General features: G+C 38.8%; 12 protein-coding genes and 3 long non-coding RNA genes across 28 annotated transcripts in view; 9 read left to right on the top strand and 6 right to left on the bottom strand.

Moving 5' to 3' along the window:
* Window positions 1–3,900: 3,900 nt before the first annotated feature.
* On the top strand, window positions 3,901–19,278 carry LOC130076475 (NACHT, LRR and PYD domains-containing protein 3-like). Of its 6 annotated transcripts, XM_056241557.1 has the most exons (10): window positions 3,901–4,159; window positions 4,575–4,619; window positions 6,255–8,103; window positions 8,297–8,470; window positions 9,158–9,334; window positions 14,617–14,790; window positions 16,322–16,495; window positions 16,886–17,059; window positions 17,664–17,837; window positions 19,112–19,278. In XM_056241557.1, the coding sequence occupies exons 1-10, from the start codon at window positions 3,901–3,903 to the stop codon at window positions 19,140–19,142; spliced, it is 3,231 nt and encodes a 1,076-aa protein (XP_056097532.1). In that variant the 3' UTR covers window positions 19,143–19,278. The 6 variants fall into 6 exon arrangements, with proteins under 6 accessions (XP_056097532.1, XP_056097536.1, XP_056097533.1 ...); XM_056241561.1 differs by lacking the exon at window positions 9,158–9,334; XM_056241558.1 differs by lacking the exon at window positions 14,617–14,790.
* A 33,078-nt stretch (window positions 19,279–52,356) lies between these two features.
* On the top strand, window positions 52,357–71,941 carry txnrd3 (thioredoxin reductase 3). Its single transcript, XM_056241571.1, has 16 exons — window positions 52,357–52,639; window positions 53,967–54,027; window positions 55,138–55,247; window positions 57,154–57,261; window positions 60,486–60,558; window positions 60,643–60,762; window positions 62,118–62,260; window positions 62,685–62,800; window positions 64,419–64,644; window positions 64,786–64,878; window positions 67,040–67,116; window positions 68,101–68,257; window positions 69,888–69,995; window positions 70,109–70,204; window positions 71,102–71,236; window positions 71,822–71,941. Exons 1-16 carry the CDS (start codon window positions 52,523–52,525, stop codon window positions 71,882–71,884), a joined length of 1,803 nt encoding a protein of 600 aa, XP_056097546.1. The 5' UTR covers window positions 52,357–52,522; the 3' UTR covers window positions 71,885–71,941.
* A 3,805-nt stretch (window positions 71,942–75,746) lies between these two features.
* Window positions 75,747–81,683, top strand: ntan1 (N-terminal asparagine amidase). 2 transcript variants are annotated; one of them, XM_056241577.1, is made up of 11 exons: window positions 75,747–75,960; window positions 76,483–76,585; window positions 76,663–76,728; window positions 76,816–76,924; window positions 77,012–77,085; window positions 77,163–77,216; window positions 78,859–78,912; window positions 79,497–79,594; window positions 80,558–80,671; window positions 81,413–81,582; window positions 81,618–81,665. In XM_056241577.1, exons 1-10 carry the CDS (start codon window positions 75,880–75,882, stop codon window positions 81,572–81,574), a joined length of 915 nt encoding a protein of 304 aa, XP_056097552.1. In that variant the 5' UTR covers window positions 75,747–75,879; the 3' UTR covers window positions 81,575–81,582; window positions 81,618–81,665. The 2 variants fall into 2 exon arrangements, with proteins under 2 accessions (XP_056097552.1, XP_056097551.1); XM_056241576.1 differs by having other exon boundaries at window positions 81,413–81,683.
* LOC130076491 (uncharacterized) lies at window positions 79,480–79,954 on the bottom strand. Its single transcript, XR_008805657.1, has 2 exons — window positions 79,893–79,954; window positions 79,480–79,611 (listed from the first exon to the last, which is right to left on the bottom strand). It is a non-coding gene; the product is annotated as an uncharacterized LOC130076491 (long non-coding RNA).
* A 732-nt stretch (window positions 81,684–82,415) lies between the features above and the next one.
* LOC130076489 (uncharacterized) lies at window positions 82,416–83,415 on the top strand. 2 transcript variants are annotated; one of them, XR_008805655.1, is made up of 4 exons: window positions 82,416–82,513; window positions 82,804–82,863; window positions 82,953–83,033; window positions 83,115–83,415. It is a non-coding gene; the product is annotated as an uncharacterized LOC130076489 (long non-coding RNA). The 2 variants fall into 2 exon arrangements; XR_008805654.1 differs by lacking the exon at window positions 82,416–82,513 and having other exon boundaries at window positions 82,772–82,863; window positions 83,115–83,414.
* Window positions 83,416–87,200: 3,785 nt separating this feature from the next.
* zgc:158417 (uncharacterized protein LOC780838 homolog) lies at window positions 87,201–89,947 on the top strand. Its single transcript, XM_056241575.1, has 4 exons — window positions 87,201–87,269; window positions 88,236–88,296; window positions 88,400–89,062; window positions 89,132–89,947. Exons 2-4 carry the CDS (start codon window positions 88,275–88,277, stop codon window positions 89,443–89,445), a joined length of 999 nt encoding a protein of 332 aa, XP_056097550.1. The 5' UTR covers window positions 87,201–87,269; window positions 88,236–88,274; the 3' UTR covers window positions 89,446–89,947.
* A 6,218-nt stretch (window positions 89,948–96,165) lies between these two features.
* orc4 (origin recognition complex, subunit 4) lies at window positions 96,166–118,114 on the top strand. Of its 2 annotated transcripts, XM_056241573.1 has the most exons (14): window positions 96,166–96,216; window positions 96,882–96,938; window positions 97,023–97,099; window positions 97,509–97,599; window positions 98,096–98,171; window positions 98,267–98,352; window positions 98,436–98,484; window positions 100,309–100,460; window positions 103,424–103,597; window positions 112,299–112,385; window positions 113,081–113,189; window positions 115,851–115,946; window positions 116,037–116,104; window positions 117,842–118,114. In XM_056241573.1, exons 2-14 carry the CDS (start codon window positions 96,888–96,890, stop codon window positions 118,022–118,024), a joined length of 1,299 nt encoding a protein of 432 aa, XP_056097548.1. In that variant the 5' UTR covers window positions 96,166–96,216; window positions 96,882–96,887; the 3' UTR covers window positions 118,025–118,114. The 2 variants fall into 2 exon arrangements, with proteins under 2 accessions (XP_056097548.1, XP_056097549.1); XM_056241574.1 differs by lacking the exons at window positions 96,166–96,216; window positions 96,882–96,938; window positions 97,023–97,099 and adding an exon at window positions 97,231–97,288.
* Window positions 118,115–118,779: 665 nt separating this feature from the next.
* On the bottom strand, window positions 118,780–120,189 carry crygm4 (crystallin, gamma M4; the record flags this gene model as incomplete). Its single annotated transcript, XM_056241589.1, has 2 exons — window positions 118,780–119,090; window positions 119,929–120,189. Coding segments are annotated over 2 exons (531 nt in total), but the record flags the coding sequence as incomplete, so codon positions are not given.
* Window positions 120,190–131,855: 11,666 nt separating this feature from the next.
* On the bottom strand, window positions 131,856–133,432 carry LOC130076490 (uncharacterized). Its single transcript, XR_008805656.1, has 3 exons — window positions 133,120–133,432; window positions 132,095–132,137; window positions 131,856–131,907 (listed from the first exon to the last, which is right to left on the bottom strand). It is a non-coding gene; the product is annotated as an uncharacterized LOC130076490 (long non-coding RNA).
* A 1,676-nt stretch (window positions 133,433–135,108) lies between these two features.
* sowahcb (sosondowah ankyrin repeat domain family Cb) lies at window positions 135,109–136,779 on the bottom strand. The gene has a single exon (XM_056241582.1). It carries the CDS (start codon window positions 136,625–136,627, stop codon window positions 135,188–135,190), a length of 1,440 nt encoding a protein of 479 aa, XP_056097557.1. The 5' UTR covers window positions 136,628–136,779; the 3' UTR covers window positions 135,109–135,187.
* A 4,921-nt stretch (window positions 136,780–141,700) lies between these two features.
* Window positions 141,701–180,082, bottom strand: LOC130076472 (methyl-CpG-binding domain protein 5-like). Of its 3 annotated transcripts, none has more exons than XM_056241552.1 (11): window positions 179,786–180,082; window positions 174,682–175,209; window positions 169,926–170,028; window positions 161,354–161,534; window positions 160,074–160,660; window positions 155,625–156,954; window positions 148,525–148,787; window positions 146,089–147,039; window positions 143,449–143,522; window positions 142,687–142,762; window positions 141,701–142,593 (listed from the first exon to the last, which is right to left on the bottom strand). In XM_056241552.1, the coding sequence occupies exons 2-11, from the start codon at window positions 174,786–174,788 to the stop codon at window positions 142,534–142,536; spliced, it is 3,732 nt and encodes a 1,243-aa protein (XP_056097527.1). In that variant the 5' UTR covers window positions 174,789–175,209; window positions 179,786–180,082; the 3' UTR covers window positions 141,701–142,533. The 3 variants fall into 3 exon arrangements, with proteins under 3 accessions (XP_056097527.1, XP_056097528.1, XP_056097529.1); XM_056241553.1 differs by lacking the exon at window positions 179,786–180,082 and adding an exon at window positions 179,220–179,670; XM_056241554.1 differs by lacking the exon at window positions 179,786–180,082 and adding an exon at window positions 175,326–175,424.
* Window positions 180,083–181,180: 1,098 nt separating this feature from the next.
* On the top strand, window positions 181,181–184,419 carry LOC130076486 (mpv17-like protein). The gene is made up of 4 exons (XM_056241579.1): window positions 181,181–181,645; window positions 182,897–182,967; window positions 183,056–183,085; window positions 184,228–184,419. Exons 1-4 carry the CDS (start codon window positions 181,342–181,344, stop codon window positions 184,417–184,419), a joined length of 597 nt encoding a protein of 198 aa, XP_056097554.1. The 5' UTR covers window positions 181,181–181,341.
* A 23,364-nt stretch (window positions 184,420–207,783) lies between these two features.
* gorasp2 (golgi reassembly stacking protein 2) lies at window positions 207,784–215,260 on the top strand. Its single transcript, XM_056241572.1, has 10 exons — window positions 207,784–207,975; window positions 208,616–208,696; window positions 209,214–209,417; window positions 209,671–209,757; window positions 212,143–212,273; window positions 212,349–212,481; window positions 213,563–213,686; window positions 213,782–213,868; window positions 214,075–214,206; window positions 214,834–215,260. Exons 1-10 carry the CDS (start codon window positions 207,913–207,915, stop codon window positions 215,091–215,093), a joined length of 1,302 nt encoding a protein of 433 aa, XP_056097547.1. The 5' UTR covers window positions 207,784–207,912; the 3' UTR covers window positions 215,094–215,260.
* Window positions 215,261–219,468: 4,208 nt separating this feature from the next.
* tlk1b (tousled-like kinase 1b) lies at window positions 219,469–245,590 on the bottom strand. The gene is made up of 22 exons (XM_056241564.1): window positions 245,275–245,590; window positions 239,988–240,106; window positions 238,683–238,754; window positions 238,526–238,564; window positions 237,055–237,130; window positions 236,776–236,819; window positions 236,448–236,537; window positions 236,279–236,365; window positions 234,043–234,135; window positions 233,813–233,923; window positions 233,587–233,723; window positions 230,394–230,579; window positions 230,080–230,146; window positions 228,194–228,291; window positions 227,639–227,720; window positions 226,524–226,615; window positions 226,354–226,443; window positions 226,092–226,261; window positions 223,534–223,669; window positions 221,330–221,441; window positions 221,137–221,244; window positions 219,469–220,262 (listed from the first exon to the last, which is right to left on the bottom strand). The coding sequence occupies exons 1-22, from the start codon at window positions 245,408–245,410 to the stop codon at window positions 220,098–220,100; spliced, it is 2,310 nt and encodes a 769-aa protein (XP_056097539.1). The 5' UTR covers window positions 245,411–245,590; the 3' UTR covers window positions 219,469–220,097.
* A 7,622-nt stretch (window positions 245,591–253,212) lies between these two features.
* Window positions 253,213–260,000, top strand: part of dync1i2b (dynein, cytoplasmic 1, intermediate chain 2b) — a 15,582-nt gene continuing 8,794 nt past the window's right edge. For 2 of the 4 annotated variants that reach the window (XM_056241570.1, XM_056241567.1), the window contains exons 1-4: window positions 253,213–253,351; window positions 255,787–255,895; window positions 257,215–257,329; window positions 258,789–258,879. In XM_056241570.1, the coding sequence (XP_056097545.1) occupies window positions 255,788–255,895; window positions 257,215–257,329; window positions 258,789–258,879 (314 nt within the window). In that variant the 5' untranslated portion in view covers window positions 253,213–253,351; window position 255,787. Of the gene's footprint in view, window positions 253,352–255,786; window positions 255,896–257,214; window positions 257,330–258,737; window positions 258,880–260,000 lie in introns of all 4 variants that reach the window. The other 2 variants (XM_056241569.1, XM_056241566.1) reach the window with 1 other exon arrangement.

Genomic DNA, 260,000 nt, shown 5'->3' with positions numbered 1-260,000 from the left:
GAAAAACGCATGTTTTAATTTAATTATGTTGCTTTGGACAATTTTCGTTTTGTAGGCCTACTGTTTTAATTGTTTAATATAGCTGTCATTTCTTTGGCAATACAAATTTAAAATGTCGCAAGAATAAGATTAGCCTAGTGTTTCTTATTTTGCATCGCAAAAGAAATAAACTCTAAACCCGATGCAACCCTGTTTTAAATAAAAAAAACTGTCCCGACACTTTATTTAAACCTTGAAATGTTCGAACTTGGTTTCAAACTTAAGTAATTTTAGTGTTCTTTTACATTACACAATAATTTAGCAGACTAAAGACGTGCTTCTTCATTTTCATTTTCTGATGCAATCGGCTGACAATCTTCCTTCATCAGTTTTTGTCCTTTGTGCAGCGGCTGCGGTTCCAGGAATGTAGCAAATTTATGTTGTAATAATAATTAAACAAAACTCTTGACTTTAAATAAGTAAACAGTTATAAACAGTTAGCTATTTAAGCATCAAGAAGGTTAAACATAAACGCTGTAGGGCAACATCGGTTAACAACATGTATGCTACATTGAGATTCGATCCGAGTCGATTGAAGCTCCTCGAAGCTCGTGTTGTTGCGTTAACCACTGAGCTATCGTCTATACGTCTGTGACTGTTTTTATTGCAATGTTTTACTTTTTCATTATTTATTCAATTTCATTTCAGTAGCCTAATTTCAGTATTGTGATTATGAATTATTTTAACTACGTTTCACTTGTTGAATTCATCTGCTACCAGCTTTCAAACGCTCTGAATCAGTGCGGTGCGGCAGCAGATTACGCATTAGAGAGAATAAACAAACACTTTTCAGAGTCTATGATTGTAGCGCCTCTTGGCGGTAAAAGGCAGCAAATACACCACACATTTTACCGCCGCGGTGGAACGGCTGATGTGGGCATTGTCATGGCTTGCCGACATTTGCGTTTGAATAGCGCGCGTCCTCCGTGGGCGTGTCAGATTAACGCGTAATGAAGTGTAATGAGCTGGGGAAAAAAAATCTGACAGCACTCTCTTTTCATACAGATTACATAAACTGAGAATATTTGTTTTTTATATAAATTACATCATTAAAAAGAAGAGAATTCAAGCTTCATAAAGAAAAACCTCTCGTGCCTGTATGACAAGTATTTGCAGAGTTAGAGTTAATTTTTCGGACGTGTTTCAGAATGGACTGCACTGACAGAGAGAAGGCAAAACTCGCATCATGTTTATTTTTCTTTATTTGACAAAAAGCACAAAACTTTGTTTTTATTGTGAGTATACAGAAAAATAATAGACAATTAACAGGATCGATTGATGTATAACACTTATATGTACGATCAAAATCAACAGAGTATTTTAAGTCTATTTTTCTGCTATGTGAAAAAAAAACGGCAAAACGCGCGGGCGCGTTTCTGGTCCCCAGAGGGTTAAAGTTGCCCATCAGACTGTGTTAAAACGAGTACGAGCAGGGAGGTGGACAGAAGTGTTTGGACCAGACTTTAAAGGATCCTGGAGGTCTCTGTACAAGCCTCCCATTGAGAAGCGTACAGCAGACCTCCAGTGGAGACTTCTTCATGGTGCTATAGCTACAAACAGACACGTGGCACACCTGAATCCAGCAGTGGGTAAAGAATGTCCTTTTTGTGGTATTGAAGAGACAATTGACCACTTATTTATTTTTTGTGTAAGGTTAGGTAGTCTTTTTATTGTTCTAAAAAATTTGTTTGAAGGTTTTGGTAAAGATTTTTCCAATCAGTGTTTTATAAGTGGTCCCCATATCATGAGAGAAGAAAAATATGCATATTAAATTTTCTGTTGGGTATGGCCAAAATGGCAATTTGGAAGACCCGGAAAAATAAGTTATTGGGTATAGGTACAGTAGTAGGGCTGGGCAAAAAAATCGATTTTTCGATTAATCGTTTTTTTAAATGTGGTCGATTCAAAATCGATTCTCAACGGCCACGAATCGATTTTTTCCATATTCAGGGCTCGCGTGCTGTGTCTTCTCACTCTGCACAAGGCAACCGTCAAGCGCCGCAGGCGTCGATACACACTCGTGTTTAGGAGTCGGGACATGATTCACTTGCACAATCGGGCCAGCATTGCATCGTAACTAACGTTTATCATTTTCACGTCTTTTTTCAAGCAATTTTAAACTATCCCGTGCTCGCGCACTCGTGCATGTTTTTCATTGCGTGCAGCCTAAATCCGCCTCACAACAAACAGCTCGCCAGTAACAAAAGTTCTTTTTCGTGGATTATATCGCTTTAACAGTTAAAAACACGCAAAATGATGTCAAAACTCTGGTCTTGATGAGTAACCTCATAAAGACAGTCGGTCGGTTATGTCTTAAATAAGCATAAAACGCGTGTGACAGACAGTATAATGAAACAGTAATGGATCCGTGCACTAGTTCTTAAAGTGAACGCAGCCATATGTGTCTGTCATTAATTTTGTTGTCAAAACAACATAATATAGCATTAATTGTAAGGAATCAGAATTAATATAGCATTAATTGTAAGGAATCAGAATTAATAGCCTATGTATTTAATTCAGTCAGGACTAAAAGACTATCCAGTGTTATTTTACATTGGATTACTTTATTCAGTTTCTGTAGTATTTCTGACCTACCCAAAAACTTTTCTTTTTATGTCTCTTTATTTGTCTTTTTAGGCCTATTCTATTGTATTTATTTGTGCTACTTTTTTCAATTTAATTCAAAGATTGAAATCAAGCTTCCATGTGTTGCATAAACTCTTAACAAAAAAATTACCTCATTGTAAAAACAAACATTTAGGTGAGATCAATGTAATAAAAAATTGTCTAAAAAATGATAACTGAGATTTAGACTGAGATTTGTATTACATCTATATTCATTATAGTCGAATCGAGAATCGAATCAGGAATCGAAATTCGAATCGAGAATCGAAATCGAATCGAGAATCGAAATCGAATCGAATTTGAACATCTGAATCGATACCCAGCCCTATACAGTAGATGCAGAAAATGCTTTTAAAGGCATGGTAACTGCTAGAATTAAAATTGAATACACATATTTTAAATTGGTTAATGATATTCAAAGGTTCTCCGAAATATGGTCTGTGGAAGGAGTTTTGTGTGAGGTTTTGGATGATATGTTGGTTTTAACATTTTAAAGGTGTTTGAAGTATAAATGCTATATGTGTATATTGTATATTTATTGTATTTATTTATGTGAATTTTTGGATTATATGATCAGATAAGGAATATGGTTTCTGGAAAAAGTTAAATGTTATAATAAAGTCGTGTTAAGCCTCTCTCTCTCTCTCTCTCTCTCTCTCTCTCTCTCTCTCTCTCTCTCTCTCTCTCTCTCTCTCTCTCTCTCGCTGTGAGTGTGTATCTGGTGTCTGCTTACAGTCTGGGAATCCTGTACTAGAATTACTAGAATAACTGGATATTGCCATTGCAAACATATTTTCCATTGCTCATAATCTTTAGAATGAATTGGTATCATTCACAATCACAATTGTAATGTTTAGTATTATTTTCAATGTGACATTTTTCTTTTATTTCTAGTCTGGTCTGAAATGTGAAAGACAAGTCTTCCAAAAAGACTAGGACAAAATGTAAAACTACTTCTTGAGTCTAATTGGCCCAAAATTCTAGTATGTTAGTAAGTCTTTCATCACCAGCATTCAGCTGAATCTATCAGACCAAAATAATCTACTAATGTGCACAGAGTCTTAAACTGAAAAACAACCTGAAGATTAGTTAAAAGTTTTTAAAAAATCTTTCATAATAATTTATCTAATCACAGAATAATTTCATTATGCAAATTTATTTACACATATTGCATCGATCCCTGCTATAAAAGTGCAACTATTTGAAGATTTTTTCTTTTCCAACAGTCCATGAAAGATGATGGAAACGGTTTTAGAGCTGCTTATATATATTCTAGAAGACCTGGAACAATACTATCTGAAAAGATTTAGGAGTCTCTTAAAACAACATGAAGCCATTCGAGCTGGTAAACTGGAGAATGCTGATGCCACTGATATAGTGAATATAATGTTAAAGTGTTTTGGAGAAGAAGAAGCTGTGAAGATCACACTGAACATCCTGAGGAAGATTAACCAGAATCAGCTGGCTGAAGAGTTACAGGACAAGTACACTGAAGGTAATAAAGGAAATAATAAAGAACGAGATGCAGCATGGATTCATAGAAATGTGTATAAGAATGCATGATATAAGTTTTTTTTTTTTTTTTTAAAGAAAGTATTATGTTCAAGGCTGCATTTATTTTATCAAAAAAGTTAAAATATTGGGAAATATTATTACAATAAAAAAAACAGTTTTTTATTTAAATATCTTTTTTTCCTGTGATTTTTACAGCTGAATTTTCAGCATCATTACTCCAGTCTCTTCAGTGTCACATGATTCTTCATAAATCATTCTAAGATGCTGATTTGCTGCTCAAGAAACATTTCTGATTATTATAATTGTTAAAAAAACAGTTGTTGATGCCTTTTTCAGGATACTTTAATAAACCTATTAAAGGACCTAAGTCCTATTCTATTTATTTTTCTCCACAGTACAAAAGTCATTAAAAGAAGCTGAGAAAGACGGAAGAAAACAAGGTGAATTAACCTTACACACATCCTTAAAGTGGGACCAAAAATATTTTAGCATGTTTGATGTATACTAGGGGTGAAACAGAGGGTACACAAAGGTTACGGTTCGGTCCGCACCTCGGTATTGAAGTCACAGCTCAGTACGGGTTTGGTACAGCAGGGGGGAGAAAACTAAACCTTGCTTTTTAATTTTTCTTTTCTTTTTTAATTAAAGGCACAAAATGTAGTTTTTCCGCCGCTAGAGGTCAGGTATTCAAAACAAAGGCGTAGCTTGATGACGGCGAGATTTAGCGCGGAATCATGGGAATTGTCTTCACCTCGGCAGCTGCTATAAGACACTTGTCATATTTCTAAATGCTGGGCTTGTGTTGCTAAATGGCACGCAATTAATTTTAAAACATATTGTATGACAGAGAAAATGCTACATTACTGTTACGAAAAATAAAGCTGCGTCTGATGTAACAACTGTTTATGTTAGCCATTTGACAAAATAGTGTTTATCTCTGAGGCATGGTAAAAACATGGTACTCGTGGAAAATCAAGAAAAAAAGCTATTCCAACTATGAGACTAACAGTGTTGAGCTATATAACAATGATTCGTTTTATTGTCTATTAATGTATCCATACAGTTGTTCCCTTGTCTAATAAAACATAATATTTTAAAGCATATTTGGTGTTTCCATGGTTTCTGCAAAATAAAACAGAGGAAATCATGGGTAACGCAGGTATGGGGTTAATGATAGGCGATACAATGACATGGTACATGTCCTGGTTAAAATTGCTTATTTGTCTGGATTTAAATATTCTTGGAAACATCTGGGATAATGTAAGTACACAAGTCAACAAAATATATAACACTATTCTAGTGGATTTGGATATTTTAATTGAAAAAATCTTACATATTGTGCCTTTAAACTTTTTTTTAAACAAATGTGTATGTGTTTAAATAAATAAAATGTATTATAAAATTAAATGATAAATTATTATAATTAAATTATAATTAAAATGTTCTAAAGTATAAAAAAATCTATCTTAGCTATATGGGGAGCCCTTAATTACACATTAATATAATATTAAATGTTACAATTAAAAACAGAGCCCAAATTTTTAAAATATAATCATGTACACAGTAGCTGTCATAAGCTGTTTTCATTAAACATTTATTTAAATATACATTAAATAATAAAGACATTACTAACTGGTTAAGTAAATATAGTGAATAGGCTAATATAATGCATATATAATTCTATGTGAGATATTATTCTCAAGCTGTTTTATTGATATCTTTCCACAGTTGAAACACTTGTTGAGAGATGTAAACATCGATCGATCGTCTCAACTGTAAATTATTTAACATCACATTAATTTACTGGAAAACACCATCAAATTGATGGTCTTTTCAATTGAAAGCTAGGAATTACCATGTAATTTATGGTTAAAAAATGTAAATGGACATACATTTCATGTTATTTACTTGTTTATTGCATTATTTTAGTGTTGTGTGTTACCCTGATGGTGTTTTGTTTTTATGTGAATGATCCTGAGTTTTTTTTTTGTTAACACTTTTCCTTTATATATATATATATATATAATTATTATTATTATTATATGTATATATATATTTTTTTTTTTTTATAACAGATGATTTATGGGTGCAGGGATTCTTGGAAACTCACAAACTTAACATGAAGAAGAAAGTAGAACACATTTTTGAGTGTAAAGAGGAAAATGAAGCACATCTAAAGGATGTTTTCACAGAACTCTTTATTACGGAGGGGGATCTTAAAGAAGTCAATCAAGAACATGAGATTCGGCAGATTGATGACACCATTAAACCCCGTAAATCACAGAACCGTTCAATCAAATGCAATGATGTATTTAGTCTGAACAAAAGTGAAAAGAAAAAGATTGTTCTGACCAAAGGCATCGCTGGCATTGGAAAAACTGTCTTAGTGCACAGGTTCATTCTGGACTGGGCAGAAAAAAAAGCTAATCAGGATATAGACTGTGTTTTCCTGCTTCCATTTCGAAAGATTAACTGCATTAAAGACAGAAATTTCAGTCTGCATGAGTTTCTACAGAGATTTAATCCTGAACTGAAGGACCTGAAAACAGCACAGATACGTAAGATATATAGTTGTAAGCTTGCGTTTATCTTTGATGGACTGGATGAGAGTCGACTCCCTTTGGATTTTGACTGTAAAATTGAAAGCTGTGTTGAGGAGCGATCATCTATAGATCAACTGTTTACAAGTCTGGTAAATGGGACTCTGCTTCCATCAGCTCGCATCTGGGTGACCTCACGACCAGCAGCAGCCAATCAGATCCCTCTTGAGTATGTGTTATTCACGGAAGTGAAAGGATTCACTGACCAGCAGAAGGATGATTATTTCAAAAAGAGAATCAAAGATGAGATTCAGGCCTCCAGAATGATCTCACACATTAAGAAATCTCGTTGTCTCTACATCATGTGTTACATTCCCATGTTCTGTTGGATCATAGCCACTGTTCTTCGGGACATCCCCATTGGTAACGATGCAGAGAACATCAACACAACACTCACTGAAATGTACATCCACTTCCTGCTGATACAAATGAACATGAAGAGCCAGAAGTGTGACAGAAAAACAGAAAGAGAACGAACCAACCTTTTGGATTCCAATAAAACAATGATTTTGAAGTTAGCCAAGCTAGCGTTTGAACAGCTGAAGAAAGAAAACTATGTGTTCTATGTTGAAGATCTAAAAGCATGTGGTATTGAAGTGAGTGAAGACTTTGAGTCCACAGGAATGCTAACTGAGATCTTTCAGCAAGAAGCTGGACTTCATGAGATGAAGGTCTTCTGCTTCGTGCATCTGAGTGTTCAAGAGTTCTTTGCTGCAGTGCATGTGTTTCTCTGCTACCTGAACAAGAACATGGACGAGCTACAGTTTTTCTTTGAAGAAACCCAAAACTGTTTCTCAAAAACTAAAAAACTAAAGAAAAAACTTCTTTCTCCTTTTAAAACAGACAACCCCCACAAAAATATTCTCTTGCATGATTTACTAAAGAAGGCTGTTGAGAAAGCAATTCAAAGTCAGAAAGGACATTTAGACCTATTTTTACGGTTTCTGCTGGGCATTTCACTGAAATCAAATCAGAACCTGCTCCGAGGCCTGATCTCACAAATAGAAGACAGCAAAGACAGCGTCACAGAAACAACCAAACACATTACAGAACAATTACAAAACCGGGATATCTCACCTGAAACTTCAGTAAACCTGTTCTATGGCTTACTGGAGCTCAATGACAAATCATTATATACAGAAATCCAGCGATACTTCAGATCAACTCCAGAAAGAAGACTCTCGTCTTCCATGTGCTCATTGATGGCTTACGTATTGCTGATGTCAAAGACGGTGCTGGATGAGCTCGACCTGAAGATGTACAAGACATCAGGGGGAAGCCAATTGAATCTCCTGCCAGCTGTAAGATGCTGCAGAAAAGCCATGTAAGTAACTTGTTGACTGCTCACATACCTCAGTCACATTCGTTCCAACATACATGACTTTAATATTTAATACTAATGGAAAGCTTGAATATGTTCACAGCAAACATGACATAACCTATAACTGTCAAACAAACACTGTTCCAACAAGATAAACACACAATTTATGTCTTGGTCAAATATCCTGTATTTACAGACTCTCCTCATGTGCACTTGATGACACCTGCTGTGAAACTGTGGCTTTGGCCCTGCAGATACCAAACTCACCCCTGATAGAGCTGGACATGAGTGACAATGAGCTGCAGAATTCAGGAGTGAAGCTGCTCTCTGATGGACTGAAGAGCCCAAACTGTCAGCTGAATACACTGAGGTTTGAGATTCAGATGTGTTTTTATATGTTGATTTAACACAACATATATACAAAGTATGATTACCCAAATCAAACAAATTATTGACTGTAATTATAATGTAACAAAGACAAGACAAGACATTACTGCATCAATAACAAAATGATTGCACCTCACAAGACAAGACCACAAACAGAAATACATAGAAAACATGAATAACCTATTTAAATGCATAAAAATTCTATCACACATCAGGGCTAGTGGAATGGGGTCTGGAGTGTAATATATGGTTATTTCTGATAAACGTAAATAAACATATTATAGATCCAGAAATTCAACCAAATTGTGGTACATTTTTATTAGACTATAAGTATCCCTGTGTTCAAATCCCAGCCTAACTAATGATTTATTTAGAAACCAAGTAAAAACAAGAGCCCAAGAGGAAATAATGGACAGTTACGGTATGTTTGTCAGGTAAAAAAAATCTAATATGATAAATAAATTAAATACAGAAAATGAGAAATCCCCTGCCAGATTTGCTTCTGTCAATTGTCTTTAGTGTGAAATGTGGCTGGTTAGTATATAGTAAAATAAAAGAGAAGCTGTAAGGTTTATCATGTTATTTGTTCTCAATTTAAGATTAAGGTGTGAAGCCATTTAAATAAAAATGGATGTGTAATTATTATCCTCTTTTTAATTATGCTGTTCAGGTTGGCAAATTGTAATCTCACTGATCAGTGCTGTGAAATCAGTCTGGCATCAGTTCTACAATCATCAAACTCCCATCTGATAGAGCTGGACATGAGTGGCAATGAGTTGTATGATTCAGGGGTGAAGCTGCTCTCTGATGGACTGAACAGCCCAAACTGTCAGCTGAAGAAACTGAGGTTTGAGATTCAATAATTCATACAGTAGTCAAATCCATGAAGCGTCTGCTAGTAGATCTAAGGTAAACTAAGCTGCTTTCAATGAGTGCTGTGCAGTGATATACACAGTAGCAGCTGAACAGCTGTTTCACATCACAGCTGTTACATGATCACCACTGGAACACTGGGTTGACCAATCAGAAGGCAGTATCAGAATTATAAGTTTATGCGTTGAAATTGTTTTCTTATAAAACAGATTGTTCCGTTTCTTGATTATGACTGACTGATTCTTGTTCAAAGTTAAAATTAAAATACTCTGATAAAAAAAACAATGGTTCTCAACAGTCCTGGGGCCCCACTGCTCTGCACATTTTGTGTTTTTCTCTTATCTGACACACTCAGTTCAGTTTATAGCAATAGCAACTTTATTTATATAGCAAAATTAATACAACTGTCGTGATGTGGTTTTGTGTCCTGTCATGTTTAGTGGTTCCCTGTCTTGTCATTAGTTTTCCCAGGTGTTTCCCATTTACCACGCCCCCTTGTTATCCTATCTAGCTCGTGTGTCCCTGATTATTTAAGCCCTGTGTTTCAGCGTTGTCTTTGTGAGTTCTTGTTTAATGTTTACGTGTATGTTGGTTTTTCTTGTATCCTGTTCCCGAGTCCTGTATCCAAGTTTAGTTTGTTAAATAAAGCGTGTGCTGCATTTGGATCCTGCTTCATCTCTGCCTCAACCGCACCACGTTACAGAAGAACTCACCGCATCGTGATCCAGCAGCCATGCCTTTCTGGAGTCCAGACGTCCAGATTCTCCGTCTCCGTCAAGAGAATCGCGCCATCGAGGAATATGTCGCAGAATTCCTTGAACTGGCACATCTCGCGCAAATGAGCACCCAGTGCTTGTTGATCTTCTTCCGCGGGGGATTATCGGAACCACTCCGGTCTCTGATGCCCGAACCTGATCCGCACGGGTCTTTAGAGTGGTATATCGACCTGGCCCTGTTGTGGAGTGGCTCTTCGTTTACCGTGGGTGTGGAGAAGCTGCAAAAGCCTGCGCTTCACGTCAACCCGTTCGCGCCCGCGCTCCACAAGCCTGCAATTCACGTCTGCCCAGTCGAGCCCGCGCTTCACTTCAGCCCTGCCGAGACCACGCTCCACAAGCCTGCAATTCACGTCTGTCCAGCCGAAACCCGCGCTTCACGTGAGCCAAGTCGAGCCTGCTTTTCACGACATGCCTGAGCTTCTTCCCGCCGAGACCGACATGCCTGAATTTCTGTCTTCCGAGCCCGCGACTAACGTCTGCCCAGCCGAACCCGCAGTTCACGAGTCAAGTCCCGAGTCAAGTGAGCCGAGTGCCGAGTCAAATGAGCCGAGTGCCGAGTCAAGTGAGCCGAGTGCCGAGTCAAGTGAATCAAGTGCCATGACAAGTGAATCAAGTGAATCGAGTGAGTCGAGTGCCAAGTCAAGGGAGTTAAGTGTTGCCGAGACAAGTGAGTCAAGTGCCGAATCTAACCAAGTGAGTGAATCTTCCCAAGTGAGAGTATCAAGCCCAGTGACTCGCCGTCGCAGGAGGAGAAGGAGGACTCGTTTGGTTCGCCAGGCTCCGGTGGGCGTTCCCAGACTCCTCGCCCTGCCGGTCCCGCCTGTGCGCCTCGCCCTGCCGGCCCCGCCTCTGCGCCACGCCCTGCCGGTCCCGTCTCTACTCTTCGCCCTGCCAATGTCTCTCAAGCTCCATGAGACTGTCCCCAGAGTCCGTTGCCAGCCCGGAGGTTGTCCCCCTAGGTTCTCCCAAGTATTTTTTTTTGGGGGGGGGGGGGGGGGGGGGCAGTAGGAGGTCCCACGAGAGGGTCATGGAGGCAGCGCTGACATGGACCTTGTCGGCGCTATCTCCTCCTGAGCCTCCCATGCCCTGGTCCCCTGCCAAGCGTGCCCCGCCCTGGCCGCCGTCACGTCCTGCTCCGCCCTGGCCTGCTCCGCCCTGGTCACCGGCCCAGTCTGGTCCGCCCACGCTCTGCGGCCCAGGCCCGCCTTGCCTAGGTCCCCTTTCCCCTGCATGGGCCTGGCCCCCCATCCCTCCCCCAAGACCGCCCTCCTGGACTTTTTTGTTTGTTTTATTGGGCTTCAGGAGCCGCCCTTAAGGGGGGGGGGTTATGTCGTGATGTGGTTTTGTGTCCTGTCATGTTTAGTGGTTCCCTGTCTTGTCATTAGTTTTCCCAGGTGTTTCCCATTTACCACGCCCCCTTGTTATCTTATCTAGCTCGTGTGTCCCTGATTATTTAAGCCCTGTGTTTCAGCCTTGTCTTTGTGAGTTCTTGTTTAATGTTTACGTGTATGTTGGTTGTTCTTGTTTCCTGTTCCCGAGTCCTGTATCCAAGTTTAGTTTGTTAAATAAAGCGTGTGCTGCATTTGGGTCCTGCTTCATCTCTGCCTCAACCGCACCACGTTACAACAACACAAGTTAACCAATGTGTTTTACAATGTCACACAGCAAAAAAATAGCTCTGAATCTGATTCAGGTGTGTTAAATAAGATGTGAAGAAGGTGCAGAATGGTGGGTCTCAGCACCGGAGTTGAGAACAACTGCTCTAAAAACACACAACTGTGACCTTGCTACATCAGTATTACTGCGCCAAGCATGCTTTCCACTGTGTCTGTGTGTTGCATGGCATTCATTCTTCCAAACATTGCTGAAGAACTACGTTGGTTGGTGGAAGAATCATTATTTATCAATAATTTTTATTTTTTTTATTTTTTATTTAATGAAACCTTGGCAGGTAGTAACCATTTTATAAAAGCAATAATCCAGTGAAACCATGATTAACAGTGATTTTAGGACAGTTAAACTGTAAAGCATGGCTTCTTGGGGCTTATTGCTGTAGTATATTCTTTCAGATGTGTTGCATGATTTTGCATGATGATGTTTGCGATTTTGCAACAACACATGGCATATTTCACCATGTCATTATTTATTTAACAAAAACTAGGCCAAAATGGAAAAGCCATGGGTGACAAACTAAGTACACCCTTACTGCTTCATAGGAATTAAAAGGGTAAATAGTAGTCAGGCGCTGCTAATCAAATGTCTTTGATAAATTAATCATCAGCAAATGTGTTCGCTTCTATAAAAGCAGAAGTTTTAGCAGTTTGCTGGTCTGGATCATTCAGGTGTGTGTTAAAACAATGCCAAGGAGGAAATATATGATCTTAGAGAAGAAATAGTTGCTGCCATCAATCTGAAAAGGGTTATACGCCCATTTACAAACAATTTGAAGGCCATTATTCTACAGTAAGGAAGATTATTCACAAGAGGAAAAAATTCAAGCCAGTCGCAAATCTTCCCAGGAGTGGATGGCCCAGCAAATTTACCCCAAGGTCAGACCATGCAATGCTCAGAGAATCGCAAAACACCAAACAACTACACCTCAGACTCTATAGGCCTCAGTTAACATGTTAAACGTTTAAGTTCATGGCAGAACAATTAGAAAAACACGGGACAAGTATGACATATTTGGAAGGGTTGCCAGGAAAAATCTTATCTCTAAAAAGAACACAGCAGCAGAGTTCAGCTAAACTCAGCTGCTGGCTAAAGCTGGCTGAAATTGGGACATGCAACAGGACAATGATCCTAAGCACACCAGCAAATCTACAACAGAATGGTTGAAAAAGAAAAGAATCAAGGTGTTGCACTGGCCTAGTCAAAGTCCAGACCTCAACCCTACTGAAATGTTGTGGCAGGACCTTAAGAGAGCTGTGCAAAAACAAATGTCCGCAATCCTCAATGAACTAAAGCAACATTGTAAAGAAGAGCAGGCCAAAATTCCTCCAGAACAATGCAAGAGGCTGATACTGTCATACAGAAAAAGATTCCTTCAATTTATTGCTCCTAAAAGTGGCTCTACAAGCAATTGTGTAATAGGGTGTAGTTAGTTTGTCACCCTTGGCTTTTCCATTTTGGCTTTATTTTTGTTAAATGTAATATGTAATTTGTTGTTGTTCATCTGAGGTTGTATTTACCTAATTTTAAGACCGTCTAAAAACCAGATGATTTCTATTATGTTCTGATACATAAAACCATAAAATACTAAAGGGTGTCCTTTTTTTTACTGTAAATCTCATCTGTGGAAGGCATAGGACCATAAAATGTTTGTCCAATCATTGCATTCGGTTCGAATGATACTGCCTGTCAGCGTATATTTCCATATACATTCCTCCGTGCCCCCTGCTCGCGCAGACATCACACGTGTTTCATGCTATGTTAGACAGACGTCAGCAGTGTTGGGTATGTTGCTTAAAAAAATTAATTACTTGTAGTTACTAGTAGACAAAATAATAATAAAAAAAACGTTTTAAAAAAAGTTAGTTCATGTTAACTATTGTGTAGGATAGTGTTAATGGCTACACTACCTTATTAAATTGATCCAGGTACATTAAACATAAAATGCTTCCATGGAGAGACTGCCCTAGAATAGCATGCACTTTCTCAAATAATCCTAAACTAACAGTGGCCATCCCGAGGAGAGCTCAAACGTGAGCTGCTCAAAAATTTGTCAATGAGAGCTAATTTTGGTATACTAAATTGGTATACTTAAAGTCTGCTAAATTGGAACAAATAAATTGTGTACTTAATGCACTTTAGTTATCCGGAAATAGTGCTAAGGTCCAACTAAAGATATATACTTAATTATATACAGTACTTAAATATTTGATTGTGCTGAAGTGGAAATATTGCAAGTATACTTTAGGGACACTTTAAATATTCTGCATTTAAAGAATGATATTATACAGAGATCATACTATCCTTACTAATATAATTACAATAAAGTCTACTTTAAATAAAGTTTAATTATATCAATAAGTCTCAAGCGACAAGTCAGTAAATAGGTTAATGGTTTTGTTTTATACTTAGTATGAAATAAATGTATCTTAAATAAATTTTGGTTTAGGTTTTTCACAAGGGGAGTGCGCTGCATATCTATGAAGGAAAACTGTGAGGGCGTGACTGACAGCGCACATCGTCTCCATTAATTTGTGCATGTATTAATTTAGTGTTGAAATATTTTAAATCACCGAATCCCTATCGAATCATGATTAATTCGATTCTTGACATCATTCACTATTCAAAACAATTATTCACGATTCAAAAATAGACAATTCATGATTAATGCATATGCAAAGTCTGGATTTGTAATCGATGCATCGAGAAAATAATAATTTCACCCCTATTTATCATTCATTATAATAAGTTAGGATTAATTATTATTAAATTGATGTGTAATTATTCTGTTTTCTTTTATTCTATTCAGTTTGAAAGACTGTTATCTCACTGGTCAGTGCTGTGAATTTGTGGCATCACTTCTCCAATCATCAAACTCCCATTTGATAGAGCTGGACATGAGTGGCAATAAGTTGCATGATTCTGGAGTGAAGCTGCTCTCTGATGGACAAAAGAGCCCAAACTGTCAGCTAAAGATACTGAGGTATAAGATTCATTTATTCTTTATGCTGATGCATTATATAATTTATGACTATAAATTTAATGATTAATAGGTTATTTATTCTTTCTTTTTTCAATTTAGTTTTGGCTTAGATACAATGAGAATTTTTAGATACAATGAGAATTTTTAGATACAATGAGAATTTTTAGATGCAATAGATAATCGACAGGAAGCTAAGTGGAAGAGAGAGAGGGGGACAGGATCGGAAAAGGTCCCCTAGCCGTAACTCGAACTCAGGTTGCCCGAAGCTCAATCCGTCTGAGTTTTGCTATGTTTAGTATTTAGTTTTGGTTGATATACAATGAGAATTTTCAGATGCAATAGATAATCAACAGGAAGCTAAGTGGAAGAGAGAGAGGGGGACGGGATCGGAAAAGGTCCCCGAGCCGGGACTTGAACTCAGGTTGCCCGAAGCTCAATCTGTCTCAGTTTTGCTATGTTTAGTAGATTCTATGGATTCACATTTATAGATTGCTCGATCAGGGGTTACTAAATTTAGCCGATCTCACACACCAATCACAATTTGATGAGATAAAACCATATATAGTTACCACCGACTTGCATGTAAACAGTACACAGATTAGGCTTTTGCACCACGTTCTGCTTTGTAACTTAAAACATTAGTAAACCATAGTAAATCATACATCATTATTTAGAGTAGTTTGTCTTGATTCAAACGAGCCAACACACAACATAAAATAATGCATAGCGACAACATCCTGCATGGCTTAAGCTATAGGACTTACGAGATCTGATTGCGCCACAATCCTGACGCAGTGTTTTCCAAAGTAATTTTAAAGTTCAACCAATGGAAACCGGATCTCAATTATTGTTGGGTTTGGACGATGGGTTGAGACCAATCGGACAATCGGTTTTACAGCTGGAGCGCACTTTTATTGGATCGATCATTTAGATTGGCAGGTCATGATTTGCTGTGCACCATAGAATAGGAGCGCACAGCTGAAACAGTTCTGGAACATAATCCACAACTAAACCAAACTTTATTTTATTACCTGTATTATAACTTTCTAATAGCCATCATGCCAAGCATGAATAACCAAACAAATCAATAAATTGCATAATTTTTTTCTGGGGTTTTCTCAGCAGTGTTAACATAAGAACCTCCAAAAGTTACTAAAAGTAAGCCATTACATTTAAGTATGTCACTTGAAATCATGTGAAATCATTATAAATGCTTTTAGAGTTTAAGGGTTTTAAAGTGACAGCCAACAGAGATCTTACATATCACTTGTATAAAACTTGAACAATTGGGATTGGTATCACCCAATCATAATGACAAGAGCAGGTAGTCGCTATCGGCTACTTCATTTACTCAGAACCTAAACCCCAAACTTACTCAAACATGACTATTTCCTTCAGGAGATACAAATCTATGTACTTGTGATCCGAACCATATTCACCATTTTCTATTTATGAAATCAGAGAGATTCCACTTTTATCAATATATATTAAATGGAAGTGTAATTATTCTTTTTATCATTATTCTGTTCAGATTGGCTGGCTGTAGACTCACTGGTCAGTGCTGTGGATATGTGGCATCAGTTCTACAATCCTCAAACTCCCGTCTGATAGAGCTGGACATGAGGGACAATGGCCTGCAGGATTCAGGAGTGAAGCTGCTCTCTGATGGACTGAAGAGCCCAAACTGTCAGCTGAAGAAACTGAGGTTTACGGTTAATTCAATTCGTATATTGAAGCATTATACATTTACTATATATTTAATGTTAGTAGGCTCTTTAATGTATGCATTTTGAAATTCATGTCATCTTCTCTAAAAAGAAGAATATTGTTGTGCAAAAACAATTTGTCGAGTGTCAACAGCTTAGTTAATGGCGCAGTTGATGCTCGATGCTCGTTGATTTACTCAGAACCTAAAACCAAAACTTGAACATGGCTATTTCCTCCAGGAGATACAAATCTATTTGCTTATGATCCTCAGTATCTGGTAGATGGCTTTATAGATCATTTTCTTTTTATGAAATCAAAGAGATTCCACTTTTATCAGTATATATTAAATGCAAGTGTAATTATTCTTTTTTATTATTATTCTGTTCAGATTGGCAGGCTGTATACTCACTTGTCAGTGCTGTGAATATGTGGCATCAGTTCTACAATCTTCAAACTCCTGTCTGAAAGAGCTGGACATGAGTGTCAATTCCCTGTGTGATTCGGGTGTGAAACTGCTCTCTGATGGACTGAAGAGCCCAAACTGTCAGCTGGAGATACTGGGGTTTGAGAATCAAATGTGTTTATGTTTGTTGATTTGATACACATAAGGTATGATTACAGAAACCAACACATTATTGAATTTAATTTTCTTATTAATGAGTTATCAACGGACTGTTTTTTAATATTACCCAAGTTGCAATTGCATTAAACATTATATGGCAAGACTAAAAATTAATAGGAATAGAAAACATAAATTACATATTTAAATAAAGACAAATTGAGGAACCAAAATGTTTTATTATTAATCTATAACTTGCATTAAATGCAGTTTACAACTAGCTAAATGTTTGATTACCTCATTCAGGTCAAAATATTGAACAAGCTTTTGTTGTGCGTTGGTTTTACAGACAGAGATTAAGCCAGAATTAGGCCTCAGTAAAATTAGTAAATTTAAGTAGCTTTTTGAAATGTGCCATAAAAACGTACTAGTGTGCATCTTAAGAAAAATCAATGGTACTGACATATTTTAAGATATGTCAGTGCAAGTTACTTCCAGTTAAGACAACTCAAACATGCATTTTAGTTTGGAATTAGACTTAAGCCTTGTCTGTGAAGCCGGGCACTAATGTAACAGATATCTTCGTTGTTTCTGTGTGTCTATGTAGATTATCTAACTGTGAGATCACAGATGAAGGCTGCTGTTTTTTGGCTTCAGCTCTGCGTTCAAACCCCCCACACCTGAGAGAGCTGGATCTTAGCGACAATCGCACGGGAGAATCAGGAGGCAAGATGCTCTCTGATCTACGGAATGATCCAAACTGCACACTGAACAAACTTAAGTATGTTGAGCAATAAGATTCATTCTGTCCTGCGAATTTGTATGTCAGCTTAACCAAGTGTAAAGTGGAGTAAAAGGCCATTCAAAAGAGCCTGTAGAGCTGCAAGATATGGAGGAAAATAATGTTTATTTAAGATATTTTCTTCTCAGTGAAACATTCTTCAAGATATCTTTTGTGTTTGGCAGATGAAGATCATACAAGTTTGATTATATTTAGGTGAATATTTTAACATTTGGCTGAACTATCTACTAATTTAACAAAGGGATTAGTCAGGTTTTAGTTGGCTGAAAAATCAGTGGATTGTTTCTTTGATTAAATAATTGTACTATTTGGTTTGGTAAGAAGTTCAAATATAGCCATGCCGCTTGTGCTTGGACTGATGGTTTGTCATATTTACTCTCTGGGTAGCTACACGTGATCTACTGTACAGGTTTTACATGGCACTTTTGAGTGTTCTTTTTGGCGTTTAAAACCAAAATACACTCATAAAAGGGATCATTCTGATGAACTCAGGGTTTTTTCATCTGTCTGCACTATTTCTTATAAACAAGCATTAGACAGACTAATTATAATTAATTATAAATAGTTTATAGTTTTAGAATTGACTGTAGCAGAATTAATAGTACAATTATTTAATCAGTTGTTCGTCCAACAAACAGACAGCTTAATCAATTATCAATTTTCTTAAATAAATTATCTTCCTGGCCAAGTTTGAGCTCAGGTGCATCCTGTTTCCACTGATAATCCTTGAGATGCTTCTACAACTTGATTGGAGTCCACCTGTGGTAAATTAATTTGATTGGACATGATTTGGAAAGGCACACACCTGTCTATATAAGGTCCCACAGTTGACAGTGCATGTCAGAGCACAAACCAAGCCATGAAATCCAAGGATTTGTCTGTAGACCTCTGAGACAGGATTGTATCGAGGAACAGATCTGCGGAAGGGTACATGTTTATGTTTGTGTGGGTGGGTTTAGTTTGCTTTATTTTAGTCTAACAAAGCCTCCCTTTGTTACATTCATAAATGCATTTGATTAAATAAAAATATTTATTTCTAGAATGCAACAACTTTTTAAATTTTGGCTTGTTTTTTGGTAACATTTTTGGGTAATATTAGCTTTTTTATAAAAAATAATAAATTATATGTTATGCCTTTATTAAGATAACTAAGTAGACGTGTGTGTTTTGCAGGGGGGTTCATGGGAGAGATTCTTATGACTATGACACAGTAGATCTGTTGTTTTGTGATGTTAAATGTTGTTTATTCTTAGGTTAACACCTTTGTGGTCTCACACTGGATAAAAAACACAGCAAACACTTGTCTCATTCTGTCTGAGGAGAACATCAGTTCTATCATCATCTTTCAGAGAGATTTGATGAGGATCGTCAGATTCTGTGTAGGCCGATTGGAATCACAGGTTGGCTGAAATATCACTTGCATATAAAACAATCAGCAGGAAGAAAACAAATAGACACTAAATTTGAATTTAACTATAATTTTCTTTTTTCCACTCTGGTTATTGTCTTTTTTTCTTTTTTTGTTATTATTATTATTTTTTAGTAGTTCATAGATGATGTGATCTTTTATTCAGATTTAGGTAAACACAATCTAAAGTCTGTAAGATTCTGAAATTATTACTAATGAAAGTGATGAAAAGAATATGTAAATTAGCTAAACAAATTTAGCATTTGTCATCTAAAAATGATCTTGGTAGAAATCTAATAATCCAGTTTTGAAAATAACAGTCTTAATGAATTTAGTATGATCTATTCTGTAGCATTAGTATCAGTGGGCAATGCTCTCCTATTTCCAGTGGACTAATAAAGTATCTGAACTGGACCATTTGGCAAGTAAGGGTTCGGATGGTAGTATTTTTAATTAAGAGATCATTTGAGGATACAATATTCTGTTAGAATAAAAGCTAATAGTCCCTGTTTTTGGGCTGGATATATTTCATTTTGACAATCACACACTCATATCCACACAGACTGCGTTTAATGCCCTGAACAGAGATATAATTGGAAGTGAATCAGTGTAAAGTGTCTGCATTCGTTGTGTATTTTTTTTTTTTCCTTCATCAAGATTATATGGTCTATATGTTACTTTTTTGCTATTCTTTCAGGGATGAAAAACTTTATAAATGCTTTTATATCCAATGTCATTCTTGATCTAAATGAACAGCATTTCTTTGAAATAAGAACATTTTAAATGTATTTACTGTCACTTTTGATCAATTTAAGGCATCCTTGATGAATAAATGTATTCTCTCTTTTGAAAGGCAGTAATTTTTATTCTATGTAATAATACATCAGTCTTTAAGTGTAGCATCCTGTTTGATGAAATGAGCTCTTTCATCATTGAATGGCTTTGAAACAATGCAATCTTTATTCACATGTAACTATTTTGTTTCAAGGGAAGAACTCTATAAATAGATCTATGTTGTACTGTAAGTACATCATCCTTTATAATAAATACAAACAATATAGTGTCAAGCAGAAATTACAGGCAAAAGCACAGCACCAGACACACTGTCAGTCATGACAATCCAGAGTCGCAGAACTAAGTAAGTTTAGAGCTTTATTAATTCCCATGGGGCAATTAGTTTAAACTATCATGGTCCTTCACATATCACACTTAACACATACATTCAAAACTACATAAAATAAATAAGGGGGAGAGGAAAAAAAATATTTTAAGATAATTTGTTCAGAGGTTGTGAGCCATTATTTACAAGATCACCCTTAATTGCATGGTGGGAATGACTTTTACCAAGCACTTTATAGCCTTCTTGCATTGAATTCAGCCTGTATATCACTCCTGTAAACCTCACAAAGGGAACATCTGTGTTGAATCAGTCACCTCAGAAACTCCAGTATAATTACAGGACAGATTCAGCTCAAACTCATCCTCAGGAAGACTGAAATCCTCTTCCTCCCAGCTCTTCTGCCCCTTTCAACCTTCCCAGTCTCCTCTCATATTCTTTTTCTCATGGTCTGTAGAAATGCAGGAGTTGATCTGGACTGCCGACTGAGCTTCACTGATTGAATTACTCTGACTACAGAGTCCTGTGTTCTGTCTCAGTTATGAAATCAAGTTCTTAATTCATTCTCACCTGCTTCATGTTCAGTCTATAGTCATCTCTCACTTGTGGCTGATATATGAATCTTTGCATTCAGCAATAAGCTGCTGTCTGACCTCTTTAAGTTCTCATGCTCTTGTCTGTTGAAGGAACATTTATATTTTGATCTATTAAGTGATTTTGGTCTATCCATGGTTCAGCGTGGCAATAGAAAGCTAAACAACAAGAAGGGTACCGGTGTGTGTGTGTGTATATATATATATATATATATAAATTACTGGGACCCATCAGACCCACTTTAACTTTGTAGAAAACTTTGGCACACTGATAGAGGATAGTCTAAATTGTCACCATAGCAAATTTGGAGTCTCTACTCAATTCCTCTATCGCCACCATCTGTCCAAAGTTTCACTCATGTTTATGTTAATAACTTTTGAACTGTAAGGGCTAGAAACAAAATTCGATGCTCAAGACGATCTGAATGCACACTATGATGAAAATTGGTCCGACATTTTGAATTCTCTGAAAAAACTACTTTTTCAAACTCCTCCTAGGCCGTTGCTCTGATTTTCACGAAAATTGAACCAGATCATCCTCAGACCATACCAAGTTATGGAATTCATGTCGATTCGTCAAACCATTCTCGAATAACTAATTTTATGTAGTGCTTGCAAAAACAGACATAAGGCTGTATCTTCGAAACTTTATCATATTCAGACCAAACTTGGTACATGTCATCACAAACATGACTTGAGGCTACATACTGTGTTTCGGCGCAGCGCCCCCTACAAGCCCGGAGATGCGAAAATTTATATTTTTGCTTATAACTTCTGAACAGTTTGTCCAAAAATCATAAAAGTGGTCTTGTTAGATTCAGGATGTCATGCCGAGCTGATATCCAATATTTCCATATCGACCATTTTAGGTGATCGTCATCAGTACGATGCCCTGAAGGAGCCATGTAAAGTTTCGAACCAGCACCACCTAGTGGTAAAAATCCAAATGATTTAAACTCTGGGTGTGTTTGACTTAATTTCACTTATTCTCATTCTCTTAGGTTCCTGAATCCTTGCCGAGTCCAACGATACCAAACATGCTAGGTTTCGCCTTACAATTTGTGTAGCGTTGTGATTTAGCGCTTAAAAAACATTTGCCAATATCTTCGAAACCGTTAGAGACTGTACCACCGTAGGAAATTTGGAAACATAGGTCGTTGGTTGTACACTGATGCCCAAATGACAAAATATTAATAGTGAGTGGCAATTAAATGCCAACAAAGTCAGGTGTGGGTCATTTTTTATGTGTTTATACATATAAATGACGATAACTCCAAAACAAAATGAGATATTTTCATTACATTTGACACACACATGTATGGGCTCACTCTGAGAACACAAAAAAATAATGGGATTGTGCCTCTTGTTGGCACTATAGTAGAACAATACATGAAATTGCCATTGACTTCAACACAGTATATTAAATATGTGATATAAAATGCTTGACTTTATGAACGCATTAGAGTATCGGTACGAACCGCGGTTTGAGTCATCGGCACCATGCCCACGTTTTGGGGCAGCACCACCTTGTGGTAAAAAAGTTATAACAAAATTTTAAAAAATGCTAATGACTTTTGAATAAATTTGCCTATTTGACACTTCTGAAGGCAATGGGAAGACCATAAGTAAGTCCTCGCATTTTAATTTCTGTATATTTCATGAAATTGTAACTATGGCTGAGAACGTCAATCTCAGCATACTGTCCTGTTACCTACATTTTTTCTTAGATTTAATTTGTATATTATAAAAATATTAACTTTTGGTAAGTCACTAGAAATTGCTCAGTGTCCTCATGCTATTAGCATATGCTATGTGGCCATATGCCATGTATTTAATAACATTTTGCTTAAAAAACTCAATCCTGTTACTTTCAGTCCTGATACTTAGGCCTATATATTTAAAAAATAAAAAAAATAACAGGAGTGGGTTAAAGTAACAGGAGTGAGCAGAGTCCTCTGTTTTGTTGATTTAATACTGTAAATATTAGTTGATACAATACTATTCACCTGAATTTTGAGTTTTAGGTTGCAATTACTTATATTGTAAACATTAGCATTAGTTATATTACACCACTGCATCCAGGTTAATGGGAGAATCCTGTTACCAGTGCTGTCTTAACCAGGACACCTACACACAGGATGGCTCCTATGTCTGAACTGCTGCAAGTTAGAAAATTTCTCTTGAACAGATATAAACACAGTGGACATGAAGCATAGACAGAACAGAGAGCTAATGTTAAATACAAATAATGTTTCCCCATTGAGAGAGATGAGCCAGATGAGAGAAACATCCCAAGGGCTAACAAGGCTTTAATACAAGGCAAACAAGGGCCAGAGCTTATAAAAGCTGTTTGAGGTGTATTAATTAAGATATTTTTGGATAATTAGGTGTCTTACAGTGAAATATTGTGTTTGTAGACACTGTACTAATGACAGTGTTTTAGTGCTAACACACTCATGCACTCCTGACTTCCTCTAGTGTGTCTAACTATGGATGCAGAAAGATGGAAATCTACCATAAGTTTACATAGCTAATGTGCATTAATATGCATTTCCATCCATGTTTCCTGGAGCAGGTGTTCAAACAGCCTGATGAATAATGAGATCTTTGCTGGTCTCCATCCAGATTTTAATATAATGTTTGCTAATATACAGCCGTCTCAAATCTACCAATGCCCACCTTTAGTATTATCTGAACTGTCCTATATTAGCATACGCTTCTAGAACAATTTACATTGAACAAAATTATAACTACAACACTTTTGGTTTTGCCCCCATTTTTCAAGAGCCGAAGTTGGTAACGCTTTAGATTACAGCCCGAAAAGAACTGCGTAATTAAAGCAATTTTACAGCGTAACCTTCGGTAATTATAGTGTACCTATATTGTACTTACAATATAAGTATAAGAGAACAATATTTTAAGTTTGGGGAATAAAGGGGTAACAACCAGGAGAATTATTTATACTGTAAGTATTAAGGGTAACTTATTCTACTATTATGATATAACAATCTTACATTTGGGATCAATTTAGCAAGAACATACACTGCGTACCTTTTTGAAATAATGGTGAACCAGTACATACTGTATAGGCTTTATAAATGCATAGATGTACCCTGTAATTTTTAAAATGTAATCTTTTTAACAAAAGTGCACTGAAAACGAAAACTATTGCAACTTTTGCTTAAATATTGTGGAAAGATACTCTTGTTTCATGTAGCTTGTTACCCCCTTGTTCGATGTAGTTACAGGGTAAGTGTGACATTGCGGGCTGTAAATTAAAGTGGTGCTTGTTACCCTCTTGTTCCATGTAGTTACAGGGTAACAATAAAAATGCATACACACAATCTTGTATCACTGACTCGGAAACCTTTATTTATTATAGAAGCACCACTTACCCTGTAACCACATGAAACAAGATATATTTCCCAGCATTTAAAAAAATTGCAATAGCTTTTCTTGCCTTGAAACATGTTAGCCCAACTTAAACATCTGCACTTTTACTATCATAAAATAAATAAATAAAAGTATAAATGCATAGATATGTACCCTGTAATTTAAAAAAAGCCTATACACTATGTATTGGTATACAATTATTACAAAAAGGTAAGTAATGTGTATGTTCTCGCTAAATTGCTCCCAAATGTAAGATTGTTATATCATAATAGAAAAATAAGTTCCCCTTAGTTCTATAATACTTACAGTATAAATATTTTTTTAATTCTCCTGGTTGTTACCCCTTTATTCCCCAAACTTTACATATTGTTCCCTTATACTTACATGCAAGTACTTTATAGGTACACTATAATAACCGAAAGTTACTCTGTAAATTCCTCTTAATTACACAGTACTTTCCGGGCTGTAATCTAAAGCGTTACCCTGAAGTTTTTATAAACTTATCTTAATACACATCATATATGTTCTGAAAAAAAAAAAAAAAAAAAAAAAAATCTAAATATTTCTTAGCCAAAAAGTAGAAATTCCATTTTAGGGGTCAACCCAAAAAGTCAAATTCAAAATGACTAAAAGTGTAACACCACTAGTACGCTATTATTAACCATAACAGCACATTTTAGCCTGTCGCCATCATGTAAACATGAAATATCAAACATACAGTAGTATTTCGTAGGATTTTGCTTTCCACAGTGTTCTTTTTTCTATGGAAATATGCGCTTGACGGACATGTTTGGCTATTGCACTCGCGCACATGACACTGTAATCTAAAAATGTGTGTGTGTGTGTGTGTGTGTAATCAGAATGTCTAAAGCATATTAATTTAAGCACTGCAGTGCTAATTTATGTACGTATTTGGCAAAACAATGACTGTTTTTCTTTCTTTTTATTCCACTTGGATGATTTTCTTTTTTTCTCAGTAGTAGTTATTCATAGATGTTGAGATATTATTTTGTTCAAATTCAGGTAAACACAATCTGAAGTCTGTAAGATTCTGAAATTATTGTTAATGAAAGTGATGGGAAAATATGTAAATTATACAAACAAATGTGACATTTGTCATCAAAAAAATATCTTGACAGAAATCTAATAATCCAGTCTTGAAAATAACAGTCTCAATATAATTAGTATGAATTATTCCATAGCATTAATATCAGTGGGCAATGCTCTCCTATTTCCAGTGGACTAAAAAAGTATCTGAACTGGACCATTTGGCAAGTAAGGGTTCAATATAGTATTTTTTAATTAAGAGATCATTTGAGGATACAATATTCTGTTAAAATAAAAGCTAATAGTCCCTGTTTTTGGGCTGGATAAATTTCATTTTGACAATCACATACTCATATCCACACAGACTGTGTTTAATGACTTGAACAGAGATATATTGGGAAGTGAATCAGTGTAAAGTGTCTGCATGTGATGTTACCATTCTGCTTTTCTCTCAGGGACGAGGGACGTTCTGCTTTTCTCTCCTGCTCCCCTCAGTCGCTTCTCAAATCCAGTTGCTCATGGTCTGTAGAAATGCAGGAGTTGATCTGGACTGCCGACTGAGCTTCACTGATTGAATTACTCTGACTACAGAGTCCTGTGTTCTGTCTCAGTTATGAAATCAAGCTCTTCATGTTCCGCCTATAGTCATTTCTCACGTGTGGCTGATACAAGAATATGCCATAAGGACCTTTGGATGCATCAGTAAGCTGTTTTCTGGCCAGGTTCTCACACGTAGACTAAACAACATGGAGAGACACATTTTAAAAAAAAATATGTATTACCGGCTAAATCAAACCAATGTGCAATGTGTTTGTGTGTGTACACGACTGTGCGTGTGTGTGTGTGTGTGTGTGTGTGTGTTAATGTCTTATAAATAAAAGGCTGTTGTGTCTGTTTTGTAGTCTCATGCAGTATGTATATTGTTGTAAGAGTGTGTAATATGTTGTTTGCCTCAAGGCTTCCATTATAAATCCAGACCTGTTGTTCTGAAAAAACTCTATTGCAAATGAAAATGAATTGCTAAACATTACAGTCTAGAATATACACTCACCGCCCACTTTATTAGGTACACCTGTCCAACTGCTCGTTAACACTTAATTTCTAAGCAGCCAATCACATGGCGGCAACTCAGTGCATTTAGGCATGTAGACATGGTCAAGACAATCTCCTGCAGTTCAAACCGAGCATCAGTATGGGGAAGAAAGTTGATTTGAGTGACTTTGAACGTGGCATGATTGTTGGTGCCAGAAGGGCTGGTCTGAGTATTTCAGAAACTGCTAATCTACTGGGATTTTCACGCACAACCATCTCTAGGGTTTACAGAGAATGGTCCGAAAAAGAAAAAACATCCAGTGAGCGGCAGTTCTGTGGGCGGAAATGCCTTGTTGATGCCAGAGGTCAGAGGAGAATGGCCAGACTGGTTCGAGCTGATAGAAGGGCAACAGTGACTGAAATAACCACTCGTTACAACCGAGGTATGCAGCAAAGCATTTGTGAAGCCACAACACGCACAACCTTGAGGCGGATGGGCTACAACAGCAGAAGACTCCACCGGGTACCACTCATCTCCACTACAAATAGGAAAAAGAGGCTACAATTTGCAAGAGCTCACCAAAATTGAACAGTTGAAGACTGGAAAAATGTTGCCTGGTCTGATGAGTCTCGATTTCTGTTGAGACATTCAGATGTTAGAGTCAGAATTTGGCGTAAACAGAATGAGAACATGGAACCATCATGCCTTGTTACCACTGTGCAGGCTGGTGGTGGTGGTGTAATGGTGTGGGGGATGTTTTCCTGGCACACTTTAGGCCCCTTAGTGCCAATTGGGCATCGTTTAAATGCCACGGCCTACCTGAGCATTGTTTCTGACCATGTCCATCCCTTTATGGCCACCATGTACCCATCCTCTGATGGCTACTTCCACCATGTCACAAAGCTCTAATCATTTCAAATTGGTTTCTTGAACATGACAATGAGTTCACTGTACTAAAATGGCCTCCACAGTCACCAGATCTCAACCCAATAGAGCATCTTTGGGATGTGGTGGAACGGGAGATTCGCATCATGGATGTGCAGCCGACAAATCTGCGGCAACTGTGTGATGCCATCATGTCAATATGGACCAAACTCCCTGAGGAATGCTTCCAGCACCTTGTTGAATCTATGCCACGAAGAATTGAGGCAGTTCTGAAGGCAAAAGGGGGTCCAACCCGTTACTAGCATGGGGTACCTAACAAAGTGGGCGGTGAGTGTATGTCAATCTACTGAATAATTCAAGGCCAAACTCACTTGTGTCTGTCATGACTAATTTTAAAACAAATCAGCACCAACTTCATCAGTGTGTGTGTGTGTGTGTGTGTGTGTGTGTGTGTGTTTGTTGACAGTGGCAGGTGCGACAGTGCTGAAACCACACACACTCATGCACATTTTTAAAAATAAAGCTGCTTAATTAGTAAAGGCTAATTTGAATGAAATAATGTTCATGCTGCAGGACTGATCCTGCCATGAATATTTTAATTGATTATTGCCGCCTGAGGTGTGTTTCAGTAGCGTTGATTGTTCCTGTTCCATGCGAAAATCTGAATTCTGCAATTATAAATTAGTTGGTAACACTTTGCAAAGTTTAATTTGTTAACATTAGTTAAGTTAACTCAGTTCATGTTAATTTCAACATTTACTAACACATTATTAAAATCTCTCATTAAAAGATGATCTGTTAATATTGTTTAATGGACCTTAGCTAATAAACAGTTCATTCATATTAACAAAGATTCATAAATTATGTAACCTATTGCTCATTGTAAGTTAATGCATTAAATAATCTTAACCAATGGGACCTTATTGTAAAGGGTAGTCGTATGATTTCTAAAACATTTGAATAAAATTGCATGAAACTATTGCCCAAATCTACTTTCAAAAACGTTTTGTAACCAAATGTCAGGTTATTACAGTTCTGTAGAGATTCTGTATGTTTCTCAAGGTTTTAATTATCAACATATCCATAACAGAGAGAGTGCGAGTGGAAGTCTGAACGCAGCCCTCGGGTCCATGGCAAAGGAAGGCTCGAGTTCAGTTTCCCTTTGTTGTGCATCTGGCTGAATACAACATAGAAATATGGTTCTGAAAGGAGCCGTGACAACAAAAGGAAATGAATTTTAATAAAGCCCAGACCCCATTGAGACGGACACAACCTGATTCTCAGTGGTGTGATGTGCTAATGGTGCTAATCTTCAGAGAACGCAGCAGGTTGTTGAAGCCACATGACGCTGGAATGAAAGGGAAACCGTATTTCTGTGGCTTTTGTTTCAGTAATGGAGTCCCACATTTGGGGGACACACGGAGACAAATGAACTCGCAATGACATAAAACCCTCAGAAAACAGTAGAACGGAACAAAGGAAGGCGATTTACCATATCCCACGATAATCAATTTCTTATTGGGCTTAATATATCGTGACCTTTGTTCAGTTTTGCTCATGATTTTTTCCTCATCGTGAACCACACAACTGCAGCGCGACGAGGGTTGTGCAGTTTATGAAACCAAAGTTTAAAATGTATGCAAGTCTGGGGGAGTATTTAAACACCTTTATTCTGCAGGAAATATTTCTAGATGTGAGTTTATGGTTGAAGATTAATTTCTGTTAAGACACAAATCATTTATGGACAGTTATGGATCCCCCCCATGAATCTGTTTGGATTCAGAGTCAATGACTGGATCATTATTGCAGTGATTATTATGTTATATGTTTGGCAACAGTTCTTCTAACCCTAATTGATGGAGTGTGTAGCTTTTCATTTCTTAAACAACCATGTAGAAAGACACATCATGGCCATATTCCAGGATGACGATGTCAACATTCATCAGGCTCAGATTGTGAAGGAATGGTTGTGAGAGCATGAAGAATCATTTTCACACATGAATCTCTGAACGTCTTGTGGATGTGCTGGAGGAGACTTTACAGAGTCCTGGACTCTTCCATTGACAATACAAGATCTTGACCAAAAAATGATGCACCTTGTTATGGAAATAAATGTTGTAATGTTATTTCCATCAAGATGTGCATCAATTGCCAAACATATAACATGCCAACACTATCATAATAATCACAAAAATGATTGGATCATTGGCTCTTAAGCATTTGCCTAAACAGCAACTTTTTGAGGGGCTGTACAGTGTATGTCACATTATTATATGAAATGTAATTAATTCCCCCAACAGATCACTGATTCTGATTCTGTGTGTAAAGCATGATTGACAGAAACACCTTGATAAAAGCAACTGGCGTCCTAATCTCAGGAGCCATCAGTTCGCCTGTGGAGACGCTTTCAGTTGATTGACAGCTGTTGTGAGAGTGTTCGGCTGTTATCAATCTGACCGTATATCATCAGACGAGACCGGCCATACGTTCATGATATCTCCAGCGCTCTTTATCTGACAGAACAGACCTACACCTTTACAGGCACATGAAAACACTGAGCTCTCGATCGCTCGGACGGAAACCCTGAGATACTTCAGCCAGCAGATATCTCGCTTATTTTGGTGCTTTTAACAAGTTTCTGAAATAGTTCTGGTGGTATATTGAAAGTTAGTCTATACCAGGGGTGTCCAATCCTGCTCCTGGAGGGCCACTTTCCTGCTAAGTTCATCTCTAACCCCAATTAAACACACCTGAACCAGCTAATCAAGGTCTTATGGGCAAACTTCCCAGGCAAGTGAATCCTCCAGGACCGAGTTTGAACACCCCTCGTCTTTATACAGTAATGCAGTAAGAAAATTCACACAAACTCTAACATGCATTGCTGTCATCAACATTCATCGTGGCTTGTTCTAAGCGTCAATTTTAAAGGGCCCTGGAGGAAAGTTTGTTGAGTCAGATGAATGTGAAGATTTTGAAATCTCCAGATGTTGGCGTGTGTGTATCGTCCTGTTCTGTATGGTGTGAAATTGAGTGGCATTTGTTCATATTTTGGTGACTTTAGACAAGAAGCGTATGGGCAGTTCTGTGTTTTACTGTATAACTCTTATATTGTGCATGAATTTACTGTCAGGAGTTATTCAGTGAGAAATACTGAGATCCATAAAGACCATGTGTGTGCTTATTAGGACTGGTAACAAATTGAATTTTCATGTAATGATTGCAAATTATATATTGCATGATTATTGTGATGAATCTATTGCACTTTTTATTTGAAATTTGAAAGTTTCTGTGTCGTTAGTTTCACAATCCTTCTCATGAGCTGGAGAATGATTCTGTATATACAGTAAGCTTCATTTCAGTGAATCAGTTCAAATTGTAAAATATATATATAAAAAAATGAAATATTCTTTCTTGTGTTTTTGTTTTAAAACTGTGTGCAAAACTATTTAAAATTATTATATTGTAAACTAGATTTTTACTGCATTTTACTTCTTGTATTAAACATCTAATTTTTTTAATTCACAATATCTTTACACATTTTGAGATATATAATAAACACTATTGAACAGCTCAAAAATATAAAAACACGTTTTAAGCTATATCACCCAGCCCTGATATGCATGTATTTATGTGTTTAGTGCAGAGCAAGAGAGTTGAGCTCAAAGAGTCGACGTTGCACACATTTATTCCGGGTTTTACAATGAATTGTGTAGTTTGATGCCATGCTCATCTTTTGCATATTGCAATATCCATTATAGATGATCATTACTCATTCTCTCTCAAGTCTGTCAGAGAGAAACTACTGCAAACTCCACATAAACAACAGCAGATATGATGTGAGGATGCCACTAAAAATAGAAAAAAAATGCTCTTTCTTTTTCTTTCCCAGTCTGTGGAAAGGAAAGAAACACCTAAAAAAAAAAAACTCCAGCATTCACTGTTTTTCTCTTAGTCTGTGTGGAAACTGCTAACTGTCACCCAGTGAATCCTCAATGGAGTCAGATGTGTTTGAGGATTTGCTGGGTCTGGTGTGGAAATAACAGGCGTGACTCTGAGAATGAGCCTGAGTGAAGCATGAAATATGCAGCATCTCTGAAGCGGCGAGGAATCGCGTGTCCCGCTACACACTCCAAAACTTTTGTCACACACTTCACCGCTTTGAATGCTCTCCTGCCCTTCCCCCTTTCCTTCTTTTGCCTCTTTTAATTTTTAAACAGGTTCCTTCAATTCTGTGTCGGTCTGGATTATTCTTCCATTTTTACTATTTTTCCTTACAGACACATTCAATAGCCTTCAAATAAACACTTCAATTGGAAAATAATAATTAGATAGAGCTCAAATTAATTTAATATCAATATCTGGTTATGCAGATATTAAAGGCTCAAATGCATTATTGCCACAAATGCATTATTGTTCCACTTATACATTAGTTAGTTGTTTTTTGTGACAAATGTGTCATTATTTACAGTAGTTTCGTATCAAAAGAGTAGTGAAATGGGGAGGTTATGAATAGCTTTCTTCAGATACTATTGATTATCAATCTGATGTTGGGATGATTTTGATAATTTGATCGACAAAAGGTCTTTTAATTTTTAAATGAATTTATTTTCAACATAATCTCAAAAGGTAGAGCATACACTCTAAAAATGCTGGGTTGTTTTAACCCAACTTTGAGTCAAATATGGACAAACCCAAACGTTGGGTTAAAAATGCTATTATAAAATTTAACCCAATAGCTGGGTTTGTCCATATTTGACCCAAAGTTGGGTTAAAACAACCCAGCATTTTTAGAGTGTATCACTATTAATACCAAGCTCATTCCCAGGCAGTGGATGAACTGGTCAAATGTGTAGTTTTAATGTTGGATAAACGTCTCCACAAATGCATGATTGAATTTAATGTGCAACATGATGAGGTCATGACAATAATGTATAATACGTGCTTTTGAATTATCATTGGAAGATGTGTATTGTTTCATATACTATTTTCGTTAAAAACATTAGTAGCCTACATAGCGTGAGCTGTGCAGTATTCAGTGATATTATTCTGTTCACCTTGGGTTCAATACTGTGTTCTGGTCCGGGCGGTTCTGACTCGGGCCCAAATGGTTCTGAGCTCTTTCTCAGAAACAAGTTTTCAACATGTTTTCAGTAATGCTCCCACTGGGTCTTATTAGAAGAGGCATTGGACTCTATCTGGTTCTCTGCGGCTCATCTCAGACAGTGAGGAGAGAATGTGCTGCTACACATGGAGGAATACAAGCTCCTGTTACAGCCTTAGCTCTCTAACAGAATGACCTGTTCCTAATGAAGGCCTCTAGCCAAGACTTACTTTTCTATAAAAAATAATCTCAAAGAATGTTGTTTCTTTCAACTAAATTAAATGAGTTTTTCATTTCAAATAATACACTTAAATATGAACAGAATGTTCAGAATGTTAGAACAAAAATTATACATTGGAACTTTTTTCTGAAATGTTTTATTTGGACATTCGTCTAACATTTTTTTAAATGCTTATGCTACTACTTGTTTTTGAACTTTCAGAGAACATTCAAAAGTAACATTACCATTTGAAAATTGTTAAAATTGAATGTTCCCTTAACAGTGTTATTACCACGTTTTTTTGTTTTGTTTTTTGTTTTTTTAAAGGACATTTTGAACCTTCATGGCGTTTTCATAACTGGAACGTTAGTGAAACATTCTTACATATTTTGTTACCTGAATATACTACTATTTGACCACAAGTACATACACCTTCTACTGTTTTATATTATAAATACCACTTTTGCACTACATTAGTGTTCAACACAGGTCATTAGATCAGGAATAGGCCTAAGCACATCTTTTCCATTCCTCATGTTTTAAAATACAGTATTCACACATGCTACTGTAATGTGTTTTATGGATAAAACACAGATGTAAAAGCAGGAGCAAGAAAGAAGGAAAGACTTTGAGTGCTCTTGAGGGCGATGTTTTACAGTCCAGAATTTCTCACACGTTCCTGATTCGAGCTTTTCACCCGCTGACAGTTTCAAATATGCAGCTATTTCTGTATAAGAATCATATCAGCACGCTGCCAAGAGCAGTACAGGTTATCAGCCAACTAATATAATACAACAATTATACAGTCGCCACACAATACAGGCGACGGCATATAGAATAACCCCCGCTTCATCTTTAATTCAGACTCATTCAGTCTGCAGTGAGTGTGTAGGCAGGTGATGATAATACGCTGAACGAGCTAATTGAACATCAAACAGAGTGTGTTGGAGTGAGATTAGTGTTGGTCCAGAGGAGCTTCTCAGAACAAACGTGATCTTTTTCTTTCTTCTTGTCTCCCTTTATTCTCTAATCGCTTTTTCTGTAGGCAAATGTGCCGAAGTTTGAATATATATTTCATATCTCCATTTCAATATTGTTAGTGTGCTTATAGTGCTGTTTTTGTTCAATCAGATGTTTAAAGGCCTTATGTGTCACGGTCACCAGCTAGTCACCACCTCCTCACTACATTTCCCATCATCCTCCCTGGCCCTCACCTGCATGCACTTCCCAATCACAGAGATCACTGTCACCTGTCACCAATCTGCACTGATCATCATCCAGCACTATGAAACTCTTCCCACTGCAGTTCACCATTGTCTGGTCTCATTGTTTCCTCAAAAAACATTTGCCTGACTCCTTGCCTGCCTCCTTGCCTGCCTCCTTACCTTAATCTGTTGATTAAAGAAAAAGATAATCTTTTGATTACTTTACCTGTGTGAATCCTTCTGTCAATCACCATCACACAACCCTGACAAAACCTCCCACAACCCCTTTCTGCCTCATTTGTAAAAAAAAAAAAAAAAAAAAAAAAAAAAAAGAATAAACTGCATAAATAAGGTAAAAAAAAGTTTTTTGAAACTGTAAAAATGCTGAAAGTTTTCTTTTACTGTTAGGGTGAGTTTATGGGTTATTCATATTTTTAAAAAAGAGGTGTGTGAACGTGTGTGTGTGTGTGTGTGCCTACTCAACCATATTTTCACAGCTAACAGTGAACGTTCTGTCAAGATTCTCTCAAAGTTATGAACAATTGTTCTTCCAGTAATGTTAACAGAACATTCATTCAGTTATCTGGTTTTTAATAATATTTTCAAAACACATTTATACATTCTTCATGGATTTTTTCCCACCTCAAATGTTTTAGATGTTTTTTAAATGTTGCTACTTGAACATTCAAAACTAATATACTTATGTTTGCAGAATGATAAAATGTAATGTTCCCTTAATGTTTGCATCTGCAGCAGCCGTGAGGTTAAACCAATTAAAGCCAGCTCATGGCTAACAAGCTTTAAAAGGCCTGTAAAACCTCAAACACACACACACACACACATACGGTTGGATGGATGAAAAGATCAACAGAGTGAGCAATGCCATCAGTTTAACACCAGCAATGATCATCATGCATGTTGCTTTTTCAAGTCCGCCTACAGTAATGCTATGAAAAGATTCATCTGTGTTCCTCTCTCTTGGAGGTTTGCTGATTAAGACGAGCGTTTTGTGTGCACTCGGCTGAGATCCTCTATATTTGTGTTTTACAGAATTAAATATATGCAATGAAATCAGCGGGGAGCACATGGAGAACCGGATTAGAATAATTAAACACACACATGCAGTGCTGGCGTGCTCAAGCGTGTTCAGACACACACACATGCGGTGAAGGAGGACAATCCAGCTAATGTAATCTGGAGGTGAATGCGTGTTTTATCTACATGTGTGACACTGAGGCGTGTTCATACGTGTACATAATCTTGTTATGAAAGTGCACATAGATTTGGATTTCATAATGATCAAAGGCACTGAATCCAGCACTTTGATTGTTCAGTTCTGGATGTGTGAGAGGCATGAGGCGTTTCTAACAAGATATCATGTCCAAAAATATACATTCATTTCATCTATAGCTTCTTGTGTTTCTGGTCTTGGTCAGCCCAGTCTCATCCCACGACGTCATCTGTCTGACGCTTTTGACCATACGCCAACATCCGACGTTTTAGGGTACCCTTTAACGTCAGTCAGATGACGCTATCTAATCCTAACCCTACCCCAGACCTAAACCTACCCACGTCATCTAACTGACGCTAAAGGTAAAGCGTCAGTTAAAAGATGCCCTAGGATCGTCATCTGACTGACGTTAAAGGGTACCCTAAAACGTCGGATGTTGACGTATGGTCAAAAGCGTCAGACAGATGACGTCTTGGGATGAGACTGTGTTATCTTGGTAACTCTAAGGGCCCAAAACATACGCAAATACATGAATGCAGATTGTTATAGCCTCAAAAGTTTGATTTCTAGCTCTTATTGCATTTGAAAATGTCCGAGGGCAATTCATAATGCAGCATAAAAATTATTTGTGCATTATTTGCCACAAGAGGCGCTGGAGACATTAGTAGTGTAATCTGTCTTCTTCTTCTATCAGTTTTCTCTTTTTCTCGTCAACATGCTTATATCTAATAAAGATATAACCAAATACTAGTCAATGGGGCCTGAGATCGGCTTGGTTACAAACATTCTTCAAAATATCTTCATAATAACAGCTAAATAATCTAGTTTAATGTCTCTGACATTCAAAAAAGAGATTTGTCACTGTTTATTGAGTTTAACATTCTAAAAACTGTTGTAATTCTTAAATGCAATAGATTGATGACATTTAGAAATCATTCTAATATACTGATTTGATGCTCAAGAAACATTTATTTTAAATAGTTATTTGCACAGTATATTGAGAAAACGGACATTAAAAATAATGCTTCATCAAACTTGACTCAATTTTAAAGAACTCTTTTATGCCAGAAAGGATATAAGGAGAAATATCTTAAAGGTGCACGATGTAATATTTAGGAGGATCTGTTGATAGAAATGCAATATCGTATACATAACTATGTTTTCAGTGGTGTGTAAAGACCTTACATAATGAACTGTTATGTTTTTATTGGCTTAGAATGAGCCATTTCTCTCTACACACACCGCGGGTCTCCTTACATCGACATGTTTCTACAGTGGCCCTGAACGGACAAACGCGTTTCGTCACTATGTTGTTCTTCGTGCAAAGAAGCTGTTAAATTCAGCGAATAAAACACTGACACAATGAGGAACAAGTAACAATAATATTCACAATAACATATTGTTTTACTGAATAATCAAGTAAACCTAATTTCTTAATTTCTCTTTAAAGAAACCTCATTACTGGCTACTCTCTGCTGTCTCAAACGACGACATCACTTCCCGTCGGCCACAGGCCCGCCCACAGAAATGACTGGGCCCCTGAAAAGGTCCAGTGAATGGGCCCTCCCCAAATCTGCAATAGGCTACTCATATCATGCGTGTGCTCTCTTCTAAATTTACATTAACACATAGCCTACGTTTAGACTTACTCAGTGATTGGGTCTATTTACACACACACACACACACACACACACACACACACACACACAGGGCTCTCAAGTGTCAAGCATTGAGCATGACAGTCACTCATTTCGGTCTTTTGTCACGCACTCCTGCCACACATTGTATTTCTCACGCGGAAAAACGATTTATAATATATTTAATATGCCGCAGCGCCCAAAATGTCTCTGGCCGCGCCGCTCTCACTTTGGACCCGGCAGGAATCAAGCGCGTCTCCCCTGTGTTGTTCGTCGAGCTACACAAAAGCCAATCAGAAAATAGCACTATTGTATCTGGGTATGATTAAACGCAACAACCAATGAAAAAAAAAAAGAAAATTGTCATGAAACAACCCCATTCCCGCGACCTGTCTGTCCAATATCTAATGGTGTGTCCACACCGAACGCATATTTAATTATTTGTGCGAGTAGATTAGGCTACATACAAAGTCAATGCAAAGACTCGAATAGACGCATCATTCGCGCCGGGCATTGCGAATGACGCGAATTGGGCGACGCGTTAGCCGCGAACGTCTTCCGCGCAAGTTGAAAAATTTGAACTCGAGCGAATGTTCAAACGTCTAACTAGACGCGATAGACGCGTATTTGACGCTCTATTCGCGTTCGGTGTGTGAACACACCATAAGGTTGCCACTCAGCAGAAGCAAATTCCATCCTATCTTCGATATGTTGTAGTAGTTTTAGCCGGACAGTGCACATGACAACTGCTGTAAATGACATGAAATATTCTCTCAGTCCTCGCGCATCTGATAAGGCCTCATTAGATAATTTACAGGACGATTTTAGGCAATCGATTGCTTTAATCACACTGGGGAGATGGTGAGCAATAGGTCTTACTTTTTCTTTTACTGTCTATGGTCTTACCGTGTCAATTCGCGCACTCCATCGCGTGTCACTCACTTGCGCTGCTGACCACGAACTGGCGCGAAGCACTGGCGTTTTGACTTACGTACAACAAAAATAGCCTACTCAGACCATTTTCAGGAGAGGGGTGTTTCATTATGACACAGGCTACATTTTACTCAAGCAACATTAAATAAAATGCATTTTTTTTCTCACTTTCAACAATAAATGGTGCTATTTTGGTTAAAAATAAAATATGGTAACCTTTGCTTATATTTAGGATGAATATAATTATTGCTGGACTGCATGGGCCCCCCCCTAGCGGCTGGGCCCCAGAAAACGTTCCCCTTTATCCCCCCTTATGGACGACCCTGGTCGGCCACCATAACTTCTGTTGGGTGCAATTCGCAACCTCACCACTAGATGCCGCTAAAAATTACACACTGCATCTTTAAATGATTGCATAATAATTTCATGTTTGATGGGTTATTTCACTGTATTTTTGTGATAAAGTATATTTACAAGCTGCTAAATTCATCAAATGTAATTGAAAATTTAAAATTTGAACCCCTTTAAGGTTCTATATAAAAGCTTTTTTCTAAGAATATCAATCTGAATATATGAAAGTATATTCATGTAGTTTGATTTAAGATGCCTTTAGAAGTCAACAGACTGATCTCTGATCCGCAGGTATAATGTTGATGATGTAATGGGCTTTTTTTAAACTATGAAATCACAGGTGCTAATTGAACTCGCGCAGTGAAAAGACAGAGTTTCATACATGCATCAGCCAGGAATGATGTGTAAAATGAACTCAGCACTTCGTGAAAAGTGAAAGTTAACTGCAAAAGACTGAAATCCAGTTCAGTCTGTTACTCATTATGGAAGTTTTGCACAGAAGCTTTTCACTTGAATATATTGTTTAATTAGGAGAAACTTTTACAAAGCACATTTCCTCTTGAATGTCCCTTTATCACACAATATAAAGGACTGTTTGCTTTATTGCTCTGCTTTTCTTGCTCTGAGACAGAATAACTATTGACTTATCATAGCGGCATTGCATTTGTCTCTCTTCCTTTAAAAGATAATTTCATTTTCTGCTTTATGCAAACACTATAGAGCGATACTTTGTGTTTTGGACAAAAGGGTTTTGCTTTGAGTGGATAAATAGGATTTGATTCATAAAAACACGGCTCATATTTGAAATTGGAAAATAATTAAAAACAAAGTTGTCTTCTGTCACATGGAATATGCAGAATAAATTACAGCGAATTGAGCCAAAATCTTTCATGAAACTTTCACAGAGAGTAAATTACTGACCATATAAACAACAGAAGCAAAACCAACAGAATATTTCCTCACAAAGAATGAATAAAGAGTTTATATCATGTTCTTTCCTGTGACGTATGTAAGACAAATGGCAATATTAAGTTCAGCTCATGTCATTATATCACATTAAAATCTGAATTAAATTATTCATGCTTGTAAAAAACATACATTTTACACCTGTGGAGTCATGTTTTATTGCATTTATAAAATTAAATATCATCTGATGTTGAAAAAGAACCACTTTCGTTTTTATTAATGACACAAGATTGGCAAATGTCATCTGTCCCTCTGAATGTTAAATTATACAGAGATTTGCCTGTGTGTAATTAGTCTCACAGGGAGTCTGTGTCTCGTGTCTCATACAGAGTTCAACAGCCCCTCCTAGTGTTAGACTCAGGAGTGACACACGGGCCCTTAAAGGGACAGTTCAGCCCAAATGAAAACTCTTACTTACTCAAATCATTCCAAACCCATATTTACTCTATTTTCTATTACTGAATAAGAGATAAACATGTACCAATTGTCTTTAAAGATTATTTATTCCCTTGCCAGGAAAGGTCAACAGTCGAGTGCCTGCAGAGTCCATCCTTTCTTCTTTACAGTCGACTCCTCCATCATAAACAACATGTCCCTAACTAACACATTGTTGCATCCTACTACTAATGTGTAAAAGGCCCTAGTCTCAGTCATACATTAGTCACACATTACTTTTTGTCAAGTCACGAATACATGGTCATAGGTATACACACAGATAAGGGTTAATAGTTATTTGTTCCATCAATGTAGCAGAAAATCATGGGACTCCACATGCAATCCTCGTGCATTTTACTACCGTAATCTAATTGCTATCAATATAAGAAAATGCACATACGTATATAGAACATATTAAATTGCTTCCACAAGCACAATAGGAAGAATGTTGATGAATCTTCAGCTCATTTCCATACACTGAAAAAATGGGGTTGGATTTACTTTGATATAATTTTCAGTCAGAAATTGCTGGTAGATTTTACAAAGAATTATAAAGAAGTGACAAGTATGTTGAATGAAAGTCGGCATGAAATGGAAGTTACGCTATAGTCTTTTCTTCTCTATTGTGAAGTATGTCCGAGTGAAACGCTTCTGGAACAAGAACAAATGTGGGCGGGGCTTGATTGTGTACTTGAGGAATTGATTAGATGGTTGTGGTTTGCTATTGGCTGATCTCATGTGAGTGACAGGTTATAGCCCCGCCCTCGTCATCAGAGAAGAGAAGAGATGCTGCGAGAGGAAGTTACTCTGATAATGATGTGCACGGATAAATCATTTATAATAAATACTGCAAAACTGCATTTAAAAAAGAATGGTCAGTTTTGATTTAATGGTGACTTTAAACATAACATTTTGTAGTAAAAAGACAATACAAAATAGTATTTTCTTGTGAAATGTACTTGTATTTACAACATTGAAAAGTCTTTTTTACAGTGTACATATATCCACTACTGTCAAAATAATCACTAAAGCAGGACTTCTGTGCTCTGAAGTCCCTCAGGTCCATTTGCTACTCAGAACCTGACATTATACCTGACAATATTAATACAAATATCATATTAACATGTCCAGATTATTTTTCAGAAACTGTATATAGTCTATATTCATTTCTTTCTCTATATTTTCAGGTGAAACGTGAGCCAGACATGTTCTTCTCGGTGAGATTCACTCATTCAGAACAAAAGTATCAGACTAATAATCAACTGTCAGACTCAATAACTCAATCTGACAGCTTACAGATGACCGTCCATCTCCGTCCACTGCAGTCGCTCCACCATGACCGACAGCGTTTCTGTATAATGTAAAGGCCTATAATATTTAATTGAAGGTCTCGCAAGGCCACGTTAGGTGAAGTGCTGCTTCTCCACCAGACAGCGCCACAATTAAAACAGAAATTTGAGGAAGATTTTCTTACTGGATGTGCCAACGTTTACAAGGTTACAGTAATGTCAAATGTTTGAAATGCATTCAGACTTTTTGAAGCATTTAGTTGCAAGTAAATTATGAGCAGAACAATAATATATATAATGCTGTGAAACATTATTATATTGGATGGACAGAAATTCTGATCAGAAAATCACACTATTTAAATTATATTTTCCCCAAATTTCCCCCATGCTGATCTATTGTGATGTACACTCTCAGAGAAAAGGGTACGAAAGCTGTCACTGGGGCTGTACCTTTTCAAAAGGTACTTTTGTCCCTTTTAGGTTCTAATATTTACATTTTAGGTGCTAATATGTATTATTAAGGTACCAATATGCACCCTTTAGGTACAAAAGTGTACCTTGAAAAGGTACAGCCCCTAAAACATTATAGTCTAAACATTTCAGATAAACCCGCCTCTAATTTCTCGTAAAAACGATACGAACTGCAGTTTGTTTGCTGTAGCCTACATGTCAGTCAGACGGTAGAATAAGTGAACCTGACCTATTCAACAGTCAGACTGTGCAAGCATTTGTGTAATAACTCTGTATGATGCTGGCCAAACACCACCAATATTCCACTCTTAAAAATAAAGGTTATTTATTGGTATCTATGGTTCCATTTAGAAACTTATGGGACATTTTCAGTGCACAAAAGATCATTCTTAAAAATGGTCCTTTTAAGGACTGTTACTGAAGTTCTTTGTGGAAACTAAAATCTTTGTGGAAACTTTCCGTGGCATTATAGCAAAAACGTCCCTTTGGAAGCTTTCTTTTAAAGGCAGGGTAGGTAAGTTTGAGAAACTTGCAGAAAACTGCTGGATTTTGAAAGTCTCCAACAGAGAACAAAATGCTCTTTCTCTGCCATTATTGTGAGACTTCCTAGCTTCTGGCCGGTACGTGCCTCTCCTCTTTCGAAATGAGCGAGTCAACCGAGCGCGCGCGTGTGGGCGGCTCCTGTAACAGCAGGGGTGGTTGCCATGGTAGCGAGGGAGAGTGACAGTCGCCCAGCCAATCAGTGCATTCGTTCCGAATGGAAAGAGTAGCTGTGTTAATTGCAGCCCTGAGAGGACTACAGACACTCGATTTTTATACTCTCCTTTTCAGAGTACTTTCCTTTTTTAATATGTATTGGTATATAAAGGCAGTTTAAACAAATTTTGGAAACACTGTTTTAGAAAAAAAACTGCCTACCCTGCCTTTAAAGCTCCAGTCCGCCGGGTTTTTTTCTCTTTGTCGCCATCTCTGTTCGAAACCTGCAATTGCACTTATTCTTGGAATTATCAACTTTACGTGAGTTGTAGGTCGACACCGCACAGCTCGGATGAACACAATGTTTGAGGAGACTGTGAGGCTGTCAGTCACCGCGCCGGTGTGGATAATGGCATTCAGAATCACAGATTATTCTTTATGGAAGTATGACCAACATAATAATTTTCACCAGAAAATGTCATCTGAACAAGTGAGTAACATCCACTTTTGTTCTGGTTCTGACATTGCAGTAAATCGCGCATAGCCTACTAGCCGTGACTCTTCTTTATGTGTACAGATGTGTGTGTGTACAGATGTGTGTGTACAGATGTGACGTAATGACGGAAAGACATGCTCGAATCCCCCGCGGAAATCCACCTGTACCACTGGAGTTAAAAACATTATTACAAGCTTACCGCTTTGAATCGAGCTAAGGCAAGCAGAGAGTTTTGAACACTAGCTGGTTATGTATTTTCTCAAATATGTATTTTGGATAATTTTTAACCCCCAAAAAAGCTACGGACTGCAGCTTTAAGTGTGGTGCATAGGCTAACGATTAGGCTATAAGGTCCACATGTCAGTGAAATGCACTTTCTGCTAGAATCTCATGGAACAGAAACAGTGTGTTGTGTGAGTGAACTCAAGGACGCTGCACTGCTTTCCTTCTGTTTTAAATGTGCATGAATCACTCTCAGATCACAGGAGCGCGCAAACTAGGAAAAAGTCAGTGGGTCAGTGGGGGGGCTAATGAGAGCGCGCGCTGAGAACGAGAGGCTCCAGATTGGTTCGATTTGACAGGCGCTCACCGGGGAAGGACATTGACAATGACACACTGAGAGAGAGAGAGAGAGAGAGAGAGAGAGAGAGAGAGAGAGAGAGAGAGAGAGAGAGAGAGAGAGAGAGAGAGAGAGAGAGAGAGAGAGAGAGAGAGAGAGAGAGAGAGAGAGAGAGAGAGAGAGAGAGAGAGAGAGAGAGAGAGAGAGAGAGAGAGAGAGAGAGAGAGAGAGAGAGCTACACTTGCTAAATACACTTCACACTACACTTATCGAATATACAGACAAAATTACACACAGAGAGATAGAGAGAGAGAGAGAGAGAGAGAGAGAGAGAGAGAGAGAGAGAGAGAGAGAGAGAGAGAGAGAGAGAGAGAGAGAGAGAGAGAGAGAGAGAGAGAGAGAGCAGTTCGCAATGTTTATTTATAAGCTTTGCTAGACTTTCACACACAAAACTTTCTATACAGGAAAAAAAACTGTCATATATTCACAGCAATGAAAAACCAGAAATGTCAAGTTTACTGTCGCTCTCCCCATCACAGGCCGAGAGAAGAAAAATATAGAGAAAATAATCAAATATAGCCTTATGAAGAAGTGCGTTCAATGCATATGAGCACTTGTAGTGTACTTCATTTGTGAAAAGTGCAGAGAATATAATATTAATGAAATTAAAGGCAGAGTACTTAAAGAGAGAACATGTTTCTAAACACACTTGAGTACACTTTTAAGAAAGTAATTTGTAATAATGTCAAATTAAATGTTTTACTTTAAAGTAGCCTACATTTTTTAAATATTAGGCTATATTATAATGTTTTGTCATGCTTTAAAGAAGTGCACGTACTGCTGACTATATTCAAATCCTTGATTATAATTGAACTGTCGTGTGTTGTTTAATAGTATACTTTTAAAGTTAACATTTGTAATTTCAACTTTCATCATTAAATGTGTAATTAAAAACATATTTGTGTATGACAGTTTTTTTTTTTTACAATCACTAGGACACATTTCTCAATATCTGGTCACTTTTTCTACACTCTTCACTCAGTGATCCCATGTATCGGTCCATGGGATAAACTGAGGATCATTTATTATTGCTTTGGCACAAAATGTATTTTTTCTTTCAAATAACATTAATTAATTTCTCACTCAAACACAAACACCAGCAAAACTTTATGTATAGCCTTTACATTACTTGAGTTGCACATGTTTACATTCTCTTTTCAAAACTGTTAAACTTCTGTTTAAAACCTAACACACAAAAAACAAGACAGAAATTATGCAAAATTTCTACAGTAATACCATATTGAAATATATTCAGAATCTAAAAAAATCAAATACTGTGAAAGCGATGAGATGAAGCTCAACACCTACTCAAGTGTCAGTCTTTCAGTTTCATCTCATCCGTTCAGAAGAGGAAACTTAGGAATAATATTGTACTGTAATAGACGTGTGACAAACTGCAGTGAATTATATGCAGATTAGAATCATTCTTGTTTTGTAAAGAAGTTTTATTAAAGAACACAATGTATAATGCTCCTGATGTGTGTGTTGGTCTGTGTTTTATGAGTGATGAAGTGTGTTAGTTGTGTGAAACCTCTGCTAGTGTTCAGAAAGAATGAGTTGATTTGAGACGTGAATTAAGTGTTTTGATAGTTTTAGTGCGTTTGCGTGTGAAATGCCCTGCTGTGCGTCTGAGAGTTCAGGAGAACTGAGGGAAGAGTTGTGAAAAACTGACCTAACTATTGAGAAATGTGTCCTATCAATTAAAAAAAAAAAAAAGTCTGTAAGTACTCCTGTTAGGAGTGTGCTAAAGAGTGTTACTGTAACTCTGTCATCCATTATAATTGTGTCTGACGAGATGAACAGACCCGTGAAGGAAGGGTGAAGGTTAACCAATCGAAGATGTGTTTCTTTTGAAAACCACACAGTTGAGGTGATCCGTGAGAAAACACTCGACCCCATGAAATCAATGTGCTTCACACACACACACACACACACACACACAATCAGCAGCAATGCAGTCAGAGAGAGGAACACTAGTTCACTAAATACTGCACAGTGTGCCTACTATTAAAAAATCACAGTATAAGAAACAGTATATATTATGATTAACATGTCAAACACACACACACACACACACACAGGAGGGAATAGAGATTGATTACGTGTGCACAAATGACATCAAATCATGTATACCACCATTGACTGGCTTCATCAGAGAAATGTTTTCTTTCATCACCCTGTTTTCAACCATCGGCTGAACATGTCTGGAGTTTCTGATCTCACAACTGCATTTGATTGGACAGAAAATCTGAAGTGCGGAGTGATGTCATCAAAATCATGATCCATATTGGCGGGAGAGACTAGTTTTGAACGCTTGTATCTTCTAAATGCGAATTTAGTGAGTGTATTGGAGACACCAGGCTACATATTCACTGAAAGCCAAAAAACGTCAATTTCATGGGGACTTTACAGTACAGTAATATTCAACAGTGTTATTGATCTGACTTTACTGATGCTGTTGTATGAGAACAGAAGCTTTATAGATTAGCTCATTTACATAATACAGTTTTTTACAATCACTTTGTTACTATTTTCCAAACCTTGATGTCATTTTTCACAACTCTAGACACAAGACTCACAACCAATGATCAAAATGCACATTTTTCATAACCCTTTTCTCATTTGCTTGGATATAAAACACATAAAACTTAGATCATTTGTTCATTCAACAAAAATCACCTGTTCAATATGACAACTTGACATCAAAGTACTATTTCAAAAGGCAATTCATTCACACATTACATTTCAAATGAGTGTATTCGTTTCCTTACAATGATCTTGATACAACTGCTCAAAAATGATAAGTAACTGTTGCGTTACTCTTAATGCAGTTGTATGGAAACAGACACACAATCTTCCATGTTTTACAGTAAATCATGGCAGTTTCAAGATAACGAGATTCATTGTCACCAATTAGCGTGGAGCATGAACCAATTAGACTACAATATCCATGGATGTAGCCTACAGTAATATTTTATATTTTTGCTTTGATTCCAACAAACCTGTGTTGTGATTGTACTGTAGTGTTTTGCATCAATACATTACACACTTTGTTCAGTGATTCCACTATGTCTGTATTCTCTCTACTACTGCAGTACTTTTACAGAGATGTATTTACTGTACATGTAGTACCATAATGAAACGTGTATCACCTATTTTGTTCTACAATATTTAAAGGTAGGGTATGTAGAAATTTCCCAAAAAACTTTTTTCCAAATTTGTTTATACCGTCTTTATATATCAATGCATAATTAAAATCTAAGTACTCTGGAAAAGAAATTATATAAATCGAGTGTCTGTAGTGCTCTCAGGGCTGTAATAAACACAGCTCATTATTCTATCCGGGACAAATGAAGTGATTGGCTGGGGCGACTGTCAATCTCCCTCGCTACCATGGCGTCTACCACGGAGTAGCCTATAGTCCTCATCAGAGCCAACGGTGCTTTCATCGTGGAACCTCTTACATGCAAAACACTGTATATGTTATGAATCTTACGCGAAATTCACCTACATCAGTGTAAGTGATGACAACGGAAAATGTGTGTCAACGTCAATGAAGCTATTTATAGCTTTGCCTTATTTTACTAGCTCGTTACCGAATCAAACTCAATATATTTTAAACTTTACCAGTATGCTAGCTTGATAGTGAGCACTAACAGCCATGTTAGTTGTTTATATTCATAATGATAAAGTTAGTTATTTTATTACTTGTGATTCTGACATGATGTCACTACATGCACGACGCTCCTCTCCGCTCGGCGCTGGTAAACGCGTCCGACTCTTCCAGCTGAGCGAACGGTTCATGTGTTTTGGGGGCGTGGCATTGGAACGAGCCGAGAAGGGAGGGGTGGGAGTTAATGATGTACGAACAATGACACAGTGAAACCAGCTCTGAGTGAAACTAACGGTTGCTTGTGTGTGGGTGATCTATAGTTATGTTTCAATGGTATTTCACAGTAAATTTGTTTTTTGAACCAATGATTGTGCAAGTGCAAGATTTCTTTAAAGATGTGAATGCACAATGCAACGTTTTGAACATTAGACAGCCTGTGTTACAACCAATAGTATCCAGCTGCAGACCCGCAGCACCACCAGTTTCAGAACCCCAGCGCCAGAACCGGAAGTAAGTAGAGTTGTGACATTCGCGAACGAACCGATTCTTTTGAACGGCTCATAAACATGAACGATGGGAGCCGAGTCGCGGCTGGAGGGGAGCCGTTCTTTCTGTCGTTCTTTTTTCATGCGTGTTTCACACAGATGCACACAAATTAGCTCCTCAGTTATAGGGGAAGGGGCGCACCCAGCGCAGGGGTGCTACTGCCTAACAGCATGATGATAGTTGTGCACGCGCGCGCATCCTTTACGTGAGTACTCCAGTGGGAAAAAACCCTACGTGCTGTCATTGGGTAGGAGCAGAGCCAATGACTTATGCCGTCACATGGTTACTCCAGTTAAAAAAAAAAAAAAAAAACCACTAAAGTAACACTAAGTTCCTTTGTAAATAAATACAAAGGAACTGCTTTGTATTTATTTACATTGCATTTTGTGTTCATGTTATTGTATCTACAGTATATATTTACAACTTTAAATAGTTTTTGTTTTTTATCAAAATGTTCTTGTGGTATTGTATGAATAACATAAGTCAACATAGCTTTACACATACACATACTTTGTACTAAAGGTAAATCCAAAATAGTGATATCACTTTCTAAGCAGAGGGATGTTGTGCAACCCTATGGAATATAGTCCACACATGACAAATTAGGTAATAATCAATATTTCAGAATAATTCAAACTCAGATATTGGTGTGTGATATCTGAGTTTTAATTAATTGACTACAAATCTCACCTCATCATTCCTCCCAGTGATTATTTCCAGGATAAACTGAGATTCCCCCAAGCTGGCTTCTTTAAACTGACTAAATATTTAAAAAGAGCCAAAAGAGCCGTTCTTTTGAACGGCTCTTTGAAAGGAACGGATCGCAAAGATCCGGATCTCCTCAAAGAGCCATAAATCCCATCTCTAGAAGTAAGGGGCGGAGCTTACGTTCTAACACCAGCGCCAGGGCCGGAAGTGAGGGGCGGAGCTTACGTTCTAAACCGAGTAACGCCACCTAACGTTTTGGAGCGTAATTTGCTTAGACACGAAACGGCATTATTACACACGAAACGTCATACTTTATACGTAATGTATTATAATGATACATTAAGGTATAGTACAATAAGCATTTTAAAACATTGATTTTGTGTAATATAATTGTATATAGTTATCTGTTTCATTATGAGAGTTACTTCCTGATCATTATGGTGAAAAATAATGCTTGAAACTTATGGGCATTTTATATAAAATATACTTTATTTCACAAGAAATAAATTTATTTTTCTTTATGTAAAATAATGTCAAAAATCTAAAAAGAGAGAGAAAATTCAGCATTGTTTTAAAAGAAACAATAAAAATGTACTAGCCTGACTTCGTCATACTCATATTCTAGTCAGAATGTGAGTCTGATACTGCTTCATAGGGCTTTGATTATGAGGCGTGTCTTAACCGAACCAGGAAAAAAAAAAACTCTGCACTCAATTGGATAGACCTACAACCAATGAGAGCAACGCAGTAAGTCAACTACTTTGCATAGCACAGTTGTCAACTACAGAACTCAAATGCACGCACGCTGGAAGAAGTAAAATAACGAGTGTTGCTTCTTTTACTTGGCCCTCTATGAGTGCGACCAAAGGAGAAACCACAACGACCACAGGGTTTTCATTGCGTCCCATCTTCTTAGTTACCATCGGAGCCAGCTGATAAATTAAACTTTTGCCGAATCCCGTAGGAAGGACGGCAAACACATCTTTCCGATCGACAAATGCCTTGATTGCAGTTCTATGTTCGTCTTTTAAAATGAATGCGCTGTCGATTTCTTTTACAACGGACGCGATAGCGGAATCTCTACATCTCAGTTCTCCAGCGGCAGTCATCTGTGAGGGAAACCAGTTCAACCCAAGCGCTCTTGATAACGTGAGGATTACGTCCCTGCAGATCATCTGTCCATCATCGTATAAAGCCCGCCCTGGCAATTTGATTGGCCCGACGATTTCTGAACCGATCATAATTACTCCTCAATGGAGCGAGTCCAGACCGAACTTCCCGATCAAAAAATGTTGTGGGCGGGGTTCGGGCTGGCATCCAGGCTAAAAATGTACCGTAAAACGTCAAATAATAGCCGAGTCCCAAATAGACGATTGTCTCTTTACACGCCTGGTGTGGCTGCAGGTTTGGGTAAATAAAGGCCGGTCTCAAATAGAGGTCGGGTCTGTTTTTTAGTTTCAGGTTGTATTTAATCTTTTTGCTTTTTGGCGGCCGCCAAAGCAAATTTGTGTCCCGCCAAAGCCTATTTTGATCGGTGAGTGATGTAGAATAGAATGACTGCTGCGCATGACAGGGCGCTTAACGAGCAGAGAGAGAGAGAGAGCCCCGGCCGCGCGCGCGCGCACTCTCACGTCTTCAAACAACACGAGCGCTGTCTTGCTCTTTATTTGTCACATAGGCCTACCAGTTATAATTCATACAACTAGCAGTGACTCACTGTGTAATAAAAACATACCCTAAATATTATTTAAAAGGTGCAACAATTTTAAATATTTTTAAATACTTGCAAGTTGCAAAAATAACCATGCTTGTGTCATTGTCAATATCCGCCCCTCCCTCACTTCCGGTTCTGGCGCTGGGGTTCTGGCACTGGGGTTCTGAAACTGGTGGTGCTGCGGGTCTGCAGCTGGATATATCTCGTTACAAGTGATAACCGTTTTGAGTTTTGTGTCTAGAGTTTTGAAAAATTACATCAAGGTTCTGAAAATAGTTGCAAAGTGATTGTAAAAAACTGTAGGCCTAATTAATGATCTTTACAGTGGAACTGAATCAACACTGAACTGACTTCAGCTGAACAAATGCATTATTTTCTATAAAGCGCTATAAATAAAGGTTAAAAAAAGATTGTGTGTGTGTGTGTGTATATGTTTTTCTATCCCGGTGGGGACTTGAAACTTGAATGCACACAGACTCATGGGGACTCGTGTCACTGTGGACCTAAATTGAGGTTCCCATGGGTAAACACGCTTATAAATCATACAGAATTATTTTTATTTTTTAAATGTAAAAATGCAGAATGTTTCCTGTGATGGGTAGTTTAAGGGGTCGGGTTAGTGTGGGACAGAATATACAGTTTGTGCAGTATAAAAACCATTATGTCTATGGAGACTGAGAGTCCCCACAAAGATAGTAAACCAGACGTGTGTGTGTGTGTGTGTGTGTGTGTGTGTGTGTCTCTCTCTCTCTGTGTGAGTATATGTATGTGTGTGTGTGTGTGTGTGTGTGTGTGTGTGTGTGTGTGTGTGTGTGTGTGTGTGTGTGTGTGTGTGTGTGTGTGTGTGTGTGTGTGTGTGTGTGTGTGTGTGTGTGTGTGTGTGTGTGTGTGTGTGTGTGTGTGTGTGTGTGTGTGTGTGTGTGCAGTGATGTAGTGGTGCCTGGAGAAGTGGGTATACTCTTAATTTATGCCCCCAATATTTTTTTAAGCGTCCCAGCAAAGGATGAATGCTCTTTGTTATAAACAGTGACATGTAAGACTAGTCTTGCATTAGTATTGAATATGCAAGACTATAGAATATAGAATATAATGAATATAATAGAACATAGAATCACTAGTATTCTTGCATATCAGGGGGGCCGTACGTAGGGTTTTCTAAATACCCAGGTCCTAAATGATATTGCTAGGGGGGTTGGGGGGCATGCTAAATTAATTAAATTAACTTTCCTAAATTAATCAATGTTTTGGGACTAATCTGTTCATTTAATTAATGGTTCAATAGCTCACTCATAAAGACAGTCACTTGTCGCCGCCTTCTGGCTTAATGATGCAAGTTGCGCAAACACAGACAAGCGGAGTGATACAAACAGTGAAAAGTCGAAAACATTCGAGGAAACGTTATACAAATATATTTATACAATAATAATGGCAATATATTTAATAGGGTGCAAATCACATCAAAGTTCATTTTAGCTCATGTTTTGTTCTCACTGTTGCAGAAATATTTAAAATCAGATGCAGTAAAAGCAAATTATATATTAATAATGAATTACTGACATTTCTCTTTCTAACACCACCTATATTTTATTACTTGCAAAGTATCTAAAACTAATTAGATATTACAGTATAATCCATATATTCCACAATAAACCAGAACACATCTGAGGAGGACTGAGCACGACTGAGATCATTGTTTGCCAGAGAATAGTTCGTCTTGTGTTTGAATCTCTAGTTTATTTGCCTGTGAAGAAAAGAGGGAACGTCGTTTGATAAAAACCCTGTTGATCTGATCTGACAGTGAACTCAAAGTCTTCAATAATAATCATTTAGAGACTACATTGAATATTTGTTCTTTTGTTCACTTATTATTGAATATTTGAGTGAACTGTAAAAAGCACAACAACAACAAAAGTGTGGGAAAACTCAAAAACAGCTCAAGTGTGATTTGTTTCTCATTTTTGGTCAGGCTTATTCCCACCCGTCAATTTTTTGCACTTTTATTGTTTTATCTTACTTTTGTGACTTCAGTTTTTTTATGTTTTTGAGATGTTTTTTTTTAACTTTAATAATTAAGAATGAATAGGTGTATCCTGACTTTTGACTAAATATATACAAAAATATTGATATTTAAAAAACAAATTTTCAAGGACAATTATATGTAGTGTACTTGTGCCATCTAGCGGTTGTTTGACATAATACACTAGAAATACAACATAAACTACTACAAAGTCAAACAAAGCAACAACAAGTCAAACAAAGCGTCTATTGAAGTTAAATTTGTTTAGTTTTAACCATAGACTGTAAAAAATAAGTTTTAACTAGTGAATTGTATGCAAATTCATTGTAAATTAGTTGCAGATCATCTCTGGTCGGTTTCAGTCACCAGGTGGCGCACGTGTCTGTCTCAAACACTGTGAGGCGTCTAAAAATACTGCCTGATTGTTTTTACACGCTTGTTTTATATTCTTAAATAATAGTAATAATAGTTATTTATAGCATATTATGTTTCCATAAATTATCGATGTAGTTATTCAGAGTTAGAGGTCTACAGAGAGATTCACGGTCCCTTGAAATCAGTTTTTTTTTTACTTTATAATACTTTAAAAAAATTCTTTTTCCGCGTTTATTTTAGGCTACTTTATAAATTATAACGGCCATGACAGACAACAAGTGGATCATAGCGAGTGAAAATGTGGGTTGATTTTCACTCAGGCGCGTTCATGTCAGACTCGTGGGGTCTTATGTAAGAGGAGTGCGCGCTGCGGAGCGTCATTCGGCGGCGGCACGAGATGAAGTTCCAGTGATGTTTACTGTCGAGTGATTTTAATGTTATTTAGTATGTTAGTTAATGTCACATCATGAGTTTATTTTAAGATTAAGCTTCACTTTAATCATAAGTATCGACTCAGGAAGCAGAAGAGCGCGGAATATCGATCCGTGACCGGTTATTGATCATCATGCCGCCCATCGAGAATGACGGGGGTCGCGAGCAGATCCGACTGAAAATCAAAGAACTGATCGATTCCAATCAAGTGATGGTGTTCAGCAAGAGCTTCTGTCCTTTCTGCGTCAAGGTGAGTGAAGATCCGTCAAAAATATGACTTATATCTCCTCGAAACTGTCATGTCATGTAAGAAGGTTTGTAAAAGAAGCAAACAGTGTATAAGGTTCTGAAGCTTACTTCTTAAAGGGACAGTTCGCCCAAAAATACAATTCTGTCATCATTTACTCGGCCTCAAGTTGTTCCAAACCTGTATGAACGCAAAATAAGATATTTTGAAGAATTATGGTAACCGAACAAGTTGATGGACACCATCGACTAACAAGAAAGAGTCATATGATCCATTCTTTGTTTCAAGAAAAAAAATCCATAACTTAGAGGTTTGGAACAATTTGAGGGTGAGTAAATGATGACCGAAGTGTCATTTTTGGGTGAACTGTCTCTTTAATTTGTGTTCAGTTTTCTCTTTTCTTTGAGAAGGCAACTTTAATAAAGTTGTTCAATTATTCTTTTCACATGTTTGAAACTAGTTATAGTTTGGGGAGAAATTTGCTTGAAAATATCTCGCAAATTTATATGGTAAAATTAAATGGTTTAAAAATGTATTTATTTAAAATATTTAACGTCTGGATTTAATATTTCCATGTTATGGCTGAAATAAAATAAAATCCTATGAGTTTATGTACTAAAAACTAAAATCAATAGTTTGTCAATGTCAAGTTCATGTTTTTAGGAATCACAGCATTTATAATGTACAGTGAGAAATATAGATAACTTTGTTTTATGATCTATAGACTCATGTCTATTTGACTTTAAAAAAAACATCTAAAGGTCTGAGGTGTAATAAAACATTCTTCAAGAAACCGAACTCTGTTAAATCTGCTTTAATTCATCAATGTTGCTTTAAGGTAACTTTAAATGGTGGCAAATGAAATATCCAATTATGACTGATGATGAAGAAAACACTTGACTAAAGTAAACTAAACGATCCTGTGATCTGTGCATCTGTCGACTGAACCAATTCTGTAGTAATTATTTTAAGAACGGTAGAGACTGTCTAGTTTTGCTCTGTAGGTCATGTCTGATGATTTGATTTGACACTGAGTCCAGAATAAACTACTTGTGGAACCAGAAATAAAACGGCAGGTTGGGAATGATTAGGGTACAAAGTAGTTATAGATATCTCCGCTTTTATCACGACTTAAATTATTTTACTCCTTTGTATTTTTGTACATAACATAAGTGCTTCACGGCTGATTTCATGTAGTTTATTTAATGCTGTTACTCTGTACTGTTATTTACATGTATTTAAATGGATGTTTTTCCGCTGCTAAATGTTATCATGTTTGAAACGCGAGTCTTGTTGAATAACTAACATGTTGGGCTTTCTGTGGTTTCAGGTGAAGGATCTCTTTAAAGAGCTGAATGTCAAGTGCATTACGTTAGAGCTGGACCTGATGGGTAAGATTTTGCATAATGACTTTTATAATAATTCCTTTCCGAGAGTGAAATGAAATGCATGGAGGATGTGTAGTATGAACTAATGGCAGATTGTTTTCATATGTACATTTCCACAAATATGTCTTCAGAGCTCATTGTCTGTCAAACATATTTAATTTAAGAAACGTGTCTTGAATATCTTTTTTTATTCTAAATGGTAATACCTTAAATGTGGTTTTCGCCACCAAAATAAACAAATACTCTGGCATGGAATTTAAAAAACAAACTATAATGTTGTTTTTTTTTTTTTTACATGAAACTAAAGTTTTAGAACAAAAAAAAACTACAAAAAGAACTGTTTTTCACAATGAAAAATTTGCATTTTTGCGCCCTACTCTGTATTTATTTGTTTATCAGGACTATTCAACTTCAACAACAATTGGGCCAAATTATAAATAAGATTATGAGTCTAAATAATTTACTGAGATAGATGCCAGATCTGAGATTACATTTATATTTGTTGACCACATTTAAAACGATGTTTAGTTTGATTTGCTGAACATTCAGTTGCATAACATTTTTACCTGAAGTTCTCTCTGATACGCAAGATAACTGAATGTGCATGTCTTCTGCATGCTGCGATTATGTAATGTCCACGTTTAGGGTTACAGCAGTTTTACTACCTCATCGACTCGACCCATTGACAGAAGTGCTGAGATACTCATGCATGTGTTCTCTGAACATTGTGCTGAACCTCTGAAGTTAATGTTTAAGCGTTTAGAGCAGTTTTTGCCATGATCTGCTGAGTCACTCCAACCAACTCATCTTTCCTTGTTTTCATTCACTCATTTGCACCCCACCATGTCTCATTCATGTCTCACGCTCGCCGTTATCTCGCTGTCCATGCACAGCTGTTCTGCTCATGTTCGTAGTATCACACTGATAATGGGTTCCCTGCTGAAAGGCTTTAAACCTGATTAGCTGTTTCGGAGCTCGGAGCCAAACATTAGTTTCAGAAGAAGTGCCAGATCCGAACCCGATTCGATTATCCATCTTGGAGGGCCGCCCATGTGGTGTAGATGTGAAACTTGAGCGCTAAGATCCTGACTGATCATGTCTGATGTGTTTTAGAGGACGGGACCAACTACCAGGACTTACTGCATGAGTTAACCGGACAGAAAACCGTCCCCAGTGTCTTCATCAACAAGAAACACATCGGAGGCTGCGACAACACCATGAAGGTACTGACTCCTCCGTTCGATCTCGGCATGTGTTCAAAATATCGGAAAAAACTTGCATTGCAATATTTAGTTTTTCTGCGATTTTGTGTTGCGATATAAAAACAATTTCACCAGATGTTTTGAATAGCTCTAGTTGAATAACTTTGAAAAATAGGGGTGATTTTATAGGGGAATAGGAAATAATAAACAAATTACAAGCATAGATCAATACAATAGAAAGATACAATTGAAATGAAATCTAACAGCACGATATCGATGCTAAAACGATATATCGTGCAGCCCTAGTTCGACAGTGAGTCTTACTCGGTCTCAGACTTTTGTCTTTTAATAATGTCTGCTCATTATTTATTCTATTCATGTAGACGAGGAACATTTGATTGACATGCGAAGCGACCAACCGTAGTTTGATTAGTTTGCTCTGAAACATGCACAGGTACAGAAGTGTTCGTGAATGTCTTTACAAACCAAAGATCACCAGAGAAATTAGTTTTGTTAATTTACAGACATAAAAATGACATTTCCTCAAGCAAACTCTTTTCAAGATTAAAGATTTGATGGCATGAAACCTTACTGACTTTATAGAACGATAAATTCCCAAGCTGTCTACTACATTTGCTAAAAAAGCATAAATCCTGGCATACGGTTCCAACCGGTTTCTGGACGGGAACATGCAGTCAGTGTTTATTATGCAGTACATTAGGTTTTTTATTTTTATAGGCTAGTCATTAGTGACTGAGGTCGAGAACGTTCTGCTGCAGAATCGCCTCACACACACACACACACCCTTTCATTTTAGCTGTAGTAGAAGATTAAGAGAATAAGTAATTAAAACCTTTCTGTCCGTCCCACATGTCTGCTAGAAGGTGTTTTTCCCATTTAATTGACAAAATTGCAGTCATCATTGATTCAGGGCAGGACTTTCAGTTTCATTGTAGAATGTGTTGGTTTCACTCTGAAACAAACTTCTCACTCGTCAAATTTTGATTGCAATTATGCAACCATTGTTATTATTAGGGCTGGGGAATTTCCTTAGACCTCCCGATATTATTTATCAATATTATAACAATTTCTAGCTTGCTATTTATTTTTTTATCTTTTTTTCATTTAGCATTTTATGTTTATTGTTTAATTTAATTTCTGCTTTACAACCTTACACATACTTTTTATTTATTAAAAAAAAAAAAAGTATTATAAAAAGAAGTGTTTAAAATATTTTGACTAATAATAAATTAAAATGTCATTTAAGTGAAGTATTTTTCAACTAAATTGCTTTTAAAAAATACAAATAGTGAAAAACAAATACATTAGAAGTATTAAAATGAAGTGCTTTCAGTGTATAACTGCAGGGCTCACTTAGAAATCACAACTGAGAAATTAACTAGATTGTTCAATGGGCCTTTAACTGCAGCTTGCATAACTTCATCTTGTTGGCCGTTAAATACATTTTTAGTTAGTAGCATCCATAAGTCCACATGCACCATTTATTTGCATTAAAGCTTGCTATTTTGGAGCCTTTTTTTATGAAGACTTTGTTTCTTTTTTTTTTTATTGGGCTGTGACCATAGTTTTATACCACCATGGTCAAGTTGACTGGCACAGCTCTAGTTTTGTACTATCAAATGTTATCACACCTATTTATTTGTTGAATATGTTGGTTTACCCCATCGGAGGTCTACTCCTAGGATCTACATATGAAATAGCTGATCAACAGTGCCTGTCTCTATCACTAATGTATCTGTATGTAGATCTGTCAGCTGTCTTTAAAAGCCCTTTCTCAGTTGTGTAAAGCAGCTCTGTGGGAAAGACCTTTGGTAATCGAGCTGAATAATGCACAAGTGGCTCTTCACAATGGCTCTTATCAGCATGTTTTTATGCTCTGATGATTGTCTGGTTGTTGTGGAAACAGGCACACAGTGATGGCGTCCTGCAGAAGCTGCTGGGTGAAGGGAGCGGGGCGTACGACTATGATCTCATCGTCATCGGCGGTGGTTCTGGCGGTCTGGCGTGTTCAAAGGTGAGTTAAATTACAGCGAGGCGGGAAGATCCTTCATCTGTAATGCTGTTTAAATACTCTGTGTGTGTCGAGTTAAGTCGGGTCAATCGGGACACTTTGTCATTTCAAACTGAGGCTCAAGTTACATGGATTCACCCTGTATTAGAGCTTAGTGTTTATAGTGCTTAGTGTTTATATATATATATTTATTTATTTATTAAAAAACCTATTAAAGGTATAGTTCACCCAAAAATGAAAACTTCTCGCCCTCAAGCTGTTGAAGCCTAAAATAAATTGTTGAATTTAAATAAAATAAAATTTGTAATGTATATTTTATTTTTATTTTTATTTTTTTACACAATAATAACTTTAATTCATCTTTTGAGGGTAATTTCTCAGCCAAATTTAATGTGCAACTAATTTGCGATTAATTAGCTTAATTAAATGCCACATTGTGTAATTTGATTTTAGATTCGAGTTTTAAAAGCTGGACAGCCCATATATATATACACATACTAGGGCTGGGACAACGCGTCGACGTCATCGATTAAGTCGACGCAAAAAATATGTCGAGGCAAAATATGCGCGTCGATTCGTCAGACCCAAAACAAAGATGGCAGCGCCGGAGAGTAGTAGCAACACGAGTGGCTCCTCAGACTTTCAAAGTGCAAGGTGCAAAGTGCACTCGTTCCTCTAAAGTAGAGATGCACCGATTGATTGGCTGGTGACCGGAATTGGCCGATTTTCATGTGATCGGCGACTGGCCGGTCAGTCTGACATATTCCGATTTTATGCCGATCAAATGCACTCGGACGCCGCATGATTAACATCGCGCAACATTAGCATCACACGTGCACACGGAACGCACATGTAGGGAACCTCGTGAATTACGGCCGTTTCACACCGCAAGCATGAGCAGTGCGGGGTTTTTTTTCCGGCGTGCATGTTAATCAATGAGTGCATTCACACCGGGAGCAAGTGAAGCGCGGGTTTCGGCGCAGAGTATTTTTTTTGCAGCACTGCTCTCAATTAAAGTGAACGCACACTTTTGATGGACAAAATAAATATGATTTCACTCAAAAAGTGCCCAAATGCACATGTCTGGTGTGTTTTAACAAGAACTGGAGTAGGCTATGTCAGAAAAGAAAATGAAGACTCAAATATTTATAGAATTTTTTTTTTTATTGAATGCTAGACATCAAGTTGGTATTTTCATCTGAAAGAAGAATTACAAGATGCACTATTTTTTAGTAAGCTTGGCCTATGTGTTTTCAAGGCTTCAAAGTTTTATTGAATGCTACCTCTGACTAAGAATGCATTACTTTGCACTTGTATATTTTTTTATTTGGGAATTTTAAGAGCAATAAACATATATTGCAATGTTAAGGAATTCATGTTTTTTTCATTCAGATATATAAATCAACATGTATAAATTGGTATTAGTCAATTCAGCGCCGCCGCTCCCACCACACGCATCACGCGCTGTGCGTAGGGCACCAAGTGCTGAGGGGGCACCAAAAATAGCCTAATGAAAAACCAATCATCAAACTTCTTGTTATAATCAGATTCAGCGCGTTCTTCCTCTTCATTCCGCAGCGGCGCCGAGCAGAGACAGAGAGCACGTCAGAAACACAGGACAGGGTGTGTGTGTGTGTGTGTGTGTTCTTCTGAGCCTCATTGGTCTGTCACTGCTCGTCAATGTCAGAATATTTGAGATGACCAATCAAATCAAAGTAGGCAGGCTTTATGTTCACAGACGCTGAGCGCGAATTTTAACAGTGCAACTCGACGCTTCAGTGTACGGTCAAGTGCGAGATAAGATGTAAGTAGCTAAACTTAACTTTATTTGACAGGTTTTTTTAGGTCATAAATGTTAAACGAATGACAAAAAATAATTAGGCAAACTAATATAGTTTTGTCTAATTTCGCCATTTTTAACTGAAAATAGGCCTGTAACATGTAGCCTAGTGTAATAGTTTAGGCTACTGTCATTGTGAGGGGACAAGAAACATGAACAAAGCCGTTTTCATCATGTTAGGCGCAGGATTTATAATGAATGTGTACATATTGAGAATAAAATACAAATTGTAACCTTTAGTAAATTAAAAAAAGCCAACTTTAGGAGGGGAAGAGACAGGGCAAGATAAAAACAAAGAGAAAAAGAGTGTGATGCTGATGAGGAGAGAAAAATAATCAGCTGCCCACTGACATGGTTTTAAAGCTGTTGTTATCGAATTATTATTATTATTATTATTTTTTTTGCCTTCACAACATCTTAAAATGCACATCTGTAGTTCAGAAAAATCCAAAATTTCCCCCGAACACCCCTAACTAACCTGCCTCAAATTCGGGATCCCAGTGATTATAAAACCATGCCATTGCATGGTAATGAAACTAGTTAATAGTAAACATTAGACCCTAATCTAAAGTGTTACTTTTTAGCTTTTTAATTTTTTTATAAATCATACCCTCATTGGGGGCTTAGCCCCCCAAAATGAAAATCCTAAATGAAAATGTTTTTTTTTTAGGGGGGGGCGGGGGGGTATCATAAATGAATTATGCTTAGGGCACCAAAATGGCTAGCAGCGGCACTGAGTCAATTAATGGGGAGATAATCGATAACAGAATCGAATCGAAATCGAATCGGACAGAAAAACGAATCGTTAGATTAATCGATGCATCGGAAAAATAATCGCTAGATTAATCGTTTAAAAAATAATCGTTTATCCCAGCCCTAACACATACACATACACACTTGACTTGAAAGAATTAAAATCCAGATCTAGATAAAAATCTACTTGAGGCACAGTTTATTCCCGCTAAATGAGCACAAGGAGAAAATACCTTTTATAATAAACAGCATTGTTTAGATTCAAATAATTTATATATTTATATGCTTATTTAATACATTTACCTATTATGTACATATTTTATACATTTACCAAATAATTGTTTTCTAGGGTTTTCAGTTTTGAATTTGATTTTAAAAGGATTCACAGAATTGGAACAAAACTATCTAATTACAACATTTTTAGGTTGCTTAATTTTATGCTGCCAGTAAAATCATCATAAATACTCAAAATATCAAACCTTGCACTGTAAATGTATTGATGGTGCATGTAAAGGCCTGATATAGAATTGAACCTGGAAATTTTCATGTAGCCAGTCTCTGTTGAAACTCAGAGCAACTCTCTGGGTTTTGCACAGGATTTAGATTTTAACACGTCTCCTTCCTGCCCAAACAGGAAGCAGCTGCCTTGGGCAAGAAGGTCATGGTTCTGGATTATGTTGTTCCCACACCAAAGGGCACTACCTGGGGTAAGAATACCAGAATCAAACATTCTTATGATATGATCGAGATATATATGATGATGAAGATTATGATACGAGGTCTGTCTCCAGGTCTGGGCGGCACGTGTGTGAATGTGGGCTGTATTCCTAAGAAACTGATGCATCAGACGGCACTGCTTGGCACAGCCATAGGAGACGCCCGCAAGTTCGGCTGGGAGTTCAGTGATCAAGGTCAGTCGTAACATTCAACACGGTTGGGAATATAAAGCGGCACATGATACACTGGCTCTGTGATCGGGATGCAAGACAAGAATTACACCACGTCATGTAATGCATTGCACTTAGAAATGATTTTTAAAAAGTGCCTGTTTGATAATGTGCAAAGAGTTCTTCATGCATTAGTGGTTAAAGTTGTGATGCAATTTTGTGTTTTCTTCTGTGAAGACATTTCAGTTGCAAATGTATTTCCTCTTTCTCTGAAAGTCGATTATTAGTAACTTTATGAAACGATTTAAGTGACAGCAACCTTGTGAATATATCTAGAAATGGTTTGAAAGACTTTGAGGGTCCTCAGTTATATCTTTTATTAACCCTTTAGAACCGGCTGTGTCGTCGCCGACACAGATCAGCAAGCTGTATTCATTGTACCGTAACTCTTCAACCGTTCGCACTATCAAAACCATTCAAATTGCCCCTAACAGGAGACAACATGCGCTTTTCGTCAATATACGGCTTATTACGGTAATTTCGTCAGCAAATGACAGCAGCTTTCTGGCAAAGCGGGAAGGAAGGATTTGAACAGAGAGATACGAAGTGCGGCAGGTTAGAGTGTTTTAGATTGCATAAAATAATAAAAGAAACTAACAAATACATGGTGAAAGAAGTGGTAGACAGCAGAAGAGGGGATTGGGATGATATTTAATGAAACTTGGGAGGCGGATGGCCGTTACTCTTTCACGTATCTTTACATGTGGTGTATGCATGTGTATGTGTGTGCGTGCCTATGAATGGACGCATTTGTATGTGTGCGTGTATGAAAAAAAAGTGTCCTAAATGAAAACTGTGCAACCCAATGTCACAAAAAAGACTTGTATAGATGTATTATACTTCATTTTTCAACTTTAAAGTGTTAGTTTCTTTCGTTCGTGATTTTTCTGTTTGTTTTTTTCTAAATAAAAATCAGAATGTATTCTCGTTTTTTTATTTTTGTCTATTTAAATTCTATTTACAAACTCACCACACACAATAATGGTCAATAACTGTCATTTGTTGAAAGCTAATCTTTTTCTGAAAAAGATGACACCTTGCACATGAACATGGCACATTGTTTTAGAATTTTACAGTCAAAAAATCAAAATATGTGAAAAACACCTATTTTAGCTTCAGGTTCTAAAGGGTTAAAAGGAATATTAATGGGTGATTTAACACAAGAAAACTTCCTAAAACACACAGAACAACTGATAATTACAACATTCAATGTGTCGTAAAGTTTTTGCTTTCAAGCATGTCCACTTTTTCTCTTAATGTAGATTTCTTTTCGTGTCTTCTGTTTCACTTTCTCATCAAATATTGTCTTTTTATTAAAGTGACTCACAACTGGGAGACGATGAGGACTGCGGTGAATAACTACATCGGTTCATTGAACTGGGGCTACAGAGTTTCCCTACGAGACAAAAACGTCAATTACGTCAACGCCTACGCTGAGTTTGTGGAGCCGCATAAGATCAAGGTAAGTGTGTTCTGATCCAGCGAGCCAGCTGCACTGAAGCTTCACCATATTCACTACAAAATGCATTATAAATGCATGTAAAATGGATCAAAAGGAGAGCTAACTCCACTACAGGTCCAGATACAATGTGAATGCGAAGAGAACTGGATTAAATTTCCACTTAATTTACTTTTAGAGGACTAAAAAAAAGCATGAGTTTAAGTGTGAAGTGTAATTCATTCCTACTTTTGGCAGCAGAACATGGAGAAAATGTGCCTTTATGACATTGGAGAGCTGTTTCTGTGTGTTTAAGGCTTTTCTTTTAGCTTTATTCAAATGCCAGTACTATGAGAGATGCTAAAAGTTGCATATTACAGTTCAAATCACACTCACAGTACGTCTAAAGCTGCCCTCATCTTATTTTTTTGTTGACTCTTCCCAACAGGCCACCAACAAGCGAGGTAAAGAGACGTTCTACACCGCGGCTAGGTTTATCCTGGCAACAGGAGAGCGGCCTCGTTACCTGGGCGTCCCGGGAGATAAAGAGTATTGCATCACCAGGTGAGACTGAGTTCACAGCGGTAAACCTCCTCTGGAGAGCTGGGTAAACGCAGCTGGACCTCAGGGGGTCGTTAAAGGAGTCCTGCTGACTTATTTACAGCATTTATTGATCTAAAGCTGGTTCATGCTCAGTCACTAAGGGAACAAAGGCTGAATGACGTGTCAAATTTCGCTGGTACTTGTGATTAGTGACAATAAAGGCTACTACTAAATAGGAGGAGGATTTCCTTCAGTAGCTCTGATATGAGTGGCTTAAATGTGGAAAATTATCAAGTTAGTTCATGTAGCTTATTTAAGAATGGCACGACGTCTTACATGAAGGACTCTATGATTTCTGTGACGCGTATTAAAATTGCGGAATAGTCATAGAAAATGGAATTGTGTAATGCAGAATGTCATAGAAGTTGCCAAATTTTGGATGAATAAATCAAAATTAGGACTATGCACTTAATCAAATCGCAATATGGAAAGTGTCTGTAAATATTAAACCGCAAAAAAGACTATTTAAATATGAAGTCTGTGTGAATGAATGGCATGGTATCATCAACTACACATACTCAAGCTTGCATGATGCTCGTGGGGTTTTTAGTTTTGTTTGCCTAAAAGGAATTGTTTAATTTTCATTTGATTTACAATTGAATAGGTTAAAAAATGTTTAATGTTTTATGCCTTCATTTGATTACCAGAGTTTTTGAAAAATGTGTATTAAATTATGAATCCAGAAAAATCAGGACAAAAAAAATAGTGCCCTGTTATTAAATGACATGTATGATTATGATTTCTGTGACTCGTATAAAATCGTGGAATAGTCATAGACAATGGAATTGTGTAACTGGGAATGTCACAGAATTTGCCAAGTTTTGGATGAATAAATCAACTAGGACTGTGCATTTAATCAAATCGTGATATGGAAAGTGTATAAATATAAAACCGTAGAAAAGGCTATTAAAATATGAATTCTGTAAATGCCACAGTTTCATCAAATACTCGCAAGCATGAAGCTCGTATTGTTTTCAGCAGTTTGCCAAAAAAATTCGTTTGAATTACATTTTAAAGGATTACATAAATTGTTGGTTTTATGCCTTCATTTGAGTTTTGATACTTTTTTTTATTATTATTTTTTTATTATAAAATCAGACAAATTAAAACAAAGAATTTTATTTTATAGGGCCCTATTTTACTTTTAATAAATTGCTGTTAAATTCTAAGTTTCAGCATTTTAATTAAGACATCCTTTTTGATTGCTAACATTTTAATTTAACCTTTTAAATTGGAGTCCAGAGAAATGTAAATTTAAAAAAATTATCCAGAAATATTAAAACAGAAAAAATGGAATTGAGTCAGTACGGCATCGAAATGGCACGCCTTTAACCTGAATGTGTGTGTGCTCTTTTATGAATCAGCTGAAGTTTGCTGATGGTTATTCTTCTTTTATCTGATGAGGAAGTGAAGTGCAGGAGTTTGGTAGTAACTTAAGCCTCTGTGGTTTTGAGCATATTGACTTTTCTCTTGGGCAGCGTTTATGATGTTTACCTGTACATCTGAACTTGTGTCTGCATTGGAGGAAAACATGATCCATAAGTCTTGTGCCCTCATCGGTTTTGTTCGTTCTTCACAGTGATGACCTGTTTTCGTTGCCCTACTGTCCCGGGAAGACTCTTGTTATCGGGGCGTCGTATGTCGCTCTGGAGTGTGGGGGTTTTCTGGCCGGGTTGGGACTGGACGTGACCATCATGGTTCGCTCCATTCTGCTTCGAGGATTCGACCAGGACATGGCCAACCGTGCGGGAGATTACATGGAGACGCACGGGGTCAAATTCCTCAGGAAGTTTGTTCCGACCAAGGTTGGTGCATGCGTGCGGTTAAACATTACTGAAATCTATAATGATGCATTATCTATCGTAGCCGTGATTATGTAATAATCATGGCATCTTTACACACATTATCGAGGTGATAAAACATCACGGGGATTTCTTTTCCCACAGATCGAGGAGCTGGAAGCTGGAACTCCGGGCCGACTTAAAGTCACGGCCAAATCAACCGAGAGTAACGAGATCTATGAAGGGGAATACAACACTGTGAGTGTCCTGCCTTTCTATTGGCCAAAACTTCAGATATCATTACAGCCTGTTTTTATCTTGTCTGCCATCTTTGGCTCGGTTTCAAATCCTAGTGTGTGCCGTTTATTATTCAAACATTTTTCAAACATTTTACATTCTCTTCAGGGAAATGAACCCAGTGACTTTGTGAAATGTTAATTGATAATTTCCATTATAAATGTGGTGAACCTATGACACCATTTGCTTAAGTCGTTGGGAAACGGCTGGAAAAAGATTGAAGTTTCAGAGTTTAAAAGCAAGTATTTTTGTTAAACTGGGTTCGTACAGGGTGCTTAAAATGCTTGAAGTACTTCAATTTGACTTTTTAAAATGCAAGTCCTGGAAGACCCTTTAAATCAGCCATATTTATGAAAAGGTACTTGGAAAGTGCTTGAATTATTGAAAGACAATATATTTGAAATTAGTGTTTAATTTTATCGATAAAACAATCTTTCCACACATAATGAATCTGCAGCCTGTATAGAGCCATTTCTCATGACTATGAGTGTGATATTGCTCATAAATATCCAAGTATATGGTACAATTTCATTCTTCAGGTCAATCATATATTCTTGGAAATAATTTAGTTTGAATAAGGAAAGCCATATCTTTGTCATCGTATCCTTTCAATGGTTACAGTTTCCACAGTCATTGCATCTGCTGCACTTTATTAGTACCGTTTTGTTTGATTGGTTTATTTCAGGGCTGTCAAATGATTAATCACGATTAATCATATCCAAAATAAAAGTTTTTTTTACATAATATATGTGGGTGCACTGTGTATAATTATTTTGTATATATATATTAATACACACATGCATGTATATTTAAGAAAAAAATATTATTTATATATAAAATATTTATATATAATATAAATTATATATAAATCTATATACAGTATATACATGGAAATATTTCTTAAATATATACAAGCATGTGTGTGTATTTATATATATAAAGTAATTATACACAGTGCACCCACATATATTATGTAAAAAAAACTTTTATTTTGGATGTGATTAATCACGATTAATCATTTGACAGCCCTAGTTTATTTTTGTTTATCTATTTACCTTTTTTCAGAATTTGAAGGTAATAAAGATATTGTTTGATAAATGAGATCTCTAAAGTCCTTAAACCAAAAAAGTGGTGCTGAAAGTCCTGGAATTTAATTTTACAGTGTGTACGAACCCTGAAGCACTTGCATCAATTATTCAGTATTACCCTATAAGAGCTGTATAGTTGTCTAAGAGTGTGAGGTCTGACTACAGTTCAAGGTAAATGTCATTCCTGTGAGTCGAGTTTGCTCCGTGTGAACAATGCTTTGCCTTAATATTATTTTGTTCATCAAAACGTATCAAGCCAAGGCACTCAAGAGTTAATGTATATAAAAAGCCTTTATTTCATTATGGCTTAGGCAATTAAAAACAGTTTTCAAATAACGCACACCTTTTAAGGTCCTTTAAAGCAGCGATTAGTTAGTCATGTGACAATCACCTTGAGAATCACAATAGAGAATAAATTGTTGGATAAATAGGACATCTCACCAAAACATAATTAAACCCAACATATGTTCTGAAAAAAAGATAATGCACGGAAGTGTAAGAAACCCGAAATCAACAATGTATTCCAATAATAACTTTAACTTTTTTTAGAAAAGAAAAAATAAGTCATGTAAATATAAGTGCAACATCACATAAGATATCAATGAAATATACAAATCTGAATTTGTATGTGATATTGCTCATAAATACTGAATGAGCACTGTGCCACTGTTCGTCCGACTGTTTTTACTGTACTTTATTTTCTTTTTAATTCTAAACTGTTTTAATTATTGTTATTTCTTTTGATTTTTTTTATTTCTTCTATGTAAAGCACTTTGAATTACCATTGTGTATGAAATGTGCTATATAATTAAACTTGCCTTGCCCCTTGCCTTGAATCAACAATATTCTCAGTTCCAAACCTTGGATCAAAAAAATAAATAAATATCAATACAAGTACAACATCACATAAGATATCAATGAAATTGTTGTTTTGTAACCAAAGGCACTTGTCAGCAGTTGTCAGCATTGTCACATTCCTTACATGTTGCTAATGTTGGTCTGTGTGTGTGTGTGTGTGTGTGTGTGTGTGTCAGGTGTTGATCGCAGTGGGTCGTGACGCCTGTACAGGAAAGATCGGTCTGGACAAAGCTGGAGTTAAAGTCAATGCCAAGTATGTCTCTTTCTTTTGAATAGATTATTTTGGTCATCTGGCCTCATAGCTCCTCCCCCACAACCCATAACACAGTCCTTGTTGTCACGGCAGCATTTAAAGGGGCGGGGTCAGAGTGAGTAGGAGAGGCGGGGTCAGGAGTGTCATGGTGAATCAGCAGTATTTCCTCTGGGAGTGTGTCCAGCGTCTGACCTCGGTGACACGGAGTGTGTTTACAGAACACACCACACACTGGGATGTAGACGGGCGGGATGAGTTAAGCAGAGTGTTTCCATTGAACAGCATGGGAGAATGCATATTAATTCACACACAGACTGAAGTGTGTATGTGTGTGTGGTTTGAGGGATTAGTGCAGCAGGTTTTAGATCCGTTCTCAAGCACAGTCATGTGATTCCATATGACCCACACACACATGACTGATGCACTGCTGTTTTATGGTTCATAGTTTTTCAGTTTTGTAATGTGCATTTTGTGTTACATAACATAAACTGTATGGGATTTTAAAAGTCATTGTGCGTTTGTTACAGTAAATCTCAGTTCTGACTTTTCCTAAATTGCAGAAGGGAACTAATGATGATGTAATGTGGCTGATATATTATTACGAAGCAATTTTCATTTCATTTCTGTCTGGAGAGCAAATATCTCAAGATGTTTTATATATCCGTTAAACAAACAGATTTTTTTAGTTATTGATTTTTTTAGGACATTTAATAAAAATATCGATACAAGGATCTAATGTTTAGATGGTTTGAGGATAAATAATTGAAGTTTCTCTGCAGTTCTGCTACTCATGATGATGACAAACATTTCCACAAAGGTGAAAGTAAACTGATTCAGATCAAGCATCAGAACCAAGTGTGAAATATACTTTTATTGTGACTCCTTCATATGCCGTTCATGCACATACAGTCCCAATTACAGTGGCTTTTGGTCCTCAAGACTGAGTCAATATGAACATGAGTCATTGTCTGTTCCTCCATCCAGGACTGGGAAGGTTCCCGTGAACGATGAGGAGCAGACTAATATTCCTCACATCTATGCGATTGGAGATATCCTGGAGGGAAAGTGGGAGCTCACGCCTGTGGCCATTCAGGCCGGGAAACTTCTGGCTCGACGACTGTACGCTGGATCATCTTTAAAGGTCTGGCATAGTCATAACCATCGGCGCCGTCTCCTGGAGATTCTCCAGGGAGATTAAAGTCTCATGCCTGGTTCAGATTACACGATTTTAGCCGATTTTGGCACGATCTGTTTGACGTAGGGTGTCGTGGGGATTCGGGCGTCAGGACGCCATATTCAAACGCGCATACCTAAAGAATGAACTCTTAATACACATGTGCACGCCATCAGCTTTCTCACCGGTTCGTGTTTTTAAAGTTTGCGTAGAGAGAACTTAAGGGTTTTCTGTTAGAACGGTGTCGTGTTAGCGGGCCCTAAGTTAATATCTAATGATTGTTGCGATGGAAGTGAATCAATTAAAACAAACTTTAGCTGGAAAATAACTTTATTCTAGAGCTGTCATAAAGCCAAAACAATCTCTGTTACTTTAATTTCCTATTATCACTGTAAAGCAGCTTTGGAACAATCTACATTGTTAAAAGCGCTATATAAATGAAGAAGACTTGACGCAAGATTGGATCGTTTCATTTTGTATAGTGTCATAGTGGGCGACAACCGAAGTCGCGTCTGCGATGCTTCACGACATCACAATAAAAATACTAGCATGTTTAATTTTTTTTTTCCCGGTCCTCCACTACGGTTTCCGTCATGAGTGTGTGTGCGAGGGTGGCGGGCGGGTACGCGATGACTGGTCAGAAAGCAACGTGTAGTCTGATATGTTTCTTGTCCATGACACGACAAGATTTTAGGAGTCAAAATCGCGTAATCTGACACAGTGACTATTGTAACAGGCTAAAAAATTGTGTAATCTGAACCAGGCATTATATAGAGTAGTGCTGGGCGGTATGACAAAAATCCATATGGTATTTTTCAAAACTATACAGGTTTCACGGTATATGACGATATTTTTTTATTTAAGCAAGACTGGGTGTTAACCACATTTCCTACTGATTAAGAGAGAAAATACTGCAGTATATTGACTTAGAATGCCCTATTTTACTGCCATGAGTGAATATTATAGAAAGAAAATCCACACTAGTATTTATACAGGTTTGCAGTGTTTACAAAGAGTTGCCAGCAGGAGGTGCTGTAGGAGCGGCAGAAACGGCGGTTTCCCCGGTAACGGCTGAACACAAACCTGTGCTTTAAACGCTGCTTTATCAGGAAAGATAAAGATTCAATTGAAATAACATCGAAACTTTTCTAAAGACCGTCAGTTCACTTCAGATACATTCATATAAAAACTCCCGCGCCGCGTTTGGACTGTGAAAAGCAAACGACGTCAAAGCCAACCACAAATAGATTTTCCAAAAGGCTGTGTTGATTATTGTTTATTATAATTATTTATTATAATTTTACAGCTATCAATTATAGTTTAACCTATCTATCTTCACCGTCACGCTTAGTAACACACACACATCTGTGCATCACCAGTGCAACAGTGAACCTCTCAAATAGTCGTGCCGCGTTCCCAACGTTAAAGCGTCATACACCGGTATTGCAGTATATTAATTTCATAACAAAAATAAACACCGGTATTCGGTATGATGAACTTGTATACCGCCCAGCTATAATAAAGAGCGGAATTTATTATTATTATTTTTTTTATGATTATAACCGTTTTTTCTCGTGTGTGTGTGTGTGTGTAACAGTGCGATTATGTGAACGTTCCCACCACTGTTTTCACTCCTATGGAATACGGCAGCTGTGGTCACGCGGAGGAGAAGGCCGTGGAGATCTACGGACAGGAGAACCTCGAGGTGTGTGTGTGTGTGTGTGTGTGTGTGTGTGTGTGTGTGTGTGTGCGTGCGCTCAGACGGGGAACATGAATAGTCTGTTCTGGTAATTGTTGTAATGATGCGTGTCTGTGCAGGTTTATCACAGTTTGTTCTGGCCTCTGGAGTTCACCGTTGCCAGCCGAGACAACAACAAGTGTTACGCCAAGATCATCTGCAATAAACTTGACAATGTAAGACACGCGTAACAGCCAGCGTCCTCTAGCAATGTTGACTTCTCTTCTTTTATCAAACTATGATTTTAAGTCAAGATCAGACATTAGATAATACAATTCTACACTTTACAATAAGGTTTAATTTACCTTTGTTAACAAACAACACTGGTAGAAGCACTTCATTGTAAGTTTTTGTTTCCTAAAACTGTTAAAAATAAATAAAAAAATTTAATTGAAAAAAAGCTGAAATAAAATATAAAGATTAGATCAAAAACTTAAACAAATGTTGCCTTGGAAGCTAATTGAAATTAGGTAAAGTTGAAGTACTTAAATTAATAAAATAAGCTTAAAATGACAATTCAAAATATAAAAGCTAATTGAAAAATGAATGTTGTTATTATTAAAATATATATATTAAATGAAGCTGGAAGCTTGTTTCTGCCACGAAATAAAAAAGGTTGTGACTTATCTTAATGAGACTTTCTTTTATTTTATTTTTTTCTCAATTCTGGGTTGGAAAGTACAAATTGTGAGCCTTTTTTCCTTGCTATTGTGAGTTTCTGAGTTGCTAGATGAAAGTCGCAATTACCTTCTTTTTTTTTTCTTTTTGGTGGTGGAAACAAGCTAATAATAAAGTAACTGGCTTCTATAGAATTTCTTCATCTTAATTTCAATATTTTACCAATACATTTTAAAATCAAGTTGCACAATGGGAACAGACAATGAGCAATTGCATTACAACAGCAGATTTGTGCGTTCTGTTTGAATCGAGCATATAAAAAGTGCTGCTCAATTTTGTAACAAGCAGTGACCAATTTCTATTAAGGAATGTTTTTTGATAGAATGCAATCAAATGCTTTTCATTCAGTGGTGTTAGAGACGTGATCCTGTAACCCCTGTGTTGTGTGTGTGCAGGACCGTGTGATTGGCTTTCACTATCTGGGTCCTAATGCTGGAGAGGTCACACAGGGCTTCGGAGCCGCTATGAAGTGTGGGATTACCAAAGACCAGCTGGACCACACCATCGGGATTCACCCCACCTGTGCCGAGGTGCGTTTCCTTTGACTCCACTACTTAAAGTGGATCTATTACGACACTTTTACAAAGTCTCTACTAGAACAGGTTTTCATGCTCGAATGTTAAACACATTTTCCTCATATTTCTTCATTGTTGCGGCTCCTCTCTTCCCAGTCTGTCAGTAACGCTCTGTTTAGTTCCTGTCTCTATGAAGCCCCTCCTCCTGAAAAGCACACTGTGCTCTGATTGGTCGGCTGGATCAGTGTGTTGTGATTGGTCGAGCGCTTCGAGTGTGTTTGGGAAATGTCCCGCTCTTACCATAACCACCAGTTTAACACACTACTGACTAACTCAACCAGACCCCGCCCCTTTATTCTGCGTATGAATTATTTAAATGAGGAATATTGTGACGTATTCGTTCCCGGAAGAAACTCAAGACTACAATGGAGGCGTTTCAGGAGTTCAGAAACACTGACACTGATATAGAGAAGAGCTCCGCAACATTACACACTAAAGAAAGATGACCATGTAAAAAAGCATAATAGGCTTATTACTCATTTGATGTTCTTATTTTTTAAGCACATGATCATAACATGTCCTTCCCTTTATTTGTTTCAGATATTCACCACGATGGAGGTCACCAAAAGCTCTGGCGGTGACATCACTCAGTCGGGCTGCTGAGGTTAAACCCTGCTGGTTTAACAGGCTGTCAGTACCAGTTCAAACTGGTGATGTATTCCTCTTAGCTTAAACACACTCTCTAGAGGTACAACATCATGATGTTTCACTGCTTACAGAAGGCTTTTGTGTCTGTCGTTCCCTTTCACCCTTTACAAACCATGTGATCGTTTGCACATGTGCTGGAAGGGGCGGAGCCATTAGACACGACGGCCTTTAGAGGCGGGGCTTCACTTGCTGAAGAGACCAATGATTGGGAGAGGAATGTTGATTGACAGCCTGTTAGACAGCGGGGTTACTCTGCTCAAAATCACCGTCCGAGTCAGAAATGCACCAAATGCGCTTGTGATTTCTTTTCTTTCATACACACACGCGTGCGTACGTGGTGCTCCGTGATGTTTTAACCCCTAACCCACGCTCAGTGGCGGGTTACGACTGATGTTTTCTGCACTTGGACTTTAAATGGGTGAATCCATGTTAACACGCGCTCTCTGGACTCACGAGGGCGGCGCACTTTCCTTTCTTTTGGTTGTAGAAGATTAATTTTCTATATTTAATAGTGGGTTTGTCATCAGTTGCTCGTCAGGATTATAGTTAGCGGGATTTCACTTCCCGCTCTCATCATCATTATTATTATTATTATTATTATTCTCTGATTTAGTGGTCGAGTAACAGAGACGTGATCGAAGCGCAAACCAAATGCAGCATGTAGATGCTTCCTCGTGAAAGTATTTAAAATAACTCATTTATAGTTTGATGCCTGTTAAAGCACTTAGAAATATCAATAAAATGTGTATGTTCATATTTTTATAAATGTGTATATATATCTTTACATCACTGGATTACATGTATCTGTTTGGAGGATTCATTCACAAATAAATGCATGTCTGTTAGTTTGACGTTTGCTGTTTATTTGCTTTCTGGATTATTTGACGTTATTCTCTCCCTTCTGCTCTCTAAGGGTTAAAGTTCATGATCTGTCACTCAGCACCTGTTAAATGTACAATATTTCCATAGTATCTCTGTTTAATTCTGTTCATGGACTTTAATAACACTGCACAATCTAAATTTCTCACAGGTGTGTTTAATTTATCTAACACATGCATTAATCTAAGTGCTAGAACTAACATTCAAAAAGCTGCTATTTTTCAGTGTTATGAATAAAGTTTAGTCACTATAATTATACATTTATAACTACTACCTTAACGTGTTCTGCTTGAAAGGGAGCGCAATTAAATACATAATTTATATTATTTTCTAAATGTATGTGCCCATTAAATATCTATTGATCAGAATATATAGTCGATTTGTGTATTTCATGTTAGTTAGTTATTGCATTAGCTCTTTGCTTGTGTATATATTGTTTCATCTACAATGGTTTGTTTCCAGGGATTTCATTAATGGATAATATCTAAAAGCAGCTTTGAGAGGATTTGATCAAATTAAAAGCTTCTTTTATCATAACATTTAATGTAAGTCAGCAAAAGGAGGAATTGTTTTTCATTTAAGAAAACAGCCATTGTCTTGATCTCCTGATGCATTTCTTCTTGTTCATAAGTTTCTTTAGAGTCCAAGAACTTTATTTGTCTCAGACTGCAGCTTTTATGGTTTTATGATTTTTTTTTTTTTTAGATGATTTGATTGATGCTGAAACCTGCATCTGGATTGAATGAAAGCCACTGATTGGCTGGAAACTCTTTATAAACAGGAAAAGCTCCATTTCCCTCAACAGGAATCAGCCGTTACGTACAGAATCTGTTCAGGCCACTTACACTACAAACACAACGCTCACTTTCTAGTGTTCGCATGATTCATTCGGTATTAAAGTGAGTTTAGACAGCTTGTCCTTTTGCTGACAGTCCATGAATATTCACACGCATGCATTGAAAAACTCATTTAGACCGACACACACACACCTGTTCCTGTGAAGTGCGGGTGTATTCATCCGAGACAAAAAACACCAGAGACTGAAAAACTGAGGATAAAACGCCTAATTTTCATGCGTTTCATTCAGTGAGTGAATAATCACAGACCGATGGATCAAACACACCTGAGTGTGTGTGTGTGAATCTAAGGAGAGAGTTGGTGCCTCATTCTCTTTGGTTTTATATAATGGTGCTCTAGCTCATTAAATCCAGCGTGCTGGGGCCTGATATTGCAACGTGGGATGTTTCATTCAGAACCGATGGAGACCAAACACTGAGAAGCTAACCAGAAACAGGTGAGGGTAATCAATCACTGTGGCAACAAACAAGGGTTACTATAGAAACAGGCGATGGGAACAGAAAATACACTTCAAAATAAAAATCCAAATAGCACAAACTAAACACAAAACTTTTTTTTAATTGTTTTTTATTTAATATGAATATAGCAATAACATTGGACGAACCAGATGCATTGTTTAAAGTGTTATAGCACATGTGCTAATTTTCAACACCTGTCCATAGGGGCTTTTACAACAAATAAAAACTCATTGATAAACAAGACAAGGCACATGTAACAGATATATTACATAATTTTCTTTAAAAATGCATTAATATTTTTCAGGTTTTTATTGTCCTGAAGAACCTTCTACAAATATGATGATAAATCAGTACGTTTCAAATACGGTAAATAAATAAATTAGCTATTAATGAATAAAACGTTATTCAAATAAAATATTTTTATTATATTAGGTAAGTAAGTAGTGAGTATACTGTGTGTGTGTGTGTGTGTGTGTGTGTGTGTGTGTGTGTGTGTGTGTGTGTGTGTGTGTGTGTGTGTGTGAGAATGTATGAATATACATATATAATATGTATACATGTATGTGAATATATATGTGTGAATCCAGGACACAGTAAAGGATCTGTAACGCATTTGATCTGGATGTGTTTCTCCAGCATGAGAACAAACTTGGTTTAGTCACAGGACAAAGTTAGAATATGGTTTAAAAAAAAAAGAGAATTGTGTAAATTATGAATGCAAAATAGAAGCTTCTAGATAAGTGGTTTCAGACTTTTATTCGTCACTGTTTGTACTGTAGTTGTGCAATGAAAGTGATTAAACACTGAGTAATTCCTGAGATTGTGATTCCATTGTAAACATGTTCCCTGAAAAACTGTGATCAATATACATACACACACGGTCACAGTGAGTTGGCACTTTAATTCCTTCATTTAAATAGTTATAAACATAGTAAGATTTGCCAAGCTTTTTTTTTTTTTTTTTTTTTTACTTTTAACTAGCTGTTTGTAACTATGGTAGTACTTTTGGAGGCTAATAGCCATTTCGAATATTTAACTTTTTATTAATTGTCTATTAAAAATAAATATATTTCTCAAATTCGAACAAGTGATAAAGGGGTTGCTTTTTTTGTAATCATTCTTTATTCTGTACAATTATTGTACGGATAGCCTACTGTACATTGTGTTTATACCAGGAGATGGATTACACATTAACTCATCGGAACATTTCTTAAACATTTAGCATAAGGAAAGAAAAAAAACTTCCTCCTGAGCAAACCCAGGCGCTCAATGTCATTAACTAAGATAAAGGTGATGCACTAGAGCCCCCTGCTGGTCAACAGCGATATTACACATAGTTACATATATATATATTTGTTTAACTATAATTTATTTAATTAAATTATTACACAAGCTACATTACAGAAAATGTCTATGTGTTTTACAAGGACTTCAATTAAATGCCATTTTTTTTATTGATGACTGATGAGCCGTTTATTAATTGCAGTCAGCAGTGCGCCGCCTTTCGGTCTGTACATGTATCGCACATGATAAACCCTCATCAGCCTTTCCTCTGGATTTGTTCTTCAGTTAAACTGACTTCCGGTTAATGTCCCTTCTAGCGAATCAGTTCTACTGTTCAGAGTCACATGACCTGTGACGTGTGTGCACCGCGGAAGAGAGGTCCAGCGGTGAGATGGAGGAGAAATTCACATGAGTTATTAATCATCAAAGTTTAATAAAATAATCAGATGATCAGATGTAATCAATGTCAGGATGCCGCTGTTGACTCAGAATAAGCGAATAGAGCGCGTGAACTCAACCGCAGAACTCTTCAGCAAAAACCCGCATCTGAAGGTACAAACACAGTAATCTGATAGCCAATTTAATATTTGAAGTAATATAATATGGCAGTATGTATGCAGAGACTATGATACATAGACCCTCTTTCACTTTATATTTAAAAACTTACTCGGGTATACAGATACAAAGGTAGAAATCCTGAAAAGTATAATAATAAAACCTCAATACAACCTCAAATATACTTTATAATGTGTGTGTGTTAGATTTTACAGCCCTATTATATATACTGTATATACATATTTATATATAATGCTCTTTTTTCATGCAACCTATTAATTAGCTCATATACAGACTACGTGTAATGTTGGTTAAATTTATGAATTTATTTTCCACTCTGCAGGACTATTGAAGTGTCTTGCAAAAATGCATAATAATAAATAAAAAGAAAAAAGTTCAAACTTGAATTCCTACATGCATCTTGATGTTAAAAACATTACTTTTGTCACCATTCACACACTCTGCATATAGAGTTGACAGTAGAGTGTTTTGTCACATTAATGTGTGTTTCTCTCTTAGGAAAGTGCGCAGCAGTTTGTGTGCAGAAGCCCGGAGCCTGTGGACCCTGAGCAGCTCCTGTACGTCCAGCAGAGAGAGTTTGCGTCCACGACTCCAGCGGACAGTGAGTGTGTGTGTGTGTGTGTGATGAGCAGATGACGTCTGTCAATCAAACAGACACTGATGTTTCTCTTTCCTCAGATTCGGTCTCCATCCTGGGCTCTGATGATGCCACAACATGCCATTTAGTCGTGCTCCGACACACAGGTGACACGAAACCTTCTTCAAATCAATATCTGATGCCATTTCACTGCATGTACGGGTGTGTGATCCTGTGTTTCTTCTGTTCTGAAGGCAGCGGAGCGACTTGCCTTGCACACTGTGATGGTTCCAGCACATGGACTGAAGTTCCTCTTATAGTCAATGCCGTCACTTCTAAAAGCAACCCGGATAAAGACGGCAGGTGCTGTAGATCTTCATGCATCACTCTGCTCTAATGGGGTTTTCAAATATATAATGACTTTAGGAGTGTGTGTGTGTGTGTTTTCAGACTGGAGCTGCATCTTGTGGGGGGTTTCGATGACGACAAGAAGACCTCTCACTCGCTCAGCCTTAGTATTCTAGGTACGTTGTGTACAAATGTGTGATGAAGACGAAACGCTCACTGTGAGATCAGAATATGAGAGTGTTTTGTTTTACAGCTGCCTTTCAGAAGCAGAAGGAAGACATTCACCTGGAGACGTGCTGCATCACAGGTCAGAGGAGCGCCCGTGCTCTTCACTGTCTGACTAATTCTCTTGTTTCTCTAAGCTCACCTTAAAGCAACACTAAGTACGATTTTTTACCTTAAAATAATGTTTCCAAAATCGTTTCAGTGGTTCATTAAGTCGTAACAGGGTGAAAGGCACTTCTGGATTTGCTTTGCAGTCCTATATCTGCTATAACCACGCTGTGTAAGATTGCCAGATCGGCCGCGTTTCTGTAGTTCTAATGAGACATAAGAAAACTACAAATTTGACTTGCTTTACGTCAAGCGTTACAATAGTCATTATTTTGTTTTTCTTCGTTTCTGATGTCGCAATACATCATACTTTCATGAAATCATGCAACATACTCTACCTTTTCTGTGGACATCGTTCATTCCAAAGCCGGTGCTGGATAAACAACGAGCGTGCGTGCGACAGTAGGCTGCGCTAGGCTAAATTATTTACGACAGCGGTAATGGACAATTCCGCTTCCAACCTGTAGGGCGACCGCAGAGGAAAAGTTACTTGGTGTTGCATTAAAGGGGCTGTATGTAGAGTTCAGAAACTGTGTTATAGTGACACCGGTGGCCGTTATAGTGAACTGCAGCCCTTACTGTTCGTGCACACGTGACGTATATGAGACTGAACGGGAGTCAAGACCCTGATATTCTCACGATGAAGCTCTTATTCTCTGCTTAGAAGTAAAAAGAAGTTGGAAATACATTAGCTGTGATAAACTGTTAAGGAACATCCCGACGCCGTCCACTGCTAGAGCGACGGTTAGATGAATATGGAAATATGTGATGCGCTTTCCTCTCAATAACAATAATAAACACACAACAAAAATGCCAGCGGTGAGAAACAGCGATTCGTTCATCGTCTGATCATAGAGATGTGGATGTTCTCAGCAGATCTGAGATTTGACGACAGATGAGCTCATTAATATCACACTCATTATTATGATAGTTTGATTATAAAGTATATTTGAGAATATAGACTAAATATCTGGCTACGAGAGACTATAGTTTTAATTAATCCCTTTTCCTTGCATGACACATTGACATTACAGTACAGAATGGCTCTATCGGCATTATCCTGAACACTGTAAATATTAATTTCATCAACCGTCACATGCTTTTGATTTTCCCGGCAAAAACGTTTTGAATCCTTCATATAAAAATCAGTCTACAGGCTTTCATAGACAAACTAAGAACTCGAGGAATGTCTCGTTTTTAAAGTTTCGTTACAAGCTGTTCACACATTAGCAATAAAAAAAGTGATTAATGCATGAAAATTCTTACATATAGCCCCTTTAAATTGACAGTTCACTCTTAAAATGTAAACCTGTATGTTATTCTTTCTGTTGACCACAAAAAAAAATCATACGATGAAACTTCAGCAAACCACATCCAAAAAAAAACACTGGAAAAGTAGTCATTACAATTAATTTGTTATATTCCAAATCGGGAGGTTAAATTATGCTGAGAGGAACATACTCAATAGTCATTATTCATGGTAAATTGTCCCTTCGTTGAATAGCGGCTTAAACGTACATTTGCACATTGTGTTTTATGCAGTTGTTTGAGTCTGTTCTTCAGCTGATGTATGACTTCAGGAAACTCTGAGTAATAACATAATTGTGTTTGTACAGACATGAACGACGTGATCCGAGACGGGGTTCATCGGCCAGTGGTGTATGGGATAGGTAATATCAGCTTCTCCTCATGATGTCTCTGTTATCTGAAGTGTGCGTTTACATTATGAATTAAATGTGTTGAAAGAGAAATACAGAATGATGCACAAGATAATATAAACTACACTAATAAAGGCACATTTTTCAATGTCCTCACCAGTTTCACTCAATAATAAACATAAAGTGTGACCAGTGCGGTCAAATTATGATAAATATTGTGATTGCAATTTATTTTATTTTTTAAGGCTCCAGGTTTGTGCTAGTTTATCCAAAATTTGTGTGATGACATTATTTGGGCAATAAAATAATAATAATTGATTAATAATAGATGATTATTATTTATTTTAAAAACATAAATGTATTATTATTTATTTAAATGAGTATATTAAGAAAAATAATATAATAATAATAACATTATATCACAGAAACTGTATAATTTCTTCATTTTCAAATGTTAAACCATCAAGCTTTTATGTTATTTAAATCACTTTTGTTGTGTAAACCACCAGTTTATAAGTGTTTCTCGTTGTAATCCACATCAGAGTTATTGCATTAATCCTGCAGCTGTTCATGTGTGTGTTTCTGTGTGATCGCAGGTGTGAACGTTAAAACCGGTCACATGTTTCCAGCCTCGTTTGCGTGTCGAGGGCCGGCGGAGGAGCTCAGGTCCGCTCGCAGCTTCTCTGGAGGACCGGTACACAGATCACACAACTAATCTCTTTCATATGTAGCGCTCATTACAAATATCTGACTGCGTGATGATACTATTGACCAATCAGATCTGAGTAGCCGAACTGATGGACTCTCAGATTGAACTGGATAATATTCTGAATCCAATCTGACCCGTAATGATGCCTGAATCATAATCATACACTGTTGGTTCGTTGGCCTGAGGAGAACTGAGCGAGTTTCTCTCAACCCAGCAAGCAATAGCCGTCATTTCACCGTCTAGGTTAACCGTAGACCCGATGTAGTCCGGCTATGAGTAACACACTTCTAGCCAAAATAACCCTGAATTTGGATACATGTCGTTTTTTCCCAAAATAACTTACGAAATGTAAGATATTTCATCATGTTAGCAAAGTAAACAGTGATTACAAGGTGTTCGGTTTCATTTCTTCACTCATTTCATTTCCTTGTTATCTAATCATCTATTATATTTTCACTCACTGCCCACAATTTGCCTTGTTTTAGCCTAGACGTCTGCGCTGAGTTTGGACGGCTATTAGACGTCTTTTAAAAGCAAAATTGCCTGCTGGGAAGGTTTTTCTCTCTATTCTGTCACTGATGGAGGTTTGGTTCATTGTCACTGTCGCCTTTGGCTTTTGTCTTGCTTATTTGGGGACATTTAATTTAATATTCAACAATATTATTAATCTGCCTGGATTGACACCGTTATATGAGAACTGAACTGAGCTGGACGATGACATCACGGTTTTCTCCAGAGCGGCTGTATATATATATGAACTAAATTAATAACTTTTTTACAACAAAGATGCACCATCACTGAACTTACTTAAGCTGGACTGTGATGCTATTTTCTTCTAGAAACAAATTTTGTTGCATTATTTTCCTGTCATCACAGTAAAGCTGCTTTGAAACACTCTATTGTAAAAAGTATAAATGAAGGAGACTTGACTGCAACTGTTCTTGACAGATGGTTGATGTGTATGACTCCAGCCGAGAGCTCGTGAGGATCGGCCCGTGCCGATGGACGCCGAACGAAGACATGGGCTTCTGGCTTTCTCAAGATGATGAAACTATCCTCCAGGTCTGAACGCCCTTCAGAGTTTACATGCGTGCTTCTGTTGAGTATCATATTTTAATATATCGCTCATTTTTTTCTGGTATAGTTTTATTCAGAGACTCAAACTGAGCAAAAATGTGCAATTTGGTGCAGATGCTGATATTTATATGGACAAAAAATAAGATGAAATTCTGATGCTTGCAATATAAATCAATGAGATCGTTATAGCAGAGACTGTCATAAAATCATATAAATATTAATATCTGCCTAAAATGTCTTAAGATGATTTTTAAATGCTTAGATTTATGATCAAAGCTCTGTATTTTTAAAACATTTAATGGAATGCAATAGAATGATGATTGAGAGATGAACAAATAAACCTTCCTCAAAAGCCTGATGATCATATTAGATGCTCATGAAAATCGTGTAAATCATGTAAACCTCAGTCGCTTCAGTCCAGTAAGTGTTCATCTTAAAATATCACTAACAATATTAAAGTTATTCTTGCTTTTACTGCATATTTGACATCAGAAAGACACGAGAAGCTTGAGCTGAAAGAGGACGTTTGTACAATTATACTAAAAGACTCTTACTGTATTAAAAAGTCTAAACTGTCAATCAGACGAAAGGAGGAGTGTAGGAGATTGTGTGTGAGAAGTTTATCGGATCATTTAGAAATGTTTAATGTTGCTTGATGTGTGTTCAGTCATTAATGAGATCTGCAGGATGAAAAGCGAAGCTCATTAATGTCCGTTTGTCCTTCAGTTTTTGTCCACGTCTCCATGTGCAGAACCTCCTCACTTCATCCAGCACATCAAATCCACCATCCGGTTCCTCCTGGATCATCCCAGCGCAGACGAGCTGTTCCCCGGCGGACAGGCTCAGCTCTACCGGCGCTCGGAGGAGGGGGGGTGGGCGAGAGTCTGACCTCTGACCTCTGAGGATGGGGTGAGAGTCTGACCTATGTGACCCACTGACACCCAGCCAAAGGCCTTTGAGCGTTACAGTAGAAGCTCCTTTACACTGATCTGAAAGCTGCTGTGAAGGCCGTTTCTATGCAGAGTGAAATATCTGAAGATGGTTTACTAATGCGTGTTTTTCAAAGACGGCCCTTACATCGAGACAAGAGCCTGTTAACTCTTTTATTTCTATTTTATTTCATGTGTGTGTACATGCATCATAAGACGTGTGCTTTATTTTAAACTGATATGATCTCATGTTGTTTTCTTCCTAATATCCAGCTTGGTCTCATTTGCTCTTTATGAATTCATTTTGGAAACTGTAAATACAGTGTGTGTTTGTGTCCTTTGAGGAGAAATAAGAGAATTAAAATTCTGTTACCAGAGGAAACATTTTGTTTTGTATATCGAGTCCTTTATGTAATAACAATGGAAATGTTAAGTATATTCATCTTTAGGAAGAAAAAGAGAATGAAATGAGGGAATCTGTTTATTGACAGATATTAGATGAAAGGTTTGTCCAATATGAAATACTAAAGTACAACATATCTGTATTCAAAATGCATGATAGGCTATTTAACTTTAAACAATGAAACAAAAAAATGTAAAATATTTGAAAATAATCAACTCAATGTTTTAGGCAACAGAAATTATAATTCATATATGGTGCTACATGTAAAAATAACATTTATAATAGTAACACTTTAGTTTAGGGTAGAGAAGTGTCCTACAAAATACTAATATTTTATTACGAAAATTAACCATATACATAGAAAATTGTCTATGCACCTTAATGGCCAACTGTTAATAATTAATTTACATGGATAAAGTATTGCTCAAAGTTCATAAATGAACATATTTTACACGGAAGTAAAGGTATAGACTACAGAAGAACGACCAAGACGAGGTATGCGGATGAAATATGATATTTTGCTTATTGTTTGATATGTTTTCTGTGCTTGCATGTTTGAAAAACTTTCTAAAGTGTATTCGGTTGTTGCATAAGCTTTTGTTCAGCATAGGTTCACTTTTGCATCTTTCCTACACATTTTTTTTTTCATATAATGATAATGGGGGGAAATCTTTAAATAAATTAGTGTTAATATGTGTTATGAACTTAGTGTTACATCTGTGATACTTAACGTTTTAAAACATGGTAAAATGGCTGTGTATTAAGTTCAGTTTTCTTGTTATCAGTTTCATGAAGAGCAAAAACACCTTCACACACTGAGATCATGGGCGCTACACCTTCTAAAGGTCGGTCAATTTATTTCAACAATAAAATAATTTGATTAGACACCTACTGTATTTATTAGAAGAGAGTCATGGTGATTTCTTTCCACAAGATAATGAACCGATTGAGAAAAAGGAAAAACCATTTTGTGAAAGTGAGGTCAGGTGAAGTTTGCAGAACAATATTCATAACTGTGAGTATTTTTCCACTAAACCTATTCAGCTGCTCTCTCAATCACTAAAGCACTGATTATTAGTGTTATTTTCTTTTACAGTGAGAAATGACAAAGAAGATTCAGAAGAGAAGACGCAGAGAGTTTACATTGAACTCCACAGATTTGTGCTGATGGTTGTAGTTGCGGCTCTTATCGGCTCAGTTGTTGGAGCTCAAGCTGGAGTTTCGGGATCTTGCAAGGGAATAATCTCCGGAGTTCTTGTAGGGATGATACTTTCAAAATTGATGTCAATAATTCATGGCAACATATGATTTTACATTACTTTTACTCATAAAATAAGCAATTTCAAGGTCTTACAGGCACACTGTTAACAAATATTTTCATGATTTGTTATCACAACTTTTTTCTTTCATCAACCCAACTTAGATAATTAAATAAATATAAAATATTTAAAAGATAAATATTTGGAATCTCCTTCATTGTATTAACAAATTTTTAATTGACTCAAAATTATGAGCCAACCAGGTAATTTACTTTTTTAAGTTAACCAACAATATTGTCTTACTAGCCAAGTTGATTGTAGGCCTACTTAAACATTTAAGGCAGCAACTAAACTTACGTTTATTTTTTACATTGTACATTTACATTCAAATGTATTCACGCTTTTATCCAACCTAAAGCAGAACATTTACACCATAAGCTACAAAGTTGATCAGAAGCCTACAGGCTGGTGCAGACATTAGCGCAAACAGTCCAGAATAGTATTTTGTAATGTTATTAAGTAACGTTATACATGCGTAATGGGGACAGACACAGTTTGTCTTGACGGCCATTAGACGTCTTTTAAACGCAATATTACTGGCTGGGAAAGTTGTAATGATCGGGGATAGCGGCTGCGGCACAGTCAGCAATGAAACGCCAGAAACAACAACAGGTGAATAATGTCATCATGGATGAAAAGAGAGAAAGGAGATGTGAGTTGGTTGATTCAGTAAATTTGCTTAGGTCAGGATAGTCATATTTTCTGTCTACACCTGTTGATGTTAGCTTGACTGAGCTAACGTTAGCATACACTGCTGCTAGGTAACTTCAGACTGTTAGCTAAATATTTAATATAGAACATTCTGTGTAGCTTAACTAAAAAACATTCTGTTTAGGCCTAAGTTACCATGAAAACGTGTCCACTTTAAACCGCAGCATTTTCTGTCAGCAATGTATGCCCATGACAAGTAACGTTAGTGCTGTCAACATTAACGCATGTGATTATTTTTTGTCCAGCTTTAATGTGTTAAAAAATATTTAACGGAATTAACGCAGCATCCTTTTTTCCTGTCATCCTTTAGCTAGGGTTATTAAATGATCACTCTCTTGTTCACGCAAATGCTTTGCGCGACAAGACAAAGAGAACGCGCTGTCAGTGAATGTCCTGAGTGACACACACACACGCACAGAAAGACGCGATTTTCTCGCGTTTGAACGAACAATAACACACACACATGTATGCCAAAATGCCAGTTTTGTTGAGTATCCTCACAAGAACAGTCTTAAATGAGTTAAATAAAATCTTAAATGGAAGTAAAGAGTAGTGAGAGAATGAGATGAGATCCTGTCAGCAGCGGCAGATCTTAAAGTGACAGCAGCCACTAATTCTGTCTGTCAGTAAAGTTAACCAAAGAACAAAGGGAACAGAGAACATTACTCACTGCTATTGACTAAAGAACACTTGTAGCTTTAATAAGGATTAATCTATATTTCATTTATAATTTATGAAGTGTGGACTGTTTTATAACTGTATTCAATTTCTGTATAGTCTATTTCATACCTGTTAGACAGGAAAGGCACAACACTGTAAAAAGTGTTCAGTTCACTTAGGCTACTTAAAAAAAATGAGGAAAACCATTGCCTTAAAATTATTAAGTAAATATACTTCATGCACAATCAAAAAAATGAACATTACTTACTTATTTCTTTCAATTAAGCATTAAGTGTAGCCTACTCATTTTTTTTAAGTAAGTGAACTGAACACTTTTTACAGTACAGGTAAATATGGCATTTATTATGGGTTTATGTAAGGTTTGTTTTCAGTTCACTTAAATTAAAAGTTGTTATATTTTTTGAAGCCTAATAGATGTTTAAAATTTGGGGGGAAATAATTTTCATCGAGACATCAAGTATTAAAATCAGTGATACTGGCCTTCATTCATAAAAAGATGCCATTAAACAATTATTTAAAATATATTGTCTTTATGTTGTTTCTACATTACAGTGGAAATTAAGTCTCACGTTATTTACATTTTATTTACACACAAAACATTAATGGCTAACATTTGTTTACTTTATAAAATGATTCTCTCAAGTCTTGGCGATCAACCCCTATTAAAGGTTCTCTAAGCGATCCTGGGTGACGTCACTTCTTGTTGACGTTCGAACTATTGTCAAACAAAACGGAGGCTAGCTAGACCCTCCCTCCTCCTCATCCGCACACTAACCCCCCAAACCACACCCCCAAACCCTTCTTGTCGGTCATTGGCTGGAACAGTTTGTTATGTTTTGGGGAGCGGGTCGCTGCAGTTTGTTTTTGGTGCTGTTTGTGAAGCATGGGCTGTCTACAGAGATCGCGTTTCTTTACAGTGTGTTCAGGGGACAGGCAGCCAGCGGATAGTGAGGAGATGTTTGCTGTATGTGACAAAAAATGTTTTGGCCTAAAAAACACATGACATCGCTTAGAGCACCTTTAAAGAAAGTAAGACATATTTTTCTTATACAAAGTTTAGCCTACTATTCTTTTTGGCAGAATTTATCATCATGATCAAATTATTTCCTGGATTTTGTATCACCATAGTCCTTAAATGTATGTTAATGCAGGAAATGGGATTCAAATCGAAAACATTTTTTCCCAATTTTGTGCCTCCCCAACACACACACACACACACACACACACACACACACTGCTCAAACCAAAGTTACACCCTTGAGTATACATTTCAGAATCTGCATACAAGCAATGTGAGTTACATAATCAGAATACTTTTTTCTTTAAAAGTAATGCATACCTTTAGATTTACAACAAAATATCAGAGATTCTTTTTCAAACAAGCAAGCACAGTGTTTTTGTGCGTACGCAGTGTTGATACATGAGGCCCCAGAACTAGTGAAAACATAGTAAAATAATGTAACAAAATAATGTTTTCCTTATAATTTTTTAATTGTCCTTAAGGATCTTGCAGGTGATTTTATCACGTTTAAATATGTTTCTCATATGTCATGGCTAAATGACTGTACAAGCATGTAAATACAATTTATTTGGAGTAAAATAATTTTTGTTGTTTAGGATTTTAGGCCTATGGATCGGTTATAAGTCTAAACTCATGGCCCAGTAAGCATACTGTAAATTTTGGGAAATATATTGACATTTAATGGTATTTTATTGCAGTTTAATCACTGACAAAATTACAGAAATGTCCTACAAAATATTAGAAAGATTTAGGCTGGAAAAGAAGTAATTTTGCATTTGGTTTTATCATTGTATTTAAGATTATGTTGGAAGGATATATTTACAGAAAAGTCTATGGTAGAAATGTGTGTATTTGATGTGGTTTTTTATTTTCAAAATCACTTTTTGGAAATGAAAGAACAAATACATAATGCATTTGTTTATTTTATTTGGAAAATTAACCAACTCTTTATGAATCAGATTTCTAACATTTTATAAATGACTTCTCATTTATAAATTATACATTTTACATAATCCTTTTGGAACAAACTAAAAATAAAAGTGCTGAAATGTAACTTTTTACAATTTTTCATCAGTTTCAATCACCTTTATGCCTTAGTTCATTATAAATGGTTTTGTGTATGATGAAATGCATGATTATTATAAAAACAATGATCAAAATGTTGTTTAAAATAGTTTATATGGAGTATGATTGTCACTCAGAAGAAAGTATTTAATATCAAGTAACCAGACACACAGAAATCAAAATTTTTCCAATCGTATGAAAGTTTTTTTCAGTCTGATATTTATCTGAGATTTGAGAAAGTATCTGGATTTTTTAAACATGTGACCAATTACCAGATCCTACGAGCTCACGCCACCAGAGCCCGCATGCGCCTTGTGTGACACTACCATCAAATATTAATTTTACCTGGGTAAGGTACTGTTCAAAGTTCATACACAACACCATAAACGGCATAATTGAAAGTATTTTCACACGGAAATAAAGGTACAGAAAAACAACCAACTAGCAATGCGAGGTAGGTCGATACAATATAAAATTTTGCTTATTGTTTGATATGTTTTTCTGTGCTTGCATGAAAACCAGTTTAAGTGTATTCTGCTGTTGAATAAGCTTTTGTTCAGCGTTTAAGCTTAAACGAGAAAACAGGACTTGATCTTCAAATGTTCCCCAAGTTTTCCTCTTTTATGTCTGTTGATATAAGAAGTATTTTTCATAATGTAAGCCAATTGTGAAAGGATTTAGACCTTACAATTATAAACTTATAATGACTGTGGACTCGGAGCTAATAGACTAATGAAAGCTTTATAATTTGGAATAGGCCTATTACCTTTTTCTGAGCAATTGAAAGTAACCTTCCCTACACATTTTTTCACATATTTCCTCTGAAAAAAATCATGCCACAAATTTGCATAAATAATTACTTCAAAATGAATGTTATATCTTCTGATTAGATGATTAGGCATTGCTTAAAGGAACACGCCGACTTTTTTGGACTTTAGCTTATTCACTTTTTTTTTTACCGCAACTCTGAGCGAACTCTCTGCTCCTCACCACGGCTTCTCCGCTGCTGCGCTAATCACTCCGCCCAAGTAGTGCTTCGCCTTCTGAGAATATAGTTCCCAGTATTTATACGGTTAAAATATGGCTGTGTCTCATATGACCTTGTTATTTGTACACTCTGTGACTATACAAATCACAATATGTAAATAGGAAAATGTTGGTGTTATTTTGTCACTTTTTTGGATTAGTATGCTGGAGCCATTTACATCCAGTCTTTGTGCTAAGCTAGGCTAACGGTGGGTGTGTCAGATAGAGTTACCGCACGCACGGAGATGAAAAATTTATGTATGGACTTATCTAACTCTGGGCGATACGGTGAATAAGCTAAAGTCCCCAAAAGTCGGCGTGTTCCTTTAATGTTAAATAGCTTTGGGAAATAATTGAAACTTGTAGAACAGACTGTGTGTTTTCTTGTTATCAGTTTCCATGAAGAGCAAAAACACCTTCACACACTGAGATCATGGCTGCTAAATCTCCTCAGGGTAGGTCAACCATTCTGTGCGTGTTTTCCAATGATGAAATGATTGATTAAACACCATTATGGAATAATATTAATTTGTTAATTTGATTGTGTTCGCTCTAAAGGAGGTTCGTCTGTACAGTCAGAGCTCAGAATTGTGATTCTAGGAAATGCGGGAGACGATAAGAATAAAGTGGTAAAATCTATCCTGAACCGCAAGAATCTGACAGGAGTGAAAGTTGGTCAGTGTACGTTACATCAGCGAGATCCAGCGGGACGGAGGATCAGTGTTGTTGAAGCTCCAGGATGGGACAGAACTTCAAAACAACAATCACCAGAGAACATAAAAGAAGAAGTTGAGAGAAGCGTGTCTCTTTGTCCTCCAGGACCTCACGCTCTTCTTCTGGTCATAGGGGTGGAAACTCTCTCTGAAGAACCTTCTACTAATGAAATTACAGCAGCACAAACTCACATGGAGTTGTTGTCAGAGTGCGTCTGGAAACACACGATCCTGCTGTTCGCTTGTGATGAAGGAGTGGAGGACACACAAATCAAAAAGTACATTTGCAGCGCAGAGAAAATCCTGGACAAGTGTGGAGGACAATACTATGTTCTTCAGAAAAGCGCTCAGAACCATGAACTTTTAAAGAAGATAGATGACCTGGTGGAGGAGAACGGTGGTGATTTCTTCACACCACAAGCTGAACTGATTAAACTCAAGACACAAGAAGCCTCTGGTGAGAGTGAACTCAGACAGAGACGTGGAAGTATTGCAGATCCTCCTGACTGTGAGTATTACTTCACTAAACGTACATTTACCGAAGCCCTGGATCTATTAGTGTTATTTTCTTTTACAGTGAATAAAGACAAAGGAGATTCTGTGGAGAAGAAAGAAACCACAGAGGCTGACAAATCTGTGGAAGACATATCGAAAATTTGCATGGAATTCAAAAAGATAGGACTGATTATTGTACTGATATTGATGGGAATAGTTGGAGCTCTTATTGGTGCAGTTGCTGGAGCTGAATATGGAGTTTTAGGGTCTTGCATTGGATTAGTCTTGGGTATCATTGTAGGGATTATACTTGCGAGTATCACCAAGTGCATGTACACTCACATTTATTCACGCTCTTTAAAGAAACCAACAGATAGCAGTGTGAATTCAGGTTGATACACATTTTGGCATTGAGATGCCTGGGAAAAATGTCCCAATTAACATGAATTCATCCCTACATTATAAACATCTGAATAAAGAGCTTATAATATATATGTCTTTATATATATATATATATATATATACACTCACACATACATAAATACATTTACTACACTAATTTACACTCTTGAATGAAACACTGCATAGGTCAGTAGGGTGAATGCAAAGTGGGATTTGTAATTTCTTAGGATTTATATTTTAATGTTCTTGCATTACTAAATACCAGCATTCATCAACACATTTAGACAGCTTTAAATGCTTTATAGCAAAGATGTGCATCTGAGGAAGCTAAGAAGCAGGTGTTTGCTAGATTTTGTACTGGTGTTGATGAATTTTCCTGAGCAATTGTTTTAACACATCAGCATGTTTAAATGTGTTTCTCATGTCATGTGCCTTTAAATGACTGTACAAGCACAATGTAAATACCATGTAAATAAAATTTATTTGGATTCAAATATTTTTTGTTGTTTAGCATTTTATGTATAGGTTATTAAGTGTAAACTAGACTCGTGGCCCAGTAATCGTATACTGTAAGGGTTTGGAAAATATATTGACATCTCATATGTCAAACATTGTGAGGCCATTTTCCATTTCTGGATTTTGCACCTGCAACAGTTTACATATGAAACTGGAAGCCTATATCCTCCCTTACAAACATGCATCTGTGCATTTGGCAGATGCTTCAAAGTGTCTTGTGTACATCATTTGCCAAATGCACAGATGCATGTTGCTGAAATGATTGTGACCCCTGCTACTTCTGCATGCAAATATGTACTTTGTTTCACCTAGAACTAAGTTGCCTCTTTTCTTTTCTTTTCTTTTTTTTAAACCTGCCACAGTATTTGACAGGCATGCACGTCTGTACCGGTGTTACCTGTATGACCTGGTAATGAGTAAGAGTGAAAGTATTTTATTTACCGAAGTAAAGAAGAAAAAACAACTTGCATTGCAAGGTTGGTTGGTAGCTCATATTTTAAGCATTATTTTGATATTTTCTTTTGATTTCATGTTTCCTGTGGTTGCCTTTACAAACTAAAAAATTAATGTATTCTGTGGCATACGTTTTTGTTCAGCATATGTTCACTTGAACCTGAAACGGGAGAAAGCTGAATGTCTTGAATGTTTGTTTTTGTCTTTATAGCCTTTGTTTACAATTACTCACCGGCCACTTTATTAGGTACCCCATGCTAGTAACGGGTTGGACCCCCTTTTGCCTTCAGAACTGCCTCAATTCTTCGTGGCATAGATTCAACAAGGTGCTGGAAGCATTCCTCAGGGAGTTTGGTCCATATTGACATGATGGCATCACACAGTTGCCGCAGATTTGTCGGCTGCACATCCATGATGCGAATCTCCCGTTCCACCACATCCCAAAGATGCTCTATTGGGTTGAGATCTGGTGACTGTGGAGGCCATTTTAGTACAGTGAACTCATTGTCATGTTCAAGAAACCAATTTGAAATGATTAGAGCTTTGTGACATGGTGGAAGTAGCCATCAGAGGATGGGTACATGGTGGCCATAAAGGGATGGACATGGTCAGAAACAATGCTCAGGTAGGCCGTGGCATTTAAACGATGCCCAATTGGCACTAAGGGGCCTAAAGTGTGCCAGGAAAACATCCCCCACACCATTACACCACCACCACCAGCCTGCACAGTGGTAACAAGGCATGATGGTTCCATGTTCTCATTCTGTTTACGCCAAATTCTGACTCTAACATCTGAATGTCTCAACAGAAATCGAGACTCATCAGACCAGGCAACATTTTTCCAGTCTTCAACTGTTCAATTTTGGTGAGCTCTTGCAAATTGTAGCCTCTTTTTCCTATTTGTAGTGGAGATGAGTGGTACCCGGTGGAGTCTTCTGCTGTTGTAGCCCATCCGCCTCAAGGTTGTGCGTGTTGTGGCTTCACAAATGCTTTGTTGCATACCTCGGTTGTAACGAGTGGTTATTTCAGTCACTGTTGCCCTTCTATCAGCTCGAACCAGTCTGGCCATTCTCCTCTGACCTCTGGCATCAACAAGGCATTTCCGCCCACAGAACTGCCGCTCACTGGATGTTTTTTCTTTTTCGGACCATTCTCTGTAAACCCTAGAGATGGTTGTGCGTGAAAATCCCAGTAGATTAGCAGTTTCTGAAATACTCAGACCAGCCCTTCTGGCACCAACAATCATGCCACGTTCAAAGTCACTCAAATCACCTTTCTTCCCCATACTGATGCTCGGTTTGAACTGCAGGAGATTGTCTTGACCATGCCTAAATGCACTGAGTTGCCGCCATGTGATTGGCTGCTTAGAAATTAAGTGTTAACGAGCAGTTGGACAGGTGTACCTAATAAAGTGGCCGGTGAGTGTATATGTGCTTTCTTTTTTTCAGTACAGTTTTGAAAATATATTTTTTTATTAAAATCTTGGAAATATATTGAATATGTGAGAGGGCTCAGACTAGCAACATAATATCTATGCTAAACCCTCATCCTTCTTCGCACTTTGTAACAAATCTTTCCCTCGCGGGTCAAAATTATCCGAAGCCCTAAAATTATACTTTTTTGTCCAGAAAGCTTATTTCATTTAATTTTGATATCTATTTTGTAAAAAAAAAAAAGAAATTACCTTTAAATTACTAGATTTGATCAATAAATAATAAATAAATAACAATCCAGTCAATTATTTTTTTGTGCATTAGAAAAATATTATCATATTTCCATAAGTGTTAAACTTGATCTCTCAATTAATGTCAGTCATTTGTAAAGTCCAAGGAGACGCAGTTTTCACTGTGAAACGTCCAAACATTTGTCATCTCTGAATGTGCTCTTTTCATTACGTTATGATGACGTCAGAGAAATTCACAAAAATATAATTAAAAACATAAAAGTCTATTCCTGGGTCCCAGGAGGATATTACTTTTTAAATTAAACAGCTTTAACAGTGAGAATTATAATAATTGTATATGATGATCAGGTGCAGATATCTGAATCAGAGAATATCACGGGTTTGGGCCGGTGTGTGATTTACTGTTAACAGTGTACAATTTGCACACTGAACATGGGTTGTTTTTGTGCTATTTCATGTTGAGTTATTACGACTTTAATATGAGGCCTGATCATAATGTGGGATTATCTATTATCTGCTACTATCCCTTATTTCCACATTTGTGTCTCCATTACACAAGACACACATGGTGAACAGACCGCCCAGGCAAGACCATTATACTAAGGATTAATTTACCGGGGTAAAGTATTGTTCTAACTTCACAAACACCATAAACGGCATAAATGAAAGGATTTTAATACAGAAATGAAGGAAAATGTCCTTAACATGATAAACTTATAACGACTGTTTTGTTCTCTGTGAACCCAGAGCTAACAAACTAATACAAATTAGCATAATTAGTGCTACAAAATAGTGTTACATCTTTTATGATTAAGCAAGATGAAATCTGTGTATTCAGTGAAACATGTAGGCTAGAACTGACTGTTTTCTTGTTATCAGCAAAAACAGCTTCACACACTGAGATCATGAGTGCCACACCTTCTAAAGGTAGGTCAATCCTTCTGTGTGATTTATTTCAACAATTATGATTAGACAGCATAATGGAATATTAATTAGGCGAGAATAATGGGGATTTCTTCATTCCACATGATGAAGAGGTTATGATAAGGGAGCGACATATGGTCATGCGGAGACGTGGAAGTAATGCGTTTATTGCTCCTGAAGGTGAGTATTTTTCCAGTAAACCTATTCAGCTGCTCTCACAATTACTAAAGCACTGATTTATGGGTGTTATTTTCTTTTACAGTGAGAAATGACAACAACAACCCAAAATTATTAGGCCTCCTGATATTAAAGGGTTTAGTTGGATCACTTATTGGTGCAGTTGTTGGAGCTCAAGCTGGAGTTACAGGGTCTGGCGTGGGAATAATCTGGGGTGCTTTTGTAGGGATTTTAGTTACAATATTTATCAATCAATAAGACATGACAACATTACTTCAGACCTTCGTGCCATCCAGCAACTTGCGTTCTGCAAGTGAACGGTGCCTTGTGTTGCCATCCCAAAGAGGCACAAAATCACTTTCACAGACCACTTTTTCAGTGGCAAGTCAGACAAATCTCTTTTTCTATCTAGCATCTGCTAAATATAACAATATGTTTCATTTCAATCAATTTCAACATTTAGTTACACGAGATTCAATTAGCACGTTTTTTTTTTGACAGTTTAATATAATTTAACTTGAAATGACTGTCAAGTTGATTGTACTTTAAAAAGTAGATACTTTTGTACTTATTGTACTTTTTTTTAAGTGTTCATTTACATTAAAATATTCCAAGGTCGTGAGACATCAAGAAAGGCTTGTCATAATGCAATGATAGTTAGACGATCGTGAAGGAGGAGAGAGGACCAGGCCTGGACTATTTTATTGAATGTTTTGTTGTATTGTGTGGCGCCAGTCGACCATGGGGACTGCCATCTTTACTTTTGTTTTTTATTTTGTTTCTAAAATCGTTTGATTTTTCACTTTTGCTTTAAACTTTTTAGCTTTGTAACTTTGCAGATATTGTTTATGCAACATTACACACTAACTAGAGTTATCAAAGTGAAATCATAATCAACCATTTTAAAGCCTAATAAATGTTGAAATTGCAAGCTTTTATGCTGTAATGCTGAATGATGAAAGTTACTTTTACAAACAAGGTTACAAACGAGTTTACAAGCAAGTTACTTTTACAAACAAGGTTACAAATGAGTTTACAAGCAAGTTACTTTTACAAACAAGGTTACAAACGAGTTTACAAGCAAGTTACTTTTACTAACAAGGTCACAAACGAGTTTACAAGCAAGTTACTTTTACAAACAAGGTTACAAACGAGTTTACAAGCAAGTTACTTTTACAAACAAGGTTACAAACGAGTTTACAAGCAAGTTACTTTTACAAACAAGGTTACAAACGAGTTTACAAACAAGTTACTTTTACAAACAAGGTTACAAATGAGTTTACAAGCAAGTTACTTTTACAAACAAGGTTACAAACGAGTTTACAAGCAAGTTACTTTTACAAACAAGGTTACAAACGAGTTTACAAGCAAGTTACTTTTACAAACAAGGTTACAAACGAGTTTACAAGCAAGTTACTTTTACAAACAAGGTTACAAACAAGTTTACAAACAAGTTACTTTTACAAACAAGGTTACAAACGAGTTTACAAGCAAGTTACTTTTACAAACAAGGTTACAAATGAGTTTACAAGCAAGTTACTTTTACAAACAAGGTTACAAACGAGTTTACAAGCAAGTTACTTTTACAAACAAGGTTACAAACGAGTTTACAAGCAAGTTACTTTTACAAACAAGGTTACAAACGAGTTTACAAGCAAGTTACTTTTACAAACAAGGTTACAAACAAGTTTACAAACAAGTTACTTTTACAAACAAGGTTACAAACGAGTTTACAAGCAAGTTACTTTTACAAACAAGGTTACAAACGAATTTACAAACAAGTTACTTTTACAAACTAGGTTACAAACGAGTTTACAAGCAAGTTACTTTTACAAACAAGGTTACAAACGAGTTTACAAACAAGTTACTTTTACAAACAAGGTTACAAACGAGTTTACAAGCAAGTTACTTTTACAAACAAGGTTACAAACGAGTTTACAAGCAAGTTACTTTTACAAACAAGGTTACAAACGAGTTTACAAGCAAGTTACTTTTACAAACAAGGTTACAAACGAGTTTACAAACAAGTTACTTTTACAAACAAGGTTACAAACGAGTTTACAAACAAGTTACTTTTACAAACAAGGTTACAAATGAGTTTACAAGCAAGTTACTTTTACAAACAAGGTTACAAACGAGTTTACAAACAAGTTACTTTTACAAACAAGGTTACAAACGAGTTTACAAACAAGTTACTTTTACAAACAACGAAGATAAAGTTACACAAAAGTATTGCATATCAATATTTTGCGTCACTCCTAAAAGTAACTTTCTCCAACATTGGCATTGTGTAGGCCTAACATGTATTTTTTGATTAACTTTTTGATTAATTTTATTTTTCATTTAATAAAGTTTTCCTTGTATGTTGTTTTCAAATTGTCTGTGAAGGATATTACTCATTTCTGGTGTTTTTTACATAGAATGTTTAAATATGTTTCTCATATATATCATCATCCAAAATACAGTTAATAAATTATTTACTGGACTAAACTAATTTTTGCTTGTTTAGGATTTCATGAAGCCTATAGGATACCAAGTATAAACTAGACTCATAGCCTAAGCAGATACAGATAATGTTTTGGAAAAATGTGGAAAATATATTGACATTCAGGCTAATGGTATTTCATTGCAGTTTAACGGTAAATCATACATCAGACACAAGTGTCATACACAATGTCAGACCATTTTGCATTTCTGGATCTAGTTGCTACAATCTAAAGAGTTCATGCATGGAACTAAATTCATTAGATTCACTGGCATTATTACAATCTCTTCAGTGATTCCCATTTGTTTGTGCATTCATCCTTTATTCGTTTATTAAATGTAAACTATTTACGATATAATGTAGGTAACGTTACTATGAATAGGTTTAAGTGCTTTGTAGTGATGTTCAGTTTATTGGGCCGCAGAGCGCCTCATGTGGCAACCGGAAATACATCGCGCTGTGTCCCGGAAACACGCGGGGCAGAGGCAGAAACTGCGACTGCCGCGAAATCTCTGGACATTCTTTGGTGAGTTTATGCTTTTACTGTAGCAGCTTACATAATTTAACTGGTTGTTTACTGTTTATGTGAGCAGTTGCAGCAGCGTCCTGGCATACGACATACTAAACTACATATTAAACTCTTTTGAATTATGTTTCTAAATCTTCTATAAGTCATGGCTGCACATATAAGAATACATAATGATTAAATAACGTTTCAGGACAAAGATAACACAAAGTGCAATAAAGTAAATTCAAGTAAAGATGATAGAAAGTGTGCAAAAGACAAATGTGTCCAATCACTAATTTTATGAGCTCATATTAATTTAGAAATAACACCCAATATTATTATTATTTTAAATCACACTGTCAAAATTAACCAAGTCACACTGCGGTACTATTTACAATAAAACAAAGAAGGGTATTAACATAGCAAAACACTTGCTGACCAGTGACAGGGCCTAAAAATAAAATACTGTATACATTCATATAGTACATTCCTAGATCCTTGATGGGAAAAAAGTTTTTAATGAATATAAAAAGGTCTGATTTGGTCTGTAACTGTATATTTATTTACTATAATGTTTGCTGTATATTTGTCCAACATACTTTTTTTTAAAATAATAATAATTGCAGTCAAATGTTTGTAAACATCTGCACAGTATTTACTGAGATGTGCTAAATGTGTTGCAGGTGAAGATGAGCAAGCGCAGATCCGCCGCTCTCACTGAAGCTCAGTGTGTGTCTCTGGTCCGTCAGTGTTTATTACGCTGTCCTCATGATTGTGTTTCTACAGTTCGTTATTGTTTAATACTGTTGTGATCGTGTGTTCAGGCTCAGAAGCTCCTAAGAGAGAGACTGTGTCATCAGAAGCTCCCGGATCAGCCCTCGGGTCTGGACTCACAGCACAAGTGTGTTCATTACACAATATCTGTGTGTGAGTGTGTGTGTGTGTGTGTGTGTGTCTGAGAGAGAGAGAGATCGTGTGTGTCTGTGTGTGTGTGTGTGTGTGTGTGAGAGAGAGAGAGTGTGAGTGTGTGAGAGAGACTGTGTCATCAGAAGCTGCCGGATCCCCCTTCGGGTCTGAACTCACAGCACAAGTGTGTTCATTACACAATATCTGTATGTGTGAGAGTGAGCGAGAGAGAGAGAGAGAGAGAGAGTGTGTGTGTGTGTGTGTGTGTGTGTGTGAGTGAGTGAGAGTGTGTGTGTTGATTCTAACACGGTGTGTGTGTGAATGAGAGAGTGAGTGAGTGTGTGTGTGTTGATTCTAACGATGTTTGTGTGTGTGTGTCTGTGTGTGTGTGTGTGTGTGTTCAGGCACTTGCTGGAGCTGTTGAGACGCACTGCTGTTCATGGAGAGAGTAACTCTGTCCTCATCGTTGGTCCTCGAGGATCGGGTAAAACTATGGTACAAAACTGAGATTTAAATCCCGTTCACACCAAGGCTGATAAACTGTAACTATCAAGTTTTGATAATTGTGAAGTCCACACAACAACTGTAATGATAACGACACAGAGGCACGATATCGTTGGAATAATTTTCAGAGTGAATAATTTTTTTTCCAGCTGATGGAGGATAAAAACATTGACAGCCAATCAGAATCCATCCTCCTTTAAAGGGATAGTTCACCCAAAAATGTAAACTCTTACAGTAATTACTCTCCCTCATGTTGTTCAACCCCGTAAGACTTTCGTTCATCTTCGAAACACAAATCAAGATATTTTTAAGATCTAATCTGAGAGCTGGATCACTCCTCCATAGGCTTCAATGTTATTGAAACTTGCCGGCCCAGAAAATTAGTAAAGACATTGTTGAAATAGTCCAAGTGACTACAGTGGCTCAACCGTGTGTGTGTGTGTGTGTGTGTGTGTGTGTGTGTGTGTGTGTATGTGTGTGTGCGCAGCTGCTGGGTTGTGTCCTCAGAGAGCTCATGAGTCTGAAGGAAGTGCAGAAGAACGTTCTTCTAGTGGAGCTCAACGGTGAGTTCATGCGTGTGGTTTTCCTGCTGTTCGTAATTAGTATGAGACTGTGACACGAGACGCTACATCTTTACACGCCGGTTCTCTGTGCGCAGGTCTTCTGCAGACGGACGACAAAATCGCCCTTAAGGAAATCACTCGCCAGCTGCACCTGGAGAACGTCGTAGGAGACAAAGTGTTTGTGAGTGTGACAGGAATAATTTACCCACAAACCAACGTTCTGTCATTATTTACTGAAAAAGTGCAGCTTTTCTTGTGTTTTAGGGGAGTTTTGCAGAGAATCTGGCTTTTCTTCTGGAAGCTCTCAAGAAAGGTGAGGCTTCAACATTGTTAGCGTTGCGAATCGAAAATCAGTTCTGCAATCTGATACTTGCTATAAAATTAAAATTCATATTTTGCTTATTGATTTCAATCTGCCCATTTTAATGTGATTTTAAACCATTCAAGCTCAGGAAGACACAGAAGAACTCAGTTCGGCACAAAAGCTTCACATTTATTTTTAAAGATAACTTATAAACACTTTAAAGACAGCTCTTCTGTGAGCTACGAGTTTAATCGTTCTTATTTGCTTTTGTAGCCTGCATTATTTCAACTTGTTTTAAAATAATCGTGTTTAAAGGGATACTCCACTTTTTTTGGAAATAGGCTCATTTTACAACTCCCCCAGAGTTAAACTGTTGAGTTTTACCGTTTTTGAATCCATTCAGCCGATCTCCGGTTCTGGCGGTACCACTTTTAGCATAGCTTAGCATACATCATTGAAGTGGACAAGACCATTAGCATTTCTAAAGAAAAATGACCAAAGAGTTTCGATATTTTTCCTATTTAAAACTTGACTCTTCTGTAGTTACATCGTGCACTAAGACCGACGGAAAATGTAAAGTTGCGATTTTCTAGGCTGATATGGCTAGGAACTATATGTAATGATATGACGCAGCGCCTGAAAATAGGCCACCTTCCGTCAACACAACGGAACTATTTTCAGGCGCTGCGTCATATCATTACGCCTGCTGCTCTCATGGTACGGCATTGAAGTTTCTTGATTATTACGCAGGAATGAGAGTATAGTTCCTAGCTATACCAGCCTAGAAAATCGCAACTTTTCATTTTCCGTCGGTCTTAGTGCATGATGTAACTACAGAAGAGTCAAGTTTTAAATAGGAAAAATATCAAAACTCTTTGGTCATTTTTTTTTGAGAAATGCTAATGGTCTTGTCAACTCCAATGATGTATGCTAAGCTATGCTAAAAGTGGTACCGCAAGAACCGGAGATCGGCTGAATGGATTCAAAAACGGTAAAACTCAACAGTTTAACTCTGGGGGAGTTGTAAAATGAGCCTATTTCCAAAAAAAGTGGAGTATCCCTTTAACAGCGGAATTACCCATGATGCAGTACAGAATATGCCACCAATCAGAGTCAATGCAAGAAAAAATCTGCCAAAAGAATGTGCCGCCCACTTAATCGAGTCGATCTCCTTATACTCTCAAGATACTTAAATATTTAAATACATATGCATATTTTGAAATAAACGGATTGTTTTATTTATATAATGACTTGTATTATATTTCTCCATAATTTTTTATTCGATTATGCTGTTCGCAATGCTTCATGGGATTGTTGTTCTGTCTGCAATAGAATGTTTTGCAGAAAGACACAGAATAAATGTTTGACTTAATTTTTACCTAATTGGGATCTAAAATGGTAGTCGATAAGAAAAGAATCGAAATTGAAAGGCAGAATCGGAAACGCTACAATTCAAATACCCGACCCTAATCAGTATTATTGTAGTATAATTTATATACGGTTTTAATATTTTCATTTAGTTTTAATTTTTATGTTTTCTTATTAATTTTAGTTAAACTTTTATTAAATTGTTTTATTTTTTGTCATTGTTTTATTATTATTATTTTAATATGTTTTATTTTAATATTTCTAATTTGAAATTATTATTTTTTTTTTTTTTTTTTTTGTAATTTTACTACTTCAACTTAAACCTATTTTATTTAGCTGCCAAAGCAACATTTTTACTTTTTTAGTTTAAGTTTTTCATCCATTATTAATATTTTATCTCAGTTGTATTTTTTAAGTAATGAAAGCGATTGAATAGTTTTGTGTCCCTGTGTGTGATTGTGTCAGGTGACCGGAGCAGCAGTCGTCCTGTGCTGTTCCTGCTGGATGAGTTTGATCTGTTCGCTCATCATAAGAACCAGACGCTGCTGTATAACCTGCTGGACGTGTCCCAGTCTGCGCAGACGCCCGTCGCTGTGGTGGGACTGACCTGCAGACTGGTGAGCACACACCAGGGTTCCCGTGGATCCTTAAAAAGTCTTAAAAAGTCTTAAATTAGATTTTTAAAATTTAAGACCATAAAAAGTCTTATAAAGTCTTATTTTTACTTATGAAAGGTCTTAAATTTTAGATGACACTTTGACTTAGACATATCTAAAAGCTTTCCAAATTAAAACTATCTAATTAGCGTATGTATTTTTTTTTTTTTATTATTCTATCTTTGTGGATTTGCTAGTTCACGTGACATTTCGCGTCACTCGCGAGTCGCGGCAGCATAACTGTCTCCTGCACGCGAGAGGAGAGAAGGAGAAGAAAGGTCGTAAATGTCAGTTCAGTTGTAAGTTCATTCTTTATGTGCGTATGGTGTGCGATGTGTATTGTCTATTATGATATTGTAATCATTGTTTTAACAATGTAAGAGGTACTGCGAGCTGACATCGCATTTGTCTCGTGCTTTCACTGCGTGATGTGTGCAGTTATGTCCCCAAATTAGTTTTTGTCTTATATTTATATCATATTATGTTCTTATATTGGAATATCACATCAGAAAGAGTGCCGTTTTCCCGTGCACGATTCCAAGTGTGATATTTATGTTATACAACTGTTAAATTAACAATAAGTTAACATTGAAACTAGTTTTTAGACACAATATTGTTAATATTGTTTGTTTTCCCTTTATTTCGCCGACTATAATTTCAAAATGAAACCGTAGCAAAGTCTCAATGCAACCGACAGCGATGATTTCTTGACTGAAATCCGCGTTTTGAACGAATCACTTGCTTTTTTCCGAATGAATCAGCCGTTTGAACGAATTGGTTGAATGAATGACTCCCTCAACTCACTTATTAAGACAGTGATTTGCCTCTGCGGTTTCATATTTAAAGTACCCTTTAAAATAAAATGTTAAAATTAGAAATCATTTCATATTTAAATATTGAATATTGATTTAAAAATATATATCTCATAGCTTTATTTATGCAGTTGTAAATGGAGTGTAAATATATTAATGCCACTTCTGATGCCGCTTCTGTCACCTCTGCACTGCAAAGATGGATTTTGATTGAATGATTTAATTTGACTGGTAACAGTGGTACTGTATGATTATTATATAATTAAATATTATTGTATAATTACTGTATAATTTAATTTGAATGATAGTATCTGACATTAAAGGTGATGCATAACTCTAAATAAGTTTAGAAAAAATTTCCATATAGGTGAAAATGCCCCTGAAAAAATCTATTTAAGGTGGCAAATATTGCCCCTTAATCAAAATATTAATTTCTGTCACTGCTGTGAACCGACCACTGCATAGAATATGAAAAATATGAATATCTTCATGAGTCAGCTGTCAACCACAGACCTAAACCAGCCATGGCACCAGCACAAAAACACAATCAGTAAAAAAATCATCTAATTATTATCAACAAAACGTTGAAAATATCAAGATATATTTGTCAATACTGCACAGCCCTAATGTACGGTATTAATTTTGATTTCTTAAGGTCTTAAAAAGGTCTTAAAAAGCCTTAAATTGCCTTAAATTTGACTTTCAAAAGTGTGCAGGAACCCTGACACACACACACGAGTCAACATCACGCTTAAAGGTACGATTCACTTAAAAATTAAAATTCTGTTTTCATTTACTCACTCATGTTGTTATAAATTTCTTTCTTCTGCTGAACACAAAAGTTGGTAAAAATGTTGGTAATCAGAGAGTTGACGGTACCCATTTTCTTCCATGGTATTTTTTTTCCTACCATGGAAGTCACTGGCTACCATCAACTGTTTCATTACCAACATTCTTCAAAATATCTTCTTTTGTGTTCAGCAGAAGAAAGAAACTCATACAGGTTTGAAACATCATGAGTGTGAGTAAATGATGACAGAATTTTTATTTTTAAAGCTGCAGTCCGTAACTTTTTTGGGGGTTAAAAATTATCCAAAATACATTTGAGAATCCAGAAAGTTTTAAACAACAATCACCAGTGACATGTTAACTCACCCGCTGTAAAATGCAAAAGACTTCGTTCGGACTTCGGAGTGGCTACAGAAAAAAAGAAACTGCAACCGGACCCATGCGAAAACAAGGATAATATCGGAAGGACATTACATGTAGTCACGCAATGCTGACGTTGTTAACATTAACAATTTGAGAACAAAGTATAGTTTGCACGGTTTTGCGTATGATAAGCGATTGTTAGATTTAATCAGCGCGATTTACGGCAATGTCAGAACCAGAACAAAAGTGGATGTTACTCACTTGTTCAGATGACATTTCCCGGTGAAAATTATTATGTTGATCATACTTCCAAAAATAATAATCTGGGATTCTGAATGCCAGTATCCACACCGGCGCGGTGACTGACAGCTGCACAGACACTCTCCTCAAACACTGTGTTCATCCGCGCTGTGTGGTGTTGAAGTACACCACATCACGTAAAGTTGATAATTCCGCGAATAAGTGCAATTGCAGATTTCGAACAGAGATGGCGACAAAAAAAACTGCAGACTGCAGCTTTAATATCTTCAGTAATTTTGCTTTTCCAGTAAATTAATCTGGCTTTAAGAAAGTTTAGGAAAACGACAATTTTTATTTTTTTGCAGTGTAATCAATACATTTCATGAAAAAATATATTCAGAAAGATTGCAATATAATGTGCTTAAGAAAATGAAAAACATAATTTTGTGCAAAAATGGTTTATAATATAATGTTGACAATATAAGGGACAGATAAAAGCAAAAAGGTTTAATAGAAAACATGGTTTAAATGTAGTGACTGTACTAGTCAGATAAAATTGAAAAATTAAATAAGCAATGTGGCGTATGTTCTTTACAATAAGGTCTCATTTGTTATCAGTGCATTAACTAACATAAACAATAAGCAGTACATTTGTTACAGTATTTATTAATTTTTTCACACGAGCAGCTGATCCTCCTGGGGTTATGGTGTGTGTTGCAGGACGTGCTGGAGCTGCTGGAGAAGCGAGTGAAGTCTCGGTTCTCTCACAGACAGGTTCATCTCTTCAGCTCGCTCTCCTTCGCTCAGTATATGGATGTGGTTCTCGATCAGCTCCGTCTGCCTCAGGACTTCCCGGACCACAGGTTCTCCACCGAGTGGAACCGCAGCATCACGGTACAGATGCTACACACATCTAGTGCTCACGGTACAGATGCTACACACATCTAGTGCTCACGGTACAGATGCTACACACATCTAGTGCTCACGGTACAGATGCTACACACATCTAGTGCTCACGCTACAGATGCTACACACATCTAGTGCTCACGGTACAGATGCTACACACATCTAGTGCTCACGCTACAGATGCTACACACATCTAGTGCTCACGGTACAGATGCTACACACATCTAGTGCTCAGATGCTACACACATCTAGTGCTCACGCTACAGATGCTACACACATCTAGTGCTCACGGTACAGATGCTACACACATCTAGTGCTCACGCTACAGATGCTACACACATCTAGTGCTCACGGTACAGATGCTACACACATCTAGTGCTCACGGTACAGATGCTACACACATCTAATGCTCACGCTACAGATGCTACACACATCTAGTGCTCACGCTACAGATGCTACACACATCTAGTGCTCACGCTACAGATGCTACACACAGCTAGTGCTCACGCTACAGATGCTACACACATCTAGTGCTCACGCTACAGATGCTACACACATCTAGTGCTCACGATACAGATGCTACACACATCTAGTGCTCACGCTACAGATGCTACACACATCTAGTGCTCACGCTACAGATGCTACACACATCTAGTGCTCACGGTACAGATGCTACACACATCTAGTGCTCACGGTACAGATGCTACACACATCTAGTGCTCACGGTACAGATGCTACACACATCTCTAAATTAATAACTGTTTTTACAAAAAGAATGAACCATCACTGAACATACTTAAGATGGACTAAGGGTGGGTTGCACCAACAAGGATTAATCTTAAATCTAGATTTATCAAGGTTTATCTAATAATTCTGTTGCACCCAAGTTTAAACCTTTTTTAAAAATAAGTTATATTTATAGGTTTTAAGGTTTACATTTAAACCATAATTTTGATCCTGGATTTAATTAATATTTAAGATAGATTAACTTTAATCCTGTTGCACCATAACTTTAAACTTAAAACATTAATTTTAAACTTGCAGGTGAGGAGCTTTAAATAAAATAAAGTGCACCTACAATTAAAATATGTGGCTGATTGAACAAAGACAGAAACAGTGGGTGTGTCGTCAGGTCTCAGAGAGGTGTTTATTACAAGCAAACAATATATTTACTGCATTGAGCCGGCAGACCGTGAACTTACACCTGCTAACGGGATGCGGATCCGTCACTCATCTCGCTGTCGGACAAATTAAAGAAGAGAGAAATATATTTGGCGCGTGACGGCAGCGGTGATGATGCGGTGAGGATCACCAGTGGAGATTTCATGTGTTAACAAACAAGTATTCATTACTTCAATGAGCTCATTGTTCCTGCATTAAATTATTACATTGTTTAAATAATAAGTTTTTCGCTAACTGTGATTTTGTACATTTTTCGAAAATGCAAACTTAGACCGTTTCCCCAGATCACTGTAAATTATATGGACTCGTGTATTTTCTGTAAAGCTGCTTTGAAATGATGTGTATTGTGAAAAGCGCTATACAAATAAACGTGAATTGAATTAAAATGAATATTCACTCCGTGAATCATGCATACCAGTTTTTTTTTATATATATTTTTTTATTTTATTTTTATCTCTGTTGTTTTCGGCTTATGAAATCCGCACACGCTTCCACAATAATGTGTTCATTGCCTGCTTTATCAGGAACGGTCTCTCTGCGTAACAGTTAATTAAGACATTTTACAAGTTTATTTCCTTTATCGGCAAGAGCTATTATCATCAGAGAGAGAGAGTTTCTGGTGGTCAATAAAGAAGGAAATACAATATTAACATTGTTGCTGTTTAATTACAACGGCAAATCCATCATGGCGTAGAAAATTGATCATAAATGCCAGTTAAAATTCGAATGATTCCCTGATTGTCAATCTGTGTTTAAAATAAAGTGGTGCAACACAACTCGATTTAAAATAAAGCCTAGATCAACAAATCCTAGATTAGCTCTAAACTGCTTAATTTAATCCTTATTGGTGCAACTCACACTATGACACTGACACGAAATTTCTTGCATTATTTTCCTGTTATGACTGTAGAGCTGCTTTGAAACAATCTTTAGTAAAAAGCGCTGTATAAATAAAGCTGACCTGTGCATCGAGACAAATCTTCTTCTAATGTTTATTTGCTGCTGTAATTAGTTGTAAAGAGGAAGAGATGAAACCGTATGAAAGCTGAGACTCTTTCATAACAAGAGCTTGTTGTTATTATTGAATGGCAGGCGCTACTATAATGTTTAGTGTAGTTCCCTTTCGAGAGGTTCCTCCTATTGCGTAAGCTTACGCTATGGGAAAACTCCTTTTCTCGAGAAATATTGAAGTCTTTATGTAAAACGCATTGCAGCTGCACAGCATACAGCAATGAGCGAGGCAGCTCGGTCATTGGCTGTGCTGCGGCAACTTGCACGAACCAATGACGGGGCGACTCTGAACCCGCTTCCAATGAGCGTGCTTCGCGCCCACGCGCGTCAGAGCCCGCCAAGATGGGCGTGGCCAAGGGCTATATATTGGGCGCCCCGTCGTCTGAGTTCTTTAGATTTAATCTCCTTCAGCAAAGAACCTTCTCTTCGCTGGATCCTCCGGATTTGTTGGAGTCTTTTCGCCGCCGCCGTCGACAAGCCTACAGCAGGACTGCTTCGAGGACGCCGGCGCCTTCAGCCGCCTTCGATCCCTTCTGCTAAGCCATCCGGCGCACATCATCTATATCCTTTCAAAGCTTTCAGTGTTCGCCCCCGCGACACTTTTTCTAAAAGAGCAAATTTAACTAGGCGTTGTTTCAAATGCCTTCCTGCGCCTCGTGTCGAGGCCCTCTTCAGGACGGGGATCGTCACATCATCTGCGCCCGCTGCCTGGGACCGGACCACGCAGAGGCTGCCCTCACTCGAGGCGGATGTCCCGAGTGTGACGCCCTGGGCCTCACCGAGCTGCGCGCTCGCTTCGCCGTTTTCACCGCGAAAGAGCCCACATCTTCCGTGCTGCCGTCTCCTCTAGTCGAGCCGCGAAAGAAAAAACGCCGCTCACAGAGGCCGCCGGAGCACGCGGTTTGCAGTGATGTCACGCCGGGCCAATCCCCGCGTGCTTCACCACCACCCGAAGACTCCCCGCCGCCAGTCCAGTTCACACAGGCGGATGACGATGATAAGGATGACAGTTTTTCCTGTGATGCTGCATCCGACGACTGGCCGGGCTCGTCCTTCGACCCCGCTCCATCGACATCAGCGGGCACGAGCACGGGCTCCAGCATGGACTCGGAGATCGTCCGCATTCTCTCTAAGGCCGTGGAAGACCTCGGGCTCGATTGGTCTTCCCCGGAAGAACCCGCCCGCAGCCGACTGGACGAGTGGTTCCTGCAGGGGCGCCGACAGGCCCCTCGACAAAGACCCTCCCCCTTCTTCCCGGAAGTTCACGACGAACTCACGAAGTCGTGGAAAGCCCCGCACTCCGCTCGCCTGAAGCCTTCTTTTTCTTTGTCGCTCTCCTCTGTGGACGGCGCGAAAGAAAGAGGCTATGAGGGGACTCCGCCCCTCGAGGAGGCTATGGCCAATCATCTGTGTCCACCCTCCAACGCTGGATGGAAAGCTAAAGCTTCTCATCCCTCGAAGCCTTGCCGGTCTACTTCAGCTCTCGCCGGTCGCGCATACGCCGCCACCGGCCAAGCTGCATCAGCGCTTCACTCTATGGCTGTCCTCCAGGTGTTTCAAGCCAAACTTCTCCGCAGTATGGACGAGTCTGGACCCGATCCTGAGGCATTTAAGGACCTACGCAGCGCCACTGACATAGCGCTGCGAGCTACAAAAGCCACCGCCCAATCCATCGGCCGTGCTATGGCTAACCTGACTGTCCTTGAGCGCGATCTGTGGCTGACGCTAACAGAGATGAAGGATGCAGATAAGGCGTCATTTCTCGACGCGCCTATCTCCCAAAGCGGCCTGTTTGGACCAGCGGTGAAGGAGTTCGCCGAGCGCTTCACCGAAGCCTGTAAGGACTCACAGGCTATGCGTCACTTCCTGCCCAAGCGATCTAGCTCATCGCAGAGCCGCCAACGGCCGCCTCAGCAGCAGGGAGCTAAGGCGGCGCCCCCCGTCTCTCAGCCCAAACCTGAAACGGATTTTCGACGCCGCTCGCGCTCTGCCAACAGGAAGCAACCGCCCGAGCGACGGGGACCTCGGCCCAGGATTGTGCTGAACCCAGAGCCTCGTAAGTCCTCCTAGCTACAGGGAGGAAAAGGGAGAGCGCGTGTCTCGCAAGAGCCGGACCAGTCCCCTTACAGGCGGCTGGAAATGTCTATACAGCAGCCAATGTGCCAGCCACACAGCTCGCCCACCTGCAAACAAACGCCGTTTTTACGGCGACACACAGAAATCACATAAAGAGCTATTTTCTGCCTGTGTCATTAAAGGGTCACGTGGCCACACCAAAGTGCGCATTCCCACATATCAAAACTGTCAACGCAGTGCCAAATGTTTTCCCAGCTCAGGCTGGACGCCCCATAAATGTAGATTGTGTGCCAACTGTCACGTATGCACCACTACACACAAGCACTGTTCCCACAGTTATAAACACTTCCCCAGTAAAAGAGTAGCGCGTGTGCCCGCTGTTATGCACGCACCCCAACTCACAAACACTGTTTATATGGCCAAAAACCTCCCGCCACGAGCGGGAAGTTTTATGAAAGTGGCGCGCGTGCCTACCACAGTCTATGCACCCCCACCCATAAGCACTATACACACAGTGTTAAACATTTCCCCATCTCACTCTGTGAGCATTACAGCGAGCGTGCCTGTAATCTCACACGCACCCCTGCACTCGGCATTCAACAGAGCTGCTCAGCGCGCGCCCGCGCCGCTGAGAGCTGTAAGCTCGGCATTAACACAGAACGATTCGCTGGCGGGAGCCATACGTCACTGCGACACGTCCCCGGCCAGCATTCAGCCCATATCTGTGCGAGCGAAAGCTTGGGAAAATATCCCCGACATGCCGAAATGGGTTTTGAACATAATAAAACACGGTTACTCGCTTCAATTCACTCGCAGACCGCCCCGCTTCACAGCAGTGGTAGAGACGAAAGTGAGAAAAGATGTTTCACATGTTCTACGCACCGAGATGCTCAAACTGATAGAGAAAGGCGCTATAGAGACAGTCCCTCCCTCTATGAGCGAGGCAGGTTTTTACAGCCGCTTTTTTCTCGTCCCGAAAAAGGATGGCGGTCTCCGCCCCATTCTAGATCTCAGACATCTGAACAAAGCTTTAATGATTCGCTCGTTCAGAATGTTAACAACCAAGCATATCCTCGCGCAAGTTCGCCCGGGGGATTGGTTTCTGTCAGTGGATCTGAAAGACGCTTACTTTCACATTCCAATAGCGCCTCATCACAGGCCATTTCTGAGATTCGCTTTCGAGGGACAGTCATACCAGTACACAGTACTACCATTCGGCCTGTCACTGGCACCCCGTACATTTACGAAATGTATGGATGCAGCACTTTCCCCCCTGAGACAGCGGGGAGTGCGAATACTGAATTATCTCGACGATTGGCTAATCCTAGCACAATCAGAGAGCCAGTTAGTGACACACAGGTCTTGGATTATCAGTCATCTAGAGTGCCTGGGTCTAAAAATAAATTTTGCAAAGAGCATGCTATCCCCCAGCCAGAATATTTCTTTTCTGGGAATAGTGCTAGACTCAGTGCAGATGACGGCGCGCCTCTCATCAGAGCGCGCGCTCACTATCCGGCGCCTTGCAACATCGTTCAGAGCGGGTGCGCGCGCCCCCGTCAAGCGATTTCAGAGGATGCTCGGTCTCATGGCCTCAGCATCAGCTGTACTCCAGCTAGGATTGTTGCACATGCGTCCTCTCCAACGCTGGCTCAAAAGCCGTGTCCCCACTCACGCGTGGCGCTCAGGCCACTTTTTAATCAGAGCAAATCACGGCTGCATAAAAGCCCTGACGCCCTGGAAAGCTGTAGACTGGTATCAGTCCGGTGTGAGTTTGGGCGTGAACACAAGGAGAAAAATGATCACGACAGATGCCTCCAAAATAGGCTGGGGGGCCCTTTACGAGGGCAGGCCTGTCTCCGGCTTGTGGTCAAACCCGGAGAAGCGCCTACATATAAACTGTCTGGAATTGAAAGCGGTCGCTTTGGCTCTCAGAGCCCTGCTCCCGTACCTGAAGGACGAGCACGTTCTAGTCCGAACGGACAACATGACGGTAGTCTCGCATATAAATCGTCAGGGTGGACTCAGATCGAGCTCCCTGCACTCGATGGCCAGGGAGCTCCTCCTATGGTCCCAGCACAACCTGCGCTCGCTGAGAGCAGCGCATGTGCCAGGCGTTCTGAACCAGGGAGCGGACATGCTGTCCAGAGACAAAGTTCTCCCAGGAGAATGGTCTCTCCACCCCCTGACGATTCAGTGGTTATGGCAAACCTTTGGCAGAGCAGAGGTCGACCTCTTTGCCTCCAAGGAAAATGCGCACTGCCCTCTCTTCTTTTCAAAGAGCACAGACGCGCTCGCCCAAGTCTGGCCGAGCCGCCCGCTGTATGCCTTCCCTCCGGTCGCGATGCTGCCTCAGGTCATCAGTCGGATCAGGGAGGAGAAATGTGCAGTGCTCCTGGTAGCCCCACTCTGGAAGAACCAGACGTGGTTTCCAGAACTGATGCAGATGATGCAATCTGCCCCATGGCCGATTCCACTGAGGCTAGATCTCCTCAGGCAGGCCAACGGGATGATCCTCCATCCCCGCCCCGATCTGTGGGCCCTTCATGCGTGGCCCCTCAACAGATTCCCGGGAACCTCCCCAGTGGAGTGTTGAGAACCATCACTGAGGCGCGAGCGCCCTCTACGAGGCGCTTATATGCCCAGAAATGGAAGGTGTTCGGTGACTGGTGTAAATCCAGGAACCTGAATCCTGAGACATGCGAAGTACCGAGTGTGCTCGTTTTCTTACAAGAGCTGTTGGAGGCAGGCCGCACCCCCTCCACGCTCAAAGTATATGTGGCTGCCATAGCGGCATCACATGAACCGGTCGAAGGACGCACACTAGGAAAAAACTACCTAGTTGTTCGTTTCCTGAGGGGCGCCAGGAGGATAAATCCCCCACGCCCCCCCTCGGTGCCGATTTGGGACCTGGCCACGGTCCTGGATGCACTTAAGCGTGCCCCGTTCGAACCCCTCCGAACTGTGCACCTTAAACAGCTCTCGCTCAAAACTGCTCTCTTGCTGGCTCTCGCCTCGGTCAAGAGAGTGGGCGACCTGCACGCGCTGTCTTCAAGCGCTACCTGCCTGGAGTTTGGACCTAACGACAGCAGGGTTGTCCTCAGGCCAAAACACGGGTATATTCCTAAGGTGCTCTCTACTCCTTTCAGAGCACAGGTGATATCTTTGGCCGCGCTATCGTCCCCAGCAGACGAAAGTGACGCTAATTTACTCTGCCCGGTCAGGGCACTCAGAGTATATTTGGAACGCTCTGCCCTGTTCAGACAGACAGAGCAGTTGTTCGTATGCTTTGGCGGCCGCACTAAAGGTCTGGCTGTGTCAAAGCAAAGAATATCGCGCTGGATAGTTGATGCTATAGCGCTGGCTTATGAAGCCAAGGGCCTTCAGTGCCCCTTGGGCATCAGAGCTCACTCTACGAGAGGCATGGCCTCCTCGTGGGCGTGGTCGAGTGGGATACCCATTCAAGATATTTGTGCGGCTGCAGGCTGGGCCTCACCATCCACATTTATTAGGTTTTATAACCTACAGGTCCCCTCATTGCATTCTAACATACTGTCGGTCTAACTATCATAGGCTGGGGTGTGTACATGCTGAGCATTGTCTCCTCCCTCATAGAATCACATCTTTGAAACTGATGTGGAGGATTTTTCATACATGACAGTACATGAAAATGTGCTTGTGTGTGTCTCTGGACGCCCATCGGGCCGTTCCACGTTGTCCTTTTATAAAACCCGCCTTCGGCTGGCTCGTTGGATAATTACTTCGCTCAAAGGCTCAGGCACCGGCCTCCGGCTTAATAGAAGTGAAGTCAGCATGCACGGCGTTTTACATGGCGTTCCCATAGCGTAAGCTTACGCAATAGGAGGAACCTCTCGAAAGGGAACGACTCGGTTACTAACGTAACCTCGGTTCCCTGAGAGGAGGGAACGAGTATTGCGTAATCTGCCGTGCTTGTGCTTGGTCAGTTTGCTTCAGTCGATTGAACCTAAAGAACTCAGACGACGGGGCGCCCAATATATAGCCCTTGGCCACGCCCATCTTGGCGGGCTCTGACGCGCGTGGGCGCAAAGCACGCTCATTGGAAGCGGGTTCAGAGTCGCCCCGTCATTGGTTCGTGCAAGTTGCCGCAGCACAGCCAATGACCGAGCTGCCTCGCTCATTGCTGTATGCTGTGCAGCTGCAATGCGTTTTACATAAAGACTTCAATATTTCTCAAGAAAAGGAGTTTTCCCATAGCGTAAGCTTACGCAATACTCGTTCCCTCCTCTCAGGGAACCGAGGTTACGTTAGTAACCGAGTCGTTTTGTTCACACATCAACTGAAAACAGCACAGAATAAAAGATTCTTGGGGATTTATTATATTATTATTTATTATATTTTTAACCCCGTCGGTTTTCTCACCTCTCGTTCGGTTCTCCTGCAGAAATTATGTGAAGATAAGTGTGTTGAGGAGGTTTTGAAGAGGAACTTTAACTCCAGTAAAGATCTCCGCTCTCTGCATTCGCTGCTGGTAAGTTAAGATGAATTCATCTCTCGTTCAGACCACAGCTGGACATCTTGTGCGCCTGTGTTTCTGTGCGAGTAAGCGATGTCAACGATAAATCAATGATCCGAATAAGTAAGGGTTAATGCCCTTCGAGGTGTCCACATTGTCAGGTATTAATGGACGACGGCGAGGCGTGAACCGTCCGACGCGAACCGAAGGCAATGGACACCTCGAAGGGCATTAACCCGCTTATACCATGGTCACTTGCCAAATAACACATTTTTAAAACATTAGTTTATATTTTAATTAGTTTTCCAATCGAAATCTAAAGTTTTTACAAACAATAACTTGGTTTCCCTCATTACGCCTGAAGGTTTATTTAGCAACCGGAGATATTTATAGTCCGCTATGTAGTCTGAATTGTTTGGATTTAGTTGCTGTGTTAACATGAGCTACACATTATAATTTAATAAATGATCAATCACATCGACTCACTTTAAAATCCTACTAGCTCTTTTTTTAGATTAAAAACCCTTCTCATTAATTTGGTGAGGAACAGCCGTTTTGAGCAGCATTTGTACTATATTTACGATTACTATACTATTTGTATATTGCAGTATTAAGGCTAACGATGAATTGATCGCTAATTTAAACGCCGATCGATCATGGGAATTTGTGTAAATTGACATCCGTAGTGTGAACATGTGTTTGTGTTGTAGTTTCTGGCTGTGAGTCGAGTGTGTGTGTCTCATTCGACCCTCCGTGAGTCTGATCTGCTGGAGGCCAGTCGCCTGATCTCAGCCGACTCGAAAGCAAACGTCCTTCACGGTGAGACACTGACTCATGATACTGATGTTTACATGATTTACACCGCATCTCTATGGGCCTGTTCACATCTGGTCATCTGATTTGTCAAAACGATTCCGTTTACACTTGCCCACATAAATGTGTCACTGCATAACGGATATAAATCGGATCTTCAATTCCCGCGCTATATGCAGATATAATGAAGTTCACGTCAGCGAAAGCAACACATGTGAGCTGCATTTTATTGATCATCAGCTAATGTAAAAATCAAAGATTGCAATAGGAGAGAGAGTGGCATCAGCTTCACCTGTAAGACCATGTAGTCTCGGTACTTTTAATGAAGACGATTGTGTTTTGAGCATTTTATTTGCGGCAGTTTTTGCATTTGTTTAATGAAGAGATACACAGATTCATCTGCGGTGATGCGTACTGCAATAGCGCTATAATATGACATATAGCCTATAACACGCTCGTCCAGTCATTTACACTCGTCCAGTTTTGTCGGGAACGCCTCAGGAAGATCCTGATGTGGTTTGAGAGAAGGATTTAACCCTCTGGGCTTCTTCGGTCTAAAATGACCGAAAACTGTTACGTTTTGAAATGGTCATTTTTTTTTTGCTTCATCGGAATGGGATAAAACTTGGTGACTTTTGTTGTATTACTACAGTATGTGAACACACAACAAAATCAAGGAGATGATTCGGATATGTTAAAGGGTCGAAAAAAAAGTCACACTTAGCTTCCTCCAGGTCAAAAATGACCGACCATAGGAAATGAATGGGAAATACGAAAAAATAGGAAAACTCAGAGAAACTTTTGGTGGTACAAACTACAGATCAGCCACTGTGCAGAAAAAAAAGTGTAGAGCAATGAAGGGGTGACACTCTAAAACATCAAGAGTGCAAATAAGACACCTCCCCCCACACACACACACACAGATAAACTGGCAAGACTTCAACAGCAAATTTTTAGAATGTGCAAAATAAAATCAATAAATGAAAAAAAATAAACTCGCTCAAATGCACACACACACACAACAACACACTCACAGAGAGCGGGAGAGATAAACTGTTTGCATTGTGTTCCCTTTTTAACCAAATATTATTGTTTGATTGTAATCATAATGCAAAACCGGATACTTATCTTAAAAAAAAAGTAGCCTTTTAGAATATCTAAATATGTATCTAAAAAAAACAAACGAATAAGATAGAGAAATCATGTCTAAAACAACAATAGGAATCAAAAAGCCTTTACATTTATATATTTTTAAAGCCACTAGATGGCGGTCTTCTCAACTTGAATTCTTTCTTTTTTTTAGGCCTGCACTAAACTTAATTCTAATGGGAAAAAATTTATAAAAAAATATTATTGAACAAAAATATATTTCATTGGTTTTCCTGGTTTTCCCTGCGATATAAATTGCGGTATGAAAACAATTTCACTAGATAAATTGAATAGCTCTGTTTGTAAAGAATTGATAGGGGTGATTTTTATGGGGAGTGCGTCGGCATAGAAGCCTAGATAAATACAATAGAGCAAAGATACAAATTAAATAAAAATGCTTTGTTTTTCAGGTAAATATAACCGTATTCAGGACAGGTACAGAAACTGAATAATCAAATGTAAGATAACACTATTTACTGTATGAATTAAATATCCCTTATGTGCTGTTGGGGATGTTTTCATCCACTATGGGGTATTTTTGAGTCTTAATTTGGCCATAACTTTCTCCGTGTTTCAGCAAATGGAATGATTTTTGGTGACAAATGTTATTTTGACACATATTTTGGGATAATGCTTTGAAAATTTGCAAAAACTCAACAGTACACTGTGGGCAAATTCACTACCCTTTCGTTATGTTCGTGGCTGAAAACAGCCACTACTTTAAACTGCTGAAAAAATGTATCAGATAAATATTTTTTTCAATTTTTTTTTGCATAAATCTATTTATCAACCTCAGTCCTGATCAAAACTACTTAATGTTTTAAAAAAAAAAAATCTGGATTTTAACTCTTTAATTCCCAAATTCATAAATGATGTCACTGATTTGGGAAAAAAAAACACAAAATGGCTAATTTTCAATATAAAATGTGATTGTGGACTGGATTTATTTTAACCTTTTATCACAGTCTTGGTCATGTCAAAGATTAGAAACAACATTGGTTTTGATTGTTTTTGTGCAGCATCAGATTTTAACTTTTTCTCCCTCATTTACTGTTTGTGGCTGTTTTTGCCCCATTGACTTCCATTATAACCACAATTTTTGATTGCAAAGCCATGACACCATAAAATCATGCATTTTTGATTGTTGGTGGTTTTCCCTGTTGGGAAGAGGTAAAATTTGACATTTTTACTGTTGATAACCAGGTGGCACCATTAACCCTTTAGATAGGCCTGTGCAAAAAAAGCTTAGTTTACATGGAGTTATATGGAGTATAATAGCATATTAAAGTGTGTGTGAGTGTGTGAGAGAGAGAGAGTGTGAGAACTCACCTTGATGCGTCTGAGAAAATCAAAATATGCACCTCAGATCTACACTCTATGATTGTTAAACTTTGCAATGCACACATTGCGATATCGATGCTAAAATGATATATCGTGCAGCCCGACAGGAAATGCATGGGGTGATCAGGTGTAAACAGGAACACTCATCTCTAACTTTCTCACTTGCCTTTCCTCCAGGTCTGTCTATTCTAGAGCTGTGTTTGATTATTGCTATGAAACATCTGAATGACACTTATGATGGAGAACCCTTCAATTTCCAGATGGTTCATAACGGTACGACATCCTTCCGCACATTTAAAGTGGTGTTTTATGTGTGAATGCTCATTTTCAGCTCAAGTGAATGTAATTCCCTCCTTCCCTCAGAGTTTAAGAAGTTCATTCAGAGGAAGTCTCACTCCATCCATAAGTTTGAGCAGCCTGTGGTGATGAAGGTCAGTGCGAGTGTTTAGACTGTCAGCCTGTTCCAGCATTAAAGGGGTGATGAACTGAGAAATCAAATCTTCCTTGAGCTTTTGACATCTAAGAGGTCATCAAATTATAAGAATATCCTGTAAGTTTCAGAACTGAAAACGTCCTTGTTAGTCCAATAAAAGCTTTTATTGACACCAGGCTCAGCAAACGACTCGTTTTTCAAAGTGGGGAACTATGACGACAAAGAGGATAAAACACCAGACCCGCAGAAGAAGATCAACGCCTACTTCAACACGGCCGGTTTAGCCCCGCCCACCGATTCGCGCATTACACGAAACTCATTATAATATGCAAAACTGTTATCCACTCACAGCAGTGGGCGTTTACTTTCAAGTGTTCAATGCGAGACGCCCATAAAAACAGAGCGTTTTTGAGCTAGGCTCAAAACTAGGGTAGAAAATAGCCTATTACTTATTCATTTTGATGTTTTTGAATGTAAAAACCAAGCGAATGTCATAAGTTGACCTCAGACAACAATATAAAACAATTTAAAAAGCCAGTTCATGACCCCTTTAATACCTCATTCATGAGCTCACACACACTAGATGTGTAACGGTGTGAAGAGCTTCAGGACGGGTCTTTTGGGTTTGATGCACGTGTGTACAGAGTGAATACGGTGTTGTTTTAAGCACTGCACGTGGAGAACGTTAAATATTTCAGAATAAGGTTTGAATTATTCCGCTTCTATTCTAATGCTCTGCGTTTATTTGATGCACATCATTTGCTTTTTATTTAGCTCTGTGTGTGTGTCTGTCTCTGTGTGTGTGTGTGTGTGTGTTTGTCTCTGTGTGTGCCTGTGTTTGTGTCTTTGTCTTTGTGTGTGCCTGGGTTTGTGTTTTTCTCTTTGTGTCTGTGTGCCTGGGTTTGTGTCTTTCTCTTTGTGTGTGTGTGTGTGTGTGCGCCTGTGTTTGTGTCTTTCTCTTTGTGTGTCTGTGTCTGGGTTTGTGTCTTTCTCTTTGTGTGTGTGTGTGTGTGTGTGTGTGTGTGTGTGTGTGTGTGTGTGTGTGTGTGTGTGTGTGTGTGTATGTGTGTTTGTGCCTGTGTTTGTGTCTTTCTCTTTGTGTGTCTGTGTGCCTGGGTTTGTGTCTTTCTCTTTGTGTGTGTGTGTGTGTGTGCGCCTGTGTTTGTGTCTCTCTCTGTGCGTGTATCTGTCTGTGTGTGTGTGTGTGTGTGTGTGTGTGTGTGTTTTTGTCTGTGTGTGTGTGCCTGTGTTTGTTTCTTTCTCTGTGTGTGTCTCTGTGCATTGTGTGTGTGTGTGTGTGTGTGTGTGTGTGTGTGTGTGTGTGTGTGCGCCTGTGTTTGTGTTTTTCTCTGTGCGTGTGTGTCTGTCTCTGTGCGTGTGTGTGTGTGTTTGTGTCTTTCTGTGTGTGTGCCTGTGTTTGTGTCTTTCTGTGTGTGTGTGTGTGTGTGTACATGTTTTTCTATCCCGGTGGGGACTTAAACCTGAATGCACATAGACTCATGGGGACTCGTGTCACTGTGGGGACCTACATTGAGGTTCCTATGGGTAAACACGCTTATAAATCATACAGAATATTTTTTTTTAAAAATGCAGAATGTTTCCTGTGATGGGTAGGTTTAGGGATAGGGTTAGTGTAAGGGGACAGAAAATACAGTTTGTACAGTATAAAAACCATTACGTCTATGGAGAGTCCTCACAAAGATAGTCGTGTGTGTGTGCATGTGTGTGTGTTTAGGCATTTGAGCATCTCCTGCAGCTGGAGCTGGTTCGTCCTGTAGACTCAGGTGTGTGTAAAGTCCAGCGTGAGTATCAGCTGATGAAGCTGATGCTGGAACACACTCAGGTGATGGAGGCGCTGCAGAAATACCCACAATGCCCCACAGACGTCAAGCAGTGGGCGCTCTCGGCCTTCGGCTGACACCGCCCTCTTTAACTGCTCAAATATGCATTTTGTAAAATGCATTTGTATAGTTTATATTTGCAATAAAAAATAAGTTAATATAATTGCTACTTTGTAATGTCTTTGTATCAAACACTCTCCTGGTTCCATGAATAGATGATGTTTTTGTGTTAACGGTTTGAGAACATTATAAAAGACCACATGACTTTTCCCTCATCCTTCCCTCACTTTGTAACGCATCATTCCCTCTCGGGTCAAAATTACCGGAAGCCCTAAAATTATAGTTAGTGGTATAGTATAATTTTTTGTTCAGAAAGCATATTTTATTTCATTTTGATCATATTTTTTCTATTTTGTAATGCTATTTTTTTTATGTTTCATTTTCCCTTAAATTACTAGATTTGATCAATAAATAATAAATAAATAGTAATTTACGCACATTCTTTCAACTTAAATTCAAAATAACTCACAATTTAATGCATACCCTTTAAATTCAGCTCAAAATATCTATTTTTAGTTTGAATTTTGAGCATTTTTAGGTATTTCTATGTGTACTAAAGCATTCCATTCATTCTTAAGGGGGTCAAATTGACCCGCGAGTGAAGGAATTGTTACTTTTTTTTTATTTTAACCACAAAACTCCTCGAATTCATTAAATTATTTGTGTGTGTGTGTATTTGTGGTTCAAGTGCGACTTAAGTCCTGGGGTCTATAAATAACCCGAGGGAAGGAAGAGATTTAAATGTGACACAAACAACAAAACGAAGAGTACGTAATTATGAAGGTCATTTAATTGATTGTTGATTGATCATGATTAATTGCAGGGGTCCATGATCCTGCGCATGGAGCTGAACCTGAAGCCCATGTCCCTGAAGCTCCTGTACTCTCCGGGTCTCAGGTACATCATTCTGCCCCGGTACTGCGGCTGCTCGTACATCAGCCAGTGCCCGTCCATCACGTGACAGGACCGCATCTCAGCCAGACGGTAGCGGTCCGTCATGGACTCGCAGTCATCCGTGAGCTCGTGCATCGTCCCACCGAAGTTCTCCCTCTCGTAGATCCTCATCCTGAAGGCTCCTCTGTGCTGCTCAAACACACAAACACACACACACTAGAACACAGTTCTGGAGGTATTGATGTAACTATGCATCAATGAGAGTTAACACAATTTTACTTTTTTTATCCCAATGGTACGAAACTTGGTAAAGGTTTTGGCACTTGCTGTGAGAACACACAAAAAAAATCATGGACATGATTTGAACAGGTTAAATGGTCCTGAATAAAATAGTCACATGTGCTCTTCGTGGTCAAAAAGCCAAACATGGTTTCCTCTAGTGGAAGCGTTCGGTACTGCAGCCAAATCAAATCTGAACGCTGATAGTCTGAATGTTTTGAGATATCAACCTCAAGTTTTTTATTTATGGCTTTGATTTTCTCACAGTTTTACAGTAAACATGTTTTTGAAAATATGTATTTCATATACAAATTTATTTTTATTAATAAGTGTAAAATTCTCTAACTTTTAAGTTAACTTTTTACACTTCAGCAATAATCTGTCAAGTGCCCTTTTTAAAGAGATCAAACTTCAGTCTGTTGCTCTAAAGATTTACTACAGTTTAAGTTGGGAATTTAATCTTCAGGTCTATGCTCAAAAAGTGAATAAATGGATTATAATTTAGTATCATAAAATCCTCTAAAAATACAAAATATTAAATAAAAAAACACTATCGAACTAAAATATAGTAGCCTACATTAATTTCATTGAAATAAAATAATTTCGGACATATTTGACCAACACGCGAAGAGGGTTGGGGTTTTGATTTGTTAAAAAATGTCATTAAATTGAATTAATGTACTATATTTTAGTTCGATAATGTTTTTTATTTAGTATTTTGACCGTGACCCAGAGTGGGGCGCTGTACCTGCGGGATGATCCTGCAGGATCGGATGGAGTCGCTCAGGCCCAGTCTCTTGCAGTCGGAGTACTCGCCTCGACGAGCGAAGAACTGGTTCCCCATGAAGTTGGAGCGGTCGTAGACCATGAAGCAGCCGCTCTCCACCCGGCAGGAGCTGCAGCGGCTCAGGAACGAGTTGAGCTCCGGGCAGTCATTACCCGTCTCGTACGAGCGGCCCTGGAAGTTTCTGTCCTCGTAGAAGATTATCTGGACCAAACACAAACATGAAGTTTATTAGGAGACCCAGCTAATGTTCTCTCAACGTTTCCCAAGTAACGGTAATAGAACTTCTGCTATCTGGTCTTTAACTCTTTCCCTGCCGTTCGTGTTTTCACTGTTATGCGGTAGGTGGCGCTGTTACTCATCATCTGAAAGAGTACAGAATCTACGGATCAAAACAGATGAAGAAAAAGCAGAAACAAGCGATAGAAGCATTGCTGATGCACATGTAAAATAACATGATCATCAACATTAAACATCATACAAATCAAAACTGTCTATCGTTACTGAATGAAATGTTGAACCCATGAAGAGGAAACGACTGAAGCTTTGAGGTGTTGATGGACTCGATCTTCTCCATCTGTGTTCTGATCATCGCTCTGAATCCCGTCCGGACGAAGTCTTTGACAAAAACGCGTTTTTCTCAGTTTTTTGCTCAAAATTGCTTTTTTATTAATTTTTTTTGGTATAAATTATGCTGCTCTTTATTTTGTTTGCATGTTCAGATATTCATACAACAAAATATTCTGGGGTCCATGAAAATTTTGTAAAAATTTATTTGAAAAAGTTGCTGCTGGAATTTTTTTTTTTATTTTTTTTTTATTTATTTTTTTTATAAATGCTGGCAAGGAAAGAGTTAATAATGTTCTCAAAACATTAAAAACGTTATTTGTAAGTTTTTTTTCTGAAACATTTAGTTGGATGATCTTACAATTTTTCAAAATGTTACAAATTGTTTCAGAACGTTTAGAGAATATTCAAAAGTAATAGAAAAAGACCAAATGAAATGTTTCTTTAATGATTTCATAACCACGAATACAACAGAAAACATTCAAAAGTAACATTCCCATAATGTTTGCAGAATAAAATCCATGTTTAAATGCCATTAACATTCACATAACCAAGACAAAAAGAACATTTTGAACATTCATAAATGATGTTTTCATAGCTGAATGTGAAGAGTGGATGTTTGCTTACCTTGTTCATGGCTGGTTCTGTCTGTGCAGGAGTGATCCGCCGCTGGAGCTTTTATACTTGATCAGCTCTGCTATAGCTTTTTGTTATTCAAATAGTCAAAGCTGATGAACAAGCAAGAGAACTTTTCTGTTAATTTCTGCATCTATCACAGGCTTCCAGGAACAAAACCTGTTGTGCATCGAATGCAGTTTGTGCCTGAATGTTTTAGAAGATTAATGATCCATTTAGTCCATCATCAACACAATAAGAAATATAGTGCCTCACACAACACAATCATTCTTAGATGTGTGGGAATAAAGTAAGAAAAATATATAAATCCTGAACAATACTAAAAATTAGCATCGTCACAGCAATATTTGTATTATTAGCGTTTTGATCAGCCTGAGTTGTGGGATTTATATAGGCTATTTTATAATCATTATTATAGATGAATGCGTTGAAAAAGTAAGACATTCAAATGATTAAACACTGACTACCTTATCTCATCATTAAACCCAATAATTATTGAGGATTTCAACAAAATGCACACAATATGTTTGGAAAAAAATTGAGTTTTTAAAAGCATTTCTGTTCTCATTCCTGCTGGTTTTCCTGGATTGCTGCAGAATGTTATGAACCGCAAGTACAGTTATCAGGATATTTAAGAGGGTTTAAAAGACTGTTATTTAATAATATATTAATAATCAATAATCTTATTTAACCACAAACTATCAGATGAGAACAAAATTTGAGCTGATTTAATCTGAATTTTGTCTGCAATTCTGCTTACAGGGTAATCAAATTTGTTGCGTAACTCATGAACTTTGCAATGTTGACTGTCACTGAAGTAAAACTGAATCAACTTTGAACTGAATTCAGCTGAATTATGACACTGTAACTTGACATGGCACATTAGAATGAGGCGTTTAAAAAAATATGAAAAACATTGTTTATTAGCTTATCTAAGCTAAGTATTGAGGGTTAGCCAATTCTGAGAGAAGAACATAAACCAATATATTTAACCACACAATACACATTAAAGCCGAAAAATATATAGCCTATCTATGCAATTTTCAAGAAGTAAAATCACTAAAAGCCTTCCTTCCGCTGGATAAAATAGTCCCTGACCGTGAACAGCAACAGAAGTTACACACATTATTTCGTCATTAGATGGCGACAAAGACTGTCTTTATGAGTGAGTGAGTCAGTCAGTAGAGAAAACCTTTATATTGAAAGGACTCAAACTAGTGATCACGGAGAAGGAAGACTCAAGTTCACGCACGGACTATCGCCACGGAAAACCCCTGAACTGTTAAAAGTACAATATATCGAAGCGGACATTCAAACGGATGTTTTATTACGAAAATAGGACTGACGTCTTGAAGGAAAGTGCTATATCTACTGTAAATGCAGGTAAGTTACACAAGCTTACTCGATCTCTCACAATACTCTACTACTCTATAAGCTTCAATGAACAATATCAATGAGATCAAACGTGTTTAAGTTGCTAAGAGTACTTGCTAGGGGTGTTGTGTAGTGATACACAGAACCGTTGGGTGAAGCGGTCATAGTTGTGTTAATAGTAAATAAAACACAGCAGAATCAAGGATTGGAACTAACCGTTTTATATAGAGATGTAACGTTATTACATGAATTATTTATATCGCCTTATAGGTAACTTGGTTTTTGTATGTATTTTGTCTTCCGGTCTATATCTTCACAGCGGTCTTTGTATGAATGAACGGCTCGTTTTAAAATCTTCCCGGTCGACTGACATTTGTTAAAACATCTGCTTTAAACAATACAATCCTCATGACAACTTTCATTAACTTTACATTAAGTAAATCCACTTCAAAAGCTAATTACTCCTGGACAGCAATGGCCAAATATATACAGAGCGACCGCAAAACCGGAAGTTCAAAGACGATATTCTAAAGATGGCTGCGGCCTTGTTTCTCTGGTGCATAAGGTCTATAAATCAAGACAAATATAATTTACCATCAGAAATGTGATATATAGTGACTCCTTTCTATGACCATAGGTTGAGATCAGTCTTATTCAAATGATAAATTAATGTCAATGTGTTTGTGTATCTGAGGCCTAGGACAAAAGAGATCTGATCTGTGTTGATGATGATTCAGGGAGATTTTCCCATGAGCTGAAGCGTGTGTGTGTGTGTGTGTGTGTGTGAGTGACAGGAGCGCTGAGAACGCTGAAATAGTTTGATCCATCTGAGTGAACACACACAAACAGCTGATCCCACATCAGCCCCAGCACTGGACAGGACACAATCACAATCACTCCGGACGGTAAACCATCAGCCTCTGTTTGCTCCAGGAAAGATTTATCCACACTTATTATTTTGACAGGCATGAGTGAAATGAATAATACAAAATTAGTGTAACTAATGGTACACATATCCAAAGTTTTATTTTTGAACTATAGATGTACCTCTTCCAGGTCAAAAAGGACCCATAACGGCAAGCACGGAAATTAACGTTACATGAATTTAAAAACACATTTTGCATATTTGCAGGGAAACATAAGCTGTGTTTTCAATCAGAGTCTATTAACACTGTTACAATGAAAGGCTCAAAAACAAAATAAGATTCGTTAACCCCTTAACTGTCACCCACATTTTTTTCCGAATAGACGTGAAAAATCACTATCCAAACGGTTGATATCTCAAGAAAATTAGCTTTTAGTAAGATTTTCTTTGGGCGCAGTTCCAAACTTTTTCACTAGATGGCAGCCAAGCTTATATGACCTAATAAGGGCACATCTATTTACATATGATTTGAATTATCTGATTTGAACTAGGGCTGGGCAAAAAAATCGATTTTTCGATTAAATGTGATTAAAATGTGGTCGATTCAAAATCGATTCTCAACGGCCACGAATCGATTTTTTCCATATTCAGGGCTCGCGGTGCTGCGTCTTCTCATTCTGCACAAGGCAAGCGTCAAGCGCTGCAGGCGTCGATACACACCAGAGACTATTTATATACACACTCGTGTTTAGGAGTCGGGACATGATTCACTTGCACAATCGGGCCAGCATTGCATCGTAACTAACGTTTATCATTTTCACGTCTTTTTTAAGTTTTACCAGTTTAAACATTCAAGCAATTTTAAACTATCCTGTGCTCGCGCACTCGTGCATGTTTTGCATTGCGTGCACATACAGTAAAGCCTAAATCCGCCTCACAAACAGCTCGCCAGTAACAAAAGTTCTTTTTCGTGGATTATATTGCTTTAACAGTTAAAAACACGCAAAATGATGTCAAAACTCTGGTCTTGGTGAGTAACCTCGTAAAGACAGTCGGTCGGTTATGTCTTAAATAAGCATAAAACGCGTGTGACAGACAGTATAATGAAACAGTAATGGATCCGTGCACTAGTTCTTAAAGTGAACGCAGCCATATGTGTCTGCAGAGCCGGCCCTAGACCTTTGGGGGCCCTAAGCAAAATTTGGTTGGAGGCCCCTTTGACCGTTTTAAGGCCTAAAGAAAAGCAATGACTACCTTATAACTACACCATACTATATAACTATATTATACTGTATATACTATGTTTGATGTCTAACAGGAAAATTATGATACCACTGAGCTGAATGGCAGTGCAAGACACACACACACACACTGATTAACTTGCTGAATAAAAAGACAAAGTGATTATCACTGAACAAAGATACATTTTTATTGACACCAGAGTTTAAGAGTCTCAAACTACAGCACACACACACACATATATATATATATATATATGTATATGTATATGTATATATATATATATATATATATATATATATATATATATATATATATATATATATATATATAAATATAAATATAATATTATATAAAATAATAAATAGATTTTTCAAATAAACAAAATTAACAATAACACCTAAAACACCACAAAGAAGATCAATAGTAACAATATTAAGAATAAGGTAACAATTCAATATAACTATTAAAATCCAATCCAAATAAAGAAAATAATTATACATAAAGTTAGACTTAATTTTTAAAATGCAGAAGGTTATCATTTTACAGCCCCTTTATACTCACCAACAGCTGGAGCTTTGCTTACTGGCAGCATATAACGTTACTTTAATAGTGCTCCTAAGGGGACATAAGGAGTAAACTAATGTTAGCCCTTTAGTGTAGAATCCAAACTGGGTTTATATTGTTCTGTTAAATGCTTTAACAGTAACACCACAGCAAATGGTATAGGCCTAATACTAAACCAATTTTATGCAGCATGTTATTAGTATGTAAGTTAAACAACTGTAGCCTAAATCGTGCTTGTATTCATTTTCTAATGTTAAGACTTTTAGTGCAGATTATCCATATTACAGAAATCGGAAAATTAAGCCTACAGGCTTATGTACCTTTATCTTCTTGCTTCTCTTCTTCCAGGCTCTTTTTTGTCGTTTTTCTTGGCCAGAAAGATATTTTCGTTTCTTGTCAGACATCGTCGATTCGTCGGAGTCGCTAACTGACTGACCAAGTGACAACGAGTGACATCATAGGGGCAGTCGGGATCAAGACGCGCGCGCGCCTTCGCGGGGAGCTCCCGGTTGATTTGCCATAATACAGAACTAAATAAATAACAACTCTGTGCTTATCATGATGCCTGATAAAGAGCGCTGTAGGTCCATTTCTTTTTATTTATTTATTTTATGTTACTTTCGTTGTGCGATTTTTCCCCCCCACTAGCTAGCAGTGACTCTAGGGGGCCCTCTGCTGGCCACGGGGCCCTTTGCAATTGCAACGGTCGCTTAGTGGCTCGGCGAGTAGCCTCTCGCTGCATCCTGCGGTGGACATCCAACCCAACCACATCCAAGTGTGACGTCAGAAGCCACCACGCCCATGCCCAAATTGGACGCATTCTCATTAACATTTAAAAACAGGAAGAAGCATCGAGAAGAGAAGACTAGAAGACGAAGGTAACTGCGAAACAAAATGCACAAAACACACTTGCGGTTTTAGTATTCTAGTAAACACTGTTCAACATAATACGGATGAGTTGTATGAGAATGAGATGTTACCTGTTGAAAGCAGCTCTTATCACTTTAATAATAGTTTGTAATGAGGTCAGTGCGGTGCGGCTAATCACTTGACTAGCATTGTCAAAATATCGATGTAATTCGAATCAATAAGGTTTGATGATGTTGTTTTAGAGCTATGATTTATCTTCAACTTACATATTTGGTCATTTAACTCCCCTGTAATGTCTCAACTGAGTTGTGTGTTACATTTGGCTGAGTGAATTTCGTATCAGTAACTACGTTAGATTCTCAACTGAGAATTTTGTTTTGTATACTATTACTATTATACTATACCAACTAACTGCATTATTATATCACCAATGTCATGTTATTTGGATTAAGGGTAAATATGAAAAATATATTATTTCAGTGCTTATGTGTGACGTTACATCCTGTAAATCTTATTCTGCTTGTAAAGAATATGAGATTTGATTGTCACTCTGTCAGTTGTAAATACTCCATATTGAAAAAGTTTGAAGTTGTTCTGTCATTGCTTATATGCAAAGAAGTTATACATGTTTAGATAATGTAATGTGATGATAAACTGTTGTAATATGAATAAGTTTTATTATTGATTCATAGTAAATACAGTGACAGCAAGCCAGCCATCACATCAGCAGACTTTCCTAACTATATTATACTTCTTTTCAGGAGTACTACAATTTTGAAAGCAAGTGATTGTTTGCCATGTCGGGAAGTAAAAATAAACTTTGGTTTGTATCCTAATCAAGTTAGCGTACTGTTAACTGTCGGGCCAAAGGTTTGTCTGAATTGGAATTAACAACTTAACGATAGCTAGGTTAAAACGTTTTGGTCTGATCACTTATCACTTACAACCCTAACTTATCACTTCAAAGTAACTTGGTTGAGCAACCGAATCATTTCACTACATCTTACTTGATAACTCTGTGTATGTGCCAAATTATCTATCTATTCTAGATTAATGGAAAGATCACATAATTATTGTCATTGTCATGTTTTACAGCATCCTACACATTTTCAGTTCAAGCCTGATGCAGATCAATTCTGCCTGGATGGGTGGTTCGAATGTCCCTGCTGCAGTTTTATGACTAAAGAGAAATTCTCATTTTCTATTCATCCATTGCAGGTCAGAGTAGATTATTAATTATTTTTGCACAATGCCCAGTGCACCCTTTTGTTACTGATATTTCTGTTTACACAACAGTGACTGTTCTCTGAAAACTATTTCAGTGAAGTGGAAGATTTTAACCGACAAATTGACAAACAATTGAGGAAAGAAGGGAGACCATTCAATTGATAGGTGTTGCTCTTACATTTACACATTTGGAGTTTGGAATTAGACGTCAGTAACATGAATATTCTATTTGACTTTCTCTCTCTACAACTCCAACATTTCATAAGTGTTAAGTGTTAAATCAGAAATAGACATTTGTTTAACATGTTCAACTGAAATATATATTTCTCTCTCTCTCTCTCTCTCTCTCTCTCTCTCTCTCTCTCTCTCTCTCTCTCTCTCTCTCTCTCTCTCTCTCTCTCTCTCTCTCTCTCTCTCTCTCTCTCTCTCTCTCTCTCTCTCTCTCTCTCTCTCTCTCTCTCTCTCTCTCTCTCTCTCTCTCTCTCAGAGTTGAAGCCATTCTTGCAGCAACTGGTGGAAAAGGGGATCTTTTTGGTGCTTTTGTTCTAGCACAAATAATTTTGTTCTTTCATATAATATAAATAAATACATGTGTATATATAAATAAATTCATGCTTGAATCATTCTCGAGTTTTGCCTTCTGATATCTGGCCATATCATTTAGTGACTGCATATGCTGATTCCATCGTTATTTTACCTGATAATGAGCAAATTAGTTAAACTTAAGGAGGTTTAACAATATACAGTATAATTCAAGAAACTAAGACTCACTCAACTTTTTCAGTTGTTTAAGGATTGATATACATTTTTTATTTGTTTTGTGTAAATTAAATTTTTTCAAAATGCCTCTGATACATTTTGAATAAAAAAAAACACATTTTATAAAAATACTCCTGAGATTAAATGTCTTTCGAACTATGTATGCACAAACTACAAAACTAGGGTCCTGTAACCGGGGTCCTAAAGCTGCAGCCTCCGATTGTGCAGGAATATACTATTGATTTTAAGTAGTATAGTGAATGTGTTGCTATGAACAACTGTGACATTGGTTATTTTAACAAAAAGTTATCACACTTGCATAGATGGGTCATTTTAGACCCATGTGATGTATTAACTTGATGTATTAACACAAAATATTAAATAAAAAATTAATTTGTGACCAAGATATTTTGAACTATGATGATATTTTGATATGTTAAACTCATAAAACCTGTACAGAAGGTGAAGCGAGAAATTAACTGTTTTTTTATGTATTAGAATATTGTGCAAAAGTTCATTTATTTCAGTAATTCAACATAGCTGTAAGCCATAATCATCAAATTTATAACACATAAAGGCTTGAAATATCTCACTTTGCATGTAATGAGTCTATATTATATATTAGTATCACCTTTTAGTTGAATTACTGAAATAAATGAACTTTTGCACGATATTCAAATTTTTCAAGTTTCACCATATTGGTTCTTTAAGGTTTACATAAATTCCATTCTGCTGTTTTATTATTTGATTTCAAAGTCATTTGCTATAACAGGCATTAACTAATAAGTGAGTTCTTAATTTGGTTGTAAAAATGCAATATTTCTATAACCACATAGAAAGAAATGTAAAAAAAGTTTACATTTATTTTTTTTATTTAGAAGGGGTAACTATAAGTGCAGTTTGGATCCCATATAATTAAGAAAGTGACAAAAACTCGTTTTAGTTTAAGTATTGATGCTCCCTTATACGTTTATAATAGCAAAACCATGATTATTTATTACCATTTGTGTAACAGAAATACAAGAGAAATACAAAAATATCGTTTTAAGGTACATTGTTTACTTGTACTACCATGTCATTAACTTACAAAACCAGTGAGCAATGCTCACTGTTAAGGGAGTGATTGTGATTTAGACCATTCCAAGCCTGCCAAAGCGTCACAATTTAACTGCACCAATAATAGCGTCACACTTCTATACAAATAACCTCATCTTTAAATCGAGTCACGTGCCGTATTTGGACATGGGCGAGGCTTCCGACGTCACACTTGGATGGGCGTGGCTTCTGACGTCACACTTGGATGTGGGCCGGGTTGGATATCCACCGCAGGATGCAGCGAGCTGTACTTGGGCTCGGCCGGCTCTGTGTGTCTGTCATTAATTTTGTTGTCAAAACAACATAATATAGCATTAATTGTAAGCAGTCAGAATTAATAGCCTATGTATTTAATTCAGTCAGGACTAAAAGACTATCCAGTGTTATTTTACATTGGATTACTTTATTCAGTTTCTGTAGTATTTCTGACCTACCCAAAAACTTTTCTTTTTATGTCTCTTTATTTGTCTTTTTAGGCCTATTCTATTGTATTTATTTGTGCTACTTTTTTTCAATTTAATTCAAAGATTGAAATCAAGCTTCCATGTGTTGCATAAACTCTTAACAAAAAAATTACCCCATTGTAAAAACAAACATTTAGGTGAGATCAATGTAATAAAAAATTGTCTAAAAAATGATAACTGATATTTAGACTGAGATTTGTATTACATCTATAATCATTATAGTCGAATCGAGAATCGAATCAGGAATCGAAATTCGACTCGAGAATCGAAATCGAATCGAGAATCGAAATCGAATCGAACTGTGAGCTTGTGAATCGAAATCGAATCGAATTTGAACATCTGAATCGATACCCAGCCCTAATCTGAACCATATATTTCCATAATTTTCATACAATTTATGAAGTAGACATCATATTCAGAAGTAGTATGGGCAGTTTGGCAGTATTCGATTTGAATTCAACCTCTAATAAACGCATAAACAAAAACACGTATGTGCGTTAGCTCGCCGCCGCATCACAAATTGAGAATCCATCATTTTTTTCCTTTATATTTAAAACATTTTCAGACCTTTTTTTTTCTCATAAAATTTAATTGTTGTTATCCTTTGAACTCTTGGCCTGAAAACAAACTGAGGTTTCTACCAATCTTTCATGATTTTTCATGTTCATCGCCATCTGAACACGCCTAATGAGTATGAAATATTCTTGTTGCAAACTGTGACAGGTAATTAAAGGGCTTGTTGGAAAGATCAAGTCAGTTCTCATTCATCAGGGTGTATCCGTACATTATTTGGGAACACCTGTGTGTGTGTGTGTGTGTGTGTGTGTGTGTGTGTGTGTGTGTGTGTGTGTGTGTGTGTGTGTGTGTGTGTGTGTGTGACACTTCTTAACATGGGTGTGTTCAGTATTACTCAAGAAAAGGAATCTGTTGATTATCCCTGTTACCTGCACTGTTAACAATTTTCTTGTATTTTTACAGTACAGTACTGGCAGCAAGGTTGCCAGCAAGGTACTGTATTTCGATTTACAGTAACTGTACTGTAATTCAATTTACAGTACACACGAACAGTACTGTAAACTACAAAACAGTATTGTACTGTATTTTTACTGTATTTTGTCATTTTTGTCTGCTTCTGTTGTAATTTATACGATATTGTACTGTAATATCTATATTGATATATTGATACATTATTGCAAAACATTGTAATTTTCAAATTACTAATGATATTATAACTATATAATATGTAGTTATTACAGTATATAAATCTATAGGCAATAATATTATAATGCAACTTCAGAATAACTGCAAATCAAAAGACAATCCAAACAATGTTCTTGTCCAAAAAAAAATTTATTGATCAATTACACTATTAAAACCATGTGAACGCATTTAAGAGAGAGGTTGAGAAACTGCATGACTTGCAGCTGTAGCTGGACATACTTAAAGGGATACTCTACTGGTTTTTCATATTAAACTATCTTATTCCCTTAACTAAGACGAGTTGATGCATACCTCTCTCGTCTCAGTGCGTACACTACATCGCTGTCTTGCGGCGAAACTTTGTTAGATCTTATCTCAGCCCTGTTCATTCAATACGTGCCCAGAAGAGAAGCGACCAAACACCTCCACGTTTTCCCTATTTAAATACAGTTACACGAGTAGTGTGACTCGACCTAGGACGGTGACACAAAATAAAACGTTGCGCTTTTCTGAGCGTGTAAAATGGATAACTATATTGTATGGCAGAATACCATAGCAAGTGCTTGGGAGCACTTCGACTCTGCGCAGTAATATCATCTCTCGTGAAAAGTCCTCTCCCCCCGCTCCCTCTCCTCCTCCCTCTCATTTCAACGGGAGCGGACTTTTCACGAGAGATGATATTACTGCGCCGAGTCGAAGTGCTCCCAAGCACTTGCTATGGTTTTCTGCCATACAATATGTTATCCATTTTACACGCTTAGAAAAGCGCAACGTTTTATTTTGTGTCACCGTCCTAGGTCGAGTTACACTACTCGTGTAACTGTATTTAAATAGGCAAAACGTGGAGGTGTTTGGTCGCTTCTCTTCTTGGCACGTATTGAATGAACAGGGCTGAGATAAGATCTAACAAAGTTTCGCCGCAAGACAGCGATGTAGTGTACGCACTGAGACGAGAGAGGTATGTATCAACTCGTCTTAGTTAAGGGAATAACATAGTTTAATATGAAAAACCAGTAGAGTATCCCTTTAACTTGGCTGGGATTTTGAGGTGGTACTGGAACCTTGGACCGATGACCAAAACTGAAAAAGACATGACACACAAAAACACATGACAAAATCTGTTAGCCACAGCAACAAAGATGAGCAGACAGACAGTGGAAGAGAGAAAATTCTGTAGAAATAACAAAAACAGCCACACACAAAAAAGTAATCTTTAGATTTTAAAACTTTAAGTTTAAAACATTGTATTAACATGGCTAATACTTACATAAAACTCCTTCCCAGGCTGCAAATTGTCCCACACTGTAGAGCTGTAAGAAATCAAAATAAATAGTATTCAGTTAACGGTTATGTGTTTCTTGTTAAGGAAATATCTCATAAATCTGCTTACAATACATCTAAGTTAGGTTAATAAAACATAAGCTTCACTTGACCTCTCTAAATATTCTAACTTGATTTTTTGGCATGCAGTTTACTTATCTTTGTTGCCTAATAGATCATTAACTCTGATAGTCTGAAGTTTTTCAACAATTTACACCTTTATTTATATTTTTAATTATTATAATAATCAATATAACTGGGTCTCCTGCCTAAATAGAAATGAAGTAAAAGGCTAAACTGGTACCAATAGCCAATCTCTCTAAGCCCATCTCTCTAAGCCCAAATAAATCACCCATTTTGCGTTGCAAAGGACAGTGCAATATTTTAAGCCTTATTTTCACGCGTCTTATTTTGTGTCTAAACGACTTCAATTTGGTCCAGTATTGATCATAAAATCATCAAGTTCGTCATTCGGGAAACGGACTGCAAATATAGCAGTTTGATCAAAATGTATATCGTTATGTCTGTTATAAGTGCTTGTTTTTACCACTGACAGGCTCGGGTGTTCCCTACAGAGATAGGCCTAACAGTTAACGTTAGACTAACATGTCAAATGCAGTAATTTTATCTCGCAGACCATCGTAAAACACATTTAATTAAAACTCGACAGAAACAAAATAAAACTCACAAAAGACCATCGGTTTTGTCTTTCCACCGTTCCAACAATCACCAAATCTGTTTTGGTCGAAATAAACCGTAAGGTAATGTTAATTCACGGAGTTATAACGTTAAATTTGAAAATGTCAGGACAAGCAGCGGGGTGAAAGAGCAGATAACGTTAACAAACTGAACAGTGTTTTTGCAACCGTCGCTGGCTAAACTTTCACTGTCATTTCACATTAAAAGCTATGTAGGCTACACACTATAGCGTAACATCCTATAACCTTATTATAAAATTCAAAATTAACTTACCAAATTTCCAGATATCCGCAGAGTGAGATATCCGCGCTGAGTGAGTGAACTGCCGCAGTTGTGCTCTGACGTCAGTCAGGCGGCGCGCGCGCTCTCTGTTTACAGCAACCCTGTATATTTGCCTGGCATGTTACAGCCAGGTTACAGCTAGGTTACAGCAACACTAAAATGTACTGTAAAATGTTCCCGCTCAAACAAAATTACCCAGAATGCAATGCAAATTACGGTATTTTACTGTAATATAGAAATGCAGTATTGTACTGTAGGTTTTTACAGTACTGTGCTGCTAAATCTACAGCGAAAGTTAACAGTGTGGTTACAGTGTTGCATGTCTGAACTAATTCATCATTCTTTTCTCTTTCTGCCGTCCATCGTTTACCCGGTTTGACGAGTTACAAGATCTCAGACTGAAGGCGTCGCCTAATCTGCAAAAGATTATTACTGAACTTCAGAGCTCGATGAGAAACATCCCAAATATGATCGGCAAGACCAATATCTTACTTAGAATCTATTTAAATGTTCATTGCCTGAACATTTAAGGAAGCTTTCCAATGATTTTAATGATATAGATCGGTCAGTAAGGATTCAAAAATACTTTAGAGGAAGATTTTTATTTTATTTTAAACATTGGATAATTTATTTATCCTTGTCACCTACTGGTCAGAAGTGGGCGGGGTCAAGGAGACGATGATGTAAACTAGCCAATGATGTGTTGCCCTGTGACAGAGTAATGTCACTATGTAATTAAAATACAGGAGTCTTTCAGTTTAGTTTCAAGTGAAGATAAAGTTGAGTTATGAATGTAAAGTACAGTTGTACATCAAAAATCATCAAGAAAAATCTCATTGTGTCATGAGCCCAAAAGTCCCAGTACAAATAGAAAATAAAATAAAAGGCATTGTTCCACAACCCGTGAATATCATAAACGTCATAAAATAATCATAATTCAAGGCTCCTAGTTATATTTAAATGAAAATAGAAATGTTTCCTTCTAAGAAATAAAGCCTTCTAGTGCATGGCACTGAAAATTAAAAGTGCGGGAGATATAATACTTTTTGATATGATTCAATATCGGGTTTTATTAACATATCACAAAAATGTTAAAGGTCTGTCTGGTGGGTCGATGGTGTTTCAAAACTATTTCCTGTGAAAATCTATATCACAAATCACTTGTGAAATAACCTCCATACACAAATACATATAGATATAATAGATATGTCACAATTTTACATTAATTCAGGACACTTAACAGTCTTCTAATGAAGTTGGGGGTTGTTTTACAAGAAAACAATTTTTTTTTAACTTCCCTCTGTAGTCAATAATTGTCTCCCTTAAAACTCATCTTTGATCACCAAAATGACGTATTTAACCTTTTTTCCTTAAAATATTTTGAATGTAACTCGACACCCTTGCCTCATTTAATATACATGGTACTATGAATATGAAAATGAGCCCCGCCTCCACTCACTCACTCAGCTCAGAGATCCACTGGTTGACGATCACACGTTGATGATCTGATTGGTTACAAGGTCGTTTGTGACGTCAGAAACACCAGCGATTTCAAACCGTGTTTTTGAGACTGTCTTTGGTTCACTGCAGTTTTAAGGAGAAAATACTCAGCAATGCTGTCGACTTATGAACGTACACATGGTTTGTCTTAAAGCATATTAAAAACACCACATAGACATATAAACAACATTAAAAGCTGGATTTTCACCACAGGGGGACTTTAACAAAAGTCAAGACAGAAATCAGACTATCATAATGCTTTGGAAGACTATTTTGAAATTCAGTATCACAATAAATATTGTGCAAAACAGGAGATTAAAAAAAGCCCCCAGAGAGCAAAAGCGGTTCTTGACTAAATTTTTAAGAACCCTTTATGCAAAAAAGTTTCTGAAATGTCTTTGCATAGTACTCGTTTAATTCGTCATTCCTATGATACAGAATGTTTACTAGCTGCATAATTCATCAAATTGAATCAAATAAAAATGAACTGAAATTAAATCCATAAAGTCCCATGATAGATAGTCTATATATGAAGCGCATATAGAACCTTTTCCCAGTGTCACCCAAAGAGATTTGATTTGGGTCTTGAGAGGTTTGAAGGCTCTTCTGTCGCATCTTTCTCGAATCGGTCCATGAGAGAAGTGCTGTGCACGATCTGCGACCGCAGACTGATTTTATTCAGACTGGGTCTCATTTTAGTAAACGAAGATTTCCTGCGAAGAGAAGATTTCCTGGTCACGCCGCTACTTTCCTCTTCGCTACTGTTGTGGTTTTGTGTTTTCAAAGGTCTGAAGTTGGACTGAATAACCCTCGATAATCTCCAGCGACTCGTGTCTCCAACATCCACGTGATCCGTGTCAGATTCAACGCACGCGCCCACGATGTCTAGAATGTTCTGCGCGATGTCGCTCTTTAAATACTGACACGCTTTTCTCCCGTTGTAATCGCGAGCTTCCACGTCGGCGTCAAACGCGCCGACTAGCAACTTAACGACCTCGAGATGATTATGCATCGCGGCTAAATGTAAAGGCGTGTATCCCGCGCTGGAGCGCGCGTTGACATTCAGCGCGATGCCATTTTCTTTGGCAAAGTTGACTAGCATTACGATCAGCTCGTGTTTCCCGAGCTTTGACGCCCAGTGTAAACAAGTGAATCCCGTAATGAAGTCTTTCCTAGTAATGAGGCTGGGATCCCTGAGAAGAAGCCGATGGAGACTGTCCCAGTGTCCGTCAGACGCGCTCATCATCCAGTCGTGCTCCAGCGGCTCGAGCGTCAACGACGCGGGCTCATAATCGGCGTCAGGACGCGGAGAGTCGCGACACCTTCCCGGGAGATAAACGGAGCTTCTCAGACGAACCTGAGACGAACTGTCAATCAAACCCTCGGTGAAATGTTTACGGTTGAAATCGTCAGTTAAACGGTTTTCTTTTCCAGACTCTGATTCACTTTTCACTTCATTTCCCAAACTAGTTCCCTCAGATTGTTTCCTCTCTTGTTCTTCATCTTTACTCTCTGATCGGTTTATTTTTGGACTTAAATCAGTTTTATCCTCCTTCGTCGTGCTACTGTGTTTATTCCCCATGTCAGATTCTGTCGCTCTCTGTGAAAACCTGACTGAAGGATCCGGTTGTGATTTTACATGACCAGTTCCGTAACCCGAGCCAGGTAACGTTAACATTAACATTCCTTCTTTTCCTCCACTTTTGCTGACACAGGCCTTATGTTCTTCTTCTCCGTGGGATTTGAGCTCATTCATGTCACTCTTCTCGTTTGAACGCCTGAATTTCTTTTTGAGGCAAACGTATTTCTCTCCGTTTTCCTCTTTAACGTAAGCCACGCTATCTACGTAACGTTTAAAGGCTTCCTTCGCCGCTTGTTTTAACGCAGGATCTTTGGGGATTGTAGCTCGAAAATTATCCGTTAAATCCGCGTTCTTCACGCGTCCTCCGTTCTCCTTAATGAAATATAAAACCGCTTCTTGGTTGCATTCGGTCGCCATGGTGTGTGTATTCATCAAGCGAAACACTGCCTCTGTAAATCAACTATCACGGACTATTTAACAGTACATCAATAGATGATATATCAAGGTAAACAGAGAATGCTGCGTTTATCCTTTATTCCCCAGTTAATCTGCTTGATGCTCTTCATCCCCGCCCGCCCGCTCGCTCGCTCGCTCGCTCGCTCGCCCGCACTCTCTCACTCGGGTTGGTAGTTCTCCATGTCTCCTGCAGGTGGCGCTGTTCATCAGCCTCCTCATCTGTAGTGAAAACCAATGGATTTACGAATGTGTGACCCTGGACCACTAAACCAGTCACATGGCTAAATTGTATATGTAAAAAACTTTCCACTGATCTGTGGTTTGTTAGGATAGGACAATATTTGGCTGAATTTGAAAATCTGGAATCTGAGGGTGCCAAAAAATAAATAAATTGAGGATTCACTCACAAACATAAATATTGTATAAATCTACGGTAGGAAATTTACTAAATATCTTCATGGAAAATGATCTTTACTTAATATCCTAATGATTTTTGGCATAAAATAAAATACCCGTGTGACTCGTGACTGGTTTTGTGATCCAGGGTCACTTGGTAAGCCATGACTTGACTTTTATTCATTTCCAGGAAATGAATTCTTGATATCAACTATTCAGTTGTCACTAGTTAAAATGTTAATTCAACAATGACGTCATCACTCGCAAAAATACAAATTCTTGATATCAAGAATTACATTTCAAGTAAAAAACATTATTCTTGATAGGCTATCCAGAATTTATATCCTGGGAATGGCAAAAGGTAAACTGTTTTTTTTACGCAGGATATGAATTTGTAATTTCAAGAATTACATTTCAACTAGTAAAAAATATAATCCTTGATATCTGTGATTGTATTTTCAGTAATTAAATGTTCACAAAGGCCGCCGTTCAAATTCAATTGTTGATGAAATCAAGAAATCAATTGAAATTCCAATTTCACATTTCAGAAATACTTGAAAAAAAAAAGTCATTTATGATATCAATAATTACTTTGTTACAAGTAAAAATATAAATTCCTGAAATCAAGAATTCAATTGTCACTATTTGAGATGTTAATTCTTGATATCTGTAAATGTATTTCAACATGTTACATTTGTTATTTCTGATATCTGTAAATTTATTTTTTACAACACAAATGCACCATCACTGAGCGGACTGAAGCGGCTGTACAGCCGAAACAAACTCTGTTGCATTATGTTCTCTGTAAAGCCGCTTTGAAACAATCTTGTGTTGTAAAAAGTGCTATATAAATAAAGGTGACATGCATGATATCAAAACTGAACATTTTTACTAGTGGCAATTCAACTGTTGATATCAAGAGCAGATATTTGCACTAATAACCACGTAATTATAATCAAAATTTATGATTTTTTTTACTTTCAAGAATTGTATTTCTGAAATGTGAAATTGGAATTTCAACTATAAGAAATAAATTCTTGATATCCGTAACTGAGTTTGAATGGCAGCCTATGTAGCAGATATCAAGAATTATAGTTTATAGTTGAAATTTAGTTCTTGATATCAAGAATTCGTATTTCTGCAAGTGATGACGTCATTGCAAAATCGCAAAACCCGGACAAAAAATGTAAAGTCACAATCGTGAGATATAAACTCACAGCCAGCAAAGAAATAGATATATATACTCATATTAGGAAGATATTATATCTATATACACAGGTGAAACTCAAAAAATTTGAATATCGTGCAAAAGTTATAATTTTGATGATTATGGCTTAAATTAATTACATAAAATTTATTTTAAAAAAGGATTTTAAATACAGAAATGTCGACCCTCTGAAAACTACAATCGTGCATATGTATATAGTTATATATATACTAAATATATTAGTTTCACCTTTGAATTACTGAAATACATGAACTTTTGCACGATATTCTAATTTTTCGAGTTTCACCTGTATATTCATATTAGGAAAGCTGGTGTCCGCCTTGGAATTTAAAAAAGTATTTTTTTGCAATTGTGAGTTTACGTCTATACAAGATTAAGAAAAAGAAAATCACAATTAACCACTGAGTTAAAATTGTGAGAAAAGTTTTATATACATTAATTACACAGTATTTTAGAGCAATTTTTACGAATGTGTATGTGACCAATCAAATTTAAAAGAATTGAATTGCTAAACCATTGCGATAGAATTAAACAGAAGTCTAGGTTAAATTTAAAAATGGTATTAAAACACGAATTTAAAAAGACAAAACAAACAGACTTTCAATTCTTTCTGAAGATTCATCATATAAAGACGCCAGTTTAGTGACCAGGTTTTAATTGAAACATTGGTGCAACATCATTTCAATGTCACATCACAGCATGACCTGTAATGTTCACAATATTTACAAAACTGCTGTTTAGGACATCTTTAAAAAAATCAATTGAAACAATAAGAAATTATGGACTTTAACAAACTAAACCTAACAGCCACATCAAAGCTATCAGAAACAAACATAATCAAGTGCACAACATACTTTACAAAGTCGACTGCTGTAAAGTACATACCGGTGAGAAAATATATACTCAGATACGCATCGGGGGAAATATTGACATCAGAGAGGTTCGTAATACCAGTCAGATACCAATGAGAAAATAGCAAGCAAAGACGACAAAATAAAAATGTTCACACACACACACACACACACGGAGGAAATGAAAGAATATGACTCAAGAATAGAAATGGAAAGGTAGGGCAACACTGACCACATGAACACAAAATGTATTTTGACCTTGAACAGTAAGACTTTGAACACAGAGCCGCATCATTGCACTGACAACAGAGTCGACTTCACCAGCAGACACACACACACACACACACACACACCGTCCGTCTGTTCATGGGCTTCAATGATTTCACCTCTGGATATTTGCGTTGATATAGTTTTCAGATCCACTGCATGGAAATATTGCACTTAATTTTGTAGTGAACTTTTGTATAGACCGAATCCGAGGAGAGAAAACGGTCCAAACCCGGTGTTTAATCGGCCCTAGATTAGAGTTCAAAATGCAAACTGATGAGAGACAGCAATGTGCTGTAAAATACTACACATATCTATAGAGTTTACACACAAAAAATAATTTAATAAGCTCTTCATATTGAGTTAGTGTTACTGGCAGATGTGCTAATTATATACAACCTGTCCTGACCCCAACGGTGACCTCTGACCTCCAGGGTGAGGCTCGTTCTAGTCTATGACCCCACAGTGCTGATCGTGTTTTCATGAAAGCGTCACAGACACAAACTCAATTTCCCATGATATCGGGACTTTCCTGAGTCTGTATGAGATCCCACAAATCTGTCTTTCATTAATGCAGTAATAACACATTACAAGATTGGGTCGTGTTAAAGATGCACTCAGGGATGTTCGGATGTTGGCTGGACGATATGTATACGTTCTCGGACTGACAGTTACGAAAGCTCGTTTCTGCCACAGAATTAAAAAAAAAAAAGGTCAAAATTCTTACTTTTTTGCCAATTGCGAGATATAAACCCACAAATGCGTGAAAAAAGTCCGAACTGCGACTACCTCGGAATTAAAATAAAGTCAGAATTGTGAGACAGACAATTGTTAGATGTAAACAATTTCATAATTGAGAGTTCATATATCAGAATTACGACTATTTTGCAGAATTGCGACTTTCTTAGAAATGCTACTATTTATCTCGCAATTCTGACTTTATAACTCAGGATTCAGGAATTAAATAAATTAAATAAATATAAACTCATAATACTGAGGAAAAAGTAAGAATTGTGAGTTTACATCTCAAAATTACAACTTTCTTAGAATTACGACTTTCTTAGAATTACGACTTTCTTAGAATTCTGACTTTATAACTTGCTATTGAAATTCTGAGATATAAACTCGCAACTGCGAGAAAAAAGTCCAGATTGTGAGTTTATATCGGAATTCCTTTTTTATTTCTCAGAATTACGACTCTCAGAATCGCAACTATTTCTCTTGTAATTCTGACTTTATAACTCACAAATTAAATTAATTCTGAAATATAAACTTGCAATTCTGACTTTTCTCGCAGTTGCAAGTTTATATCTCAGAATTCTGAATTAATTTAATTTGTGAGTTATAAAGTCAGAATTACAAGAGAAATGTTTGCGATTCTGAGAGTCGTAATTCTGAGATATAAAAAAGGAATTCCGATATAAACTCACAATCTGGACTTTTTTCTCGCAGTTGCGAGTTTATAAGAATTGCGAATATCTTGCAATTTTGACTTTTACGCAATTGAAATAAAGTCAGAAATGGGTGATTTAAAGCCATAATTGAGAGGCAAAAACACACAATTGTAAGATATAAAGTCATAATTGAGAGTTTATATCAGAATTGTGTGACTATTTATCGCAATTCTGACTTTATAACGCGATTACAACTTTCTTAGAATTACGACTTTCTAAAAATTGCCGCAATTGGCAGAAAAAAAATCTCAGAATTACGACTATTATTCTTGCAATTCGGACTTTATAACTCGCATCTGAGCAAGAAACGGCTGAAGACGCTATCGGCAACACTTGATCCATTAATACCAACACTTTCCTTTCTCTTGTTGTCCTATTGTTAGTTCCACTGCTTCTATTGCTCTTCTCATTTGTAAGTCGCTTTGGATAAAAGTGTCTGCTAAATGATTAAATGTAAATGTTACTGAAATAAAGTCAGAATTGTAAGATATAAACTCCCAATTGCGAGAGAAAAAAACTGTCAGAATTGAGATCAAGTCGCAATTACCTTTTTAATTTGTTTTATTCTGTGGCAGAAACAAGCTGATCCCCATTATCTCGATATCCCAAAAGCGAATGTTTTCAGTTACTGTCGGCGTGGAAGTTCGTGAGATAAAGTGAGCGTTTCATTACACTACTGATAAGACTGGAGGCCGAGTGGACAATGACATGATACTCTACTGTTCATTTCTAAACCAGTGAAACTTCAAGGAGAGAAAATAATGAGTGGATTTTGAAAGGCAAAACAAACTAAAATAATACTGAAGGGTACGTATCTGTGTGTACACACACACACACACACACGTATAAGGCTTTACCGAGCATGTGCCGTATTATTGCCAAGATTTACTGAACATGTCAGGGAGTTTCATACATCATGTCTAACACACATTATAAGGCCTCAGTTTTCCTCTATGTTGGCCATTACAGTATGAAACCAGTGTTTCATCGAGGTGGTCTAACTCAAACAAATATGACAAAAGAAAAAACTAAATAACGGTATAAAGACAGAAAACATCACAGGACGATTCTAAACGTATGAGTATATTAGTGTTTAGTGCTGGAAGACCTGAACTATATATAGAAGCCCGCAAGTCAAACCCGCAACTAGCCCATTGAGCTGGTGAAGTCCACTCCGACACACACACACACACACTCAAAATACAACTCAAACTGAAGCTTAGAAAAGTCTCAGATTGACTCTTATTCATTGTAATGTCACAGGGCCTTATGGGCCGCTGAGACATTTCTGCTTTGTGTTTTGTACAGCTGAAGATAAAGTGTGCATCGAGTTGGCTTGTACATGTCATTATCCTACAGTATTTACACTTCTTCCCATGTTTTTACCATGAAACTTCTGTATTGTCTATATACACATTGAAAACATATCAGAAATATTTGGACTGTCTGTGTTCTTAAATGCAGTTTTTTTTTTTTTTTTTGCTTTTTCAATATTTTTCCTTGTACACTAGAAAAAAATAGTTCTTCAGCAAGTTGTCTTTGCTGCCTTTTCTAATTGGCTGATCCAGCACCTGTCAGTCACAGGGTGTGGGCGGGGCCACGATGAGCGTCTGCTAGTGTGTAGCACCACGATCACAGAGAGAGAGAGAGACACTGAGAGAGACGCTGCTGTTATCTGGAGATTTTCCTCCTCTTGGGTTTGGGCAGTTTGACTTGACGATCCTGGTGAACCTGCAGATGGACAGACAACAGATTCACTCAGCCAATCAGGTGTGTGAGAATCTCCATGTGATGTGTGTGTGTGTGTGTGTGTGTGACACTCACAGTTCCAGACATCTTGTCCAACTCACTCATGGCCTCATGAATCGCCGCTTCTAGATGATGATTCAGCTTTCCCGCCCTGCGAGAGAGACCGACACGAGACGCTTCAGTACAAGTAACGCATCTTTAAAGTCACCATAAGTCAAAATAAAAAAATTGTATGGAATATTGCAGTTTATTCTAAATGACTTGTCGGTGCACATAATTATAGTTTGAATAATCTTGAATCAGAATAAGTTCCTCTTGCAGCATCTCTTCTCTGATGATGAGGGCGGGGCTATAACCTGTCACTCACATGAGATCAGCCAATAGCAAACCACAACCATCCAATCAATTCCTCAGACACAATCAAGCCCCGCCCACATTTATTCTTGCTCCACTCGGATACACTGCCTTTTAAACGTTTGGGATCTGTGAGATTTTTAATATTTTTGAAAGAAGTCTCTTCTGCTCACCAAGGCTGCATTTATTTAATTAAAAATACAACAACAACAGTAATATTGTTAAATATTATGACAATTTAAAATAACTGTTTGGATATATTTAAAATGTAATGTATTCCTGTGATCAAAGCTGAATTTTCAGCATCATTACTCCAGTCTTCAGTGTCACATGACCCTTCAGAAATCACTCTAATATGATGATTTATTTGCTGTTGTCAGTCGTTTCACACAGCCGTCGGACACACCATTAAACATTCTCACTTGTAGCTGTTTACCAGCGTGAGGGTTTAGGATCCCTACGTTACAGAGACACGACACTTACTTTCTGTTTTTTTTGCTGGCTCGGTCCAGCACCTGAAGGTCTTGTGTTAGTGTTTTCAGCTGCTCTGGCTCCACCTGAGAAGAGTTCAACAGCAGGAGATCGGTCACTGCAACTCCAGATACAGATCTTTACCGAACATTTGAAACTTGACTTAATTCTTGTATCGCAAAGTGCACAGAGATCTGATATGCCGGACAATCTCTAGCTGTGTTTCCATCCAAAGCTGTGAATTTAACTTGCGGAAACAGTTGGAATATCGCATAAAACGTGTGAATATCGCAGCGTTTCCATCCCATGTGTTCAAGAGAACAAAATCAGCACTTCCAGGGAAATTGGTGCAAAATATCATTAATCAAACTAAGTTTCTGCAATCTTTCTCTTTTTCCCTCCATTATAAACGAGTGTGTGTCGAGCGTCAGACGAAACACAGTAAACGCTGTCGTGTTCTCTGGCGTTCGGATGCTGGTGTTCGGGAACACACTTGTGTGTGTGTGTGTGTGTGTGAGATGCTTCTGGGGGGAATTAAACCCAATCATTCTGATCACACACTTCCACTCCGGCGTTTCAGAAACACCAAACCAACATTAGAGACGCTGCGATGCCATTGGTCCACTGGTTACTCCAGTTATCCAATCACAGCCTGAGGGAAAGTCACATGAGTTTATTATTGCACATCAAAGGATTTATTCAGTAAATGAAAATTTATGAGCATGTCTTCTTATAGATAGAAAATGGATGGAAACGTAGCTACTGACAGGATTGAGTTCAGAGGTCATTACTTGCCCACCAAAACAAATCTCACCGAGATGTTCAATGAAACAGGAACGCTGCTCAATAGCAAAAGTGGCATATGATGTAACATTTTGTATTAGTGCTGGGCAATGATTAATCGCATCCAAAATAAAAGTTTGTGTGAACATAATATATGTGTGTGTACTGTGTATAATTATTTTGTACATATGAATACACGCACATGCATGTATATATTTAAGATAAGTGTTATTTATATATAAATTATATATAAATATATATATATATACATGCAAATATTTATTAAATATATACATGCATATGTGTATTTATAAACAAAATAATTATACACAGTACACACATATTTTATGTAAATTAATCATTGCCCAGCACTAATTATAACAGTTTACATTTTGCATTAGGACAAGGCAGTCTCTCTTACCTTGGCCTGTTCAGACAGGTGCATGCTGGGATTGTTGTGCATGAGGGATTTATTCAGTAAATGTGTTTCCATTGTAGTTTATGCACGTCTTATCAGATAAAAAATGGATGGAAATGTAGCTACTGACAGGATTGATTTAATCAATTCTCAATTTTTCATTACTTGCCCACCAAAAACACCCTCTGAAACAAATCTCACTGAGATGTTCAATGAAACCGGAAATGCTGCTCTATAGCAAAATGGCATTTCCTTAAAGGGTCATGAAACCCCCCACTTTCAGCTCAAGTCTAGCTCACAATCTTTTTGAAAAATGGGCGTGGATGGCTGTGAGAAGGGGTGTGGTATGGCCATCACTGTCATCGCTAGTATCACATGCATATCGACTGTCACTAAAAGCAGTGGTAAAACGTGAGGAAATGCTAGATTTTCTTTATAGCTGGCAAAGTTAAAGTTATGAAATACGACACTTTATTATTGTCCTTTCAAAAGTAACTGAATGCCCTGCTATATTAGCCTACTACAGTAATCGTAATTTTATTGAGAACATATTAATGTAGGCTACATGTATAATTATAATGTCATTATAAAATATATAGTTGTTTATAGACACTATAAATACATATATTTGAAAATGATTAATTTTCCGCTTAAAAAAAAAACGTTCCGTGCATAGCCTAGATCTACGCGCCCCCTGAACCCCCATAATAAAGATGGCTCTGTGGAGGTGGATGACTTCTCATTTTAGACACACACACACACACCTCTGAAGGGATAGAAAGTCCTCGGGACTTGGTACCGCATCACTCGCAAGACGCAACCTGCATTGGTCGTCAACAAGGCGAAGTCCACCATTCTCCAATTCTCGAAGCTCTCTCTCTCTCAAAAAATGTTTGCGGCACACACGTTCAGATGTGTCCGTGGTTGATGGAAAACCAACCGCCCAGAGCCAGAGTCTAGCCCGGGCAGCATCGCGGGGAAACATATTCAACCCAATTGGACTTTTGCACCACAAAAACAAACACTTGCGTGCGTCCCATGATTGCCTCTCTCATCTACTACACGATATCACAGTTTGACATGTCTGTCATTGGAAAGATCCACGTGGTGTCATGAATAATTAAGAGACTGAGTTTTCATATCCTATGAGAAGACACTGTCTCATTAATAATTATGAGACACCGATGAGTCATCAACGCACTCACATTGCACTGCCACGTCACAGCCTGTGATGAAGATTTTAAACCCGGAAGACGAAAAAAGCGGACAAAACTCAAATTTAACCATTTTAACCCTACTATTAAATCTAACTGATGCTAACATTGTCTTCAATGGTGTTCAACACACATACCTCTGTAAAAATCTCAGAAAATTTGGTTTGGGGTTTCATGACCCTTTAACATTTCCACACATTCAAAAGAATATAAACAGGACGAGGCAGTCTGTCTTACCTTGGCCTGTTCAGACAGTTGCATGCTGGGATTGTGTCCATGCTCCTCTCTCAGCAGTTTGTTAGGCCAGGCGGGGAAGCCTTTAATGGGCCAGACCAGTTCCCCCACGTGTAAGGCCCTGGGCCTGTAGTGCATCAGTTCTGCTGAGGGCGAGTCGGGGTGCCGGAGCTCCTCCTCGCTGCTGAGACTCTTCGTGTCCGAGGGGCTTGGCGCACAGTGTCCGTTAAAGTGCCCGTTGAAGTGAGTGTAGTCTTTGAGCAGCGGCCCTTCGAGGCTCGTGGAGGAACCGGGCGACTGGTCATCATCGTATCCGCCGCGAGCCATCGTGCCGTTCACACGCTGGTTAAACCGTTCGTGGGGTTCGTGAGTCTCCGTCGGACAGTCCATGATGGGTTTCCTCTCGCATTTGCTAACGCGCGTGTTGCTGTGCACATGTGTGGAGCACTCGAGGAACTCCTCGCCTCTCCAGTGCGCATGATTGGACTCGTCCCAGTGTGGACGGGGCGAGCGGAAATACTCGTGCGCGTCCGAGCCGTCGGGCATGTTCTTCTCGCGCTCGGAGCTCCTGCGCGCGTGGTTGTGCTGCAGCCGGTTGCGCTGGATCTGGGAGAGCGTCTCGTTAGCCTCAGAGCTGCGCGGCGCGTGGATGACGGCGTTGACGGCGTGAGGTAGGCTGAGCGGCTGGCCGATGGAGGCGGTGAAGGCACTCATGGCGCTGAGCGCGGGGACGGGACTCGCCTGCGTGCTGACGCTCATGCCGGTGGTGATGGTCACATGCATGCCTTTGCCAGCGGCGTCCACCACCGCTCTGTAGATCGCGTCCACCGACTCCACCGATCCTCCCGCCATCGAAGCATCATGACCCTGCAGCTTCTGCTGAGGCTCTCGGTACATGCCCGCGTCTCCAGAGTGAGATGTCATTCCAGGCTGGGCGCTGTCAGGCATGCACCCCTGAACAAATGGCAAAAACATGTCATTTAGGCTACGTTTACACCACAGACTGTAAAAAAAGATGGACGACGCCCCTTTACTCTCTTACATTGGGGAAAAGGGAAGCCGCTAAAGTCCTAATATGGCACTGACATCTTGCGCTGATTTGGGACCTGCTTCTGTCTGATGTTTTCTGTCATTTTAGGTAGTTTTTAAATCACATTGATGTAAGTTTAAGTGTTCGTTTTTTTAAATAAGTTTGGTCTTAGTTATTTGATGCTATAAAAACGTGAACGTGACGTCATGATTGACAACTGTGATTGATAGGTTCTCTAAACACAGAGTCTGCACAGTAGTGAACGTTACGTGGAGCCGCGATATCAAGGTCCTGGCCTCACTCCCGCAGAAACCGTTAGTACAAAGTTCACTGCAGAGCAACTAATCGTGTGAAATAAACCGGTATGGACATGTAATTAAAGTTGAAGCTCCAATGTCCTCCCGAAAATCCCCAAAAGAGTCCATTGGTGCCTCAGTGATACTTCGTTTAGAGAACCTGTCAATCATGACATCACATAAATATTTATTTATAGAAATTTAAAAGATATCAAAAATCCTCCAAAAACTGCACAAATGTTGAGTAAAAACATTAATAAACAGACTAAAATTACATTTGTAAAAAAAAAAATCTATTATTCTGTTACAAAATTAAATGTTATTGTCTGGGGTCCCTGGAGACCCCAAAGATAATGAGTGTAGACACAAATGAAGATAATCAGAGGGTTAAGCTGGACTGTGACGCTATTTTCTTCTGGAAACAATTTCCTGTTATCTCTGTAAAGCTACTTTGAAACACTCTATATTGTAAAAAGCGCTATATAAGTAAAGAAGACTTTCGGTTTCCGGAATATATGCATTGGTTTCTATGCCAATGACATTGTGTTGGTAGGAATTCCCCCAAAACAACAACAACCGCAACATGGAGGGTTTTGCAATAGAGATGTTGTCTTATTTAAATTTTACAACATGGAAATGTGTATCCACCGTGCTGGTCTACTGTGTCTTCTGAACCGCCGGCTGGTACGAGTCGTCTCCGCCGGTTTTAAAATACCTCTCCGTTATATTGACGTTTTCTGCTCGTTCTGCACTTAGCGACACTGCATTGTTTCGGCAGCGACTTTTAGCATGTTTCCTATAACAATGTCTGACGTTTACATTTTACATGGCTTGAGAAAGTCACATAAACCACGTGAAATCAGACTGAAACGGATGTTCAGAAATGCGATTTTACACCACATATGGATGTAGCTTGAAACGGATTTGTAAAATAACTTCTTTTTTTTAAATCACATTTCATGTGATTTTTTGCTGTTCACATTAGCTAATTCTGATCGGATTTCAAGCGGATATGCACAAAAATCGGATTAGGACTGACAGTCTGAACGTAGCCTTAGAGCATGCTAGCTATGTAAAAAGAAAGGACTTATTTCACTTGACTGAGTGAGTCACCTGATAATCCTGGTACCGGCAAGGCAAGCTGTTGGAGTTGGGAACGTTATTGTCCGTGAAAGGAGCTGTTGCGAAGGAATGCCCCTGGTTGGGATATGTGGAGACCCCATGCATGCCCTGCAGTGACGGGTGCAGCTGCTGCTGATGGTGTTGTTGATGGTGTTGGTGCTGTTGATGGTGTTGGTATATGTGCCCAGCGGCAGCCATGACACCACCCATCTGAGGAGAGTTTCCTATACTGCAGCTCAGCGATGCAGGGTCACCTGTAGACAAAGCAGGAGACAGTCACCACATATTACTATACTGCATTAGTACTAGTACATAGTAAATAGTAAATAAAATATGCAAAAGTTTGAGGAACTAAAAATATATTAACCTGGAAAAACAAAAAATTGTTTGGGAGCCCTGGTTATGCATGCACACTGTTTGAAAAATACTAGTGTGAAAGAATCAGTGACTGATAGATGTGTAACGAGACCCTCATGTCACGATTCGATATATATATATCACGAAACTGAACTCACGATACGATATTATCACGATACTCCAAGACATTTGGTAAAAGGTTAACAAAAAGTTAATTGTTGATTTAAAATGCTAAATTTGGTATTATTGTGTGTGTAAATGAATAGTCTTGGACTTGGTGCTGGAAACCCAGTGCAGGACAATAGATACACCAGAATAACAATATTCATGATTCTGAAGCTGAAAATACAGAATTATTTCAGAGGAATTTGCTTTACTCTTTCACTGACTAGATATATTTTAAATAAATGTAGGACACCTTTGACTGACAACAAGATACCATCAGGACCCACAAATGTCCCTCATTGCATTATTATACATTATATTCAACATTATATAGTAGTTTAATGTAGTACTACTGAAACTAAAACTCTGTAAACTTGTTTTTTTCATGCACAGTAATTTTCATTTTGGGTGAACTATACACAATACATATTGTCACTATCCACGATACATAGTTGCATTTTTCCATTGTGATATATTGTGACACACCTCTAGTTACTAATCGTGTAACTTTAAATGTCAAAATGTACGTCATTCTAGTAAAGCCACTAAAATACAGAAGTAGCCGTATAAATTGCAAATATTTAATTATATCCTTTCGTGAAGGCTCTTGAAAGTGTTAAAGCATTAATTCACCCAAAAAATATCCCATAATTTACTCACAAGGCTTAAGCCATCCTAGCTGTATATGACTTTCTTCTTTCAGCCAAACATAATCAGAGTAATATTAAAAAATTCACCACTTTGGGCTTCAAAAACGCTCTTCAGAAACACTACGGGTGACGTCACGCATACTCCGTCCATACAGTCTGTGGTTAAAACTGGTGTATATTCGGCATGATACACAGAGCACATCCCACCCACAGAAATTGTCAGAAAAGCATACTAGAAATGTATATGTATCCACTGTTCATCACACACTTTACAGGACTCCATTAATAAACAGGTAGTCATTGAATAATTCACATGCTCTATCTTATAAAAATACAAGCGTCAGATTGTGTACAAGCGACAGATCGGTGTGTAAACCCTGTGCTGGCTGATGTGATGTCATGCACATGATGTGCATTTATTGTGCTGGTTTTAAAGGTTGCATGTTTGAAATACACATTGATCTCCTCCAAATACATTCATGGAGTGAGATTAAATGCATGTGCTAAATAACAGTCGTGTTGCATAATGAATCCGGTGTGTGGTGTCACAGAATGACGGCCCTGTGCGGACAGTGTGTATGATCTACTGGGGAGGTTGCCATGGAGACAGCAGTGCGATGATTGGTAGTGGTATGATTCTCACACACACACACACGACTGAACAGGTCAGGGAGGAAGATGTGTGCATTATAACAGGAGCATTTTTAAAGTACAAGTGCTCAGGCTAACAACACTCGTGTCATGCTAACACTGGATCTGTGCTTTTGCATGCATGCATTGAGGATACAACTTCCTTTTTGATGTCTTTTAGTCCAACAAATCTTTGAATTTGGATTGCAAGTGTCACTATCGTGGCTGTTTATGAATCATAACCTCACCTGCCTGACAGTCATCTTCCCTCCAATGGAAGATTGAGTTAATAAACAACATTGGACCAAAAGACGCTGCTTCATATCGACAGAAACCGCTTGAATGTTTCACGACAGGAACAGGTGATAATAATATGACTTCTTGATCAGATAATAAGGAAGCTGGGATTTATCTCCAAATAGAATATCCTGCTTATGATTTAAGCGAAATTAAATAAATCACAGAAAAGGCCGTTTTTGCCTAGGTGGGTTTGGCCCTTTTTTCTCCCTCATTTAGTGTAAGAACAAACATGGTGGCCTTATGAATTTAAGCAGTCATTTAGCAGATGATTTTATCATTTAGCAACAAATCGTATTTTGTATTGAATATAGTCACTTCTAAAAAGTGTCTGTTAGAGACAACACAAAAGCGGAGTGACTATATTCTTTATATTACACAGCTCCAGCAACTCACTAGACTAGATTATAAAAAAGGACACAAATATTCATCATTTAACATCATAACATATTTCAATATCATATGTAGGGTCTTAATTGCAAGATTGAATTTTTTCCTATTTCTACTTAAAAACAGCTATTGGTTTTAAAGTGTTAGTTCACCCAAAAGAATTAGCAAAAATTGTGTCCTCAATCTCTTACCCTCATATCGTTTCAAATCCAAAAGACTTTCTTTCTTTCGATCTTCAGAACACAAATCAAGATATTTTTAATTAAATCTGAGAGATTTCTGTCCCTCTATTGAAAGTCTGTTCACCCAAAACATCACAGCGTTCATAAAAAGGTGGTAAAATAAATCCATATGATTGGAGCGGTTTAATCTTCTGAAGAGACGTGATGCGACAAAGCGATCGAGTCTCTTCAGAAGACTTGGATTAAACCACTCGATTCATATGGATTTATGAAAATTTTAAAGCGTCAGAGTTTTGGGTGAACGGATTTTCAATGGATGGAGAGAAATTGCTCAGATTTCATTAGAAATATCTTCATTTCTATTCTGAAAATGAACGAAAGTCTTTTGGATTGGGAACAACATGAGGGTGAGCAAATGATGACAAAATTAAATTTTGGGTGAACAATCCGGTGCGCTTCACGTGCCGGTCAAAATGGGCGTTTTTTTTTCTCTCCATTAAATTATTGTACTATATTTTAGTTTGATAATGTTTTTTATTTAATATTTTGTATTCTTTGTGGATTTTATGGTACTAAATTATATTTACACTGTATTTTTAATACATTCATTCACTTTTTGAGCATAGACATGACAATTTAATTCACAACTTAAACTGTGGTAAATCTTGAATGCAACAGACTGAAGTTTGATATCTTTTTAAAGACGACACTTCACAGATTATTGCTGAAGTGAAAAAAGTTTTAAAAAAAAAGTGAACTTAAAGTTACAGAATTTTACATTTATCGTTATAAAAAAATGCACAAAAATACTATTTAAAATTTTTATGTGAAATATATATTTCCAAATACACGTTTTACTCTAAAACTGCAAGAAAACCTAAGGCATAAATCTAAACACGTTGTGTTCCAAATTTGAGGTTGACATCTCCAAAAGTTTTCACTAGATGAAATTTGTCTCTCGTTAATTTTCAATGCGCTGATTTTTGACCGCGAGGAGCACAAGTGTGTGTTTTTTTTAGGATCATTTAACCTTTTTTGAATCATGTCCATGACTTATATATTTTTTTCACACACAGTAAGTGCTAAAACCTTTACCAAGTTTCCGACCATTCCGATAAAGTAAAAAATTCAAAAAAAAAAAAAAAACTTACAAATTTTCGGTCAAAAATGACGAAGAGCACCAGAGGGTTAAACATGTAAACGACTGCTTCCAAATCATTAAAAACATTGAGCTGCCACAATGTAAAAAAATTTCACTAGTGTCCTTTCACTCTTTTCAATACCAAGGCAATAAGGTAAAAAAAAGAAAGCATACAACCTAGGGGTGGGTGAGATTACCAAACTCTTAGGACGTTTTCACACCTATAGATTGTTTTGTTTTGTTTTGAAACAGGGACTTAAAGGGATAGTTCACTTTGAAATTAATTTTTGGTATGTTTTAGCTTACCTCAAGGGCATCCAAGATGTAGGTGTCTTTGTTTCCGCAGTAGTTTCAATTTTGATATTTTTAGGTCAAACCGTTCTTGTCTGTCAGTCATATAATGCAGGTCTATGGTCACCACCTCAAAGAGCATGCACAGAGAAGTCCAAATTAAACATGATTTAATGACTCGTAAATGTAAGTACACATTGATGGCACGAAACGAGCGGTTTGTGTGAGAAAACGAACAGTATTTATATCGTTTTTACCTCTTGTAACCACAGCCACGTCCAAGTGATCGGAGGGCGCGGGCGCTTCGGTCTGAACAAGCGCCGGAAGTATTCTGGTTCAAATAAATATGGTTGTGAAAAAAATTCAACGTTGTCTGTTGATATATCCAAATCGTCTTCCATTGCGATTTCCTTTATATCTAAATATGTTTAGATCTTCACAGTGAAAGGTAACACTTCCGAAATCTCTGTGTAAACAATGAGTGACGTACACGCGCGAGAGATCACTTCCGGCGCTTGCGCAGACCGAAGCGCCCGCGCACTCAGATCACTTGGACGTGGCTGTGTTTACAAGAGGTAAAAACGATATAAATACTGTTCGTTTTCTCACACAAACCGCTCGTTTCGTGTCTTAGGCCATCAATGTGTACTTACATTTACGAGTCATTAAATCATGTTTAATTTGGCCTTCTCTGTGCATGCTCTTTGAGGTGGTGACCATAGACCTGCATTATATGACTGACAGACAAGAACGGTTTGACCTAAAAATATCAAAATTGAAACTACTGCGGAAGCAAAGACACATACATCTTGGATGCCCTTGAGGTAAGCTAAAACACACCAAAAATTAATTTCAAAGTGAACTATCCCTTTAAAGGGGACATATCATGAAAATCTGACTTTTCCCGTGTGTAAGTGCTATAATCGGGTCCCCGGTGCTTCTACCAACCCAGAAAACGTGAAAAGTGAAACCCAGTAACTTTGTTCTGGTGAGGCTTTCTCTGTAAGCATGTAAAAAAATAAGCCGATCAGATTTCGCTCTCCTTCTGCCGTATGAAAAGGATCTTACCGGCCCTTAATCTCCACGTTTACACACACCAGCCGACATTCGGTTCGGCGAGCGCCAACAGAGACCAGTTCTAACGCAATAGAGAAGATCCAGCAAAGCCTGAAACTGTTCTGTGGTTGAGCACAGACGACACTGAACACTATTGACCAGAACATGTCACCCCTGTCTTATAAACACCTCAGGAACTGTGGACACTAGTGGATGAGTTCAACATGATGATGAGATGATCAGTGTAACTCCACAACAACTACAGAAATGTCTCCACTAACATTCAGAAACGTGTAAAAGTGAAGCTCTCCCTGAGTCTCTCAGTAAAGCTGCACACGCTACTTATTTCTGAAATTTGACTGAGATTCTCGTGTTTCGTTATGCCGGAGTCTCTGAAGCTCATGTAAAGGCTCCGCCCTCTTCTGAACAGAGGCGGAGCTACAGCTCATTTGCATTTAAAGGGACACACACAAAGAAAACTTTAATTTGTTACGTTGCATTTTCTTCTTGGTTCAGTTTGCTTTCACAAGGCAACCTTTCAAAGCGTGCCAAAATGTGTTCACGCAAGTCACATGCGAGTACATTGATCAGAGTTTCCACTGCTTCATTCATCAAGATGATAGACAAGTTCACCCCATAAGCGTATTGTGGCTTGTACAGTGTCACGACACACATAAACACTATACGAATGTTATAATGCAGTTAGTAGGAACTAGGAAGCAAGGCTTGCAATGCACTGAGAAGAGCAATTACACAACATTTTAAGATGAGGAGGTGCTCTTTTACTTTTCAACTGTGATAACTAATGTGCTCACTCAGAATCAGACACTCCTGCTATTTATATACAGGGTTCCCACACCTTGGTTAACTTCAAATTCAAGGACCTTTCAAGGACTCTCCAGGTCCAATACCGTCAAATTCAAGGACTTAAATAATGTGGGGACACATTTCAAGTGAAAGCAAGGTTACATCGTTCCAGCCTATTTTTGCAATGTTTCACAGTGTGTCTGTGAAACGTTGAGGTACCATCGTACTAGTTTCGTGCACATGTGAACGTCACAGCAAAGTACAACACAAAGTGCCTCGCGAGGGAAACACTTAACGTAACGCGTAAATGCGTGTAACTAACGTAAATCAAGCAAGCTAGAATGCATAGGCCACGAAGTGTTTGCTAAATAACACATTAGCGGACCGGAGGGAGTAATATGGAATTTTTTTTCCAGAAAACTTCTTGCAAAAAATAAATTCAAGGACCTGTAAAAAAGCCGACATTTGGTTTTGCAAGCGACAACAGACACCAGTTCTAGCGCAATGATAAAAGATCCAGCAAAGCATGAAACTGAACACTATCGACTAAAACACGTCACAGCTGTCTTATAAACACCTCAGGAACTGTGTATACTTGTGTAAAAGTTAAACATGACTCTATGTATGTTTATTTTCAAAAACTTTCCAGGGCCTTGGATTTTTTATTTCCAGATTCACAAACTTTCAAGGATTTCAAGGATCTGTTGGAACCCTGTATATAGTACATTTCCCGTTATGAATTATAATACCATTTGGTTCGTTGGGTTGGATTGCTTTCAGAGTTCGTTTGCAATCAGGCTGGGATCACCTCATTCAGGCAATCTCAGAGCGTTTGTTTTGGTGCGGATCCGAGTGTGATTGGCGTGTTCACATATGCCTAAACGAACCGAACCAAGGGAGAAAACACACCTAGTTCTGAAACAAACGCTCAGGTGTGAAAGCACCCTTACATTACCATATGAGATTTCTCAATTTCACTATTGTCCTTTTACTGTTCTCAATACCAAGGCAAAGGTATTTATAAAAAAGAAAAAAGTAGCAGCATGCAAACTAGCCAGGGGTGGGTGAGACAATTTGGTGTAACAAAACATTCCTGCAGAATGAAGTGCTGGATATTCTCCTTACCTGTGTCAGTCATGGGTTGTGAGCAGCAGGCTTCACTGCCGCTGGGTAGCATACAGCTAACGCTTGGCTGAACGCGCTGCTGAAAGTGAGCGCTCGCGTGTCTCATCACATGGTTTCCGAGAGGAACTTGTCCGCTTTGGTTCACGGGTCCACAGTTTCCCATCGCTGTCGCCTGCATCTGGTTGATCCTGCCTGAATACTGGCTCTGGGTCTCCATCATGGCGTCGGCCGGGCCGTGCAGTCGCTGCTGAACCTGCGCGTTCTGAGACGCCACGCCAGAGGTCACGACCCCCTCGGGGAAGTGCACACGCCCCGGACTCACCAGCCCTGGGTTTCTGCTCCCCCTGCCCATGTGTGAGCTGTGGTTGCTCAGAGACTGGAGTAGCTGAGCCATTGACGTGTTCGATGGCATTCGAGAGGTTTTTCGCATCTGCTCGGCGGATGGCGTTCTCATGCCGGTCATGTTGAAGAAATTCTCGTGGTTGGTAGCGTTTGGAGGATGTTTACGCTTGCGGAGAGGGTCGCGTTGCTGTGCCATTAGCTTATCCCGAAGCGCCGCGCGCCCACTCTGGGCTTCGCTAGGTATAACCATACCAGGGTTTGGTGGCAACATGTGTGTTTCAACAGCTCTGTTGGTTTCACCCGCACTGAGAGGGCAAGTGCCACCGGCTCCTCCGATCTTGTTTTGATTTGCTAGCTGTGCTTTGGCGGCGGCTGAGAGGAGACTGCTGGCGGGGAACGAGGCAGCGTTGTGTTGGTTAAGGATCTGGTTCAGTGGCATTCCCAAAAGGCCCGGGTGTTCCTTTTCCTTCGAGGGGGGATACATGGGGTTGTGCTGACTGCTCATCCCTGCCAGCAACTGGGTTGGGATTTCTTTGTACTGGTGGATACCATCCGGTTTGCCAGATGGGCTTGAAGGCAAAGCCGGTCGTGGGGAACTCATTGAGGACCTCGGCGAGCGGGGCGGGACCTTTATCGTGGCGCACGGGGGAACGGCGAAGCTTCCTTGCTCGGATGAGGTTGACGAGGAACGGGAACGTTGTGGAGACGCTTCAATCCGGCTCAAAGCCGGCCCGGACATGTGCACAGGAGAAGTGACGGGCGACGGGGAGATTGATGTGGCTGTGCCGTGCGAATTCCTCGTCATGTGACCGACCGGTTTCACCGTGGGTAAAGGCAGGTTGCTCGGCAATGGGACGATTGCAGGAGGGATGTTTACATTCATCATTGGTACCTGAGAGTGGGCGTTGGGTTGGAAAGTGGGATTGGGTTTACTGGGAATGGGATCCAGGATGCCAAGAGGGTCTTTTTCGGAGCTCACTTGTTTATTCTGCAGGGAACAGGGAGCAGACGATTACCATTAGTTCATACTGTATATTAATGATACATTTTATGGCCTTTTCTATGATTGGCCAGTTTGTTGTTGATTGTTTCAGTCATTTATTGAATTGAATAAATAAATATTTAAAGGTGTTAACCAGTGGCATAGCGTCTGGGCATGCAGGGTGTGCACGTGCAAATGGGCCCGCCGCCCAATAGAACGAGGGAAAGTATTAATTAATTTGTGGCCACAATAAATATATTTTTTGTATGCATGTCATGTGCAGTAATTTCTCATTTCTCGGTAATTTCTTGTGTGCATGTGTTATTTTTGGCACCCCGCCGTAGAACTACGCTGTCGTTTTTTTAATGACGTGTAAACGCTGCATCAAAGCGCAAAATTTAAAAAAGAAAGCAGTGTGAGAGGTTATTTTTGCTTCAGCGGAGCGCTCATTTTTTTAAACTAAAGCTAATAAAAATTTTTTTTGCAGTGCACCATATCACAGAATATCTTTTTAATTGAGAAAGCACAAAGCCGTGAATTAAACACCAAGGACATCGAGGATGAATGTGCCGAAAGAAAGGCCTGGAGAATCCAACTAAAATTAGTGAGTGTTTGTGCTTTTACATTTCTGGCTGCTGTGTCAAGATCATTTGTATGCATGCAGTAGTTTATTATTGACACTGGCTGAGGTTTGGTTATGTTAGACTCTTTTGCTGTTCCATTCTGGTTGTGAAAAGTTGTTGAGTAGGCCCTGGGTAGTGTCTTTTTTTTATGGTATTGTTTGGTATGGTATTTATTAAAAAATGTTATGAACGTCTATAAATGTGTGAACAGTGAACGTCTATAAATGTCTCTTCGATGTACTTGGAGGCCGGGGTTAGGGTGGCCCATATACATTTTTTTGCATATAGGCCCGGGACTGACACTGGTGTTAACTGTAATCTTATGCTGCAAAATGATAATTTACAAAGGATTATATTAATTAAAGCTGCCGTCGGCAACATTTTTTTGATCATATTCAGTGAAATCGACACTATAATCTGACAGAACAACATAAATAAAGTGGTTTTAGAAAAAAACCCCGAGCTTCTAACTCCACCTGGAGCGTGTTATTTGTTTTGCAAAAATCCACAGCTCCCGGTTCATCATGTCCAATCAGCGCAGGGGGGGTGTGAGATCTGACTGTCAATCACAGATCGGGCACACGCCACCCCTCGCGCACGTTACAATCACATGCACACGCCTGAAGTTCGCGGAAGTTCGCGCAGTAACGAAGAGTGATGGCGGAAAATCAAGTACGCTCATTTAGAGTATAAATGACGTTAGCAATTGCAATCTATCGGTAGATTACCCAGGACAGCATACCTCCAAATACTCCATGGTGTTGATGGATGCTGATGAGACGGGCGCGTTCCAGGGCTCTCAAGTTTTGAAGACAGGTAAGAGTGACACCCAGCCGACGGGGGGTTGGATACATTTTTGTCATTGGTTGTTGCGTTAAATCTTACCCAGATACAATAGTGCTATTTTCTGATTGGCTATTGTGTAGCTCGACGAACAACACCAGAGGAAACACGCTTGATTCATGCCGGTTCCACAGTGAGAGCGGCGCGGCCAGAGTTTTGGGCGCTGCGGCATATTAAATATATTTCAAATAGTTTTTCAGCGTGAGAAATACGATGTGTGGTGGGAGAGCGTGACAAAAGACCGAAATGAGTGACTGTCACGCTCAATGCGTGACACTTGAGAGTCCTGGCGTTCACTGAAAATCTGGTGCACACGCACTGACGAGCATGAACTGGGTGGGAGGGTATCCGTTGATAGTGGGGGAGGGGCATGAGAGTTGTAAACATTCAACATTTTCCTAAATCCACTCAATCTGCCAGACTTGCCGACTGGAGCTTTAAGGATGGGCATTTTTCGAAAATATTGCATTCGAATATTCGGGGTCATAAAAATCGAATATTCGAATATTCGTTTATTTAAATGACGGTTAACGAAAAAGACGTTATTTTTTAAGTTACATTTTTTTTTTCACGTTTTTGTCACCACTTCTGAACAAGCTTACATTAGGAAATATACACAACAAGCTTACAATATATGTTAAAGTTTTCTTTTAGTTGAAAACATTAAATAGTAGGCCTATGTGTAAACAAAAAATATAAAAAACAAAAGCATTAATAAAAGCATGCTTAAGCAGCGCGAACGGGAAAAAAACGCCTAATAAAGCAGATTGCGCCAGATATCGTACAGAACGTACACAGACACAAGAGTCAGCATATGATTATCGTGTTTATATTGTTTCACGTTTTTATTGAGAAAAACAATATCCACATGCAGGGGCGCCGCCAGCAATTTATGCTCGAGTGAGAAAAGGCACTTCGCTGACAGACGCTTCAGAGACACAAAGATAACGGTGTTCTAAGTTTCTAACAGCACTTTGCGTTTTCTGTTCTTAAACCTGTCTCCCTCAACGAAACTTAAAGGAAGTATGTCTCAAAATCATTTTGCTATAAGATAAGTTATCATTTTGGATCACGCGGGGTCCAGCTGCACTTACCTGCAGTCATGAATGCAGTGATGGACAGCTGTCTTTCCTCATTCGACTGTTTGGATTTCATGTGATTTCTCATTGTGTTGATGATATTATAACTCAGATTAATTAATTAATTTGATCAAAAGTAATTCCATTTAGTAAGATCATTTTCAAGTAATTCCAAACTTCGCGAGGCAGACGACAACATTATGTGATCAAATACACACAACTTGTTAACACACGCCACAGCGCCACCCAGTCCATTTAATTATAACTGCGAGTTAGTGCTTGGGATTTATCATGGATTCACTGGATTTACGGCCAGCAAAGCAATGTAGTAAAATTCAAATAGTATTTTATTTTTCGAATAATAATTACAGATCGAATATTCGTGCACATCCCTAATATTAATCACAATTATTTAATGAATGAAGCACACACAAAAATGTATGACAAAGCCCTAAAAACTGGCAATTAATCGGCAAAGCCCTCAAACTGGCAATTAATCGGCATAACCGCAATTATTTTTTACACAATTAATCGTCAGCCAAATTTCACAAGAGGCAGGAGGGTCTTTCTCAGAGCTCACCTGTTTATTCTGCAGGGAACAGGGAGCCGACGGAGCCTTGTGGTGAAACACCGTTCTGCTCGAGTCCATGCCGGGCGGGTAGTTGCACATGGGCTTTTTCATTACGGGGCTCTTGTTTGGGACTGGCGGCGACAGAGGCATGTTAGTCCTTCCAGCCATTACACATGATGACTGTGTGACAGGCGAGCCGTGCATCATGACCCCGGGAGAAGACAAAGGGATTCGGCTGTTGCTGTGGATTGCGCTTGGACTACCGGTTCCCTGGAAGCCACAGGGGTTGTTCCGCAAAAACGCGTCAGGACTGCCAATAGCGTCTGTTCTTGGGGACAGAGAACCGTCCCCGAAGGCTTGCGAGGGAGGGCTCAGCATGACTCTGCGGTACGGAGACTTGGGCCCCGGGTCCCCGCTGGCCAGTCTCTGTCGGGAGAACGGAGGGAAAACGTCCTGCGGGACACACCGATCCGGAGAGAAGTGCCGCTGCCCCGCCGCCATCATCACCTTATACGGGATCTTACATTCTGGCTGGCCCTCGTGGGTTTTATTCCTTATTGCTCGAGGCTGTGCGGTCGAGGTCATGGAGGTCACACCTGCAGGAAGACAGAGTCGCTGTCAATCATTTAGTGTGCAATTGTTTCTTAGAATTACTTAATTTACATCGTAAGAACCCCTGCTGCAAAGCACAGTAAAATCACTAAACACTGAGGAAAAAAAATGCACAAGATTAAAAAGGCGGAAACATAATTCATTAATTCAAAAAAGGTGCTTGTTCAGATACGTTCATGATAAAGTGCCCCAATAATGCTATTTTAAAGTTTCCTAGTTTTGTTTTAGAGTCTCCTACAACAGGTTTACATGCATCCAAGGTAAAAAAAACCTTCAAATTTCCTCATGATATACATTGCAGCATCAGCTCTTTTCTCAGCCTGAATCCTTGATCAAACCTTTTTCAGACACTCTAAACCCCGCCTTTCTGAGATCTGCTCTGCTCTGATTGGTCAGATGGCCCAGTCTGCTGTGATTGGTCGACTGCTTACAGCGCGTGTCAGAAATGAAATACCAAATTAGTTACAAACCTACGTTTGAAACTAATTTTAGGCAGTTCAGAATCGCTTTCTTTTGGGAGACAAAAACTCAATTTACCTGCACTTTGATCTTTGAAATTTTGCAGATGTTTTACGTTCACAAACAGCTTTATTACACACTACATTAAAGGTAATACCAGGAAAATATAACAGGGGCACTTTAAATGACTCTTCCAGTTGTCAGAGAAGACGTCATACTTGTGCCTCCGCCAGGACTGGTGAGTGTTAGCGAAGGAGGCGGCAGCTCCATGCTTTTATGCAGCGTCGCGACAGCGATAAGCTTCCTCTTGTGGATGCAAAGCTTCGTAACATCCTCATCAGCCTTCACATCCTCAGCAGTCCTCTGCTTCACCACCGCACCAGGATCAAAATTAAAAACCTAAGAAAACAAAATTGTCAGAGCAAGCCTTGAGTTTCGGCATAAAGTCTTAGTTTGCTTTGTTTATTCAACGTGACATTTAGAGGCGATTAAAGGATTAGTTCTCCTCAAAAAGAAAATATCCTGATAATTCACTCACCCCAATGCCATCCAAGATCTTCATGTCTTTCTTTCTTCAGTGGAAAAGAAATTAAGTTTTTTGAGGAAAACATTTCAGGATTTTTAAGACATAAATATGTCATTCAACATACAATGAAATTTGAACGATCCTCCTTCTCCACGCTTGTAAACAATGGGGCGTTACTTCCGCCTACGTCCAGCGTGACCTTGGTTTTCCTCAAAAAACTTAATTTCTTTTCCACTGAAGACAGACAGACAGACATGAAGATCTTGGATGGCATTGGGGTGAGTGAATTATCAGGAAATTTTCATTTGGAGGTAAACTAATCCTTTAAATCTCAAAATCTATGATACCACATTGATTACTGGAAGTTATCCCCACATAGTCAAATTTCCCTACTAGTATAGTATGCGTGAAACGAGTAATATGTTGGAATAAGCCGTATTTATGAAACAAATGGCATGCATTAACATTGTAGGTCACATGACAATGCCAACATGGTATCTCCATGAACATACAAATGAGCAGAATAAAGGTGTTTCAAGACTTTTTAACTCGACACAGGGTTCAATACAGGACTTTAAAGTACTTTTACAGCCCCGTTTTTTAAAGGACTTCATACAATACAATATACAATTTAATCTTTCACACAATTGACCTTTTATTTCTAGCGTTTTTTCATCATTTCCAGAATATAAACAGAATATAATATCGGAAAAGAATACAGACTAAGTCCATATAATATACTTTTATATAATTCCTATTTAATAAATAATTAACTTATTAAATAATTAAGTAATAAATCATTATTTAACTGATTATGTGATTTCCCACACAGCCACTATGACCTGAATTATTCATTACTCATGTCATCCTCAATGTACATGACTTACTTTCTTAAGACAAAGTCAAACGAAGATTTTTAGGAAAATAATCCCTCTCTGAGAGTCCATATAATGCCACTGAATGGCCGCCGCTCGTTTGATCCTTGATAAAAACACACACACAGACGGTCATACGAGCGTTTATGAGACGGACGTTGTGACGCAAGCGAGTTGTGAAGCTTGTGCGAGAAGTGATGGTCCTCTGTGTTTCTGTGCACTTCACAATGCACTTACGTTTATGTCAAGCTGAACTTGTGAACGCGCCAAGTATACAAAATTATTTTGAATTATTTTCCTAAAAATCTTTGTTTGTGTTTTTCTGAAGAAAGAAAGTCATACATCATTCAGGGATGATATGAGGGTGAGTAAATGATGAGCATTTTAATTTTTGGCTGAACTGTCCCTTTAACAGTCTATTAAATGCATCACTACTGTCAGAGAAAAAACAGGGAAGTACGGTTGAGTTTGCATAGGAAATAAATAGAAAAGCAGCACTTTTAGCCTGAACAGCCCCGCGTTTTCATGACACATTTTGTCTAGTATCTGTTTTACTGACTAAACTCCAAATGCTTCAGTGAGAGAGCAACTGAATAAATCGTAAAGCAATTTAGGCCATTTTGCAATCCTGTTTGGCCAAATATAAATCAAGTCTGATTCATTGCTCAATGGCATTATGTTTCTCAGGTCAGTTTGAGCATGCGTAGCTCACACAACCACGTGAACAGCGAATGAAGACATGATATCCTCATGAAGGTTGAGGAATGGAGCATCTATACTAGAGATGTGCATCTCCATTGCTGAGGCCGATGCGATACGCATCTCGATGCATAGCCAACGATACGATACATTAAAGATACATAAGCAGCTACCGATGCGATGCAATACGATTCACTACTATTACGATGCGGTGCGATCCGATTTCGATTCGATTCAACGCGATGCGATACAATGTAATATGATGCAATGGAGAAAAATATAATGCAATTCAAGTTAACTTTTATTTCTTTTATTCAGACATACAACAAATCATAAAGTAGCTTAAGCGCCATCTGACTTTTAACGCATGGTTCTTTAATCTTTTTTCACAAAACCAAAAGATTAAATAAAAGCAGGTGCTGTTTTAACAAACAATTACAAAAATAAAATTAAAGCTGCTAGCAGCATTTAGCGGTGTTCAAGCATTTAAGACAGTTAAGCTCAAAAGCATCAAAAGATATTAAGGTTTATGTAGCAAGCATTTAACCACTGACATCATAGATGGAATAGACTATGTTTTAGCATGATTTGCCATGATATACAACATTTCAGTGTGATTGTTAATGATTTACTATGTTACAGTATGATTTACCATAGTTTACTATGATATACCGAGTTCTAGTATGACTCATCATGGTTTACCCTGTTCTTGCATGATTTACCACAATTGAACACATTCTAGTAGCCTATGATGTAATATGATTCTAGCATGCTTTATCATAGTTTACCTTGATTTGTCTTAGTTTACCTTGATTTACCATGTAATGATGATTTACTAGGATGTAACATGCTTTACCATGATTAATCACATTGCTAGCATGATTTACCATGATACACCATGTAATAATATTATTTACTGTGATTTACCATGTTTCTATCGTGATTTACCATTATTTACCACGTTGCTAGCAATCATGTGAAGCATCAGAACAAATGAAGTGATAAACTCTGACAAAATATGATTGTTTTATAATAGTTAATAAGGAAAAATTAGTTTGCTTTAGTGCAGAATACTGGTGAAAATCAGTCTGTCAAAATGAAACTGAGCCAATAAGTGGTCTTCTACTGCCCTCTGCTGGACATTATATTTTATTAATAAGTCTTTTCACAGGTGCTTTTGGACTCATATTTAGACATGATGCTCTCTCTCTCTCTCTCTCACACACACACACACAATTTTGGGTTATGATATTGTGAAAATCTCTTTTTGTGGTCCTTAAGCATTTCAGATATTTATTTGTGATGTAAAAATATTAAACTTTCTAATAAATCATTTAATATTATATTATTTATTATAAATATTATTTCCAACATAATAAATATCTTTAAGCATTTGTTTGTTAGCCATTGCTGAAAACTGGTTAAAAAGATTAAAAATGTCTAATGCTGTTGCTCCCTCTAGTGGACAACAGCGGTTTTACAGCCTACATAAACGGTTGAAATGAATGAATGGAAATTTGGTTTTCAGTTATATCTCGGGAACGAGACAATGAAAAAATCTGAAACTCAGAACTTAGATAGTGTTAGAGGAGCTCTGTTGAACAAGACCATCCCGGAGTTGCTGGGTGATTGGGGGCGGGAGTAATGTCCGTTTAAATGCATATCTTTGTGGGCTTATATCTCGGGAATGCCCAGGCCAAATCGCACCAAACTCGAATCGAAGCTAGATGATGACGGGCCCTTTCCAACAAGCTCTTCCACAAGGATCTAGATGGTCTGTATCAAGAGTTACAGCCATATCAAGTTGGGGTTCTCACAGATTAGCCATAGGAATTAGGATATATATGGTACCATAGGAAATATATGGTTTTAAAGATTTTTGACAGTTATAGCGCCAACTATGGTCCGATCTCCATGAAACTTTGCATGCTTCTTCACCATGTTATGACACATGTTCTCATCAATTTTTGTGAAGTTCTGAGTTTTTATTTATGATTTATAGGCTTTTGAGTGTATTTTGACACGCCCCCTTTTCTAAATGACCCAGTTACAGTGAACCAAAGGGCAAAGCTCAACTTATTTTTGATAATTATTGATCTAGAGAGTCCAGAGAATTGTCCTAGACTGGTCTGGTTCCGATCGGGCGAAAAACCAGGGACTAGTTCGCGAAAGTAGGTTTTGGACAAAATTGGACATAGCAGAAAATTTTTCTGGCCTAAATCGATTTTGGAGATATACATTTTGACCGCCTTGAGCCAAGGATCACAGTGGTGTAAAAAACTTGATTCTAAGTCAAACGGTCTAGGAGTGATGAGCCATTTAGTACTTTTGGTTACTGTAGCACCACCTATGGGCCAATCAGGGTCATACTCTGATAGGTTCTCCCCAAACTGAGGCCCTACCACCTGGCCAGGTTTCAAGTTTCTTATGGTTTGGGCTGCATGATGCGTTTTAGGTTTTTTTTGTGTGTTTTTTTAAAATAGCAATTACAATAGGTTTTCAGCACTTTGTGCTTGAACAACTAAAAAACTAACAGGTCTTTCATAACTGTATTCAAATGTAAAAAAAAAAAAAAAAAAAAAAAAATTAAAAACTATTATTGGCAGTCACAGGCTACTGTAAACCAGATTAACTCAAATGTCATACTTTAAGGTTTAAAGGTGACTCTCAGGACACGCCTCACACTCCATAGTGTTGTGATACGTCATATTCATGTAGCAGCTGCAGCAGTCGTGATGAGAGAACGCGATTGAGCAACAGTTCAGAAAGGAGAAATCAATCTAGTCGACCTGGACGCGCAAATGAGGCGAAATCGTGTCCATCGCACCGCGCTAAACGCGTCTCGCGCCGCAGGACCTCCAGACATTGACTTAACATAAAAATTACTCGCTACAGACGCTCAATTTGCGTTCGGTGTAAACGCAGCAGTTACATTTCTAAATAGTAAAAGTATAGCGCATCTACTAATAATTATATATGAATAAATAGTTTTTTACCGATGCAGATGTTAGAAATGATGCATTGCAGAGATGGGACCAAGTCACACATGTGCAAGTCTCAAGTAAGTCTCAAGTCTTAACCTTCAAGTCTCAAGTAAGTCCCAAGTATTTTTTTCCTGGGCAAGTCAAGTCAAGTCAAGTCAAGTCACAGGCTATGTCAAGTCAAGTCAAATCAAGTCTTGTAGTAGGTCAAGTCAAGTCCAAGTCAAGTCACCTTATTATTGTAATTTTACCTGCAGAATTTGATCTATTGTCGTCAGTTTGGTTTGAAATGAACAGAGGCGCATTCGGAAGTGCATTTGGGAACAATGACGCATTCATTCACTTTTCTCTTTCGCGCAGGTCATGTTTTGAAAGATGGTGTCCTGTATTACTAATGTAATACAGGTGTCCTGCTTACTAATTTAAAGAAATAAAAATGTATACAAAAATGTGATGTCCGACTTCTTTTATGAAGAAGAAAGCCTTAAAGGGGTCATATAATGGTACATGCACTTTTACAAGTTGATTGTACTGAAATGTGTGTTGGCAGTGCCTGTACACAAACATCATATAATGATAAAAATCCATCCAGTGGTTTTGTTTTAATCTCCTTATATGTTTTCCCCTGCCTCAAATCAAGCCGTTCGAGCCTGTGACGTCACAAGCTTGCACGCCCCTCCCGCGATTGTTGAATGACAGCCGCGTTTCAACACAGACCCGCCCTCGCCCGTGAGCGAACTGTCAATCATAGTCTGCGCGGCGCGGACCGGCGCGGTCATTGTTGACATGCTGGAGCACTGTCTATGAGCAGAATGGCGTCTAAAGCCTAGTTCACACTACATGATTTTAAAACGTCGGGCTGAACTGTGCGGTTCACACTACATGACTTGCTCTCTGTGAAATCAGGAGTGTTCAAGTTGTTGAGCTGTTCACACCACACGACACAACGTGATTGATCCGCAACAGGAGGTAACGCACTACACCAGTTGACAACAACTCTGTCACCCAACGATTCTATCTTGTCTACAAACCACGTTTTGTCACAAAAAAATCACGCGATAAAACGAACCGGAAATGACGCGAAACATCACGGGCGCTAATACCCAGCGAAGAAGACGAAGACCCATGCCTTGCTCTGATTGGCTGTAGCTCATGACATCACTGAGGTTGAGTCGGGCGACAGCTCTGGATATCTAGCATGCTAGATATTTTTCTGGGCTCGGCGACGCGTCTGCGAGGCGTCAGCGAGCGTCTTTGATGAGTTGTTGGCTCTTTCATACTAACAGATTGGCGAGCGTCCATCGTCCGCTAATCCCCCGCGATTTGCACGCGATAACACCCTGACCTGTCGGCGAGCTCATCGGGCTTAAATCGGGTTTATAATCCTGTAGTGTGATCTAGGCTTAAGCGATTGTGGTGTTCTGTTCTTGGGTGTAATAACGAACACAGTCATTTTAATGTTCCTAAATCCGAACCGCTGAAGACGCAGTGGCTGAGTTTGTTTTCGAAGGGAATATTCCCCACGAGCAACGTCAATGCTCTCATGTTTGCCGAATCATTTCACACACCAGACTGCTTTATAAATGAGGGTGAGTATAAAGCTGGATTTGCTAAGAAGCTGCTCATGAAAAAAGATCGGTACCAGATATTCGTGTTCCTGCTGAAACTCCAGAAGAACGGAAGTGAGTGTAACGTTTTATTAAACTTTATATTAATATATTAATCTTTGCAAATTGCTAGCTGCACGCTTCACAATGAACGCGTCTAAGGTTTACACTCAGGGTACATTACGGCATGTTTTCTATGTATGATGTTCTCAATATAATTCATAATCCCACGTTTATACTGAACAACGCGTTATGGTTATTGTGTTACAAACGGTGTACGCACAGAACAGAGAGGCAGGGTGAGCGAAGCTCATTATCATTTAAAGTCATATGCACTGAAACGGCGTGCTGAAAACAGAGCTGTTTTTGACCAAGTAAAATAAGTGTTTTCTTACAATACTAATGAGAATTTTTAATTAAAGTATATTACAAACTTTTAATTTAGACCCTAAAGAATCATATTAGCTTGTACAAAAATGGCATTATATGACCCCTTTAAGTTTTCAAAAAGCATTAGACATATGACCCACTATTCTGCTTCGTGTAAGTTATTTATCAATGAATTCAAACGCGTTGGCTGGCGCTGAGCAGTTGAACAGTTGTGATATTGAACAGTTGTGATATATGCCATATATCACAACTGTTCAGTGTTTTCAACCACATCATTTTTATTTTAGGTTTCAGACATTTAAATACACATAACTACTAGCAAAAAATTATATTTGTAGTTTGTAAAATATACATTGATGTCTATGGAAGCGTCAATAATAATCCTTTCCATTATAATAAGACGCATGTTTTATTCATATCAGATACACATTGTGTAAGTAGCTTTACATTTTACCCTATTCTTCTCCCAGTTCACCGGTCACTTACTTTCATGTATTTCGTGAGAAGTTGAGAAATTGACGTGTTGTAAACTAACGTTTACATGGCACCGCCCATTCGCACATATAGCTCAACTAACGCGATCATTATAAAGGTGTTTAAACAACAAAACACATCCACTTGCACATATTTGACAATCGGAATATCAGTGTTGCATGTTATAGCTAATACATTTGTGAACATTTTGAATAAAACAGGAAAAATGACATAAAAGCAGATCATTCATTCAGCGCTGTGTTGTGATTGCGCTGTGTCACGTGACAAGCAATGACGCGTCACCATGAAACATGAGTGACAGGTTCTAAATAACGGTCGCCTAGAAAAACTCACGCTGGGGGATCAGTTAGAATAGTTTAAACTTACTTGTGAAAGAGTTAATGGCTACTTTAGCTATTACATTAGCTAACTACCAACTAACATTAACAAATTGACAAGCACTTACTGGGCAGAATGGTTCTTTAAATGACGGACGAAATTGGAGGTTGTCGTCTGGCTGTCCCCAATGTTAATGTTGTATGTCTTGCAAAGCGCTGTTCGTCTTTTGCCATCGTGTGAATAATTCTTGAAGCCGAAAGCGATGACCCTCGGTAGCCCTCCGGCCGACATTTTTATGTGATATCTGATCTAAGTGGGCGTGGTGTGCGTAAGGTACGAGAGGGTATGACTGATGATAGTGTCGTGATCAACTTTAAAAAAAAAAAATTATTTATATATTTTATATTCAAACTGAAAACATGATGTGATTAACACTCAAGTCATTCAAGTCATCGTGTCTCAAGTCAAGTCAAGTCCCGAGTCTTTAACTTCCAAGTCCGAGTCAAGTCTCAAGTATTTAATTTTATGTCAAGTCAAGTCACAAGTCATAAAAATAGCGACTCGAGTCCAAGTCACCAAGTCACAAGTCCCCATGTCTGATGCATTGCGATACAAATGCCAACTTATATCCGATGCACACTTATTTAAATCGATGCATCGCATCGTTAGCTTTTATGCCGATGCACCGGTGCGAATCGGTGAATCTTACCATCCCTAATCTATACTGAGCTTGCATTGATTTATCCACCATTATCAGTGACAATGTAAATGTATAAGCTACGTTATAGCATATGTCATTGATGTATATGTCTATGCTATGCTATGCAATAATGTGGCTTTTGGAAACATGTCCAGAGTGTATGCATGGTGTTTGTGAAATGGGCAACTTCAGTACTGACCTTGGGTAGGATGAGAGGACACTCCAGACCACATTTACAGGTGCCATCAGTCAGCAAGTAAGACTTCACCTGCTCGAGGCAGGACAGCACTGATCCACTTGGACTGCACACACACACACACACACACACACACACACACAAACACCAATTACTTTACAGAAATTAGAATTGGTCTCATATTTGATGAAGTTTGCGGTAGGGATGCACCGATATGAGCATTTTGGCTGATACGATAACCGATAATTCTTTATATTTGTAAGCCGATAACCGATATATTGGCCGATAAATCTAAATCCAAATTTTGATACATCTTTTGAGAGCCTGATTACAAAAACAAAAGTCTCATCATTAAAATCCATGTCCGAAACACACAATTATAAGATTCTCATAATTTTATGTTACCGATATGACAGACTTGTGCTGTGCTGTTGCACTTCACTGCATTTTCCTTTTTTTGAAGTGATTCCAATCATATTTTAAGCTATTCAAAACCATCATGGCGAAGCTGAAGTGTCTCAGCTGAAGGAAATAATACATTTATCAGCTTTAATATATCTGCCTATATATATCTAATATATATTTGCAGCATTGATTGTTATTTTCCTGTTTATCAGGGTGAAGCTGCTTTGTATAAAGACCTACAGAAATAAAGGTGACTTGACAAATACAGTAAAGACATCAATCTATAACAGTAAAAATAAATAGACACTTTAGTTTTGACAAATAATTCTTGTGTCTGGAGAACTATATGAAATTACATGCTTCACACAGGGTCCAAACTGAACACACCGAATGAGAGCAGCCGGCTTTGAGCGAGGCAAGGCTTGTCATGCTCATGAACTATGAGCTGGCGATTAATTTTCATACTAGAAATTGCGATTAGCTTCGGTTTTGTTCATGCCACTTACAGTGTAAGCCTCAGGGCCTAAAGCTAACTTTTTGCCACTCCTGCCAATGGCCGGGGAATTAAGAAAATTTACTAGCCATGAAAACGTTTTTGCAAAAACAGGCAGTAATAATTATATTATTATAAAAATAATAAAAAATAAAAGTAATAAAAATAATTTTTAATTTTATAATTAATTATTATTCTGATTATTATAAATAAATATTATTAATTATTTTTAAAAAAATATATACCACAGCTAAAACTACTAGCCGGCAAACTAATTTACATTTAAAACATTACTCAAAGTAAAGTCAGTAATAAAATAAAAACACAATCAAATAGGGCTGTAACGATACACCAAACCCACGATTCGATTCGCATCACGATTTTTGACCCATGATTCGATTCGTATCGCGATTCTATCACGGGGGCGGGGCTTGAGGGGGCGGGGCTTGTGGTGAAAAAAGAGATTTTGAGAGAAGAAAAAAAAATACCGGTATTTTTATTAAATAACATTAGGAAAAACCTGTATAATCTAAACACCAAAGAACAATAATAACTATGCAAATTATTAAACTATACTAGGCAGTGTAGGCTGCTGCTTTTGGGTTGTGTTCTCCAACTAAATTGATTTCGGGATGGTGCCGTAGGATATGCATCTGCATGTTGGACGTGTTGCCGGTCAATTGAGGATTAATTTAATGCACTTTCTGAGAATTTATATTTCAAGTTTTGGCTGCAAATTTCACGTCTATAATGCTGAAATTGCCAAATTTTAAATAATTTATCCTCAACTAGTTTTGTGGTGTAGGTCTACGTATTTTATAATGTTAACTTCAAATAATACTAATAGTAATTTAAAGATGTGGTAGTTCTGGACAGGAAGGATAACTCTGGGAGTTGGAAGGGGTGTGATCGCGATTCTGCCTTCTCACATCGCGATACTCAGGTCCACGATCCTGTATCGCGATGTGAGAAGGCAGAATTGCGATCACACCCCTTCCAACTCCCAGAGTTCGATTTCGATTTTATATCGCGTATCGTTACAGCCCTACAATCAAATTAAAAGCAAATGCAGATATAAATACAATATAACAACAATATACAGATACAAATGAAATAAACAGTGCTTTTCAGATTGGTCTAACAGTAGTTATCAGATACAGGAATTTAATAAATTAAGCAAATGTAAAATAACACTACATAGCCTTAAATTTATCAATTAAACGTCTTAATCCTTATTAAAGTTACAAAAAGTATTTCTTTCAAGAGCAGTGAGTGATTTTAACTTTGTCCTTTGTTGTTTGATTAACATTAAAAACAGCAGGAATATTAGGCTGCTGTCACTTTAAGAGCGAATGCAGGGATCTAATAGACTGATACACATGCGTTTATTTTCTCAACTGTTTACGTTCAGGATAGACATAACCGACTACGTTTACTAGGATACTCCATATTGTTTGGCATAATTTTGTGTGAATTTAGTCCTTTCACTATATTTTTGTGCTTTTTAACAGTGTTATCCCTGCTGGATGTTGACACTACTGTTTCTCTGCACCACACTGGAAAATTAGAGAAATAAGGCATTTCCTTGAGCGCTTAAATTTCCCTTATGTGGATGGCAAAAGTGTGATTAAGATTTAACTGCACAATTATTGCGGTCATCTCAAATAATTGCTATGTTATGAACTGTCGTGAATCTGAGATTAGCTGTAGATGTAAGTTTCTCCCTCTGCTACTTTATGTAGTGATGTGCACCCAAAACTCTCCCCACATTAAGCCAGGGAAACGAAAATAGGAAAATTAAATGGAGAGCAGCAACTCTCATAATCATAAATGATGCGCCTACTCCGCCGAGTGACCATCACCTGCTGGTTGTCCTTAATATGCAACAAACAAATATCTAAATAATGCCACTGTTGCATTGACAAAAATCTATTTTTAACAAAAATAATGAATCGAAATCGTAATAAAATCACGATGTGAGCATGCACGATTTCGATTCTAAACCAATCTGAATAATTTGGATGCAGGAGAAATGATGCATCACAGAGCCAGGGGATTTGAAAGACCTGTCAAACTATCGTTGCGCCAAAGCAGTGAAGGTGCATTTCACACAGGACGCATTTTTGTGGTTAAAAACAAGAGATACTCGTCTAGAGACACGTTTTTAAAAGACAAACTTCTTAATTTTGAGCGAGATGCTGCAAAAAAACGTGAGATGCTAGGGCAACGGTTAAAGATGTCCGTCTAGCGTGCGTTTACATAGAAAAACAATGGCCCGTTGTGAACCAGTTGAACAAATATCGATAACACAGTCATTTGCGAACTGCACACACCATATGAACAGAGTTCAAAAAGGCATAAAGAAATAACAAACGGCGTCACATATCATTTATGCAAAGATATGGCAGCCGCAAAATATCGCCAATGAAGCCGGCTTCCAAAACATGATACAAACAAGAATGTGCGTAAGGAAAAAAATTATCACAAAGCCTAATTATAGAAGCTTGTATAGAACAGAATAAATAAAAAAAGGCAACCGCAACTTTTTATCTCACAATGCTGTCTTTTTTTCGTACAATTGCATGATATGTCGCAACTGACAGTTAGAAAGTCAGAATTGCGTGATATAAAGTCGCAATTGTGAGGAAAATTGTCTTTTGTCTTTTTTTCCTCAGAATTTGACTTCATAACTCGCAATTGCAAGAAAGAATTGAATTGCGTGATATAAAGTCGCAATTGTGTTTTATAAAGTCAGAATTGCATGATATTAAATCGCAATTGCAAGAAATAAAGTCGGAATTGCGAGATAAAAAGTTGCAATTATGTTTTCAAATATTTTATTCTGTGGCGGAAACAAGCTTCCATACAAAATAGCGATCCACGGCTTGTAAGAAATATTTATGACCAGTAAATTTTGGCAGGTGAGGTCAAGCAAGCAAGCATCTTAAAGGGGTCATCGGACGCAAAAAATCACTTTTATATGGTGTTTGCAAATAAATGTGTCTTTGCAGTGTGTGGACAACCACCATACAATGAAATAAATCCATTCACTCCTTATTTTTTAATCCTCAAAAAGTCTAAACACTCTCAATAATCAAGCCGTTTGGATTTTCTGAGCAATATGATGTCATATTGCTCATGCACCGCCCACAACCGCTGACAGACTGTCCCGTATTAGCATATTTCCTGTATTAGCATATCTCAGCCATTTGTATAGTGTCCACTAAGGCAGCACTTTAATGTCTTTGTGTCGACGCCCCCCATGGAAGAGGAGCAGTTGCTCATTATCATTTGCACCGAAACGGGTCGCTGTGAATAGAGCTGATTTTGAGGAGGTAAAAAAGGGTTGGACTTGTGGAAAATGAGCATCCGATGACCTCTTTAAAGGGGTCTCCATATAAAAGTGAATTTTGCATCCGATGATCCCTTTAAAACACGCTAGCATTGTGCTAATTCATGCTAGAAACATGTTAAGAACATGATAAAACACATTGTTAACTTGAATTAGCATGTTGCTAACATGAAATAGCACATTGTTAGTATGATTTATGGTTTAGCACATTGCAAACATGAATTAGACATTGCTAGCATGAACTAACACGTCGCATAGCATGTTTTAGCACATTGCTAACATGAATTAACACATTGTTTGCATTTTTTAACACATTGTTAACCTGAATTAACATGTTGCTTGCTAGCATGAATTAGCATGTTTTACACGAACATTGAGAAATTTTAACCAAAGTATGTTACAAACTTTACGTAAAGTCCCTGTAGAATCCTATCAACTATCAACTGGGTATTTAAAGAACCCTTTAAGCATAAGGAGAACGTGCATGAAGTGAGAACAGCTCTCCATACCTGATGTAAAGGACACCCGAGGCCTCCACCTTTCGCTGCCAGCCGATGGGCACCTGGGCGAGATGTCCTCTGCCGTCCCCACCCTCCCTTTCTTTACCTCCATTCATTTTTATGGACCAGTGCAAAACTCCTCGTGAGAGATCACACGCTCTTCCCTGTCCCGGCACAATGTCTCATTCTGGCGCTCAGAAGAGGGAAGACGGAGCACAACTTTCCCAGGACGCAGTGAGACGGCCTCACAGCGCAGACCAGCCACGAAACGGACTCATTACTTTTCCACTCGACGCAGACAGGACCTCCGCTGCTAGAGTCCGACCAATCAAAGCCATGAGAAAGAAGTCTGAAAGCACCTCAAATGACTAGACGCATGGAAAGAGTTGCAGCTCCCAGCAGGCAGTGGGACCCGCGGGTCCGGGTCAGGTGACGTGTCTTTACAGTGGACCGCACAGGTCACGCTCTCTCGGCAGGTCTTTAGATGTGCTGCTCATCATGGACCGTTTAGATGACGCTCGCGGAAATTCATGGTTCCTAAAAGAGAGAGAAAATATTATAATCCAAACACTTTTTAGATCGGATCGTTCGTCCACACGTTCCTCTCAAACCTTCGTTATACGAAAACTACAGTGTGTTTCTGCTCAACATACCATAATGATCTGAAAGTGGAAGACTTCATCCAAATGCTGACATGAGTCTCATTAATGAACTCAGAGAATCTGTGATCATATTCTCAAAAATACGAAATGCAACTGAAAGGAACAATCTCTTTTGGTTTTAGGGCTGTGTATAATTATTTTGTATATATATATATATATATATATAAATACACACACATGGATTTAAGACATATTTGCATGTATATACTGTATGTATATATATATATATATATATATATATATGTATATATATATATATATATATATATATGTATATATATATATATATAATTTATATTATATATAAATAATGAAGTCAGTAAATCTGTGATCATATTCTTAAAACTTCAAAATGCAACTGAAAGGAAAAAAAATGTAATTTGGTTTCTTTCTTTCTCTTGTTTTTAAAGCCATGCCAGCTTCTATATTCCAGGTTTAGTTATTCAAAAATAAAACTAAATAAGATGTTTATTGTTTAAGAATTAATTTTCTGCTAAAAACCTTAAAGGCTCATTCACATTAAGGACGATATCGATAAATATACTTCTAAAAACATTCTTAAGGTAAAAGAATAACAGAGTCCACACCACAACTATAAAGATAGAAACAATATCATTGGAATCACTTTCAGAATGATTTTTCTTAGCCGACAGCCAATCAGAATCATTCCTGGTTTAAAGCGTTCGAGCATTTAAAGAGACAGACATCAGAATGTTATCGTCCATTAGTGTGGACAGTTTCAACTCAAATCTGAAGCAGCATTTTCAACATTAATAATCATAAATGTTTCTTGAGCATCAAATCCTCATATTAGAGTGACTTCTGAAGGATCAGTGACACTGAAGACTGGAGTAATGATGCTGAAAGTTCAGCTTTGATCACAGGAATAAATTACATGTTACTCAATTTTGCCAACTCCGATCTTTTGAACTCGACTGACCATCATACATGTGGACAGGTTAGCTCTGATTGGTCAGGACAGGATTAGGATTAGCTCCACCTATATGAAAGATATATAGACCTTTATAATGTGAAGGCATCAGCATGAGTAAATAACACTGTGTTGATTTCAAAACGACATTTGAACACGGCTCACAAAGAGAACGGTCATGTTGAAATCCTGGATGAATGGCACTTAATAAACACGTTCTACGTTCAGACTGCAGGCAAAAGTGGCCCAAATCAGATTTTATTCGCTCACATGTGAATCGGATCAGATTTTCCCATGACATTGTGAGCGGCACAAACCACGTGGAATCTGATCTTTTCAATTCAGATTTGTGCCACTTCCATATGTGGTCCTAAATCCCATACAGGTCACGTTTGCTATACAGAATTCATCCGACTTTTATGTCACTCCAGAGGAACATTCGTCACAATTCTGAGCTCATGGGAGTCACATTTTACATAGCCGATGTTATCAAGACAGTTGTGAAAGAAAAGCCCTATTCGCACTGGATTAGTATTACCTGGTGACCTGCAGGTTGTCTGTGATCTTAATCCCGTGCGAATCGGCCATGTCTGTGATTTGTAAAGTAGAAATCCCCCCAAAAACGCCCTACCATATTTCTCCAAACACCGAGTGATAATATTAGTCCCGTGCCAATCGGCATCTCAGTGATTTGGCGGGATCGTGTATCCTTTTTTCAAGGTTTTTGTTTCCTGTGAGCCTTTTTATCCATCTTTCGTGAAGAATGGAGGCTGCGTTGGAGTGTTTTGAAAGTATTTTGGGTGCTGGGTCATATCGCTATACACCAAACTACTATACAATTTGCAGAAAGATAAGGCTGAAGATCATCAGCAAAAACAAAAAGATGATTAGATGGAGATGGATGACATGTATAACAGCATGCGGTAAAGAACATTCTTCTGTTTATGATAGATCATACAGCTAGACATTTCAAAGCGATAGCCTATTGACATCATATCCGGGAGATAGTCATTAAATTCAAGTAAAATCACAGGCTTCGCTTATCCCGTGCGAATGCGGCATTCAGATGTGGGGGGTGGGGGGGATGGGTGATTTCTAAATCACACGAGGTCCCCAAATAATACTAATCCAGTGCGAATAGTAGCGCTGCACAATATATGGCAATTATCGAAATATTGCAAATGTATATGCGGCGATATGCATATCGCAACGGCTTGCAATAACTGAGTCATGAACAAAAGACAGAGAGAAAATCACTCGCTGCTCTCGGCTGAATAACTTTTGTAGCTTTAATAAGAATCAGAGTATTCAATCATACAGTGAAAACTAAGCAGTGTTTTATTTTTACATTTGATTTTTCAGTGTCTGTTGTTGAACCCACGAACCCCGTGCTTTACACTGATGTTAATAACACTTCTTACGCTACAGTAAAACACTGCTGTTCACTGTCAGAAGCTGTAGGGACGTTTTCTTGTCACAAAAAGAATATGAAACACGTATGTAGGTTATATAATTTTAAATATATTTTAAAGATAATTTAAGGTTATTTTACACACTTTAAGCATTATCGTATCGCATTATTTAATGAGTTATCGCATTTTTCTTCAATATCGTGCAGCCGCAGCGAATAGGGCTATAGTCAGTGAAGGACAGTGACGTGTCAGAACTACAGTGTTACAATACAGACACAGCTCAAAGCAAAACACGAGGGATCGTATCAAATGTTTAAAAACTGCTCTTCTTTTTCGCATCCTTGTTGTTATTGCCTGCGCAAACATTCGCTGGCTTTCACGGCAGATCACACTATAAATAAACAGGCAATCACTTACTTTATCGTTCCCTGTGTTTACTTCCGTATGACAGCGTGCTGCGTGACGTCTTTTTAATCGTTCTTTTGTGCATGCAAGTCAGGATCATGATCTGTTCACACTGGAATCTGATATTGGCCACATTTAAACAACAAATTGAACTGCTATACAAAAAAAATCAGATCTGAGCACTAAGTCTCTCGGTGTGAACGTAGCCTAAGCATTTCTAATCTGAAGCACAAACAACAGGCAGATTGAATCAAGAACTGAGACGTATGTATGCGTGTATGAGATCTGAATTCACTCCTGAACATCAGCAGTGTGAACAGGTCTGAGTCCGGATCACACAAACCTCAACGCTGGACTTAGAGAAGACACGGCCACGTTCACGAGAAGACGAGCAGCTGTGTGTGTCACTGTCTTGCTGACTCACTCACTACAGGTCTGAATGAGCAGCACACACACACACACACACACACCTGCACGCGTGCTGTCAGAAAAGATTCTGACCAGAATGAAACCCATTACCTGAGCAATCAGGTGCTAATCTGCACAAACACTAAAACTGAATGACAACACCACCAGAGATGACACAATGTGATCATACACACAAGCTGTGTCCCAAATGACGCACTATGCACTCAACTGTATGATTTATACAATATTTTGTCATTCAACATCGATCCTTCACTATGTAAAGCTGTCGAGTGCATGAAACATACGACATTCAACACTTTGCTTTCTCGGTTAATTGAGTGAATCATCCTACATATTACAAAATGGCATAGAATAGTGTACAAGTATGCAAATTAGGACAGACCTACAGAGTCCGGCTCTTCTGCCCTGCAGTGACCCTTAAAGAGGTCAGAGGTCATTTACTACTATGTTTGCTGCGGAAACATCATCAAAAATGACAATGTCATCAGCTCACAAAGCACAGAAATATTCACAAGTTAAACGACAACTGGACAAAATGCAGTACGTGAAAAAGACACAGAATGTCTTGATCACTACATGAGTGTTGTTTTAGACACATCAGGTGTGTGTGTGTGTGTGTGTGTGTGTGAGAGAGAGAGAGAGAGAGTGTGTGTGTGTGTGTGTGTGAGAGAGAGTGAGAGAGAGAGAGACACTCCAGGTGTTGCCTACCAGTCATTAACATGACATAAGATGATTCCCATCTCGGCATTCAGGTTTATCCACCGATTGATATCTGTAAATACTGTGTTAATCACTGCAATCACGCTGATATGTGAGTGACAGTTGCACTGACAGTAAAATAATGTGAGTTTCAGATATGATCAGACTCTCTCTTGAAGATATACTGACAGAGATGAAACAGTAAACGTCCTGCTCACACACTTGTGTGCTTGTATAACGAAAAACATCACACTCACAATCACTTATTTCAGCATTTACTAATAACAACACTAACCCAGAGCAGATAAATGAGCAGCTGGCCCACAGCTAAGGCTAAAGCTAGCCCGAGATGATGTCGAAGAGCATCAGAGGTCGGATCGCGGATCAGCACAGGCTCGGTTCGGTTCGGGATAAAGCTCTGGGCTCATTATGGCTGCGGGTGAATCCGAGCAAGCGCACACACGCACGCACGCGCGCACACACACACATACACACACACACATAGACACACAGCTAACTGCTAACCTAAACAACACACGCGCAACAAACATACAATCTCACGTACACAAACGTACCTGCTCGCGTGCGGGCCGGAAACACTCTTTTAGCGGATTTACACTCAAATGTGTCGCCGCGGCCGAAGCACAGCAGCAGCGGCTCGATCTACCTCATAACACCCGCCACACGCATCATTTATGTCCGCTGGAAGCTCCCAGGAGAATAATAACGGAGGAAGAGTCCGCTCGGGTTTGTTTAACATCGACTCTGAGCGTTTAAAAATAAAAACAAAACGTCCACAAGCATCAACACATCCGCTGCTCTTCTGCGCTCGGGATGGAAAGATGGAGCTCCGCTATGCGCATGCGCCCCTGACAGCGACCACAATGCACCGGGGCATGACGGGACAAACGAATGATTTCGGCCCTGTTTGTTAAATGTTTCATCAGAACATTTATGCCTCATGAATATGATTCATACCTGTAAATGGTCAGTAAAAACTAAAATAAAACGAATAAATATATAAATAAATAGATAGGCCCATAAAAAACCGTTATGCTCAGCTGTGTCAGTGTCCTTTTCATTTGCATCCCATAGATAATAAAATATTTACAGAAATATAGATTGTAAAATTCATTGTATTATTGTATTATTACATGAATAGGCCAACAATTCAATTCATTTCTTTTCATATCTATTTGTGTAGCGCTTTTCACTAATACACGTCATTTCAAAGCAGCTTTACAGAAAATGCATGAGTCCATATTACAATTCAGAGAGATCTGTTATCAGAGGTGACTGCCTAAGTTATGTATTTCAGAAATGTACAAATACAAATCACAGTTAGCTAAAAATATATTCATTTAAACAATGTTATAATTTACGGCAGAAACAATGAGCTTATTGAAGCAATGAATACACCATTATTACGCCAATGTAAAATTAATTATATTTCAAATAACTCAAAAACTCAAGGAAAACAAACTAATATGCTTTCTAATTGTTTATTTAAAAAATATATAATTAAAATTGTAAAGTACTTAAAACGGCAATCGAATTAATGTTTATAACAAACATTATGTCAAGTCTATGTCAATGTCAAGTAGAATTGAGGAACGAATGGTTGATGGTAAAGTCCGCCTTTTCTGAAATGGCATTTATTCGTGTATTTATTTTTAAAAAGAAATGGAAGGTCTCAAACTTTATGTTCCTCTATATGGTAAAATATGAAATAGTGTATTATTGTCTTTGTCTGCTAATCGTTTGCCTTGATTATTGCTCCTTGCAATCTAGTTAGTTAGTGTCCATCCTGGTGCTTGTGTCTTATGTTATTGGTTGTTCACGGTCTTGTGTTGTACACAAGAATAAATCATTAAATAAGCAATAAAAATTAAAGAAAGTTTGCAGCCCGATTTACTCCCTTTCCGTTGAGTGGGCGTGGCGATAGGGTGGTTCTGCGCATGCGCGTCTCACGCTCTCGGTTGCCCTTCCCACTGAAGACTGTCAAACAGACACGCAGTACATTAGAGTTTTTATAACTATAAGGATCTTGTAACAGCGTTGAGGATCAATCCAAATTTCATCTCAACTGTTCGTGGATCATTGTTGTTATTAATGAAAGGCCGCAGCTGAAATGCTTGACGCGCTGTTAACGCCTGTCAGACGCTTTCCGTGGGCGACCAATGTGACCCTGTACGGGTGCCTGTTCGCGGGCGGCGATCTCGTGCACCAGCACTTCTCTCGTAAAGAACAGGTGGACTGGTCGCACACGAGAAACGTGGCCGTGGTCGCGTTCAGCTTTCACGGCAACTTCAATTTCTTCTGGATGCGGTTCCTGGAGCGACGCTTCCCCGGTAACGCGTTGCGAGCGGTGATGCAGAAGCTCGTGCTGGACCAGACGCTCGCCGCGCCGCTCGCCATCAGCGCCTTCTACACAGGTGAGCACATGTGACTGACTGACAGCTCTTATGACGTGAGATGTGTTGTGATGATGTCATACACAGGTGAGCACAGGTGACTGACTGACTGGTCTTATGAAGTGAGATGTGTTGCGATGATGTCATACACAGGTGACTGACTGACAGGTCTTATGACGTGAGATGTGTTGTGATGATGTCACACAGGTGAGCACAGGTGACTGACTGACAGCTCTTATGACGTGAGATGTGTTGTGATGATGTCATACACAGGTGAGCACAGGTGACTGACTGACTGGTCTTATGAAGTGAGATGTGTTGCGATGATGTCGTACACAGGTGAGCACAGGTGACTGACTGACTGGTCTTATGAAGTGAGATGTGTTGCGATGATGTCATACACAGGTGACTGACTGACAGGTCTTATGACGTGAGATGTGTTGTGATGATGTCACACAGGTGAGCACAGGTGACTGACTGACAGCTCTTATGACGTGAGATGTGTTGTGATGATGTCATACACAGGTGAGCACAGGTGACTGACTGACAGGTCTTATGACGTGAGATGTGTTGTGATGATGTCACACAGGTGAGCACAGGTGACTGACCGACAGGTCTTATGACGTGAGATGTGTTGTGATGATGTCATACACAGGTGACTGACTGACAGGTCTTATGATGTGAGATGTGTTGTGATGATGTCATACACGGGTGACTGACTGACAGGTCTTATGATGTGAGATGTGTTGCGATGATGTCATACACAGGTGAGTACAGGTGACTGACCGACAGGTCTTATGTCATGAGATGTGTTGTGATGATGTCATACACGGGTGACTGACTGACAGGTCTTATGATGTGAGATGTGTTGCGATGATGTCATACACAGGTGAGCACAGGTGACTGACCGACAGGTCTTATGACATGAGATGTGTTGTGATGATGTCATACACGGGTGACTGACTGACAGGTCTTATGATGTGAGATGTGTTGCGATGATGTCATACACAGGTGAGCACAGGTGACTTACTGACAGGTCTTATGACATGAGATGTGTTGTGATGATGTCATACACAGGTGAGTACAGGTGACTGACCGACAGGTCTTATGACTGTGTTGCGATGATGTCATACACAGGTGAGCACAGGTGACTGACTGACAGGTCTTATGAAGTGAGATGTGTTGCGATGATGTCATACACAGGTGACTGACTGACTGGTCTTACGACGTGAGGTGTGACGTGAGATGTGTTGTGATGATGTCATTGAGCAGGTGTGAGTTTCATGGAGGGCAGAGATGAGATCCTGCAGGACTGGAAGGAGAAATTCCTCAACACGTACAAGGTGAGTCTGCAGGTGTCATTTATACGGATCTGTAGATTTGCAAGGCAGGAGGTTAAAGTCACACACCTGTGTGTGTTTCTCTGTGCAGACCGGGCTGATGTACTGGCCGTTCATGCAGGTAAATCGCACTCACAACACTTTCTCACATTTAAAGGTGCAGTAAGCGATTTCTGAGAAACGTTGTTGATATTTAAAATCGACAAAACAAAGACGCCCCTAGCCAAAAGAATCACACCTTCATCTACGTAATCATGGCCGTACGCGAGTCTAGTTTCAGTGGAAGAGTGACCTCTGACCCTACCCATGATGCAGGAGTAGCGTAAACTTAGGTGAGAGTAGACGCCTCTCGTGGTTCAAACAACAAACTCAAGTCCCCAAACTCATTTTTCTAATTAAAAAATGTTCTAATTCGTGACCGGTGTTTTGTTTTGCTCTATCCCCTTCGCTTTCTGCGTTCGTCAATACATCATGCGTCGAGTCAGAGGTCAATTTTATTATCCTAACCAGTGTTGGGGAAAGTTACTTTTAAAAGTAATGCATTACAATATTGCGTTACTCCCTAAAAAAGTAACTAATTGTGTTACTTAGTTACTTTTTATGGAAAGTAATGCTTTACTTTACTTTTGCATTACTTTTTTTTTCTCACCTCGGCTGGGCTTGCTTGTTTGTTTTTTAATAACAGCAAAAAGAAGTTATATTTTGGCAAATGTAAAGACCCTTTCACACCGAAAGTGAAGTGAATAAGCCTCAGGCTGAAGGAAATGCAGATTCACTCCTGTACAGTAGAGGGCGCCGCTAACAAGCGTTCAGCTGAAGAATTGGATGCAGAGAAGTTCAACACGCTTACTTGAGCAATAAATGAAACACAAATGTGATGTTTATCTATAAAGTCATTTTTGCTTATTAGCATGGTTAAAGTGGTTTTCTTTCAAGATAGGGACTGTCAGTCAATTAATGGAAAACGAAGTAACGTGCATTACTAAGTAACTCTCTGATTATTTTATTGTAAATTTAAAAGTAATGCGTTACTTTAATAGTTACTTGAAAACAGTAATGATTACGTAACTCAAGGCCCCCAACACTGAACACTCAACACACGTAATAGGGCACAAGTGTATCTCTTGAAAGGGAAGTGTCCCGCTGACAGCTTTTGTCCCTTGTGCGCTGAGAGTAGGGCAGTGTGTGTGTGTGTGTGTGTGTGTGTGTGTGTGTGTGTGTGTGTGTGTGTGTTCTCATGTCAGTGCTCTTCACGGCTCACAGTTCCTGAACTTCTCCCTGGTCCCGGCGCTGATCCGCACGATGTTCTCCGGCTGCTGCGTGTTCATCTGGGCCTGGTTCCTCTGCTTCTCCCAGCGGAGCGGAGACGGGACCGTCACGCCAGCGCTGGACTGGATCAGAGCCGGCCCGCGCAGACCAGAACCACCCGTCTCAGGGAAGAGCGGCGGAGAATGAAACTCAGGGAGCTTCCTTCTGTTCTCTTTCTGTTTTTCTTTCTTTCAGCATTTAAACGTTACAAAATTTGGGAAAGCATATGGAGATTATTTGTGACCAGTCCTAAACTGGCTGGAGAGATCCACTTCTCCTGCTCTTTGAAAAAACTTTTAAAAAAAACTTTTTTTTTTTTTTAAAGACGGTAGTTTTTAATATTTAATTCTTCCTGATATATTAGTTTTGTTTGTCTCCATTTTTTGATTCCGTCATTCAAACACGATTCCCGGGACATACATTTAGTACTAATATTTATTAGTACACTGTAAAAAAAAAAAAAAAAATCATGATTTTTTTTCTTTTGTCAAATCTATCTGGTTCAGATAACATAATATTTATCTCCTTCATTGTATGAATTTATTTTGTTAGTTTTGTTTGTCTTCATTTTTTGATTCACAAACGGTTCCTGAGACATACATTTAGTTATTGTACTAATATTTGTTTGTATGTGTGTCTGACTGGGGTTTAATTAGTATTTTGCACACAAAAATATCTGTGGAAATATATTTATTTCAGGATTTATTTAAGGCCAGTTGCAACAAAGGTTATAATTATTAGTGAATGATCACTGAGGTTTTTCCTAACTTAAGGGTTGTATTCCAACCAGCGGCTGAAATCTGGTCACAGCACATTTACATTAGACTTTCTTCTGTATTTGATGCTATGAATATGCCTAGGTACCTTACTAATATAATCTTTAATTTTTTATGCTTATATATGCTATTATTTCTGTAATAAGCAGCTAATTCCTTTGTTCAAACATACATTTTCTTAATGCTACTTTTAGTCTTTTGATTTCATTTGTTTTGCACATCACTTGTCAATCTACAGCAAGTCCAGTGGAATGAAATTATTTAAATGTATTTAATAGGTTTTACATATTGTCGTATGGGATGGAAAACTGTTTTTAGCAAACTGTAACAACAATCTTTTTTCATTTAAATTAATGAATCACACATGGGGAGAATTATTATTGTGTATTCTGTTTCATGAAATTATATGTTAACAATAAAACAAAGTTATAAAATAACAGGCTTTTTTTAATAATAGTACATCAATCATTTGCATACTGTTCAATGTAATAAGCTGGACGTTTGAGTATAACTTTACATTAAGGTTTTATATATTAACATTAGTCAAATATTAACCAACAGTACTAAATAACTTTTTTAAATAACTTATTAATAAATGCTGTACAGAAGTATTCTTTACTGTAATGTTCATGATTGATACTCACTGCATTAATGAATGCTATCATATAGAAATGTAGTGTTATAATTTATCAATACAGCCAAAAAAATATTTTCAAACGATTTTTAAATATTTTGATAACGTTTTTTTTCTTAGTTTTACGAACGTTAAAGGAGCGTTCCATTGTATCATTCTTTAAACATTATGGGAACGTTACTTTTAAATGTTCATTGAACATTCTAAAACAAGGGGTTACATTTAAAAAACGTTAGATGAACATCCAGGCAAAACATTTTTTTGGGGAAAAAACCGTTACATTTTTATTAATAGGCTTGTTTGAGATGCTTGCCTCGCCTGAAATGTATGCGAGAGTAGGCGGCTGCAGTGAGAGGAGGAGTGGAAAAAGCGCAGGCAAGCCGGACAGATCTCGCTTCTCAGTGGATCTGACACCTGCGAGATCAAAGATGGATATCGCGGGATTCACGGGATTCACGCTCATGCACAGTGTTGCTAATAAACTGGATGTAATTTAAGTTACACACATATAAGCTGTTTATTTTTTTATACAACAATATACAGGCAATATAAGACAGAATAAGCATGCATGCATATATAGGAAACAACTTACAAGTATATACAAGTATACGAATTCTCTCAACAGCCATACAGCCTCTGGGTCACTGTTCGTTATAGGCCATCCAAATCAGCGTCTGTCATGCTTGTGAATCAAGACAGGGTGAATAATTGTGGAAACACAATAATGCACACTTCATGCATTACTGCATTACTTCAAATACTAGTTACTCCTCTAGTAAAGGAGTGCACAATGTTTTCGGTGCTGATGCGTTACTGTAAACAGAGGGTGGCGACGCCAATAACGCTCCTAAAAGCTGTCACAAAGAACCGGCAAAAGTAATGATTATAAATATGTCAAATATAGCAAGGAGACATTTTAATTATTTATTAATAAGTGTGTTCTGTACGAGGCTGAATGGCTGAATCCAGCTTCTTATTCACAGCTTCTTATCCGTTCCACCTTAAATGACGCGAACTCCCGCGTTCTTTTTCGCGTTTTTAAAGGGATTGTGTTACTTTTGTGTCTATATACAGAATAAAATAATAATAATAAAATGTTTAAATGCAAATAACACTGATATATCAGCGAAAATGGACTGTAAAAATATAAAAGCACATAAATATAATTAGGCTACATTATTCTTCAATTATTGTACGTCATCAGCTCAATTTAGGGACAATGTGGTTTTTCACTTATTCACACTTATTAGAGACCCTGTTTGTATTGTTTATATTTTCAGAAAAGAATAATAAACTATTTTGAAAGGTTAATAATAATAATAACACATAGGCTACATGTCTGTAAAATATAATTAGGCCTACATTATTCTTTAATTATTGCAAATAACATCATTTGAATGTATTCAATACATTTTTTTTTTTTTTTTTTTTTTACTATTACTATTATTATTACAAATTAGAATTTCACAAGGTAACCAGAGATTATAGTCCAGCTTGGATCCAGCCTCTTATGAAGACTTCAGATGACCCAGCACCTTTGAATAGATCAAACCTACCCTTGCAAAGGACTCCAGAACACCAAACATGAATGATTATACAAAATGATCATTTTATAATTGCTTTAACATACACATTAATTTTGCTTAGATGCATATATGGTATTTGTAAATACTATAATTTGTGGTATCTTATGGTATCATCTCATTAAATCCTATTGTGGTTTTGTAACATATAAACCTGCATTTTCTGTAAAGCTGCCTTGAAATTATATGTATTGTGAAAAGGGTTATACAAATGAATGTATGAATTTAAATTGAATTGACTTAAAAGTGCCATTGCATGGTTTATGGACCCAATCTGACATTTGGCCCATTTGGTTTCATAATGCTTTTTACCCTGCATCTGTGCTTGAATATAATCATGCACAATTTCAGATATTTTTACTGTATAACTTTGAAATCATGGACCCATGAAGTTGACATAGTACAGGTAGAAGAGCCATTGCATTGTTGGCTCAATTGGGGGCTCTATATCTCAGCTGTGTTTGAGTGTGCGTTAAAAGTTGCACTGGGGCCTTATACCCATTGTGCTTGACTGTCACCCTGCACAAGATTAGACATTTTTACAGTAGCATTTTGAAGTTATGCAGTAATATGCACCCATGAAGTTGACAGATGTGATAATGCAGTCATAGGAGAAGTTGCCGTTTTGATTTCAACTGCATTTTCTGCCCATTGCGCGGCGTTTCTCGGCCGCCTCAGAGGGTGCGTTAAAATGGACATGAGTAGCCTACATTATAGAGCTACTCCTCTAACGAAAAGCAAAATTTGAGCAATTACTACTGTGGAATTTTTTTTATGAAGCTTTGAACTTTGCACTTTACACAATGCACAATGAGCCGCCTATTGCATTTTCTACCCATTGCGCGGCGCTTTTTCTCAGCCGCCTCAGAGGGTGCGTTAAATTGGACATTATCCTATAATAATATGACAGCTGTTCCTCTAATGAAATCCACAGAAACCTTAAGGAAAATATGGATGCGTAATGTGAGACGTGAGAATTTGGTAGTTAAGAGGACCACGGCAGTCTGTAGTAAACATTTCGTTTCCACGGATGTTATTCAGGGTGGGCGACGACACCTGAGAGAGGGGGGGGGCTGTGCCTGTGTTGATGGCCTGGAACGATTACTCTTTCTTTACCGGCAGCCAGTGTCTGGGAGAGAAGAAGTCCACGACCGGAGGATGAGGAACTGAAAAGGAAAACATGGATGTTGAATTGTTGCTTCAGTGCCACGATTACAATGCAAAACCAGAACCATCAGCGTTGGATATAGCATATGAGAAAATAAAGGCCCAGCAGCTGCTGATAGAAGAGCTGCAAAAGAGGCTGGAAGAAGTTACACTGAAGCAGTCGTTTGGCTTGGAGAGGTTTTCAGCATCGGACGATGACATTAGATTCTATACCAGGTACGTATTTGTGTCATTTGATAGTTCTCTTACGAGAGGTTCTCTCGTATTGCGTAAGTTTAGCTTACGCTACGGGAAAGATTCATCTTCTCGAGATATTGAAGCCAAAAAATTATCCTTAATTTTGTATTCATTGTCAACGCAGTGCAGCAGCTAGCAGACCTAGAGCAGGCCATCTCGCGTGCTCATTGGCTGCCCTGCTGGCATCTGCTGCAGCATACCAGTGAGCCCCGCGTGACGTCACGCCCAATGAAGGGCGCTCGCGCCTTCATAGCGTCACAGCCCGTCAGAATGGGCGTGGCTTAGCGTATAAAAGAAGGGGCTGTAGGCAGTGTTGCCAACTTAGCGACTTTGTCGCTATTTTTAGCGACTTTTCAGACCCCTTTAGCGACATTTTTTTTAAAAAGCGACTAGCGACATATCTAGCGACTTTTCACACAAACGTCAGTAATCTCCAGATGTTGCCAGTACTGCGAGCGCGAGGTCTTGCCTTCTCCCGGCCGTCTCTCTCTCTCTAACGGCGTCTACCTTGTTCAGTGAATGGCTGAGACGAGCAGCAGCACAGCTCGCGCCAGTTTTTTTTTTTTTTTTTTTTTTTCACGGACTTGTCACTTAGGCCTATCAGCTTCTCTTTTGTTTTATTTTTAAAGAGTTTTGTTTGACCATTTTAATTCCGTTCTTTTCTTGTGCTTATTACTTGTAATACTCACTATCACAGAGCTTTCACCCATTTCCCGAACTCTCTCAATTCAGATAATTTTACACATATAAAAAAATTTAGTCATTCACTAGCCTATATCATAGTTAGCCTACTTGTTCTACTGTCTGACAAAAATAATATAGGTAATGAGAACAGCTTTATTGGACATTCATATTATATTATATTAAAATACAGAATGTGAGCATGAATTTAGAGAGAAAACACATTAGGCATGGCAGAACGCAAGTACGACGCGATGACGTCATGAATATGCTAATTAGCGTATGACGTCATCTAGCGACATTTAGCGACTTTTAGGGAAGGCGTTAGCTACTTTCCTTAGAAAATAGTTGGCAACAGTGCTGTAGGCTGACTTCCCTGATTTTTCGACTCTTCAGCGAGCTCTCCGCATTGCTGGATCAGAGAGAAGCCACCGCCGCCGTCGAACAGCGAACAGCCAGCTTAGGACAGCGCTGAGGAAGCCGGCCGTCTTCGCCACCTTCAGCCATCCGTGCGAGCTACGCTATCCGGCGACGTATCCTTTTTACTCTGTTGTATTCTCTTCTAGCTTACTCCTAAAAGAGCGCGAGTGTCTTTTTAAAGATGCCTCGCATTTCCTGCGGCTCGTGTAGGGCCCCGGAGACAGCCGGAACCTGTGGCCACTGCGACGCGCTCGCCGGAGAATCTCCCTCGAGCCTCGCTCTCGCCTTCCCTGCCTCTCTTCACCGACGCGCAGCTGCCGCTCATGAGCCTCACTGCCGTCGCGTCTGAGGATGAGGTTGAGGGACACGCCACAAGGGACTGCTGTTCTAACCGCGGCAAACTTCCTTTACGTTACAAGGAAGCTACCGCGCCCACCATAGAAGCAGTCACTCCGCCCTTTGTGGGACCGCGCAGTGATAAGCGCCGTTCCCAAAGGCAGCCGGAGCCTGTAGCCACAGCGACGCGCTCGCCGGAAAGCCTCCCTCGAGCCTCGCTTTTCACCTTCCCCGCTTCCCTTCACCGACGCGCAGCTGCCGCTCACGAGCCTCACTGCCGTCGCGTCTAAGGATGAGGTCGAGGGACACGCTATGGACTGCTGTTCTACCTTTACGTTACAAGGAAGCTGCCGCGCGCGCTCTTATCTGCTCATGTCTTATCTGAAAATGTCATTATTGCAGCAATGAGCCTGTTGTATAACACGCACACCTGCATACAAACGCCGACACACACAAAACTGTGATGATGCTCTCTTATCTGCTTGCGCTAGTGTAGTTCTCCCTGTGGCCCAGTGGCGGAACCCGAAGCTTTCACGCGAGAGACCCGTGTTCGATCCCGGCTCTCGCAGCAGATAAAAATTTAGTCTCGCCGCGGCCAGACTTCCACCAAAAACTTTTCGCTCGTTCAGTTCCAGAAAATGCGACTGTTCCAGTGTATTTTGCAGTAAACAAGCTAGTACCACGGCCCGCTTGCCTGCACATAAAGGCCGTTTCCACGGCGACCCAGAAAAATCATGTAATCGTATTTCTGGTTTTCCGGCCACAGCCGATGGTGTTATAAGTGTAATAAAATGCTCACAGCCCAGTGTTCATTTCTACACACAAACACAGCCCGCCACGGTACAGGGCTCGCACAAATGAAATCGACGCATGTCAATTGTGCATTAAATGTAGTAAATGTGCCCACAACCCAGTGCCCACAAACACTACCACGGTTTCTGTAAAACGAAACCAACACAAGTCTTCCTAGCCTCCTAGGAAATCGACGGTGTTTCAGTCTCGCCGTGGCCAGACTTCCACTGAAATTTTCGCTCGTTCAGTTCCAGAAAATGTGACTGTTCCAGTGTATTTTGCAGTAAGCAAGCCAGTACCATGCCCGCTTGCCTGCACACAAATGCTGTTCCCACGGCGACCCAGATAAATCACATAAATGGTGTATTTTCTGGTATTCCGGCCACAGCCGATGGTGTTATGAGTGTATTGAAAATGCCTACAACCCAGGGCTCATTTCTACACACAAACACAGCCCGCAAAAATGCAGGGCTCGCACAAACAAAATCGCCTCATGTCGATTGTGCACTAAATGTAGTGAATGTGCCTACGTCTCAGTGCCCACAAACACTACACACCACATGTCCCACGGGTTCTGTGAAAACGAAACCAACACGCATTCAGTCAGCTCAGGCCGACGGTGTTTTTCAGTGCAGTAAATGTGCCCGCTGTCCTGCGCCCACATTCACTCACAGACATGTTAGCCCCACGGGGCTTGCCCCGCTCTCTCTCCCTCAGCAAACTGCTATAAGGGTTTTGAGCGCGGCCAGGCTGCCCGCCGCGATCGGCGCGCCCCCCGCCTCACACACTGTAAACACAGTGTTTGCGTTACAGCACGCCGGAGCTCTCTTGCCGTCACTATGTCTCGGCCAGAGCCCAGATCTCATTCTACCCCTAGCTATTCACGCGAAAGTGTGGGCACAGCTTCCTGGGGTATCAGAATGGGTGCTGAACACTATAAATAGAGGCTATTCGCTACAGTTCGCTCGACGTTATACGGCGCGCTTCGAGACGACGGTGGAAAACGAAGTATCTCATCTACTTCGAGCCGAGATAGCGAAACTACTGAGCAAAGGTGCTATAGAACCTTTATCTCAAGCTCAGAGCAAAGGGGGCCTACACAGCAGATATTTTCTGGTACCGAAAAAAGATGGAGGTCTCAGACCCATTTTAGATCTGCGACAGCTGAACAGAGCGCTTGTGAAGCGCCAGTTCAGAATGCTTACGACCAGGAAAATCCTCGCGCAAGTGCGCCACGGGGACTGGTTTATGTCAATAGATCTGAAAGACGCCTATTTCCAAATACAAATGGCGTCCCATCACAGGCGATTCTTGAGATTCGCTTTCGAGGGCCAGGCATATCAATACACAGTCCTGGCGTTCGGCCTGTCCCTAGCACCTCGTACATTTACGAAGTGCATGGACGCGGCGCTCGCACCCCTGAGACTTCAGGGCATGCGAGTCCTGAACTACTTGGACGATTGGCTGATTCTAGCTCGATCACGATCGGAGCTCATAGAACACAGGGCCGCATTACTCGAGCACCTCGAGGAGCTGGGCCTCACAGTCAATTGGGCGAAGAGCTCACTGTCTCCCAGTCAGAAAATTTCCTTTCTGGGAACCGTGTTGGACTCGCTGTCCATGACAGCACGCCTGTCACCAGAGCGCGGGCTAAATATTCAGCGCGGCGCGAAATCCTTCCGCCACGGCGCGATAGTTCCGCTGAAAAGGTTTCAGAAAATGCTGGGGCTGATGGCCTCAGCAGCCTCTGTACTCCAGTTGGGCTTGCTCCGCATGCGCCCACTGCAGATGTGGCTGAAAGCGCGGGTTCCACCCAGGGCATGGACAGCGGGTCTGTTTCGCCTCAGGGTCGACCTTCAGTGTGTTTCAGCTCTGGAACCTTGGAAAATAACCGACTGGTATCAGTCAGGTGTGAGTCTGGGGACCGCTTCGAGTGTGAAGGTGGTGTCTACGGACGCCTCCACCTCGGGGTGGGGAGCGCTGCTCGAGGGCAGACCGCTAGCTGGCCTGTGGTCAGAACGGGAAAAGCTCCTTCACATAAACTGCTTGGAGATGATAGCAGTCGACAAAGCGCTACGGCGTTTTTGTCCCCAGGTAACAGGCCACCACGTCTTGGTCCGGTCGGACAACATGTCAGTGGTGGCATACATAAATCGCCAGGGCGGCGTCAGGTCACGAAACCTTCACAGGCTGACGGAACGCCTCCTGGTCTGGGCTCAGCACAACCTGCTCTCACTGAGAGCAGCGCACGTGCCTGGTCACCTGGTCACCCTCGCCTGAATGTGGGACCAGACAGACTGTCCAGGAACAATGTTCCAGCAGGGGAATGGTCGCTGCACCCGCAGACAGTCCAGCTGCTGTGGAAAACGTTCGGCAGAGCACAGGTGGACCTATTCGCGTCCCACGAAAACGCTCATTGCCCGGAGTTTTTCTCGAAAAGCAAGGACGCGCTGGCTCATGCTTGGCCCCGCTGCCCCCTATATGCTTTTCCTCCTGTCTCGCTCCTGCCTAAGGTGTTGGAACGAATCAGGGAGAACGGATGCCCTGTGCTGCTCGTAGCTCCGCTCTGGACAAACCAGACGTGGTTCCCTGCCCTGATGCAGCTGACCAGCACTGCCCCATGGCCTGTACCATTGAGGAGAGACCTCCTCTCTCAGGCGGAGGGCTCGATTTGGCACCCTCGCCCGGAGTTGTGGTCCCTGCACGCATGGGCCATCAACGGGTACCCGCTAGCCTCCCAGAAGGAGTGTTAAACACGATCGCGCAGGCTAGAGCTCCGTCTACCAGGCGGCTCTACTCCTCGAAATGGTCTGTTTTCTCTGCATGGTGTCAAGCCCAGAGCTTTTCACCTGTGGAATGCGGGGTTTTGGAAGTGCTTTCCTTCCTTCAAGAGCTACTGGATAAGGGCAGGACCCCATCCACGCTCAAAGTATATGTGGCGGCCATAGCAACGTTTGCAAAACCGGTGTCTGGCCAGTCGCTGGGGAAAAACGACTTAGTCGTGCGTTTCCTTTGGGGAGCTCGGAGGCTGAACCCTCCCAGGCCCCCTTCAGTCCCGACGTGGGACCTTTCCACGGTCCTGGAGGCCATGAAAGGCGCCCCGTTCGAGCCAATCCAGCTGGTGGACATGAAACACCTGTCGTTCAAAACAGTGTTTCTCATGGCTCTCGCTTCAGTGAAGCGCATAGGGGACTTACAGGCGCTTTCAGTAAGCGCGTCGTGTATGGAGTTTGGGCCTAATGACTCGAAGGTCATTCTCAAACCAAAGCACGGGTATTAGAGTTCTCAACGGGTCGGGTCGGCCCGACGGGACCCGCGGGTTCGGGCCGGGTTCGGGTAGAAAATATTTGCAAATGACTCGGGTCGGGTCGGACCTCGGGCTTAATCTTTTGAATTGTACAGTGAAAGAAAAAAAACATTTATTATTCATCGCTGCTGTTCACTGTAAAGAAAGTCTGGCTGCTGCGTGCAACGAGCATCGCGACGCGAGGGCAGACCTGACGCCGCTGCGTGCACGCCTTTAGCCCGGAGAAGAAGATGGAGTTGGTGAAAAGTAAACTTGCTGCAGGTGAAATCACCGTTGCTCAGGGGCGGCGCGACACGTTGTGTGATTATCTCGGCAGTTTAGGACATCGCACAAGATTTGCGTCAATACAGAAAACATTTAATCACTGGATAGTTTTTTTCGTTTATTGAAATGTGGTTTATGTCAGCTGGATGGGCGGAATGTGTGAGACGTGAGAGTGCGCGCGCGCGCGGCCGGGGCTCTCTCTCTCTCTCTCTCTGCGTCAAGCGCAGCAGTCATTCTACATACATCACTCACCGATCAAAAGGGTGGCGTCGGGCCGCGGGTCGGGTTCGGGCAGATAATTCATGTTGATGTGTCGGGTTACATCGGGTCCGGGCTTTAAAAGCCACGGGCCGGGTCGGGTCGGGTTGTAATTTTCAGGCCCGTTGAGAACTCTTACGGGTATGTCCCGAAATCCCTCAATACACCGTTCAGGGCCCAGGTAATTTCCCTGTCCGCCCTTCCGGTTCTCAGTGAGGAGGAGGATGCGAGTCTCCTTTGCCCCGTCAGGGCATTGAGAGCTTATGTGTCACGCTCGTCTGTTTTCAGACAGACGGAGCAGCTTTTTGTTTTGTTTGGCGGGCGTTCCAAGGGACTCGCCGCCTCAAAACAGAGCCTATCCAGATGGATAGTGGATGCCATTGCGCTCGCTTACTCTGCGAAGGGCCTACAGTGCCCCTTGGGTGTCAGAGCGCACTCCACGAGAGGCGTGGCCTCTTCGTGGGCGTGGTCGAGCGGGGTTTCCCTGCAAGATATCTGTACGGCCGCGGGCTGGGCCTCGCCGTCTACATTTATAAAATACTATAACCTGGAGGTACCCGCCTTACAAGCTAAGCTTTTGGCGGTCTAAAATTCAGTGCTATCTGCCCCGCTGTGCGGCCCAGATGCTGAGTTTACTGCAGCCCCATGAGTGTTGACACACGTATGGCCACCCAGATCAGGCTGAAAGCTTTCACCCTGGCTGCGCGTTTTATTGTCATATGATAGCCCCGCTGGGTGCTTTTTTATAGGGAATGACGCTTCCAGCCTCTCTTCCTCCACTCTATGTGAGTTTATGGTGATTATGCACTACATGAGCCCTGGGCTTCGGCCCCCGGGACTTTGGTGTTGGATCCCTGTACGCACGGCGTGTTGCATTGTGTTCCCCTAGCGTAAGCTATTACGCAGTACGAGAGATACTCTCGTAAGAGAACGTACTCGGTTACTAACGTAACCTCGGTTCTCTCTAGAGAGGGAACGAGTACTGCGTATCTTGCCGTGCTTGGAATACGCTCTGGTTCGCTTCAGCGATAAAAACCAGCTTGTACCAGCCTAACGAGCATATTTATAGGGTGAGACCACGCCCCTTCTGGCGGGACGTGACGATATGGGCGCGAATTGCCCCCATTGGTCATTACGTCACGCAGAGTCTCTCTCGATAGGCTGCTGCATTTGCTGCAGAGCAACCAATAGGCGCGCGAGCTGTTTCGCCTATGTCTGCTTGCTGCTGCAAAGCGTTTTACATTAATAAAAAATTAAGGATAATTTTTGGCTTCAATATCTTGTGGAAAAGAGTTTTTCCCCTAGCGTAAGCTATTACGCAGTACTCGTTCCCTCTCTAGAGAGAACCGAGGTTACGTTAGTAACCGAGTACGTTTTTTTGTCCCGCCGAGGCCTGACAAACCCCCTCTTTTTTCTCAAACATTTTCCAGCTCCTCCTAGTTCGAGCGGTTGGTAATGTCTATACTGCAGTAGAGAGCCTGTTATAACACGCACGCCTGCAGAAAATGCCGACACGCACACGAAAACTGTGATGACGCTCTCTCTTTTATCTGATCGCGCCAACTGAAGCTTATGTTGTTTCCCCTGTGGCTCAGGGGCTAAACCTTAAGCTTTTGCCCCGGAGACCCGTGTTCGATTCCGGCTCCCCCAGCAGATAAAATTTATGCGGCTCTCCTCAGCGAGTTTTAAATATAAGGAATGTGTCCACAGGTCTGTGCCCACTATCTGCCCGCTCTGTTACACGGTCAATAAAACAGGTTATGAATGTAAGTCTCGTGCCCGCCGGAGAGCGTTCACGCTTACTGACACACACCTCCCCCCGGGCGCCGCCCGCGCGTTTAAATGTTATCACAAAACGCAGGGCATTGATAAGACGCTCCCCATCCGTTATGATCGGGGCGTCAAATACACTTGTAAGTCTCGTGCCTGCGCACACGCGCTCACGCTTACAGAAAGCTTTTCCACCCAAAGCGCTGCTTGCGCGTCAAAAAGTGAGAATAAAATGCTCCCCATCCCTTATGATTGGGACACCTCACATAAATCAGACGGTTTCGGCTTTCAGCGAGAAGCCATCGCCCAGAACCGAGAGCGCGCGCACCGCGCTTTCGGCTCCGGCTCAGTTTCACAAGCCCGCAAATGGCGGCGATCTGAACCCGGAGGCCATTCGCCCCCTAGCGGCTCACATAGCTGCGTGGGAAACTATCCCAGGGATTTCAGAATGGGTTCTGAGCACAATAAGCAGGGCTATACACTTCAATTCATTCGCCGTCCCCAGCGCTTTCGAGCCCATACCGCGACGATAGTGAATGCGGAAGTAGCACACCTACTTCACGCAGAAATAGCAAAGCTGCTGTGCAAAGGGGCTATAGAAAAGGTGCCGCCTTCTCTGAGCGAGTCAGGCTTTTACAGCCGTTATTTTCTCGTACCCAAGAAGGACGGAGCCTTCAGACCTATCCTAGATCTGAGACATTTGAACAAAGTGCTTGTGAAAAGACTGTTCAAAATGCTTACGACCAGGAAAAACCTCGCGCACGTTCGCCCGAGGGACTGGTTTATTTCTCTAGATCTGAAGGATGCCTATTTTCAGATTCAGATAATACCCCGTCACAGGCAATTTTTGAGATTCGCCTTCGACGGTCAGGTATATCAATACACCGTCCTGCCGTTCGGCCTGTCTCTAGCACCCCGTGCATTTACGAAGTGCATGGACGCGGCGCTCGCCCCCCTGAGAAGTCAGGGGCTGCGAATAATGAACTATCTGGACGATTGGCTGATTTTGGCACAGTCAGAGACAGAGCTGCTATCTCACAGAACAGTGCTTCTCAGTCACCTGGAAAGCTTGGGTCTCACGGTCAACTGGACCAAGAGCTCATTACTACCCAGCCAGTCAATTTCCTTTTTAGGAATAGAACTGGACTCGGTGACCATGTCGGCTCGTCTATCGGCACAGCGCGCGCTCCGTCTTCGCCACCTAGCCGCGTCTTTCCAGAAGGACAGCTTTCTCCCTTTGAAAACATTTTAAAGGATGCTGGGCTGTATGGCATCAGCTGCAGCGGTGCTCCAGCTGGGCCTACTGCGCATGCGCCCGCTCCAACGCTGGTTGAATGCTCGCCCGTCCCGCCGAGCTTGGGTTTCTGGCGGTCAGAAAATCAGAGTGACTCAGACCTGCATAGCGGCTCTGCAGCCCTGGTTAGTGGCCGACTGGTACCAGCTGGGAGTGATGATGGGAACCATCTCTTATCGGAAAGTCATTTCGACAGACGCGTCCAACTGGGGTTGGGGCGCGCTGTTCAAGGGCAGACCGGTCTTCAGCCAGTGGTCAGACCAAGAGAGGTGTTTTCACATAAACTGTCTGGAGATGATAGCGGTCGAGAATGCGCTGAAGCGCTTCCTCCCGTTCATTCAGGACCAACATGTTATTGTCCGCTCGGACAACATGTCTGTGGTATCCTATGTAAACCGTCAGGGCGGTGTCAGATCCAGAAATCTCTGCAATCTGACGGAACGCCTCCTTATTTGGTCTCAGATGCACCTGCGCTCGCTGAGGGCGGCGCATGTGCCTAGCCATTTGAACGACGGCCCAGACAAACTGTCCAGGGACAACGTTCCCCCAGGGGAATGGTCCCTGGGCCCCCAAACGGTCCAGAAACTGTGGTGCCTATTCGGCAGGGCGGAAGTCGACCTATTTGCGTCAAAAGACAACGCTCAATGCCCGACGTTCTTCTCGAAGGACGAGGACGCGCTGGCCCAGGTTTGGCCCAGCCTCCGGCTATATGCTTTCCCTCCGGTCTCTCTGTTACCACAGGTGATCAAGAGAATCAGGGAAACGCGCCACTCGGTGCTCCTCATAGCCCCGCGTTGGGAGAATCAGATTTGGTTCCCGGAGCTAGCACGGCTGTCACATACAGTTCCGTGGCCGATTCCGGTGAGGGCAGATCTCCTCTCTCAGGCTCGCGGCACGATCTGGCATCCCCATCCAGAGCGCTGGTCTCTGCACGCATGGTTGATCAACGGGTACTCGTTGCCCTGCCAGAAGGAGTAATGAACACGATCGCGCAGTCTAGAGCCCCTTCCACGAGAAGGCTCTACGCGTCTAAATGGTCGGTGTTCTCTGGATGGTGCACCGACAGAGGTCTGGACCCGCGGACATGCGGGGTGGCGCATCTGCTCTCCTTCCTACAAGAACTGTTGGATAAGGGAAGGTCCCCATCCACACTCAAAGTATACGTGGCGGCCGTGGCAGCGTTCGCAGAATCGACGCACGGCCAGTCATTAGGAAGACATGAGTTGGTCATCCGCTTCCTTAGAGGAGCTAGGAGGATGAACCCGCCGCGCCCCCCGTCGGTTCCCATGTGGGATCTTTCACTGGTCCTAGAGGCCCTGAAAGCTTTTCCCTTCGAACCACTAAACTCCGTGGAGTTGAAATATCTATCACTGAAAACCGTCTTTCTGACTGCACTGTCGTCAGTAAAACGTGTGGGGGACCTGCATGCGCTGTCTGTCAGCGCATCGTGTCTTGAGTTCGGGCCGTATGACTCTAAAGTCATCCTCAGACCTAGACATGGCTACGTTCCTAAAGTGATGGGCACTCCGTTCAGAGCGCAAGTTATCTCGTTGTCAGCTCTGCCAGCATCTGACAGCGAAAGTGATGTGAACCTCCTCTGCCCTGTCAGAGTGCTGAGGTTTTACATTACGCGCTCCGCCTTATTCAGGCGTTCGGAACAGCTGTTTGTTTCGTTCGGTGGGCGCACCAAGGGTCTCGCCTCCTCGAAACAGAGCCTGTCCAGATGGATAGTGGACGCTATAGCAGCCGCTTACGCGTCAAAAGGTCTGCAATGCCCTCTGGGCATCAGGGCTCATCGTGGGCATGGTCCAGTGGAATTTCTATCCATGACATATGTGTAGCGGCGGGCTGGAGCTCCCCGTCTACCTCTGTCAGGTTTTATAACCTAGAAGTTACTGCCTTGCAGGCTAAACTGTTGTCAGTTAAAAGAGAGGTGTATTCTGCCCAGACCTCCTGCTCAGATCACTCTCACATGACTCAGCTCTCCTAGTTGAGCTGCACTAAGTAGGGTGTGTGCCATGTGCCTATACAGACCGGCGCGCTGCTCTGTATTCCCTATGTGTGCGTATGTACAAGTGATGGCCCGCGTGGCTGGCCACCTTATTCTCCACCTTACAGGGTTCCCCTGAAAGTTCGGGGTCTCATGGTGGATGCTTGGCGCGCACGGCCTTGACAAAGTGTTCCCGTAGCGTAAGCTAAACTTACGCAATACGAGAGAACCTCTCGTAAGAGAATGATACACGAGCGACTTCGCTTCAGTTGTCGAAAAACCAGGGAAGTCAGCCTACAGCCCCTTCTTTTATACGCTAAGCCACGCCCATTCTGGCGGGCTGTGGCGCTATGAAGGCGCGAGCGCCCTTCATTGGGCGTGACGTCACGCGGGGCTCACTGGTAGGCTGCAGCAGATGCCAGCAGGGCAGCCAATGAGCACGCGAGATGGCCTGCTCTAGGTCTGCTAGCTGCTGCACTGCGTTGACAATGAATACAAAATTAAGGATAATTTTTTGGCTTCAATATCTCGAGAAAATGAATCTTTCCCGTAGCGTAAGCTAAACTTACGCAATACTCGTTCCCTCTCTGGAGAGAACCGAGGTTACGTTAGTAACCGAGTATCGTTTTCTTGCATACCCCGACTTTGTTGCTGACCTAGATTGTGTTCACTCATTCAATCGATAACCTGTGTGACTAATAAGACGACCAACTCGAGGGCACCCTATGAACACATGAGCATATTAAAGGGATTAGTTCACACAAAAATGAATTACTCACCCCCATGTTGTTCCAAACCTGTTAGACTTTCATTCATCTTCGGAACACAAATTAATATCTTTTAGAGGTTTTTGTCCCTCCATTGACAGCTACGCAACTACCACTTTGACGCTTCAAAAAGTTCATAAAGATATCATAAAACTAATCCATATGAATTGAGCGGTTTAAGTACAAATTTTCTGAAGTAACTCACTCACTTTATATGATGAACAAATTGAATTTAGGGTCCCAAAATGAATAAAAGCATTATGAGATTTACATGAACGCATAGGACTGCTGATATAACAATCCAGCCATAAAAAAATTCAGATCATGCTGAAATATATTCTAACAAACAGGAGTAAATTACTTAGATCTACCAGGGCTAACCTGAATAATAAGTTATGTTTGGATTTAAAGGAAATCATTTGTTTCACTCAATTAGATTTGCCAGCTAACGACATCTACAGGCATTTTGGAGGCAGATTGAACCTGCAACCAGCAGAATTGTGCGTGTTGGTACACAGCCATCCACTTCCAGCACAACAGAACCTCCTGTCAAGGCAGCTGATCCATCTCGTCAAACGGTAAGCATCATTTATGCCAGTGTTTCTCAACTCCAGAATGTTTTAGATGTCTCCCTATATAACGCACTAAGGGTGTGTTCACAGAATAATCGATTAAAACGAACCCTGGTGCGATTGCTCTGCTAGTGCGGTACATTTGAATAAGTGTAAACGCTGCCATCCGAATCCTGGTGCGCCAAACAAGAGGACCGAAACACTAAAAAGATGGGTTTCAGAACGCAACACAGATCAAAGACATGTAAACGCACCAAAAACAGGACAAGATGTCACAAGATGCGATGCTAAAAAGGACAGAATGCTCAAGCACACCTGTTTTTACTCGTCATAGTCTCGATGTTGTTCATCACAGTTCAGTACAGGCATCAGAACCGCGTCTCCTTGCTGCAGATCTTGGTTTGTGTGACGGAGGGATTCCTGCTGCTGTTTTGATTCCTTTACACTTTTTATAAGCTCTTCACGAGTTCTCAGCTGGTCAAAACACCATCATATAAAGGGCTACACACATACAACAGAATTGTTTTGGATGTTCGGTAAGTTCCGACGAGAAATATACGTAATCAAAACTGAGGATTGTGAACATCCCCTATGCCTTTAGGTTCAGTGTTAAAATGCCTATGTGAATGCTTAGTGGACCAGGACTAAATGTTTTTTTTTTTACTGTTATTATTTTGGTCCAAACTAAACAAACCGAACTACAAGTGTGAACAAATCCTAAGAAGCTGATAAGATGAATCAGATGTTTTAATTTGAGAGACATTCTGGTCTGGACTGGAGTTGAGAAACACTGATTTATACTACAACATTTAGTTTTTAAAAGCAGCTTGCTGATAGCCTGGTTAAAACCAGACCATTCTCAGTTGTAACTGAGTTATGGTCTGGCAAAGCATCATAGACAAATCATTTCCAGAGGGACGTCACCAACAGACGTCGCGGATAGACCTAAACCCAATCAGAGCGATGAAGGAGATGACGTATGCAGAGCGGTGGAGAAACATCTCTGAGTGTAGTTCTTTGCTCGGTTTTTTAACCAAAAGGAAACGTTCAAATCGCTTAAAACAGACGCGATAGCTGATTCGAATGAGTGATGTTCGACGGCGGCATCCATCTTTGTAATGTAGGCTACAAAATCTGCTTCAAAATCCCAGCGCTGTCGTCATCGTGTAAAGCCCGCCCCAACGTTTCTGATTGGTGCCTCAATTTCGACGGATTGGAAATGGGCTTGAATGAGCTCTTTGCCAGACTAACTTTCAGAGCAAATCTAAGGGTGTATTCACACCTGCCTTGTTTGGTTCGATTGAATCGAACTCTAGTTCGTTTCCCCCCTTGGTGCGGACCTTTTGGGCAGGTGTGAATACAGCAATCGAACTCGGGTGCGGACCAAACAACCGAACCGAGACCCAGCTGAAGAGGTGGTCTCGGTACGGTTCCAAACGAACTCTGGTACGGTTCGTTTACGGTGTGAACATGAACCGACCCAATTGCAAGAAAGCACTGCGCCTTTGAGTTAACAGGCTTCCGTAGTCGGAGATTTTGGCATAATGGTTTGTGTTATTGTTGTTCAAGTGCGAAAGAGAATTCCATCCCGGCGCGCTGTCTGGCCACACGATACTGTTGCGCGTCTTTCTGCGCGTCGTGTGTGCATCATTGGAATGGAATGAATGATGAATGAGTGTGTGCATCAGGACATTCACATACAGAGCGTTCTCTTTAGTCTAATCGCGCATAGATGCTTTTGCAGTTCATATAATGTAACGATATCGCAAGCGTTAACATTGACAGCACTTGTTAGCAGTATATAAAATAAGAATCTCATTATTTGAATGTGTGAACATAGCCCCTCTCTATGAATGAAAACTTTATACCTTATCCGTCTTCTGCGCAGTTTCTTCATATTGCGTTTGTACAGAATAACACAAAATTTGTCAAATAACAAATATTGCAGTACGAAATATCTCCATGCTGAGCCTTTTTTGCACTTCCTGATTTCCCTACTTGAGAATCCTTGTCCAATGAATGGACGACCTTAGAACACGTGTGGTTTTGTTTACAAATTTTGGTTCACTTGCAAAAAGAGCAGTGTGAAAGCGAACCGTACCAAAAAAAAACAAAAAAAATTTATTTGGTCCGGACCAAAGCAAGTGAACCATCGGACTTTCCTGGTGTGAATACACCCTAAATTTGCCGGAAGTTGTCTGGGTTTTCCCAGGCTAGCTTGCTGATAAATCAGCAGCCGAAAGAACACTGATATCTAAGTCAATCTAATTTAAAATGCGTAGATACATTTATGATGACCAGGCAATGATTATCTTCATTAACACTAAGACTTACCTCCTACCAGAGCCGATGTCTTCCACTGATCGATGAACTGTTCCTGTTCTTGGTGTACCTGTCGCTGGGTCTGAAGGAGAAAGATCTGGGCGAGCGCTTTAACATTCACCAGAATGCCGTCAGCAGGATAATCAGAAGTTGGGCAAATTTTTTGTACACCTTATTGGGCCCTGTCAGAATATGGATGCCGAGTGTGTTCAGCAAGTACTCTGACACCCAAGCCATTATTGACCATACAGAGCTGAGATGTCAGACGTCTTCATCTTTACTCTTACAGAGTGAGATGTTTTCTCAGTGTAAATCCCACACTACCATTAAAGGAATGATCGGTGTGTCACCGCATGGTGCTGTTACTTTTGTTTCCTCACTGTATCCTGGATCTGTCAGTGACAAAGAATTCTTCAGGCAATCTGGAATTATCCCTCTTTTGGATAAAGACATGTCTGTAATGGTGGACGAGGGTTTCAGAATCGATGACCTAGTGCCCTGCAAAGTTCACAGTGACAAGTCTCAGCTGTCTCATGATGAAGTGCTGGTTACTCAGGACTTTGCACAGTTAAGAATACATGTGGAGAAGATAATTCAGCGCATAAAAGGGATCGAACTGTTTGACACTATTATCCCTCTGAGCATTTCTGGCAGTATCAACCAGCTTTTTGCAGTACCCTGCCTCCTAACAAACTATCAAAACAAGCCACTGGTCAAGGCTTGGGCCAAAGAACTGACTCTGTGTTAACCTCACTGAGAAACTGGATGCTTGACTCAGATCTGCTCGTCTCCCTCAGTTCTGGTTCTTAACACTACACAACGATTTCAAAAAGAACTGGGGTAGTTTCCACGCAAAGGTTGTGATCTATAAAAAACAAACTTGACGGGAGAATGTGCGCACCTTTAAGCAAACTTTGAGCCGTGCGTACGCATATTTTGGAGACGGAGCGGTTTGGCGACACCATTGGTGAGCTGGAGCTAAATGTCTTTTTGGTCACTTTTAGACCGAAAATCTAAATAAAATTATACATACAGTATACAGAAAGATAATACAAATATAATTTCACTCACCAAGCCTATCACATGAAGCAAACATCCATCCCTTTTTAAATGTCCATCCCTTTGTTAAATATCCATCCCTTTGTTCTTTAGTGAAACTATCTAAAACCTTAAATCTTCATTATAATCATAAATACAGTGTTCTGTGAAATATGTTCACAATAACAGTTTAAATAAATAAAACTATGTTTTACTTCTGATATAAACATTTAGATTAAATATGCCATTCTGATTAATGGAGTTAGACACTTAAATTACATGAAATCTTTACTGAGAAGTTACAACATTTTTTTATATTCAATAAATAGAAATACTTGTTGTGGATGCAATGCTTTCAAACACTTTTCCTCTGGCATGATGTGTTTTAATATTTTAACTACAGAGATAATTGCTTATCATGATAATAGCAGATTGTCTGAGAAAATGGTTTCGTGCAAATAATGCACTACAAGGTCTATCTGTTTCCATTAAAAATATAAATCAATTAAAAATAGGCCAGGCCTACTCTTTGGCCAGTGGAAAAGATTGAGAAAAACTTTCTCTGAAATGTATTTTACACTATTTGATTTATTTATTCAAAAACAAGGCAAGGATATAGGCTACTAAATTATTTTTTATTAATGTAACTAATGTGACGGCACATCTGTATTTCATATTTTCCAAATGTCTTGTACCGTTAAACATGTTATCACGTGGATGAATAATCACATGCAAATGATATGCAGATAAGGATATGCATAGTAAAACTAGGTGTTGTAAGCTCCATATATGGTTGTTTCGGGCAGGAGACGCATGTGCGCACAATCTTCCGCTGACTGGGATTTATAAAGTGAATTCTGCGCAGGTTCTGGTGTACGCACGGTTTTATAAGTCAGAATATTTGTTTGCGTACGCCATTTTTGGCTTTCGGACGCACGTACACTTTTAGTAAGGATCCTACGCACAGTTTTATAAATGAGACCCCTGGGGCCTCATGTACAAAGACTTGCGTTGAATTCATACTAAAACATTGTGTACGGACAAAGCTGTAAATGTGCGTACGCACAAAAAAAAGCAGATGTATGAATCTCTGCGTACAAAGGATCCCACGCATATTCTCTTTGTACATCCCAATTAACGTAAAATTGAGCGCACATGCACGAGCACAACGCCCCATCCAGTCTCCTCCCCCAATTAAATTAATTTAAATATGGTAATTAGTCCAATTTGGCAAAAGAAACCTGCAAGGACATGGCTAAAGCAAGCAAGAAACGAAATTTCACTGAAAATGTATTCTGTGTGAAAGTGTAATTTATTCCTGTGATCAAAGCTGAATTTTCATCATCATTACTCCAGTCTTCAGTGTCACATGATCCTTCAGAAATCATTCTAATATGATGATTTGATGATCAAGAAACATTTTGAGTAAAACAGGTGTGCTTCTGCTTCATATTTTCGTGAAAACCGTGATATAGTATTTTCAGGATTCTTTAATGAATAAAAACTTAAATCAAACAGATATAGAAATCTTATAATCTTTTGTAACATTATAAATGCATTTACTCTCACTTTTAAACAAATTCAATGTGTCCTTGCTGAATAAAAATAAAAATATTACTTTCTCTTTTATCTTTACTGACCGAATTAATGAAGTTTATTTTTTATTCCTAGTTAAGCCAACACTGCCATTGCTAGACGGGTTGTATCAATTTGCACATGCTTTATATATGTTCTCACTTAATTGCATAATAGAATATTTTAATAAGACTTGTGTGACAATAATATGTCAAATAATTTATCAATTACAAATTATAAGCAATATCTGACAGCTGGTGGTGCGATAGAACAATTCGTAGTGTAATGTTTGCCACTTCACTTTATTGGCTCTATGAGTCGCCAACGGACAAAAATCACGACAAATATACGTACGCCAGACACGAAGTTTACTTAGAGGAACGCACATTCTTAAGTTAATTTCACTGTTAGTACATCTGGCCATGAACGTGAAAGCTGACGTATGCCGTGTTTTTGTGCGTTGTGTTGATACATGAGGCCCCTGGTGTTTCAGATGTGATGCATATATGTAATACAAATTATGTTTTGACTTCAAGCTGTTTGTCAAAGTTTTAATTTAGTTTTATACCTAGTAAAATTGATAAAATCAGAAAACATATTTTATACAGTCACAGTGTGATACAGTTATTTGAAATGTTAAAATGATTTTTGTCATTGACAAATAAATCTGTCTAGAAAATATTTTTTTTCTCTTTGTTCATCGTCCTTCTGCCGTTCATTATGTTTACAACTGTGACAATGAATGCTTATCAGGATCAACAAAATGCTGTATTTTCAGAAGTATGAAGAAGAAGTTTACGACATAGACTCTTTAAAAGACGTCCAAGAGTTCTACACACGGGTCTGTTGTAGGGACATCGACTTTACATTATCATACCCCTACAATGATGCTGAACAGGGGTGCGTTTCCCGAAAGCATCGTTAGCCAACTATGGTCGCAAGTTGGTCGCAAATCCCATTGAACTCTATTGGTAACGACGGAACTTGCGACCATATTTGGCTAACGATGCTTTCGGGAAACGCACCCCAGAACGGGACTTTATTTTGTCTATGGGGAATTGATTGGATTGTTATTGATGTCTATTGCTGAGATCTCATGTGAGTGACAGGTTGCCCCGCCCTCACACCAGCGAACACATCGTCAGAGAAAAGATGTAGTTGCAAGAGGGAGGGGAAGTTATTTAATTATAGAGGGCACATAAAAAAGTAATTATGTGCACTGATAAATCATTTATAACAAACACTGCTATATTCCATAAAAAAAATAGAAATTGTTCAAATGATTTCATGGTGCCTTTAATGCTATTCGGCAAATACACCCACCCCTTATCATCTTAATCTAATCTTTGGGGAGGAGGGGCCCTAAAAATAATTATGTATTATTTTAATTAGCAGAGATAACAAGAGGTTTTTTTTTGTTTTGTTTTTTTGACGATTCGGCGATTAGAGAACTCGAGAACCACTCGTGAACTAATCTTTCAGACCGGTCAACCGATTCATCAAAAAGATTCTATTCAAACGAACGATTCGTTCAGTCCGACATCGCTCCCGTGTATTCTGGCGCTATGCCATCGTTGCATATCCCATCGTTTACCTGCCTTACACTTACAAATGAGGAATAGATCATGCTTCACTGATTCATAATGTGAAAAATGCCTCATTGACTGTGTGTGTGTACCGCTGCAGTCTCACCTGTGCGCCACATAAGCACGAGCCCTCCTTCTTGGCGCTGCCACGTCATTCACCACCGTCGCGCGCATCCCTCGGAGACTCTGACGTGTCTGTCCACAAAACCGGCAGCTGGGAGAAAAATAATAAAACTGACTATAATCTCACAGGTGACACTAAGCGGGGATCATGGGGGGATCGCAGAGTTTGGAAATTCCAGGAGGTGGTTCGGAGGGCTATCACGTTCTCAGAGTGAGTGTGTTTTACAGACCCGTCCGCTCTATCGGTCTCTTTCTTTCACTCATACGGTAGATCGCGACTCTCAGGCAGCGGAAAGTTCAAATCGAGGGTGGGGACATCAGTGCGGCCTGCTCACATTGGCTAAATGCTAACGTGGCTAAATGAAAATCTCTGCAGTTAAATGTCAAGAGATTTCAGCATTTGACGTGCAAAGACTGATAGCCTTTAAAATGCACGTCTTTATTTATCCTACTGCGCCATGTATTTTTTGTGTGTGTGGATGGGCTGTTGAAGAAGCTTACTATGTGTCATTATGGATAGCTGTTTAAATGTTCAGTTTTCATCTGCCACAACTCAAAATGACCTAAACTAAAGCAATTTCCTCAAGAAACAGCATTACGTGTGTAAGAGAAAGAGCAGTATGTCATTTTGATATTTGGGTGCATGCATAACTTAGATGCATGACTGCATAATTTGTAGGTTGACATCTCAGTCATGATTGTAGTGTTACCTGTGACATTTTCCTGAAACAAAGAGCATTATTTCATGATCACATATATATCAGTTTATAGTTTTGCCAGAAGATATTGATGTTTGGTATTTTTTTATTTGAATGTGATGGTATAACCAGTCTCTTTTCTCTGTTATGCAGGTGCAGGAGAATTCTCCCGGGCACAGAGCAGGACTCGAACCCTTCTTTGACTTCATTGTGTCCATCAACAACACGAGACTGGTAGGTTTGTTGCACATGGTGCATGGTCATCCATGGTGCATGGTCATCCATCATCTCTTCAATGAACTGACTATTCATTGAACCTCATCCAGTGTTTTTAAGTTATAAACGTGAGAAACTGATAAAGAAACAAGCTTGATTTTCCTTATATGAACTAGGGTTACTATTTTAAATGGACAATTGGTTTATAATTTGAATAGCCATGTAATAATAATAATACCAATTTTGGGACAATCCAGTAAATTAGATACTTTAAGTGAAGTCTGGTATTATGTAATGCTTATAAGACTCTAAACAGTAAAACTGACTCTAAAATCTGATTGGACGAACCACATTTGAAGCCATTGTAAAACATCTGATATTATGCACACCTGGACTGTACATTATTTAAAGTTTAAAATGAATATGTGGTTGACGCATTCATTTTGCATGGTGTTATATAGCATCATTTTACACAATCTATCCTACCTAGTATGTTTGTTGCTGTTTAATGTTGTTTTTGCTTTGATTTATATAGAACAAGGATAATGACACGCTGAAAGACATATTGAAGGCTAGCGTTGAGAAACCTGTGAAGATGCTAGTGTACAGCAGCAAAACCCTCGAGCTGCGGGAAGCCACTGTTACTCCCAGCAACATGTGGGGCGGCCAGGGTCTTCTGGGGGTCAGCATCCGCTTTTGCAGCTTTGAAGGAGCCAATGAGAACGTCTGGCATGTTTTGGTGAGTACATGAAAGAGTGGTGAAATGTAATCAGAGAAAGCTCTTGGAATGAGTTATTTATTTACACTGCATATTTTGTAAGGGCGGGGTTGCATTTGATGAAAATAGCACGTTTGCTTTGAACTCATTTTTGATGAACAACTTTTGGTCAATTAGTCGTAATTCAGCATGGGTGTGTTCTTGTAAAACAGACCGGTCAGTCGAGTTGTAAGATGAAATGTGCGCCATGACTCGTTTTTCACTTGTTTTGTAGGAAGTGGAACCAAACTCTCCTGCAGCATTAGCAGGATTAAGACCACACACCGACTACATCATCGGAGCAGACACAGTCATGAACGAGGTACGTTTCTCTCATTCACATCACAAACTCTTTTCAGACGTCATGATAATTGTGCAAAAACATCTGCATTTTGGATAATTTGTCAATTAATATCACTCTGCAGCTCAAATATAGATTAAAACACTTGCAGATTCTTCAGGCATCCTAGAAAAGAGCTGAAATGAGCAAAAAGTGCTGTGCTCATTATCTGTTAATAACATATATATTTATCATTTTGCATTTTTATATTTGCAAGAAATATTTATATTTTTCATTAAATGTTTTGTTCACTACAAATTCCACCTTTTTGAAAAAAGAAAAAGAAGCTGTGAATTAATCCGCTTTAATAAACTCCATAAATTCATGAGCACACATTTTCTGTAAAACAACGACATGCAGTGAAAAACTGATTGGTTTTATAGTTTTAAAGGGTCACTTCACCCATTTGCATTAAGGTTTGTATTGTTAGAAACCCAGTCATATATTATAATGATGGTGGAATTTTGCTTGTTTTTTTTCTGAGATGGGAGAAAAAAGGATTTAAGTGTTTTACTTCTGTCCTATCGTGACGTAAATATCGTCATTTTGCGTCACGATAGGACGGAAGATAAATTTCATTGCATATTAAGAAAACTACAGCCTTTAGCTCATTATTATTCAAGGGCGTGGGACCCACTCACCCCACCGGCCTATTACAGATCAGTGGGTGGGACTAAACCTGAAGAAACTAAACTATTAATCCGCCATCTTGCTTGGAAGATGCAAGCAAGCTAAGCTAACAAGCGCTCAAGGAGTTAGATTTACCATAATGCCTGAATTTACGACACACGATATCGAAGACGAGGATTTTGAAAATCTTTTGCTCGAAACTGATGTTCGTGGCTATTTATACGAGCCACAATATAGCGAAGAGCAGCTGAGGCTGATGGAGGAACAGGAGGCGGCGGCGTCGGGTTCGTTGTTGTGGGAAGAATGAGACGGGAATCGGCGAACATTTAAACATTTTAATAGTAAAATAAACAAATACAAAACAAAAGTATAAGCCAGCAGCCACGCACTGCTGGCCACACACAACAGAAACAAAACCGACCATAAAATCAGGCCTGTTCCTCTCTCGATCTGCCCTGTCGCTCCTCGTTTTATGCGTCCGCTCCTCGGTGAGAGACGCGAGAGAGACCAGTGCGTCTCACAGGTGTCGTTCATTATCACTCACGCCACCGGCCTCGCGCCGCTCTCACGTCCCTCGTCCTGCTCGCCACAGCCAACTAACTATACATTTTGTGTGAAATGAATTTCTAACTCTGTTGGCAGCTAACGTTAGCCCTGTAGAGTAGACGGAAGAGTGATTTCTCTGATGTTTGCGACTTTGCGCTGTTCTGGATTAGTGGGAGTGGCTTGCGGAGCTGTGCAACGTGGTGCATTCTGGGAGTTGTGGTCTTACACACAAATGCGCCCTAAAGTTATTTTCTGTCTTTTCTCGGTCAAGAGGGCACCAAATTCAAAATTTCTTTTACATTTCGACTACATATATGACCCACTTTCAATAAAGATTAATGTTGAAATGGGTGAAGTGCTCCTTTAAACACATTCTTATGTTTTCAAGACCAGTGTTGTTATTGTTAAATAAAACTAACAAAGTTTTTGATAAATGCTACCTTGGCAACTACGTTTAGGTACTAAAATTACTAAAAAATACAGGAAAGATAAATAAAAATATAAAATAATGATAAACGCATCAAAAAATGACTAAAACTGAAACCAAAATTATTATGAAATCATGTAATCATTTAATATTCAACAATATTATATTGATCTGCCTGCATTGACACCATTATATATGAGAACTGAACTGGATGTTTTCTCCAGAGCAGCTTTATATATATATATATATATATATATATATATATATATATATATATATATATATATATATATATATATATATATATATATATATATATATATATATATGTATGTGTGTGTGTAAATTAACTAAATTAATAACTTTATTATAACGAAAATGAACCATCAGTGAACTTACTTAAGCTGGACTATGACGCTATTTTCTTCTAGATCTGCTGTACAGCCGAAACAAACTCTGTTGCATTATTTTCCTGTTATCACTGTAAAGCTGCTTTGAAACCATCTGTATTGTAAAAAGTGCTATATAAATAAAGGTGACTTGAAATCTGAAAATATACACAAAATGCCAATTTAAAATGAGTAAATACTTTAATGTAAATAATACTCAAATAACAGTTCAAGACTGTCACAAGGCCTTTAGTGCAAAATTACCAAATCAGCATAATTTGCAATATTGTAGAATACATCACAAAAAAATCAAGATACATTTCAGTGATTTTTATTTGTTTTCTTCATTCTGTGTGTGCTGTGCTCTTTCTCCAGTCAGAGGACTTATTCTCATTGATAGAAACCCATGAGGGCAAAGGCCTGAAACTCTACGTCTACAACACCGACACGGACAACTGCAGAGAAGTGGTCATTACGCCCAACGGTGCCTGGGGTGGAGAGGGCAGGTCTGTGAAACTCTCTTGCTCCTCTGGTTCCTGCCTCTGTGTGTGTGTCTGACGTGATTATTTTTCTCCGTTCAGTCTCGGCTGCGGCATCGGCTATGGTTACCTGCACAGAATCCCAACTCGGCCCTTCGAAGAGGGCAAGAAAATAAGCTTCCCCGGACACACCCCCAGTGAACCCGCCAGCCCGCTAAAAGACGGCTTCACAGAGGTTAGTGTGTGTATGTGTATTTCACATGGTGTATTTGGTAGGGCTGGGTAAAAAATATCGATTTCTCGATATTAATCGATTCTCATTTTTACGAACCGATATCGATTCTTATATCTCAAGAATCGATTAGTCATCCTGTTTTCAGTTGATGAATGAATGGAACATTGTCGCGCGCATCCCATCCAATAAATCGCAATAATCTTTGTGCTTTGTTACTATTGATACTAAATAAAGTCTCAAATTACGTCCATTTTCTTACGAAATTCAAAAAACATAAATACCGCTGTGGCGTGAGATCGCTCTGGCTCAGCTCAGCTCAAGAGAAGCAGCAGCGCGGAGCGCACATGATCTCCTCTTCTGCCTTAATAATACCAGTTACAGCGCCAAATAAACATGAACGAGCATCTGAAAGTGTGTTAAAAGATAGAGTACAACTTATCGAAATCCGTTTCATGTCACATGGAATCGCTCAATCAGTGTTTCGACCGTGGAAAGACGTCAGTAAAACAACTTGTAAACAATGTCATGTAACGTCACATTTACCTCAGAAAAACCATATGTGACCATAAAGTCGTTAGTCAGCTTGAAAAATTAACTCTAAAGAGGAGCATTTTGCTAAATATATGCACCATATTACATACTCATTATAATTTTTAATGTTCTTCGATATTTAATGCATGTTTGAATAAATCTGGCAAGTTTTTATGACAGCCACCATTTAAATGTTTATATTTCATTTAACTTTATTATTATAAAAATAAATAGTGGTATTTAAGTGTTTGTATAGCTACAAATCAGTTAATTTTTACCTTCAATATTATAGTAGGCTAATGAAGCCTAGTAGGCTACAACTGACTCCCATAGTTTACAGCATTAGTTAAGAGATTTGTTTTCCTTGAGAGAATTTGCCATGTATTTTACCTGATATCCAAAATAATCAATATTGAATCGAATCGGAATCGATTCGAATTGCAAGCTTGTGAATCAAAATCGAATCAAATTGTGAAATTTGTGTCAATACCCAGCCCTAGTATTTGGATATATTTGGTCAGCCGTTTGACTACAATGACGTTTTGTGTAGGTTCAGCTGTCTGCAGTGACTCCGCCCCCTGTGTCACAGCCTGTTCCCACAGGACTTGAGGACAGTCTGTCCTGCCTGTCACTCAGCTCTGCCCAGCCCTCAATGCCCAGCGAGCTCCACACAGGTGAAATGTCAACGTTTATGCTGTACTTCATATTTTTTCTACATCACTCATAATTTATAATATTAACATAATGCAAATACTGTCATTTTCTGCAGGTGTTCCTACAGTCCCCCTGCTGCCCACTCAGGTGACCCCAGGGCTGGGTACCCTTCCCATTGTCAACCCCTCCACCACTGTACCAGGTAGAGAACATAATAATAATAATTCGTTACATTTATATAGCGCTTTTCTGGGTACTCGAAGCGCTTTACATGGAAGGGGGAATCTCCTCAACCACCACCAACATGCACTTGTCTCTATTTTTGTGAAAGTAATATAAGCTGGAAGAAAAGTTTCTTTTCACATTCTCTGTTATGTGAATAAAATGATTTTCATTTTGTGCTTGTAGGTTTGATGTCCTTACCGTCTGGTCTCCCTCCCCTGCCAAACCTGCCTAACCTCCCGAACCTTAATCTACCGTTACCGAACCTTAGCGCTGTATCTTTAGCTGGAATCAGTGGGTTACCTCATAATACAGCAGGTATACTTTATTATACATTATACCATATTACAGCTTATTCTGACTAAGAACCGGCCACTTTGGCAGGAAGGAACTGACGTGTGTGACTGACATGTAAACAAGGTCCTCACGGGTCCTTAAAAAGTCTTAAATTTGATCAAATTTCAAAGTCTTAAAGCGAACCTACTAGTATTATGCCTTTTTGCAAAGCCTTGATTTTGTTTTTGGAGTCTACTAGAATAGGTTTTCATGCGTGAAAGACTGACCATAACCGTGAGTTTCAACACACTTCTAACTTCTTTGGGCGGGAATTATTTAAATGAGGAATATTGTGACGTGAAGGAAACTTAAGACTACAATGGAGGCGTTTGAGGGAGTTCAGAAACACTGACACTGATATAGAGAATAACTCCCGCTGGAGGGACTTTGTAACTTTGCAGAGCTTTTTATGCTCAAACAGCAACATTACACACTAAAGAACATGTAAAAAAAGCATCTTAAATAGTAATACAGTCTTAATTATCAATTTAAGAGGTTTTAAATTTGGGGACAGAAAAGCAGTAATCGTGATACAAATGAATGTGATTTTATTCAAACTGTCAAGGCGCTGTTTTAATCACACTAATGCAAACGCTCATGTCTCTTTAGGTTTGCCCCCTCTTCCTCCTCTGAACCTGCCTGGCATCTCTCCTCTGCCCATGCACCCCGTTCTATCTTCCACACTTCCCAGCATGCCAGGCGTCACGCTGCCATCTTCCCTGGCACCATCTGACTTCGGACCGCCCGTCTCCTTAGCGAACGTGCAAACTCCAGCGCTCATACTGGATGCCACACCTAACCCTGCGGTCAAAGACATGCCTGTTACCACCGAGACCCTCTTACAGCAGACGACCCCGGAGTCCTCGTAACGACCCCATCCGCTGTACGTCTCTATTGTATTTATTCAGTACAAAAAGATTCCAGTGTGCAAACACACACAGAGATAAGCACGGTTCTGTTGAGAGATGCCAGTGTCTGAGGTCCGAGAGTAATGAGCGTGTGGACCGATATCTAATATTAAAACGTACAGTAAGATGTACAGTACGTCTGGTTTACACTCTCCGCCGAATCTGTGCTGTCTCATGCTTTTTCTTTCTGTATATCATGTAATCAAACGTTAGTATAGCATTCCCTGTAATTACCAATTGCTATGTGATTTTACTATGTAACGTCTGGCCTTTTTTCTTTCTTTGCACCACGTTTCGAATGCTTTGATTTTTCTTTATACGTGGTCAGACTGGGCTCTGGGCCTCTGTTTCTCTCGCTCACACACTCTCTGTAAGATAGCTCTGCCGTCAAGATGAGCGGAAACACAATTCAGATGAATGTGCGCTTGTGCAGTTTGAAGATTGTGAAGGAATCTCTCATTCAAACATACGCAAGCAATAAACTACCCAGTTTTACACTATCACTGTCTCTGTCTGTTGAATCTAAATTAGTGATTTAGCAATTGATTATAAATCTATCTCACAGTTAATTATATAGTTTGTATTGGGTGCAGTGATATATATATATATGTGTGTGTGAGTGTGTCAAATTGCAATTCTTTATCTTAACAGGGTCAAGCGATGAGGTTTTCAGTAGTTTATGCTGATATTTAGAGAGCATGGTGTATGTGATAATGTAGGGTCTAGGGGTGTCACGATTCTCCAAATCTTCCATTTGATTGAATTTTCGATTCTAAGGTCACGATTCGATTCTCGATTTTTACTTTTTTTTTTTAAAGCACAGGTTGCTATGCCATTTTTAGAATATACTTTTATGCAATATCATATCTGACCTTTGTTCGCAATGGACCACACTACATTGTCAAATTTAAAACATTTATTAACATAAAGTGCTTATAATATAATACCTTATATCTTTATTCAATTGGAAACTTAAGCAAAATAACCTGCCATGTTTTGCCATAACCTGCCATATGCAGATTATAAAATCAAATCAGTCATTTTAAACTGTCTGCGAAATGCAATTTCACAAACAGCGTGAGTGTTCAGCGGTGCCGCGTCTTCTCTCTCTCTCTCTGTCTCTCAAAATGTGTTGCACAAGGCAATCGCCAAGCGCGCTGCTCTCACGTTTCGGGAGTCGTGACATGACGGAATTGTCACTTGCATAATCGGGCCAGCATTGCATCGTGAGTAACTAAAGCTTACCATTTGCACATCTTTTTAAGTCTTACCAGTTTGAACATTCAAGCGATTTTAAACTATTCAGTACGCGCGCGCTCTCTGAGAGAGGGTTTTCTTTGCACACATACATAAAGCCGCCTCGCAAACAGGCAGATGACGACATTCAAGTTCACAAAACAAACAAACAGTTGTTGATTTAACAGATAAATCTATGTTTTTGTGGAGATGCCCTGCCATGTTAGTCGTGCTGCCAGTGTAAGAATATGGTACACGCACATAGCAGAGCTTGCAAACTGTGGCTTTTTTGAAACGCGAACGTTGAACGCGAACGCCAACGTTGACAACAGAACTCACTGGAAATCCAAAATACTTCCACACCGGTGACTTCAATGGAAGAGTAGACGGTTCAAGTTCTGTCGATGGGTCTCCTGCATCTGCAGTTGCCATGCTATCTTTTGACTGGCTGTAGCTAAGTTAAAGGAGGTAGACTCGCAGCACTTCAACACGCGTGTTTTTTTTTTTCGTGCTATGGGGGCGTGGTAGCATCAACGATTCCATTTTTTAATTCGAAGTTCGAGATTGTAAATTAATTTCGATCGATTTCGATTTAAAATCGAAATCGTGACACCCTTAGTAGGGTCAGATTAAAATATATACATACATATTATATATATATACATGGGGCCTAAAAGTAACTTTTTGCCACACCTGCCAATGGCCGGTGACAAGAAAATTTACCAGCCATAAATATTTTACCGGCAATTTGTTTGCAATAACAGACTATTATGTTACCTAAATTTTAGACACCAGTGAAAAATCATAATTCTCTTTTCCAATTTCGATACCACAGCTGAAACTATTAGCCTAACTAATATCAATGTAAAATATTATTAAAGACAAGTTAACAGTTTTCTGGTAGAGACACTGAATAAAGTAATCAAATGTAAAATAACACTAAACAACTTCTGTAACTTTTTAGTAAAGATAAATCTGTGAAATTTATACAGTGAAGACTATCCAGTCAAGAGCAGTGATTTCCTTTCTCTGACCTTTGTCGTTTGATTAACATTAAAAACACAGACAGCCGCACATATATATATATATATATATATATATATGTATATATATATATATATATATATATATATACATACATGTGTTTAGCTTTAAGGTATTAATTTTTCAAGTAAATAGAAAGTATATGAGTATTCTAAAGTAGGCATTTAAAGTTTTTTTTCATGCTATAATATGTAATTGTCAGTAATTACAAATAGCTGGTAAATTCACATACATGTATGTGTATATACAACATACCTGTATATATATATATATATATACACACACACAGATATATATTAGAATGATTTCTGAAGGATCATGTGACTGAAGACTGGAGTAATGGACTGATGAAAACTCCACTTTGCATCACCAAAATCAATTATATTTTAATTATTTTAATTTTAGTATATTCAAATAGAAATCCATTATTGCACTTATATATCCATTATTATTACAATATCACAGTTTTTACTGTAGTCCAACTTTTGGTTCTGTCCAGCAGGGGCCCTGAAAGCATTTACAACAGCTGCTCTGATCTCACAAGAAAATGTCCAAAAACATGTCTGTTTCTTGCCATTTCATTAATATTTATATTATTGTTAGTATTACATTTTGTTTTTTTTTCTCATTTTATAATTGTATTGTGTGATTTATTTTTAGATAAATGTACTTCAAATGATTACTTTTTTTTTCCTCTCTCAATAAGTATAAATTATGATATTCTGTAAAGAGAAAACAGTAGCCGTTTCAAAGCTAGATGTGTAAAAGGGTAAATGTGTAAATATAAGTTAGCTTCTTCCTTTTTTTTCTATATTTTTTCTTTTCTTTTGAACATGCTGAGATTTTGTTCTTATTATCTTCTTGTTAAAATAGGTTCTGTTACTAATGATCATGTTCAGAGGAAAAAGAAAGAAAAGAAATAAATTATTCATTCATTCATTCATTCATGTCAGCACAAACACCAAAGGAAAGAAAGCACATGCATCCAAATATTTTCAAAATGTTTATTTCTCTTTTGGCTACATTCTCTACAATCGCAGCAGCACTTTAGAGACAGATCACCAATATGTTGAGCTGAAAACTGCTTCTGGGGTTTGAAAGAGTATTTAGAGAGAGAGGAAACAACAAAAGCTGAGATTCTTCCCCTGAAAACAGACTCTGGAAGCTTTGACAAGTTTGATCGCGGTCCGGTCCACGTCATTCGGAGATGCTGACCTGACTCAGGCTCCGGGATCAGCGAGGGTTGCTAAGCAACATGACAGCACTGGGTCTGGGCATAAAGGGGTTAAACGATCAAGGGTGGGGTCCGGCCCACCTTCCGTCTGCTCAAACACACACACATACGCTCAGACCCTCAGACTCACAACACACCTCATTCACAACCACATGGAGTTTGTTTTTCATGCCGTTTCAATGGTAAATCAAATTTATATTTGGTCGGATTCTGAATAAATCATAGAACTAAAAGCAACATCAGGTAGCAGCGAGGTGATGCTGCATCAGACAACTAAATTTACAAACAAACGGAGAAAATAAGAAAACCTGCTCAGGGTTGGATTCATTAAATACGCAGGTTGTGGTTTGAGAGGTCTACTGAGACGACTCTCTTTACGGCGTCTCCTCCTACATGCAGGACGCCCCGGTGAAACTGCTCTCATCACACTGATCTATAACATGTGCAGCTCATTTTACACCCCAAAATCCAAATAAATAAATATGCGACTTAAAAGAATCCCATTTCATCATTTTTACAATATATGGCAATTACATGTATGGAAAAGACATTGTATGCGCATACATCATTGTAGTATGAGATATACAGATTGTGACACTATTTTAATGAGTTTTACGGTTGTAAAGAATATATATATACATTTTTAATTATATAAATTCTTTATAACAGTAAAACTCAATCAAAATAGTGTCACAATCAATGTAAATCTGTAATGGTCCTGAAACAGCCTTCATTTCTTTAATGCAAATTAAAATCAATTTTGGGGGTGAAACATGACCTGGACATTATTTGTATAGATTCATCCATCCATTTTTTTTAAAAAAATATTGCGCCCATTTAAACATAAGCTGACAATGTTCTTAAATGTTGCTTTGAAGTGAAACAGACAGTACTTTGTAACACACACACACACACACCTTGCAATCTGTGGCCAACACACATGTATGTTATGAACAGCCAACATATAACGCTGTGGCGTAAAACATCCATTCTCTGGTGCACACACACAAATTCTTAGACACCTTTGTGCCACATTAAAACACTCGTTCGTCTATTTCCAATCACACTACAATTAATTGCCTCTAAATTTCACACTTACACAAAACAAAACACCCCTTTACTGAGGCGTAGCTCAGGGAGGATATCAACAAGAAGCTAACACGTTAGCGCAACCCTCCCAAATCTACTCCACAAAATGCCTTGGGTAAAAAAAAAACAAATATCCATTTTCAAATGGTTCTAGCTCTGACTGACATCTGGATCCACACAGGAAATGACATCAGTCATTCCTGCCCCAATATCAATGGCAGTCACTGTGGCCGGTGTGGGTGGGTGTGTCCTACAGCCTGTCAGCTGATACATAGCTCCTCCCCCTTCCGGTCCACCCCGAGGTGTCGAAGGGAGGGAAATCACCATCAGAACCGTCAATCACGATCTATCAGCCAATGAGATCAGTAGGAGATTATTCCTGAAGAGGCAGGGCTGGCGGGCGTGGCCTGCAAGTTCCCCGACGAATTGGACCGTCTCATGTGAGGAAGGAGGTACGAGTCACTGCCCAGTTGGTGGACGTCGAACCGGTCCTCCTTTCTGTAAGCCAGACAGCGGCGGATAAACGCCTGCGGAGGACAAGAAACAACTCAGACTGTCGTGCCCACACATGCGTTTTAGGGCTGCATGATTAATCGCAATTTACATGTAATCGCACTTGAACCGATTTGGCTTATCGCAATTATGAAATCGCAAAGGCTGCGATTATTTTTCATGCGCAGCTTGTCAGTGATGTACAGCTCTGTAAACGCCTCTCCGTCTGAAAGCACTGAGTTTGAGTCACTTAAAGCAACACGCGTCACATCTTTCCAAACATGAGAAGCATTTATGAACCTCGTTTCCAACAAAAGACAACATTTAATAACATGCTTTTACTCCAAACTCACATCATAACGACAGTTGAGCTCATCCTTCTGCGAGATGATGTGCTTCTTACGCAGAATAAGGCAGTCGTGTGTTTATTAGTCATGTTTAACCAAAGCGTTTCAATCTTCTGTTTATTCAGCTACAGCGATGATAGGGATATCCTGGAGTGATGTGTGTTATTGTTCTTCTGCGGCGGGGCATATTTGGCGTGTGTGTGTGTGTGTGATGCCCTCTGGTGTTCAGATGGAGCAGCGTTTACTACCGATCAGCCGTACTTCACTGACAAGCTGCACATAAAATAATCTCAGCCTTTGCCAAATCGCGTGCAGTTTCATTGCGATTTTTTATTAGACATTACAAAGCATTAAAGCAATACAAACAAACATGGAAATGTTGACAAGATAGACGACATACACAAATAAGTTGCCAGGGTAACAAAAAAAGACAAGAATGCAATGCATTCACCTTAAGAGGACAAACAAGGATGAATATAGAGATGCAGTTTTCAATGCTTTGGGTTCATTGCAATTAATTGTGCAGCCCTAATGCGTTTCCATACACACTCGCAATACCGACCTTGGCCTCATTGCTAGCCACGGGTTTGGCAGGAAACTGCACCTCGGTGGCTTTCAGGATGGTGTTCTCTTGAAGGATGTCTTGCTGCGACTGATTATGGCCAAACGGCTACAGAATGACAAAAGATTCAATGCAGCTTCATCCTAAAAAGCAGTTTACATCAATAGCCGTGTTTCTAAACACTGAGCCTTACCTTTCGTCCATACAGGCACTGGAAGAAGATGACGCCCACAGACCACACATCTACTTTATTAGAGATCTTTGGAGGCTCTTTACCAACAACAAAACACTCTGGTGGCAAATACCTACAAAAAAAATAGAACATTTGATTTTGTTATAAAATATTTAAAATATTAGTTCGGAAAAATCGAGTTTTTTTTAAAATGGAACAGTTTATTGAACTGACAATAAAATGCATGTTTTTGATACATCAAAACTTGTATGGTTCACATAGTGAGAATATGGAGCTCATAACATGGGATAGTGGAGTTAAAAATAGTGGAGTTAAAAACATGGGAACTCAAACTGAGCAAAAGTATACTATTTGCTGCAGATGCTAGTATTTATATAATATGGCCAAAAAGTAAGATTAAATTCTGGTAGCTTGTAATGTAAATCAGTGAGATATTTGTAAAAGTATAACCGACTACTTGCATAAAATGCATATAAGGCCCCGTTTACACCTGGTACTAAGATGCGCTTTGGTCGATCGGATCGCAAGTGGACGACATTAAATACAGGTGTAAACGGGGTCTAAAACATTTTGAGAGTGTCCACTTTCGACCACTTGCTTTTAGAAAACACTCATGTGGTCGAATGTGTTCAAACAGCCACAAAAGACCGTCTACTGAACTAATGCGTGAACATTGTAGGAAGAGCTCTAGCCAGACGGGATTTAAACTTTGTCGACTGAAGACCCAAGTTTGATTTAAAGATGAAATGTATTTATGCTGCTCTCGGTGTGTTTTTCCAATGTCTCCGATCACGTTCATATGTAAATTGCCCGAGTTTATTTCGTCCATTAGATTGAAAGATCTGAAAAAACCCATACATTTACCAGCCCATAGACCCTCCCCTTGAAGAAATCAGGACAGAAGTGGTTGAAAGTGGACAAAAGAGACGGATTAAAACACCAGGTGTAAACGGGATTGTCTTCCTCGTCTACTTGTGATCCGATCTACCAAAACACATCTTAATACCAGGAGTAAACAGAGCCTAAATATAAGGATAATATCTAAATATTGGGGAGCCAAATGCATAATGCAATACAATGATGATTGACAGATGAACAAATGAACAATCCTCATAAGCCTGATGGATCATATTTGATGCATACATTTTAACATGATTTTCTTAAAACCAAAAAGAGAAATTTAAGAATCTTAAGTTTCACTCTAAAATGTCAAAATAAAAAAAATATAAAAGGTGGTCCATATAATTCTTCTGATGTCATATGGAAATTCCCAGGAAAATGCATGGCCAGATAAAAATGTGTACCTTAAAGGTATAGCGGAGGATCTTTCCGAATTTTAGAGAAGACCCGCCCTCTCCAATTTTTTTTAAAATGCACATGCGCAACACTCTATTTGCTCCCGAGAGGGAACGCCTATTAAACGTGTGCACGAGAGAGCATGATAGCTTACATTAACTTAAATGGATTTCTCCAAATACCATGACAAACTTTACCTGTCTAGTAGAATCTTCGCGACTGCGGCATCAGTGGGAAGCCCAACCTGTGCTTTTAGCGCACGCCAGCGTGTGAAATATTCACCCAAAATCACTCTGGTCTTGTTTCTATATTCTGCGGCCTTTCTTTTCTTATCATACACTTCTTAAACATTTTTTCTCTTTCGACCCTCAGCCATTTTCAAAGGAATGGCTGAAACCGTAACTCATCACACATAATACACCTGAAAGTGCGCATGCGCAGAAAGCGAAAACTACATAGGGACGAGCACGTACGACCGCCTTACGTAAACATCTCACCAGAATGATTGACACTTAGGTGGACCAATAGTATAGGCTACCCACCCGGAAAAAGAAAATCCTCCGCTATACCTTTAAATAAAATGTAAGCTGCCTTGGATAAAAGCATCTGCCAAATGCATAAATGTAAATGCAAAACCAGATGCATGACATTACTGTTATTCAGCCTGATTCCTGCCGTCTTATTTGATATGAGAGCTATGACACAGAAATGATTTTCAGTGAAAAACAACTGGTCTGTTCCTCACAAATTTTATGCTGCTATTTGGTCCTCTTTGGAGCTTTAGAGCTGATTCCTACATTTTCTGTTCCACAATACAAATATGTTTGGAATGACATGGGATTGAGTTTTTGGGGAAACACTGAAGTAATATGCACTAGAAAGCGCTGTGTTTTTAGCTGGACACTGACCAGTAGGTTCCGGCTCCCTGTGATGTCAGGTCCATCCCGTCCACTCCGTAGCTGTCGTCGTCCATGATTTTAGACAGGCCAAAGTCTGTGATCTTAATCTCCCCACATGCTGTTCCATCCACCAACAGGATATTTCCTGAGCAACCCAAAAAAAAAAACATACTTCCTATACAGCCTACATGACAAATAACAATCAACCATCCTTAAAAGGAGCATTTCTTGCACCAGTTCCCCATTCACACCATGAGCTACACGAACTATGCTAGTCTCTGACAAGAGTTCACATGTGAGAATGAAAGAGGGCATGGGCTGTGTCCGAAAGCTTAGGGAGCCGACCTGTTGCCTCGCTGCACTAGCGTTTGCGCACGACGGTACCTCACGAAACTGATTTCAGACAGACTTATGAGATAGCGCAACGGTTTAATGATCTAGAACAAAAAAGAGAGCGCTTTGGTGATAACTAAGCGAACATTTAATTACTAAAATAGTAATGAGTGGTAAAAGATGGTCAAAAATGTGTATTTGCACACAAACTGACCACTAACTTCCACCTTCATGCAGCATCTTTATTTTTTAGCATTGAATGGAACGCACAGGATTTTGGGGTAACACTTTACTTGAAGGGGTGTGCATAAGACTGACATGACACCTTCATAACCATGACATATGTCATGAATATGAACTAGGGTTTATGCATGTTTATGACAACTGTCATTAAGTGTCTTTCGCTCAATAATGACATTTTGAATGCAAATATGACATTGTTTAAGATGTCTTTGTTATGACACCTTGACATAAACCATAACATCATAACCTGTCAGTGTCTTTGTCATGACAACTTGACATTAAATTAAGTTAAACTGTCATGTGGTTGGTTTTGACATTGGCTGTCATAAGGCCATTATAACTGTGTCATGAATATTTTTCGTGACCTCAACGACAGTGGTACAAATTGAATTTGCCATTAAACAGTTATAATGGCTTCATGAAAGCCAATGTCAAAACCAACCACCTGACAGTTTAATGTAATGTTAACCAATCAAGCTAAGTGGTTTCTTAAGTTTGATAATTAATCTGCTATGTCATGTTTATGACAGGTTGTGTTGTCTTAGTAATGTCAAGTTGTCATGACAAAGACACTGACAGGTTATGATGTATTTGTTTATGTCAAGGTGTCATAACAAAGACATCTCAAACAATGTCATAATTGAGCGAATGACACTTAATGACAGTTGTCACAAACATGCATAAAACTTCCTTCATATTCATTACATGTGTCATGTCATGATTATGAAGGTGTCATGTTAGTCTTATGCACACCCCTTCAAGTAAAGTGTTACCGATTTTGAGATATCATAAGCAGCGAAGGATACATCTATGATGCCTTCAAAAATCGATCAGATGAAGGGATCTCAGACAGGATGTGACACGGTTATTGGATTCGGACGTGCCTTGTTTTTGTAGCACCGAATGCTGCCTATTGAGGCAGAGTTTTTCATCTTTCGGACACAGCCATGTTCTGTAGTAGAGCTCTGTGCCGGATAGATTTTTCATTCTCGCTCCTGACAAAAATATGTTATATTTGATCCCACTCCCATTTTGTCCCGTTCCCGCAGAGGAAGAGGTCTACGCAGATATTTCAGTCCCCGGTCCGGTTGGATTCTGTCTCGTTCTGGTGTCTAAAGGCCATTTTTCCAATTTCCAGACACAACCGATGCTTCAGATCTCCAGTGACAGACTTGTGCATGCCGTTATTATTAGATAATTATCATTTGTCATTTCTTTCTCCCGCTTCACGTACTCCTACCAGGGTGTGTTCACACTTGTAGTTTGGTTCGCTTGGTTTCTTTGGTCCGGACCACAAATAAAAAAAATGTTTAGTCCTGGTCATTACTCATTGGCATTTTAACACCAAACCTAAAGATACCAAATCTATGGGCAAAGGGATATGTTCACAACCTGATTGGTCGGCTTTTATTACATATTTATTTTGAGATGGCACTTACCGAATATCCAAAACAATGCTGTGTTGTGGGCTAAACACACTCATTATATATGTGTGTAGCCCTTTATATGATGGTGTTTTGACCAGCTGAGAACTCGAGAAGAGCTTATAAAATGTAAAGGAATCATGTAAATGTAAAGGAATCAAAACAGCGGCAGGAATCCCTCCGTCACACAAACCAAGATCTGCAGCGAGGAGACGCGGTTCTGATGCCTGTACTGAACTGTGATGAACAACATCGAGACTATGACGAGTAAAAACAGGTGTGCTTGAGCATTCTGTCCTTTTTAGGGTCGCATCCTGTGACATCATGTCCTGTTTTTGGTCAGTGTTGCGTTCTGAACCCCATCTTTTCAGCGGTCTCGGTCCACTTGTTTGGTTTAGATGGCAGCGTTCACACTTATTCAAATGAACTGCACTAGAGCAATCGCACCAGGGTTCGTTTTAATCCAACCAAACATGCCAAGTGTGAACACAGCCCCAGTATCTTTCCTCTCACAATTCAAAACTGGTCCCGCACCACACAAAGGTAAATTGTGCGTGTTGCATTCACCCGGTTTCAGGTCGTAGTGGATGATGGGCGGTTTGATCTCATTGAGGTATCGGAGGGCGTTGACTATCTGCATGATGATGGAGCGAGCCTCTTTCTCAGACATCAGCTTGTGTTGCTTCAGATAGAAATCAAGATCATTCCCCTCGCAGAACTCGAGAACAGTGCAGAATCTACAACAGAAACACATCAGGTCAACATTTGCATAGTTGCAAAAACTAGAGCAAGTAAAATGCACAAAACAGACTATTTGGAAATTGCCTACGTGTCAGTGTCCAGAGAAAAGTAGTCGTAAAGTTTGACTATTCTGGGATGGTCCAGTTGCTTGTGGATTCTGTATTCTCTACAGGCATGTCTGGAGTGGACGAAAACAAATGAGCGTGAAAAACTTGGGAGAGAGAGAGAGAAAGGAAATAAAAAAGGTGGGTGACATACTTGTGGTAGTTCTCTTTCTTCTCTTCTCTCCAGTTCTTGTTGAGCTGATGGATCTTCACAGCAGCATATCGTTGCTCGAACAGGTCGAATGCCTTCACACAACAACAGAAGACGGTTAATTAGGCGATTTTTCACAACACATATAAAGTAAGGTTAATAATTCTATGCTGTCTGTGAACATTTTCTAATGATTGGGTGTTTCATGCCACAGCTGTAACCATACGTTTTATATTACTATAAAACAGACTAAATATTATTTTTTTTGAAAATTGGTGACTTCTATGATATTGCATTTGCCGTTCGCATTAAGCAATGCAAAGCTTTGTGTAGTTTTACAATGGTTCAGGCTTATCAGTTTTTCTCTGTACAATTATTTCTGGTTTTACTGAGAATACTTCACAATATGAATGCTAATATAAATATCTGCATTTTTTTTACAAAATGCCCTGAAATGACTATGTAACAGTTTCATGATCAAATAATATTTGATAAAATCAAGTCCTGTTCAACATGTTTCTCAATGAAATATGTCAGATTACAGAAGTAAAATGGGTTGTGAAAATGGTTTGTTGTTGACTTTAATGTACACTAATGATTTTTTTATTGTTTCTGAAAGAAGTCTCTTCTGCTCACCAAGGCTACATTTATTTTTACAAAAAGATTATTAAAAGCAGTAATTATGTGTAAAATTATTACAATTTTAAATAACTGTTTTCTATGTGAATATATAGTAAAATGTAATTCCTGTGATCAAAGCTGAATTTTCAGCATCATTACTCCAGTTTTCAGTGTCACATGATCCTTCAGAAATCATTCTAATATGCTGATTTGCTGCTCATTTCTGATTATAATCAATGTTGAAAACCGTTTTTCCAAATTTCAGGAATCTTTGATGAATAGAAAGTTCACTAGAACAGCATTTATTTGAAACAGAAATCTGCCATTCAATCAATTTGATGTGTCCTTGCTGAATAAAAGCATTAATTTCTTTAAATGTATAAAAAGCACCTACTGACCCCAAACTTTTGAACAGTAATATATTTATGTGTTGAACAGGAGAGAACACAAACTGTATAAAAGTGAGTGCGTGCATCTAATAATAAAAAACGTAATACCTTATAAACTTCACTGAAACCTCCTCTTCCCAGCAAGTGTAACAGAAGATACCTTTCATTAAGGGTCGGATGGTCTTTAAACCTAAAAACACATCAGGCATATTCACACTTAAAAGATATTCTGAGATTAAGAGTGTTATTATTTCTTTTCAGATGCACATTATGGAGCAAACAGCAATTGTTGCAAAGAAAACTAAAATGGCAATAAAATAGTAAAAAAAAAAGGTATGTTTTACAATTGCAGTTTTTTAAGTTATAATCATGTCTGCAATCAGTCTTTAAACTGCACATGAAAATGTTGACCCAGACTTTTAATTCAGCACAGAGTTGATCTCAAAGTTGATCGCTGATTCTCGTGTACAGCCGATAGAAAAAACACATGCAATAACTGACAGCGGCACAAGTGTGTCTCTGATACAGCGTGCCATCTACATGCATGTAGGCAGCTCTGTAGTGTTTCTCTGCTCTTTCAGTCCCCTTATTTAAAATCTCCAAAAACAATATTTAAGATTTCATTGAAATAATTATATGTAATAAGAAGTGGGCGGGACATACTGAGAACTGTCCTCATTGTTGATTCTTTTAAGTTCTCGAATGTGCAGATTCCTCACGCGCTCCAACCGTTCCAGCTCCGCCTGAATCTCTGCCTCCTCCTGAACACACACACACGTTGGGTTTTCATGCGTTAAGAGAACATTTTCAAAAAAAACATAATTCTGTCTGATTTATAAGCTGTTTTCCTCATGGGGACCAAAAAATGTCCCCACAAGGACAAGGATTTCGGATATTGCCATCTTTTTGTCCCCATACCGTAGGATTTACCTGGACCACACACACACACACACACTCACTCTTGTACATCTATCTTTATGAGGACATTCATTGACACAATGCAATCTCTAGCCGATTACCCTAACCTTACTCATTACAACTAAGTGCTTAACCCGAACCCTTACCCTAAACCTACCCTTAACCTAATTATAACCTTATCCCTAAAACCAAGTCTTGACCCTCAAACAGGCCTTTAAAGAGCAACGTGCAGGTTGAATTTATAACTGAATTAATACTTGATATTGTCTGAAGAGGTCTTTTAAAAACACATATGTAGAAATTACTAATGAAATCTCATTTGATGTAGAGATTTTGATGAAAATGTGCTAGGCTCTGGAATACGCCTTTCCCGCTAGCAACGCGTCATATGACGTAGGCCGAGGCAAACAAGAGCTCGCGGTCAGCTGTAGTTAGAGCGGTAGTGAGAGACAGAGAAAGTTTTAGATCGAGTTTTAGAGATGCCATAATGGTAAATTGTTGTGTTTGTGCTGGTTGCACGAATTCCAGCCTGTCAGGACATCGTGTCCATCATTTTCCTTCTAGGAAAAACAAGGCTTTTCGTTCTTGGGTGCGTTTTGTGCAGGTGAAGAGAGCAGACTTCACTGCCGCGTCTGTCACCACACACTCGGTTGTTTGTAACGCACATTTCACTCCGGAGAATTATAGACCTGCTGGAGATTTTTTGCATCACAGACAGTGGTTTAATTAATACGGCTTTGCAAACATTGCATTTTGCTGTCTTGCTCTGCGGTGTTTCCAGTGTGAAGTATTTACACACAGCTCAATGCTATCCTGCTTGCTGGCTGCAAACTGCGGAATGGATTTCCTGAGGGGGGTCTCTGTGTCTCATTGAGCCGCGCCTCCGTTCAGGAAATCCATTCCACAGCTTGCAGCCAGCTAGCAGACTGGCCGGCGGGAATCACTTTTGGAGTCATTTCAGCAGGATATCGGATATCTCCGCAGGTTGGATCGGGAAAATCCGTTACATGAATTACACTGGTATCTGTCCCGATACCGACACTGGATCGGATCGGCCCCATCCCTACCTGTGGGCCATAGGCATGCTCGTCAACATCGGAGAACTCGGTTTCTTCATTCACATCCATTGTAACCTGAGCTTGAACTTGACCAGACTCCCTCGCCCATCGTCACTTCCGGTTAGTGCTTTATAGACGCGGAACTTATTTTATCACAATTTATCTCAAAATATCGTTAATGGCTAAATATATATTACTCCAGTTCAGAAAATCTAGTTGTTTTATCATCAACATACACTATACTATATAGGGGTGTCCAACCTGCATGTTGCTCTTTAAAGGGGTCTCAGAAAGTGAGGACCGGCCAAAATGTCCTCACTTTACTCTTTGTCCTCACTCCAATGGTCTAAAACTCAAACTGGTCCTCACAAAGATAGTCGTACAAGTACACACACACACACACACACACACGTATGAATGACAGATTCCAGTGAAAGGACAAAAAGACAGCTTAAAACATCCTTTCTGCAAGACTGCTTTTGCATGAAGCACCTCACTGCCTTTTAACCATATTACTCTGATGCTCATGACTGTGTGTGTGTGTGTGTATTATGTTTATATAGAGAGACTAACCTTTTTAAGATGACCCAGTCTCAGTTTGAAAATTTCTTCTTGCTCATGATACTCTGCCACAGTCAATCTGCACATTCAATACAGAAGCATTTCAATAATAGAACCATTTTGAAGACAATATTGCAGAAAACATTTGTACTTTTTTTCCTTATCTGCCTTTTCTGGATCTATAAATCATCCACGCTTGTATAACGATCTTAAAATGATGAATTGTGTCCTAATTATCTCATTTTAATAGCATTAGAAGTCAATGGGAAGTCTGCATTTCGAAGGCAAGAAGCGAGTGTGTGTGTGTGTGTGTGTTAATATCTCACAGCGTAGGCAGGCTGGGTTTGAGGAAGGGGTCGTTGTCAGCTCCATTGACTGCTTTGGTCTTTCTCTGTTTGGACTCATTGGGGGTCGGGCTCTGGGAGGAGGGTGTGCTGGGAGGTTTGCGCTTTGCTAGAAGTTTCCGCTGCCTCTCAATCTCTTCCCTCTGCTGGTTTACCCACTCTTGCTGCCTATTAAAACAGAAATAGAAAAATATTAAAACCCCAATAAAAAAATAATAATAACAGGCAAATGCAGGATAGAAAAGACTCGCCCTATTTTATTATTTACAATGGCAGATACTTTAATCCAAACTAAATGTACAATGCATTAACACCAATGTTTGTACAAAAAATGCAATATTTAATTCATTCATTAAAAGTTCACCAATATCCCATCTGGATTTCATTTATAGAATTATTTACAGACTAAATATAATGTCAAATTCTGTAAATTAGGGTCAGGCCTGAGGTCAGTGCATTAACTTTATGCTTTATGTCACATTTCGTCTAGTCTCAGCCTCAGATGTCACGCCCAGACCGTTGGCTGAACATCTGATGCATAAAGCTTGGTTCACACCACCAATGACACGCATGACAAAGCAACATGATCCCATTCATTTCAATGGAGAGCCAGCCATTTCCGGCGACGGGATGTAGCTTGTAGATATGCAAAAAAGTTGAGACATGTTTAACTTTATGTAAATGAAGAGCGACTTTCGGAAGCGACAACCAATAGGAGTGAAGAGTGCATGTGACCCGTCACTGCATCCTGTAGTAGAGTGTCAGTGGGTGATTCTCAAAACTCAAATTGATGCTTCCTCGTTTCCTCACTCCCACGTCCTCCAGCACGTGACCCAGAAACCGATCAAACTCAGACGTCTATAAGGACATCTCAATTCTCTAATTGCCACAAGGAGTGAGGATGCTTTCTGAGGAGTCATGAGCGATGACACACGGGTCTATCCTTCCCTCGCATCCTAAGGGGGTGGAGCTAAGACGCGAAAATGAAATGAAAACGAAGACGCACAAATAAGAAATGAGAAGCACCCAAAGGCAAGATGGAGGACAGGTTAATTTAAGCAGTCAGCAACTACTCTATAATTTATGATATGTCTCTGTGTACATACGGTGGTACTCGCTGTGTTGACGCTAGAGATGCACCGATTACAATTTTCTAGGCCGATCCCGATTCCGATTTTTCCTTGAGTTTGACCTGCCGATACCGATTTTAGCCGATTCGGATTTCATTTTTTCAAACCACTTTACAGCACACACAAATATTTATTTTCTATCTTCTCTTTAATAGAACATTTTGCATAGAACATTTTTTTTTAACAGATAATCGCTATAAAATAGAACTATATAAATTACTCCTGGTGTGGGAAATTCACACACATCTAAAGTGCAGTGTTATGGAACCATTTCCTTTTCACATCCAATATCCAAATAAAACAATTTGATATTTAGCAAACTAAACTTCTGTATGAAAACAGGTAATGACAATAAAATAATATGTAAATAACAAATAAAAATAAAATAAATATTGCCTTGCAGTATAAAGATATTTCTTTCTCTCTCACACACACAGGCCTATTGCAATCACTTGTACATCAATGGCAAGTTATATTTCTCAAACAGTTCTTCTTTCATCTGACACATGTCCAGCCAAGCTAAACAGGACAAGTGGGGCATGTGCAGGGAAACGATTGGGAAATAATAAAAACAAGTTTAAATGGGTAAATTTTCTATAAATATTTTTGTCTCTTCATTTTCTTTCTGACATAGCCTAGCCTACTTCAGTTCTTGTTAAAACACACCAGACATGCAGATTCTGTGCATTTTGGGCACTTTTTGGATGAAATCATATTTATTTTGTCCATCAAAAGTGTGCTTTCACTTAAATTGAGCGCAGCAAAAATGGACTCGATCGGCGCCGAAACCCGCGCTTCACTGTTGCTCACGCGACGCCCCTGCTCGACGCTCACGCGCTTCTCCGGCTCCCGTTGTGAATGCACTCATCGATTAACATGCACGCCACACAAAAAAAAAACGCGCTGCTCCCGCTTGCGGTGTGAAACGGCAGTAATTCATGAGGTTTCCTACATGTGCGCGTTTCGTGTGCACGTGTAATGCTGATGTTGCGCGATGTTAATCATGCGGCGCCCGAGTGCATTTGACCGGCATAAAATCGGATTATGTCAGACTGACCGGCCGGTCGCCGATCATGGCCGATCACGTGAAAATCGGCCGATTCCGGTCACCAGCCGATCAATCGGTGCATCTCTAGTTGACGCCGTTGAACTGAGGACATGCAGCGACAAAGTCAATGGCAGTGTGAACGCAGCTAAAGGCACACGAAAAGGGAAACATTTTGAGAGTCGTCATCTGATTGTTTGAATTCTATAGGATCTCTGGGAGACGTGTGTGTTCATAGACAGACTTAAAGGAGAACTCCGGCGCAAAATTAACCTTTGGTCTAATAAAACATTGGTACCTAGTCAACCGTTCTCTGAGATTTGTTTTCATGATAATCGAATGTAAAGAGTTTTATCTCTAAAAACTGTTTAGCGTATAACGCTAGTAATGGGGGCATTTAATAAGTAAAAAGAAATCGCTAGTTAATACCACTAACAAGGCTCAAAATAGCCCCACACGAACACAGTAACATAATGAGGGTCCCTACATGCAAAACGAAGCATTGAGAACTTTGTAAGTGTACAGACCGTTTAATAAGAAGATAAAGATAAAGACAGTCCACTTATACAGACAGGAGCCATCTTTGGAAAACAGTCTCGACTAATCAAAGCTTATTCGAATAAGCAATTTTATGATCGAATTTCAAACGCAGTTCGACTATTCGAAGATCGCGACTCATCCCTATTTACGGCATAGACCCATTAAAAGACGTCCAAGAGTCAATCTCTGTCATTGTTGGGACATTGACTTTATATTTTCACGCCCCTAAACACGATGCTGAACAAAGCGAACTGTGATTGGCTGCTTTTCATGTCAGTCAGACGGCCTCTGGGCGGTCCTTGGCCAATGAAAGCTGCTACGGAGTCCAGTATTTCTGCCGTCAGTCTGAAGGTCTGGTTACATCCAGGTCAAGCACTAAATGATGACAGTCCGTTTCTGCACTTTTTCCGTCCCAGACAAAGCCACACAAATTGAGTGTGCGTCTGTGTGCGACTCTTACTTGACCAGGTTCTGGAAGGCATATCCATCTGTCCACTGTTCTGAGTAGGACGCTCCGTGCCGGACTGTGGTGAAGTGCCCCAGACGCAGCCGGTCCTGCATGCTCTTTTTCCGGCAGGACTGCTTCTCTTGAGTGCTCTGGGAAGACGAGAACACACTCAAGAGTCACTCAACTACCCCTGACACATTAGAAATAAGCAGCTGTGAGCATATCAAACACAGCTCACCTTCTCAATGAGGAGTTTTTTACTCATCGTAGTGCATTTGTTCAGACGCTCCTTGAAACGTTCCAGCAGCTTCTGTTGCTCATCGATCTGTCTGCGGAGGTCACAGTTCGCCTGGGGAGAAAATATTAAAACCACTCAATTTCTGAACTCAAACGGCACTTTGTGATTTCTACATAAAGAGAAAACTCAAGGACAGGTGACACTCAGATGCTCGTCTGTTTGTTACTCACCCTGAGTAGATCATCTATTCTGCCCTCTTTCTTCTCAAGGTCAAGATTCTTATTGCTCTCAAGTGCAGCCAGTTTCAACAGTGTCAAATCCGTCTGAGAGCAGAGAAGGAAAGAGAAAGAGAAATGAGAGAATCCATGTCCTATCCATGTCATCATGTGTTATCGAGTCACAGTAAACTGTGCATCATCCAGTGCAAGCGAGCTTGTTTAATAGCATCAGAACATGTAGTACACACATATAACTGCGTCAAAGTATGTTTGCCAGCGCATGCAGTGCACACATTTAACAGCATCAGCGCATGCAGTGCTTATTTAACAGTGTCAGAGCGTGCAATGAATATTTTTAAGAGTGTCACTGTGCCTGTTAAAATGTCACTATGCTGTGCAAATTATGATGTAACCGTGTCAGTGTACAGCGTGCAGTATTAGAGTGAGCTCATTTCACAGCATCAGAGCATGTTGACCTTGTTTATCAGTGCCAGCGCATTGCACACATTTAACAGCATCAGTGTGTGCAGTGCTTATTTAACTGTCATGTGCAGTGTAAGTTTAGCAGTGTCAGGCTGTGCAATTAATATTTTTAACAGTGCCACAGTGTGCCGGTTAAACTGTCACTGTACAGTGCAAGTTTTAATGTAATCGTATCAGTGTACAGTGTGTATTTTTAAGAGCATCAGTGTGAGAGTGAGCTTAGAGTGCCAGAGCATGCAGTGAACACGTGTGTGACAAAGAACCTTGAACTACTTGAAAGTGTCACTGTATGCAGTGCATATTTAAATGTCAGTGTGCATTGCACATTTCAGTGACTTACGTTTGCAGTGCATTCGTGCAGTGCACGTTATATTGTCCAGTGCAAGTTAAACAGTGACAGTAATATTCAGTGTGCATGTGCAACGGTGTCATGTTGACCTTGTTCAACAGTGCCAGTGTATGCAGTGCACACATTTAACTGCAGAGCATACGGTGCTTATTTAACAATAGCAGTGTGCAATGAATGCTTTGCAGCGTCACAGTGTGCAGCGCACGTTTCACTGTGTCCAAGCGTACAATTCACGTTTAACAGTGTCTCAAAGTGCAACCGAGTGCAGTGCACACACATAAGCAGTGTACAACAGTGCAGGCCGGTCGCCAAGGGGGGGCATTAGGGGGCCGTACCCCCCCAGATGACACAACGTGCCCCCCTAATCATATGGTCATTGAGCAAACTTACTATTGAGAGCAAATAAACGTATCCACGTATTCCATAACGAAATGTCGTCAGCAGCATGAAGCACACAGGTGCACTAATCTCTGTAACTTTAAATAACACATTGTCTTCAGAAATATGAAAATTAGTCGGAGCGTGTAAGGCTCTGCGGAAGGCTTACCTTCCCCTGGCCAAGCGGGCTTGTTGAATTTTCTGATTCATTTGCCTGCTAAAAACAGCTTACTGTTTCCACGTAAAAAAAAAAAAAGGTAATTTTTCTCAGAATTGCGTGATATAAAATCAAAATGGCAAGTTATAAAGTCAGAGTTGAGTGATATACAGTCACATTTGCGTGTTATAAAGTCAGAATTGTGAGAAAAACTCTGAATTGAGGGAAATCCATGTGAGAATTGTGAGATAAAAAGTTGCAATCATCTTTTAATTTTTTTTATTCCGTGGCGAAAACAAGCTTCCATTTACTTCTGATTGCTTTTAGAGGGAAAAGCTGTCCATAAATGCTGGTCTAGGATCAGTTTTCTCCGTAATAAAAGAATATTGGCTAAACTCCGGTGTTTTGAGCGGTGAGTGGATTAGTTCTACGCGCGTGCAAAATAATCCTCTCGTTATAATAAGCAGTTAGGCTATGCAAATAAGGCATTATTGTGTATCAGCTTTACTGATAGCCTAGGAACTTTGTGAGATCGCGATGAAGTTGTATAACCGCTTTTTAAAGATAATAAAATAGGCGCTCTTTGCGAGCTTTCTGCCATGTCATGATCAGAAACTTAATATTTAGTGTTTTGGTGTTGTTTAAATATAGAATTTGGTCTATTTCAGTTATATATAGACTAAATAGGGGATGTTATTGTTTTTGTGACTGTCTGTTTTGTAGATCATAAAAAGTGTGCCCCCCCCATGAAAATGAAATGCCCCCCCATTCTATATGTTCTGGCGACGGCCCTGCAACAGTGTCCTGCACACTGACAAGTTTAACCATCAGAAAAAGCAGGGCATATTCGATAGTGCGCAAGCAATAGTGACAAGTATTACCTGGACACTTCTGCTGCTAATCTGTTTTGAATTCATCATGTGATCCATGAAACACAGGCTGGTGGGTGAGGAGCTGTTCTGTCTGACCTGAAGAGTGAAAAACAGCGACATTTGTAAATATAAGCATCACTGGTTCCTTGCTGATGTTTAGATCTTCCTCACGACTTACGATAGCCCCAGGTGCAGAGTGAGAGTTCTGTGGCGAGCGCAGGACCGGAGGAAGACCCCTGACTGGACTTGATCCGTTTCCTCCTTGGAACTTCAGGAAGGAGATATGCCATGTTTTTTAACAGCACCACACAGCATACTAACAAGGATGTGGCGTCATCACAATGTTACCAATTTCACAACTCCACAAGTCAAAACATCTCCTAAAGCGAGCAGCCATTACACGATGAAAAAGCAGCAGTACTCTGACTAAAAGCTCTCTGACACCTGACTGACATTTAATACACAGCTGACTAAACGCAGAGTCATCCACACAAAGCTTTACTCACATCAAAATAATCGCTGATCTTGGGCCCTCGCCCGGAAGACTTTCCTGAAAAATATAAAAAAACAAAGTATGGTCAATGGATACAATCACTTTTCTGTGAGTGCACTGCTTTATTTCCATGCTAATAATTTAATGCTGTATTTTCCAACAAACATGAAGCATATGACTCTGATCCTGGATGTTTTCCAAAATGCAGGTCTGTTAACTGAAAAATGTAGTTGTCAAACAAACTATTATGTCTCCTTAAGCTTCATTCATAAGCACAGGAAGTCAACGTTACCTTGACTGCTCTCTGATTGGTTATCAACCTTCCTCTTTCTTCCCCTGGATGACTCGGAGTGCTTCTTCTCTGGAGTCTTGGGAAAACAGGAAAAAGCATTACTTTTTTATTCAATCAATTCTTCCATTCACTAAATCAATACAAATCAATATAAGTGCTTTGGGTAAGTTCCATCTAAAGCTGAATTCAGGCCTCAAAGGAGTCATAAAAGTTTCACCAAAGAGGCTTCCAGACATCATTTACCATGTCATTCCAAACCCATTTGACTTTTTTATTAATATCCTGCTCCTTTCAATGTAATAAATGTGAATATGAACAGGTGCAGTCAAGCTTCAAAATGACAATCATAAAAGCAATTCATAAGAGTTTTGCGCTTAGAAAACAAAGAATAAAATTGCATTGCAGGAGGAACTCAAAAATAAGTTATTACTGAAAATCTTCTCTCCACTACAGCTTTTGAATTATGCCACGTCAACTTTAACATCTAAGATATTATATCACATAACTGTATTTTATATATATATATATATATTAGTGCTGTCAAACGATTCAAATATTTAATCACGATTAATCGCATTAATGTCATAGTTAACTCGCGATTAATCGCACATTTTTATCTATTCTAAATGTCTCTTGATTTCTTTTTGTCCCATTATTTTCTCTCATTTTAATGCTCTCATCAACATGGAAAAGTGGATCGGCTTGCTTTGTGCAAATGTTTTGGTGAAAACAACATTGACAATACTGTGTTCAATTTCACACTAACATTCTCACTTGGAGCAAATAATCTCTCACACAATGTAACACTGTCCATCAATAAAAGGGTGAAAGAAATACTGACGATTGACGAGGGGGCGGAGTGTGTGTGTGTGTGTGTGTGCTTGCCCATCAAGTGGTATTCAGACTGGACGTGCTGCGATGATGATAGCTCAGTTCACAACGACAAAACACACAGATCACTTTGGTCTCGTCAATGGAACCATTTGGCAACTTTTTAAAAGTAAACTTTCAATTCAGAATCTTATTCTTATTGGCATCCATTTCGGCGTCTCGCGCTCGTCATCCACTCAAAATGTAACGTTAACCAACTATTTGGCCGGCTTGCAAGCACAAACAAGTGTGTGCGGCGTGCCTGTTGTTTTGTTTACGGTCTAGCTAGATCCGCTTGCGCTTTGGTCGACGAAGCAGCAAAACGTCCTCGCGCGCATTGACATGAATGGGTTTCATAGCGCAGCGCCGCGCATGCCACGTCCTGTTGCAAAAGCATGTGAAAAAAACTACAAAGTTTGCTAGGCCAAAAAGACTGTTAATCGCGCGATAAAAAAAATTGACGCCGTTAAAATGGGTTTGCGTTAACGCCGTTTATAACGCGTTTAACCGACAGCCCTAATATATATATATATATATATATATATATAAAATTTTAAAAAAGTATAATCACACAGCACAAAATGAAAATCGTCAAACTTACTGAATAGGCAGGCGATCCTCCTTTCTTTATGTCAGAGTTCTTTATGGGAAAAAAGTACTTTTTAAACACATGGACAAACTGTTGAAACTGTTCAATCAATATAAAGCTATAAATATAAAATGTCAAATCTTTGAGTATACATGTCCATAAAGTTCACCTCAGACTCCTTGTCACTAGATGACCCCAGGCTGCCAAAACTGTGACTAGAACATTCGTTATTGTTCAAACCCTAGAAAAAAAAACAATATAAAGCAGGTTTAGTCCAGATCATGACAGAGAGCTCAACAATTTTCAAAATATTCACACTGATTTCACTGGTGAAACAAAATTAAAGGGCTCCTTTTATGCCTTTTTACATGTCCAACTTCCTTTAGGTTGTAAATTAATGTTGCAGTTTGAGCATGAAACCGTCTGAAGGAAGTTCTTCTCTATATCAGTGTCAGTGTTTCTGAACTCCCTGAAACGCCTCCATTGTAGTCTTGAGTTTTCTTCCAGGAACGAACACGTCACAATATTCCTCATTTAAATAATTCCTGCCTAAGGCATGTGCAGGTGAGGCCTGAGTTGCGTTAGTAGTGTGTTGAAACGCGCTGTTATGGTACATTTTCCAAACATGCTTGATGCTTGAAGAGGTTGACCAATCACAACACACTGATCCAGCTGACCAATCAGAGCACATTCAGAGCTTTTCAGGAGGGGCTTCATAGAGACAGGAACTAAACTGACAGACGCTCAAGCGTTACAACAGAGATGCTCGCTACGACAATGTCGAATATGTGAAAAATTGTTTTTTTTTTAACATTCAAGCATGAAAACCTAATCTAATAGAGCCCAAAAACAAAATTAAGACTTTGAAAAAAGACATAATAGGTCCCCTTTAAGCAATATTACGACTATAATGTCATTACAATAGTTTCATTTTGGGTTCTTGCAAGTATGTGAGTGTTACAAAATATGGTTTTAATAGTCTTTGATTTAAACTACAACAGCTAAAACTGTGTTAGACTTGGTAAGTTCACTTCACTTCACAGTGAATCGATTCAATCTTTTATTCAATGATTCAGAATAAAGTCCATGCATTGGATGTTTCAATCCTTTACCAAAAAAATAAAAAATTATATGTAGGTAAATTTAGCTTTTTATTACTATATATTGTTGAATTGATGCACATACAGTGAGCAGATTCTTATTGATGTTCATTTAGTGAAAAATTCAAATGAAATGAACTAGTGTGGGAAACATTTCAAATAGCTTTATACTTTTTTATACATTAAACATCGTTTAATTAGTTGAATGATGCTTGAATGATTCAGTTTAAAGAAAACAAAAATAACCCATTTTGCCATTTTAGAGAAAGTATCAACATATCTAAATTATATTCAAATTAATAAAATGTAAATAATAACTTATAATTACATGATGCTGCACATGTGTGTGTTGTGTTTGCATGCGTGTGCATTACTTTAGGTCCCCCACTCGCGCTCCCTGTGCTTCCTCCTGTGTTTCCACTAACTGCCCCGATGAAACGTGCCTCCAAGAGCTCCTGCCGACGTGGATCCAGGGAATGCAGCTCATCCATTCCTACAAACACAGACAGACATGTCACACACACACACACACAGGTACACAGGCTTCAGGTTCGGGACGGGTGTGATCATGGTGACGCATCCTCCTGGAATCTTACGAGACCTTCAAGTCATTGTTTTCTGATCCTATGCCACCCTAAAAGAGCCAAAAGATCATACTTCTTACTGATTTGAAGGCACACCAAGAACTTAGGTTGTGTTCACACTTGTAGTAAAAAAAAAAAAAAAAAAAAAAGTAGTCCTGGTCCGCTTAGCGTTCACATTGGCATTTTAACACAGAATACTGAACCTAAAGGCATAGGGATTTGCTCACAAACTGATTGGTCGGCTTTCATTATATATTTCCCGAAGAAACTTTTTACAAAGCAGGCACAGAACGCACATGCTAGTTACCGGTAACAGTCGCTAGTTGTTCAAGCGCAGCTTTTTGGCCGTGACGCAGCCGACAACACAGTCAGCTTTCGTCCTCACTAGTTCTTTGATATCGGCTTGGTGTGTCCCGGCCTCAAGACGTCCACCATCCTTCAGATCTGACTATGCTCAAGCTTCTTAAAACCCAAAAAACACGCATCTGCTCTTTTAGCCATTTTCATTTTTCATGGCAAACTTCAGCACAGCTTCTTCCTGCGGGAGTCAGAATGACAAACAGGAAGTACAACGAGAGGTTTCCTGCTCATTATCAGCTGATGCCACTGACAGTTTAGCTCCATTCATCTATTTTAGTCTCAGAAAATAATGACGACACAATCTACAGAAAAAAAACAAGTAAATAGAATGAGTATTTTTCACATGCCACTGTAACCGCAATATCACACCTTCAATTTGGTGACATAGACTACTCTACATACACTACCGTTCAAATGTTTGGGGTCAGGAAGATTTCAAATAAATTATAATAATTAATACATTTATTCAGCAAAAGACTTAATTAAACAAAAAATATTTACATTTCAATTAATGCTGTTCTTTTGAACTTTCTATTCATCAAAAATCCTGAAAAACATTCAGCACAGTTTTACAAAAATTATTAGCCAGCACAACTGTTTTCAACATTGATAATAATCAGAAATGTTTCTTGCTCATTAAATCATCATATTAGAATGATTTCTGAAGGATCATGTGACACTGAAGACTGGAGTAATGATGCTGAAAATATAGCTTTACCATCACAGGAATAAATTACAATACATTCATACCTATTTTTTACTTTATTTTTGACTAAAATGTAAATTTAGTAAGTAGAAAATAATGTTCTTTTAAGAATTCTGATGTAAAGAAATTCTATACCAGTTATTTTCAATGAATAACAATTTAAACTGGGCTCTGTTCCTCACACAACGCTCTTGTACGACTTCATAAGACCTATCATTGTGTATTAGTTAGTTATACATGGGTTTTTGTGCAGTCTACATGAATTATTGCTGAATTGGGGGGGGGGGGGGGGGGGGGGGGGTATTGGAACAACGTGAGAATGTGAGTAGCCTAAATAATGAAAGAATTACATTTTTGGGGGGTGAATGAACCATTCCTTTAGTTTAACATGTTTGACATGATCTGGCACCAGAAGCCCAGTGACAGAATTCATCATTGATGCCGCAGCCAAATGGCCCCGTTTCTTCAGCACATGAGAATACAGTATCAGCAGCCGAGAAGACCAATATGAATCATCATTATAAAACCTGTCTAAAAGAATCATCTGGTCTTCAAACCTCATTACAGTGACTAGACGAAACAGCCCGGGCTCACTTGTGTTCTCCAGCCATAATCACCTGCGCACTGGAAGCGTACGACACCACTGCCATGATAAGATTCGTGCCAGAAAGAGCTACAAGCCAAAGAGATCCCAAGATGGTGGATGGGTGGAAAATTATGAAGGTCAACAGGGCAGGAAGAGCACAGCTGCCCAGATAAAGGACATTAATGACAAATCAAAATACTAGGAATGAGTATACACAAACCTAAGGCCACGTCTGGTTTGGCAAATAACCCAAGTACCGCTTGGCAACATAAGAGAGACACCAGATCCGAACATGCAGAAGGTGGAGTGGAAAAATGTGTACAAGCAAATGACCAGGAAACAAACAAAACCACATCCTAGTGTTTGCAGCTGACTGAATTCAGAGCCATCAAGATATCATATTATAACCCACCTTCTTACGGATGATTATTAAAAAACATGGTAACACTTTACAATAAGGTTGCGTTTGTTAACATGAATTATCAGTGAGAAATATTTCCAAAGCATTTATTAAACTTTCATTTTAATCCCAACAGTCTCTGTCTGTGCTAATATTATTTAATGAACCTGAGCTGACATGAACTAACAGTGAACAGTTGTATTTTTATAACCTAACTTTAACAAAGGATGTATTATATTTCCTGTGGAAGTACCATGGTATGATCTTGCTCATTTTTTACAGCTACTTTTATATCTGATGTTGATTTGATTTTAATAACAGCCAATTGTTTAAAGTGAGAATTTATTTCAGTCATTCATTCAAGTGAAGGATTTAAAATAAAGGGATGAAACATCAACCATTTGTTTTACATGCTCAAAAATTCATTCCTGGGGCAAATCTTAATTCTACTTAATTTCTATTAGTATCAGGCGTTAATAGCATTGCACTTCAATATATACACTACTGCTCAAATATATGCTCACCACAGCTGGATCTAATGAATCAAAAATACAGTAAAAACAGTAATATTGTGAATTATTATTACAGTTTAGAATATCTGTTTTCTGTTGTAATATTTTTTTTTTCCTGTGATCAAACTAAGCTGAATTTTCAGCATCATTACTCCAGTCTTCAGCATCACATGATCCTTCAGAAATCATTCTAATATGATGATTTGCTGTTCAAGAGACATTTTTTTATTATTATCAATGTTGAAAACAGTTGTGCTGCTCCATATTTTTGTTCAACCAGTGATACATTTTTTCCGAATTCTTTGATGAATAGAAAGTTCCTTTTTTTTTTTTTTTTTTTTTTTTTACATTATCCAGTATAGATATCCACAACATGGTACTACATCCTTAACCATTGTACTTTTTGGTTTGACAAGCAGGTAAAAGATTACACTTTTTCAAATCATTTAAAAAAATAAATAAAGGCAGAGCATGCATTACATGGCTGAGAACTTATTCTTGGACATGAGAATCTGAGTAATGCATTAACACACATATGATATTACACTCATCAGTGCACATATGCATGTGTTTACAGCACATATTAACACAGACCAGCCTTATAGTCACTGGTGCACTTAATACAGGAAGCACTTAAAGGTCCATTAATTTCTTCAAAAACACATCAAAAACTAAATTTTGCAAAACCACTTAATCTGAAAAAGTACTAGAATTTAAATCAGATGTGTATCAGACGGTCTTTTGCTTAGTGGATCAAAGTCATCCAGATGATTTCAGGGAAAAACCTGCAAGTCAAGCTGCAATAACACAAAAATGACCAAAAAGAGTCAACAGCTCTCCAGCACAAGAGCATTGCATGAATTAGCCTAGATAAATAAATAGGGCTGAAACTCAATCATACAAATTCATGTTAATCAGATGTGTCCAACATTTTACCTACGTATAAAGCATTTCTGGGCCACTACATGACATGCACTAAGTGCTAGATAAATACATCAATACTTTCACCCAGAAAAACACAAAATCATGTTTATTGTAATAAAATCCAGGAAGTTCTCATGTGCATTGTTGACTTCATTCGCAAACATTTAAAATCAACTTGAGTTAATTGATTGAACCGCCTACCTATAACATTTGTTATTGCATGCATGCAATCATACACTCTCAAGCACAAAAACATCAACTCATAATGTATCATATACTGGCTGTGCCTCAAAAGCTAGTAAACAGACAGCAGTTTGTGCCATTGTATTGCATGCATGCATAAATGACAAATGCATACAGTCAACCTTAAAAATGTCAACTAATGTTTGTCAGGCTGTGTGTCTACCAACCTAGACAGCATTTATGAGCCATAGCATGACATGCACAGAGCAACTCGTGTTTATCAGACACTGACAGCATCCTAAAAGCTCCCTATCTAGTTTCTATCTAACGTTACCTAACATTTTTGGGGCTGTTGCATTCCATGCATGCAGTATACATTCTCATGATTATCAGGTTCAGACTGTCTCATTTGCGAGCCATTGCATGATATGCACTAAGTGCTAGATAATTAAATCAATACTTAACCATAAAAACACAAAATCATGTTTATTGTAATGAAATCCAGCAAGTTCTCTATGTGCATTGTTGACTTCATTCTCACACATTAAACATCAACTTGTGTTGATATTGAACCGCCAATCTATTTTAGAGTAATTTATAGCATAAGAGCTAGAAAAAATAAACTTAAGCATAAAAACATCAACTATGTATATCATTTACTGGCTGTGTCTCAAAAGCTAGTAAACAGACAGCATTTGTGCCATTGCATTGCATGCATGCATAAGTGACAAATGCGTACTGTCAAAATTAAAAATGTCAGCTAATGTTTGTCAGGTACTGGCTGTGTCTACCAACCTAGACAGCATTTTCGGGCCGTTGCATTCCATGCATGGGTGATAAACATTCTTAAGTTTATCAGGTACAGACTGTGTCTCATTTGCGAGCCATTGCATGACATCCTACATTAAAGATAAACATACACTCTGAACCTCAAAAACATCAACTCAATTTAATCAGACTGGCTGTTTCTAAAAAGCTAGCGAGCTGCCTACCTAGACACAAAGACAGCATTTTGTGGGCATCATAAAAACAACACAAAAATAAGCACCTATGATGCCCAAAAATGCAGTCTGAGAAGACGCCTCGCTAGGTTGAGACACAACCAGTGACTGAGTCCCCTAATATGTGACCATGGGCATCCTCCTCACGTCAAATGAACCGTGTAATCAACACACAAAGCGACAGGATTCCACCGCAAACGGTTTAAAACACACCAGCTCATCTCTAGGACTCGATGCTAGTTATAAAAACACAGAGAGACACAGTCAGCAGACGAGAGATCAGCGGCCTCCGACACGACCGCTTCGATTAAAGGCCAGATTTACTCGAAATCACACGTCAATCGAACACAATCCCGACCGATTTCACATGAACAGACTTTAAATTGATATTCACACCGGCTTTACCTTCTTTATGCCTCCTCTGAGCGCAGATATCGAGCGGAGAAACTGAGCCCGGGGTCGGAGATCCAGTCGAGAACTGAGAGCAAGATGGCGCTCCGTCCAAACTTCCACTGCTGTTGCTGTTACTTTGGACACTCATGAAGACACTTTCCCCCGCGAAGAGCGCATCGCACACACGATCTCCGCCAAATCACACCTGTGTGTGTCTAATGCATCATGCACGAACACTGATAATCAATGCAAGGCTGCTCATGTTTTCAGCTCCGCACTGCGCACTGAGATCCTCACTAACTCACTCTCTGTGTGTGTGTGTGTGTGTAGCCGATGCATGACGCCAGTTGCAAAGGTTACACACACATCAGTGCAAAACTTCAAATCCACGTTTGATGCTTCAACCCTTCTAGCAAATTCTATTAAATATGAATAATATGATAAATAGTCTATGAGCATATGTATGAGCAGATATTAATACTCACCAAATAATGCATCCATAAACATATATGCAATACAAGATATATGCAATATTGAGTGGACTTGATATTTTGTTTTCCCAAATAGAAACAGGAGCGCAGCTAGAATGAGTGGTTAGTTATTGTCCAATAATTATTCTGAAATATTTGATGATATTACAGTATTAAAATATTTTAAGATAACAGTTAGGTTACTCTTTATTTTAAGGTGTCCTTTTACATTTAAGTACTGAGTAATATTAATTATCTACATGTAATATAGTATTTTAATAGTATAGTTTTAGTTATTAATATAGTAACTATGTAACAGGTGTAACAAGGACACTGTAAAATAAAGTGTTACCAACAATCACTATTAAATAAATATAATGCAAAATATAATATATAAAAATGTAAATTATAATAAAAATGTACTTATCGTCACAAAAGAGGTTATTAAGGTAATGTGTTCATTAGAACTAGGCTGCTAATGCAATGTAAAGTGTGTTTTTTAATTTAGTGGATAAAACTTCCCAATGTGTGTGTGTGTGTGTGTGTGTGTGTGTGTGTGTGTGTGTGTGTGTGTGTGTGTGTGTGTGTGTGTGTGTGTGTGTGTGTGTGTGTGTGTGTGTGTGTGTGTGTGTGTGTGTGTGTGTGTGTGTGTGTGTGTGGTTGTCCATGCAGGTTTACACAGACATCTTGCTCTGTGATTTGCTGACTCAGAGATCTGCCCAGAACTGAGCTTTACCCTCTGAACGGCTCCAGACACATATTTCACAACACACACACCACACTAAAGTTATCGTCCTCTGTCTCAACTCACCACAGAGGAATTCACTGGAATATAAGACAAGAGCACTCATTATATATTCTGCTGAACTGAAGAAAATTTCAAATGCAAATGTTCTGCCTTTTTCACATCAACAGCTGTATCGGTTCATAGGGTTGATCATGGATAGATCCTGCTGAATCACACTAGATTCTTTCTGAGGAACTGCTTTTTGTCATCTGACCGGAAATCTGTCAGGTTCCTCCTCCTTCACAATCTGAAGGTGTTCGTGGAATATTCTATGTCACAGAGTCTTAAATTTCCACAGACATAATTTGACCACCACCATAAAGTTATTAAAAGGAAATAATGCATCAGCTGTTCACACAGAGCTGCACTAAAGAAGAAAATCACGGACACTTTTATCCTATTGAGGTATTAATCTGAATTAAATGTCTTGCTCAAGGGTAAAATGGTGCTATAAGTCATCATGCCTTGTTCTTTGTTGTACTAGACGTTGCATTTATCAATCTTTAGTCATATGCCACACCAAACCACGTCCAACGTACAATAGTCTCTTCCTCAGATGACGCCCATTAACCCTGTCCACTCCACAGTCTGATGAAAAGAACCTCTTTACCTTCTTACCTTCTTTTAATGTACTTACATTAAAAAAAAAATAAAAAAAATTGTTAGGTACAATGAAGCAGTGGCGTAGGTTTGATTTTGAAATTGGTGGGGACGGGGACATCAATATTTAATATATTTAAAGTTTTGATCGAAAATATTGCTAGGGATATATCAGTCTCACTGGATATTGGTAGGGACGCGTCCCTAGCGTCCCTACTAAATTCTACGCCCCTGCAATGAAGTTATTGTTAATGATGTATTGCAAAAGTGTTTTGCTGCTATTAAGGTGTATACGGATGGTTAGTACAGGTTTGGTGGTATGGTTAGGTTTAAGGTGCATGGGTTAAGATGTAAGGGAACGGTCATTATAGATGTAATTAAAGAAATTAATTACAGCTGTAATTGCATTCAGGTATTTTTTTTTAAATATAAGTACAATGCAAAAACACAATAAGTGCATTGTATCAAATGATTAATTTAAATTGTAGTATTTTAATACATTTTAATCCCCATAAATCATCAGCAGAGTCTCAGAACAAGCCATTTGCAGATTGTAGCTTTTTTTGTGACGTCACAAATGCTTAGGCTCCGCCCACGACTGCTGGCGGACTGTCGTGACATGGCTCCGGGGGTTAATAAAGGCCTTCTGAAGCGAAGCAATGCGTTCGTGTAAGAAAAATATCCATATTTAAAACTTTATCGACTAAAATAACTTCCGACAGACGGCCGTACGGATCGATTTACGGCGAAAGAGAGACCCTTGACCTGACGCACAACGTAATGATTAACGCGGACGCACAGAGGAAAGAGCAAAATAACACACCGGTCACAAATTAGAAGTTTTTTTAAAGAGAAATGTGGGAGGAGCTTGAGTTTGTTGCCCAGCCCTGTTTGTTTGATCCGCAAGAGGCGTTAAAGCTTACGCTACTCCTACATCTACGTCATACATCGTCAAGTGTTATTCTTTTGGCGCAAGTCGACTTGTGTACGGTTGTCTGCCGAAAGCTAGTTATTTTAGTCGATAAAGTTTTAAATATGGATATTTTTCATACACAAACTCATCATTTTGCTTCAGAAGGGCTTTATTAACCCCCCGGAGCCGTGTGGAGCACTTTTAGCATGGATAGATGCACTTTTATCATAAATAGATGCACTTTTATCATGGATATAGATGCCCTTTTATGATGGATAGATGCACTTTTATCATGGATAGATGCACTTTTATCATGGATAGATGCACTTTTATCATAGATAGATGCACGTTTATCATGGATAGATGCACTTTTATCATGGATGGATGCACTTTTATAGATGCACTGTTATCATGGATAGATGCACTTTTATCATGGATAGATGCACTTTTATCATGGATAGATGCACTTTTATCATAGATAGATGCACTTACTTTTATCATGGATAGATGCACTTTTATCATGGATAGATGCACTTACTTTTATCATAGATAGATGCACTTTTATCATAGATAGATGCACTTACTTTTATCATGGATAGATGCACGTTTATCATAGATAGATGCACTTTTATCATGGATAGATGCACTTTTATGATGGATAGATGCACTTACTTTTATCATGGATAGATGCACGTTTATCATAGATAGATGCACTTTTATCATGGATAGATGCACTGTTATCATGGATAGATGCACTTTTATCATGGATAGATGCACTTTTATCATAGATAGATGCACTTACTTTTATTATGGATAGATGCACTTTTATGATGGATAGATGCACTTTTATCATGGATAGATGCACTTTTATCATGGATAGATGCACTTTTATCATGGATAGATGCACTTTTATGGACTTTTATCATGGATAGATGCACTTTTATCATAGATAGATGCACTTTTATCATGGATAGATGCACTTTTATAGATGCACTGTTATCATGGATAGATGCACTGTTATCATGGATAGATGCACTTTTATCATGGATAGATGCACTTTTATCATGGATAGATGCACTTTTATCATGGATAGATGCACTTTTATAGATGCACTGTTATCATGGATAGATGCACTGTTATCATGGATAGATGCACTTACTTTTATCATGGATAGATGCACTTTTATCATGGATAGATGCACTGTTATCATGGATAGATGCACTTTTATCATGGATAGATGCACTTACTTTTATCATGGATAGATGCACTTTTATCATGGATAGATGCACTGTTATCATGGATAGATGCACTTTTATCATGGATAGATGCACTTTTATCATGGATAGATGCACTTTTATCATAGATAGATGCACTTACTTTTATCATGGATAGATGCACGTTTATCATAGATAGATGCACTTTTATCATGGATAGATGCACTTTTATCATGGATAGATGCACTTTTATCATAGATAGATGCACTTTTATCATGGATAGATGCACTTTTATCATGGATAGATGCACTTTTATCATAGATAGATGCACTTACTTTTATTATGGATAGATGCACTTTTATCATAGATAGATGCACTTTTATCATGGATAGATGCACTTTTATCATGGATAGATGCACTTTTATCATGGATAGATGTACTTTTATCATAGATAGATGCACTTACTTTTATTATGGATAGATGCACTTTTATCATAGATAGATGCACTTTTATCATGGATAGATGCACTTTTATCATGGATAGATGCACTTAGATGCACTTTTATCATGGATAGATGCACTTTTATGGACTTTTATCATGGATAGATGCACGTTTATCATAGATAGATGCACTTTTATCATGGATAGATGCACTTTTATCATAGATAGATGCACTTACTTTTATCATGGATAGATGCACTTTTATCATAGATAGATGCACTTTTATCATGGATAGATGCACTTTTATCATGGACAGATGCACTTAGATGCACTTTTATCATGGATAGATCCACTTAGATGCACTTTTATCATGGATAGATGCACTTTTATGGACTTCAAAACATAAACGGCCATTTACTGCCATTATAAAGCTTGGAAGAGCCAGGACATTTTTTTATATAACTTGATTGTATTCGTCTGAAAGAAGAATGTCATTTACACCTAGACTTGAGGGTGTGTAAATCATGGGCTAATTTAATAGAATTCTGCCTAAAGCATGTCTGATGTGTTCTGTATGGAAGCTTGTTTCCGCCACTGAATAAAAAAAAATAAAAAATAATTGCGACTTTTTATCTCACAATTGCGAGACATGAAGTCGCAATTCTGAGAAATAAAGTCGCAATTGCGAGAAAAAAAGACAGAATTGCGACTTTTTATCTAACAATTCTGACATTTTTTCTCACAATTGCGAGTTTACATCTCGCAATTCTGACTTTATAACACATAATTGAGTTTATATCTCGAAATTCTGACATCTTTTCTCAGAATTGTGAGATAAACTCGCAATTGCGAGTTATCAGGTCAATTCTAAGGGGGAAAAAAGACTAACTTTTTCCCCCTCAGAATAGTTTAAATCTCACAATTCTGACTTTACAACACGCAATTTCGACTTTATATCACGCAATTCTGACTTTATAACACGCAATTGCGACTTTATATCAATCAATTCTGACTTATATCTCGCAATTCTGACTTTATAACACGCAATTGCGACTTTATTTCACGCAATTCTGACTTTATAACCTGCAATTGCGACTTTATATCAATAAATTCTGACTTTATATCTCGCAATTCTGACTTTATAACACGCAATTGCGATTTTATATCACGCAATTCTAACTTTATATCTCGCAATTGTGAGAAAAAAAAGTCAGAATTGTGACATAAAAAGTCGCAATTACCTTTTTTATTTTTCATTCTGTGGCGGAAACAAGCTTCCATAGTTCTGCGATTAGAATACAAAATGTTTATCATAAACTAGCGCTAAGACCCAGAATCGGCATACCTAAATCTGCGGGCAAGTTATCCAATCAAGAGCAGTGAGTGATTTTCTGTTTTTCTTTTGTTGTTTGATTCATAATAGCATCAAACAGGGACGTGCACAGACATTTTGAGGGGCAGGGGCTCAAGTGAAAAAAGGGCACTTCTCATAATTACGTATTTTTTAAAACTTTTTTTAAACAAAAAAGTATATATATTAACACAACTCTGACTTCCTTTAAAAAAAAATTATTGAAAAAGTTAATTGGATTTAAATAGGCAAATGCTTAGTCTAAAACTATATAGTTTCAATATAGGCCTATATCTGTGCATTTTGTGCCTTTCAACTATCATAAGCTATCCAAACTAATGTGGTAACAGGTGACGTTTGTGTCTGTTGGAGATATATTTCCTCAGACGCCGGGGGAGTGTGATTGAAATATAGTTAAACTTCTCTACACATATGCATGTTCATGCACCTGCTAACCCATAACCTGATTTTTAGTCACAGACATGTTGCCATGGAAACTACAACGGCCCTTTACAGCCATTGTCATATGGCAAAGACAAAGGAGATGTGGGTTACAGGGCTTTTACTCATTTCTTACACACACACACACACACACACACACACACACACACACACACACACACACACACACACACACACACACACACACACACACACACACACACACACACACACACACACACACACACACACACACACACATGTGGGTTACAGGGTTTTTACTCATTTCTTACGCGCGCACACACACACACACTTGAATCAAACACATGCACCAGCATGCACACACACTCATATTCAGGTTGTCATATTTCCCCTCATATATCAAATTCACAAAACTTCGTGAATGAAATCACCAACTGCATTGGCAAACAGGGTGTGGTGGGAAAAAAACGATGTGATGACAGCTTTATTGTCACTTGTATTGTTTTTAGCCAGCTTTGGTGTCATTCACACAATAATGCAGTATATTCTCACGTAGCCTATATGTCATAACACAGTACACCATTTTGAATATGACTTCAGAAAACATAAGAAGTAGAATGAGCTGTATGGACTAATTTTAGGACTTTTTGTTGTTGTTGCTGTTTTTGTTTGATATTCTTAAGCACTATGAACTGCACTCCATATTGTTCTATGGAAAAGAGCTGCAAATAAAAAAAATATTGCATCCATAATTGGAGCAACATGAGTTTGGTGAACTATTGATTTATATTCTCTTGTAATGAATGATTGCAGAATAAATGAATGCATCAACATTACATTCATTTACATGTCAGCACGGATTATGCACAAGTGTTTGCCCTTCATATAACTGAAAAGATACATTTATTCCCTTACAAGACACTTGAACAAGAACAATAACACCTGACAAAGCATAAAACCAGTGCCAGAAATAGAGCTCTGCATCTACCGTCTACACATTTTCATCTTTCCTTTTATAATAAGAAAGTTCCAGACTGTATGGCTGGACACACCAGTAAAAAAACATTTACTTATTCATTGCTTAAACATCATGCTTATACATCAGTCACTTACACGTGAAAAACATTTCTCTGATCTAACAACTAAAATAACTTCAAGACTTGGGTATGTTATATATCACAGAAACTTTGCATTTATTCTATTCTATTCTATGCAAAAATGTATTGCTTTCCTTAGAAAACTTTATAGTGACATTTTTAAATTGACTATGTAAATATACTTTTTACTATGTAGTTTTTTATTACATATAAATGCAACACAAACATTTCATTATTATTTTATGTTATATTTTATAAGTGTATTTTATTAAAAACTTCTTAATGTTTATCCTTTATTTTTAGTAATTTATTTTCTTATTTTCTTTCATATTCCTTATCATTTTAATTTCTAACTACTATCACTGGCCCTTAGAAATGGAATTAAGAAAAATATTGTTAATTAATATTAGCCTAATATTAAAATCAAATACTAAAAACGAATAGGCTACTAAAAAATCACGCGTCTAGTGCGTTTTGGATTTAATTAAAATCTCTGATTGAATCCAGTACGTCATCGCGAGACTGGTATGACATTTATTTGTGTTGTGTTCAAAACAGAGTTCAAAAAGAAAGTTCATCACTAATTAGTCAAGTTAAAGTGCGCCATCTAGTGGTCACTTTACGAAACGCCGCATCCGCTCTGAGAAAAGCACCTCACGGCACCCGTAGCCGCATCCCAGATTCAGCGCTGCCGCTGCTGTCACAACAGAGAAAGAGGATAATAAGTTATTAGTCCGCTGACAGAAGAATAATCCTCTTCATACCGACCCCAAGCCGCTAACATTTTATTTCAAGTAAGAATAATGTTTTCTTTATTAATGTAGGGTTTCTGGTGTCAAAATGAATTATTGTGTGTTTTAAAGGCGATGTTTCTGCAGTGATTCATGAGGCCGTCTGACGTGTGCGCTTTAACTGTCATTTATGTTATAATAACTTATACAGTCTTACTGAAACTGATTTAAAACGAAGCACAGATTGAATTTCTAATGCGTTGTGTTATTAAACATCAATTCAAATGGTTTGGGGGGGGGAAAAGAAACATACACAGCTGATGCAACTACAAATGATGATGCATTTAATGAATGCGCTTTTGGATCAACAGTCCTGCGCGCGCAGTTTAAACATGTTTAATATCAATAAAAAAGTAATTATGCTTTTAAACGAATGATTTTATGTTAGTTTGAGAGCTTTCACCGGGCGGGTTTGCTATGCAGCCATATTGACTGACCATCCGGGACTCTTACAGGAGTGTCCCTTGTGTGTGTGTGTGTGTGTGTGTGTGTGTGTGCGCGAGCGTGTCACTGGGATAAACAAACTCTTCTCACACTCTACATGTAGCCGCAGCGAGATGTCATTTTAGTAAACAAACATAATAAAGATTATTTTATATAATGTACGATTATAAGAAGTTTGTTGGTAAATAGGCCTATCTTTGATCAATGTTATTCCATAATACTGAAAACAGGGATGTGTGGCATTCGGTACTGGAAAACCTATTGTAGTTCCAGTTCAGTTCCTACATTTAATTTAAAGTCGCAGAGAATTGTAGAATCAAATTTTGAGTCAAGTGTAAGGTAGTAGAATTAAAACACAACTGGATGTACATAAAGAAATTAATATAACTACTGTAATTAATAATGTTTTTTGTTTTATATATCAGAATGAATCTTACACATAAGAGTATTTCCATAAACATTAGATAACATTAGTATAATTTGAAATGTCACCTATTTAATATATATATATATATATATATATATATATATATATATATATATATATATACAGTATATATATATATTTCAATTGGTGACTATATAAGCATATATATTGTTTTATTTATATAATTTTATAATGATATTTATTTGTATTATATATATATATATATATATATATATATATATATAATACAAATAAATATAATATAAAATTGACAATGTATATTGACAATGTTGAACTTAGTTTAGAAAAATATATTAAATCAGAAAATGTATTTTACATGTCAGAGAATAATTAATATTATATTGTTAAAACTTGTGATAGACTTCTTCTAACAAACAGGCATTATCACTGTTTAACACGAGAAATCCACCCAAAAAATTAAAAAATTAAATAAAAACAAAATAATCACTTAAAAACATTAAGTAATTATTGTTTATTACAATCATGTATTGATTAATACAATAAATAAATAATGAAATATATCAAAGCAAATTACAACGTAAATCAAATCAAACTTAAGAGGGTTTTATCAATATATATTGCAAATAATTTAGGGAGTTTTAAGGCACTCTTTTTTCAGCTGGTTTTGTTCAGTTCAGTAAATTCTTCTTCCTGTCATTCCCCTTCAAATCCCAGATTAAAAACCTGTGGTTTGTGTCCAATTCAAGTTCACACTCATAAATCGAAAAAATCCAGTTCTTAAATTCAGACCTTTGCTCAATTCTGCAACACTAAAGTATTCAAAATGTGTCCTGTTGGTGAAAAGCGAGTGCAGCTGTTGATGAAGCGGTGCTGCTGGTCATGAGTCCTGCACATTGAGCTCATGTCCCGAATCACCTCAGATGTGTGTGTGATATTCACTGAGTGACCACTAGAAGCCGCTCGTGTAACATGAATCATAGAAATAAAAGCAGCAGCAAGCAAATAAAACAAGTTAGTTATAATTTGTCAGTTTTAATGGAAGATGTCTTAAAGTGTTGCCTGTATTATTTTTGTAATTGTTTTATGTCCTAAATAATACCTCTAATAAAGCAGATTTACTAACAAACATGTAGCATCTAAAGGATTTCTTGGCAAATACACTCACAAGACTTAAAGTCCCTCTGTAGTCAATCATTTTATCCCTTAAAACGCATCTCTGATCACCAAAATTATTTTTTTCTTGAAAAAAAAATTCTTCATACCTTGAAATAGCTTGAATGTAACTCTACACTCTTATGAATATTCAAATGAGCCCCGCCTCCACTCACTCACACAGCTCAGAGATCCACTGGTTGACGATCACACGTTGATCTGATTGGTTACAAGGTCGTTTGTGACGTCAGAAACACCAGCGATTTCAAACCGTGTTTTTGAGACTGTCTTTGGTTCACTGCAGTTTTAAGGAGGAAATACTCAGCAATGCTGTCGACTTATGAACTTACACATGGTTTGTCTTAAAGCATATTAAAAACACCACATAGACATATAAACAACATGTTTACGTTTACTGTCTGTCTGCCTGCAGAATGTCTGACAAAAGTGAGCTGAAAGCAGAGTTGGAGAGAAAGAAACAACGCCTGGCCCAGATCAGGGAGGAGAAGAAGAGGAAAGAGGAAGAACGCAAGAAGAAAGAGGTGAGCTGTGGACTAACCTGTAGTGGTTTATACTGAATCTGTGTGTTATACTGAAACATGTCTGCAAACCTGCATTTTGCATCCCTCTTAAGATCATTTTGTCTTTTCTGGTCTGATTTTATTTTAAAGGGGTCATATAATGCCATTTTTATACAAGCTAATATGATTCTTTAGGGTCTAAATTAAAAGTTTGTAATATACTTTAATTAAAAATTCTCATTAGTATTGTAAGAAAACACTTATTTTACCTGGTCAAAAACAGCTCTGTTTTCAGCACGCCGTTTCAGTGCATATGCCTTTAAATGATCATGAGCTTTGCTCACTCCGCCTCTCTGTTCTGTGCGTACACCGTTTGTAACACAATAACCATAACGCGTTGTTCAGTATAAACGTGGGATTATGAATTATATTGAGAACATCATACATAGAAAACATGCCGTAATGTACCCTGAGTGTAAACCTTAGACGCATTCATTGTGAAGCGTGCAGCTAGCGATTTGCAAAGATTAATATAAAGATTAATAAAACGTTACACTCACTTCAGTTCTTCTGGAGGTTCAGCAGGAACACGAATAGCTGGTACCGATCCTTTATTCAGGAGCAGCTTCTTAGCAAAACCAGCTCGTACTGACCCTCGTTTATAAAGCAGTCTGGTGAGAAATGATTCGCGCAGCGGTTCGGATTTAGGAACATTAAAATGACTGTGTTCGTTATTACACCCAAGAACAGAACACCACAATCGCTTAGACGCCATTCTGCTCATAGACAGCTCCAGCATATCAACAATGACCGCGCCGGTCCGCGCAGACTATGATTGACAGCTCGCTCACGGACGAGGGCGGGTCTGTGTTGAAACGATGCTGTCAATCAACAATCGTGGGAGGGGCGTGCGAGCTTGTGACGTCACACGGTCGAACGGCTTGATTTGAGGCAGGGGAAAACATATAAGGAGATTAAAACAAAAACACTGGATGGATTTTTATCATTATATGATGGTTGTGTACAGGCACTGCCAACACACATTTCAGTACAATCAACTTGTAAAAGTGCATGTACCATTATATGACCCCTTTAACAGTGTGTTAATTGACTGGACAATGTTTTAAATTTTGTAATAAATGGATTTTGAAATTCAATTCTCTCTCTCTCTCTCTCTCTCTCTCTCTCTCTCTCTCTCTCTCTCTCTCTCTCTCTCTCTCTCTCTCTCTCTCTCTCTCTCTCTCTCTCTCTCTCTCTCTCTCTCTCTCTCTCTCTCTCTCTCTCCCTCTCTCTCCCTCTCTCTCCCTCTCTCTCTCTCTCTCCCCCCCCCTCTCCTGTAGCTGGATGGCCGGAAGGAGGGAGCGTCTCCTCCGCAGGATGACTCTGATCTGGAGAGGAAGAGGAGGGAGGCAGAGGCTCTGCTGCAGAGCATGGGGATAGTGGACGCCTCCATGGGTATGAAACAACAAAGCAGCATGGGAAATTATATTAGGTTTTTGTCACTAGCATATCTTCACAATCACAACAAGCATGCTTTTTTTCTATTAGTAATCTACAACCTTCTAAAAAAAACATTATATCATGAAGAGATCTGCATCTTTTGTTAGAGCTTGATGCACATTCTGAAACTTTCAGAACTCAAAACCTTATTTCCAATGAGAAAAGACTATTTATTGAAACTATACAGCAAAAAGTACTTGTTCTACCACTTTTACAACCTTTTTCTGTTCATCAAACAGATTAACACATTAACTTTACACATTAACACATTAACAGAAACTTGTCCACTTACTCTATGTGAGACAATAAGGAGAAAGCAGGACTGATGCTATTATTTCTAATGTATAGATTAGAGCTGCGCGATTAATCGTTAAAAGGTCGCAATCTCGATTCAAACACACACACACGATCTCATTCTTAGATATAAGGATATCTAATAAACCTTTGAGAAGTATGATCACAGCGAACATTCAGATCTGTATTCGCGTTGCCAGTGACCCAGAGAGAGCAGTAGTCATGTATAGGTATGAATCAGTCTTTTTAACCACGCAGTTTCGTTATTTCTGTGTTACAATCATTCATATTGTCACAGAAGTCTATAGTTCAGATATAGGCTAAACACTGATTTCTACGATTGCGATCGAAATAGAGCAAATCCCCTTTTGAAAGTAACATGGTGCTTCACTTTTCATTATGCCACCAGGTGGCGACAAGTGACGGTTAAAAAATGTGTCATTGAATCATTCATTCAAGAGATTCGTTCAAAAACGCTGATTCATCCAGTAATGAAACGAGTGAAGTGTTTATGAGTGAGTCGTTAAATCATTCATTCAATAAAAATAATGAATTTTAGATTCATTAAACATTTTAAATAGATTTCAGCGATTAACACTTGGAAGAAGAACCTCTAGGAAATGATGTTATTTTGTTTGGTTGTCTGTTCAGAATAGAGGGAGAATCGTGATATATGAGCTGTTAAATGAGCCTAAGCTGGTTCTGCTGGTCGGACCAGAACCCAAAACCTTAAAATAAAGCTCATTTGTTTAGTCATAATTATGTTATCCATTTCCTCTGGTTTTATTGTTCATTGTTCTTTCTTTCTTCTTAACAAAATAGTTTGGTTTGGTTTGGAATGAGCTGATGTCTTGTATAACGCATGTGGATCCTGCATGAATATTAACCACTGCCCTTTTTGTCTTCTCTTTTTTGTGTGTGTGACTTTGATTTTGCTGCTTCTTCGTGTTTCTCGCACCATCCTCTTGCTTTTTGTTGCTTACCTACTTTTTTATTCATCTTGAATGTTTTTATGCTCTTTTTTAACCCCAAACACCCCCCTTCGCCCTGCTTATGCTGGTGTGTGTAGTGCAACCTCTGCGTGTGGTAACGGAGGATACGTGTCTGTTTCACTATTTAGTCCCCCCTCCCATGTCCCCCTCTGCCAAATCAGTGGACACACCCAGCGAAACGGGCAGCCAGGACTCGGGAGACGGTGGCATGGGGCCGAGGTGAGACGCACACACACGCACACACACACACGTGTTCATGATACAGAACATCACAGACACTAGCGGTGGAGGGAATGACCAAGATCTTACGTCACGGGAAATGTATATACACGACCATTCAAAAGTTTGGGGTAAGTAAGCTTTTAAAAAACAAATTTTTAATCAACAAGGATAAACAGACATTTATAATGTTGCTTTTTCAAATAAATACTGTTCTTTTGAATTTTCTATACATCAAAGAATCCTGAAAAAAATTATAACGCCGAACGCTGTGAGTGTGTGTTAGAAATCAGGAATGGAGAGAGAACATTGTGCTTGGCACGTTTTTCATCTTCAAATCAAACTTGAGTCTTCAGTCGACAAAGTTAAATCCCGTCTGGCTAGAGCTCTTCCTATAATGTTCACGCATTACTTCAGTGGACGGAGAGTAGACGGTCTTTTGTGGCTGTTTGAACACATTCGACCACATGAGTGTTTACACTACGAATGTGTTTTCGACTCCCTCTGGAAGTGGTGGAAAGTGGACACACTCAAAACGTTTTACACTCCGTTTACACCTGTATTTAGTGTCGTCCACTTGTGATCCGATCGACCAAAACGCATCTTAATAGCAGCTGTAAACAGGACCTAAGTGTTCCAGCTTGTGTAATGCTCTATCTCAAGATATTCGTCAAGCATCCTCCCTTCTTTCTTTCAAAAACCTCTTTAAACACATTTTTTTCTCTGAATATTACTCTTCAGCTCTTGGTCTGTGAATTGTACTTTGTTATGGGTGTTTGTATATGTTTGTATTTTGTCTGTAATCCTCTTACCTAAATTTGTAATGCAACCTTGGGCTTTGGAAAGGTGCTGTAAAAATTTAAATTATTATTATTATTGTTACTACAATATTACAGTTTTACTGTATTTTTGATCAAATATATGCAGACTTGACCATAAGAGACTTCTTTCAAAAACATTTAGAAAATCTTACCAACCCCAAACTTTTGAAAGATAGTGTTGTTCATTTTGCTTAAAATTCTATTAAAATATGGTTATATATATATATATTATTATGTATATTAAACAACTATGTGATTGCCTGTTTTTGGTTACTGAAGGGTATTAAGTAACTTACAAAT

The sequence above is a fragment of the Rhinichthys klamathensis genome, unplaced genomic scaffold, assembly GCF_029890125.1.
Source record: "Rhinichthys klamathensis goyatoka isolate OS25496 unplaced genomic scaffold, OSU_Roscu_1.1 h1tg000654l_1, whole genome shotgun sequence".
Taxonomy (NCBI): Eukaryota; Metazoa; Chordata; class Actinopteri; order Cypriniformes; family Leuciscidae; genus Rhinichthys; species Rhinichthys klamathensis.
Note: the sequence above shows the minus strand (reverse complement) of the source record. Positions and strands in the feature narration are given on the sequence as shown.

Bases quoted from the DNA above. Each gene is read 5' to 3' on its own strand.
- ntan1 (XM_056241576.1), top strand. From the start codon at position 75,880: ATGCCGCTGTTGACTCAGAATAAGCGAATAGAGCGCGTGAACTCAACC. The intron at 76,925-77,011 runs GTGCTGTAGATC...GTGTGTTTTCAG, and splicing joins AACCCGGATAAAGACGGCAG to ACTGGAGCTGCATCTTGTGG. The intron at 79,595-80,557 runs GTACACAGATCA...TGTTCTTGACAG, and splicing joins GCAGCTTCTCTGGAGGACCG to ATGGTTGATGTGTATGACTC.
- LOC130076486 (XM_056241579.1), top strand. From the start codon at position 181,342: ATGCTTGACGCGCTGTTAACGCCTGTCAGACGCTTTCCGTGGGCGACC. The intron at 182,968-183,055 runs GTGAGTCTGCAG...TTCTCTGTGCAG, and splicing joins AATTCCTCAACACGTACAAG to ACCGGGCTGATGTACTGGCC. The intron at 183,086-184,227 runs GTAAATCGCACT...CACGGCTCACAG, and splicing joins TGTACTGGCCGTTCATGCAG to TTCCTGAACTTCTCCCTGGT.
- tlk1b (XM_056241564.1), bottom strand. From the start codon at position 245,410: ATGAGTGTCCAAAGTAACAGCAACAGCAGTGGAAGTTTGGACGGAGCG. The intron at 237,131-238,525 runs GTAAGTTTGACG...TGTTTTCCCAAG, and splicing joins GAGGATCGCCTGCCTATTCA to ACTCCAGAGAAGAAGCACTC. The intron at 236,366-236,447 runs GTAAGTCGTGAG...TTCACTCTTCAG, and splicing joins ACTCTGCACCTGGGGCTATC to GTCAGACAGAACAGCTCCTC.
- LOC130076475 (XM_056241557.1), top strand. From the start codon at position 3,901: ATGATGGAAACGGTTTTAGAGCTGCTTATATATATTCTAGAAGACCTG. The intron at 4,620-6,254 runs GTGAATTAACCT...TTTTTATAACAG, and splicing joins GAAAGACGGAAGAAAACAAG to ATGATTTATGGGTGCAGGGA. The intron at 17,060-17,663 runs GTTTGAGAATCA...GTGTCTATGTAG, and splicing joins TGTCAGCTGGAGATACTGGG to ATTATCTAACTGTGAGATCA.
- zgc:158417 (XM_056241575.1), top strand. From the start codon at position 88,275: ATGGCTGCTAAATCTCCTCAGG. The intron at 88,297-88,399 runs GTAGGTCAACCA...TTCGCTCTAAAG, and splicing joins GGCTGCTAAATCTCCTCAGG to GAGGTTCGTCTGTACAGTCA. The intron at 89,063-89,131 runs GTGAGTATTACT...TTTCTTTTACAG, and splicing joins TATTGCAGATCCTCCTGACT to TGAATAAAGACAAAGGAGAT.
- gorasp2 (XM_056241572.1), top strand. From the start codon at position 207,913: ATGGGGGGATCGCAGAGTTTGGAAATTCCAGGAGGTGGTTCGGAGGGC. The intron at 213,687-213,781 runs GTGAAATGTCAA...CATTTTCTGCAG, and splicing joins GCCCAGCGAGCTCCACACAG to GTGTTCCTACAGTCCCCCTG. The intron at 213,869-214,074 runs GTAGAGAACATA...TTGTGCTTGTAG, and splicing joins CCCCTCCACCACTGTACCAG to GTTTGATGTCCTTACCGTCT.
- txnrd3 (XM_056241571.1), top strand. From the start codon at position 52,523: ATGCCGCCCATCGAGAATGACGGGGGTCGCGAGCAGATCCGACTGAAA. The intron at 62,261-62,684 runs GTAAGTGTGTTC...TCTTCCCAACAG, and splicing joins TGGAGCCGCATAAGATCAAG to GCCACCAACAAGCGAGGTAA. The intron at 64,879-67,039 runs GTGAGTGTCCTG...TGTGTGTGTCAG, and splicing joins ATGAAGGGGAATACAACACT to GTGTTGATCGCAGTGGGTCG.
- LOC130076472 (XM_056241552.1), bottom strand. From the start codon at position 174,788: ATGAATGGAGGTAAAGAAAGGGAGGGTGGGGACGGCAGAGGACATCTC. The intron at 160,661-161,353 runs GTATGACGTCTT...GTCTTCCTGCAG, and splicing joins CAGTCCTGGCGGAGGCACAA to GTGTGACCTCCATGACCTCG. The intron at 147,040-148,524 runs GTGACTCACTCA...CCATTTGTTCAG, and splicing joins GCCGGTACCAGGATTATCAG to GGGTGCATGCCTGACAGCGC.
- orc4 (XM_056241573.1), top strand. From the start codon at position 96,888: ATGAGCAAGCGCAGATCCGCCGCTCTCACTGAAGCTCAGTGTGTGTCT. The intron at 103,598-112,298 runs GTACAGATGCTA...GTTCTCCTGCAG, and splicing joins AGTGGAACCGCAGCATCACG to AAATTATGTGAAGATAAGTG. The intron at 112,386-113,080 runs GTAAGTTAAGAT...TTTGTGTTGTAG, and splicing joins GCTCTCTGCATTCGCTGCTG to TTTCTGGCTGTGAGTCGAGT.
- sowahcb (XM_056241582.1), bottom strand. From the start codon at position 136,627: ATGGCGACCGAATGCAACCAAGAAGCGGTTTTATATTTCATTAAGGAG.